This window comes from Hemitrygon akajei, chromosome 3 (assembly GCF_048418815.1).
Source record: "Hemitrygon akajei chromosome 3, sHemAka1.3, whole genome shotgun sequence".
In the NCBI taxonomy this organism is placed as follows: Eukaryota; Metazoa; Chordata; class Chondrichthyes; order Myliobatiformes; family Dasyatidae; genus Hemitrygon; species Hemitrygon akajei.
In genome coordinates, this window is record NC_133126.1 from 19893594 (window position 1) to 20181951 (window position 288358).

At 42.4% G+C, this 288358-nt stretch overlaps 2 protein-coding genes and 1 non-coding gene across 4 annotated transcripts; all 3 read right to left on the reverse strand.

Annotated features, from left to right (window-relative positions):
• Positions 1–630: 630 nt before the first annotated feature.
• LOC140724761 (isthmin-like) lies at positions 631–55410 on the reverse strand. 2 transcript variants are annotated; one of them, XM_073039297.1, is made up of 7 exons: positions 54742–55410; positions 53464–54015; positions 38903–39154; positions 27518–27833; positions 14226–14366; positions 8921–8998; positions 631–6940 (listed from the first exon to the last, which is right to left on the reverse strand). In XM_073039297.1, exons 2-7 carry the CDS (start codon positions 53617–53619, stop codon positions 6423–6425), a joined length of 1461 nt encoding a protein of 486 aa, XP_072895398.1. In that variant the 5' UTR covers positions 53620–54015; positions 54742–55410; the 3' UTR covers positions 631–6422. The 2 variants fall into 2 exon arrangements, with proteins under 2 accessions (XP_072895398.1, XP_072895399.1); XM_073039298.1 differs by having other exon boundaries at positions 54738–55410.
• Positions 55411–62982: 7572 nt separating this feature from the next.
• On the reverse strand, positions 62983–63064 carry trnas-gcu (transfer RNA serine (anticodon GCU)). Its single transcript has one exon. It is a non-coding gene; the product is annotated as a tRNA-Ser (tRNA).
• A 9310-nt stretch (positions 63065–72374) lies between these two features.
• sptlc2a (serine palmitoyltransferase, long chain base subunit 2a) lies at positions 72375–220373 on the reverse strand. The gene is made up of 12 exons (XM_073039299.1): positions 220074–220373; positions 188229–188423; positions 173761–173915; positions 169768–169916; positions 167710–167834; positions 164990–165083; positions 158584–158689; positions 146691–146910; positions 138524–138650; positions 90619–90754; positions 86937–87066; positions 72375–77640 (listed from the first exon to the last, which is right to left on the reverse strand). Exons 1-12 carry the CDS (start codon positions 220206–220208, stop codon positions 77521–77523), a joined length of 1692 nt encoding a protein of 563 aa, XP_072895400.1. The 5' UTR covers positions 220209–220373; the 3' UTR covers positions 72375–77520.
• Between the last annotated feature and the right edge of the window lie 67985 nt (positions 220374–288358).

Consider the following 288358-nt stretch of genomic DNA (forward strand, 5'->3'; position numbering starts at 1 on the left):
TATCATCCATATGCTTATCAATGAGTCTCTTAATTGTCCCAAATGTATCTGCCTCCACCACCCCCATCTGCCCCCTAGCAATGCATTCCACACACCTACCACTCTGTGTAAAAACTTACCCCCGACATCCTTCCTATACTTTCCTCCAATCACCTTAAAATTATGCCCTCATGTATTGGCCATTTCTGGGTAAAAGTCTCTGGCTATATTCTTACTCTATGTTCCTTCTCATCTTGTATATCTCTATCAAGTTACCCCTCAGCCTCCTTTGTGCTAAAGAGGAAAGCCCTTACTCACTCAATCTATCCTCATGAGATATGTTCTCTAATCCAGGCAGTATCCTGGTAAATCTCCTCTGCACCCTCTCTAAAGCTTCCACCTCCTTCCTATAATAAGGTGACCAGAACTGAACACAATATTCCAAGCGTGGTCTAACCAGAGTTTTATAGAGCTCTTGAACTCAGTCCCAATTAATGAAGGTCAACACACCATGCACCTTCTTAACAATCCTATCAACTTGTGCAGCAACTTTGAGGGATCAAATTTTACTTCAGAATTTCACCATCTGCCTAGTTATTATTTCATTATCATAACTAAAACTTAAACTGAGATAAGCAAAAAATATATACATTTGCCAGTTAATGATTTTATTGAAAGACAAAATAGATGATAAATGATGCTTTCTTTTCACATTGAACATAAGTCCCTTAGAAACACATTGTCTCACAGTAGTGCACCTTCAATCATGTAAAACAATTAAGTCTTATTTCTTAAGCATTAAACACAGACAATAAATACTGTACAAGAAACTCACAATTACAGTAAGCTATTAAGTTCTTACATTATGCACAAGATTCCTTTATATAGAGAAATAATCTGCAGCAACTTGTTTGCAGGTAATCTTCTTGAGAACAGTGGGATCTCATTTTGAAATGTGACAAGAAAATATAATGGAAAAATCTCAGTAAAGTGCCTCAGATTTGGAGTAAGGATCTGTATCTTACTCCAAAATGTTAGACGAGCTAAACTTCTTAGTTTAGCTCCTGAACTTTGTTCCCAAGGTGTGGTGGACCTGTGTCAATGTACATAAGGTCCTTCGGATACATAAAGCGTTCTGCTATCGCTCCATCACAAGTCAATGCATTTGTGTGTGATGTGATGCATTTTGGCTGAATGGATTGCCATCCTTTCAACTGTCCTCATTGCAGGGAAGGGGGTCACCAGAGCAGGAAATCACTACTGATTCATCCCTTTTCTCATCTGGTTGACACTGATAGTAGTGAACAGGGTGCCCTAGCCTTTACAATGAAGTCAACCTAAGGAAGTGGTAGAAATGTTAGGTGCAGGATCAGCAAAGATGTTCACTTCATGTCCATTCAAGGATTCTCAGTGAGCAAAGTCCCAGTGACTGTATCAGTCAGACAGCCCAAGAGATCACAAAGACATTGGAGAGAGAGGGATAGAGAGGGAGAGCAAGAGTGGGAGAGACAGATATAGAGAGGAAGAAGAGGGAAGAGGAGAGAGAGGACAGAGAGAGAGAGAGAGAGAGAGAGACAAAGAGAGGGAAAGAGCTAGAGAGACAGAAAGAGGGAAGAAAGGGTGATAGAAGGGGGGGGGGGTGAAACAGACAGACAGATGAACAGACCAACAGACTCTAGAGTGGTCCAGTGAGATCCTTGTTGCCTATGAAGTGAACCCAAATATTGCCCTGCGTATAACTGAACCAACAGGGCACAGAAGGCCTTCACCAATGGAAGGAAGTGCTCTTTACAATTCCACACGATGTTCCACAGCCTATTCAGATCAGGGACCTGAGGTAGGCCTGGGGTTCACCCACTTCGGTTCCACCCTCCCACCTTTCTCCTGCCACCTCTTCAACAATACAACAGCACCGAAGCTCAGGGAACAAATCATTAAAACACACAAAACTTAAACATTCAAAGATAACAGGAAGCCAGGGCTGAGTCTCATGGAGGTATTCAAGTTAAACCTTCACAAGTGGTGTTGCTGAATTCTTTAAACAGTAATTTCTTCCAGTCCTTTGTCAAATCGACCTTGCAATAACTGGAAGTCAAATCCAGTTATAACGCCTCCAATGCAGAGGCAATGTTACATCCTGTTCTGTGTGACAAAATGCCAGCAGCTGAGAGTGATGGACGATGTTTAAGATATACGTACAACACCGGCTCCTGTGACGCTTTGATCACATTCATTTAATACAACACCAGAGTTTATGGCAGTGGATGCGGAAGGAAATGCTGGAGGAAGGGTGTTTGACTTCTGCTAATGATTTGTAAATGATGAATGCTCTCAGGTCCCATCTCCCGTTTCTGGAGCCACAACAGGGCATGGGTTGGTCCTGTTCTACTGGGTATACTATGTTGGCACTAGAGGCATAGCAACATTTGTGGGCTCTCCTCAGCACATCGCTGGACTGCGTTGGTTGTTAACACAAGTGACACATTTCACTATATGCATCGATGTACGTGTGACAAATAGCAGTAATCTTTTAAAAAATTAGCCCAGACCTTTCTGAATGCTCTGAAGGTATGACCCTCTCTCCTCCCCCCATCCTGTTAGACCCCTTACAACAACAGGGTGGTCAGATGTACTGATGCCATCACAGTAGTTTTGGTGGGCATTTGGTGTGAACATTGGAAAATGATGACCTACATCAGTTGGAATTACCTCACCTACCTTCAAATCCACGTGGCCTCCTTGGAACAACTTCCAGTCGCTCAAGCACTGATAGAACTCTAGTAACATTGTAAGTGTTACATGCAAGGAAGATTTTGGAAGATACCCTTACAAATTCTTCCAGCACCTTGGGCAGAGTCACATGGACTCAAGAGATTTGAAATGTTGAATCTTGGTACAAAGGTCTTTCTGAAGGGATTGGCAACATGGTCTTGAGGTGTTTCTCATGCTCTGGACAATTCTACCAAGGATACGGTGCCAGAACACCACAATGAAGAGATTTACATGAAGATGAATATCCAACACCAAGGCATTTAAACACAAGAAACTCTCGACCCAGGATTCTGCCTTCTGCCCCTTTTCTTTCCGGTCCTGATGAAAGGTCCTGGCCATAAATGTCAAATGTCTATTCTCCTCCATAGATACTGCCAACTTGCTGAGTGCCTCCAGTCCCCAGCAGAGTGCGAGTGTGTGTGTGTTTGTTTGTTTGTTTTTGCCCAGGATTTCTAGCATCTGCAGAATCTCGTGTCATGGAATATAATTTAATATCCATTCTTGACAGAGTGATGGTGAGCCATTGCCCACATTATAGTGAAGGCACCTTCACGGTGTTAAGTGAGGAGATCCAGGACTTTGTCCCAGTGATGACCATGGAACCAGGAACCTGTGGCTAGTGATATTCCTTGGGCTTTCTGTCTTTAACCTTCCAGTTGCAAGAGGCCAGGTTTCTGGGAGATGATGCTGTAAATGATAGAGGGTGTGTGTGGTTAATGGGGAACCAACCAAGCTTGTTACTCTGTCCTTGACCTGTTTCTGATCGATTAGATAGGCTGTGTAGTTTTCAAAATTATCAAGGGGATTATATTGGGTAACTAGAATCGTCTGTCGAAACTAAAAAGGTATAAGGTGAGCAACTCACAAAATGATGGAGGAACTCAGGTGGTCAGGCATCATCTATGTTGAATAATCAACCTGAAATACTGACTGTTTATTCCCCTCCACTGATGCTGCCTCAGACTGCTGAGTTCCTCCATTTTGTGTCTGCCGCTCAAGGTTTCCAGTATCTGCACAATCTCTTACGGGAGCCTTAGAAAGGATCTGCTAGGTGATATGTTCCACACAGAGATCCAGTACGCTCTGCCTGAGTTGGTGTTGGAGGAAGGTGCCCTCATAATATTGAAGAAGGAGTGAGACAAGCACCTGACTTACCAAGGCATAGAGACTACATACCTAATGGGGTGAATGGGGCTAGTTCAGCAGTACGGGTGTGGTGGGCTGTGGGACCTGATTCTCTGCTGTACAACTCTCTATGACTCTTTTTAACGGAAGGACTGCCAGACAATCTGCCAGCTCTTGCATGTTGAAGGTTGGTTGTGGGTGCAGGTAGGGATTCAGTGATGGGGAGGTGGGCCAATTATCCAAGAGGCAACTCCTCGAATAGCTCAGCACTCCCTCTGTACAGCCTGGATCACACACAGCCACCTAGAGTGGAGCCTGAGCAATGGCCCTCTGACACAGTAAGGACCATCAAGCGAACTGTAATTTCCAGATTTACATTCCATGTCTCATTTTGTGCTCACCACAGTTCACATTTATACAAACTATAAAAATCAGCTTCATTTGTCATTTGTACACCAAAGCATGCAGTGAAATACGTTGTCTTGTGTCAAATCAAATCATTGAGGAATGTGTGTACTTCTGGCACCAACATAGCATGCCCACAACTCACTAACCCTGGCCCGTGTGTGTTAAAATGTGGGAGGAAACTGGAGCAGCCGGGGTGAACGTACAAACTCCTTACAGGCAGCGGAAGCAATCAAACCGGTGCTGTAAAGCGTTGCACTAGCCACTACGCTAGTGCGTCCCCTTTGAATTTAGATATAAAACAAAACCTCCTTTACTTTGGACCGATGCATTCCGAAATATACTTACATGTTAGGAATGTATGGAATGAATAAAGTCCTTACAGGTGCTGGGAGGGTCGACACAGGGAGGCAGGAGGGTCAGGGTCTGAGGGCTGAGATTTGAGGGCTGTGAATGCGTGGGGCTCTTCTACCAGGAGAATGGTGGCTGTTCGCACTTTAGAACATTCAGATCTGTCACTGATACACTGATGGATGGCCAGAGAGAGCGGCACAGGGGAAGTAGAACTGAGACTGTGGGCGGTGTGGTAGCGTAGCGGTTACTATAACACTACTACCACGACAGTGACCTGGGTTCACTTCCTGCAGTTGTCTGTAAGGAGTTTGTATGTTCTCCCCGGGACCATGCGGGTTTCCTCTGGGTGCTCTGGTTTCCTCCCACATTCCAAAGACATACGAGTTATGGTTAGTGAAGTGAGCTAGGGCTTTCCTCATTAGACATGCTCCCTAATCCAGGCGGCATCCTGGTAAATCTCCTCTGCGCCCTCTCTAAAGCTTCCACATCCTTCCTATAATGGTCCTGATCCCCAGCATTCATTCAGCAGGGATTTTCTTAAGCTTTAAATTCTACCCTGTCCAATGGTCCCACATCCTTCCTACAAGGAGGTGACCAGAACTGAACACAATACTCCAACCAGCGACCTAAGTAAGGATGATTATGTTTGTTCTACAGTCCTCTGCTCTACCAGCTGAGCTACTGAATGAAAGCCAAAGGAACAATTAGATTCATGGATACTCAAGAGGCCAGAAAAAGGAGCAGTTACTCCCTTGATTTGTTCCCTGGAAACTGGGCATAAACAGAAAAACAAGTTGAAATTCTGGAAGTCAGATTTTCCTTTGACTTTTGGCCCTGGCTTGGCTGAGTTAGACTGTTTGCTGAACTGAGGTAAATTAACCAGAGGTAAATGGCAATTGTGTGCGGAGGTTTATGGACATGGGCCTGTTGTTCCTCAGGCTTGGTTGCACAATTATGAGAATTATAGATAGTGAAATCCGCTTTGAAAGGGCGACCATGCTGACTAGTCTGAGTGAGCAAGCAGCCATTACGGCAAAAGGCAGCTGCAGCATCGAAACCAAGATGGATCTGTCACCATGTCAAATGTCCCAAAGCAAGTTACATTCAGTGAAATACTTCCAAAGCTGTAGTGGCAGCTGTAATGTAGGAATTTCAGCTGACATTGACGGATGTTTACAGAGCTATTGTGTAATAATGGGCTCCCTCAAGATACTCCCCCATTGAGGCACATCCCTCGTCCTCAACCATCCACCCTCCAGTGAGATTCACTTTAAATCCTGCGCCGATGCAAGGGGAGAGTCGTGGGTTTTGAGCGATGCCGAAGATCCCGCAGATTATTCCTCCAGAAGTCTGGTGTGAAGTAGGTCCGGGAAAGCCAAGGATGATGGGATCTCAGCGCAGATGAGATGGGCACCGTTCAGGTCTCGGAGCTGCTGGGAAAATGGGCGAGGAAATCCGACTATGGGATCCCGACAATGTTGCTGAGTGTGAAACAACCATGGAACTTCCCGCTATACCACACAAAGGCTGTGAATAAAACACAGGGAAGTCACATCTGTGACAATATCTCAGTTTATCCTCTTGTGGTCAACACCTTGTTGTAGAAATGATCCCTTTCTTTGGATGAACACAGTTATATGCAAATATATATATTTTTTTAATGTTAGCACCATCCCGGTACTGTTTCTAATCAATACTGATGGCTGCCAGGTAAAAACTGACTGATATTACCAGATGTGAGGTGGTTTGTCATCAGTGAAAAACATCCATTTTTGAAATTATTTTTCTCAATACTCTTTTGCTTCCTTGAGCTGAGCCATAAAGTCATCTTCCAAGGGGTTTTCCGAACAGTTCAGGCCGTTATTGGGCGGGCGCACCGCATTATAACGGCTCCAGTCCCCTTTGCACAGAATCCACGGCAGCACGTCCACCTTGTAGTGCAGCTCGGGCGAGAACTCCGTGCTGATCAGGTTGGGGGCCCCCGCGCCCTTCCCCCGGGTTATCAGCCGCATCTGGTCGTCGTAGCAACAGTGCTGAGCGGCCAGGGTGGCGCTGTCGAAGGAGAGCATGGAGCGGATGCAGAACTTGGAGGTGGGCTTGTAGATGTCGAGGCGCTCCTTTGGGCCGCTGGCGTCGCGCCAGCGGTAGAACCTGCCCTTGCCATCTTCGCGGACGCTGACGATGCTGTACACGGCCTCGGTGGGGTAGGTGCAGGGGCAGCTGGGCAGGTCAGTCAGCGCCTTTGTCAGATACTTCTTCAGGAACTCGCTCTTGCAGTTCAACCACTTCTCGCAGCTGTCCACCTCTGTGGGGACGAAAGTCAATTGAATAAAAACACAACATTGGATGAAGCAAAGACCAGTCAGCATCCTTGGAGAGAGAAACAGTGTTAATATTTTAGGCCCGTCAGAAATGGGGAAAATAGAGATAACACATGAAGCACAGGAGGAACTCCGTGCGTCAAGCAGCGTGAACGTCTAAGTAAGATTTATTATCGAACTATGTATATGTCACCATACACCTTGAGATTAGTTTTCTTGCAGGCATTTACAGGAACATAAAGGAATAAAATAGAATTTATGAAAAGTTATGTCTGACCAAGGACTAACATACAGTGAGAGTTATGGAGGGTTGAGTTGTGGGTCAAAGGGTCTAGGCAGTTCAGCATTGTCTAGATGGGACAATGGGGCAATTTCTGTGCTGAAATGCTCTATGACTCGAAAACAACCAAAAGAAGACAAATGGTAAGAATGATAAAAAAATACTGAGAACATCAGCTGTAAAGAGTCATTGAAAGTGACTCTTTCCTTTCATTCGATTGCTGAATATTTTTGGCCACAGACAGGTTGGATTGTGGAGCTTGCTCCCACAATGTGAGGTTGAAATGATCAATAGGAGGCAACCTAGTACATGTGGGAGAAAGCCCACCAGTACATGCTGTGGTGGGAGAGGTTGGGAGAAGTGACACCGGTTTAGAGCTATTGAGTTGCTGGTCCAGTCCTGCGTTAGATTTATGGAACTGATAACACTAGGCATCACTGACAGTGAAAAAGGCTATCTTAAATTGATCAGCTGCAAAAGTGGGCCAAGAAATGGCAAATAGAGTTTAATTCAGATCAGTGTAAGGTGTTGGGAAGTGAAACCAGAGTAGAACAGAGGGGTGGACCTTCTGTTTCCTGAAAATTCGAGTCACGTGTAGATAGAGTGGTGAAGAAGGCTTGAAGCATGCTGACCTTCAGTCAAGGCATTGAGTCTAGGAGTTAAGATGCAATGATGTTGCAGTTGTATAAGTCATTGGGCGAGTTATGCTTGGTTTTGGTTAACCTACTAAAGGAAAGATACCACTAAACTGTAAAGAGTGCAGAAAAGATTTATAAGGACATTGCTAAGATGAGAGACTGGGCAGGCTAAGATTTTATATCTTGGAGCACAGGAGACTGATGGGTGACCTCCTGGAGATGTATAACATAATGAAGGGCATCAATAGGGTAAACTCATACAATCTTTTTTCCAGGATTGGGGATCAAGAGGTAGGGTGTGGTCCATATTTGGAACAAACTGCCAGAGGAAGTGGTTGAGATAGGTAGATTAACAACATTTAAAAGATATTTGGACAGGTACATGGATAGGAAAGGTTTAGAGAGATATATGACAAGCACAAGTAAATGGGATTTGGTCTTCTTGGTTGGCATAGATGAGTTGGGCAAAAGGGCTTATTACCATGTTGAATGACTGTGATAACTCTGCCATGGATGGTCCCAGCTCCAACTGCAAAAGGAGGTAGGTTGTGTATGGGGCTAGCAACCCATCCCATAAAAGCCCAGAGGCTACAGAAACACCAACAGAAGTTCCAAAGACCGCATCCCTGGGAGAGGAAGGAGGAGATGGGCTGCACCTGGGATAACTTGAAATATTGGCCTGGGACAGAGGATTCTGGTGAGCTGCTGTCAGTGGACTATGCCCCATAAAGGATAATGGGCTTAACTCAACTCATGACTCTGACTCTATTTGAAGCCCCGAGATACTGGACAACCTTGGGGTTATTAAAGTTCAAATTACAGTTGCAGATTGACACTTTACCGGAACCCTCTCTTCTTACCAGCAAGAGAACTCGGACTTGCACTTTTTCTGCGCACAATCCCAGGCAGTCAATGAACCAATGAGTTCTGGGTGTCAGGGTGTACAGACATGCCTGGTGCTACCAGAAAGGACTGGCTGACCCATTCTTCCGATTTCCCCCAGCCAGCGTATTCTCACCACGTTGACGTTGAGGCTGTGCACTCACCTGTGTCAAACAACTCTGTTCCATTTTCTTTCTCATCCAGAAGTTTTTCTGTGGCTGCGCTCACATCATCTTCCACCCCTGCAGGAAAAGAGCACTGTGAGTTTCAGGCTTGGCCCAACAAACCAGCCTGTCAGAGGTGTGATTTTCCCACGTGAACACTCAGTACCAGCCTGGAAACCGCCCCAACAGCTACTTGATACCCGTTTATTTGTTGGACCTGCCGCAGTGTTGTTCAATTGAGACAATCAAATTCTGGAATGGCCTTATCGCAACAATCCCTCATCCCAGAACCTCCATGGATCGGGAATAGAGTTTTACATCCCAACTACTGAGCATTTAGTTGGTAAATATATTGGTCGCATATTATTCTCGCACATACCAAGGTGCAGTGAAAAACTGTCTTGCATAGTTTGTTTACATACCTATGTTAATAGATTCATTAATGCATTATAGTATTGTAGGAAACCACTGTTTTTTTCATAATTTTTTAATAAGATTTGTACTTTTTAACTAACATATTTTTCACACTCACTGGCAGAAGGTAGTATAGCAGCTCAACTAAAGCTTATCACCTTTATTATTTTTCATTGGCTAAGTACTAGAGCATTACCCACATGATGTAATAGTTTCAATTATGTAGCCTGTTAACTAATTAATTTCTATCTAAGGAATTTCTTTATCTTATTTATAAAAGAGATGAATTTTTCAGAAGTGACATCCTGGCTTCTTTATTCCTTTGTCTTTTCCCTCTTAGCATTGTCTCTTAGCTCTTTACTTAGTTTGCTTAGCATTTGAATATTTGTATTCTAGAATAAACTGAAATTTTTGAATTGAGACTACTCATCATTCTTGATTCCAGGAAGAAACCCAAGGATCAGAAATTAAACAGAGATCAAACAGTACTAAGATTGTTACATCCAATTTGTCCATTTTTTGTATTTAGAGGTACAACACATGGGCCAAAGGGCCTGTATGGGTTAGTAGGTTAATTGGTCATATAGGTGTAATTGGGTGGCATGGTCTTGTTGGGCCAGGATGGCTTGTGCTGTCGTGTTCTAAGTTCAACGTGGTAACAGGCCCTTCCGGCCCAACGAGTTTACGCTGCCCCAGGAAATCCACACGGTCATGCAGAGGATGTACGATCTCTACAGACAGTGGTGGAGTTGAACCTGGGTCGCTGCATGGTAATAGCATTACGCTAACCACTATGCCATCGTGCCATGGTGATGAAGGCTGGGAGGGAGAGATGAATGAAATGTATGAGAGGTTGTTATAGATACAAGGGGAGAAAATGCAGAGGCTTTCCAATCATCACTGGCTGGAGGAGAGCGACTGGAGGACTTCTGAAGTAGTACTGTATTGTTGTGTAAAAGTAAAAGATAAACCAAACAATTAATCTTCCCTTTGACCGGAGCTTAGTGAGACCCTCTCTCACTGCTCTGTGGTCTCTGCTGCTCTCTGAACTATTGCCTGCCATCTTGAACTCCTTCAGCTCACCCCACCTTCTCGTTCTGGCTTCTTCCCGCTTCCCTTCCTATCCTGAAACATCTTCTCCATAGATGCCGCCTGACCTGCTGAGTTCCTCCAGCATTTTGTGTATGTTGCCCTCTATGGATGCTCCATGACCTGCTGAGTTCCTCCAGCGTTTTGAGTGCATTGCTCTGGATTTCCAGCATCTGCAGAATCTCTTGTGTTTATAATTACTGGGCAGTTCGTTTTAACTTCAGAAGTGGGCAAATTATTAGAAACATCCTTCATGGACAGTCAAAGCCTTGGTTTAGAAAGGCACAGATTAACCAGGGGTAGTCTGCATGAATTTATTAAAGGAAGGCCAGACTGGACTAATGATATAATTTTTGAACAGGTGGAGGGTCAGTAAGGGCCTTGACTTTGATGTCATGTTCATGAAATTTTTTATTGTTCGACAGAGAGACATGGTAGTGTCGCAGTTAGCGCAGTTGCTTTACAGTGTCAGTTATCATCGACTGGGGGTTCGATTCCTTTGCCGTCCTACAAGGAGTTTGTATGTTCTCCCCGTGGCTGTGTGTTCCGGTTTCTCCCACATCCCAAAGGTGTATGGGTTAGGGTTAGTGAGTTGTGAGTCTGCTATGTTGGTACCGGAAGCACTTACAGGCTGCTCCCAGAACAATTCCGACTGTGTTGCTCATTGACACAAAATGACACGTTTAGATGCACACGTGACTAATAATACAGCTAACCTAGTTCTGCGGTACAACTGGCCAAAAACTACGTGGGAGATAGCAGCATGCCTGTAAAAGGTGTTTAATGGCAGGAAGCAAAGGGTAGTGAGTTATCAGTGATTTTGCAACTGGAAGGCCGTGGAACGCTACGAGTTCAGAACCCAGTTCCTTCATTTTGTAACATGGATGAATGTTTAAGACCTAGATGTACAGAGTTTGCAGTTCATACAAAAATTGGCCTTGCAATTGATGGGGGTGGGGTGAGGCAAAGATTTATTTTTGACTTAGACAATGACAGGAATTGAACCCAGGTCACCTGTACTGCGAAGTGTTGTGCTAACCACTACACTACCCTGGTACTCCAAAGATGATCAGGTCATTTGGGTAGAAAGGTGTCCATTGGAAACTAGTGAAGGAGTGATTTTGGGAACCAAAGTGAGACAGTGGAATAAATTGAAATGGGAGGACATTGAGAGGAGAAACAGAGAGACTTTGGTGTGGATGTCCACAGTTCACTACAGGCAGCAGGATGGAAAGAGAAAGTGGTTAAAAAGAGAAAAGACTGATGATAAAGACCATATGACATAGGAGCAGAATTGGCCATTCAACCCATCAAGTCTGCCCCACTATTCCATCAAGGCTGATTTATTATCCATCCTTTTACCTGCCTTCTCCCTGTAACCTTTGACGCCCTAATCAAAAGGCTATCAACCTACGCTTTAAATATACCCAGTGACTTGACCTCCAGAATACAGATCAGCTTTATTTGTTACATGTACAAAACAAAAATGCATAATTTTACGTCAATGAATAATACAGTCTGAGGATTTGCTGGAAGCAGCCATAAATGGCACCAATATAGCATTAGCAATAGTAATTGTACATCTTTGTAATATGGGAGGAAGCAGAAACACCCAGATGAAATTCACACAGTCATGGGAAAAAGTACAATTTCTTTACAGACTGTAGCGGGAATCGAACCCTGATCTGTGATCACTGGCACTGTAATGCCTTTGCGCTAATCGCTACTTTACTGTGCCAGCTCAAAGGGATATAGAATTGCTTTTTTCTTATAGGCTGTCAAAGAATTCTTAAAATACAGCTCGATACCAGACTTCAAGTGTGAATCCTAGTTACGTAGACTTGCAACTTAATTGGGAAAACACAGGATATCCACAGGATCACAAAGCTTTAGCAACATTCAGCCTTTTTAATGCTATATTCACAATTTTCTTCCACATAAGCCAAGTCATTGAATATACTGCAAGAACAGGAAAGTTAGTTAGAGAATCCATGTGGATGTTGCCAACACTGGAACATTGTATCCATAAGGAAATATTTGATAGCTGGGGATGTTTTTCTTTGGAAAATAGGAGGCTAAGGGGACAGTTAGTTCGAAGAGTAAATGGGAAGGGTCTTCAACACCCAAGGGACAGAGAGCTCAAAAACCAGGGGACAGGAATTTTAAATTTTAAAGTACTGTAATTGATAGAAGGGTTAGAGGAGAGATGAAAGAAGATCTTCTTTCCTTCCGCGGGTGAGAACCTGCTTCTTGAAAGGCCGGTGGAAACAAAAGCCCTTCTCATTAGGTGGTAGGCTAACTTGCCACTGTCAATCACTCCGAGTGTATAAGGGAAGGGAATTGATTGTAATTTGGGGAGAATAAAATAGGTTTGGGGTAGATGGGTGCTTTCTGGCTGCCCCACACTGAGCCTGTTGTATGCTTGTGACTGCAGTACAGTACTTGAAATTACATTGACGTGCACTTAAAGAGCCATGAACTCCAATTCAGTGATGGAAACCAGGATTAGGCTGGATGGACCTTTTTCAACTGGAACAGACACAATGGGCTGAGTGGCGGTCTATGGTGTAAATGTGCAAGATTCAAGTTCGGGAAAATACATTTCAAAGCAGTGAATTGGAAAATGTTTCTCTGTTGAATATGAGATGTCTGTTAAGAGTTGCTCAATGCCTTTGAAGACAAGTTGATACATCTGTCATTCATATGTTGACTGGCATCCAAATCTTTACTTGGAGGGTGTTAATCACAGAACCCTAGAGATCTGTGTCCAGTCAGCACACTGCGACCATGCTGAACAAATAAAGAGCAAAACAATATGCTGTAGGAAAATGTATGATCATGCGTTTTGGTAGAAAGAATAAAGGTGTAGACTATTTTCTAAATGTGGAATGAATTCAGAAATCAAAGAGTCTTGGGAGCCCTTGTGCACGATTCCCTAAATGTTAACTTGCAGGTTGAGTCGGTGGTAAGGAAGGCAAATGCAATGTTAGCATTCATTTCGAGAGAGCTAGAATTTAAAAGCAAGCATGTAATATTGTGGTTTTACCAGGCCACGCTTGGAGCATTGTGAGCAGTTTTGGCCCCTTATCTAAGAAACAATGTGCTGACATTGGGAAAGGGATCAGAAGGGTATCGTGAGAATGATCCTGAGAATGGAGGTGTTCATGAATCAGAAGCATTTGGTGGCTCTGGGCCTGTGCTCGCTGGAGTTTAGAATACAGGGAGGGGAGAATCATGTTGAAACCTACCAAATGTACGAAGTACTAGAAAGAGTGGACGTGGAGAGGATGTTGGGAGAGCCTAGGATCAGAGGGCACAGAGATGAGGAGGCATTTCTTTATCCAGAGGCTGGTGAATCTCTGGAATTCATTGCCACAGACGGCTGTAGAGGCTAAGTCACTTGACATATTTAAAGCAAAGTTTGATAGGTTCTTGATTAGTCAGGGCGTTAAAGGTAATGGAGAGAAGGCAGAGGAATGGGGTTGAGAGGGGTAATATATCAGTCATGATGGAATGGCGGAGCAGACTTGATGGGCTGAATGGCCTAATTCTACTCCTATATATTAATTGTCTTATTGAGCCTGATCCCTCTCTCAGTCCCGAACACAACATACCAAGTGTTCATCTTGTATGTGGGGGTGAGAGTTCTGACCTCACTACTCATCTGGTGGATTCCCCATCTCCTATCACTGTCTTGGTGAGAACACCTCCCTAATGCCCGTTACCCAGACAGCGAGACCTTGGGGCTTCCCTCCCTGCATTGTCCAGTCAAATCTACCCTGAACACCCCTCACCCACTCACCCGGGCATCGCATCAGGTCACAGGTCCGTGACTCGGTGGCGGTGCAGGCATAACCGCACGACCTGGTGCGCTTCTGGTTGCCAGAGCCGCATGTCACCGTGCAGGGGGACCAGGCGCTCCAGTCTTCATCGTCCTTGTAGTCTGTAAAGCAGAGGGTAATGCGTCAGAGTTGCCCGAGGCACAGAGGAGCCCAGGCAGTGTGCAGAGTGACATTGCAGGTAAATACAGCTGCAGACAAGGCCGCGGCCACACCTGCTCACACTCAGTAAGGTGCCAGGGCTGGAAACAATTCAGAGTCTTTTAATGTGTTCAGTTTTGGTCGCCCCATTGTAGGAAGGACATGGAAACTTTAAAAAAAAAGGTGGAGAGGAGATTTACCAGGGTGCTGCCTGGATAGGTTGAGTGAGCTAGGGATTCTCTCTTTGGATGAAGGAGGAAGAGAGCTGACGATAGAGCTGTGTAAGACAATGAGAGACAGAGATGGAGTGGACAGCCAGAGAACTTTTCCCAGGGTGGAAATGGCAAATATGAGGGGGCATAATTTTACCACCCTCGTGCTAAAGAAATTCCTCCTCATCTAATTTCTAAAGGGACATCCTTGTATTCTAAGGGTGTGTCCTCTGGTCCTGGATCCTTCCCAAGATAGGAAGCATCCCCTCCACGTCCACTCTATATAGGCTTTTCAATATTCAATAGGTTTCAAGGAGAACCGCCTTCATCCTTCTGAACTCCAGTGACTACAGGCCTAGAACCTCCGCAGATATTAACCCTTTCATTCCCAGAATTATTTGCATGAACCTCCTCTGGACCCTCACCAATGCCAGCTTATCTTTTCTTAGATAAGGGGCCCAAAACTGCTCACAATACTCCAAGTGCTGTTTGAGAAATGCCTTGTAAAGCCCCAATATTACATCCTGGCTTTTATATTCTAGTCCTCAAAATGAATGCTAAAGTTCTATTTGCCTTCCTTACCATCTTTGATTTTTGAATTTTCTCTGTTTAGAAAATAGGTAACACCTTTATTCCTTCTACCAAAGTGCATGATCATACACTTCCCAACACTGTATTCCATCTGCCACTTCTTTGTCCATTCTCCTAATATGTCTAAGTCCTTCTGTCGACTTCTACTTCCTCGACCTACCTGTCCCTCCACTATTTTTGTATCATCTGCAAACTTGGCCGTCAATTCCACCATCTACAGCACTGTGCAAATGTCTTAGGCACATGTATATAGTAGGGAGCCCAAGAGTTCTGCACAGTACTGTATTTGTCAACGTGGATCGGAGAGCGAGTTTGTAAATCAGGTGGGAGCAAGAGATGTTGGGAATGAGGAGAGTGGAGTGCTGTGGGAGAGGTGTGGGACAGGTAGCAGAGAAGGGGTGCCAGGGGCAGGGGCAGGAGCAGGAGCAGACAACCCAGCCCCGAGACACCAGGCAAGATAGTTTGATTCCGAACAATTGGTTTATTGATCATTACAGAATATCTCTCTGGTGCTTACCACTCCTTTCGCTCTCCCTTCCCCTTTTCCCCCCTTGATTCCACTCTTCCTGCCCCCTTCTCACTCCCTGTCCACAAGAGAGACTCATATCAGAATCAGGTTGTTTTTTTTTACGGCAGCAGTACAGTGCGATACATAAAATTAGTATAGTACTGTGCAAAAGTCTTAGGTACCCTAGCTAATATATGTGCCTGATAGTTTTGCACAGTACTGTAAATTATTGACATATAACTCAAAAAGAAGCAGTCCCAATACTGACCACTAAGGAGTACTACTGGTTACCACTTGCCAAGCAAATAAAGCATCCTTCATTTCCACACTTCGCCTCCAGCCAATCTTCTATCCATGCCAGTAACTTTCCTGTCATACCATGGGCTCTTATCTTATTCAGCAGCCTCATGTGTGGCATCTTGTCAAGGGCCTTTTGAAAATCCAAGTAAACAACATCCATTGACTTTCCTTTGTCCATCCTGCCTGTTATTTCTCAAAGAATTCTAACAGTTTTTTCAGGCAAGGACACCATGCTGACTTCGGCCTATTTCATCAGGTGTATCTAAGTACCCCAAAACCTCACCCTGAATAATGGACTCCAACATCTTCCCAACCACTGACGTCAGGCTAGCTGGCCTATAGTTTCCTTTCTTCTACTTCCCTCCCTTCTTAAAGAGTTCTTAAAGAATTTGCAATTTTCCAGTTGTCCAGAACCATCCCAAAATCTAGTGATTCTTGAAATGATCATTACTAATGCCTCACAATCTCTTCAATTACCTCTTTCAGTATATTCAGGAAGTCGGTATACTGGAGTGAGCACATTAAACACACACACACGTCACGCTACAATGTTCAGACAGATTATGCCAATTCTAATCTTCAACCTGAAACTGCCAGCACATTGTAATCCACATTTTCCAGGAACAAACACTCTGATTGACCTGACCTGAACACAACAAAGCACAGTAACATGTTTAGCTTCCTAGCTTTCTGATGCAAGTTTCTGTCACCAAGTAGATCTGGAATTTCTCCACATCTGGCTTACTCACTAGGCGAGTAAACAGGCTTCGTAAAGCAGGCCAGCGAATGGTTTCTGTGCACAGTAAACACTAACACCTGCACGTCACTGACAGTCCTCATATCATTAGCTCGTTGAGATGTTCCACCAAGTTTTTTGAAGTGAGAGTTAATTAACCTCTAGGTCTGCTGCAGAAATGTAAGTGGCACGTGTGTGTGTGTGTGTGTGTGTGTGTGTGTGTGTGTGTGTGTGTGTGTGTGTGTGTGTGTGTGTGTGTGTGTGTGTGTGTGTGTGTGTGTGTGTGTGAGCCTGTGTATGTGCATTTATACCCCTTCCCTTCTCCTCACCTGCCCATCACCTCTCCCTGGTTCCTCTCCTCCTTCCCTTTCTCCCATGGTCCACTGTCTTTTCCTATCAGATTGCTTCTTCTACAATTCTTTACCCCTCTCGCCTATCATCTCCCAGCTTCTCACTTCATCCCTCCCTCCCGCACCCACCTACCTTCCCCCTTACCTTGTCTCACCCATCACCTGCCAGCTTGTACTCCTTCCCCTTCCCCTCCTTATTACGGCTTCTTCCCCCTTCCTTTCCAATCCCAACAGAGGTCTTGGTCTGAAACGTCAACTGTTTATGCCCCACCACAGATGCTGCCTGACCTGCAGAGTTCCTGCAGCATTGTGTATGTTTTGATGTTCATCTATGTGTCTATGTATGTTTGCTCATGTACGTGTGTACGTATGTGCCTGTACATGTATGTGTGTGCATCTGTATGTCTGTGTGTACCCTGTGTTACTAACATATAAGAGTGTTGGTGAAGTGTCTTGCCCCGAAACGTTGACCATTCATTTCCTTAAATACATGCTGCCTGACCTGTTGATTAACTCCTGCATTTTGTATGCATTAATGCAGATTTCCAGCATCTCTATGGGAGTTGAATGTTCTTTGAAAAGCTTCTGTGAATCAGTATGGGCTCTTGACTAGTTAATGCTCCTTAAGCAACACACACTAAATGCTGGAAGTCAGGAAGCTGTTGTGTAGGGGAATAAACCGTCAATGGTTCAGACTGAGACTCGTATTCAAATAATCTTTTCTTCAAGGAATCTTACTGATTTTACGACATTCACTGATAATATTAATGAATACTACCAATAATCAGGACCTGACATCACAGAAAAAGCCCTCCCCACCAATGAGCATATTTACAAAGAGCATTGCCACAAGAGAGACGTATCCATCACCAAGACCCCCACCATCAAAGCCACGCCGTGTTCTTGATGCAGCCATCGATAAGGAGGTTCAGGAGCTTTAAGTTTCATACCACTAGGTTCAGGAACAGTTAATACCCTTCAACCATCAGGCTCCTGAACCAGCGTGGATAACGTCACTCACTTCTGCACTCAACTGGTCACTGAACACAATTTATGGACTCACTTTCAAGGTCTCGACTACTCATTGTCTCAGTTATTTTACTATTTATTTTATTTAGAGATTCAGCCTGGATCAAGCCCTTTTGGTCCAACAGGGAGGAACAACCTCTTCATAGATGATGTCGGAATTGAACTCTGAATTTCGATGCTGAGCTGTAGTGGAGTCACACTAACTGCTACACTATCATGGTGCCCTATTAATAATTATTTTTTTGTATTTGCAATTTGTCTTCTTTTGCACATTGGTTGTTTATCTGTCTTCGTGTGCAGTTTTTCATTAATTCTACTGTATTTCTTTGTTCTACCGTGAATGCCTGCAAGAAAATGAATCTCAGGGCAGTATGCTGAGACATAATACGTATTTCAATAATAAATTTACTTTGAACATTGAACTGACTGAAGCAATTGAGAGATTGATTCATATGAGATTGTTCAGACAATTAAATGGAAATGCAGTTTGCAAAACAAGGTTGAGAAATGAAGGTGAAATGATTATTTCTTTATTCAGCCTTTGCTTACAGCCCCAAACAACTTCAGTCCAATATCAGCAACAGCTGGCAGGATCCAGCGATAATTTTAATTGAATATGCCAAACTCGGAATCTGTGCAAACGCGAATAGGAAATAATTGACACAACAACAATCAGAAATCACTGAGTACAGTGAAAAGACAAAAAATCTATTCCCTGTTATCTCAGAGTACGATCTAGGTCAGCAAAATGTAAAGACGCAGGTTTGACATATGATGGTCAGGAACACCAGTGCCAGAGGACTCCGTTAACCCAGGAGACTCATCAATCACTGGGCTCTGTCGATGAGGAGGTAAACTCAGACCCCTAGGGAACACAAACCTTCCACGGGAGAGATTTGCTTTTGATTACTTGGTGCTAAATGCACACAGAGTTTCAGCTGCTGTTTGTTCTCTTCACCTGGACATCGGCTTTAAGTGTACCAAAGTTGCTGAATGAAGACAACCGGTGGACGGTAGCTACTCAGTGTCTGTGATCAAAGTCAAACCTCCCCCTCAAAAGCTCTGAGTCACTGGGCAAAGTGACTTTACCATTGATAAAAGTTCCAGGCCAGTCTGTGATACTCTAACCAGGAGTCCACAGTTCTGATTGGGTATTGCCAGAGCTTTGATCACATCGTTCTCTCTGCCACCCCTGTGGCTGACCAAAATATTTATCCTCACTCTGTGCAAATTCCCAGGCCAATTGGATAACTTTGGATCAAAAAATAAACAAGTTGCTGGAGGAACTCAGTGAGTCAGGCATCATCTGTAGAAGGAAAGGGATGTCGGGTCATAACCCTGTATCAGATTCCAGCTTACAGCCATAGAGTCATACTGCATGGTAACAGGCCCTTCGGCCCATCTAGTCCATGCTAAAACCATTTAAACTGCCTACTCTCGACCTGCAGTGGGACCATAGCCCTCCCTATCCCTACTATCCATGTACCTATTCAAACTTCTCAAACATTGAAATCAGGCTCACATGGACCACTTGTGCTGGCAGCTCATTCCACGCTCTCATGACTCTCTCAGCGAAGACGTTTCCCCTCATGTTCCCCTTAAACTTTTCACCTTTCACCCTTAATCCATGACCTCTGATTGTAGTCCCACCCAACCTCAGTGGAAAAAGCCTACACCTCATAATTTTGTATACCTCTATCAAATCTCTTCGTAATCTTCTATGTTCTAACAGAGTAAAGTCCTAACCTATTCAATCTTTCCTTATAACTCAGGTCCTCCAGACCTGCCAACATTCTTGTAAATCTTCTCTGAACTCTTTCAACCTTGTATACATCTGTCTTCAGGAAGGGCAAGATGAAGGAACACACACCAATCCTCATAGAGGGATCAGAAGTGCAGAGAGTGAGCAGCTTCAAGTTCCTGGGTGTCAAGATCTCTGAGGATCTAGTAGTTATAAAGAAGGCAAGACAGCGGCTATACTTTATTAGGAGTTTGAAGAGATTTGGCATGTCAACAAATAGATTCAAAAACTTCTATACTTGTACTGTGGAAAGCATTCTGACAGGCTGCATCACTGTCTGGTATGGAGGGGCTACTGCACAGGACCGAAGGAAGCTACAGAAGGTTGTAAATCTAGTCAGCTCCATCTTGGGCACTAGCCTACAAAGTACCCAGGACATCTTTAGGGAGCGGTGTCTCCATTATTAAGGAGCTCCAGCACACAGGGCATGCTCTTTTCTCATTGTTACCATCAAGCAGGAGATACAGAAGCCTGAAGGCACACACTCAGTGATTCAGGAACAGCTTCTTCCCCTCTGCCAACTGATTCCTAAATGGATACTGAAGCTTTGGACACCACCTCACTTTTTTTATATACAGTATTTCTTTTTTTGCATGTTGTTTTTTAATCAATTCAATATACATAATTGATTTACTTGTTTATTTAGTTTTTAAATTTTTTTTCTCTCCTATATTATGTATTGCATTGAACTGCTGCTGCTAAGTTAACAAATTTCACGTCACATGCCGGTGATAATAAGCCTGATTCTGATTCCCGCAGGTAGGTGACCAAAACTGCACACAATACTCCAAATTTGGCCTCATCAATGTCTTATACAACTTCAACATAACATCCCATCTCCTGTACTCAATACATTGATTTATGAAGGCCAATGTGCCAAAAGCTTTCTTAACAACTCTGTCTACCTGTGACACCACTTTCAATGAATGATGGACCTGTATTGCCAGACCTCTTTGTTCTACCAGACTCCTCAGTGTCCTACGTTCACGGTGTAAGACTTAAACTGGTTGGTTCTACCGAAGTGCAAAAACTTCGCAACTGTCTACATTAAACTCCTTCTGCCATTTTTTAGCCAATTTTTCCAGCTGGTCCAGATCCCTCTGTAAGCCATGATAACCTTCTTGCAGTCCACTACCCCCAAATTTTGGTGTCATTCACAAATTTGCTGATCCAGTTTGCAACATTATCATCTAGATCATTGATATATAGAACAAACAAGAAAGGACTCAATACACATCCCTACAGCACTTGACTAGTCAGAGGCCTCCAGTCAGAGAGGCAGCCATCTACTCCCACAAAGCCAATGTCTAATCCAATTTACTACCTCATCTTGAATGCTGATCAACTGAACCTTTATGACCAACCTCCCATGCAGGACTTTGTCAAACGCCTTGCTAATGTCCATGAAGACAACATCCACTGCCTTGCCTTCATCCACTTTCCTGGTAAACTTCCTCGAAAAACTCTACAAGATTGGTTAGATGTGACCTACCACGCACAAAGCCATGCTGACTATCCTTAATCGGTCCATGTCTATCCAAATATTTATATATCTGGTCCCTTAGAATACCTTCCAAACACTTTCCCACAACCAATGTCAGACTCGTCGGTCTATAATTTCCTGGTTAATGTTTAGAGCCTTTTTTAAACAGTAGAACATTAGCTATCCTCCAACCCTCTGTTACCTCTCCTGGCACAAAGGACGATTTAAATATCTCTGCTTGGGCCCAGCAATTTCTGCACTTGCCTCCCGTAGGGTCCGAGGAAACACCATGTCAGGGCCTGGGGATTTATTCACCCTGATTTGCCTCAGGACAGCACACACCTCCTCCTCCTCTGTAATCTGTACAGGGTCCGTGAAGTTGATGCAGCTTTGCCTCACATCTATAGACTCTGTGTCCATCTGAGTGAATACAGATGCAAACATTTATTTAAGATCTCTCCCACCTGTTTTAGCTCCGCACATAGATTACCAATCTGGTCTTCCAGAGAATCAGGTTTGTCCCTTGCAATCCTTTTGCTCTTAACATTTCTGTAGAATCCCTTAGGATTGTCTTTCACATTGTCTGAAGAGCTTCTGCAGTCTCTTACATCTCTGAATAATCTTTGATTGCCAATCAGTCTTTTTATCTGGAGCAGAGAAGAGTTCCCAGACAGTGGAAAACATTCTGTATTGTCCCGGTACCGAAGAAACCACAACCAAAGGAGTTCTCAAACTAGATCTAGGCCTCATATGGAGCCAGTGATCATTAATGGAGAATGTGTGGAGCAGGTTAAGACCTACAAATATCTGGGAGTACAGTTAGACGAGAAGCTAGACTGGACTGCCAACACAGATGCCTTGTGCAGGAAGGCACAGAGTCGACTGTACTTCCTTAGAAGGTTGGCGTCATTCAATGTCTGTAGTGAGATGCTGAAGATGTTCTATAGGTCAGTTGTGGAGAGCGCCCTCTTCTTTGTGGTGGCGTGTTGGGGAGGAAGCATTAAGAAGAGGGACGCCTCACGTCTTAATAAGCTGGTAAGGAAGGCGGGCTCTGTCGTGGGCAAAGTACTGGAGAGTTTAACATCGGTAGCTGAGCGAAGGGCGCTGAGTAGGCTATGGTCAATTATGGAAAACTCTGAACATCCTCTACATAGCACCATCCAGAGACAGAGAAGCAGTTTCAGCGACAGGTTACTATCGATGCAATGCTCCTCAGACAGGATGAAGAGGTCAATACTCCCCAATGCCATTAGGCTTTACAATTCAACCGCCAGGATTAAGAACTTTTTAAAAGCTATTATTAATGCTTTTTGAGATAGTGATTTAGATGCATATCATATTTTTTACTGAGTTAAGTATTGTATGTAATTAGTTTTGCTACAACAAGTGTATGGGACATTGGAAAAAAAGTTGAATTTCCCCATGGGGATGAATAAAGTATCTATCTATCTATCTATTTTTATAACAAACAAGGACCTGATTTATTTTTAATTGGCCTTTAGTTTTCCCATAATTTTCTCTTCTCCACCTGCTCCCTTTGCGCAAAAGATACAAAAGCTTGAGAAGATGGTCCAACAGACTCAAGGACAGCTTCTGTCCTGCTGTTATTAGTTTTTTGAACAGACTCTTATAACAGATGCCACTCCCACCCCTCTCTACATCGGTGGCACAGCATCACGGCTGTGAGCAGTTTCAAACTGCCGGGAGTGCACATTCACACAACCTCTCCTGGTCCCAGAACGCATCACACACAATCAGGAAAGCTCACCAGTGCCTCCGCTTTCCGACGAGGCTGAAGAGAGCTGGACTCTGCACATCCATACTCACGTCTTTCTACAGAGGCTCAGCAGAGAGCATCCGAACAAGCTGTATGACTGCATGGTACAGGGACGGCACTGCAGCGGTCAGGAAAGCACCACAACGGGTAGTCAAAACTACCCGAAGCATCACTGGCATCAGCTACCCGTCGTCAAGGATGTATGTACAGAAAGGTGCCAGAAATGAGCCAGTAACATCATGGAGGATCCTATCCACCCTGCTCACAGATTGTTTGTCCCACTCCCATCAGGGAGGAGGCTGTACAGCATCCACACCAGGACCACCACACTCAAAAACAGGTACTTTCCCCAAGCAGTAAGGCTGATCAACCCCTCCACAGCCCCACCACCACTACTTCATCATTTCCCATCAGTCACATTATGACCAGACACTCCTGTGCCTAGTGTCACGGCATGGACATACAATCAATGCATATCAGCTATTTATATATTTATATTTATTGTGGGTCTTTTGTGCTGCATTGGATCTGGAGTAACAATTATTTTGTTCTCCTTTACACTTGTGTGCTAAAAATGACATTAAACAATCTTGAATCTAAAGCTGAAGTTTTGATCTCACACTCTACCTCATCATGGACCAAGCACATTATTTGTCAACTGCTCTGCACTTTCACTGTAAGTGAACACCATAATGTGCTTTCTGTTGTTCTTTATTTCTCTTGTACTTCTTCAGTGTGCTTATGTATGGAATGATCTTTATTCTATTTTAGCTTTTTATCTAGAGATATGGCATGGTAGGGCCCTTCCAGCCCAACGAGCCCACACTGCCCAATTACACCCATGCGACCAATTCACCTACTAACCCTACCGTATTAACTGTACATCTTTGGTATGTGGGAGGAAACCAGAGCACCTGGAGGAAACCCGCGCAGTCATGGGGAGGACGCACAAACTTCTTACAGGTGGTAACGGAAGTTGAACCTGGTGTGTTGGCACCATAATAGAGTTATGCTAGCCACTATGATACCTGTTTGGATGGCATGGAAAACAAAGCTTTTCACTGTATATTAGTATGTGTGGATAAAATAAACCAATTACCATTGGGCCCTCATGATTAATCCCCAGCTGGAGCACACTCTAGATGAATCCTTGCATCTAGCCACCTTCTACACACAGTCTGTGCTGTGCCATTGTTCAGCTGTGGGATTTAGATATTGACATGATTTTATCAGTGACTGACTTCCTCTGTGTGTTTAGGGTGGAAAAAGAGGAGTTGCATTTATATAGCACCTTTCATAACTTCAGATCATCACAACTACTAATTTCACTACTACAGAACTAAACTCATAGAACCATGGAGCACTACAGCACAGAAAAAGGCCCTTCAACCCATCTAGTCCATATCAATCTGTTACCAGATTGATACCAGAGGCATCTGAACCAGAGGCCTCCATATGCCTCCTATCCATGTACCTACCCAAACATCTCTTAGATGTGGCAATCAGACCTGTATCCACCAGCACCACTGACAGTTCATTCCACACTTTCACTATCCTCTGAGTGAAGAAACTCCCTCTCGTGTTTCCCTTAGATATTTCACCTTTCACCCTTAACCTGTGACTACCACCACCAGGTTTAGGAACAGTAATTACCCCTCAACCATCAGGCTCTTGAACTAAAGGTGATAAACCTCACTCAATGTCACTTGCCCCATCACTGAAATATTCCCACCACCTATGGAGTTACTTTCCAGGACTCTTTATGTCATGTTCTTGATATTTATTGCTTATTTTTTTTTGTATTTCCACAGTTTGTTGTCTTCTGCATTCTGGTTGAACACCTTCGTTGCGCGGTCTTTCGCTGATTCTGTTATGGTTATTATTCTATAGATTTATTGAGTATGCCCACAAGAAAATGAATCTCAGGGTTATATATGGTGACATAGATGTACTTTGATAATAAAATTTACTTTGAACTTTGACCTTTAATTCTAGTCTCACCAAACTGAAAAAAGCTGGTTTGCTTTTACGCTATCTTTATTTTATATACCTCTGTCAAACCTCTCCTCCACTCCAGGGAATATACTCCTAACCTGTTCAGCCTTTCTCTTTAACTCAGCTTCTCGAGTTTTGGCAATTAGAAACACAAGAGACTTCGTTGGTCAGTGCAGATTGGAATTGCGAAGTTTGGATGCTTGCTTGTGACTCTCTGCAGAACATGGCCAGCTGTTGAAACACCTTACAAATGCACCCCCAGAGCTCTCACCAGTGGGTCAGCCTGAATCAGGATCACTTCATCCTGACTAATCCAGAAGTGGTAATGGAACACAGAATGAATCCAAACCTGAGTCAGATGGGTTCGGGAAAAACTGACCCTCCTGAGAATAAGTCACCCTATCTTATTTGAAATGTTCCCTTTGATTTGTAATAACTAGTGTGTGTAAGAATCTTGTGCTGTGCAATTTTTTTGCTCAGTGACAACATATGCGCACTGAATAATTTCTTCAATAAAAATAGCATAAATAAGCCAGTTCTAAAATCTGCAGACAAATCATTGCAAACTTCACGTTGTCAACACCGCCTGCGTCACAAACTGGAAAAGGTGTGATTTTGTGCAATTGTGACATATACTTAACATGCCAGTGAGATAGAGGGTGACAACCTTTGTGTGCTAGTAGCAAAAGACGTGCGTGCACGCACATGTGCACACCTTAGAGGGAACGTTACTAACTTGGGAAGATGGCAGGAGGACTGGGACAGAGGGACCTCAGTTATCTAGGTTTGAGCCCGCTCTCTGGTGCTGTCTCTGCGGAGTTTACATATTCTTCCTGTGACCACATGGTACCCAGATCACCAAGACAACTGGCCACTCTAAATCATCTTATTATGTATGTACTGTAGATATGTAGGGCATGCAAGAGAGAAAAGGTATTGAGGAAATTAGTGGGGAGAAATGATTGTTGGGACTCAGGTCAATCAGATGGGTCCAGAGGTTGGAGGCCCAGTGACTGCGTATCCATGGCCAATGCTCTGGAGGCTGGAGGGACGTCTATGTCTGTGCGTGGGTGGGGGTGGGAAAGGTGTTTGCTTTTGTTGGTGCTCGTTGCATGTTGTTCTGCCAAGCATTGTGGGTTGGCGATGTTGGTGCCAGAATGTGTGGTGACACTTGCGGGCTGCCCCCGGCACTTCCTCAGATTGTGCTGTTTGTTAACACATGTACATGTGATTACTAAATAAATCTAATTATTTTATTATTATAAGGAGGCCATTGAGGAGTCACTGTAGTGTAGTGGTTAACATAACGCTTTACAGTGCCAGCAACCCAGGTTCAATTCCCGCCACTGCCTGGAAGGAATTTGTACTTTCTCCCTGTGACCAGGTTGCTTTTGTCCAGGTGTTCCAGTTTCCTCCCACAGTCCGAAGACGCACTGTCTGGTAGGTTAATTGGTCATTGTAAATTGTCCCATGATTAGACTAGGATTAAACTGGAGGATCGCTGTGCAGCCTGGCTCAAATGGCTGGAAGGGCCTATTCCATTCTTTACCTCAATAAATAAATTAATAAGTAAATAAAAGGGAAAATGGAGAAAAGCAAATATGAGGATTGTATGCAATAGAAGTCTCCCAATCAGATCAAGATTCAATTTATTTGTCACGTGTACGTCGAAACATACAGTGAAATGTGTCATTTGCGTTCACAACCAACACACCTGCGGGTGTGCTGGGGGCAGCCCGCAAGTATTGCCACACATTCCAGCGCCAACGTGGCATGTCTAGAATGCTCATCAGAACAAAACAGAACACAACAAGTACGATACAACAACTGGAAGACAAGCCTTGTTCCTCCCTCCAACCCATTCAAAGGGTGATCTGAGTGAAAGAGGGAGAACTAAAAGTCCTTCCCCCTGCTTCAGGATCTCTGGCTTGGTTTGAAGATCAGAGCAGGCCTTTCAGAAGTGAAGTTAAGCAACACTTCCACACACTGAGAGTTGAAAACAACCTGAAACCTCTTCCACAAACTCTAATTGATCCCGGATCTTGATTTGCTATTAATTAAGACAGTCATTTTTTAGCTAATTCCCCAATTTTTCCCTCTCAAGATATTCTACACATCCAGAATTGTAAATCTGAGACTTAGACCTTTGTTAAATTAATGCCTCAATGAAGATGGGACAAGATATACATGAATTTAGAGCACAGGTTGGCCACAATCCTACTGATGTTCGAGAAGCTAAGTGAACCTTCTGTCACTTTGATTGAACTCGATTATGATTTGTGCAGTGGGGCTCACTAGGTGAAAGAATGAAGCCCAGAGTTAGTCAACTCACCGTAGTTAAACTTCTCCTTGGAGGACCAGCTCTTGTGTATTGGCCAGTTCCTATCCCAAACTCCATCCAACGTGCTGAGAAATGTATCCTCCCCCTCGTACTCCATTGCATAATCCTCCTCCTCGTCACCGTCCATCCCGTTGGCCGAGTCCAAGCTTCCCATCTCAGACGAGTCCGGATATTCCCAAAACAAGGGCCAGAAGATGTCCTTGTGAGACAGCCATTCAGCCGAGGAGATGGACCAGTCATTCCTATTTCCCTTTAGCAGATCCATCTCGATTTCCGCCTGGGGGTCATCTACCACCTCAATGGTTACCTGTCGAACACAGAACATAAATACCATTTGCTCCCAATAACTGTAACCCTTTTTTTGTGTTAAAATCCCAACTTATTTTAGAGTCATAGAATTCAGCAGGCCCACTGGCCCAACCTATCCACACCAACCACGTTGTCTGATGGAGCATTTGACCCATATCCCTCTCAACTTTTCCTATCCAGGAACCTTTTAAAATATCTTTTACACATTTGTTTTACCTCCAGGAAACTACATTGCCTCTCTCAGTGAGACTGGATATCTCTCAATCCTTTAGAGTTCTATTGACTTTATTTTATGATTGACCATCAACTCATCGGGTTTATTGACATTCAGTTATTGAAAGCTGTCGAGTTCAGTTTTGCTGCTTGCCAAGTCAGATTTTAACTTCATTCATCCAGGAACCTTCCTTGGAACTTCTATGTATCTTTCTATTTCTCAGTAATGCTTCTCTCCCCTCTCACACAACTCTCCTGAAGCCATTGCCTCACAAGACCATCAGACAGTGGAGCTAACAAATCTGCTCCATCATTCGATCGTGGCTGATTTAACAAGGAACAAAAGCAGAAGTTGTTCAGGTGATGCTTCAGTCCTGTTCCATCCACCCTGTAAGATCCATTATATCATAAGACATTGGAGCAGAATTAGGCCATTCATGGCCTATCTTATGCCTCTCCACTTTCCCAGATAATCCTTGCTTTGAAAACCATTCAACCTCAGCCCATTCTGTGACTGGGCATCCATAACCTCCTTGGATAGTGAACCTCAAAATATCACAGCTTTCTGTGTAAAGAACGTTCTCCCCACTCCTGTCCACTATGGCTGGCCTCCTATTCTTATATGTGGTCTCAAGTTCTAAACTTTCCAACCAAAGGAAGCAGTCCAATAGTATATACCTCCCCTTCCCCATCAGGATCTCGTGTGACTCAATCACTGCTCATTCTTCCAAACTCTAGTGAGAATGATCAATTTAGAACATAGAGCAGTACAGCCAGTACAGGCCCTTTGGCCCACACTGTAGTGCTGCCCTTTTAACCTACTCCAAGTTCAGTCTAACCCTTTCCTCCCACAGAACCGTTCATTTTTCTATCATCCATTTGCCTATCTTAAGAGTCTCTTAAATGTCCCTAATGTGTCTGCCTTTACCATCTGACCGTGCTTTCCACACACCACCACTCCATGTAAAAATCTAGCTCTGACATCCCCCTTATACTTTCCTCCAATTACCTCAAAACTATGCCCTCTTGTATTAGTCATTTCCATCCTGGGAAAATGTTTCTGGCTGTCCACTCCATCTGTGCCTCTCTCAATTCCCCTCTCATCTTCATCTCCAAAGAAAAAACCCTTAGCACACTCAACCTATTCTCATAAGACATGTTCTGTAATCCAGGCAACATCCTGGTGAATCTCCTCTGCACCCTCTCTGAAGTGTGGTCTCCCAGAGTTTTATAGAGCTGCAACATTAAACTGCAGCTCTTGAACTCAATCCCATGACTAATGAAGGCCAAAACATGATATGCTTTCTTAACCAGCCTATCAACTTGTACGTCAACTTTGAGGGATCTATGGATGTGGACTCTGAGATCCCTCTATTCCTTCACACTGCTAAGAATCCTGCCAGTAACCCTGCACTCTGCCTTCAAGACTGACCTTCCAAAACGTTCTTCAACCTCTTATCCTGGAAGTAGATCCGGCACCTCTCTGCAACTCCAACTCTGTGGCAGGTGTATTTACTAGAAAGTCACCCAGTGCTCCAGGTTCACCTCCAGTCCTCTGCAAATTTTGTAGTAGTTGTTCACTCTGTCAGAGTCCCGAATCCCAGGACTTCAGTTCAGCATTTGTCTGGTTTTAGCTTTCTCAATTAACCCACTCAGATCTATGGGATACTGAGTGGTGCAGTGATAGTGTCACTTGCAGTGACGCTGAAGAGGCCATTCAGGCCGTTGAGTCCATGCTGGCTCTCAGCAGCCCCCTTTATCTCAATTCCACTTTTCTTCTTTCCTTGTATCTTGCAGAGATTAAAAGATCTTTGCAAGCTTAACTTCATTTGTCACCCTCCAAGAGGGCTAGAACCTTGTCATTGGGTTTGGAGGCTTGCGTGCCTCAGTGAACTAGAGACCTATGTTGGCTGGAGTCAGGGCTTTATACTTTGGCTCCTGGTAGGGTCACCCATGCCAAACAGGTCAAAGGGTAGAGGCCACTCACTGGTCCTCCAGGTTCAGGAGATCAGCTCAGGGCTAATAACCCTGACTGGTAAAACAAAATTGTTATGGAAACAGCAATGAGGAATCCTTCTACATCAGAGTGTGACGGTATTCCTGAGTCTCCACCCTGGACTTGCATGACTGACAATAGTGAAAGCTGAGAGGAAACTGGAGCATCTGGAGGAAACACATGCAGTCACAGGGAGAACATACAGATTTCTTACAGGCAGTGTCGGGAATCGAACCCCGATTGGTGAACGCTGGCACTAACCACTACGCTACCATGCCATGTCTCTCTTAGACGTGTTCATGAACTCCCCACTTACATTGTCCTTTGCCACCTCCCTACACAAAGCCAGTCAATAGCTTTCAATAGCCACTTAACCCATCAACACTTCTTTGGGATTGTGGGGTGGGGGAGGGTGGTAATGGAGAACCCTGAGAAACCCACATGGTTACAGGGGGAGCATACAGACTTCACACAGCCCCAGGGAGAACGTGCAGACTCCACTCTGCACACAAGAGTGGGATTAAACCTGGCTGCTGGACTTGTGAGGCAGCAGCATGAATTCGACCAGTAACCCAGTGGTCACGACTTACAGTCTTGTGACCTGATCCCAAATCCCTGAGGAAGTTAAAAACAACATTTCTGAGCAATGATGGCCAGGAAAACCACAGGATTCTTGTAAAGAATACCCTGAGGGAAGTCTGTCGTTGTCACTCATCTGGTATGTGAGTGAAAACCCACAGTCCGGTGGTTATCTCTGAAGAATTGGTATTTGGTGTATTATTGTCACCTAGACCGAGATACAGTGGGGAAGGTTCTTGCTTGCATACATTTCAGATGAGCCATTTCCTTACAGAATTACATCAAGGTAGTAAAATGTGGAAAAAAAGACAGAATGGAGAATCTTGTGTTACAGTTACAGAGAAAATATAGTGCAGATAGACAACAAGGTGCAAAGGTCACACAAGACAGAATGAGATATCAGAGATTCATCATCAGCACATGAGAGATGTGTTCAAGAGTTTGATAACAGCGTGTTATAAGCCTGATGGTACGTGTTCTTAGGCTTCTGCATTGTCTGCCAGACTTGAGGGGGTAAAGAAAGACTGGGGTAAGAGGGGTCTTTGACTATTATACACAGAAGCAGGATTAGGCCATTCAGCCCATCAAGTTTGTTCTGCCATCCTAACATGGCTGACTTATTATCCCTCTCAACCCCGTTCTCCCTGTAACCTTTGATGTCCTGACTACTCAAGAAACGATCAACCTCTGCTTTAATAGGCCCAATGACTTGGCCTCCATAGCCATCAGAGGCAATGAATTCCACAGATTCACTAACAGCTGGCAAATGAAATACTTCCTCATCTCTATTATAAATGGACAGCCGTCTAACCCGAGGCTGTGCCCTCTGGTCCTCAACTCCCCCACTGTAGGAAAGATCCTCTCCACATCCACTCTATCTAGGCCTTTCAATATTCCATAGATTTCAATGAAATCCCCCTCATTCTTCTAAACTGCAGTAACTACAGGCCCAGAACCATCAAATGCTTCTCATATGTTAATCCCTTCACTCCAGCAATCATTCTCGTGAACCTTCTCTGGGCCATTTCCAATGCCAGCACATCTTTCCTTAGATAAGGGGCCCAAATCTGCTCACAATACTCCCGAGTGTGGTCCACCTCATGCCTTATAGAGCCTCAGCATCACATCCTCGCTTTATATTTCAGTCCTCTCGAAATGAATGCTAACATTGCACTTGCTTTCCTTTCCACTGACTCATCTTGCAAGTTAACCTTTAGGGAATCCTGCACAAGGGCCCCCAAGTCCCTTTGCACCTCGGATTTTTGAATTTTCTTCCTGTTTAGAAAATATTTTATGTCTTTATTCCTTCTACCAAAGTGCATGACCATACACTTCCCTACGCTATATTCCATCTGCTGGTTCTACGTCCATTCTCCTCATCTGCCTACGTCCTTCTGCAGACTTCCTGCTTCCTGAACACTACCTGATCCTCCCCCTATCTTCATATCGTCTGCAAACCTGACCACAAAGCCATCAGTTCCGTCATCCAAATCATTGACATATAACATGAAAAGAAGTGGTCCCAACTCCAATCCCTGCGGAACACCGCTAGTCACCGACAACCAACCGGAAAAGTCCCAACTTCATTCTCACTCTTCGCCTCTTGCCTGTCAGCCAATTTTCTATTCATGCTAGTATCTTTACCCTAATACCAGGGGCTCTTATAGAGGGTGCTTTGCTGGGACAGAGGATAGGTATTCCATTGGAAGGGAGGCTGGCTTGTGTGATGAATTGAACTGCAGTTTCTTGCAGTGGTTGCCAGACCAAACTGTAATGCATAAGTTCTCTGGTGCATCAGTAAAACTTGGGAAAGGCCATCTGAGACTAGTAAAGGTGGTACAGGGCAATTAGGAGCAGGCATTCATTCATTTATTTAGAGATACAGCATGGTAGCATGCCTTTCCAGCTTGAACGGGCCAAGATCGCCCAACTACACCAATGTGACCAATTAACCTCTAACTTGTGCATCTTTGGAAACCTGAACACCCAGAGGGAACCCACACAGTCATGGGGGGAATGTACAAATTCCTCACAGGCAGCGGTGGGAATTGACCCCAGTAATAATGTTACACTAACTGCTCAGCTACCCTGCCTCCCCAATGTAGAGGGACACAAGCCAGGAAAGTGTATGTCGAGCTGTCGGGGCAGGCTATGCATCAACTAGGCAAAGGTGGTAACTTTGCCAGTAGTGTAGACATCATCCCTAAATAAGACTAACAAGAAAGGTGGAGGTCTTTGGAACCCTCGTCATTGCTATTTATGTGAGCCTAGACATTCTGTCTCAGCTCGGAACAGACTGGGAATCCAGTGTATTCCCAAAACTGGCAAGGCCTACTGAGTGTAGTGTACATTCAAGATACTGAACAGACAGAATCAGAATCAGGTTTAGTATCACTGGCATATGTCATGAAATTTGTTGTTTTGCAGCAACACTACAGTGCAATATACAATAAAAACACTATAAATTACAGTTTGATACATAAATTAAATAAGAGAGGGGAAAAATAGTGAGGAAGTATACATTGGCTCATTGTCTATTCAGAAATCTGAAAGTGGAGGGAAAAAAAGCTGAGTGTGTGTCTTCAGGCTCCTGCACATCGTTCTTGATGGAAGCAATGAGAAGAGGGCATATTCTAAGTGATGGGGTCCTTAATGGCATTGGTGGACAGCAACGTAATGCCCATTATCAGTTGCGATGATACAAAAATTGGCAGAGCTCTGGATGGAGAGAAAGGGTACCAAAGAATTCAGCAGGGATGTAGGCCATTGGGAAATCTGGGCAGAGAAATGGGAGCTGGAGTTTAATCTGGAGAGCGAGGTGCTGCAGTTTGGGAGGTCGTTCGTAAGAGGGAAGTATACAGTAAATGGTAGAGCCCTCAGGAACACTGAGGTACAGAGGGATCTCGGGGTTTAATCCATTGCTCCCTGAAATTGGCACAGTTAGGGTGGTTTAAAAGGTGTACAGCTGGGGCATTGAGTGGCAAAGTCCAAGTTGTAGCTGTATACGACTTTGGTTAGCGCACATCCAGAGAACCACCATCTCTTTATGCTCCTACCATTAGGCAGGAGGTACCGAAGCCTTAAGCCCCACACCACCAGGTTCAGGAAACCACACTGTAGGAAGAGGATGAGAGAGGGGAAGTTTAAAGGAGATTGACGAGGCAGGATTTTTACATAGAGAGAGGTAGGCACCTGGAAGGTAAGTGATGAAAGCAGATATGATAGTGAGGTTTAAGAGCTATTTAGACAGACACATGAACAGGCAGGGAGTGGAAGGATAGAGATCTCCTGCAGGCCTTTGTGCTGCTTAGACTGATCATCATGGTTGGCACAGGCATCGTAAGCTGAGGGGCCTGTTTCGTTTCGATGTTCGGCGAACAATGTAGATTCCATAACCATGGGCTGCGGTGGATAATGTTTCAGATCCCCAGGCAGCATTCCGAATGTAGAGGGACATGAATCAGCGGGCTGTTGGGGGGGGGGGGGTCACAAGGTTATCAGGCGGAGGGTCAACAGGTCAAAGGTTATCAGTTTGGCTCTGAGAACAGCAGAGTAGCCCATTCTCTTATCAGTCCTGATCATGCCTCTGCTGAACTGCTCAAACCCTTCAGCCTCAAGCTGTGAGAATTGTTTTGAACCGGTCAGTGAACAAGTAGCTATGCCAGCTTCCTCTCTACCACCAAGTCGGTGAAGTGTTTAATGAGCCTTTCTGTCCAAGGTTTGAGCTTGTACCTCAGGCACTGGTAAGGAGACACTTCGCTGCCTGAAGCTTTAAACTGTGTCAGAGGTTTGATGGGGTTACACAGGTCAGGCCAGCGTGTACAACACAGACACTGGAAATGGATACTGGCTGTCCAGCTGTGGGACCCAAACCCGAGAGAAACTGGGAAACCGACACTAAAGAACTTTTAAAATATTTTAAATGATAGAATGGGATGGCATATTTGTTTAAAATTTTAGTTAAAAAACAGAGAATGAACAGCAGTGTGACAGAGACTGAGAGAGACATGGAGAAGATTTTAATGTATATTGTACTCGGACCTTACTAGAACCAGGTTAAAATTAAACCTGCATTAATCTCAATGGCTCTTGAAACTTCAAAGCTGCTATTTTCAAAGCGTGTCAAAAAAACCCTAAAATTTCCCATAACAAATTAACAGTCTGGGATTTAACATTCTGTGGAAAAGTCTTAGGCCATATAACCATATAACAATTACAGCACGGAAACAGGCCATCTCGGCCCTTCTAGTCTGTGCCAAACGCTTACTCTCACCTAGTCCCACTGACCTGTTCCTAACCTATCCAATTTTTTAAAAAAATGACAAAATCAAACCCTGCCTCTACTACCTCTACTGGAAGCTTGTTCCACACAGCTACAACTCTCTGAGTAAAGAAGTTCCCCCTTGTGTTACCCCTAAACTTTTGCCCCCTAACTCTCAACTCATGTCCTCTTGTTTGAATCTCCCCTACTCTCAATGGAAAAAGTCTATCCATGTCAACTCTATCTATCCCCCTCATAATTTTAAATACCTCTATCAAGTCCCCCCCTCAACCTTCTACGCTCCAAAGAATAAAGACCTAACTTGTTCAACTTTTCTCTGTAACTTAGGTGCTGAAACCCAGGTAACATTCTAGTAAATCTCCTCTGTACTCTCTCTATTTTGTTGACATCTTTCCTATAATTCGGAGACCAGAACTGTACACAATACTCCAAATTTGGCCTCACCAATGCCTTGTACAATTTTAACATTACATCCCAACTCCTATACTCAATGCTCTGATTTATAAAGGCCAGCATACCAGGCACCTAAGCTTTTGCACAATACTGTAGTAATTTTATGTATTACACCGTATTGCTGCAAAAAAAACCAAATTTCATGACATACATGAGAGATGATAAACCTGATTCTGATATGGGTCTCTGTTGTTGACTGAGAGTGGGAAGGGGAATAGCGAGAGGGGAATCATGGTTGGGAAAAGGGGAAGGGAGAGGGAAATACCAGAGACATTCTGTAATGACGAATAAACGAATTATTTGGAACCAAATGACCTTGCCTGGTGTCTCAGGGCTAGGTGTGTCTGCAACTGCGCCACTCCCTACTCCGGGCGCTCCTTCTCTGACACCTCATCCCACATCCCTCCTGCAACACTCCACCTTCACCATTCCTAACATCCTTTGCTCCCCCCAGACTTACAAACTTGCTCTCTGCTCCTTGCTGACAAATACGCTACCGTGCAAAAGTCTTATGCATCCTAGCTATGTATATACGCCTAGGACCTTTGCACGGTACTGTAGATGTAACACAGTCTTCAGCATTCCTCTACAGATTTTTTCTCGTAACAAGTTAACAGTCTAGGAATTAGATGTAAAACACAATATGAGCAATATCTTGGGATTCATCTACAGATTTTTGAGGAGTTTTCCATGAATGCAATGTAAAAGATTTTATTAGGCTACTCCGCAGTGTACTTTAACTCATTCTGACAAGGGTTTTCTTCATTGTCAGTAACAAGCACTTATACCTACTTATAAGTGGAGAGAAGCATTCCAAAGTGCTGCATGGCCAGTGAACCAAACAAGATGAAAGGGTGAACACTACACAAACTGCTGGAGGAACTCAGCAGGTCAGGCAGCATCAACGGAGAGAAATAAACAGTCGACATTTCGGGCAAATGCCCTTCATCAAAGTTCTAAAGTTCAAAGTCAAAGTAAATTTATTATTAAAGTACATGTATGTCACCATATACAACCCCGAGATTCATCAGGATCTTAATAAATGTTTCACGGTTTCCATGGCCTCCTCTTGTGCCAAAATGAGGCAACCCTCAGGGTGGAGGAGTAATACTATATATTCCGTCTGGGTAGCCTCCAACCTGATGGCATGAATATCGATTTCTCCTTCTGGTTAACAAATTTCCCCCTCCCCCTTCCTCTATTCCCCACTCTGACCTTTTATCTCTTCTCACCTGTTGATTACTTCCGCTTGGGTCCCCTTCTCCTTCTCTTTCTCCTATGGTCCACTCTCCTCTCCAATCAGATTCCTTCTTCTCCAGCCCTTGACCTTTCCCACCCACCTGGCTTCACCTATCACCTTCCAGCCAGCCTCTTTACCCTCCCACAACCTTTTTATTCTGACATCTCCCCTTCCTTCTCAGTCCTGAAGAAGACTCTCAGCCCAAAATCTACTCACTTCCATAGATGCTGCCTGACCAGCTGAGTTTCTCCAGCGTTCTGTGTGTGTTGCTTTGGATTTCCAGCATCTGCAGAATCTCGTGTGTTTAAGGTGAACTCTATTCTTGGTTGGAGAGTGGAGTGTATCAGTTAGTACTACTGCCTCACCACTCCAGGGGCCTGGGTTCGATCCTGACCTAACGTGTTGCTGGGTGCACTGCTTTCCTCCCGAATCCCAAAGACGTGCTGGCAGGGTAACTGACCACTGTAAATAGCCCTAAGTGACCCTCAGTGTCGGTTAATGGCAAAGGAATCAGCGGGGATGTTGATGAGATGGGAGGGAGACTGGGTATTGGGAAATAAGAAAAGAGTTCCGACAAAGAGTCGCATCAGGGAAGAGGTACACGATCCTGAAAACCCAAACACCGTGTTTTAGGAACAGCTTTTCCCCCTCTGCCATCCGATTTCTAAATGTCCTATGAACACATGAACACTGGCTCTCTTTTTCAAAGTTCAAATTAAATTTAATATCAAAGTATGTGTACGTCACCATGTACTACCCTGAGATTCATTCTCTTGTCGGCATTTTTGCGCTATTTATTTTTTAAGATTTATTTCTAATTTTAACTAATAGTAATGCTTCATGTTTAACACTGTATTGCTGCCACAAAACAACAAATTTCACGACATTTGTCAGGGATAATAAACCTGATTCTGATTCTCCTTCCACAGATTCTGCCTGACCTGCTGAATGTTTCCAGTTCTATTTCTATATTTCATTATGATCTTTCACTTTACAGTTTACCCGCACTGCACTCGCTCTGTAACTGTAACACTTTAATCTGTATTCTGTTATTGTTTTCCCTCGTTCTAGCTCAATACACCGTGCAATGAGTTGGTCTGTATGAACAAGCTTTTCACTATCTCAGTACAGGTGACAATAATAAACCAATTCCAATAAGGTTTCAGGTCAGGGATCGCTCATCAGAATTTCTATTGGTGCTTTTTTAATCTTTCCTACATTCTCTCCAGTACGACCACACCCTTCCTATAGTGTGGCAATATTTTAAGGGTGGTGTAATGACGTCAGCAATTTTGTACTCAAGTGGGTCCCATCAATGATGTGAGTGGCCAGTAATTCTGAGGAAAGGTTTTGTCCTGAAATGTTGACTGTTTATTCCCCTTCGTAGGTGCTGCCTGACCTGATGAATTCACCATTTTTTTTTTCTGTTGCTCGTACTTTTATTTCAGATTACCAGCAGCTGCAAGATTTTGGATTTTCATTGAAAACAAAGTTTTGTTTGGGGACCAGGGGATGCTTTTGTTTTTGTTCTAGAAGGTGAAAAGCGATGGGGAGGCAACAAATTCACAGGGAAAATGGACTGAGTGAGCTGCACCGTTGCTGGAGCTGCTACCTCATTAATCCTGTCTGTGTGGAGTTTACACGTTCTCCCTGTGACCGCATTGGTCTCCTCCCAGGTGCTCCGGTTTCTTCCCATGTCCCAAAGACGTGCGCGTTGGTTGGTTAGATTGCTGCTATAAGCTACCGCTACTCTGTAAGTGAGTGGTACAATCTGGGGGGGGGGGGAGCTGATGGGAATGTGGGGAGAATCAACTGTAGGGAATATTGGTTGGGAATGGAATTCTCCTTCAACCCATGGGACAGTGTTGTCCAGGATGACCTCATAGAAATTTATAAAATAAGGTGGATGGTCACAGCCTTTTCCTCAGGGTTGGGCAGTCCAGACTGGAGGGTATGTATATATAAGAAAAGAGGTGAAAAATTTAAAACAGACCCCAGAGGTAACTTCTTTGCACAGAGGCTGTTGGATGTGTGGAATGAACTACCACAGGAAGTAGTTGAGGCATTGGAATGGGTACAGGGAAGGGAAGGGTTTGGGCTGAACCCTGGCAAGTGGGTCTATCAGGAATGCTGTGGTCAGCATGAACCAGATGGGCCAAATGGCCTGTTTCCATGCTGTATTACTTCATATGACTCTATATGGAAATGTATGATGGAATGAGCTTGAGGAACCTCCTCCTGTGACCAAGTTTTCCTGTCAGAGGACAGATAGATATATATATGATAAATCTCTCTCTCTCTCACCTGAATGTTGGGATTCTGTGCATTGATGTCCGCATTGGTTAGGTCGGGGAAGTTCTTCAGGTCCAGGACAAAAGGATTGGTCTCCTCCAGGCCGGACCCATACTTTGTTTGTGCCGGGATGTCTGGTGGTCCTGGGGGTGACCATCGCCGCTTGTGACGGGCTTGGTTGTTAGTCTTCCAGGACTTCAGCTTGTTATCTTCAGCCGTCTCCTCCGGATCCCGGGCCAGCCTTGAAATCGAGTGGCTCTTCACCTTGCGAGGAACGGAGAAAGTCATCAGGGGGAGAAGTCACAGGCAACACTCGAGAAACAGTACCGAGTGATCTTATGGAAGGACAGCTTCTTCCCCCATCCCCACCCCTCCCGCCCGCTGCCATCAGATTCCTGAATGGTCCGTCAACCCACTAACAGCATCTCATTATCCCATCTTTGCACTACCGGAGCATAGAATATTACAGGTCCTTCACTACAGAGCGTTTAACCTACTTTGAGATCAATCTAACCCTCCCCTCCTACATAGCCCTTCATTTTTCTATCATCCACGTGCCTATCTAAGAGTTTCTTAAGTGTCTCTATTGTATCTGGCTCTACCACCACTCTCTGTGTAAAAAACCCACCTCTGACATCTCTCCATTTACTTCTGTCCAGTCACCTCAATATTGTGCCCCCTGGTATTGGCCATTTTCACCATTGATAAGTCTCTGCTTATCAATGTTCCTTCACCAGTGTGCGCAAAAATCTTGAGCCATGTAATTTTTTGCTGAGTGACAACAAGATGTACTCACTGAGTTTTTAAGTGGAAGTAAACCTGAAGCTGTTCTAAGCCATTCCGCTTCAAATGAACTACAAGTCTTTCGTGCTTCACGCCCTTTGTTACTTTGTAGTGAATCATTAATTTCTTCAATAAAAACAGTATAAGTATGCCAGTTCTAAAATCTTCAGTCAAATTATCACAAACTCCACGTTGTCAACACCGTCTGCATCAGAAAGTGGAAAAGGAAATGTGATGGTGTACGATCGTGAAATATACTTAACGTGCCAGTGAGGTAGAGGGTGACAACCTTTTGTGCGCAGTTCAAATTCCTTTGTGTGCTAGTAGCAAAAGATGTGCGTGTTCACCCAAGCACACAACTTAGAGGACTCTACTGTCTATCCACACAGTCTATGCCTCTTACCTTTACACCTCTGCCAAGTCACCTCTCGTTCTCCGAAGAGAAAACCCCTTGCTCGTTCAACCTGTCCTCAAAAGACATGCTCTCTCTCTAATCCAGGCAGCATCTTGGTAAATCTCACCTGCACCCTCTTTAAAGCTTCCACATACTTCCTATAAATAGGTGACTTTTTTTAAAAATGGAACTTACAACATTTTTTATATCATGCACTGTATTGCTGCTGCAAAACGACACATTTCAAGACACACACTCAGTGGCCACTTTATTAGGTACACCTGCTCCTTAGTGCAAATTTCTAATCAGCCAGTCTAATGTGGCAGAAAGCAAATGCATAAATCAGTCATGATCGAATGGCAGAGCAGACTGGATGGGCCAAATGGCCTCATTCTGTTCCTATGTCTTGAGGTCACATCTTCTACACTTTCAATGAAAGGCCCAGACTGCTCAACCTTTCTTCCCAAGACAGACTTGCCATCCCAGGAACCAGCCTTGAGAATTTTGCTTCACTCTTTCTATACATGTATAGGAATTGGACACGATATTCCCGGTGTGATTTCATCATGCCCCTACATTACTGTACTAAGACATCTTTACTCCTGCACTAAAAACCTTCAATAAAGGACAACCTACAATTTGGCTTTCTAATTTACATATTAGAACACTGAGGATATCTGCTCTTAAATTCCCAAAGTGAAAAAGGAATGCAATAACATTAATAGCTCCAAATGTGCCTCAGCTGATAACATTCTCACTAAATTGGAGAAGATTGTGGGCCCATAGACTTCTGCATAAAAATTGTTCAGTACAACATTAGTGTCATGAGGTGGTTTAATGTAATTCTTCATTGCTGGTGTTGGTTAATTTTGCATGGGAGATTTTTCAGATAGAGGCAAAAGCTCTCCTGGTAACAGTTGAAGAAGCAATTTGCTCCAATGCACTGGCCAATACTTGCCCCTCAAACAGCATCACTTAAAATTCTGGTAATCACATTGCTGTTCCTGGGGCCTTGGCTAGCTTGAAAAATATACACTCAGTGGCCACTTTATTAGGTACAGCTGCACACATGCTCATCAAAGCAAATATCTTATCAACCAATCATATGGCAGCAAATTAATGTACAAAAGCATGTAGACATGGTCAAGAGGTTCAGATGACCAGACCAAACATCAGGATGGGGGAGAAATGTGATCTGAATGACTTGGACTGTGGAATGACAGTTGGTGCTAGACGGGGTGGTTTGAGTATCTCAGAAACTGCTGATCTCCTGGGATTTTCACGCACATCAGTCTCTAGAGTTTACAGAGAATGATGGGAACAACAAGAAACAAGCCGCAGTTCTGTGGGCGAAAACACCTTGTTAATGAGAGCGGGCAGAAGAGCATCTCTGGACTGGCCTGTCCAGATGAAAGGTCTCGACCTGAAATGAGGATCATTCCCATTAACTCTTTAATATTGCCTGGAAGTTTCTCTCCTCACATTCCCATCAGCCCCCCAATATTTTAACACTGGGGTACTTACAGTGGCTGACTTAGAGAGCATCCCACACATCCTTGGGATGTGGGAGAAAACCAGGGCACCGAGAGGGATCTCGCACGGTCACTGGAAGAAGCAACACAGACTGCACCAAAGGCCAGGAATGAACCCAAGTTGCGGATACCATGAGACACTGGCTCTACTAACTGCAAGACTAGTGGGAATAAGCCATTTGGCCCCTCAAGCCTGCCCCAGCCATTTGGCCCCTCAAGCCTGCCCCAGCCATCCTACATGATCATGGCTAACCTATCTGAAACCTCATCTGCTCTTCTGTACCAGTTCCCCACAGCCCTCAAGTCCCTGACCCTGAAGCTTTTATCTATTTATTCTATCAATACCCCAAGCGATATCACATCTACAATCCTCCGCTACAATCCTCCACTACACGTCTGGTATTTTAACTATCCCAGATTCCAGGTTCTCCAACTGTGATAAAGGACACTTTTCCCCTTGCTTTCCTAATCACTTGTGATTTATCTGTTTGCCTCCAGTCCCATGAGCTTTTCTACCACCTTGTCCCTCATGGTCACTAATATTACAAACCCCTCTTCATCTCCTGAACCTGGCCCATCTCAAACCTCTAGGATGTTTGCTTTTCAAAAAGTCTTAAGTAGATTTAGTATCGAAGTACGTATATGTCACCATAGACTATCCTGAGATTCATCTGTTTGTGGGCATTCACAGAAGAACAAAGGATTACAATAGAATCAATGATAAACTACACACACTAACAAGCAACCAATGTGTAAAAGACCAAGTGTAAGTACAAAAAAAATACTGAGAGCATGAGTTGTAGAGTCCTTGAAAGTGAGTCCGTAGGCTGTGTACAGCGATCAATTCAGTGTTGATGTGAGTGAAGTCATTCAGACTGGTTCAGGAGCCTGATGGTTGTAGGGTAATAACCGTTCCTGAACCTGGTGATGTGAGACCCAAGGCTACTGTACCTCTGTCCCGAGCAGTAGTGAGAAGAGGGAATGGCCCATGTTCTTCACCATGAAAATTAATGCAAAGTATTGATTTCACTTATTAGCCCGTTTCTTGTTTCCTGTCTTCAATCCCCAGTCTCACTGTCTAAGGAACTCACAGTTCTCCTGGACGCCCTCTCTCTTTCTCTAAATCTGTGGAAGTCCTTGCTGGTACATTTCTCATCTCTCTCTGGTGACTTGCCATTAGCTGACGGCGCCAACCCTGACTGCGGTTATAATTCAACAGACCTCTCTCAGAACCCCCTGGATGAGGCTGGGAATCCATTCAGAGCCTTTCAGCGTTGCTCCCCTAACTGGACCCAACCCTTCCTTTGAAGAAGTGGTTAAACCAGCCACATACAGTGAAGGGTGAAGGCCTGGGATGAAGTGTTGAGCCAATTACATCAGAGTAGTGGAATACTGATTGCGGTAGGAAGGCAACACATCAAACAATCCCAAGAATGAAAGGGTTATGATAACATGAAGAGTCTTTGATAACTCTGGGCTTGTACTCGCTGGAGTTTAAAAAGAATGAGGGGGGATCTCATCAAACCCACTGAACATTGAGAGGCCTAGACAGAGTGACAGGGTGGAGATACATCGCTACAAAAAGAGGTATATTCCTTCCCTCCAATGGGCTGCAGTCAATCCTGCTTAACCTGCAAACACTCCTCCCATCCCGATTAAGGTCATGGGAGCAGGTGGTGGACGATCGTATGAACAGCTGGTGTAGATCACAAGTCCTGGTAATGCAACGACTGACATCAGACAGAGTATTGACAGTGGCTGGGGTCACCCATCTTGTAAACACACCACCCAAAATAAAGGCAAACCACTTCTGCAGAAAAATTTGCCAAGAACAATCATGGTCGTGGATAGAGCAACAACGTGGCTCAGTAGACAGATAGACGACCGTGATTGTCTGCATCATACTACATGGCACATAATGATGATGATGATGAGATAGAGTGGACATGGACAGGATGTTTCCAACTATAGGAGAGTCTAGGACTAGAAGGCACAGCATCAGAACAGAAGGATGCCCCATCAGAAAGAGATGAGGAGGAATTTCTTTAGCCAGAGGATGGTTAATCTGTGGAATTCATTGCCATAAACGGCTGTGGAGGCCAAATCACTGAGTATATTTAAAGCTGAGGTTGATAGGTTCTTGATTAGTAAGGGTATCAAAAGTTACAGGGCAAGGGGGTTACAGGGAAAGGTATGATATATCAGCCATAATGATGGCAGAGCAGATTCGATGGGACAAATGGCATAATTCTGCTCCTTTGTCTTATGATCAAATGTCAGCGATAGTAAATCTGGTTCTGATTCCGATTCCTTATGTTCTCACGATATCCTAAAGCATTCAAATCGGAGTTAACAAAGCCATACGTAATTTAAACCAAAGCTGACAAGCCTCTGAAACAGGAAAACTGGGCCTTTGCTAATAAAAATTGTATAAACATATCCATCTTCCCAAAAACAAATCTTAGAGTGTTCACTGCGCAGAAATATCCCAGGGCACTTTACAAGCATCAAAGGTTTAATTACGAGGACGGATTGAACAGACTAGTGCCGTATCCCCTAGAGCAGAGATCAAGGGATGATCTAATTGAGGTGTTTAATATGATTAGAGGTTCTGGCGGGTGAGTATAGAATAACGGAGCATTGCATTAACATTCAAGCCAGGCAGGGCACTTGGGGTGAAGCCATGGAGCATTTCGTCACACGGGCAGAGGGGGAAGGGGGTTGGAAATTTCGAACTCTCCAAAACAGGAACGGAACAGGAGTAGGTCATTTGGGTCCTCAAGCCTGCCCCACCATTTAGTAAAATCAAAAAGATTAAAAAGATTTGCGTTACTTGCCACATGTACATTGAAACATGCAGTGAAATGTGCCATTTGTGTCAAATCAAATCAGCGAGAATTGTGCTGGAGGGAGCCTGTAAGTGTCGCCAACATACTTGCCCATAACCTACTAAAACTAACCCTAACCTGTAGGTCTTTGGAATGCGGGCAGAAACTGGAACACCCGGTACAAACTCTTTAGAGACAGCAGGAGGAATAGAACTCTGATCAGTTATCCCTGACGCTGTGAAGCATTGCGACACTGCCTTGCCGTCCCATCACGGCCGATCCATTACCTCGGTAACACATTCCTTCTCTAAACAGGCCACTTTTCATTTCCCTTAAAGTCTGAAAGTCCTTCCTTGACCAAGTTATTTAAACAGCGTCAGCTGATTGACAGACTTCTGTAGAGCAAGGGCATTAATGTTTGGATGCAGGGCTAGAGGACACACGTGACTGATAGGACAGGATTGAAGGGCTCAATTGCCTTCTCCTGGAGCAACAAAACAATATGCCCAAGGAAATCTACAGGTCGAGCAACATCTGTGTGAGGAAAGGAATTGTCAACGTTTCAGGTCAAAACCCTGCCTTGCGGCACAGCCGCAAAGTTCCTCCAGCAGAATATATGTTGCTCTAGGTTCTAGCATCCGCTGTCTCCTGTGCCTCATTGCCTCTTCCTGTAGCCTACTTCAAAGCAGAGTCAAGGTTTAGAATGGCCTACATAGAGTGGATGAGCAGAAGATGTTTCCAATAGTGGGGGTGTCTAAAGTCGGAGGGCACAGCCTCAGAAAAGAAGAACTTGTCCCTTTAGATCAGAGTTGAGGAGGAATTTCTTTAGCCAAAGAGGGGTGAATTTGTGGAATTCATTGCCACAGACAGCTGTGGAGGTCAAGTCATTGGGTATGCTTAAAGTAGAGTCTGATAGGTCCTTTTTATTTTATTTATTGAGATACAACATGGAATCAGCCCTTTGAGCCATACCACTCAGCCACCCACCTACCTAACTCTAGCCAAATCATAAAAACAATTTACAATGGCCTGTTGTGCTTTTGGACCGTGGGAGGAAACTGGAACACCCGAGGAAACCCACATGCACATGGGAAAAACGTACAAACTTTCTTAGAGAGGACCACAACCTTGACACAGTTTGGAGACCTGCGTGCCTTTATGACCTAGAGAGCTATGTTGGCTGGAGTCAGGGCTTTGAGCATTGGCTCTTGGAAGGGTCACCCATGCCAATCAGGTCAAAGGGTAGAGGTCAGAATAAGAGTGATCCACCAGTTCTCCAGGTTCAGGGTTCAGCTCAGGGCTAACAACTCTGACTGGTAAAACAACTGTTCCGGAATCAACAATGAAGCATCCTTCTGCATCTGAGTGGCCAAGGACAGACAGAGATGGAGGACTTCATTGATGCCCTAAACTTCAGAGGCATAACTGGCAGCATTTTTTCCTTACAGAAGATGCCGGAATTGATCTCTGATCTCCAATGCCTAGAGCTGTAACAGTGCGCTAACCGCTAGGTTACCCAATATTACTAATTACTTAATTTGTAAGGGTGTCAAAGGTTATGGGGAGAAGGCAGCAGGATGAGGTTGAGAGGGAAAATAAATCAGCCATGATCAAATGGCAGAAGAGACTCGATGGGTTGAATGGCCTAATTCTGATCCTATAGGTGTGTAGCTATTGGATGGAAGATGGTGGAGCTATCAGCATTCAAGCTGGGTGTGAAAGGTAATGTATCTGTTGGTAGCAGTTGGTTGGGGGTGGGTGTCAGGGAATCGGTGGGAGGTGGGGGCGAGAGAGAATGTTTTTGACCTTTGGGGGTGGTGTAACCACTGGTAGATGGGATGGTGGTGTGAGAGTTGGGGCATGAACTGTTAGGGGGAGGGTTGGGGATGGAGGTGATAGGCGGCTGATTGAAGGACTGGGGGACGGTGTGAGAGCTGGGAAGCGGGCGTGAAGGCTGTGGGGTGTATAAGAATTGGATGTGTGGGGTAGTGTGAGAGCTGAGTGATACGTGTGCTTGGCAGTTGGTTGGAGGATTGGTGTGGGTCTGAGGGCTGGGGGTAGGCAGGCTAAGGGTGACGGAGGGGAAGAGTTGTGGAACCTGTTGGGGAAGGAGAGAGGGCAATGAGATGGAGGGGAGAGACAGTTGGGCAGATGGTCATGGGGAGGGAGTGTGCTGTCATCTGGAATGGTGGGTGGGATGGAGCGGACAAAAACCCTTGGGCATCCAACATTACTTCTGAAAATTAGCGGGAAGATGGAATATTGGGAAGCTTTTAAAAACCTACAGAGAGCAACTAAAAGAGTCATCGGGGGGAAAAGATGAAATATGAAAGCAAGCTAGCAAACAATATCAAGGTGGATATTAAAGGGTTTTTCCAAGTATGTAAAAAATAAAAGAGAGATGAGAGTGAATATTGGACCACTAGAAAATGAGGTCGGAAAAATAATAATGGAGATAAGGAGATGGCAGATGAATTAAATAAGTATTTTACATCTGCCTTCACTGTGGAAGACACTAGCAGTGTGCCAGATGTTGAAGGGTGTGAGGGAAGAGAAGTGAGTGCAGTTACTATTACAAGAGAGAAGGTGCTCAAAAAGCTGAAAGACCTAAGGGAACATAAGTCACCCGGATCAGATGAACTGCACCCTAGGGCTCTGACAGAGAAAGTGGTAGAGATTGTGGAGGCATTAGAAATGATCTTTCAAAAATCATTGGACTCTGGCATGGTGCCAGAGAACTGGAAAACTGTAAACATCACTCCACTCTTTAAGAAAGGAGTAAGGCAGCAAAAAGAAATTATAGACCAGTTAGCCTGACCTCTGTGGTTGGGAAGATATTGGATCATCCTCAGTCGTTAAGGATGACATTATAGAACCATAGAACATTACAGCACAGAAACAGGCCTTTTGGCCCTTCTTGGCTGTGCTGAACTGTTTTTCTGCCTAGTCCCACTGACCTGCACCTGGCCCAATTCCCTCCATACACCTCTCATCCATGTACCTGTCCAAGTTTTTTCCTAAATGTTAAAAGTGAACCCGCATTTACAACTTCATCTGGCAGCTCATTCCACACTCCCACCACTCTCTGTGTGAAGAAGCCCACAATGTTCCCTTTAAATTTTACCCCCTTAACCCATGTCCTCTGGTATTTTTCTCCTCTAGCCTCAGTGGAAAAAGCCTGCTTGCATTCACTCTGTCTATACCCATCATAATTTTATATACCTCTATCAAGTCTCCCCTCATTCTTCTACACTCCAGGGAATAAAGTACTAAGTTATGGAGTAGTTGATGACACAGGACAAGATAGGACAAAGTCAGCATGGTTTCAAAGGGAAAATCTTGCCTGCCAAACCAGTTGGAATTTTTTGAAGAGATTACAAGTAGGATAGATAAAGGGGATGCAGAGGATGTTGTATATTTGGACTTTCAGAAGGCCTTTGACAAAGTGCCACACAGGAGGCTGTTTACCAAGTTAAGAGCCCATGGTATCACAGGAAAGTTACTGGCATGGTTAGAGCATTGGCTGATTGGTAGGAGGCAGTGAGTGGGAATAAAAAGATCCTTGTCTGGTTGGCTGCCAGTGACTAGTGGTGTTCTGCAGGGGTTGGCATTGGGACCACTTCTTTTTATGCTGTATATCAATTACTTAGCTTGGCAACATGACTTTGTTGCCAAGTTTGCAGATAATACAAAGATTGGTGGTGGGGCAGATAGTGTTGGGGAAACGAGGAGCCTGCAGAAGGACTTGGATAAATTAGGAGAATGGTTAAAAAAAATGGCAAATGAAAAGCAATGTTGGAAAATGCATGGTCATGCACTTTGACAGAAGAAATAAATGTGCAGACTATATTCTAAATGGGGAGAAAATCCAAAAACCTGAGATGCAAAAGGACTTGGGAGTCCTTGTGCAAATCCCCCTCATCCTAAAGGTTAACTTGCAGGTAGAGTCAGTGGTGAGGAAGGGAAAAGCAATGTTAGCATTCATTTTAAGAGGTCTAGAATACAAGAGCAGGGATGTGATACTAAGGCTTTACAAGGTATTTGGTGAGGATTCACCTTGAGTATTGTGGACAGTTTTGGACTCCTCATCAAAGAAAGGATGTGCTGACATTGGAGAGGGTTCAAAGGAGGTTCACAAGGATGATTCTGGAAATGAAAGGGTTATCATATGAGGAACATTTGATGGCTCTGGGCCTATACTCACTGGAATTCAGAAGGATGAGGGGGGTATCTCATTGAAACTTTTCGAATGTTGAAAGGCCTAGACAGAGAAGATGTAAAAAGGATGTATCCCATGGTGGGGGAGTCTAGGACAAGAGGGCACAGCCTCAGGATAGAGGGGCATCCATTTAAAACAGAGAGAATGAGAAATTTCTTTAGCCAGAGGGTGGAGAATTTGTGGAATTTATTACCACAGACAGCTGTGGAGGCCAGTACATCGGGTGTACTTAAGGCAGAGATTGATAGGTTCTTGATTGGACACAGCATCAAAGGGTATGGGGAGAAGACCGGGAGGAGGCTGAGGAGGGAAAAAAGAAACAAAAAAGAATCAGTCATGATTGAATGGCTGAGCAGACTCGATGGCCATCTGGCCTAATTCTGCTGCTACGTCTTGTGGTGTTAGGCTGGGATAGTATTCCCTGGATCCTTGAAGAATGAGGAGAGATTTGATAAAGGTTATAAATAATGAGGGGTATAGATAGAATAAATGCAAGCAGGCTTTTTGCACTGAGGTTGGGTGAGGCTAGAACTAGAGGTCATAGGTTAAGAGTGAAAGGTGAAATGTTTAAGGGTTCATGATGAGAAACGTCTTCACTCAGAGGATGGTGCAAGTGTGGAAGGAGATAACAGCAGAACTGATGGATGTGGGTTCAGTTTCAACATTTGGATATGTACATGGATTGGAGGCTATGGAGGAATATTTTCTGGGTGCAGATCGATGGGACTGGGCAGATTAATAGTACGACATGAACTAGATGGACCAAAGGGCCCGTTTCTCTGCTGTAGTGATCAATGTGTCTATGACTCTATGTCGCTGGGTGGCTGAAGATATGATGCAGCAGTGCACCAGCTGTGCTCTCACCTCCAGCAGCCAACAAAGTCATTCAATAAATGCAAGTTAATATTGCTAAGCAGAAATTACACAGAAATCAGCAGTCAGCTCGGTCCAGGAATCCCATGATTCTAGCTGAAGGAGAGTGTCAGATTTCTTTCCATTGCCTTAATCCCTCCTGTACCTAATAAAGTGGCCACCAAGTCTACATTTGTGGTCCTTAGTCCATCCACTTTAAGTTTTGATGTGTTATCCATTCAGAGATGCTCTTCTGCACACCACTGTTGTATCACGTGGTTATCTGAGTTACCGTCACCTTCCTGTCAGCTTGAGCCAGTCCGACCATTCTCCTCTAACCTCTCTCATTAATAAATCATTTTCTCCCACAGAACTGCAACTCACTGGATGTTATTTTTTTTTGCACCATTCTCTGTAAACTCTAGTAAACTGCTGTATGTGAAAATCCTGGGAGATCAGCAGTTTCTGCGATACTCAAACCTCCCTGTCTGCTACCAACAATTATTCAACCGTCAAGGTCATTGCTTCCCCATCCTGATGTTTGTGAACAACAACTGAACCTCTTGACCATGTCTGCTTGCCTTTATGCCTTGAGTTGTTGCCACATGATTGGCTGATTAGATATCGGTGTTATCATTGGGCACCACAATCACGTAGCAATTAACACAATGCTATTGCAGTTCAGGATGTTCTGGAGGTCAGAGTTCAACTCTGGCAGTCTGTGAGACGTCCCCGTGGAATGTGTGGGTTTTTCCTGTGTGCTCCCGTTTCCTCCCACAGTCTAAAGATGTACCAAATAGGTTGATCGGTCTTTGTAAATTGTCCCATTATTAAGTTAGGATTAAATTGGGGATGTCAGGGGTTCCTGGGGTGGTGTTATCGAAGGGCTGCAAGGGCCTACTCGTGCTGCTTCACTAAATAATTGACAGAATAAATTAGTGAGCAGGTGTACACCGCAAGTATCTACTCAAAGGCGGCTTTGTTTTTGGTAATTTATTTCATTGTTTGTCAAATCTTTCTGTGCACAACTGAGCTCTTGTAGTTATAACGCTGATAATTCTGTGACAGTGACATGCTTAAGGGGCAGCATGAGGTCAGAATGGGTGCTATAGGTCTAAATGTCAAGTGGCAGAATGTCTGGACACAAGTAAGTTTAACCTTGAATACTGGCTGGTTGAATGGTGTCGCAACAACAACTCTGCACTCAATGTCAAGGCCAAGGAACTGATAGCGGACTTCAGGAAGGGGAAGTCTGGAGAAGACACACCAGTCCTCATTGAGGGGTCAGCACTGGGAGTAGTGCCAAGTTCCTGCATGCCAACACATTGATGCAAACATGAAGAAGCTACCTTGGCACCTATACTTCATTAGGAGTTTGAAGAGATTTGGTGCATCAAATCTCCAGCAACTTTCTACAGATGGACCGAGGAGAGCATTTTGGCTGGTTGCATCACAGCCTGGTGTAGAGGCTCCAATGAACAGTATCGAAGGAGACTGCAGGAGGTTGTAGACAGCCAGCCCCATGATAGCCACAACCCTCTCTACTATTAAGGACATCTTCAAAAGATGATCCCTCAAAAAGGCGGCACCTATCATTAAGGACCATCATAATCTGGGACACGGCCTCTTCTACATGAAACTTTGCTGTAGAAAAGCACCATCCATTATCAGAGGCCCTCACCACCCAGGCCGTGCTCTTGTCATGTTGCTGCCAGCAGGCAGAAGGTACAAGTGCCTCAGGACTCGCACCACTGTTCAAGAACAGTTACTACCCCTCAACCCTCATGCTCTAGAAGAAAAGAGGGTAACTGTACTCTTTGTGCTTCTGGTGTTCCCACAACCGATGGTCTTATTTTAAGGACTTTTTATCTTGTTTTTTTTATACTCGTTATTTATATTTAAATTCACACAGTTTGTTGTTCATTGATCCTGTTTACAGTCACTGTTCTATAGATTTGCTAAGTATGCCCACAGGAAAAAGAATCTCTGGGTTGTATGTGGTGACTCTGGTAATAAATCTTACCTTTGACCTTTTCTATTATTACCATTGAGGAGGAGGTACAAGAGCCTTAAGATGTGCATTCAATATTTCAGAAACAGCCTTTCCCCCTCCATCTTCAGATTTCTTAATGGTCCGTAAACCCATGAACAATAATTTACTGTTGATCTTTTGCACCATATGTCTATCTATGTATCCATTTATCTAGCCTTCTATTTATTTGTTTTTCTGTTTACTTCTAACTTATAAAACATTTTGTATTGCTGTGTACTGCTGCTGCAAAGCAAATTTTACAGCAATGTCGGTGATAATAAACCTGATTCTGATTCAAACAGAAGCTTCCTCAGGTTTGTTACCTTAAGCCCAACAGCAAGAATTGCCAGGGAAATACTGTGGGTGCTAGGATCTGAAGGTAATATGATAACCTCCATCCTTGCCTCCTCCCCCCCCCCCCCACCCACTGTAAATCACTTGGCTATCAAAACACCAGCAATTATAAGCAGATTCCCCAAGCTCAGAGTACCGAGTGCTGAGCAGAGAGCTGGAATAGCCCCAGAGCGACACTATTGTGGGCCTGGGACGGATATCACACATCCACACTGAGATCTAATATTTAACCTGTTTTCAAAACCAGTGAGGCATGGAGAGAGAGGAGATGGGACACCCTTAGAACTATCAAAGACTCCCTTGTACACCAGCAGGAACACCTTCATGAACCCCATTAAACTCTATCCAAGACTCCATTAAATTACCATCAGAAACCCTGTTGAACACCATCAGAGATCACATTAAATACCATCAGAGACCCTACTGAACACCAGCAGTGATCACATTAAATACCATCAGAGGCCCTATTGAACACCATCAGAGATCACAAACTCCATAGAAACCCTGTTGAACACCATCAGAGATCACATTAAATACCATCAGAGACCCTACTGAACACCAGCAGTGATCACATTAAATACCATCAGAGGCCCCATTGAACACCATCAGAGAACACAAACTCCATAGAAACCCTGTTGAACAACACGAGACCCCATAAAATACCATCGAAGACCTACCAAACACCACAAGAAACTCCATTAAACACCAACAGAGACACATCAAACGCCATCAATGACCCCCTTAAACACCATCGGGGATTCCAGTAAATCCCATCAGAGATCCCATTAAACACTAGTCCGACTCTCTGCACTGCCCGTGAAGGAGGGCCCGCCGAAATGGAAGTGGCTTTCTCCTGTAACTGTGACACAGAGTCCCACAAGCATGCCACGCACAACATCCTCCAAAGTTCAGTTCGCCGCAAAGAGGCGCCGGACACCTCGCCGCCTGAAACGGCACTTGGGTGCCCCAAACCCGACTCTGCGAAGCCCGGACCCTTGACCCTGACGGCGGTGTGAATGTACCCGGGAAAGGCGCAGCAGCCCAGCGTGAGGAAGACACTGGACCCGTGGGAAGACACACACCCACGGGCCCAGTGACTTTATGAGGTTAACCTCCCTGGAAATGGATGCAAACGGCCGCTCGCTGACAGAACAAGTCCGCTCCCCATCCCCGCAGGTCTGTACCCGGCTCTGAAAGCGGACTCCCACAGATGCTGCGGGATCCGCTGAGTTCCTCCAGCAGCTGGGTTGTGATTCCGGATCCCAGCAGCTGTAGCCCCTCGTGTCTTTGCTGGAGGGACTCAGCTGGGTCCCGCAGCATCTGTGGAGGCGTGGTGGGTTAGAGGAACCGCAGACATTTCGGGTCGAGACCCCGCATCAGGAGTTTGTGGCTTCGAGTGTCTCGCGTCCCGGGACAGTGTTTGACCAGGGTAATGAAACGACAGCGTGTGTAACGCGACTAGACGGAACCTCCAGCAAAACACACCGAACGCCCACTCGGCGTAGACTTTCTACCGAGCTTCATTTAAAAGAACTTATTTTCAAGACTGAATGGGTTGCATTGCGTTAAAGGCACATACCTGCTTACCCGTGGCCCCGGCGTCCCGCGTGGCGCTCTCTCCCTTCTGCTGTCGTCGGTCGCCGTATTTACCCGTCGGGACACCCCTGAGAGGCGCGAACAGAGCGGCGAGGGAGACGAGGAAGAGAAGCGGGACCGACTCTCCGACGAGCCGCATCGCCTCGCCCCGGAGTGTGAGGGTCTGCGCGGCGGATTTTGGATGTCGGATTAAATTCGGGGAGGGGCGGAGGGAGGGGGGCGTCGGCGAGTCCCTCGACGGTAGGTTTCCAACGCCGAGTTTGCTTTTGGGAAATCTTCTTTGGCTCAGCCTGGCTTCCTCCTCCAGCGCAGGGTCCGGAGACGGTCCGGTAACTGACAAGACACCGCGTGTCGGTGTGCGGGGACAGAAGGTGATTCGGTCTGCGCCCTGCCACTAATACCCGCTATCCAAACCTCCTGGAGTACTTTCGCTGTCCGGGACAGGCGCTTGACTCTCGCTCCTACTCCCTCCTTCTCCGCTCAGCGCACGGATATTCTCTCCCTGGCCGTCCGTCTTCGCTCTGCCTCCGACCCGCTGATAAATAGAAGTCCAGATCAGACAGACGTCAAAGGTTTTAGTGACGTGTGGGCGGGGGAAGAAAGACTTAAATGCTTTAAGGAGCAAGAGGCGAGAGGAGAAAGGTCAAGGGGGTTAGGGAGAGTGAAGAGGCGATTATCCCTGGGGCAAGGGGAGGGCTGAGACGAGAAATGATGGTAAGATTTAAGATAAATCGGAGGAAGTCAGTCCCACCAGCAGCGTGGGAAGCGGGTGAACATATGGGACGTGGAATCAGAGACAGGGCGAAACAAAAAGAGTAGCACAAAGCAAGTGGTGAGTCGGGAGTGCGAGCGAGAGTTGGTTCAGGTGGGGTCCACAGACAGGAGGAAGCGACGGTAGAGCGGGAAGTGCGGAGCCGGTGGGGTAGAGTTCGGGCAGGAGTCGGGAGATGTGAAGCTGGTGCAGTGGGGAGGAAAAGGGGGCGGTAGTAAGGAGGGTAGGGAGAGTCAGGGACACATGTTCCCGGAATTAAAGAACAAAGGAAACCGCGGAGCGAAACGGAAATGCGATGTACAGATACGAGATGGTACACGGGTGCAAACGGGAGGGGTAAGACCGCAGCGCAGCAGAGGGAGACGGGGTGGGGTGGGGGGGAAGAGATGTCTGGATGGACACGGAAGCACAGGAGTTTAAAAAGAAAGTCGGATGAACAAACGGGGGACGGAGAGGCGAGAGCGACAGAGGTGAAGATGCCCAACTCACGGAGTTGAACTGGACGCTTTCCATCCAGTCAATAGAAAGCACCACGCGGGGCCACTACAAGGACAATGTGTAAGGAACTCCTGGGATCCAGTGTACGATGCCGTCTGGAGTTTAGTCATCGAGCGCTTAGTTCCTGATAGGGTCACCCACGGCGGTAAGGTCAAGGGGGAGGCTGCCGGCAAAGAGCGATCCTACCAATACCTCAACGGCGGAGTCGGAGGAAGGCCCCCAAATTATTTTGCACTCCATTGGACCCTGACCCCTGTAAAGGAGCGTGTGGTAGCTGCCGGTGAAGCAACCTTCCCATTTCAAACAGCCATGTTACCGGCGTTATCTATTAGAGGAATCCACCCTAACATCCTATGCGGATCCTGAACAGCCACCTCAGGTCAGGCGATAATCTTTCTCAACTCGAGTGATCACGCCGTTACACCGTGAAAGACCCCGTGGCGCTCGTTGTTAGGGGACTTCTTGTGGTCGCAGCCAACATCCACTCCTCCCCTAGGTTGGTGGAGGCTTCCTGTACGCAAAATGTCTGCCGCAGTGCCTACGTTTTAAGGCTTCAAAAGTACTTCATTGAGTCAAGTGTCCTGGTGATGGTAACAATGGAAAATGTTCTTCAAGGCTGAAGGCTGGAGGCCGAAGGACAGCATCGAAAGGTTTTGAGGGAAACAATTCATAAGCAGGCGGTGCCGAAAACTCCAGAGATACGCACACTCAAAATGCTGGAAGAACCCAGCATCAGCGGAAATGAAAATGCAATCAACAGCTCGGCCAAGAGCCTTCATCAGGACTGGAAAGGAAGCGGGCAGAAGCCAGGAAAAGAAGGTGGGGAGGGGGAGGAGGGCCAGCTAGAAGGTGGTGGATAGAAAAGGCCATTTACGTGGGGTGGGGGGTGGTGTAATGGAGTAAGTGATAGGTGGGAAAGGCTGGAGAAGGCGGCATGGGAGAGGAGAGTGCACCATGGACCCTGTACAGATTGCAGAGGAGGCGGTGTTTGCCGTTTTGATGCAGCCTGGGTCTGACACGTTGTTCCCTCGTGGGAGACAAGAGCAGAAATTGCAGGGGCTCTAGCAGAAATATTCAGATCATCCTTAGCGACAGGTGAGGCACCGGGGGATTGGGAGAAAACTAATGTTGTTCCGCTGTTTAAGAAAGCTCTGAAATAAAACAGGAAGTTATAGGCTGGTGAGCCTGCCATCAGTAGAGGGTATTCTAAGGGACTAGTATATGAGTGGACTGATCTGGGATAGTCAGCGTGGCTTCCTGCGTGGTAGGTCATCCCTAACCTATCTTATATAGATCTTAGAGGAAGTTACCAGGAAAGTCGATGAAGGCAAGGCAGTGGATGTTGTCTACATGGACTTCAGCAAGGCTTTTGACAAGGCCGTGTGGGAGGTTGGTCAAAGATTCAGTTGTTCTGCATTCAAGCTGAGGTAGTAAACTGGATTAAGCTTTGTGGGAGAGAACAGAGAGTGGTGATATATGGTTTCCTCTGACTGGAGGAGTGCCGCAGGTTTTGATGCTGGGTCCCTTGTTGTTTGTTATCTATATCAAAGTTGGATAGTAACGTGGTAAACCGGACCAGCACAGCAACCTGCGGATGACATCAAGATTGGGGGTGTAGTGGACAGTGAGGAAGACTATCAGAGCTTTCAGTGGGATCTGGACCAATGGGCTGACAAATGGCAGATGGAATTTAATGCAGACAAATGCGAGGTGTTACACTTCGGTAGGACCAGCCAACGTAGGATGTTGGCAGGACTGGAGGACCTGAGTTATAAGGAGAGATTGAATAGGTTAGGATTTTATTCCTTGGAATGTAGAAGACTGAGTGGAGATTTGATAGAGGTACACAAATTTATGAGGAGTATAGATAGGGTAAATGCAAGCAGGCTTTCCCCACTGGAGTTGAGTGGGACCACAACTAGAGGTCATCGGTTAAGGGTGAAAGGTGAAAAGTTTAAGGGGAACATGAAGGGAAACGTCTTCACTCAGAGGGTCCTGAGAGTGTAGAATGAGTTGTCAGCGCAAGTGGTGCATGCGAACTTGATTTCAATGTTTATGAGAAGTTTGGATAGGTTCATGGATGGTAGGGGTATGGAGGCTATGGTCCCAGTGCAGGTTGATGGGAATCGGCAGTTTAAATGGTTTGGCATGGACCAGATGGACCGAAGGGCCTATTTCTGTGCTGTACTTCTCTATGACAAGGGAGAAAGTGAGGGAGGAGGGGTGCTAGTGTGAGGAGACAGGCAGGTGAGGAGAAGAGACTAGGTAAGAGGAGGGCCAGAGTGGGGAATTGAAGACAGGAGGGGGGAATACCAGAAGTTGGAGAAATTAATCTTCGTGCCATGAGGTTGGAAGCGATTCATCCATGTGGAAGACAGTGCAAGGGCTGAGATGGCAGGGGTTTGAGAAACGGAAAGAGTAAAGGGGATGTAACAGGGACAACCAGCAGGGAACAAGAGGTGAAAAGTAGACAGAGGGCATTGGCAAAGGTTGTGTTTCACAACGGGGAAAATTTCAAAGTAAATGTATAATCAAAGTATGTATATGTCACCACATACTACTCTGAGATTCATTTTCTTGCAGACATTCATAGTAGAAATGAGAAATACAATAGAATTAATAAAAAAAATACAAAGACTGACAACCAATGTGCAAGCGAAGCCAAACTGTAATACGAATAATGAGTTATAGCGTCCTTGAAAGCGAGTCTACGGGATTTGGATCCAGTTCATTGTTGAGGTTACTCATGTTCAAGAGTCTGATGGTTGAAAATGTTTATACAGCGAAGAACGGGTGGGGCAACAGAGGAGTTGGACACCAAGTGGTGAACTCTACAAGGACACTGTCTGTAAGGAGTTTGTACGATCTCCCCGTGACCGCGTGGGTTTCCTCCGGGTGCTCTGGTTTCCTCCCACAGTCCAGAGGGTACCGGTTGGTAGGTTAATTGGTCATTGTAAATTGTCCCGTGATGAAGCCGGAGTAAATCGGGAGTTGTTGGGCGGCGCGGCTCCCTGCAGTATCTTAGTAGAAAATAATAGAATCGGGTTTGCGGCAACCGGGGCAAGTAGCAGTTGAGGGCCTGAAAATTGATCCCTAGGGATGGCGGTGAGGTGGGATATGAAAATGTCTGGGAGTAGGAAATGTTGTTTGTGAAAGAAACGCCTTTTTGCGTCGAAGTCAAACAAAGATAAAAGAGGGACGGTTCTATCGGGGATTTCCTAAGGGTCAGCCAGAGTGCTGATATGCATCCGGATTGGAATAAACGTGTGGGCCAGCGTGCGTGAGAGTGTGGCGGATCCTTCCGTTCACCAGGAGTGCGAAGTTAACCACAAACGCCAGGTTAAATTGCTTAGCTTAATCCGCTCGATTCTTCCTAATGCACAACTTCACTTGAGAGGGGCCAAGTGAGTGAGACACAGAGTGAGATGGTGGCGGTAGGAATGGCATCATCTGTTGTGCATTCGATTAGGATTGGTCCACTGGAGCAATGAGATCAATTGGGCGCCACCTTTTTTTCAGTGAAACAAATATGATTCAAACTACAAGGCGCGTTTAATAGCGCTATTACAACGACCCCACACACCTTTTCAATTCGCACAAAGTAGGAAACGAGACACCGATTGGCTCTCACAAACTCTCACACAGCCCCGGACAGGAACGGGCAGCTGTTTCTAGTGTTGGGTTAGGAGCTGAAAATACCTTTTTTTTTCTTTGAGCAGTTCAATTTTCTTTCAGACGCAACAGATTCTGCGGGCGCTGGGAATCTTCCGCAACAGGCACACCATGCTGGACGAACTCAGCAAGTCAGGCAGCATCTATGGAGGGGAATGTTTCGGGCCGAGACGCTTCATTAGGAATGTCCTGAAAACGTTCTGATGAAAGGTTTTCGATCTGAAACCTCAGCTGCTTTCTGTCGCCCCTCGCAGGTGCAAAACATCCAAATTTATAATTTTTATTTATGTCGTTCTTGTGAATGCTGCTTATATGATGCTCTGTGCCTGTGATGCTGTCCAGCGGAGTCCTGCCGCTAGCATTTCAAGATCAAGTTTATCGTCATTCAACAATACACACAGCTGCACGAAACGGCGTACCTCCGGGGCCAAGGTGCGAAACACAGCACACATAGTTACAATCGAATAGGTACAGTCTCTGAATAATATTAGCCCAAGTCCCCGCTGACATGATCTGAAGAAAGACGGGTTGACGTAACGAGCGAAGTGGGTGTTTATTGTACGGCAGTATAATGTTCCTGGCACAATACAACTAGCTTTTCCTTCTGCAGGACCTTTTCCCCAGGGTGGAACCGTCAAACAGAGGACGGGATATTAAGGTTGGAGAGGGGACCCGGGGGACATTTTGTTTCACCCGGATGAGTGGGAGGTGCTGGGGGTGTGTTACCAGGGGCAGTAATGGAACAGGCAGCTTTGAGATGCACGCGTAAATATTAAAGGAGTGGGGAGATATGGATTAAACACACACAGAACGCTGGAGAAGCTCAGGAGGCCAGGCGGCGTCCGTGGAAATGAATCAACAGTCGACGACCCTTCAGCAGGACTGGATTAAAAAAAGATGAGGGGTAGATTTAAAAGGTGAGGGGGGGGGGGGGGAGGGAAAAACACAAAGTGATAGGTGAAACCGGGAGGGAGAGGGAAGTAGAGAGCTGGGAAGTTGATTGGTGAGAGAGGTACCGGGCTGGAAAAGGGGAATCTAATAAGAGACGACAGAAGGCCATGGAAGAAAGGAAGTTGCGGTGAATTCTGTGCTGGACGCGGAGGCTGGTGGGGTGGTAGGTGAGGACAAGAGGAACCTGATGGGGTGAGGGCAGACATGCGCGAAATGAAAGAGACGCGGCTGAGGGCAGAGTTGATGGTGCAGGAAGGGAAGCCCCCTTCTTTTAAGAAGCACAAGCCTGGAACGGAAAGTCTCATCCTGAGAGCAGATGCGGCGGAGACGGAGGAATTGTGAGAAGGGGATGGCATTTTTACAAGTAACAGGGTGGGAAGTGCATAGTCGGTAACTTCCGCCACCTCCAACGGGAGCCCACCACCATATCTTCCCCAGCCCCAACATTTTCTGCTGGGATCGCTCCCTATGTGACTCCCTTGTCCATTCGTCCCTCCCCACCGATCTCCCTCCTGGCACTTATCCTTGCGAGCGGAACAAGAGCTACACCTGTCCCTACACCTCCTACCTCACCACCATTCAGGGCCCCAAACAGTCCTTCCAGGTGAGGCGACGCTTCACCTGTGAGTCTGTTGGGATTATAACTGTAGCATTGCCGAGCACCTGCGCTCCGACCGCCAGAAAAAGCCGGATCTCCCAGTGACCACCCTTTTTAACTCCACTTCACATTCCCATTCCGACATGTCTATCCATAGCCTCCTCTACTGTCGCGATGAGGCCACATTGAGATTGGAGGAGCAACACCTCACATTCCGTCTGGGTAGCCTCCAACCTGATGGCATGAACATCGATTTCTCAAACTTCCGGTAATGGCCCCCGCCCCTTCATCATTCCCCATCCCCTTTTCCCTCCCTCACCTTATCTCCTTGCCTACCCATCACCTCCCTCTGGTGCTCCCTCCCCCTTTTCTTTCTTCCATGGCCTTCTGTCCTCTCCTGTCAGATTCCCCCTTCTCCAGCCCCTGTATCTCTCTCACCAATCAACTTCAACCCTCCTTCCCAGTTTCACCGGTCACCTTGTGTTTCTTCCTCCCCTCGACTCATCTTTTTTTTCCTCCAGTCCCGCTGAAAGGTCTCGGTCCGAAATATCGACTGCTTACTCTTTTCCGTAGATGCTGCCTGAGTTCCTCCGGCATTGTTGTGTGTGCGTGTCGCTTTGATTTCCCGCCTCTGCAGACTTTCTCTTGTCTGTGTGAGGGATATGGATGGAACACGGGAGGAAGACATTTAATATAAATTGACACTAAGATCGGCACATTTACCCTTTCACTCGCACTATTTGTCTTCTTTCGCACGTTGGTGTATAATTTTTCATAAATTCTATTGTATTTCTTTATTTTTCCTGTGCATGCCTGTAAGAAAATGTATCTCGTGGTGACATGTACGTACTTTGATAATACACTTTACTACGGACATTGTCCAGTGCTGCGCTGTTCTGTGATTTATCTTTCGTTTCTGCTACAGAGTCCAGCGACTGCCGTTCTGTTTCTTTCAGAGAACACGCGTGGGGCGGTAGTTTAATGTACCGCCGCGTTTTGTTACAGCTAAACCTCGATGTGCTCAAGGAGCGGACCGCCGGCTGCAATGGCCGCTCTAGAGGGGACCCCGCTCTACTCGCTTTACACTTATGACTGCGTGGCTAAGTCTGCTGACGGCAACACCGCCGTGGGCCGAATCAAAGGTGATGATAAATCAGCATGTAGGAGGGAGATTGAAAATCTGTCCGAATGGTGTCATAACAACAAGCTCTCACTCAAGGTCAGCGAGACCAGGAAATTGATGATAGACTTGAGGAGGAAGCTGGAGATCCACGAGCCAGTCCTCATCGGAGGAGCAGAGGTGGGGAGGGTCAACAACTTTAAATTCCTATGTGTTACTATCTCAGAGGGCCCTTCCTGAGTCCGGCCCGTAATTGCGAAGAAAGCACGGCAGCGCCCCTACTTCCTTAAGAGTTTGCGGAGATTCGGCATGACATCTAAAACTTTAACACGTCTAAAGATGTGCAACGGAGAGTGCACTGACTGGCTGCATCATAGTCTGTCATGGAAAAACCAATGCCCTTGAACGGAAAATCCAACAAAGAGGTAGTGGATATAGCCTGTTCATCACGGGTAAAGCCCTCCGACCCATTGAGAAGATCTACATGGAAAGCAGCATCCACCCATCCATCATCAGGGATCCCCAGCACATGCTCTCCTCTCGCTCGCTGCTGCCATCAAAGAGAAGGTACAAGAGCCTCAGGACTCACACCACCAGGTTCAGGAACGGTTTCTGCCATTCAACCATCAGGCTCTTGAACAGAAGAGGATAACTTCACTTGCCCATCATTAAAGTGTTCTCACAACCAAAGGGTTATCTTTCAAGGGCTCTTCATCTCACGTTCTCTATATTCACTGTTTATTTATTTATACTATTGTTTCTTATTTTTGCATTTGCACGGTTTGTTGTCTTCTGCACTCTGATTGAACGCCCAGGTTGGGTGTCTGTGGTTTTACTGGTTCTGTTATAGTTTCTAGTCTATAGATTTGTTGAGTATGCCCACAGGAAAATGGATCTCAGGGTTATTTATGGTGACATATATGTACTTTGATAATAACATTTACTTTTGAACTGTCTCTCGGGCCCATGCACGTAATTCCTGCCGTGTGGATCTCAGCCTTCTGCTCGTGTTAAAACACAAAGGGACGGGCGGGCCATGGTCAGAGCAAATGTCCTCACTGGGCCCAGATAGAGGACGGGTCAGGAAAACGAGCACGCCTACATTGAGAACGGTTTGATCCCAGGACCAGGTAGGGGATGGGGACAGGAACATCATTCTGGATCTGCTGATGTTCACACGGTGACCAAACTTGGAGTTCACCCGGGAAAACAAACGCGGTAACGACGCGCGCTGTCTGCGCAAAGCAGAGTAAAACGCACAGAATGCTGAAGAAATTCAGCAGGTCAGGCAGAGTCTATGGAGAGGAATAAACAGTCGACGTTTTGGACCGAGCCCCTTCATTAGGACTGAAAAGGAAGGGTGAAGAAGCAAGAATAAGAAGGTTCCAGCTTCTGCAGAATCTCTTGTGTTTATTACGATTTGCTGCGCCAACTAGGCCGTTGGCTTGGGGAAGCGATTGTACCTTTCCGTCTTCAAATCAATTGCGTTTCATTAAAGACAGAAAACTAAATGAAAATCATAATTTGCAGATATTTATCCAAATGAAGAGTCTAGACCTGAAAAGTAGACTGTCAACTTCCCGGGGATGTCGTCCAGCACTGTAGCATCTACAGAACCTTTTGTATTGTCGAGTTCCTCCGGCTATAGTTTTAAACTCCAGATTCCACATCCGTAGGTCTACCGTGTCTATACCCACTTGTACCCGGTGCATAGCCCTCCTCCCATTCTTGTACCAATCCAAATCTCTTTTGAATGTTGAGCCCGTTCTCCCTATGTTCCCTTTGAACATTTCACCTTTCACCCTTAACCCACGACCTCTAGTCTCACCTAATCTCAGTGGAATGTAAACCTACCTCTACCCTTAGAATTTTGTGCAAGCAATAAAGAGATCGACGAAGGTGGGATTCGAACCCACGCGTGCAGAGCACAATGGATTAGCAGTCCATCGCCTTAACCACTCGGCCACCTCGTCACATACCCACCAACTGAAGAGTTTGTCTGGACCATTCTAGAGCTAAATCCGATCGACCTGCGGGGTAAAGTAACGTTACCAAAAAAGAAAACATCGAAGAGGAAGAGAGAGGAGTTGAGTGGATTATAGAACAGGCGAGGTAGTCACTGGCGGACCTTCTCAGATGGAAAGGAGCCGTATTCAGAACCCGAACGAGCTCGCTCCAAGGGTCCTGCTCTTTCGTAGTAGGTATGCGCAGGAAGAAGCAATTGAGGCACTTGAGTGGTACCAGCTGGAAAACTGACAGATGGAATTTAATGCCGACGAGTGTGAGGTGTTACATTTTGGTAGGACAAACTAGGGCACTGAGGAATGTGGTAGAACAGAGGGATTTAAAAATACAGATCCATAATTCGCTGCAAGTAGCGTCACAGGTAGATGGGGTCCTAAAGAGAGCTTTTGGCACATTGGCCGTCACAAATCAATGAATGTGTAGAGGACAGGAGATGAGATTTATGTCGAAGTTGTATAAGACCCAATTTGAATCATTGTGTGCAGTTTTGATCACCCACCTAGAGGAAAAATGCCAATAACATTAAAAAAAAAGAGCAAAGAGCATTTACAAGAATGGTGCCAGGTCTTGAGATAAGAAAGGTTGAATAGGTTGGGACTTTATTCCCTGGAGTGTAGAAGAATGCGGGGAGATTTGATCGATTTCAACATTTAAGAGAAATTTGGAATAGGTACATGGATGGGCGAAGTATGAGGGACTATGGGCTGGGAGCAGGTCGATGGGACTAAACAGATTAATAGCTCGGCATACTTCTGTCTATAAAATGCTCTATGACTATCGGGAGACTCAAAGGAATTTACCCCTAAACCAAGAGAAAAGCTGTAGATGCTGGAAATCCAAGCAACACATGCAAATTGCTGGAGGAATTCAGCAGGCCAGGCAGCATCCGTGGAAAAAGAGGACAGTCGATGTTTCGGGCCGATAATTTTGTGTGTTTTACCCCTAAACCAACCCTCTTTCTTCATTATCAAGCGATTTAGCACGGACCAGATGGGCTGGTTTACGTGCAGTGTTCTTTTATGACTCTCCTGCATTTCACCACCTCGTCTGAGTAAGCATGATAGAGTAGTGGTTAGTGCAAACGCTTTACAAGCGCCAATGAGAGGGAGTTCGATACCCGCCGCTATCTGTAACAATTTCGGTTCTCTCCCACATTTTAAGGACTTGCAAGTTCGGGTATATTTGACAAATACAGCTAATCTTTTAACTTTCATAACGAGGTCAGGGTCACTCGTGAATCTGTAACCCACAATGCAAACGACACACACAAAATTCGGGAGGAATTCAAAGCCAGGTAGCATCTATGAAAAAGAGTGAACAGTCGGCGTCTCGGACCGACACTCATCCACAGAAGCTGCCTGGCCTGCTGAGTTCCTCCGGCACTTTGCGTGTGTTGCTTGAACTTCCAGCACCTGCAGATTTTCTCTTGTTTGTGATAGGACCCACAATCTGAACTTCGTGGAACTGGAAGCCTTCACCCCCCCGAACTATCGCTGTTATCACACAGAGTGCTGGAGGAACTCCGCAGAGCAGGCATGGAGCGGAAGAAATGGCCAGGCGGCGACGCGTGATCGTCAGCTTTGCGCTAACCCGCCGTGTTTTAGAGTCGGACGCCCCCCCCCCCTCCCATAGTTAATTATCACCACCAGCACCCATATCACGAGCAGTAGTGCATATACATACCAGTCCCAACTACAGGAAACCCTAACTCTCCTTTCTTTCCCCATCTCTTCATTCAGCTTTAAGGGAACATCCGCCTCTACCACGGCTCTTGTTAATAAATTCGCTTACTCAAAACGCGAGCGAGCAAGTAAACATTTATTGCAAGATTAGACGACCATGCACCGACAGCACCGTGGGCACAGCCACACCTCACGCAGGGCAGCTCACCAGGGAGGGGCAATTAAATTCTGGCCAAGCCTGTGAAAGACATCTCTTTAATGATCATATAACATTACAGCACAGCACAGGGTCTTCGATTGTTCCAAACTTAAGACCCATCTCACCCTTCCCTTCTACATAGCCCTCCCATTCTCTATCATCCATGTGCCATCTAAGGGTCTACCACTATCCTTGGCAAGGTGTTCCAGGTACTCACCACTCTCTATGTGGGGAAAAAAACTACCAGTCTCATACACCCCACCCTGTACATTCCATCAATCAGCTTAAAATTATGTCCCCTCCTATTAGCTATTTCTGCCCTGGAAAAGGTCTCTGGCTGTCTGCCCCAACTTTGCCTCTTCATACCGTACACCTATTATCCTCCTTTGCTCCATTGACAAAAACTTTCTTCATAAGTCATGCTCTCTCATCCAGGCAGCTTCCTAGTGTATCTCTGTACCTCTCTTAAACTTCCACATCCTTCCTGTAATGAGGCAACCTGAACTGAACACACACAATATTCCAAGCATGGTCTAAACTACAAAGAAAGAAGATCTCACACATCATGGGCTAGAATGGTTACCTGCAGAGAATGGCAGGTTTGACTTTTCTTTTGGATATGTGGAGAATTAGTGGCAGGAAGGAGATTTACCCCAAGGTGTTGTTTTCCTTGTGGATTAAGTTGTGCGATGAGACCATTGTGGGAGTGCAGACGGGCCTGGGCAGTAAGTGAGATGGTGCAGTCAGAAGACTATAAGACAAAGCAACAGAGAAGTCGGCCATTCGGCCCATCGAGTCTGCTCCGCCATTTCATCATGAGCTGATCCAATCTCCCCTTTAGTTCCACTCCCCCGCCTTCTCACCATAACCTTTGATGCCCTGACTACTCAGATACCTATCAATCTCTGCCTTAAATACACCCAATGACTTGGCCTCCACTGCCGCCCGTGGCAACAAATTCCACAGATTCACCACCCTCTGGCTAAAATTTTTTTTCGCATCTCTGTTCTGAATGGGCACCCTGCAATCCTCAAGTCATGTCCTCTTGTACTAGACTCCCTCACCATGGGAAACAACTTTGCCACATCCACTCTGTCCATGCCTTCCAACATTCGAAATATTTCTATGAGGTCCCCCCCCCCCATTCTTCTAAACTCCAAGGCATACAGTCCAAGAGTGGTCAAATGTTCCTCATGTTAACCCTCTCATTCCCAGAATCATTCTAGTGAATCTTCTCTGAACCCTCTCCAATGTCAGCACATCCCTTCTTAAATAAGGAGCCCAAAACTGCACACAGTATTCCAATTGAGGTCTTACCAGTGCTTTATAGAGCCTTAACATCACATCCCTGCTCCTATACTCAATTCCTCTGGAAATGAATGCCAACTTGCCTTCTTCACCACCGACTCAACCTGGAGGTTAACCTTAAGGGTATCCTGCATGAGGACTCCCAAGTCCTGTTGCATCTCAGAACTTTGAATTCTCTCTCCATTTAAATAAGTCTGCCCATTTATTTCTTCTACCAAAGTGCATGACCGTACACTATCCGACATTGTAATTCATTTGCCACTTCTTTGCCCATTTACCCAATCTATCTAAGTCTCTCTGCAGACTGTTTCATCAGCACTACCAGCCCCTCCACCTATCTTTGTATCATCAGCAAACTTAGCCACAAAGCCATCTATTCCATAATCCAAATCGTTGATATACAACGTAAAAAGAAGCGGTCCCAACACGGACCCCTGTGGAACACCACTGGTAACCGGCAGCCAACCAGAATGGGATCCCTTTATTCCCACTCTGTTTCCTGCCAATCAACCAACGCTCTATCCACGTATGTAATTTTCCCGTAATTCCATGGGCTCTTATCTTGTTTAGCAAGATCACCACTTACACCTAACGCCCATGTGCTCCACAGCGCATCCCCAAGCTTCCCAATGCCACATCTCTACTTTATGCGGTCACGGGCTGGAGAGCCCTCGCAGTGAATATGGTTACCCTAAAACGTTCTCAGGTTGGAACTCAATTTTCTGTGGCCCATAGAATAGCACAGTACAGGAACAGGCCCACAATGTCTCTGTCTTTGCCTTCACATAGTCTATAACCTTCCATTTCCCACATGTTCTTTTCTCTATCTAAAAACCCTTTAAATATCAGCATCATATCTGGTGCCACCACCATCAATCCTGGGCCTGGATTTCATACATCTACCACTATTCTCTGATTCTACCCACCAAGCACCCCCAAACCCTTCTATTTTCTACAAGGCACAACTCATAAATGTGATTAGATACATTAGGGGCCTAAATAAGACCAAAAGACTTAGGGGCAGAATCAGGCCATTCGATCATGGCTGATTTACATTCCCTCTCAACTCTCTGCTGCCTTCTCCCTGTAACATTTGCTGCCTTTACTAATCAGGAACCCAATATATCCGAAGACTGCATAGCCATCTGTGAATTCCAGGCTCTCCACTCTCTGGCTAAAGAAATTCCTCCTCATCTCTATTCGAAAAGGATGTCCTTGTATTCTGAATCTGTGGCCTCTGGTCCTAGACTCTCCCATTACTGGAAACATCCTCTCCATGTCCACTAACTTGGCCTTTCAATATTCAGTGAGTTTTAATGGGATCTCCCCCTCCTGGGTCCATCGAGTACAGGCCCAAACATGCCTCATGCATTAACCCTTTTCTTCCCTGGCAAGTCTTCTGAATTCTCTCTTCAATGCCAGCAATCCTCCTTTCTTAGATATGAGCCCAAAACTGCTCACAGTATGTACAGCACCAACAGCATTCAGGAAGGCAGACATCATTTAGAACATTTGTATTGCATCCAAATCTTTAAATGTTCATCTCCCACCATTTTGAGCACTAGCAAATCAATCTATGAAATGCCCACCAGATGGCATCCACAAAGTGACAATATCCAGCACCAAGGAGGGACAGCAAGGGCAAGGGAAAGCTAACCTCCCTCCGAGTTGCACACTGTCACAAAAATTCTTTCACCACTACCGCTTCCAAAGTCCGGAACTGCCTACCCAGAGCACTGTGAGAGCACTTTTAGAAGGTCAGGCTAGCGAGTGGTTGGAGGGGAAGTGCCAATGGATCATCAGAACCCTTTCGAAAGGTAACTGGCACAATAAATTAGGCCTTCCTACAATTGACCAGACCCTGAAAATTAGAGGTTTGAGCTCTTAAGTTTAAAAAAATACTCACTCTAGTCACTTGGTATTGCATTGGTTTATTATTGTCTAACGTACCAAGATACAGTGAAAAGCTTGTCCTGCATACAGATCAAATCATTACACACTGTGTTGAGGTAGAATAAACTAAATAAACAGCAATGCAGAATAAAGTGTAAAAGCTACCAAAAATGTGCAGTGCAGGATCACAAGAATGAAGTGCAAGATCATAACGAGGTAGATTGTGAGTCCAAGAGTCCATCTTATCGTACAAGTTCCATTCAAGAATCTGATGAATGGCATAGAAGCCATCCTTGAGCCTGGTGGAATGTGCTTTCAGGCCTGATGAGGGGGGGGGGGGGAGAAGAGAGAATGTCTAGGGAGGGTGGGGTCTTTGATTATGCTGGCCGCTTTTGTGAGTTAGCGAGAAGTATGGTCCATGGAAAGGAGGCTGGTTCATGTTGGTCCGAGCTTATAGCTTCTTTTATGTTGCGATCTCAAACTCACTAAGAGCTCTATCAAGAACATTTGTAACTGAATGTCACATGAATGAATGTCCAAATGAAAGAGAAAACCCTCCAGCCCTTTGACAATATTTAAATCTGTTCGTGGCAGATGCTTACCTCAACTCTTTGCATCTCCCATTGGTACACTGGAGCACATTAGGCAGGAAGATCAGCCCTCGAAGATCTTCCTGACGATGTTGCCCTCAAAGGCTGCAGATTGAGGCTTCCAGCAATAAGCTCAAAGTTACAGATGGTAGAAATGGACCTGGAAGCAGTGCTGTCAATAAATTGGGTTGAGCGACAACAAATTCATGAACTGTTTTTAATTCCCTTGGGTCGCTACATAAATACTTAGCTACAAAGTTAGCTTCAAGCTTGATTCTAAAGGCATTCAAGTTATGAAGATAGAGTAATCATGTGAATGCCCTGCTTTGGGCAACTGGGATGTGACAGCAACAAATTGTTGCTACTTCCTTGTGTTTGCAGGAGCAGAGGTGGGAGGAAAAAAAATCAGCCCACACACAGTTCTGTGAACCTCTGTGGAATAAATAGAGCCTTCATGAGGTTCGATGGAACTTGACTGCTTGAAAAAATTGTAAACAGAAGACAGAAGTCAACAGCCCGATTAACTATAGTCCAAGGTGGTCACAGAGCAATGTGTGAACTCAGATCTCAACAACGTACAGACTACTTGCCACTTCCAAACAACATAAGTATGCAATCAAAGCAAAAAAAAACCAAATTATTTTCATGATGTGCACGTTGTTGAGAAAGACCAACATTTATTTAGCATTCATTTCAAGAGTACTAGAAAATAAAAGCAAGGATGTAATGCTGAAGCTTTAAGAGGCACTGGTTAGACCACACTCAGAGTAATGAGAGCAATTTTGAGTCCCTTATCTAAGAAACAACATGCTGCTATTGGATGTTGAACTGGGAACGAAAGGGTTAACATACGAAGAGCTTTTGATAGCTCTGGGCTTTATAAAAATGGGGTAGGGGAGCATCTCATTGAAACCTTATCAAATATTGAAGGCCTAGATGGAGTGGACGTGGAGAGGACATTTCCATTAGTGAGGGAGTCCAAGACCAGAGGGCACAGCTTCAGAATACATGGATGGCCCTTCAGAACAGACTGAGGATGATATTAGCCAGAGGGTGGTGAATCTGTGAAATTCATTGCCACAGGCAGCTGTGGAGGCCAAGTCATTGGGTATATTTAAAGCAGAGGATGATAGATTCTTGATTAGTAAGAGTGTTAAAGGTTATGAGGAGAAGGCAGGAGACTGGGGTGGAGAGGGATCAGATCAGCCCAGCCATGATGGAATGGGAGTGCAGACATGATCTGATGGCCTGATTTCACTCCCATGTCTTATGGTTATTATTATCTTTATCATCTATTGCAGTAAAATGCAATTACATTTTCCTTAGGGATAAAGAAATTCAAGAAAAATCTCCCGTGAACTTGAACCCGGACATCATCTCACCATAGGAATGTGAAATCAAGGAGCTATTAATGTCTTGTCATGAGGCATTTGAGCCCAGTATTCATTGATCTTGCATGTGCACAAGCAAATTTCAAAAATCAACAGGAGGATTTTACACCATCCGGGAATGCAATGAAGCATTTCCATTAATGGGATTATGTACCACAATAACTATTTAATCTACATGCATTTTAATGAAATTACTGGCATATTTCACGAGCACTGAAGTTTATATAGTTCTGCAATTGTAATGGATCTGAGCCATAAAGAACTTGCTAGGATCACAGAATCCCTTTGGTGGACTGTTTACATGAAAACCATTTTAATAGCATTCAGAGATAGTTCCACATTTCAATCTCACTATTCCATATATACACACACAGAATAAACACTTGCAATGCAGTAAAACTCAATACCTGCTCTGCTACGGTTTTAAGTGTTTACAGAATTTATAAACACCCCTTTAATATATCTTTCAACCATGCCAATGACAATATAGTCAGATATTTACTTATGAAAGTTTCACTAAGAGTGCTTGTGTAATATTTGATTCACACAGTTCACCCAGGCCTTCGGAGAATCACAGCATGGTTATGGTTATGTTATTAACACCATGAGAAACTCTGCAGATGCTAGAAATCCAAATCAACTCTCACACACAAAATGCTGGAGGAACTCAGCAGGTCAGGCAGCCTCTATGGAAATGAACAGTGAACGTTTCAGGCTGAGACCCTTCCTCTGTCCGAAACGTAGACTACTTGTTCATTTTCATGGATGCTACCTGATCCCCAGCACTGTGTGTGTGTGCCTGCATGGCTTTGGATTTATTATTACCAGGTCTAATGTTTACTCTTTCAGTGCATGCAAATAAGGAGTTTCGTTGCACCCTAGTGAATATGACGATAAATTTTATTTAATTAGGTGGTAGCTATTTGCCCATTGATTTTCACCTGTTGGCAGAGAAATCCCCTGCAGCTCCACTTGGAACATAGAACAGCACATTACAGGCCCTTTGGCCCACAACGTTGTGCCGACCCTTAAACCCTGCCTCCCATATATACCCCCACCTTAAATTCCTCCATATACCCGTCTAGTAGTCTCTTAAACTTCGCTAGTGTATCTGACTCCACCACAGACTCAGGCAGTGCATTCCATGCACCTATCCCCCTTGAACTTCCCACCCCTTACATTAAAGCCATGTCCTCTTGTATTGAGCAGTGGTGCCCTGGGGAAGAGGTGCTGGCTGTCCATTCTATCTATTCCTCTTAATATCTTGTATACCTCTATCATGTCACTTAGAAACCAGGAAGATGAACTGGCAAGAGGTGACTAGAAGGTGCTTGTTTATATCAGCGCACTTAAAAAAAATTAAAAACACTGCGCTTCACCTTTAAGGGGAATCTATCAGAAAGTGCAGAAATGTGATGTCAGGCTGCAGAGAGGAGAATGAGTGTTTCAAAATGATCATTTAACAACTTAAATCCAGACCCAGGGAAGAAAGGGTGAAGCTGAAGGAAATATTTTGGTTGGATGGGGTGCACAAAAACAAAATCAGTGATATCTAATGAGTCATATGGATGGTCTAACCAAGTATTAAAATACTCACGACAAAGCAGGGCATCTTAGTATGTTATACAGTGCATGACCCAACTACTTTAACCATACACTGCCCCAGAAATTTGATGCAAAAACTGCGTTAAATGGCAGCATGTGCCAAGTGTAGAAATTTACCATTTAAAAATGCTATTTATTGATGAAAGATTCCAAGGCAATATCAATATTACAAAGTACCTTGATGAAATAGAACACTGTGATACTGAGGGACCACAATGGAATTGTGAATCTGTGAAATTCGTTGCCACAAACACAGAAGAGGGGCATCCTTTTAGAATGGAGATAAGGTGGCATTCTTTTAGCTAGAAAATGGTGAATCTGTGGAATTTATTGCCACAGATGCCTGTGAAGGCCAAGTCATTGGGTATATTTGAAGTGGAGGTTGATAGGTTCTTGATTAGTGAGGATAAAGGTTACAGGGAGAAGGCAGGTGAATGGGATTGAGGGGGATAATAAATCAGCCATGATGGAATGTTGGAGCAAACTCACTGGGCCAAGTGGCCTGACTCTGCACCCATGTCCATGGTCTTATGGGAAAGTACTTCAGCAGAGTACAATCTATCATGACTAATGACACACCGACCCAAAAATATACTAAAAGTTTTTATTCAGAACATATTACAATTCTCAGTTAATTTTAATGCAGTTATTGATTCTCCAGTGTCAATAATATAATGCATGTTAAAACAATGCATGAATAAAGTACACTTTCATAAACCAATGATGTTTGCAAAATCATGTTCAAGTTAAAAGGTGGATTAGATTTCAATACAAACATTACTGTACTTAGAGTCCTGTCAAAAAAGTACACATATAACATCTTGTACAAAAAGGCAGGTTACAGGAAGCAACAATTAGTGATCAATCCTTGCATCCACAGCACTGCAGTTTGATATTTCTGTTAGAACCAAGATTATTTGAATCAGAAACCAAGAAAATGAACTGTCTGATTGCTGGAATGCGCATCTGTCGCAGCTAAAGGAACCTTCACTTCCATTCTCTATTGCTGCTCACAATTAGTGTTTCATACAGCTCCACAAATTGGGATTTCTAGTCCTTTGACATAATTTAGAGACTTCCAAAAATCAACAAGTCGCTCAATTCAAAATGAATTTATTAACTGAGGAAAACAATCCCACTGATTTGTGAACATTTCACAAGAATTGCAAATGTTTATTGCAATTTAAATTATGAGCTCAATTGTCTTTCAAGTTTCAGAAACACACTCCTTACTCAGGGAACTGCACACTGAAAACTGCAAGTTAAAAATTTAGTCTTGATAACAACAATCATACAAAACCAGTTTTTCAGATATCAGGATGCCACACAGCATTCAGTATTACATTTGGATTACTTTTTTAAAAATGCTTCAATTTTAAAAAGTTCAAGTTTGCATGGTGGCATTTCTTCTGTAGATTGCATGATATGACCCTGTTTCAAGAGGACCCTTACTACATTGCTAAAAGGGAACAAAGATAATCACAAATGCATGGATTAATGAATCAAGGAAAGATTCTGGACATCAAGTCAGTAAATTGGAACTGAAAAGTCACATGAATTAATCCATAAAATTGCCTTGCTGCTTAAATTTCTGTATAATGCATTTCGGGTTCCTTAAGGAATATTCACTTGCTTTACTTTAGCAACATAGGAACGCACTTTAAAGCTGGCCACTTGTGATGAAACTTGCATAAGTTACAGTACTTAAAGCCGTTCCTTAAAGTCAATGTTAAACTGGGCAACATGTTTTTTTAAATGCCAGGGCAGAACACCACATGTTATATGGGACAACAAATCAATCAACACATTCAAGCTTCTCTTTTCCTCCCCCACCAACCCCACAGCTAAATCCTGCAGTTCCCATCCTAAAATCATTTTAACCTCAACATTTTAACAAGAGATACATTTGTTAACTAGCACCTCTGCTTTATAACATTATATCACTCTGCAGTACCTGGACTGGCCCTCTTAATAAAAACAAAAGCAGCACTTGGTCTCAGGAGAAGTCCTTCACTGCCCAAAGTGTACAAACTTGATCATGCAAACAGCCCAGGAAGCCTTACAAACTGCTGCCAAAAAGTTATTAACATAAATGATCTAACTCATTTGTGAAACAACAGCTTGTTACAAGAATAATCTACTTTTGTTGCAAATGTGCAAAGTTACAAATGAATAATATTTTGAAACTGAATTAGAAGTTTAACTTTCATAGCTTCAGTCATACCCAAAGACCAGTGTACATATATATTTTATATAAATGTCTTAATTATTATGTGCTGCACTCCCATGAACACCTCAGCCATTACCATTCCTAGGTGGAGATGGTGGACGTGCAACTTCTCAGTTACTGGTAGCTTCATGAGTTGAACTTGCACCATTTTTCTCCTCCTGTTTCATTACAGCTTGGCTGAGATTGGGAGCACACTCTCTATAAATGCACCTTCAGGAAATAAAAGGCGTCTTTAACAGAAAAGAACCCTTGCACACACAGAAAACGAGAGAACGTACAGAAGACCACCATTTATATTACTTAAATTCCAACAGTTTAAACCCCTTGCAAAATAACTGACATTTTCCACTGAGGACAAGTAATTGCATTTTCTTTAAACATAGCAATATTAAAAGATTTATTTACTATATAAAAGGTCTGCATAGCTTTAATTGCCATGTGCTTGTATAAGGGTCTCTGTACGGTCTTTTACAACTGCCTTAACCATCAGTTGGAATCAGTACAACTACTGACTTGTCTCAAATTGGCAGCACCCTGATCATACAGCTAAAAATAACTAAACTCGCAAGCTTAACGTTTACATAGAACAAGGATGGGGAAAGATTTACAGGCTTAAAATCAAAGCTAAACCGATGATCGTGATAAATTTTGGATGTACAAGTATAATAAAAGCTTACATTTACGAAACACTTCATGAAATCACAAAGAATAATTTGCATGTTAAGGAATCAAATGGCCTACAGGTTTAATAATATTGAAGGTTTCTTCTATTACATGGGCTTATATAATATAGCAATACTGAAACCCTCTTCTCAACCTCCAAGACCACCATCCTTCACATTATTACCGAGGGAGACCAATTCCCAGGATCAGCATACACTGGGGGACAGCGCAACAAATGTAATCACCGAACAAAGCACAAAATGAGTGCTGTCAGGAGATATTCCTTTCAGTTGCTCATGGAACTTACGACACCACCTGAATATGATCCGTTTAAATGTGTTCTCCTGGACTGGCATATTGGTTGTCTGAATATCTACCTGGAAAGCAAACATTACTTCCCATTCGATCTGATCAGTATTTTCAAAAGTTATGATATAGATTTGAAGGCAACTCCTCCAATACTGAATGTGTATTCCACATTTAGTGCAAAAGTAGTTACTTTTTGAAGCTACAATATACAGAGTGCTCAGATGTTTACTGATACACTGATATTGACCCGAGCCTTAAAAACCTGAAGGAAATACTGGCAAGCTTACACTACATAGTAACAGCCTACCCCAAGGTACACTCAAATATCATTTAACAGATAGTTACAGAATTAATAAACAAACGGACTAAGCAGAAATCTTTATACAAATCAGAACAAATAAGATTTCTGAATCTTTAAGTGGAATTTACGTTTTAGCTTGATTTTCCTTCAATAGGTGGTATAGAGCATTCATCTGAGAATCCCATATTCCTCCTCTTAGCTGGTAGGAGGGAAGCAAAATTGAAGTCCACCATGGCCATCCTTCATGGCAATATAAAGGACAGCTCACTAAAAAGGGAGTAGGGAGAACTGACAGAGACAAGTACACGACTTGAGATGTAGTCAGGGAAGGGTGGAATTTAGGACATTTACAGAATAAGTCTCTAGCTTTGAACTGTTCTGGACAGCTTCTTAAGATGGTACTTAGCTTGTAACAGAAGCTTAGTCCTGAAATGGATAAAGTCCATAATTCAAAGGCCCAATATCTAGAACTTCACACTCTTCTAGTAAAGGAGAAAAGGAAATGCATGTGGAACATTAACCTTAAGTTTACAAGAACATAATTATGTAGTTTGTAATGTAAACATTAATCTAGAATCATGTAGAAACAAAAAGGCACATTTAGAATATACATTCACATACAAACTGCCTGAATGGCAATCCATTAAATACAGCTCAAGACAGGAAATGAACTTAAGCAATATGTAACTCTTCCCTTTCTAAATACAAAAAATGTAATAAATCCCACAAGAATTCTTACAATGACATGAACAAAGCAGAATTGAGAATTCCCACCCATGATGGCACATTCACACACCTTCAGCCATGTTACTTGTGAAGAAATAATGCATCCCTCAACTCAGTCAAAATTCTTGAAATTTAAATGTTGTCACCTTAAATGTTGTTCAAGAAATTCAGACAATGGTTAACCTAATGACAAAGGTATGAGAACTGTAACCCGAAGGTGCCTTTCAGTCAAGTAACTGAGCCTTCACTTGATAGCTTCTTGTATTGGAAATAATTAACAGAAAATAGGTACAAAAATTTCGCGTAGGTCTAGAAGAAAGATTAATTGTGGAGCTCCTATTGTGCTTACTGCTGACACCACAATTTAATAAATAAACCTGATTTCTTCATTTCTGAATATTGTTACTGCAGGAACAAATGTTAGAACCTGATGCATACTACCAGCGTGAGGTTTTAAGAAAGGAAGAAAACTGCATGATTATTCGGCTGCATTACCTAGAGTGAAGATATGTAACAAGAAAAAAAATGATTAAATGCTCTCCGCTTTTGGGTTAACTTGTAGATGTTAGTGGATGGATAAATGAAAACTCTAAAACAAGATACATAATAAACTATTTGTTCACCTAATTTCTAAATATCAAAAGCTGAAAACTTGATAGCAACTTCCCTACACATTTTTCTTCATTATTTCCATTCAAAATTATAATGTTCCTCCAGCATTTCCTTCAACATTGGACCAATTTTAAACTACATTAATGAAAACCACAAGCATGGATTTTGTAAAGAGGATAGTATATCACTGAACATACAGACACTTACAACAAAATAGCTTGACATACACTGAGACTTTCAGAGGGAAGTGAATCATTTGGTAATTCTAGCCAGCACCAGCTTCAGCCTCGGGAGTTATTGATCTTTCTTCTCCAATTGAGCACCAAGAAAAACAATTCACAATGATTTAGGTATGGTTTGTTTGAAATAGGTTTAACTTTCCCTGTGCACCCGTCCCTCTCCTGCCAAACAAATTCTTGAAAATTGTAATTATCAAGATGTGCAGGACCACATTTAAAAGGAAAAACAAGACTGGAGTAGTTACAGTACTTGTTGCAGTGATTTTTTTTTGGCAGGGGAGGGAAGGAAGCAAGAATTTAAAATCGGACAATGATAAAAAAGATTCACCAACAAGGTTTGCATGTCTGAGTAGGGTTCTCATTCTTACCATGACACACACTCAAAGTGAATTGCAGTTCACATTAGGAAAGGCAAGTAGACATGCTGATCAGGTGTCCCATTTGTTTCAATTTCTCAAGTGATGCCGAAACCTGTACACATACCTTGTTAATGAAACACAAACAGCTTTAGAGGCATCGGGTGTGCCTGTTCAATTTAGTTTTTTTTTTTGTTTACATATAAATAGACATGAAAATTCAAAGCACAAAACAATAGAGTGGTATTGAACTGAAAATAGACGTGGACATGCAGGTGCTTGTCTAGCCAGGGGTATTGCTCAATCTTCAATTTCTTCATAGGTGGTTTCATCAGATGGACGGTCAATTAAAGGCTCTAACTTGTGTCGAGAATATTTCAACTGTAAGAGGTCACCAACCTCTCCTATCACCTTCAAAGCCTAAAACAAAGCAAACAAAATATTAATGAGAAACTGTACAAAAACTATAAACTAAAGATGCAATGTTCCTATCCCCACCCTCATAAGCAGCCCTCTTGATAACAGTAATTAAATGGATTTATCCTGTGCTCTCTGCATCTTACAAATATTTGAAGTCACTACAGTGTTGATGAAACAGCAAAACTTGGATACAGATTCACAAACACAAATTTTTGAAATTTAACTAAAATTGCAAAGTATAAATATTAGTCAGCATATTGGAGATAACAACCCTGGTTATATATCAAAGTAAAATATGTAGATGAATATAAAGGTAAACTTGTATTGGAAATAACTTGGAAAATGTGCAACTCAGGGGGTTGATGGTTGGGTTGAGTTGTTCTCTGATCTTGGCAATCCATTTGCACGTGTTTCATCACCAGACAAGGAGAGATCATCAGTGCGCTGTTCACTTATGGTGTGTCCTTCAAATGCAGGCCTTTATATACTTATCAATCAGTTGATCGGTCATCATCAATTGACCGGGCATCAGTGAAAGTCATGGCACAAGCAAACAAGAGAATACCCAGAAGCATGGTTTGCCATAAACATTTCTATAAACATATAGACCTCGATCCCATTTATAAGCCAATGCGGGCAAAATTCCAGACAATGCGCAGAGTTCACCATGCAACCAATCAGCAACGAGACACCCTCCCTATGTCATAACTGAGTTTCCATAATGATGACCAATCAACTGATTGATAAGTATATAAAGGCCAAGCATTTGGAGGATGCAGCACAAGTGAATAGTGCACTGATGATATCTCTCGCAGGTGATGAAATACTTGTAAATGGATTGCCAAGAATGGAGAAGAATGCAACCCAAACTGTATTGTTTAATCTTGTGATATGTCCAGAAGCAACACCAATGCCATGTATCTGGCAAGATAGTACAAAGACTCTAACATGCTTGACAGAATCCTGAAGCTCCCAGATCACAAGGCTGCTGCTGCAAGTAGAGGGATCCAGGGCACACAATGGCCAACAACAATATAAGATTTTCTCAAAGCCAGCCAGCCCTTTCAAAGAGCACATGCTGAAAGATGGAATCAAAATAACTCAAAAAGGCATCAATGGAATGCTCATGCAAAGTTTCTTGAATAAAGCTCAGCCAAGTTCCAGGGAGTTGATCCACTAATATTGGCCAAAGTCTCTCAGTGCAGCAGCAATTTAATTGGTAAATACAATTTTGCTGGAAATTTGGATATTTATGAAACAATCAACTGTCTCTGAAGACACCTGGAAAACTCTTCATCCTTTAGAACTTTATAAAAAGCCTCAAGTTTAGCAAAAAGATTCCATTTAAACCCAGTCATTTCGTATTTGCTGAATAATTTTGAAATGAGTGCATTCACTGCAGGCACAGTGGGTGGGATAGACATCCAACTGCACAAGCTAAATCCAAAGTACAAAAATTATGTTCCAATATAAAATAGAAATATTAATTGCGCAGGAATTGTAATGGAAAATTCCAACTGTGGGGCTAGGCAGCTTTAAGCAAATTATTAGCAGGTGAAGATAATATTCAACATTGTTGAGCAAAATGCATTATAAGCAAATTGATCGTGACTCAAAGAGGAATTTAAATTTGTGGGCGGTTGGGAATGTGCACTTTTAACTTAAATGTCTGTGCACGTAACCCAAGATTTTTTTAAAAATTAAGTGAATTGCTTGGGAAGTACAGCTCAAAGTTCTGTTTTTTAAACTGAGAGCAAACAATTAGTAAAATTAATGCAGATATTGGAAGAGAAATCGGTGTGCCAGAACTTGACCTCTTCTTTAATACTGCAGCCAATTTATAATGAGTGTGTCATAGATTCACAGGGAGGTGCAACTAGTTCTGAGATTTGCCAGTGTAACTACTACTGGGCTATAAAATTAGATGCACTTTAATATGTGCAAACAAAGGAATACACTCAACGGCCACTTAATTAGATACAGGAGTGGAACTTGGTGTGGTTTTGTGCTGCTGTAGCCCATCCACTTCAAGGTTCGATGTGACACACGTTCAGAGATGCTCTTCTGCATTCCACTGTTGTAACTTGTGGTTATTTGAGTTACTGTCACCTTCCTGTCAGCTTGAAGCTGTCTGGCCATTCTCTGTGCTCTCTCATTAACAAGGCATTTTCGCCCACTTAACTACCACTCACTGGACTTTTTTTTGTTTTTGTACCATTCTCTGTAAACTCGAGACTGTTGTGCATGAAAATCCCAGGGTATCAGCCGTTTCTGATAAGCCACCTCATCTAGCACTAATTATTCCACGTTCAAGGTCACTTAGATCTTATTTCTTCCCCATTATGTTTGGTCTGAGCAACAACATCCTCTTGATCATGTCTGCATACTTTTATGCACAGAGTTGCTGCTACAAGATTGGTAGCATTAATGAGGTGTACAGGTGTACCGAACAAAGTGTCCTCTGAGTGTAGATAAAGCATATTCAAGACAGTAAAGTAAACTGGTTCATGTAGAAGATTTTGGGAATTCGTGTTACAACTTCAGTGATAAGACAAGCTGTCGGTTACAAACAAGCTACAGAGAAACTCAAGCACGACATGGGCTGGGTACAAACTATACATAATTATAAATGCCTCCCATACTAAATGGAGCTCTGTACTAGCCCATCACTGAACTGTTTCCACAACCCAAGAACTCAGTATTTATTGCTTCCTTTTTCATTATTTTTCTTTTGTATTTACACAGTTTGTTGAGATCAGAGACGGGGGGGGGGGGGGGGAGGGAGGGGGGAAGGTTCGAGAACACAAGCTAAATCGTGGAAAAGAGATTCCATCTCGAGGCGGCGAGGAAGATTGAAGCATTGAGGTAAATGTTGAGGGAGTCAGTGAAGGCTCAGTGTGAGATGGTCAGCAGCCAGATTGGCTTGTTCAGCAGTGTTTGGACCCAGGTCGGTGCTCATTCTTTCCGGAAGGACTGAGTTCATGTGGCTGCTCTCCATGTCTGCAGCTAAAAGGCATTTCCTACATTGAGATTTATGTGATTATTGGACTGTACTTCAGACTGATGTCCTTTTGAGTGTGGGGGTGTGGGTGGTTTCGGGCGTTTGGTGCTTCTGTCGCTGTTCTTTTCTGCAAGTGGAGGGGGGAAATTGGGGATTGTTATGTGCAGAGGGTCGTTGACTGATATTGTGGCTGATCTTTGCTGCGGGCGAGGGGGTGGACTTTGGAGTCTGAGTTTTGTTTCTTTTCTTTTTCATGCAAGTTGCGGGGGTGGGGTTGACATTTTCTTTCATCAACACTCATGGTCTTCTGTATTTAATGGTTATCTGGAGTAGACAAATATCTGAGTGACGATAAAATTAACCTTTTTTTGCACACTGGTTGTCTGCCCTTTTGGTGTGGCTTTTCAATGATTCTATTACGATTATTGGATTTATTGAGTAAGCTCGCAAGAAAACAAACAAATTTACTTTGAATTTTTTGAAATGATAAGTAACCCCAAACTAGTGTGAGTGATAGTAGCACAAGTCTGTTAGCTTTTCAAAGCTAGGTAATCGAAAGCTGAAAGGTTAATCAGTGCCATTATTGGTACAGTTACAAGAAGCTACGTCTCAAGAAGGTGACATCTAACATCAGGCACCCCCACAACCCCGCATCACCTGGATCATTCCCGCTTCTCAATTCTGCTATCAATATTGTTCAATTCACGGAGAATAATATCCATAGGACCAGGTCACCAGGTGTCACCATAATCACTCAGATTAGCTACCCTGTCCAAGAACTTCATCTTGCTCACTGAGGTGTTTCCTCATTGTGCAACAATTTTTATTTAAATCAGACATTATGTGTTGAGTTGCCAAATGCCATGACAAAGCCTTGGATCAATTGTACAAGACATTCCCTAATTCCGCTCCTATTTGGCCCATAAAATTTGCTCCACCATTGGATATGGCTGATTTCTCAACTCTCAACCCCAATTTCCTGCCTTGGCCCCACAACTTTCGATGTCCTTACCTATCAGAAACCTATTGACCCCCACTTTAAATATTCTCATTGACCTGGCCTCCACAGCTATCTGTGGCAATGAGTTCCACAGATTCATCACTTTCTGGCTCAAGAAATTCCTCCTCATCTCTGTGCTAGAGAGATGTCCTTCTAACCTGAGGCTGGTCCAAGACTTTCCCACTGTTGGGAACAGTATCACAATGTCCACTTTATCAAGGCCTTTCAATATGGGTTCCAACAAAATCCCATCCTCTTCATTCTAAATTCTAGCGACGACAGGCTCTGCAATCAAATGGTCTTCATTTGTTAACCATTTCATTCTCGTGAACCTTCTCTGGATCCCCTCTTAAACAAGGGGCCCAAAGCTATTCACAATATCCAAATGTGGTCTGACCAAAGACTAACAAAGCTCAGCTATCTCACTGAGAAACACTCCATTTCTGAAAACTTTGATGCCTTAAAAAAAAAGTCATTGTTGAAATTCTAGGAAAATAAGAATGTTTAGATTGATCCAACACTGAATATTTTGGCTGTACTTGATGGGATTGTACTTAAAAACAATGCTGAGTACATGACCCTTGAGGGAAATGCATGCCAAAACGTGCATATCACTGTGCCAGAGGCACCAATGTACTCATCCCATTTTTGGCTCTCGTTGACTATAAAGTGCCATTGCTCTTGACCACATGTTGTATTACTCATTCAGTGGTCATACCACAGGAACATTTTTGGATCAGAAAAGCAGATCTGCGGCACCAGAATCAAATAGCAACTTGTCCACCTTGCGCTTTTGGGTCAATACACACAGAGACCAGAATTTGAAATTGAAACATTCAACCTTTTGGTTTTCTGCTGATAGGGTTTAGCAAGTTGGTACTTTGCAGAAATGTCAATGGGCTCTCCAGATACCTGTTTCTGTTGTACAGTGCTGCATCAAAGTTAAAGGGTAGAAAAGATACAAATCCAGTACAGCCTCATGCATTACGAAGAGAAAAGGTAGACCCGGATCTTCACTTGGGTGACAGGTTTTCTCACTGATTAAACTCTTTGATTGCATGATAATGTGATTTGTCAGCATTTAGTGAAAATACTCCCAGTGATACTTGCTTAATTGAAATATTACACAAAAAACAAAATGAGAAAGTAGTATGTGGAAGAGTAACAGCCTTACAAGGCAATTGTAGCAAGTTTCTATTTTTCAAGATTCGGCAGAGAGATTTCAGAAAGGGCCCCATGCACACAACAGGATAACGACCTTAGTGGAACAGTGGAGAATAACAAGAGAAAAAAGTAACAGCATGGAGACACTTGCACTTTGCTGAATCAAGTAAGTACAGAAGTAATTAAGGACATTGTTCTTTTTTGGTACCTGTCAAATAAACACCATCATGACATCTTTTGACAATTACATGGAGTTCATTAGAGGAATCTTAAAAGCTTACCACCAATGCTTAAAACAAAATTTAATCAGTGTAATAGGAGACTCCCTCTTGGATTAAGTTGCCACTGCCATGTGGTACTGATTTGGTATATTGTTTAAATAAAATGGAGTATTTTATGAACCAGGATATAATAGGGATTCTAATTTAAAATAAAGCACCATATGATTGCAAAACTACAAAGAGAACATTATCCAGGCATGCACAATGCTATGAATATGGTGAAGGTACTTTTAGTATTAAGGTACATAATGCTAGGGGATTTATTTAACTTTCATTGTCTAAAAGATCTCAGAAAGCATTGGCTTTGAAAAGTTTTTCTTTCGACAAATATTTCAAAGGCACTATGAACCATATTTTAACCATGCTGTCACACAAACACTCACTGCACATAACATCGCATTTTGTTCCTAAAACGTAGTTCCATTTCTACAAATCCAGAAAGGTACCGTCACCAAAGAGCAATTGGAACACAATTCCTCGATCAAGAAAGGTATGAAAACAACATTACAAGTATCAGAACGTAACTCAACTGCTTGCAAGGGGATTTTAAAAAAAAACATTACTGGGAAAGCAACAGTTCTCTCATCACCATTGATTTCCCTAAAAGATTAAAATTTAAATCAGACTGCTTACATCATGGTCTTGCCCATCCCAACTCCAACTTCATAAACCTTTAAAAATTCTATTCCTTCAGTTCTGGATAGCCTTCTTCCAGCGGAGACATTTTAGTCAAATTTAAGTCAGCATCATAGACAACTAACATGAAAACAGGACCTCCAGACCACCTAGTCCATCGGTCTGTCTACCCATTTTACCAATGGCGTTTAGGGAAGCAATGAAACTCCTCCAACTCTAATGGCTTTCAGGGCTTCCTCCATCATGTCATGGTTTCACTACTGTCAATCATGCAAGCCCCAGCGTATTCAGATGTGGAAGGATTCTTCATTGCTGTTTCCATGACAATTTTGTTTTACAAGTCAGGGTTGTTAGCCCTGAGCTGAACCTCAGAACCTGGAGGACCAGTGGCGCATTCTTAGTCAGGCATCTACCCTTTGACTTGTTTGGCATGGGTGACCTTACCAAAAGCCAAAGCATAAAGCCCTGACTCCAGCCAACATAGCTCTCCAGGTCATTAAGGCATGCAAGCCTCCAAACCATGACAACATGGTGGCCCTCTTGGAGGCCATCTAGTCCATGCTGAAGTATTATTCTGTCTTGTCCCATCGACCTGCACTCAGACCATAACCCTCCCATCTATGTACTTAATGAAGCTTGTTTGAAATGTTGAAATTGAACCTGCATCCTCCACTTCTGCGGCAGCTTGTTTCACACTCATCACCCTCTGACCGAAGACATTCCCCCTCAAATGTTTCATCTTTCACCCTTAACCCATGATCTCAAGTTCTAGTTTCACCCAACCTGAGGGGGGCAGGGGGGAGGGAAGAGAGAAAGCTTGATGCACTCACCCTATCTGTACACCTCAGTTTTATACATCTCTACAAGAACCTCTCATCCTCCAGCACTTCAGGGAATAAAGTAGTAACTTGTTCAGCCTTTCCCTTCAACTCAGGTCCACACATTCTCTGTACTCTTTCAAGCTTATTGACATTTCTCCTGTAGGTAGGTGACCAGAACTGCACAAAATACTCTAAATTCAGCCTCACCAACATCCCACACGGTTTCAACATAACATCCCAATTCCTGTACTCAATATCCTGATCATGAAGGCCGTGAGGTACTGAGGTAATGTTGCAGTTTTATTAAACTCTGGTTTGACTACAGAGTATTGTGTTCAGTTTTGGTCACCTCATTGTAGGAAGGAAGAGGAAGCTTTTGAGAGGGTTCAGAGATTTACCAGATCTCTACTAGATTAGAGAGCGTGTCTTATAAGGATAGGTTGTTTGAGCTAGGGCTCTTCTCTTTGGAGCAAAATAGGATGACAGGTAACCTGAAAGAGGTGTACAAGATGATGAGGCATAAATCAAGTGGATAGCCAGCACCCGTTTTTCAGAGCAGCAATGAATACAATTTCAAGGTTACTGGAGCAAAGTATAGTGTGGGGGGTGGGAATACACACACACACACACACACACAGCGCAGTAAGTGTGTAGAACACACTGCTGTGGGTGGTGGTAGAGGCAGATACATTAGGAAGATTTAAGAGATTCTTGCATTGGCACATGGGTGAATAAATGAGGGCTTTGTGAGAGGAGCAAAACATTGATCTTAGAATAGGTAACAGTTCAGCACAACACTGAGGGCTGAAGGGCCTGTACTGTTCTGTGCACTATGTTCTGAATACAACAAATGACCAAGCCTCTGGAGCCCTTGAGAATATAGAATTCAAAGTTTCAACACCATGAGTGAAAAATAATCTCCATTTCTGTCCTAAGTGGCTTACCTGAAATTGAGACTGATGCCAATTTCTAGATTCCTGAACCAAGAGAGTCATCCTCCCTGTAGCCTCCTTGTCAAGGCCACCATTGGGTTGAGAGGGAAAATAAATCAGCCTTGATGCAGACTTAAAAGGCTGAATGGCCTAATTCTGTTCTTATGTCTTGAGGTCAAGTCTTCTGCACCTTCAATAAACGAGGCCCAGCCTGCTCAGCCTCTCTTCCCAAGACAGACTTACCATCCCAGTAACTAACCCTGGGAATTTTGCTGGACTCTATCGATACAAGAGTAGAAAGTGGTTTGAATATCTCAAATTGCTGATCTCCTAGGATGTTCACATACAACAGTCTCTAGAGTTTACAGAGAATGGTGGAAAAACAAAAAACAACCAGTGTTAAGCAATTCTGTGGGTGAAAATACCTTGTTATTGACAGGTCAGATGAGAGAGGCTAGACTGGTTCAAGCTGACAAAGGTGACAGCGACTCAAATAACCACACAATAGTGGTGTGCAGAAGAGCATCTCTGAATGCATATGTTGAACCTGCAAGTAAATGAGCTACAGCAGCAGAAGACCATGAACATACACACTGATCATTTTATTAGTCACAGGAAATACCTAATAAAGTGGCCACTGAATAAACATGCAAGACTCCCTTTTTGCTTAAAGAAGAGTGGAACGTGACTCACTTTAAGACCTAAATCAAAAGTGGTTTTGATTGAATCAGTTTTATTGGAGCCCGAAGGACAAATAAACAAATTACTCAATTTTTAGTTCCAAGATTAAAAATACTCATTTCACAATCATTTATAATATCTAGAAATATTTTTCTACTCCCATGGTTATAAGAGAATGCACTTTACTTCCAGTTGGATGCCAAGAGTACAATTCATGAATAAAGGCAGTCTGCAGTTTTTGTATGTGTAAGATCACATTTTGAATATACAAAAAACTGTATGAAATTCCACTGCTTTAATGCATGAATATCAAAATCAAAATGTTAGTACACTAATACATGCACATCTTCTAACACTTATTAGGTGAGGAAGAATTTCCTTAGCTAGAGGCTGGTGAATTTGTGGAATTCATTGCCATAGACAGTTGTAGAGGCCAAGCCATTGGGCAGATTTAAAGGAGAGGTTGATAGACTCTTGATTAGTAAGGGCGCCAAGGGTGTGGGGGGAAAGCAGAAGAAAGGGGTTGAGAGGTTTAATAAAACAGCCATGATGGAATAGTGGAACAGATTCGATAGGCTGAATTGTCTAATTCTGTTCCTGCGTCTTATGGTTTTAGAGAATTCTGGTGCATTATTTTAATAATGTACTTTAATGAGCTGTTGCAATGAAACTAGTCATTTCAGTGAGGAAACTGGTTTACCCACAATACACTGGATTAAATAAATAAAGCTTTAAAAATTCTTGCAAGGATAAAAGAACAGCCATAAAAATTAAACTTACTGTATCCAGCATCTCTCTGGTATGAGCAGCAGATACACAAAACCTGGCCCTCGATTCAATGATGGGTGTGGCAGGAAATCCAACCACCACAACTCCAATGTTTCGCTTCAGCATTTCTCGACCAAAAGCACTGAGGAAATAAAACACTTCAGGTTTAAAAATGTATATATGAAACAAGAAATGAGTGAACAGATATTAATATACATGAGGAGGAAAGGCACTAAGGGAGCCATAACTAAAATATTCTGAAGTCCAGTAGACATTTGGAGCAAAAAGTTACCTTGTCAGCAAAGTGTATTTGTGAAGGGAAATGTTGGGATACGAGCCAAATTCAGACAAATGAGACTGGCTCAAGTAGGCAATGGTTAGAATAGATAAGTTGGTCTAAATTCCAAAGGGCCTGTTTTTATTGACTTTGAAATGAACAGTCAATATTTTAGGAAAAGACTTTCCATAAGGACTTCATGTTATACATTTCCAAGGTATGGTGGGAGAAGCCTGTGTATTTCAGGGTCATTAGTTGCACTGTCATGGCTAAGAGGGTAACCACTATTTCAGAACTTACTGCAGCAATGGATTAACCAACATCTGTGATCTCAGCTGCCCTCCAACTTCCCTTCAACAGGAGTTCAGTGAAACCCTCTCTCACTGCTCCCCTCTGACGTTCTCCAGCCCTTTATCTCTTTCACCAATGGACTTCCCAGCTCTTTACTTCACCCTCCCCCTCTCTTGGTTTCACCTATCACCTACTACCTTGTACTTCTTCCTCCCCTCCCCCCACCTTCTCACTCTGACTTCTCATCCTTTTTTTCCAGTCCTGATGAAGGGTCTCGGCCCGAAATGTCAACTGTTTACTCCTTTCCATAGATGCTGCCTGGCCTGCTGAGTTCCTCCAGCATTTTGTGTGTAACCAATATCTGTACTGCTTTCATAATAAACTCTTTCCTTTTAAGCCCACTAATTAAAGTCCAAAGAAATGATCCAAGTTTCCAAGATGGAATGAACTACTTTAATTACAGTGTACTGCAATTACAATTTGAAAAATAACCAGACAGGACTGATATCTGACACAAAACCTGCTCATTAGCTGACATTTTTGATTAAAAGCATTTCCTTGTTGAAGCTTCAACTTGCTTGCTTTGTTGAATTAGTAAAAAAATGTTATGCAAAGATTAAGAGAATGTTTATTATCAAAGTATGTATGCAGTATACAACCCTAAGATTTGTCTTCCCACGGACAGCCATGAAAGAAAGAAATCACGGAATCTGTTCAAAGAAAAACATCAAACTCCCAAATGTGCAAAGATCAAATTGCGTAAATGCCACAAAAAAGGCGCGAGAAATATAGAATATAAAACATCAAATCTACAAGTCATCAAAAGAGTTCAGGAATACTCATTTCAGCTTAGTTCAGTTCAATCCAGTGCCACATTGTTTGTTGATTTCAGGACGCAGACCCAGTCTGCCCCATAAAAACCACACAAAACAAAGAAAAGAGCAAAAAGAAGCCCATCACAAGGTGAACTAGAATGCAAACCACAAACTGCACTGGTTAAACCTCGCCCAAGACCCCTGCACCATGCTCTGGCAGAATTGCGAGGGCGAACACAGGCTCCTTCCTCCAGGAGCAGCAGGCGAGACAGAGTGAGAGATGGTCACTCAGACAGACAATGCAGAACACCCACTTGTCTTCTGCTCTCGTCCTCTTTGATTTCAATCTTCCTTGACACTTTAATCGGCAAGACATGGAGTTGATCATGGGCTCTTGCCCTGTTTCTGGGCTTTGAGATCGCACACTTCACTCAAAACCTCACTAAACTCCCTCGGACACAGCAAAGTGCTAGATCACTCCATTGGCCCAAAAACACCATAGAATGGTAGATCACAGGTTCTAACAGTCGCAGAATCACATATGAAAGAAGCAGCAGCAAAAAGTAGTGAAAGGAGCAGTTTTGTGTACTGTCTGAAGGTTGTCACCCTGGACGTTTGTTGGTGACATCTTCTTCATGAGTTATATAATCTCACAATTCTCACTTAATACAGTTAATGCAATCCATTCAGCTGCTTGAATTGAATCACATGGTACCTTAAATCTTTGTTAACTGACATGCCTGTGACATGTTGCAAGAATCCATATTTACCACATCCACTTCTTCCTCATCTATCCTACCAGTCAACCTCAAACTCCAGCAGATTAGGAAACACAATTTTCCTCTCATAAATCCATGTTTTAATTGACTCAATCCTTTTGTTCAAGGAGGTCTCCATTATAGATTTCAGCAATTTTCAAAGTTTAAATTTATTAGCAAAGTATAGATATGTCACAATATACATAATGAGATTCATTTTCATGAGTTGTAGTGTCTTTGAAAACGAATCCATCGGTTGTGGCAACACACACAAAATGCTGATGGAACACAGCAGGCCAGGCAGCATCTATAGGAAAAAGCTCTGTCGACGTTTTGGGCCAAGACCCTTCGTCAGGACTATAGGTTGTGGAATCAGCTCAGAGTTGAGTTGAGTGAAGACGTTAGTTGAGGAGCTTGAAGGTTGTACAGTAATAACTGTTCCTGAACCTGGTGATGTGGGACTTAAGATTCCTGTACCTCCTTCCCAATGGCAGCACTGAGAAGACAGTATGGCCCAGCTGGTGAAGTTTGGGGGGGGGGGGGCAGGGAGGGGGTTCTTGATGATGGATACTGTTTTCTTATAACAGGGCTCTTTGTTGACATACTCAATACTGTCAATGGTGGGGCAGGTTTTGCCTGTCCACCAACTGAGTTTAGATTAAATGTTGATGGTTCCCATTTTCTGACTTTTCTTTAACTTTAGGACCATTTTTACTACCACCACATCCACAAGAACAATTTCAGAAAATATAGTACATTGGATAACATCTACTACCTCAAAAAGCATCTCTTTAAAAACTGATGCAAATCATCTTGGTCCTTGGAATTTATGAGCTTTTAAAATCAGCAACATCATAATTTCTATTTTGGAGTTCTCATTCTTGCTAAATACTCCCATTATATAATTGACTGGCTGATGTAGCACAGGAAAAGAAAACTTGGCCAATTATTTCCTCTATATTTGCAGATGAGACCTCAACTCTCTCCACTAGGGAGCGGCTAGCTCAGGGCAGAGTTTGGAGTTCAATTCCAGAGAAAGGAGTTTGTATGTCCTCCCCGTGGAATGTGTGGGTTCCCTCAGGGTGTTCCAGTTTCCTCTCAGCCCAAAAATGTACCAGTTAATAGGTTAACTGGTTATTGTAAATTATCTGGTGGTTATGTTAGTATTAAATAGGTATTCATCAGTGCGGCTGAAAGGACCAGTTCCGCGCTGTATCAATGAATAAATTAATGTGGTTGCTGGTGGTAACCACTTTGGCCCACCTGACAGGACATGAACAAGAAAGGGACAAGGTCCAAAAGAAATGAAAGCTCCTATCCACTTTCAGCCCAGTAAAGAAACTGCAATAACTTGTGTGTGATCAGCATTCAAATAAGGGGAAATAACAGTGCTTATTTTTAATTTGTTTACTTGCATTCTTTGTTATTCAAGTTGCAGCCCAGTGGAGGCATTTTGCGAAACTGCCAGTTAATTTTCTTACTACAGATAGCTGAAGGAAACTAAAAAAAATCTGAATTTAAACTACAAAGAATGAAGTACGTTTCTCATTTACCCAATTTTGGCTGGCATATAGAGCATCAAAGGCACCACTGGTGAATCATCATTTCCATAGATAATGAATCCCATTTCCCTCAGTCTTCGTCTGAAGTACCGAGTGTTCTCTGCCAGCTGCTGAACCCTGGTTTGACCTAAACGAGATGAACAACAAACACAAGACATTTAAGTGATTTAAAGCTACAGGTGCAATAAAGCCAAGGGTGTAGTAACTGAATTACTGTGAAATTTAAAGAGCAAGATCTTGGTTAAAGGCACAGTTTCAGCTGAGAATCTTTAGCTATAAATTAAATGCTACAAGTCTTGTTCTTTTTGCATTAAAGTACATCTGTGTGGTATAGAAACTGCACTGCAGCAGATGGGGGGGGGGGGGGTCTACAACGGGGTAGTTAAAACTGTTTGCTATCAAGATATACAGAGTGCTGGAAAAACGGATGAAGGATTCCACAACCCTGCTCATGAACTGTTTATATCACACCCATTAGAGAAAAGACTAAGCAGATTCTATGCCAGAATGACCAAATTCAAACTGTTAGAAAGGGAAACAGTTTCTTCACCCAAGCTCTAAGATGACTGACCCACCCTGCCACCACCCAGGTCTCATCATGCATGAAGCTCCATTAGCGATACACTGTTTATTTTTTTTAAAACTTGTGTTAATATACATTATTTGTTAATTTACTAGTAGCAATATTACTTTGTGTTGTGTGAGAGTTATATGTAATGCATTGTGCACCTTGGTCTTCAGGAGCATTGTTTCTTTTGGTGGTATATGTGTGTACGCTTGAATGACAATAAACATGAACTTGAAGAACAGTTACTACCCCAAAGTGTCAGGCTGACCAACGCCTCCACATATTTACCCACGCCACGACACACTTCCCCACCACTACTTTATCATTTCTTGTCAGTCACCTTACGTATTGATACTCCTGTACCTAGCATCACATTATGTACATATAATCAGTCTATGGACACAAGCTAATCTTACATATTTTTATTTATTTTTGTATTGCGTTCTTTACGCTTATTGTTTCTTTTTATGCAGCATCCGGTCCAGAGTAATAATAATTTTGTTCCACTTTACACTCGTGCACTGAGGAATGTCAAACAACCTTGAATCTTGAATTCAGGCTGAATTAGCACTGTTCCCCCCTCCCCATCCACCCTGTCAAAGGGAGAAACCTATTCACATGAAGAGCTTTGCTTTAACAATCATATTGTCATCAGCTTCAGAACATCCAACCAGAGAAAAAACCACAGATAACTGAGATTCATCCTAATGACCATCTCTGGCTTGCTTTACCTTCAATGCTTGCCAAAAAAAGATTGGCTTCATTGAGAAATAAGGGATTTTTATTTGATATTTTCTGGGCTTAAACTACTTACAATTATTGCTTGCATGCATTCATATTGTTTTCATATGCTTGACCTCATTATTTATAAAAATTCACTTGCCCAGTCCTGCGGGTAATCTGTTAACCCTCAGACTGGTAGAGTGCAGAGAACAAAGAGGCTGAGCTGGATTTGAAAAGTAAAGTAAAATATCAGCGATTAATGCAATCAATAAATTAAAGCAGCAAATATAATTTATTCATTTATCGGTTGCTAAATGAAGCATACAGAATTAATGCAATGACATGAAAAAATAGATGGAAGAACTCTTTGTTACAACCAGCACAATAGCAGAATCTTGTACAGTATAAAGAAAACAGATATAATATATTGATACAAGAGATTCTGCAGATGCTGGAAATGCAGAGCAACAGAAAATGCTGGAGGAACTCAGTAGGTCAGGTAGCATCTATGGAGGGGAATAAACAGTTTACTTTTCAGTCCGAGACCTTTCATCAGGACTTGTATCAGCAAATTGGGTGTTATTGATGTTATTTAGGTTCAGATAGGTGTCATGATGTACACTGCAATACATTAGACCATAAGACGCAGGAGCAGATTTAGGCTATTCGGCCCATCGAGTCTGCTCCATCATTCCATCACAGCTGATTTATTACCCCTCTCACCCCCATTATCTTGCCTTCTATCCATAACCTTTGACAAAATAACTACTCAGGAACCTATAAACCCCTGCTTTAAATATACTCAATGACTTGGTTTCCACAGCCATCTGGGGCAATAAACTCCACAGATTCACTTCACTTTGGCTACTCAACCCTTGATGCTGCTCAACCCACAGTTCCTCTGGCCACTTGTTTATGAGGTACAGCGCAGAATAGATCACTGGTGCCGTAAAGTGTTGTGCTAACCACTATGCTACCATGCCATCACAAATTAGCTCCAAGTTCCACCATGGGTGGGACAGGCAATGTACGACAGGATTAGCTGGTGGTCCAGTAGTTAAGTGACAAGTTCCTTCTGCTGTTTACCCTTTCTTCACTTGACCCATGTTGTCAATATAGGAGTGTGACAACAATGGGACATCAAACTGAGGAACTGGTCATTTGAAGCCAAGGTTCAGTGAAAGTTCTTTCCTCAGAGTGGCAAATGTATGGAATTCTCTTCCCCACCTCCCCACCCATTTCACAGATCCTGGCCCGAAATGTCAACTGTTTAGAAATGAATAATGCTGCCTGAACTGCTGATTTCCTCCAGCATTGTGCATGTGCTGCTCCAAATTATTAGATTATTTAAGATGGAGATCGATAAATATGTGAAAGGTTACAGATTGAGGGCTCTGGGAAATTAGCAGAGGAGTTGAGACTAGCACAGATCAGCTCTGATTGTACTGAACGTGAAGGTGGCTTGAGGGACCTAGAGGCCCAACACCTGCTCCAGTTTTCATGTTTGGTCTCAGATTCAGTGTCATCCAAGATACCACTCCTCTGCAATAGATACAAAATGCTGTAGATATTCATGTCAGGCAGCACCTATAAAAATGAATAAACAGTCGACAGTTTGGGTTGATCAGGACTGCTCCTCCTCCTACTCTACTTAGAACATTCACAGCCTTTGGATTCCCAGTATTTGCTGAGGGAATTAGAGAGGGTTTAATCTGATAATTTTTGCATAAAAACCTAGAATAGCATTCCTTTCAGTGAAGGGCAGGAACTATACTGCAACCAACTGAGGGCAACCTGGCCTGGGAGGGAATGGCAACCTTACTATCCTTGTCCTTACAGATGAGTGAAAGGATTTTTCAGCAATAGAAGGATTTTGAGTGTCTCAAAGTGGCTGCTTTATGTAACCCAAATTTCAGAAGCACACAGGACTGGAAACAAATACCTAGTAAAACACAATTCCTGTGCCAGTTTTAAAGTCTACAATTTCAAATGACCTTTTCCTCAGCTGACTAATGGCTTTGCTGACCCACTCGAGGCAATGGTGAATGCTATTGACATCCAAGCCCCCTGAGATCTAGAGAGTGCTCCACATTTGAGGAAATTGCCCTTATCTGTGGTGTATAACAGTAGTAGGCTAGTCTTTGATTAGCCGACTCACCCAAGTTGGAGGGCTGAGCTCAGCTCTAAATGGATCTAAATGTAAGCACCATCTCTCTAGCATCTCAACTATTGAGGTTGGTTCTGGAGTGGCAGTGATGTAGGTTGAATATTTTCCCATTAACCCTGTAGTAATCTCCACCCCAGCAGAAAGATGCAGCATTATGATAAAAACTGGAAAATGGATCTCATACCAAATAGAGATGAAATTCTAGAATAAATACATCTTGAATCAGAATGATCCACTAGCTCATTCTGCCTGAGGCACAAAACTAAACGACTTGCACACCACGATATTCATGCTCCCTGACCCGAAAGATCAGCAATCGTTTAGGAGATACAAAAAACGCAGATTTAGGGAACAATGGTACAAACAAAACCTGGAAATTTCCTTTGACCCCTTTGAGTGATCAAAGCTTATCCTGGAGACCAAGTGGAATCCAAGATTATGTGGTACCTACATCTTTTAAAAAAGTGATTTTCATAAAAGCTAGGTGAAGCCATTTGCTTGTCCTGGCCTTTCATAAATGGAGATTGTGACCCCTTGATGCAACCTATTAAGTTGAAACAAACTGTCTAAACAATTTATTTCCTTCATCTTATAAACTTCAATCACACAAGCCTACGCTTTTGAAATGTAGAATCCCAGCTCTGAGCTTATCTTGATGACTAAGATGCTTTAAACTGGGTATTAATCATGCAACTCTCCTCTGCACCCCTGACAAATCCTCAACATATCACCCATGTAATGATGACCGCCTCTGCAGTTGCGATGCTATCAATTTAATTTCAGATTAAGGAACAAAGTGAAGCCAGTACTGTCAGGCAAAATCAGGACTCAAGATTAATGTTTATTTATCACGTGTACATTGAAACATAGTGAAATGTGTCTGTTTGTGTTAACAACCAGACAAGTGGAGAGAGAACACAGTCTGTACAAAGAGGCAAGGGAGAGGAAAGACAGGGACGGGTAAGGATAGGTGGATGAAGGCTGATGGGCTGAAGGACCCAGTGGGAGAAAGATAGTGTTGGGAAAGAGAGGCAGGTGAGTAACAATTTGAAATAGACAACAGACTAGATAGAACTAGGTCTGGGATGGGTTGTGAGGGGTAAGATGACTGGCAGTTTATGCTTTAGGTAAGGGAACACAAATTCATATGAAAACAGCACCACAGATTCTGCCTAGGCCATATATGTCAAACTCAAGGCCCACGGGCCAAATCCGGCTCGCGGTGGAATTATCTTTGGCCCGTGAGATAATATCTAATTACTATTAAAGCTGGCCCCAGTAATCGAAGCACCTATGGCGTATGATATGGCTAATGCTGAGTTTATTCAGGTACCAGGTTTTCGGGTTTTTAGTGTTTATTCGGCAGTCTTCTTCATAAGAAACAGAATTTGTAAAGTGAAACACTTTGTAGTTATAGCAGAGACTGAGACACATGAGAGCAGGCTGAAAAAACGGAGGCAACGAAAGCTGCGTTCGCACGCGTCTGACTGATCCGGCCCGCATGAAGCTGCATTTTGTTCAATCCGGCCCGTGACCTAAAATGAGTTTGACACCCCTGGCCTAGGCAGTCTACAGCCCATATGGAATGCACACTCAATGTTCCCTTTTTTTTTTAAGGAAACGCTGTGTTTTCTACTCCACTTCCACTCTTCCCATTTTTTGCTCCCTTTCCCATACCCATCACCCATTTACATCACCTTCTCCGACCGCATCTATCCACCTATTACCGTAACTCACACTTCAACTAGATCTCACTCCCCCACGATTCGAACTTCTGTCATGTTTCTCCCTTATTAGATTCCAGCGATGGGAGCCTTTCTGTCTCAACTTATCATGCCCTAGCCTCAGTCTACTTTCACCTTCTCAGCCAGCTCCATTGGCCTTTTTGTATCCTTGACCGTTTCCACCCATCATCCACCTGCCTATTGCCAAGTTCCCATCTCCTTCCGTCCACGATCCCTCACAAACCTGCACCCCCACCCCCGGTCCACTCATCACCTACAGACTTCCTTCCCCTCTTTATACTGGCCATCTTTCCTCCACTTTCAGTCCTAATACAGATCTCAACTGAAACAATTCTTCCTCATCATCTGCTGAGGGAGCTGCTCGACCTACTGAGATCCTCCAGCAGTTTACTTCTTTTGCTCTAGTTTCCATATCTGCAGTGTTACGCATTTTAAAATAATTTTGTACTTGCATTCTACATTGTGACTGACAAGAGCTGACGAATGATGCTTTCAGCAAGTTGGTGCATTTTATATAACTTTGAATAAATGAAAAAAAAATCAAGTTTAAAGCTTTCTTTACCAATAGATTTTCATCTTCCATTTAGTCACTGCATTTTAATCAGTTGATTCTCTATACTCTTTACACTCACTGATGCACTTCTGGAGAGACAGAAATGATTTTCCCCACACACCATGGAATGCAAAATTCTAAGCTAAATTCACAGTGCAGCTGGACTCTGGTGGGATTAACACGAGATGTTATACCGCAGTGGAGAGAAAGATCACACAATATTTCAAAGGCCAGTGGAGCGTACCCTTGTGCCCATGTCAGCATTTACAGATTAGCACCAAAAACTGGTCATCACTGTTGCTGTGCAGAAATGAGTGGTTGCATTCCCTGTGTTACACTGTGATTACACTTCAAAAGCATTTCATTAGCTGTAAAGGATTTCAAAATGTCATAAATGTACACCTTCAGAATCCTCTGAAAAGGGAAAAACCAAAGATCCCACTGAAATTTTAGTTCTTAGAAAAATATGACAGAAATGAAAATTTAAAAAAAGCTCTGGAATCATGGTTGGTCAGCAAGCATCTGTGGGAAGAGAATCTTAGATGACAAGTCCGATTGAACACCATTTCACAATTCTAGCATCTGCAGGTCCTTAGACTTGCATGTGACATGTGAAATAAGAGCTTCACATCATTGACAAAATTTATTTGAAGGCTACAAGTATGAATTGCAAACAAATCAGCCAGTAAATTCACGAGAAAACCATGAGTCATGAGTAACAGCTACAGATATGAACTGCAGTGGAGTAACTCAAGCTCAAGCCAACCTGTTACAGAATCATAAAATCTGAACATCTATAGCCCAGTAACCACGTCACTGAGGTTTGACATCATCCACACAAAAGCCTCTTGGTGATGAGAAAATATGGCTGTGAATATCATGCTCTACAGAGATTTTTGCAGTTTAACTAGTGTAAAGTAGTTTAATTACAATGCATTGTCAATTGGGGGTCCAGTGGCATCAAAGAAAACTCCTCTGCCCACACACATTTGTACTTTGTGCTAAAGATGAAAAGTTTCAGCCACATTACAGTTATGGCACGAGAAGGGAATTGGGCTCTGAAGTAGAAATATCCCACTTCAGGTTCACAGGCAAACTCAGACTCCGATTAAAGTACAAACTTCAAAATATTCATAAAAGAGTGATTCAACATCTGTTCCTGGATGGGTGGAAGTACAGGCTGGAACATTTATTTTTAGTCACTTAGTAAAGAGCTTGGGTAGAACTAAATTTGCACGTTTATGGATCTGCTAATGTTGCCTTGAACATTAGGTAAATCCGCTTTGCACCTTATCAGTCCACAAGCACACCCAAAAGATTAATTCTTTCATTACCGTGCCATTCTCACCTCTACTCTCAGCTTCCTTCACTATTCCAAATCAATGAACAGGAAGTAACACCACTTTACTGAAACCATTCGTCTTCTTGGCTCAATTATTTTGTTAATAACTGCAGATAATTCCACATTTACATTTCTTCTAGGTTTATTGCTTAGCATCATGAATCCTTATATTACATTTCCTGCCTTTTTGCTATCCCAGACATGCTTGTTCTCTCTTCTACACAAAGCTCTGCATTTTAACTCCGGCCCATCTTGTTAATTGGGCCATTGGTTAACTGAAGTAGCCACTCATTGGGGATGACACAAAGAACAAAAATTAATTGAGAAAATAGCCAAGATTCCCTTTGCTTATTTGGGACATATGTCACTTAATTGGGGCAGGAGACTGTTGCTAAACAGTTTCTAACTAGTATCAGTTATGTGCACTTGTGTGGCCATTAGACACTACACTGTGCTTCCAGCAAAAAGTTTTCAAATCATGTCAGTTACGCATGTTTGGGTTCAAAAAGCAGTGATTTTTGTAACTGATAGTTGGTAAGAAATAAGCAGCAAGATCATTCAGAACATTTTTGCTCACTGCAGTATCAAACATTCAGGCTTGGAGATGACAGATATGGTCAGAAGTGGAAGTGAAATGATTTCACTCCTTTAACAAGTTAGGAACCACAAAGAATGTGAAAGTAATGACAATGATCTTGAATGTTACAATAAAAATGAAGATTTGGAGGATGCAATCGTTGAAAACATTGTATGAAAGCAGTCTATTATCTGCACTAGGTGTCTTGAGCTGATTGTTAATATATAGTCAACCAAAAGAATGCAGCAGTGTACACTGGATGAATTCCTCTGTTGATAACTTTTAGGAACTAACAGTTTTATAGTACTGGTTCTATATTTCACTTAAATATACAATTTGTTACTCAGTTAAAAGGTAGTTTGTCTTTTTCTTAAACCTTTTTATCTATTTCCATGAAACTCCGCTAATTAGGGTTGCTGCTTTTTTGGGCTGATGTAACCCAATTAATTGGAACCCACTGTATTCCCAGTTAAGTTGAAAGATCTTTAATCCAAATATTTTAAGCTTTTCCTCCACCGATATTGCCCAGCTTACTGGGTATTTGCAGCATACTCTTCTAGATGCATTCTTAGCTTGTAGGTTGGCCTATTTTTGGTTTGAGACTCTCTGCTTCACAGGCAGGTAAACCTTAAACCAGATTGCCAAAACATTTGTCTCAACTGCAAATTAACAGTGTGTTGGATTGATGGAAATATCTATACAGAATACTATATGGCACCAAGGATTAAAATGTCACATCTAGCACCTAACAAGCCACACCAAGATTAGCCAATATTGGAGGGAGAGAGAACAGCTCGACTGGCTGGATTAAGTGATAGAGTCAGAGTATTACAGTCACAGAAGCAGGCCCTTTGGCAAAACTAGTCCATACCAAACTATTATTCTGCCTTGTCCCATTGACATGCACCTGGACCATAGCCCTCTATCTCCCTCCTATCCAAGTATTTATCCAAACTTCTCTTAAATGTCACAATCAAATGAGCATCTACCACTTCTGCCGGCAGATCATTCCACACTTTTAGCACCCTAGGAGGTGATTTCCCCCAATTTCCTCTTAAATGTTTCACCTTTCACCCCTAATCTATGATCTCTAGTTCTAGTCTCTCCCAACCACAGTGGAAAAAGCTTGCTTACATTTACCCATTTCTTCCTCAATTTTGCATACTTCTATTGAATCTCATTTTCCTTCACTCCAGGGAATAATAAATATGCATAAATCTACATAGCAAATAGCTTAGAATCATGAAATAACAGCAACAAGGACAATTATGGAATGATTAAAAACTTCAGTGCAATCAGCACTAAGCAATTTGAATGAAACCTGAAGATTGAATCAAATTTGCAGATGGCAGAACGTTGAAATAAAAACTAAGTGCTGGAGCATTCAGCAGATGGTATCTGTAGAAAGAAAGTTAACATTGCAGGTTGAAGATCCTTTGAAGTGAATGTAACCTGATCAATCTGACAATAGTTATGCAGACTTCGTAAAACAGTCAATGGCTTTTGCTACATAGGACATAACAGGCTCAATTTAAAACGAAACAAACAGCAATACTAGCCTGCAAACAAAAAACAAGGAAGCATGTGCAAGACTTGGAAAGCTAAAAATCAGACAGGGCCCTTGCAGGAAAGTGTGCAAGCACACTATTATGAAGGCTGAAAGGGACCACATGTTTTTGGGAAGCAGGATCAAGGACAATCTCAGAAGCACAAAACATCTAAAGAGAGGGTAGTTAAAGATGAGAGAATTTTGTGTGTTTGTAGTCAAATGGCTGAGGTATTAAAATGAGTATTTTGCATTGGTATTTACCGAGAAGGATTTGGAGGATTGTGAAGGCAGAGTAAGGCACGTTATTGTGCAGTAGCATTTTGAGATTTAACAAGTAGTGCTTGGTCTTCCAAAAAGCATCAAGTTGGAGAAGTTGTCAGCGCCTGATAGCATATATCCCAGAATATTGAAAGTGAAACTTAAAGCTTTAACAAATATCTTTGTATTTTCACTAGCAATACATGAGGTCCCAGAGGACTGAAGGGTAGCAAATGTCATGTCTTTGTTCAAGAAAGGAAAAAGGATTATCCAAGTAATTATCGGCCAGTGAGCCTCATGTAGGTGGAAATGATACCAAAGCGCAATGACAGCAATGAGGAGAGTTTGGAATGTTTAAAACTGATTAAAATGATATTAAAGGATATTGGAGAAGCTACTGAAGGACATTTGGCAAAGGATGGCTTGCTTAGGACAGTCAGCATGGCTTTGTGGAGGGCAAATCTTGTCTCACAAACCTGACCAAGTTATTTTGAGGAAGTGACGAAAGAGCTTGATGGGGGTAAGGCAGTGGACATTGTCAATAGGGATTTTAGTATTTGACAAGGTCTCTCAAGATGGGTTGATTCAGAAGATAAAGATGCTTGGGATCCAGAGCAAATTGCAAGTTTGGATTCACAAGGGGCTTTCTCACAGAGGACAGTCAGGGTGGAAGGCTGTTATTCTTGCTGGAGGCCTGACCAATAGTGTTTCACAAAGATTGGTACGGAGACCTCGTGTGACATACAGGTATATCTATTATTTGGATGCAGATGGGTGGATTAACAAGTTTGCAGAATACACTAAGATTGGGAGTTTGTGGACAGTCTAAAGAACAATCAAAGAATATTGCAGCATATAGCACAGCTACAGACATGAAGGGTGAAATGGCAGTTGGAGTTTAATTCAGGCAAGTGTGAAGTGTTGCACATTGGGAAGTCAAATGAAAGGAGATGTACAGAGGGATTTTGAGATCTGTATCCATAGCTCACTGAAACTGGCTATGCAAGTGGATAGGGTGATAAGACAATATGTGGAACGCTTGCCTTCATTAGTAGGAATGTTGAGTACAAGAGTAAGGAAATCATACTGCAGGTATATAAAACCTTAGACTTCACTTAGGAGTATTGCGTGCAACTCTGACCACCACTTCATTAGAGTTTTACCACGACGCTGACTGGATTAGAGGGTATGAGCTACAAGGCTGGACAAACTGATCTTTCTCCCTAGTTTTGCAGTTTTGAAGATTAGACCTGATAGAGGATTTACCCATGTCAAACTCCAGAGTACATGCTTTTAAGGGGGGGGGGGGGGAGGTAGCACAAGGGGGCCAAGACCATAAGACATTGGAGCAGAATTAGGCCAATTGGCTGATCAAGTCTACTCCACCATTCAATTATGGCTGATCCTTTTTTCCCCTCTTCAACCAAGCCTTTTTTAATAAAAAAAAGTGGTAGGTGTCTGGAATAGATTAGCAGGGGTATTACAGGAGTCAGGCAGTTTGGTGGAGGCTTTTAGACAGAGGAACTTGAAAGAATTGAGGGAGTTTGAATGATACACAAGAGATCATTTAGCATATATTGGCACAACACTGTGGGTGAATGACATGATCAGTGCTGCACTGTTCTAACAACTGTGAATGTCAGAGGGGGACTTGCTAATCTGCTGGTGAGGAGGAATGAATTAATACATTTTCTATTTTTATGAACTAATGCAGTTATACACTTTTTGTCACTTTTCACTGGAAAAGTAAATGAAATACATTGATTCTGGTTCAGAAGTTGATTGCTGCCATACATGTGATACGACTGCAGCCCAAAAACCTACTCTTGGAATGGCAGGTAAAAGCCTTTATCTTGCTACTACCCTTTTCCACTATTCTGGAATGAAAGGCTTGTGTTGAAATCAAAGAGCCCAAGAGCAATGCCTCACATCTTAACTGTTTAGTTTCAGAGTCAGTTCACAGGCTTCATGTGAAGTTGGACTTAAATTCAACAATACTGGAGAAGCCCTGGAACAAAGCAAAGTATTTTATCTCACGTAAGGTGGGCAGTGCTCAGTATAAAGCATTGGAGGGAATATTTCCTTGCTCTTCGATTGGTTTCTTTGCCTTCACACACAACTCATTAGATACTGTCAACTCTTAGTGAAATATAAAACAGACCTGTTACTTGATTCCACGTTCTCAAAACAGTGATGACAAATTGTGTTCTCGTCGTCGTGGCAATCCCTCGAGGTCGAGGATGATGGTCTACATCATACTGAACAGCATGAACTACATCTCAGGAAACAGCAATTCACTTTTGTATACGTGTATAAAATCGGGATGAAGGCATGATGCTATAAATGATATCCCTCCAGTTAAATAATTCTTTCAACACCGAAGTTGTAGAATAATTAAGCTCTATACTGCAGGGCCACACTTGGTTACTGAGCCAAGTTTCTTTGCCTAAAATGTGCAAATGAGTTCAGACTTAGGCTATTCCTTCAGGGAATAGTTTTCTTTTGTGGGTACCAAGCTGTTAACACAACCTTGATGTTATAGGCATTTGGTGGAGGAAGGGAATAGAGGAAGATTGAATCCCAGAATGTTCAGAGATACACATCAGATAATTTATTGAAAAGTACAAGAGAAAGAAAGTTGATTCTAGCTTTATGTGGGGCTTTATTTTATGGAGACTATCTTAGCTTAATTTTCTGGAATCACTACGCATTTCCCTAGCCTGTTACGGAAACCCCTCCCCCACCCTATCATCCAGGCCATGCTCTCTTCTTGCTTCTGCAATTAGGGAGGAGGTACATGAACCTAAGGTCCTATACTACCAAGTTCAATAACAGTTATTACAATTCAACCAACAGGTTCCTGAACCACTGAGTCCGCAACCTATGGACTCAGTTTCAAGGCCTCTACAATTCATGTTCTCAATATTATTTACATATTTATTATTAGTCTGCTTTTGTATTTGAACCGCTGTATTTTGCATATTGGTTGTTTGTCTTTGTGCACAGTCTCCCATTGACTATCGTATTTCTTTGTTCTATGAATGCCCACAAGAAAATGAATCTCAAAGTAGTATATAGTGACGTATACAGTTTGTTAATAAATTTACTTTCAACTTGTGAAAATGTTGGGATTTCCCAACAAAATTCAAATTCCAGTTGACTTTTAAAACATCAATTTTCTTAATTGATCTTTGGGGTGGGTTATGTTGATGGGTAGATGGTGAAAGGAAACAGGAGGCAAAAAAGTACTCAATTCTTTGCCAAAAACTTGTGGTCTATATAAAACTATTGAGAGAACATGAATGCATATACAGTAAAGAAGTCTTTGTTAAACACAGGGGTATACAAGTTGAAGCAATTTAGAGCCTGGGACCATTAATCTTGTTTGTAATTCAGAGTTTCAGCCAAGTGATTCGATATCTTTTATGTTACTATGCAATTGTATTGCCCAAGATCTTACACCCTTATGGTTCTGGCGCCAGAGCTTGTATAGGGTAGTATCATTTTCAACTTCTCACGCACTGTTTGCAGGTAAAGTTACAGCTCCTGAGAACAGTTGACAGGTTTTGAGAGGTCAGTTCTTGTTTACTTTTTCTCCCTAGAAATGAGCACATGCACCCTAACTATAGTGTTCTGCCACATGCTACTCAAAGGCATCTGTAAATAAGGGGGCAATACATAAAAAATCTAGGTTGTGTCATAAGCAGCAATACAGGGGAATGCCACCTGCAAACACAGATCAACATTCATGAAATTAAAGGATGTAATCAATCTTAAAGTAATATTACCATTTCCATTCCAATATGTTGGTCTGTGGCCTCCTCTTGTATCAAGATGGGGCCACCCTTGGAGCAGAGGAGCAACACCTTGACTGGGTAGCCTCCAACCTGATAGCATGAATATCGATTTCTTCTTCTGGTAAAAAGCTATCCCCCACCTCGCCTCTTCCTCCATTCCCCACTCTGGCCTTTTACACCTCTTCTTACCTATCATTCCCCCTGGGTCCCCTCCTCCTTCCCTTTTGTCCACTCTCCGCTATCTTCTCCAGCCCTTTACTTTTTTCACCCACCTGGCTTCACCCATCACCTTCTAGCTAACTTTCCTTCCTCTCCTGATGTTTTTATTCTAGCATCTTTCCCCTTCCTTTCCAGTCCTGAAGAAGGGTCACGGTCCGAAATGTTGACTGTTTATTCATTCTGTAGATGCTGCCTGACCTGCTGAGTTCCTCCAGTATTTTGTGTGCTAGTAATATTATGGAGATGATTTTTTTGTTTTCCTGTTGCATTAACAGTTAAAAGTTAGTATTTTAAATGTAATTTCAACATGGTTAGAATAGCACTATTAAAGGAACAGCGACCTCGGTTCAATTCCTGCTGCTGTCTGTAAAGAGCTTGCACATTCTCTCCGTGACTGCATGGGTTTCCTCTGGGTGCTCTGGTTTTCTCCTACATTCCAAAGATGAACAGGGTTAAGTAGGTTAATTGGACACATGGATGTAATTGAGCAGTATGGGCTCACTGGGCTGGAAGGTCTTTTTTCTGTGCTGTGTCACTAGAAACTGATGCAAGTCACATTGGGATAGAGTTACAAATTCTACCGTTTGGAGAAACAAATCAAGAATCAACTTTATGCACTATATACCTTTACATGCATGAGGAATTTGCTGTGGTGTGTTGGTCAGGGTGACTGACTATAAAAAACATACAATTACAAAGAATAAATAATTATATATAAATAAACTTTGAGGTATAGATATGAAACAATGTGCATAAATACAGAAATACCAGCTTGTATTTACAGTGTTAAAAAAGTGGGTTGAAGTGTTATCAGAGCAGTGATCAGGGTAAAAGTTGGGGGGGTGGGGCTAGCTAGAATGGTTGATCAGACTAGTTGCCTGGGGGAAACATTTAAGATGATGTGAATTTTTTTTGTTTTAATAGCCCGATAGCACTTTCCAAAAGGGAGCATTTTACAGGGTGGTAGTGTCCATAATGAATTTTCCTGCCCCCTTCTTTGGCCTGGACACATACAAGCCCTGAAATCTTGGTAGACAGCAGCAAATGTTAAAATGGGGAAAACAAGCATTCCCAAATGATCAAACTTCAACCCACCAAGTTAAATAATTGAACAAAATTTATTTTACACACTGCAGAAATATCTGCACTACTTTGCAGTTCAGAATCAGGTTTAATATGACTGGCATATGTTGTGAAATGTTTTTTGGCTCTGTTGAAAACATTCTCACCCAAGTGCTTTGGGATACCCACCTGAGGAAATAATTTTTCTAGGAGGACAAATTTCTCTGGGATTCTGGGGGCATATATTCAAGGCTCAGATTACAGCACAGCTCTGATAAAATGCCTTATGGTTAGAAGTTCAGTAGGTTGGGACATTATTCAAAACTTTTGCCAAATGAAACACAAAAATCCTGTTACATCAAATCACAGGGAACTCCTGTGGCTAATATTCCTCCCTCCACAAATCTCAGAACCATCTATAAATTAATCCACTTGCTTTCTGTGAAACCTTGTTGTGCACTAACTTATTTCTTTAAATCATGCCTGTATCTCAAAATGATCAATTGGTTCTGAAAATCTTTGCTATCCCAAGGTTACAAGGTGGCCATAATTAACTAGAATTATTTTTACCTGTAGAAATTTTTACCCTGATCTTCAGAATCAGATTCTCAAAACAGTAACATTAAGATTAGAAGATTAAACATTTCTGCTCTATGCAGATTAACTTCTAGCACCATCTTTAGGCCCTGACTGCCTGTATAAATTGCTACAGTTTGCTTTGCATTTCAAACTTATTCCAATATTGCTACAGCACTGTAAAATTCCATCCATCCACATTTTACTCCACATTTTCTGAATCCCAAAATCTAGATTCCCAAATCTGAGGGGTTCAGCTGACCTAACATTGACAGATTTTGGGATAAGTATCATATTTTATTATCCTATGTGGAGGAAGTGCTTCATCTCATGCCTAAGCCTTTAGTTTATTATGGATCCTTGTTTGGAATCACTCAGCAGATGAAATAATTTCTCCATATACACCCAATTCAACCACCTTGAATTGGACACCCAGAACATTTAAACTCAAGGGAAGAGAGTGAATTTGACTGGGCGAAGACTGGCTTCTGCATATTAGAAATTACCTAATTGGCACTTCAAATGAATACATTTATACATCTTCAGCACTCATACACTGGGCTTAGCTGTCAGAATGTCAGGAGGTTGAAGGAGTGATAGATAGGAAATACAGAGAGGTAGTTACACCCAAAATGCAGGACACAGGAAACTGGGTGACAAGCAGGAAGGGGAAGGGATTAGGGAGCCAGTGCAGAGTATCCCTGTGGTCATCTGCCTCATTAACAGGTATATCACTTGGGATACTGTCTGGGGGTTGGGGGGTGGGGAAGAGGATGACCCAACATAGGAAAGTCACAGCTGTCAGGTCTTTGGCACTGAGTCTGCTTCTGTGACTCTGACGGGAAGGGGCTAGAAGGGGCACACTGTGGTGACAGGGGATTCGTTAGTTAAGGGAACGAACAGGAAGTTCTGTGGGTAAGAAAGAGATTACCGAATGGTATGCTGCATCCCAGGTGCCAGGATATCTCTAATCGATTCCTCAGCATTCTTAAGTGGGAGGGTGAACAGCCAGAAGTTGTGGTCCATGCAGATACCAATAACATGGGTAGGATGAGTGATGAGGTTCTGCATAGGGAGTTTAATTCAAGGAGTTAGGTGTTAAGTTAAAGGTCAGGGCCTCCAGGGTTGTGATCTCAAGATTGCTACCCATGCTACTTGCTAGTGAGGCTAAAACTAGGAAGATTATACAGTTTCATATGAGGCTAAGGAGTTGGTGTAGGAGGGAGGGCATAAGATTTCTGGATCATTGGTCTCTTCCAGGGAAAGTGGGACCTGTACAGAAAGGATGGTTTGCACCTGAACTGGCGGGTGACTAATATCCTAGTGGGAAGGTTTGTTAATGCTACACGGTGGGGGTTAAACTAGAGCTGCAGGGGGGTGGGAACCAGAGTGCCAGAACAGAGAAAGAGAGGTTGTGGATACAGATGTTGGCAAGATCTCAGACAAAGTTAGGAATCAAAAGGTTGAGCATGGTACATCACAATTGAAATGGGTGAATCCAGGACTGAAGGTGTTGTATCTGAATGTGCACAGTATACGGAATAAGGTAGATGAACTTGCAGCACAGTTGCAGATTGGCAGGTATGATGTTGTAGGCATCACTGAGTCATGGCTGAAAGATTGTAGCTGGGAGTTTAATGTCCAAGGATACACACTGTATCAAAAAGATAGGCAGGAACGCATAGGGGGTGGCACTGCCCTGTTGGTAAAAAAAATGAAATCAAATCATTAGAAAGAGATGACTTGGGGTCAGAAGATGTTCAATCATTGTAGACAGATCAAAGGAACTGCAAGGGTAAAAAGACCTTGATGTGAGCTGTATATAGATACCCAAACAGCAGTAAGAATGTTGCCTACAAATTACAGAGAGTTAGAAAATACAATAGTCAAGGGGGACTTCAATACGCAGGTAGATTGGGAAAATCAGGTTGGTGCTGGATTCCAGGAGGGGGAGTTCCTAGAGTGCCCACGAGATGGCTTTTTAGAGAAGCTCGTGGTTGAGCCTACTGGAGAATTGGCTATTTTGCAGTGGGTGTTGTGGAATGACCCAGAATTGATTAGAGAGCTTAAGGTAAAAGAGCCCATGGGGGAGTGTGATCATATGATCAAATTCACTCTGAAACTCGAGAAGCTGTATCAGTAATACAGTGGAAAAAAGGAAGTTAGAAGTATTCAAGGACATTCAAGGAATAGAAGTATTCAAGGACATTTTCAACCTCTCACTGCTATGGGTGGAAGTTCCCACTTACTTCAAAAAGGCAAAAATTATTTCAGAGTCTAAGAATAATAATGTGGGCTGCCTTAATGACTATCACCCAGTAGCACTCACATTATCAGTAATGAAATGCTTTGAGATGGTCATCAATAGACTGAACTCCCGTCTCACCAAGGACCTGGACCCATTGCAATTTGCCTATCGCCACAATAGGTCAATGAAAGATGCAATCTCAATGGCTCTCCACATGGCTTTAGATCACATGGATAACACAAACACCTATGTCAGGATGCTGTTCATTGACTTTAGCTCAGCATTTAATAACATCATTCCCACAAACCTGATTGAGAAGTTGCAGAACCTGGGCCTCTGTACCTCCCTCTGCAATTGGATCCTCGACTTCCTAACCAGAAGACCACAATCCGTGCGGATTATTGATAATATACCCTCCTCGCTGACTATCAACACTGGCACACCTCAAGGGTGTATGCTTAGCCCACTGCTCTACTCTATATACACATGACTGTGTAGCTGGGCATAGCTGACAATACAACCATTGTTGGTAGAATATCAGGTGGTGACGAGAGGGCACACAGGAGTGAGATCTACCAACTAATGGAGTGATGCTGGCACAACCTGGCACTCAACGTCAGTAAGACGAAAGAGCTGACTGTGGACTTCAGGAAGGGCAAGACGAAGGAACACGTATCAATCCTCAAAAGGTTCAGAAGTGGAGAGAGTGAGCAGCTTCAAGTTCCTGGGTGTCAAGATCTCTGAGGATCTAACCTGGTCCCAACATATTGATATAGTCATAACAAAGGCAAGACAGCGGCTATACTTTATTAGGAGTTTGAAGCGATTTAGCATGTCAACAAATACACTCAGAACTTCTATAGTTATACCATGGAGAGCATTCTGACAGGCTGCATCACTGTCTGGTATGGAGGGGCTACTGCACAGGACTGAAAGAAGCTGCAAAAGGTTGTAAATCTAGTCAGCTCCATCTTAGGTACTAGCCTACAAAGTACCCAGGAGATCTTTAGGGAGTGGTGTCTCAGAAAGGTAGCGTCCATTATTAAGGAACTCCAGCACCCAGGGTATGCCCTTTTCTCACTGTTACCATCAGGTAGGAGGTACAGAAGCTCGAAGGCACACACTCAGCAATTCAGGAACAGCTTCTTCCCCTCTGCCATCCGATTCCTAAATGGTCATTGAATCTTTGGACACTACCTCACTTTTAAAAAAAAAAAAATACAGCATTTCTGTTTTGGCATGTTTTTAAAAATAAAAATCTATTCAATATATGCAATTGATTTACTTGTTTATTTATTACTATTTTAATTTTGTTTATTATTTTTCTCTGCTAGATTATGTATTGCATTGAACTGCAGCTAAGTGAACAAATTTGTGCGTCACACGCCGGTGATAATAAACCTGATTCTGAGAGGGGAGTTGGCCAGACCTGACTGGAAAACACTGGCAGGGATCTTAGCAGAGCAACAATGGGTGGAATTTCTGAAAGCATTTCAGAAGGTAGAGGATATATACATCCCAAAGAGGAAGTTGTATTCTAAAGGAAAGATGACACAACCATGGCTAACAAGAGAAGTCAAAACCAAAATAAAAACAAAAGAGACGGCATATGATAGAGCAAAAATTAGTGGGAAGTTGGATGACTTGGAAGCTTTTAAAAACCAGAAGGTAACTAAAAAAAGTCAGTAAGGAAAAGATGAAATACGAAAATAAGCTAGCCAATAATACTAAAGAGGATACTAAAAGTTTCTTTGGATATACAAAGTGAAAAAGAGAGTGGATATTAGATCACAGAAAAATGATGCTGGAGAGGTAGTAATGGGACACAAAGTTGTGGACAAACTGAATAAGTATTTTGCATCAGTCTTTGCCTTGGAAGACACTAGCAGTATGGTGGAAGTTCCAGGTGTCAGGGAGCATGAAGAGTATGAAGTTACCATTACTCGATAGAAAGTTCTTGGGAAACAGAATGGTCTGAAGTTAGGCAAGTCATCTGGACCAGATGGTGTAAACCCCAAAGTTCTGAAAGAGGTGGATGAAAAGATCATGGAGGCATTAGTAATGATCTTTCAAGAATCAATAGATTCTGGAATGGTTTTGGACTGGAAAATTACAAATGTCGCTCCACTCTTCAAGAAGGGAGGAAGGCAGAAAAAAGGAAACTATAGGCCAGTTAGTCTGACCTCAGTGGTTGGGAAGATATTGGAGTTGATTATAAAGGATGAGGTCTCAAGGTACTTGGAAGCACATGATAAAAAATAGGATGTAGTCAGCATGGTTTCCTTAAGGGAAAATCTTGCCTGACAAGTTCGCTGGAATTCTTTGAAGTAGTAACAAGCAAGATAGACAAAGGAGAAATGTTTGATGTTGTGTACTTGGATTTTCAGAAGGCCTTTGACAAGGTGCCACATGAGGTTGCTTAACAAGCTATGAACTCATGGTATTACAGGAAGGATTTTAAGATGAATAAAGCAGTGGCTGATTGACAGGAGGCAAAGGGTGAGAATAAAGGGAGCCTTTTCTAACTGGCTGCCAGTGACCAGCGGTGTTCCACAGGGGTCTGTGTTGGGACTGCTTCTTTTTACATTTTCTGTCAATGATTTGGATGATGGAATTGATGGCTGTGTTGCAAAGTTTTCAGACGATATGGAGATAGGTGGAGGGTCAGGTAGTTTTGAAGTAGAGAGGCCACAGAAGGACTTAGACAGATCAGAATGGGCAAAGAAATGGCAGATGGAATAGAGTGTCAGGAAGTATATGGCCAAGCACAGTGACTGAAGAAATGAAATTTGCAGGTTCAGCCTGTGGTGAGGAAGGCAAATGCAATGTTAGCATTCCTTTCAAGAGGATTAGAATATAATAGCAAGGATGTAATGTTGAAACTTGATAAAACACTGGTGCGGCATCACTTTAGCTTTAGTTTTAAATACCCTGGTACAATAATAAAACCCCATACGAGGTAATTAATGTTTGGGCCTTGTCATCCTCAAAATGTCACTGTGACAAACATTCTGAAAATTATTGCTGTAGGCTCTTGTTCAGTCAAATCTACAGCTATCTGTGAGTATGATCCAAGGATGACATTAGGTCCTTTTGACCCAATTCTCAAATAAGGTAGAAAGGAAGACTTATGTCAGCCACTTATATTACTTTATTTTACTTGGAGGTGGTGGGATGATATATCAATCACTGGTTTATCACATAGAATCTCTGAAATAACTTAAGCTTACTATTAAAATATTGACATACATTGAATACTTATTGTTTTAAAAACATGAGGAAATCTCCAGATGCTGGAAATCCAAAGCAATACCCACAAAATGCTGGAGGAACTCAGGTCAGGCAGCATCGATGGATAAGAGTAAACAGTCGATGTTTTGGGCTAAGACCCTTAATCAGGATCTCACAGTTGTTCCTCACGAGTTAGGAACACAGGAGTAACTTGCCTAACTCCCCAGAGTCAATATCTACAAGTTTTACGTCAGGAGTGTGCTGGAATACTCTCCACCTGTCTGATGAATGCAGCTTCAGCAGTATACAGGACATAGCAGCCCACTTGATGTGCACCCTTTTCACATTCATTCACTTACTTCATCACCAATAAGGGGCAGCAGTCTGTACTATCTACCCAATGCACTGCCATAACCCAAGACTCCTTAGAAAGCATCTTCTAAAACCATGACCTCTACCAACGAGAAGAACAAGGGCAGCCAAAACATGGAAACTCCATCATCTGGAAGTTGCCCCCCTTCAAGCAACACACCTTTCCAATTTGGAAATTAACTACTGTTCCTTCATCACTGGTTAAAGTCCTGGTACACTAATGTTATTGCAGTAACACCAACTGTGCAAGGACCGTAATGGTTAAGTTGGCAACTCACCACCACCTGTAAGAGTAACTAGAGATGGACAATACTAGCTCAGCCAATGAATCCCACATTTACTTGACTGAATAAAAAGTCATTTAGTTTTCTTTTATGTCCCATTAATAATTAAATGTTACCCTTAAATTTCAAAGGAAGAAGCTCCAAGCCAGGGGTTCCCATCCTGGACTCTACAGGTCCCCTATTTGATGGTATTGGACTATGGTATAAAAAAAACTTGGGAACCCCTGCTCTAAATGAAGCCCTTGTGCTGGAGAAACAATGCTGGAGAAACTCGGCAGGTCAGGCAACATCTATGGAAATGACAAAACAGTCACTGCTTCAGGCCAAGACCCTTCATCAGGAAGTTCTTGGTCATTTTTGGTCCACTGCATCATTTAGCTTTGGTCAAAGTAACTCACTGGGAGGCACAACGTCGAACACGAGTGCTCAGATCTATCTTAAGGCCAGATACGCTCAAGTTTTTTTAAAGTTCAAATATCTAACCTGGCCTTCTACATAGCTCCTTTATCCTTCATCCATGTACCCATCTAAGAGTCTTTTAAATGCCTATAATGTATCTGCCTCTACCACAACACCTGGCAGTGTGTTCCATGCATTCATCACTCTAAAATAAACTACTTCTGACATCCCTCAAAACTTCCCTCCAATTACCTTGTATTACCTTGCCCCCTTGTATTAGCCATTTCCCACCCTGGGAAAAAGGCATGGGCTGTCTACACGATCTATGCCTCTTAACATCTTGTACACCTCTATCAAGTCACTTCTCATCCCCCTTCACTCCAAAGAGAGAAGCCCCAACTCAAAGTTCAGAGTAAAGTTTATTATGAATACATACAGTACATGTCACCACATACAGCCCTTGATTCTTTTTCCTGTGGGCATACTCAGCAATTCTTTAGTACAGTAACTGTAAACAAGTTCAATGAAAGAGCAAGAATATAGAAGACAGCAAACCGTGTAAATGCAAATTAAATAACTAGCAATAAATAACAAGAGCATGAATTACAAGATAGAGTCCTTAAAGTGAGATAATTGGTTGTGGGAACACCAGAAACATAATGTGTAATTATCCTCTTTTGTTCAAGAGCCTGATGGTTGAGGGGCAGCAACTGTTCTTGAACCTGGTGGTTGAGTCCTGAGGCACTTGTGCCTTCTACCTGATTGCAGCAGTGAGAAAAGAACATGGCCTCGGTGGTGAGGAACTTTGATGAATATTTCACGTAGATGTGCTTGATGGTTGGGAGGGCTTTACCCATGACGTACTGGGCTGAAATCACTACCTTTTGTAGGATTTTCTGCTCAAAGGCATTAGCGTTGGCAGTAATGCAGCCAGTGAATACACTTTCCATTGCACATCTGTAGAATTTTGTCAAGGTTTTTGATGAAATGCTGAATCTCCACGACTCCTGAGCAAGTAGAGGCACTGTCATGCTTTCTTTGCAATCACATTTATATGATGGGTTCAGGACAGGTCCACTGAGATAGACAACATCCAGGAATTTAAAATTACTGACACTCTCCACCTTTGATCCTCTAAAGAGTTTTGGCTTACGAACCTCTGGTTTCCTCTACTGAACTGCACAATCAACCTTTCCTCACAAGACATTCTCTCCAATCCAGGCAGCATCCTGATAAATCTGCTCTGCACTCTCACCAAAGCTTCCACATCTTTCTTATAATGAGGTGACCAGAACTAAGCAAAATATTCCAAGTAAGGTCAAAACATGGTTTTATCAAGCTGCAACATTATATTGTGGCTCTTGAACTCAGTTCCCTGACTAATGAGGACCACCATGCTAAACACCTTCTTAACCACCCTATCAACTTGTGTGGCAACATTGAAGAATCTATGGATGCAGACCCCAAAATCCCTCTGCTCCTCCACAGTTAAGAAACCTGCCATTCACCTTGGGAACACCCTTGTGGAAAATTTGAATTCTTCCATCCAAAGGGGCAAACAGATCTACAATAATACCTATTAAACTGGTTACTCTGTGGACATACATTTGTATTCTTTGGACAGAAAAGTACTCACTGGAACTTGTAATACACCATTTTCATCAAGTTACAATAGAACATGCTTCTCTAAATGAGATATTGCTATCAAGAATATTTGAGAAAACCTGTCAACCTGGAATAAGAATTGTTGCATTGGTTTGAAAATCTAGACAATACTCCACCTTCACCAACAGCCTCACCCATTAATATGGGTTTCTTTCACTGTGGTCCCTCGACAAGCAGAACAGCAGGCTTTTATCAACACCTGTCAATTCAATTTTGATCCACTTAATACAGTTTGGGAAATGAAGCAATACACTAATGGGGAGGCCAGTTACACAAGGTTTCTGAGCAGAAACATCTACTGTCATGACAATTAACACAAAAACTTTTGCAGCACTAGAACAGGGCAACTAAAGGCCAGTTGTGTAATATGGGAATGCAGTAGGTGAATTCCAATGACACTTTTGTCAAATATCAGGAAATCCAGTTCTAAACCGATTGTTGAAAGCAAGAGAGAAAAGGTCAATTTCATAAATATAAATGGATACAACTTGAAGCATTTTCTGAGTGGGTAAAGATTGGTGACTCAATAGGATTCTTCAAAAGGAAATTAAGTGGAGAAAAAATTCCTGTGGGAGTGAGAAAAGAGAGCAGTGTTGATTTGAACCATTCTAATATACCATGTACAATGATATAGTTTTATGTAACATTATATAGCTTTATGTTAGAGATTCAGAAGTGGCTGCAAGTGTACAGGCTATTCAACACAGCTCCACCTATTACAAAGCTTTTGAAAAGGCACACTAAAATACACTCAGTACCTAATTAAGTGGCCACTGAGTGTATGTTCATGGTTTTCTGTTGTAGCCTATTCACTTCAAGGTTTAACATGTCGTGCATTCAGAGATGCTCTTCTGCAAACTTCTCTAGATGTGTAGTGGAGAGTATATTGACTGGATGCATCACAACCAGGTATGGAAACACTGATGCCATTGAACAGAAAATCCTACAAAAGGTACTGGATATGGCCCAGGCCATCACAGGTAAAGCCCTCCCCACCATTGAGCACATCTTCATGGACCGCTGTCGCAGGAAAGCAGCATCCATCATCAGGGGTCCCTGCCAACCAGGTTAATGGATCTCAGGAGAATGAATCTCAGGGTTGTATATGGAGATACATGTAGTTTGATAATAAATTTACTTCGAACTGTTGTAACATGATTTTTGAGTTGCAGGTGCCCCCCGCTTTACAAACGTTCACTTTACAGCACTTTGCTTTTACAAAAGACCTACATTAGTAACCTGTTTCCGCATTACAAAGAGGATTTTTGCTTTTACGAAAAATTTTCCCATATAAATTAATGGTTCTTTACGCCATTTTGGCTTAAGAAAGGTTTCATAGGAATGCTTTGTAAATGGGGGGGGGGGGGGGGGGGAGAGGAGACAGCTGTACTGTCATCTTCCTGTCAGCTTGAACCAGTCTGGGCATTCTCCTCTAACTTCTTTCAAAGGACTTTTGCCCACAACTGCTATGCACTAGACATTTTTTCACACTATTCTTTGTAAACTCTAGAGACTGTTGTGCGTGAAAATCCCAGGAGGTCAGCAGATATTCAAAGCACCCCATATGGCACCAACAATAATTCCATGGTCAAAGTCACTTAGATCACATTTCTTCCCCCTCTCCCATTTCTGAACTGAACCTCTTGACCATGTCAGCATGCTTTGTATTGCTGCCCCATGATTGGCAGATTAGTTATTTGCATTAGTGAGCAGGTGTACCTAATAAAGTAACCATTGAGTACACACCTGTATTATATTGCTAGTATATAATTCAAGCTTTTGCAGAATGGTTATGTCACTTGCCCATTTGAGATAAATGTTATGGTTTTACTTTGGAAGATTTAACTGCTAGCACTGCTTCTTTTATTACTTCCCATAATGGTAGTCAGAGTTCGGCAGGTCAAATCTTATTACTAATGGTTGTATAACAGAAGACATCAAACCGATTAACTGTCCCACATGTTTTTCGTAAAAGAAAAATGTTGGATGAAAACTAACAGAACAGCTTCTTAATTTCCTGGACAAACTGCAAATTCCTATTTAAAAATGAGTGATCCCTAAACCTGGACGAAAAACCCTCAGTAATTTTAATCAACCAGCTAAGAGTGGTTACCCAATTAATCTCTGCGGTTTGAGTGTGGCTCTATTTCCTGTCGAGACTAAGATCTTTTACAGATTGACTGATACTCTGTGTAGGCGTTCCTGACCCTCAGAAGCTTGAAAATGGAAGGCATCCATTGTAATTATCTGCCAGCAGATGAAAAGGAAGCTGAGAGAACTGTTTCAAAAGGATTCTGCTTCTACATCTGGAAGCTTTTTTTTAAAAAAAAAAGCCCCAGCCCCCCCTTGAATTTCTTGGAACGTATCTGGAGTTGCTTAAGGCAAACATACAAGGGTTCTGGGTGAAAGAATGCATGCCATAAGATCTGCAGTAACACTGAATGTCAGGGTGATTTACTTCAGTTGTACCACACCTCTCTCCAAATGCCCTATCCCACCCAAAGTGCAACGAGAGAATCTTTGAATGCTTCAGTTCGGCTTCTTTTCAAACATGAAACAAATCATCCTTGCTTGGATAAGCAGATATAATATTTGCTTCATTTGACTGCAAATATATTGATAAAAAGATTAGCAAAATATGGATCTTACTTTATGAACTTTCATTATATACTCTTGAACACAAATATTCACAATTCCAAATCCTAACTCCAGCAGACCAAATATCAGCAATTTCTGGAGCCCTCTTTTAACTCAATTCCGAAACAAGTACTGTTGCACATTTAAGCTGAAACACACATTATATACAACATTGCAAAATCCACTAAAACATAACTTGTGTGCAGAAGGCCGCTGTCTGTACAGAACATGGCAATGAATCCCAGTCAAATGGAAATTCATCTGCTAAAAAGTTAAAAAAATTCACCTTGAACATAAAACAAGATGGGCCAGTGAATATTTGCTTCCATTCATGCTCAAAGGAATTTAACATTCTTTTGTATAATATTTTGCAATGATTAGAAATGGTCAGTTTCGGTGATTACAGGTTTTTGACTTAAGACCATAAACCAAAGATCATAAGGCATTGAAGCAGAATTAGGCCATCCAGCCCATTGAGTCTGCTCTACTATTTCATCATGGCTGATTTATTATCCCTCTCAACACCATTTTTCTGCCTTCTCAATGTAACCTTCGGCATCCTTACCAATCAAGATGATATGAACCTCCACTTTAAATATAACCAATGATTTGGCATCCACAGCCATCTGTGGCAATGAATTCCACAGGTTCACTACCCTCTAGCTAAAGAAATTCTTCATTTCTATTCTGAGACTGTCCTCTGGTGGTCCTAAATTCTCTCACTAACAGAAGCATTCTCTCCACGTCCACTTTATCGAGGCCTTTCAATATTCAATACGTTTCAAACAGATCCCCCATCATTCTGCTAAACTCCAGCGAGTACATGGCCCAGAGCCATCAAACGCTCCTTTACGTTAACCCTTTAATTACTGGGATCATTCAGTATAATAAAGCATAATAACTATGGCTGAAAACAATCAAGTTTGTACAGATAGTTAGCATTCATGCTGGTAGTAAAAAAAATCTTGTTATAAGTTCTCTGAAGCACCCTCTTAGTTTTCCAGGAAGATTAAAACTTTATCTTGCACTTAAAACTTTTACTCTAAATGGCTCAATTCTTCCTCCATCCCTCATTTCTCTACACAAAAATTCTTCACTCATTACCTTTTAATTCAAAAATTCAACAAGCCTTCTGTCAAGAGTTAATGTGCAACTTCCTTTTGTGGGCTTAAGTGTATTTTGGAAGTCAGATGCAATTTACATGATGGTTATATGGAAGGAGTGTGCATCTTGTTAGAAAATTCCCCATTGTTTGACAATTGCTGAATGAGTAAAGCCAGTTCTCATAAAATCCAACCATTTCAGTCAAGTGGGAACTCTTCAATTCTTGCTTTGCCATATTAGAGGCTCTTAAAGCCTCTTCTACCATTGTGTTGGAGATCACTACTACTAGTGCAAATCAAGTACACTTTCCCCTGTGGGCTCTTCAACAAGCTGAGTCATTAAATAGTGTGAATTTAACTGTACAGATTCCTCATCACTGGCAATGACAACTTACCCGTGCTCACCACTCATGCAAAACACAAGTGTAGTTAATAAATTGTTATCTTCCCCATCACCCCTAGATATATTTATTATGCTATCCTGAAAGTCAATCGCAAAATATTGTGGAAGCAAAGTCCATTTAATGCCAGGGCAACAACTGGTCAATCACAAATACTGCTTCAGTAAGTATATAATGTTCCTGCCCATGTCAATATTGTTTTCTAGGACATCTTCAAGGTGCGGCATCTCAGAAAGACAGCGTCCATCATTAAGGACCCCGATCACCCAGGACATGTCCTCCTCTTATTGCTACAGTAACCTGAAGGCACACACTCAGCAATTCAGGAACAGCTTTTTGCCCCTCTGCAATCTGATTCAGAAATGGATATTGAACCCTTGAAAACTACCTCACTGCTTTATTTGTTTTTGCTCTATTTTTAACTTAAATATTTAATATGCATATACTTACTGTAATTGATTTACTTATTTTCCCCATATTATCACATATTGCATTGTACTGCTGCTGCTAAGTTAACAAATTTCACAACATATGCTGGTGATACTAAATCTGATTAACATTCATACAGTTGATATTTAAACCATTTTTAGTTCAGGTTGAAATACTGATATTGATTCCACCCCATTATATTTTTAAGTTACCCTGATCCTCAATGACAAATCCTCAATAACGTATACTGCCTCAGTAAATCGTGCCATTAGACAGGACAATAGTTAAAAAAATATTTTTGATATTCATAGATACTTCAAAAATTACATTTTAATACCTCCAGTTTAGGTTAAAATCCTAGTATTTCCCTCCCACCCCCAGCCTTTCCATTCAAATGGATGGAGTTGCTATACTTTGCCAGGTCTACAGTCCCGATACAGGACCTTGACCTAAAATATTGACAATTCCTCTCTCCGCAGATGCTGCTTGACTCAGTTCCTCCAGCAGTTTGTCTTTGCATCATATTCCACCATCTGAAAACCCATGTCTCTACTTTTCACTATATGAATTCATCAGCTGAAATACCAGACAATAGTAGAAAATGCTGCTCCAGAACTAGACTTAGAGGCAAGACCACAGGAAATTAGGAATTTCCTGATTTGACCAGGATCCTTGGAAAGAGATGAGAAGGATCTATTTCCACCCAGCTTAGCTCCAGATCAAAGATTTAGACCAAGCAAAGTCCACCCAATCATTGTTTATCAGGCACAAGAAATTTCAAAGCAATACTGTACTCAAGGATGAGGCTTGAGGCAGATCAGCTGTTAACAATATCAAACGGCAGGGCAAGCTTGAGGGGCCAACTTTCAAATTCACTGTTTCTTTTGTTTGATACACTCTTGAAAATATATTAGAATGTTAGAAGCAAGAACAACAAAATAGTATGATTAAATGTTTGTACTGAGTTATGTGATTACAGTTAACGCTGGGCAACTTGGTGTGTGAATGATGAACCAGGCCCACTGAGACAAAATACATCCACACTCCAAAGCCCATGCCAAAAGGAGAGCCCTCTGCACATAGGAGGCCCAATCAGTTCACCACACTATCAAACAGCCTGATGTTCACTTGTCACGCTCTTGAAATCAAACTGATACGATACAACAATGAAGGGATTAAACTGAAAGGACAGATTTCAGTTCATGGAGAAAAATGTCAGCAAACCACAAAGCAGCACAACTAGTGAAACCTGGGCAAGATGCCAGAAAGTGCAACTTTTGCATAATCAACTACCTCTTCTTCTCATGGATTTTCCTCTTCCTTTCTGTGACTTTTGTATTCAATCTGGTGTCCAACAATAGTGTTTATATGGTAGCCTGCAGTATATTTAAGGAACTTTTCCTTCTTGTAAAATGCTGCTAGTATGTTTCTATGTGCCTATGATGCTGCTGCATGATTTTCATTGCACCCCCGCATATGTACATTTGTGCTTATGGCAATAAACTTGATTTTGAACAGAATTTCTAGATTCCCAAAGCTAGTACAAACTTGTATAAAAGCTAGTAAGACTTTTAGAGTCAGAGTCTTAAAGCAGAGGAAGTGGCCCTGTGGCCATGTCTGTGACAATCATTTTGCCCATCTACACTTAATCCCATTTCCCCACATTGTGACTTTCTATACCATGCCTATTAGATAGATAGATAGATAGATAGATAGATAGATACTTTATTCATCCCCATGGGGAAATTCAACATTTTTTCCAATGTCCCATACACTTGTTGTAGCAAAAACTCATTACATACCGTCTCAATGTTCTGCTTTTTAAATGCAGTAACTATCTGATTACATCATCTACTCTGGCAACACATTCCAGTTATCAACATTTCCATGTAAAAGTTTCCCCTCAGATCTCATTTACAATTCCTTTCTCTTCTCTTAAACCCAATCCTGCTCGTTTTTGATACCAGTCATGGAAAATTGGGGTACATGTGCAATGGTATTCCGTGACGCTATTACAGCTTGGGGTGTTGGGAGCTCTGAATTCAAACCCAGCATGCTCTGTAAGGAGCCTCTGTACATCCTGCCAAGTGAAATGTGTGGGTTTTTTCCTATAGTCCAAAGAAATACTGGGTAGGTTAATTGGTCATTATAAATTGTCCCATGATTAGATTAGGGTTATATTGGGTTTGTCGGGTGTTGCTGGGTGGTGTGGCACCCAAGACTGGAAAGGCCTATTGTGCTGTATTTCTACATAAACAATTAACTGTGTACCTTATGTCTCTCAGTTTTGCACATTACCATCAGCTGCCTCAGTTCAACAGACAAGGCCAGTCTATCCAATTCCAAGTCCACCAATTCAGGCAACATTCTGGCAAATCTTCTCTGCACTCTCTCCAGCACTATCACAGCCTTCCTACATGTAGTGTGGTGAGTCAAAATGAGTACAGCATCCCAAATGTGGCTAAGCAGTTTGTGTAGAGTTGAAATAAGTCTAAATCATTCTATGTCCCAACATATGAAGGCCAGCATGCCAACATGCCTTCTTCATGACCCAATCCATGTGATTTGTCACTTTCAAGAAACTTTGGCCTTGGATGTTGCTTCATCAACTTTGCTTGATTTCCCATTTACTATAATGTCCTGACTTCTCAAAAGACTTAAACTCCACCTGCTAACACTCTGGTCAACTTTCCAACTCTGGCATCAGACAATCTTCCTCACTATCTTACCACTACCTCCCATTACTTTTGTGTGAATCTAAAACGTTTAATTCTTTGAATAATTAACAAGCAGGATAGACAAAGCAATATCAGTAGATGGTGTGTACTTGGCTTTTCAGAAGGCTGTTGACAACATGTCAAACGAGGCTGCTTAAGTTACAAGCCCATGTTACTACAGGAAAGACCGTAGCATGGATAAAGCGGTGGCTAATTGGCAGGAGACAAAGAGTGGGAATAAAGGGAGCCTTTTTGGCTTGGCTGCCAGTGATAAGTGGTGTTTCACAGGGGACTGCTTCTTTTTACATTATATGTCAATGACTTGGATGACAGAATTAATGCCTTTGTTGCAAAGTTTGCAGACAATCTAAAGATGGGGGAGGGGCAGGTAGTTTTGAGGAAGTAGAGAGGCTACAGAAGGACGTAGATTAGGGGAATGGGCAAAGAAGTGGCAGATGAAACACAGTGTCAGGAAGTGTATTGCCGTGTACTTCGGTAGAATAACTGAAAAGGTTGACTATTTTCTAAATGGAAAGAAAATTCAAAAACCTGAGGTGCAAAGAGACTTGTGAATCCTAGTAAAAGATTTCCTGAAGATTAATTTGCAGGTTAAGTTGACTTTGAGGAAGGCAAATGCAATGTTAACATTCATTTCAAGAGAACTAGAATATAAAAATAAGGATGTAATGTTGAGGCTTTATAAACCACCGGCGAGGCCTCACTTGGGAGTATTGAGAGCAGTATTGTGCCCTTTATCCAAGAAAGGATATGTTGACATTGGAGAGGGTTCACAAAAAATGATTCTAGGATTGAATGGCTTGTCATATGAGGAGCGTTTAGTGGTTTTGGGCCCATATTAACTGGAATTCAGAAGAATAAGGGGTGACCTCATTGAAACCTATCGAATGCTGAAAGGCCTCGATAAAGTGGATATGGAGAGGGTATTTCCTATGGTGGAGGAGTCTAAGACGAGAGGATACAGCCTCAGAATAGAGGGCGGTCCTTTTAGAATGGAGATTGGGAGGAACTTCTTTAGCCAGAGACTGGTGAATCTGTGGAATTCGTTGCCACAGTCAGCTGTGGAAGCCAAATCTTTAGGCATATTTAAAGCAGAGGTTGATAGATTCTTGATTAGTCAGGGCATGAAAGGATATGGGGAGATGGCAGGAGATCGGGGCTGGGAGGGAATAGCACCTCAGCTGTGATGAAATGCAGAGCAGACTCGATGGGCCAAATGACCTAATTCTGCTCCTCTATTTTATGGTCTTAATTTCCATCTGGTTAAAGCTCCTTATACTAAGGCAATCTCACTGAATTTTGGGCAAGTTAACATTCCCTACTTCTATAATCCTAATGCTTTTACATCTTTATGCAATTTGTTTACATACCTGTTCCTCCAATTCTTGTTATATTGATCTGTCTTATTCTTATATTCTACCCATTGGGCCTCATTGGACAATCTCTACAGGTTATCCTCCCTGAGTACTGTTGTGACCCTTTCCCTAATCACTAGTGCATTTTGTTCCTCATTTGCATCCTGCCAGTCAGGCCTAAACCATCTATATACTGGAACATTAAGCTGACAATCCTGTCCTTCACTCAGTTATGTTTCCATAGTTGAATAATATCATAACTGCATGTGGTGATCCATTTTCTAAGCTCAACAAATTACCGTGAAGCTTCTATTAAAAGTGAATACATTTGAGCTTTCAAATATACCCATGCTTCACAACCTGTGTACTGCACTTGTTCGATTTATCCTCTACAATGTGGGTCTATCACCTTAACTGTCATACTAGTAGTTTGTCACTCCCTACTCCCGACACGCCAAATTAGTTAAAAACCTCCCAAGTAAACCTGCCTGCAAATATACTGGCCCCCTTCAAGTTTGGATGTATCTTGTGCCTGGATGACATCTGACCCCAGCACTGGAATCTTCTGGAGTCTTGTTCTTGGCTGCGGAAAACCTGCCTATTCCTCTCACTAATGAGCCCCTTACCACTTCCATTTAGCATCTGTTACGAATGTGCCACAACTCTGAGGGGCCGAAGGGTACAAAGTAGCCCCCTCCTTTTTGAGAATCGCAAGATCGCTATTAATTCGGGTCTGGGACCCAGGAAATGAGAGAGAGACGTCCAGAATACACAGGTTTGGAATGTGTCCTGGCCTCAGCCAGGCGGAACCATTGATAACGGCTATTGTCTCTTGGAGACGGAATTGTGTATTGAGAACTGTACTATTCATTGAAGCCCTCAGGGGGTGACCAGAGTGGGATGGTTGAGGGATTGCATCATCCCAACCTGATTGACATCTGAGACCCCGTGAGTAAGGATAAAAGAAGGTCTGGGGAACAACCCCTTTAGACACACCAGGAGAAACGTATGAGACCGGTGGAGGCTTTTGTGTGTGTCCATCCTTGCCCGGATGACGTCCTCCACGGAACGGCCTCGCTAAAGGACGAATACGGATCAAGAGCGGATAAAGGAAAGCTGGCAAGTTTCTATTCTCAAAATCTCTCTCTCTCTCCAACAATTGAAAACCCAGCGGTCCCCAAAGGCTGAAGCCTGTATGAACTGAGTGACTTTTATATTTCCATCGGACAATACATTATCCCCCAGACAACGATAGAGCTATTTCTTATTGATTATTATTATACCTGCACTTTTACATTTAGTATTGACGACGTATATTATCTGTATGTTTGCATTGATATTTGTGTATATTTACTAATAAATACTGTTAAAAATAGTACCATCAGACTTCAACGGACCTCTCTATCTTTGCTGGTAAGTGACCCAGTTACGGGGTTCGTAACACATCATAGTACAGAAATAGGCCTTCAGCCCAATTGGTCCATGACAGTCAAGATTCCCATTCAAGCTTGGCCTATATCCCTCTAAACCATGGAACCCTCAGTTAATGGTAGAGGGTCCATGGCAAAAAAAGGTTGGAAACTCTTGCACTAAATCTTCTCTATTTCTAGGTGTTTTAACTCAAGGCCAGCGGATGCAAATTGATGGTTCTCATTTCTCGATGGACTCAATCTTCTATTATTTTTACAGTACTTTTCCATATTCCAGATCTGTGTTCTCAGCAGGCCATTAGGTAATTCAGGCCTAACAACCACTGCTCCAGCAGTATGACTTCCATTCATTTCCTGCCTATGCCATGTCCCTCATAATGCAGCAGCATGCAGGTACTTAAGGAAAACGTGCACAACGTTGAACAAAGTAACATTTGTCTTCTGCCAGTTAGTAAACAGTAAGTGATCTGGTTTAGATAGAAGGTTACACATCAGGGATGGATTAGTGTTTATCTGACAAGCCAAAATAGAACATTGTGCTCCTTAAAAGAATGCTACAAGACATCTGCGGGAAGCAAAGCTAGTCTGTAAACAGTAAAATAAAGAAAGGGTCCACCTACTCACCTGAATTAATGAAGGCATCTCTTCCACAACTAGATAACTTCAGATCACAGTTATTTTAAAAACATCAGAATAGAATAAAAGTAATGTGAAATTTTGGGACTAATTTTCCCTGACAAGCTAACTCAGAAATAAAATTTTCTTAAAAATGTATTGCAGAATAGGGTTTCCTCACACCTTTGAAAACTTCCCAGCAAATTTCTGTTATTTCCTTCGAGATCAATAACAACACTAGTATTCTTCTTCTACTTTAGTCATTGCTTAATTCAATTATAAATAGACCAAAAACAGAAACATACTAAGCATACGAGATTCTGCAGATGCTGGAAATCCAGAGCAACATATACATAATGCTGGAGGGGCTCACTAGGTCAGGCAGCTTCGATGGAAAGGAATGGAATCTACATTTCAGGCCAAGACCTTGAAAATATTGAAAGAACCGGAAGTATTCAGTTCAGGTAGAAACAGTTAAGTCAACCTTATCTAAGAAGGAATGTGTTGGCATTGGAGAGGGTCCAGAGGAGGTCCATGAGAGTGAGTTTGGGAAAGAAACAGTTAAAGAATGAGGAGCATTTGATGGCTCTGGACCTGTACCTGCTGGAGTTCAGAAGAATGAGGGGAGGGAGATCTCACTGATGACCGAGACGGAATGGATGTGGAGAAGATGTTTCCTATAATAGGGAAGTCTTAGACCAGAGGGCACAGCCTCAGAACAGAGGGATGCTACTTTAGAACAGCTGAGAAAGAACGTCTTTTGCCAGAGGGTGGTGAATGTTGAATCCATTGGCATTGACAGTTGTGGAGGCCAAGTCATTGAGTACATTTCAAGCAGAAGCTGATAGGTTCTTTAGTATGTCAAAGATTACCGGGAGAAGGCAAGAGAATGGGTTTGAGGGGTATAATAAATCAGCCACAATGCTGGATCAGAATTAATGGGTGAAATGGGCCAATTCTGCTCCTATGTCTTATGATCTTAGAACCAATTTCTGATATTTCAGGTCACCAACCAATTAGGCCTATATTTAAGCTGGGATCCTTGAACAGATCAACAAATTATTGGATCCATCTTGTTTGCAATTGCTTCCAGATACTCCCTGGCCTGATTTACTTGCTCATATTTAAAGCTGTGGCTCTTATTACTAATGAACCAGATTGGTTCTTCAACTGGCATTAATCCACTCTGAACAGTGAGCTTTGAGGGACATATACAGGATGAAAGAATGCAGCTCTTCTAGGAGTGGGGAAATCAAGAACTAGAGTGCACAGGTTTAAGGTGGAAGTGGAAAGATTTAAAAGGAAGCTAAGGGCAACTTTTTCCTTCCACTGAAGGTGGCGGGTATATAGAATGAACTGCCAAAGTGGCTGAGGTACACAGAAAGGTTTAGAGTATAGGTGAAATGTGGACAAATGGGATTAGCTTAGATGGGCATCTTGGTCTGCATGGATGAATTGGGCTGAAGGACCCATTTCCATGGTACATTACTCTGACTATTTGACAACATCTGATTCTTCAACTTCACCATTTATATTGGCTATTTATATTGTTGCTTTGGACAAGCACCCACTCTTCAGAAAATGGTTCTTTACCACTAGTTGGGTTCATCAGACTTGAGTTAACCACTTCAATTGTCTCCTCATGATTGAAGGTTTCTTGAAAGAGAGTATTTTAATTCATTTTTCAGGACCCGAGTGCTGCTGACAAGGCCAGCATTTATTGTCAGTCCTCAAGGTGGTGGAGCCAGTGAGGTACCCTTATAAACAAATGCAATAATTCTGAAGATATTCTGATAGCACATAGCTGCACAAGTCATATGGGAATTTAGAAACAGCAAAGAACTATTGGCATTTACAAATCATAATGGTGTGAGACTGAGAACCTGCAGGTAGTGGTGCGCTCATGCCCTTGCCAGTACAACATTGGCAGGAGCTCCAGTAGTCCAAGTGACCAAGCGTGGTGATATACCCAGCTGCCATTGTGTGCTGTGAAGGGGGTGACTGTTTATAATGGTTTATAGTGTGCCAAACAAGCCACATTTACCTTAATGGTGCCAGGCTTTCAGTGCTCTAACAGCTGTCGAATAGAGTTATCGGAGGTGGGATGTAGACTACTGTCAAGATAGCTGAAGTGAACTCCCATCGCAGGTAGTATGGGCGACACTTCATTCAATATTCCAAACTGGCTTAGCAGGAGCTCTGCCAGAACTATCGCATCAAGGCAGCATGAGGAGATGATCAAGCTGCAGACCCCTAATGCCCCAGATTTTGCCTGAGGATATCATATGCTCCATCCAGTAAATTGAGAAGCTCTTGGGTTGAGTGACACAATCAGATGAAGCAACTTCAAGTCACGTTTCAGTGCGACATAGCACATAGCAATCCCTCCGTTCTCTTTGGTACGTCAGTCTTGTCCTTAACTCTGAAGGATCTCGGCCCAAAACCTTGACTGTTTACCCTTTTTCATAGATGCTGCCTGGCCTGCTGAGTTCCTCCACCATTTGGTGTGTGTTGCTTTGAATCTCCAGCATCTGCAGGCTTTCTTGTGTTTACCCTTAGTTCAACTTTGTTCTTGATAGCCTGAAAATTAGCAAATGTTTGAGTAGAGGTGGGGGGGGAACTGCACCCTCATTGTTATAACCTCATCTGCAGCCCAGCCCTCTTACCATGCATCTGAGATAAGTAGCTGCATCTAGTTAGTCTAATTGAAAGTTTTCTGGTCCATCGAAAAAGTTTGAGATGATAACTTCACTACGTCATAAGCCTCAAAGCTTGTGTCTTGTGATTCAAGCTGATAAAAATTATCTGTATTTTTTTAATGGCTCATTAAGAAATTGAGAATCATTCACTTCTATCAAAAGAAACATTCCAAAATATGCATGGGCAGTGGGGAAGAAAGGGAGGGAAGAGGAAATGCCTGATACTGATGCTCAGGTCACCTTGAATGTGGGGCAGGTCTAACCAACTTTGCCTCCAAATTACACATTTGAAAATCTTGTGAATTTTCAGGCAGAAAAAACCTTTGCAGGAACATGGCATTGTATTTTGACCACAAGTTTCATGTGTGTAATGTTTATCACAATAAAGCGGACTTGCAGGAACTGGAATGAAGACATCTAACGAGCTCCTCTGTGCAGGAATATTGCGATCATTATCTTTGTTAAGAGAAATACCTGGATTTACAATATAAAATAAACACAATAAGGGCTATGGATTGATCTTTGTTTATCTTAGTTTATCCTCTGACCAAAAGCAGCCCAGGTGCAACTGTTTTCTTTCATTCAAGGCTACGTGCACCAAGTCATTTTCAGAGAATGGTAAAAATGTCATAAGTTTAAATTTAGTCCAAATTTATTATTTTTTTTTAAAAAAGGAAGCTCCATTATCCAAAAAGCAACTACAATGTACTGGAATAAAAATAGAAAATGCTGGGAAAACTCAGCAGCTATAAAAAGTGAAACAAATAATGTTTCAGGTCAAAAACCTCTACTGTTTCTTTCCACTGATGCTGCCTGACCTACTGATTTTCCTGCATTTTGTTTTATTTCAAATTACCAGCATTAGCACTTTATTTAATTTACAATATACAGGACCCAATTTGACTGTTTTATACACTCCCATAACTAGTTTATTATAAGCACTTCTCCATTGTGCCAACTCCATTAAGAAAAAAACAATTAAGTCATCTCATATAGTAAAACAAACTATTCAAAATACATTGATGCTACCTTTCTTGCTGACGGCGAAGAAAAAGTCAAAATTTAATTGATGACTGAAAGATCAACTTGAACTTCTTTCCCCATTCATGCCATCTAACCTGCCAAATATTCCCAGTACCTGCAGTTTTTTCTATCACCATGACGTACAGAGATATAGCTATTAATGTTGAATATTCAAATTGAGATTTAGCATGCATTCCTTCAGCAATACATTGCTCACTTTCCACAATTTTATTCACAATTCAAACACACCAGTTCTTCACACTGAGGAGATTTCACTCGATAATCTAATGATTTCATCCAAGGCCAAGTATTTTACTGTCAGCTGGGATGCCCAAAAGATGGACAATCACAACAGGAATAAGCATTTACTGTGAGTCTTTCAAATGTTCCAGGAAATGTAAATTGATAGAGCTACAGATGACATAAAGGAATATTCTCAAAAAGTTTGCTTGAAGAAGCTTCCCTAAAGGAGAAAGAATAGATCAGGGGAGCATTCTTAAGCTGAGGACATTTTTTTTAATCTAAAAGCACAATCACAAATGGTTTAATCAATAAATTTGGGAATTATTACCAAATTCTACAGCATGGCAAGCAAAAAAATTATGAGGGGCACAGATAGTGAGAAAGCTTTCGCTTAGCTGAGATGTTCATGGCCAGAGGTTTAAAGGATGGATGATTTAGAGGGGATTTGAGGAAGAATCTCAGCCACTCTGGGTGAAAAAATCTGAACAAACTCCTTAAAGGTAAGATACCCTAACACTGAAGTATTTTGATGAACACTAAGTATCAAGGCCTAGAAAATTACAAGCTGAGAGTGCTAGAAAATGGAATTCCTACAGATCCTTACTTGATGGCTCGCATCAACACAGTAGGCCAAATAGTTAATTTCTGCTATATAACTGACTCCAGTAGGTCCTATGGCTTGTTTCACCAAAACTACCACAGAATCCAATTCAGACTCAATCTGGAAACAAATCCTGTTCATGTTCATGCTAAACTGAAGTTAGAAATTTGTTATCTTTCCAAAGAGTAAATTTTAGATTTCTTTTTCTGGGGGTTCCCTTTGATTAAATATGGCAATCAATTCAATTCATCCAGTTTACTAACCCAATCCAGTCAAATATCACCCTCCTCAGAGTATGTTCTGGAGCCAATGAGACATTCTCTACAGAGCAAGGAGACACAACCCTGACACCACTTTCACTGCTACAGAATCCCGTCTATTTGTTGAGTCTTCTATCACTATCGCTCTGCCTGACTTTAGAATGTTTCCAAAGGTTGAGTGTCCAGGACCAAATCGCACAGCCTCAAAATACAAAATTATCCCTTTAGAGCAGGTGAGGCAGAATTTATTTAGCTAGAGGGTGGTGAATATGTGGAATTCATTGCCACAGAGAGCTGAGGAGGCCAAGCCATTGAGCAAGTTTAAAGCTGAGGTTGATAGGTTCTTGATTAGTAAAGGTGCCAAAAGGTCATAGGGAGAAGGCAGGAGAATAGTGTTGAGGGGGATAATAAATCAGCCATGACTGAATGGCGAAGCAAATTTGATGGGCCAAATGCCTAATTCTGTTCCTATTTCTATTGGTCTTACGGTCTTTACCCTCCCTGCGGAGTCATATTTACACAAACTTCAAGCTGTTTTTCCAGCCGCAAACAAGAATTCATGGGAACTTGAAAAAGGAAGCCTGCTTCAGGCAAGAATAAACTCAATGACACTGACTAGAGATATACTGCAAACTCGCTTGTAGAAGATTGTTTCAACTGCTCATTTCCATTTATGGTTCAGTTAGCTGTGTAATCAAAATCCCAACTGAAGTATAGTACTTTTTTTTGAAGTCTCAAGTTGCAGCATATTTCAGATCAAAGTAGTTCAAGAGCAAGTCAACCTGTTTATGTTCAAACCTGCAGTTGGAAGCAGTAACTCATTGGAATTCCATGCTTCTTTTGGAGAGCAATTGATCAAAGAGGGAAAGCAAACAGAAGTGATGATGCCCCTCCATCGAACCACCACTGGTTCCCTATGGATCTCTGGTGGTTTTACACACAATGTAGCTAGGAGACTTTTAAACGATGTGTATACATAGCTCAAGACTCCTTCCCACAACAGCCCCCCCAACCCAAACTTGCATGCTCACCAAAGAATACATTTCTCCTCTGGCAGAAGCAGCTTTAGTATACAAAATTTGATAGGTATGCCTCAGGAGATCGTGTACTGAAATAAAGCCTTTCAAACCTTATGCATGATCCTGCTTTCTGGCATGATAATGGTAATTCAGGGACTGGATTTCGGCACTGAGAATTCAAATGGAGTTTGAAATGTCCCTGCTACTTAAAATTCAGGACAAGGACTTGTACTTGTTTTAATGTTTATGTTTTTAAACCTGCACTTAAATAGACATTTTTACAGTCTGGGAGAAAACCAGAGCACCTGGAGGAAACCAGAGTAAGTCACGGGGAGAACGTACAAACTCCTTACAGGAAGCAAAGGGAATTGAACCCCGATCAGCAAAAGCTGGTGCTGTAAACCACTATGCTACCAAGCTGTCTTTAATATTTAAAGTATAGATACCAGGATGTTAGTGCTGGAAGTTAACTTAAAACCTTGTTATCCTGCAGATTCATTAGGAAACCACAGAATGACTATATGAATACTGAACCATGCTATGGATTGCAGTGGAGAAGCTGTCCCCATGTGAAAGCATTCCTCAGCAGGTTCTGTATCATTTCAATGTGTGGCAGCTTAAGCAGGTATTTAATATTAATGTTAAAGCTCACACATTCACATTTAGTAAGCTCAGCTAAAATTTTGAAGGACATTTGCCAAATTCTACCTTTTCCACTCTATCCCCACTCACAGTACTGGGCTTTTTAAAACTGTGTTCAGGCTTTGAATTTTCAATACCAGCTGATGGGGGGGGGGGGGGGGGGGTTCACCTGAGCCGGGGGGGGGGGGAGAATCACCCATAAATTTCCATATGAAAAGTTTATGTAATTTTCCATTAAAATGTTTGAATTAGTGTGAGAAACACTTTGATGGATAAAGAACCAAAGAATGGAGACTCAGTCTCTTGTTTAAATGGCAAGGTCACAGAATTCTGACTGATGGAAGTTAGAAGCAGTTTTCACAAACACTATCAATCATTACATCTGACTTTCAACTTGGTGCCTTGGGAAAAATTAGTCCTCAAGGGGACTCTCTGATTTCCCTTTTCAAAATTATGTTTTTCTTATATGCATCCTTGCCAAATAGTTTTTGCATAATAAATGTACTTCCAACTCAAACATGAGCAATTGTTAAGGCATCAAATCCTGCAAAAAGTCTGAAAGAGAATGGACGTTGCAGAGGCAATTTTCCAGCAAAATGATGAAGGGGTAAATTTCCTTCCCTTCATGAGCAGGACAGAATTAACATTCCCCTCGAAGTTTTTTTGGCCATTTTACAACCCTCTACATTGAATTTAAAGATGTATACTCATGGTTTCTGCTAATTCAAACCAATTCCTTGGAGTCTAAAATGCATCTTTCTCTTATGCCCCAAAATTTGTTTTGGAGGCAGTGATTATGCAGTAGTTATACAACCCTCCCCATCCTGAAGGTTAAAAAAAGACAAACGATGTCTGCTACTTTTGCAGCTTGCCACATGCAAGCAGCTTTGCTGCCATAAGTTCTCTGTATGGATGAGAAGAAAGGGTCCAGGAAAAGCAACTGGTAAATTGCCACTAATGACCATGGAAATGCCCAAAGTTCACAAACAGCCACAATCTTTGAAAAGCTACTCCAGGTAGAGGGGCCCTGTGAATCAGGAGATGGTATTAAGAGTATTGTGTTCAGGTCTGGTCACCTCCTTATAGGAAGGATGTGGAAGCTATGGAGAGGGTGCAGAGGAGATTTACCAGGATGTTGCCTGGATTGGAGAACAAGTCATATGAAGCAAGGTTAGCAGAGCTGGGACTTTCCTCTTTGGAGCGTAGAAGAATGAGAGGGGACTTGATAGAGGTCTACAAGATTATGAGAGGCATAGATAGGGTGGAAAGTCAGTACCTGTTTCCCAGGGCACCAATAGCAAACACCATAGGGCAGATGTACAAAATTAAGGGAGGGAAGTTTAGGGGAGGCATCAGGGGTAAGTTTTTTTTAAAACAGAGAGTGTTGTGAATGCCTGGAATGACTTGCCAGGGATGGTGGTGGAGGCTAGAACATTAGGGGTATTTAAGAGCCTCTTGGACAGGCAAATGGATGAAAGAAAAATGGAGGGTTATGGGGTAGTGTGGGTTTAGTACTTTGTTTTTTTAGGGATTATATGGGTCAGCACAACATAGAGGGCTGAAGGGCCTGTACTGTGCTGTAGTGTTCTATGGTATCCTCCCAAAAGAAAAATACCCAACTCCTTTGGCCATCTACTCCCATTCCATTTTACAACCATTTCAAGATCGTGAAATAAACTTGTGCAAAGTTTACCAATGCAGTTTTTTTTCCAGAAGCAGACTATTTCTTTTAATCTGCTCCAGGCAATTCATTAAGTGAAAATTAGGTAAAAAGGCAAAGTACATGCTCATTAACAGATTATCTAAAGCTTATGTGGACTTGGTCTATTCACAGTAACAATAATTAGAAAAGTGGCTTTTCAAAGTGCAGCAACCAGGTATGACAAATTTGATTTTCCAACTCCTTCCATAAGGTTTCACTGGGCATCCATCAAAAATGAATGATCCCTTACCCAGAAGTTACAGACCCTAGGTCTAGTCTCCAGTTTAAGGAACCAGCCACATCAATTATCACCCCATTTCAGAATGTTGTATATTTCAATGACATCAAATCTCATCCAACCTACCCAGGTATAGGATGTTCCTAATCCTTTATGGTTCAACATGAATACCCTCAAAATCCTGTAGGTGAATTCAGTGCAAAACCATCAGTCCATTTTTCTTTGGCAAGACACCACTTTAGGTGCGGCCTTCTTAACAACCTTATTGAAGCAGTGAAATTTCTTAACCTTGTGCTGCAAACGCCCTGTAAAAGAGCAACTTTGTTTGCTGCTGCTGTTGCAAGTCCACTATGTATTTTGTACAATAGCTCTTCCAGACCTGTCTGAAAGCCAGCATTAGCTCCACTATTTAGATATAGTTTTGCTAATTTTCCTACCAAATAATCCAATTTTCCTCACATTATGCTCACTGCCACCTGTTCACCCTCACACTCTGAATGCCAAACCTTTGCCAGCAAATTACATGAAAGGGCTGAGCACAGTCATTACCATAATCTGTCAATTGCTGAGGGCATAGTACTGATCCTCAATGTACTCTGTGGGTAACATCACAACTCCCACTGTGACGTCTAGGTGATCTCAATTTAAGTTAATAAATGTAAAGCCAAGGTCAATACCCAACATCAGCACCAAGTGCAAATCTCAGGATTTAATTCAATAACTAGATTCCTAATGTAATAACTCATGAGTTCTGAACTGCCATACTAAGCATCAACAACTCGAAATGTTGAACAATAGGCTGACAAAAGTTAAGCCTGAATTTACACCACACAAGATGGATGCCAAACTTCAAAAGTTAGCAGTAAAGTTCCCAAATTCGTGGAGCATAATCATCGTGAGTAAATTAGAGAACTCAAGATTGGAGGTATCCTGCTTCTAGATGAATTGGGGGGGTGGGGGAGAGGGAGAGAAAGAGAACTATAGTTCCATTTTAGCTGTACTGATCACCCAAGTACCTACAAAACACAAATGGATACAAATCATCTTCAACATTGAGATGAAGATGCTACAGATAACCTAGAAACAGTTAAAACCAGAATTAAATTGTTAAAATACTGATTAGATTTCATATGCAAGATTATTCACCCACTATTCCTATTTCCCAGTTTATAAAAATCAGCACAAAGCATGAACTTTGTTGTACTTCTCACCACTTAATCGTAGCCAAGTTACCCAATTACATCATTAAAAAAAAGACATCCATTGTTACCTTACACCAAGATTAAAATACTCATCTATTCCTTGCATCATTTCTGATTCGCAGCTTGCACAAATCATTAAATGATAATATTTCTTTCCAAATTAAATGTCTATTTGATCTTTTAATCTAAAAAGGTGTCTTGATTCTTTACAGTGCAACATGTAGCCAACAAAGGCAGAGGGTGTGGACGTTAGGGAGAAAAAAGTACATCTTTTGATTATCTTTACTTCTTCAGAGTGGGAAATAACCATCTATGAGGCATTTCTTGGTATCAGAGCCACACTTTTGTTGAAAATTCAGTGCAGCTGAAGTTACAGAAAGCCATGCTACCTTTAGGATCAGGAAGCCGCATCTAATACAAATGAGAGAACCAACTCCTATTTAGGATGAAAGGCAAGTCCTACAAAAACTTCTGGGAGAATGCAGAAATCATGGCATGAACATCGATTCTATCTGGGCAGCCTTCAAACCAATGGCATGAGCAACCACTTCTCTAGCTTTCAGTAACTTCCACCCCCACCCCTCTTTTCCATTTTCCATTCTGGATACCCTCCAACTCCTTCCCTTCTCATCTGCCCATCACCACGCTCCGGTGTCCCTCCTCAGCTTCTCTCCTCACCTATCCCCCATCCCCCTATCACTTCCCAGCTTCTCACTTAATTCCCCCTCCCCTCACTCAGCTCTCTCCTCACCAGTCACCTCCATCACCTCCCTTACTTCTTATTCTGGCTTCTTTCCCCTTCCTTTTGACAAATTGACAATAAACTGGACTGGTCAAAGAACACTGAGGCTGTCTACAAGAAGGGTCAGAGCTGTCTCCATTTCCTGAGGAGACTGAGGTCCTTTAACATCTGCCGGATGGTGCTGAGGATGTTCTACCAGTCTGTGGTGGCCAGTGCTATCATGTTTGCTGTTGTGTGCTGGGAAAGCAGGCTGAGGGTAGAAGACACCAACAGAATCAACAAACTCATTCGTAAGGCCAGTGATGTTGTGGGGGTGGAACTGGACTCTCTGACGGTGGTGTCTGAAAAGAAGATGCTGTCCAAGTTGCATGCCATCTTGGACAATGACTCCCATCCACTCCATAATGTACTGGTTAGGCACAGGAGTACATTCAGCCAGAGACTCATTCCACCAAGATGTAACACAGAGTCATAGGAAGTCATTCCTGCCTGTGACCATCAAACTTTACAACTCGTCCCTCGGAGTGTCAGACACCCTGAGCCAATAGGCTGGTCCTGGACTTACTTCCACTTGGCATGATTATTAACTTATTATTATTTAATTATTTATGGGTTTTATATTGCTATATTTCTTCACTATTCTTGGTTGGTGCGGCTGTAACAAAACTCAATTTCCCTCCGGATCAATAAAGTATGTCTGTCTGTCTTTCCAACCCTGAAGGGACTTGCCTGAAATGTCAACTGTTTATTCCTCTCCATACTTGTTACTTGAACTGCTGAGCTCCTCCAGCATTTTGTGTTGCTATGGGTGAAAAGCTTGTTATTGTATTGTACTACGCTGCCCTATTATGCAGCCCATAACATCTAATATCTCAAGTCACCTGCTCCGATTATCCAGATACCCACTCCCTGAACCATCTTCCATAGCCTTTGTGGTGAACATGAATAAGAGTTCACCCATATTCCAAGCTCCACACACAAGTGACCCTTTTGCTCCCCAACGGAACTTACTAGATACTTGCCCTGAAAGACTCACAAAATACTTCATACAAAATCACTCCTCCAAAAGGTATTTCAGCAGGAATCATTGCAACTGACACTCTAAACTACCTTATCCTGCTGACTTAGTTTCAAACATTAGGACCTTAGAATATTGAAACTAATAAATTAGAAACTTAAACTCTGAAGCCAGCAGATTTCAGTTACTAACATAACATTCCCAATGGAACAAAAATGCATGTGGTGCCAAAATTCTGGGTAGCGGCAAACAGTACAAAATATATTCACTTTTCATTCACTAATGATTTCAAACGCCGAGTTGTTAAATATAACACATATAGTGTTCAAGTTTGTTTAATGTTATTTCCATTACACAAGTGTAAAACTCCTGTTACTCCGGATTCATTGCAGCATGAAGAAACACTATTAAGAACAATAACAAAAAAACGCACAATAAATGTGAATACATAAGATAGCTTATATACATAGATTGATTTCATGTCTGTGAAGTGATGCTAGGCACAGGAGTATTTGTACACAAGGTGACTGACTGGAAATGATAAAATAGTGGTGGCTTGGTGTGCAGAGGGGTTAGTTAGTGGGTGGAGGTGCTGATCAACCTTACTGTTTGGGCTAAGTAACTGTTTTGGAGTTGGTGTTGACATTGGTGCTATGTAGACTCCTTTCTGATGGGAGTGGGACAGTTGATGAGCAGGTAGGGTGAAATCCTTCATGTTGCTACTGGACCTTTCCTGGCACTTCTCTGTATATACCAAAGACACCATTCTTTTTAAATGCTTTTTCTAAAAAAAAATAATCACAAGACCCTGCTGAACATTAAAAACTTGGAAGTACTGCAGGTCTACCCCATCAGCCAATTGCTCGTTAGCAGAGAAACTGAAGGAACGGGACTTGCTGTGGATTGTGCTGCTGGCTGCGTCAGAGGTGCACAAAGCCAGTGTGCAGTCTAACAGCGAGTCACTTTTCTTGTGATTGCAAGACCCTGTTGGACATTATTAATGTGGAATGCAGCAAATTCGATTCACTGATTTATTGGTGGATGTCAGGGGAGCCATGCGGCCTCAGTCATTGTAAGGATTAGGCTTTAAGCCGTGGCGTCACCCACTTACAGTCACCTAGGAGAGAGGTGGAGTCAGAGTGCTCTACCGAAGGTGGTGTGGTACGCTGTCCAAGCTGGAGTCTGTGCTGCCCCGCAGTGTTCGCTCGGCAGAATACAGCTGTATTGTTTGACTGCAGATTGCTGCAACGTTCATGGACTCAGGGTCTTGGACTATACTTTTCTTGTCAGACTATTTTACTGCTATCTTATTTGTGCTCTACGTGCCTTGTGCTATGAGACTGTTGGTACTGTGTTTTGAACCTTGGCCCCAGTGTAACACTGTTTCGTATGGCTGTATCCATGTATGGTGAATGCCAATTAAACCTGAACTATATGCCCTTGATGGTGGATTGGCTGGTGTCAGCATTCTCAGAAAGTAAACAATACTCCTGCTTGAGGGAGGGAGGGAGGGAGGGAGGGAGCGTGTGCGCAAATATATATATACACACACACACACACACACACACACACACACATTAAAGGGGGACATAGATAGGTTAATTCGTAAGAAATGTTCCTAGTTCAAGACTAGAGGACATAAGTTTAAGGTAAAACAGCACATTATAGCACAGTATGGGTCCTTCTGTTAAATGATGTTGTGCTGACCTTTTAACTTGTACAAAATCAATCAACCCTTCCCTCTTACACAACCCTTCATTTCTCTATCTAAGAGTTTCTTTAATACCCCTAATGTATCTACCTCTGTCACCACCCTTGGCAGAGCATTCCTCACACCCACCACAGGAGAACCATGGAATATCCTCTTAAGCACAAGAGGTGGCAAAGAAAAGGACTTACAGAATTTAAACATCTAGCAAACTCGAGTCACTATTAAATAGGTGACTTTGAACTAAGTACAGTTAGCACTTGGTTAGCTTAGACCTTGTAGACTGAAGATTTGTACTAACGACTACAAAATAAATGCCACTTAAGCAATAGCAATGAATTACTATTGATTGAGATATTGCAGCACAAAGGACTGAATTGGGACAACACTGACACGGACCTAGGCTACCACATCCTTGATGCAGAAAGGACATCAAAACTTGTACCACATTGATGTCATCTGTATAACTTTGCAAGAACAAGCATGCATTCACCAATAGAAAACAAGCTCCACAAATAAAATTTAGGTCTATCATAGTTAAGATTAAGAATATTAACAGTAACACACATAGTATATAGGCATGTTGTACTAACTTTTCATGGTTACTATTTCCGCAGTGTATGTTTTTCTTTTCATTAACTTAGCAGAAATTCATGGTACACTATAGAATGATCTTTTCCACCAAGGTATGGCCTCCAAGAGTCCAATGTATCCAAAAAGTCTGAAAGTTCCACCTTCCATTATGCCATAGAAACTTACCAAGAGTTGTACCATCTTCTCCCATAATGCACTTCATGGAGGCGATGATCTGTTCTACAACAGGTGCAGACATTGAAGTAGCGTAAACCGTACTGTGAGAATATGAGCGAAGATAGTCCACAAGTTCCTAAAATGCAGATACATCCCAAATGTTACAAAGGTCATTAAAGAAACAGCCACCAAAATGAACAATGAACTGTTTCTCATTCCAGCGATGCTGAACATTTCCAACATTTTCTGTTTTTAATTATGGAAACTAGCACTAAATTCCCTGAAATTTATAAAATTAAGTGGTAGTTAGGAGAGTCTAGAATCAGCCGAAAAGAAAATCAAAAGCAGGGCTTTCAGAATTATACTAAGGGAACACTTCAACACAGTATTGCAGCAGCCTGCAACTGTTAGATGTTGATTTTTAAACAATGGATTTTTACATCAATTTATAAGGACTATAGAAACAAAGGAAACATGAAATTGGGTCATAAATTAACTACAACCTTTCTGAATGGGTGAATAGTTTTGAGGGGTTAAAAAGATTATTCTTATGTGCCCATCTTTCCCAAGGGTAGAATTTAACTCTGAAATTCAAACCCAACCAATATATCTAAATTTTTTTTAGCTCTAACCCTATTTTGAAACTTGCTTTAATTCTAGTGTTCAAAGTGCCCCTTCCCACCTACACCAACTCTAAGCTATTTAACAATCTTTTTATAACACTTGCAATCATAAAAAGCCAAGGTGTTTCTTACTTTTCCACACCTTTCCATAGCATCCAGAATACCAGCAGCTACTGGACTTTACAAATCTAATTTCCTTTTCATTTACCCAACACATTTGGAATTGGATAATACAGTAACTTTAATTCTCTGCAGTAAGTTGAATCCAAAGCCATAGTAACAAACCATTTTGTGGAATATGTAGATAGATTGATATACACTATCAATGCACCAAATTATTTTTGTAGTATCATTTCAGATCTGCAAGTTAAAGAACATGCAACCCTTTGTTAAAATGAGCTGGTGAGGCAGAGTTAAATTTGCATTCTATGGAATCCTTGAAAATTACTTCCTTATGACAGATGGCCATTCAGCCCAGCAAGTCTATGTTAGCCCTCACAACAATCCCATTAATTCCACACTTTCATCACTTATTCCTTAGCATTTTGCCCTCACCTTCTGTCAACACCCGCACTGGCGCTACTTTACAATTAACTTCTAGCACATCCTTGCGATACAAAGGGAAACCAGAGGTCGGTCCAATCAAAACCAATATGGTTGCACAGAATGTGCGAACTCCACATGGTTAAGATGAGAGGTCAAGAGACCAAGTTGTTAAGACTCATGAAGCAGAAGCTCTGCGCTGATCACTGTGCCCTCAAGACAGGCACACACGAAGTAAACTGAAATAGATTTCGGCTCTGGCTGCTTACAGTCTGTTTTGTAGATCATTGCTCCCACCTAGTGGATTCAGGACATTGCATTTTTTGGCACATTCCAAGTCTCAGTTAAAAAGGTACTTGGCTAGGTGAGAAATGGAACTTTTAAGTGTTGAATTGGGATGAAAATTACAAAGACAATAATTATGCCAATGTCAAATTATACTGCTTGAGAAAAAATTCATTGTAAGCCCTCTACATACCCAGTGTTTTCAAGTATTAATTAAAAATACAACATGATGCAATTTCACCCTTATATTTCAAGTTTTGCACATCAGTATCAACACTCACAGCAGCCTTACCCCAATAACTTTAAAACCCATTTAACTGTGTGGCATGACCTGTGTGATGAAGTAGACAGGATTTCTCAGGTCAGTTTGCATTAACATTAATGGCACTCTTATCACTTGTGGTACACATTAGACTGATTTAAATGTCCTCACGAGAAAAAAAGCAGTAGATTTACTCAGGTTAATTAATTTTCAATTAAAAATTATGAATTTAAATTAGGTGCTTTGTTTCTGAGTCCAAGGTTTATAGAAATCAACTTTTAATAGCATTTTCAGTGATTGCCAGGAGGTGGCGATAGTAAGCAGCTACAATGCCTTCTTACAACTACAGTTCCATTAAACACTTCACCTGTGAGTCATGTTGGGGTCATCTACTGTATGTAATGCACCTGGTACAGTCTTCTCTACACCAATGAGACAACATAGATTGCAGGACTACTTTGTTCAGCACCTCTGCTCTGCCCGCAACATGCAGGATTTACCAGTGGCCAAATACTTACATTCCAATCCCCATTCCTACATGTTGGTCCATTGGCCTCCTCCACTGCAAATATGTGAGGGATGGAAAAGCAACACCTCATATTCCAGCTGGATAGTTTCCAAACTGATGGCATGAACACTAATTTCTCCAACTTAGAACACAGAAATCTACAGCACATCGCAGGTGCTTCGGCCCACAATGTTGTGCCAACAATGTAACCTATTCTAGACACTGCCTACAATTTCCCTACCGCATTGTCTTCCATTTTTCTAAGCTCCATGTACCTATCAAACAGTCTCTTAATAAACCCTGAAGTATTCCGCCTCCACCACTGTTGCGTGGAATGCACTGCCAGCACCCGCCATTCTGTGTGGAAAAACCTACTTCCAAGCACCTTAAACTATGCCCCCTCATGTTAGCCATTTCAGTCCTGGAGGAAAAGCCTCTGGCTATCCACACAATCAATGCCCCTCATCATCTTATACACCTATATCAGGTCACCTCTCATCCTCCATCACTCCAAAAGGCCAAGTTTACTCAACCTATTCTCAGGCACATTTTCCAACCCAGGCAACATCCTTGTAAATCTCCTCTGCACTCTCTCCATAGTATCCACATCCTTCTTGTAGTAAGTTGACCAGAACCGAACACAATACCCCAAGTGGGTTCTGACCAAGATTTTATATAGCTGTAACATTACCTCATGGCTCTGGAACTCAATCCCATAGTTGATGATGGCTACACACCAGACACCTTTTTAACAAAACTGTCAACCTGTGCAGCAGCTTTGAGTGTCCTATGGACACAGACTCCAAGATCTCTCTGATCCTCCACACTGCCATGAGTCTTACCATTAATATTATAGCCTGTCTTCAAATTTGACCTACCAAAATGAACCACCTCACATTTATCTGGATTGAACTCCATCTGTCACTTCTCAGCCCAGTTTTGCATCCTGTCGACATCCCACTGTAACCTCCAAATTACCTACAACACCTTCAACCTTTGTCATCAGCAAACTTATTAACCCCCCACCCCCAACTTCTTCATCCAGGTAGACTATATACAAAAAAAAAAATCACGAACAGGAGAGTCCCAGGCCAGATCCTTGGGGAACACCACTGGTCACCGTCCTCCATGCAGAATACAAACCATCTAAACCACCCTTTGCCTTCTGTGGAAAATCCATTTCTGGATCCACAAAGCAAGGGCTTCTTGGCTCCTATGCTTCCTTAATTCTGAATTTGTATTGCATGGAGTACCTTATCAAGTGCCTTACTGAAATCCATTTACACTACATCCACTGCTCTATCTTCAATGTGTTTTGTTAGATCCTCAAAGAATTCAATCAGGCTCATGGGGCATGACCTGCCATTGACAAAGCCATGCTGACTATCCCTAATCAGATTATGTCTCTCCAACTACTCATAAATCCTGCTTCTCAGGATCTTCAACAACTTGCCCACCACTGAAGTAAGACGCACTGGTCTATAATTTCCTGGGTTATCTCTACTCCCTTTCTTGAACATGGGAACAACATTTGCAACCCACCAATACTTCTCATGTCCCTATTGATGATGCAAAGATTATCGCCAGAGGTTCAGCAATCTCCTTCCTTGCTTCCCACAGAAGCCAAGGATACATCCCATCCAGTCCCGGCGACTTATCCAACCTTAATGCTTTTTCAAAGCTCCAGCACATCCTCTTTCTTAATGTCTATATTCTTAAGTGTTTCAATCCACTGCAAGACATCCCCACAATTACCAAGGTCCTTTTGCCTGGTGAATACTGAAGTCAAGTACTCCAGTACCTTTGCTACTTCCTCCAACTCCATGCACGTTTCCACTGTTGCAGCTGTTTGGTCCCATTCTCATGTGCCTCATCCTTTTGCTCTTCATATACTTATAAAATGCCTTTTGGGGGGGGGGGGGGTTCTTTTATCCTGCTTGCCAAAGCCTTCTCATAGCCCCTTCTAGCTCTCCTAATTTCATTCTTAAGCTCCTTCTGGGCAACCTTGCAATTTTCTAGAACTCTATTAGTACCTAGTTTCTTGAACCTTTCATAGCTTTTCTTAACTAGATTTTCCACATGCCTTGTACACCATGGTTCTTTTACCCTACCACCCTTTCCCTACCTCAATGGAATATACCTACACAGAACACCATGCAAGTGTTCCCTGAACATTTGCCACATTTCTGCCATGCATTTCTCCGAGAACATCTGCTCCCGTTCCTGCCTAATAGCACATTTCCCCCTACCTCAATTAAATGTTTTCCCAAACTGTTTGCTCCTATCCCTCTCAAGCGCTATGGTAAAGGAGATAAGAGTTGTGATCACTACCTTCAAAATGCTCTCCTGCGAGACCCAACACCTAACCAGGTTCTTTTCCCAATACCAGATCAAGTACAGCCTCTCCTCTAGTTGGCTTATCTATATATCGCATCAGGAAACCTTCCTGAACACTAACAAATTCCACCCCATATAAAATCTCCCATCACAGCAACCCTATTATTATTGTGTCGTTCCAGAATCTACCTCCCTATTTGCTCCTTGATGTCCCTCTTACTTTTTTTTGGGGGGGGGGGAATCTATACAAACACCCAGTAGTTATTACCTCTTTCCTGTTTATGATTTCCACCCCACACTGACTCAGTAGATAATCCCTCCATGACTGCCTCCTTCTCTGTAGCCATGACACAATCCCTGATTAGCAATGCCACGCCCCCGCCTCTTTTACCTCCCTCCCTGTTCCCAACCCCTGAAGATCGAGTTTAAACCCTTCCCAATAGCATTAGCAAACCTCCCCGCCAGGATATTAGTCCTGCTCAGATTCAAGTGCAACCCGTCCTTTTTGTATCGGTCACACCTGCCCCAGAAGAGTTCCCAATGATACATAAATCTGAATCTCTGCCCCCTACTGCAATCCTTCAGCCATACTTTTATCTACCACCTCATTCTATTCATAGACTCATTGTCGTGTGGCACAGGCAGCAATCCCGAGACTACTATCCTTGAGGTCCCGCTTCTCAGCTTCCTTCCTAACTCCCTGTATTCTGTTTTCAGCACCTCCTTCCTTTTTCTACCTATGTCATTGGTACCAATATGTACCACCACCTCTGGCTGCTCACCCTCCCATTTCAGGATATTGTGCTAACTTCCACTATTTTCAGGAGATGGATACAAGAAAATTTTCAAGTCACTAAACATCCCTTGGAGTACAGTGAATTATCAAGAGAAGGAAAAATATGGCTCAGCTATAAATCTGCCTAGAGCTGACTGTCCTCAAAAACTGAGTGACCATGCAAGAAGGGGACTAGTGAGGGAGGCCACCAAGAGACCCATGACAACTCTGGAGTTAAAAGCTTCAGTGGCTGTGAAGAGAGAATGTGCATTCAACTGTTCACCTGGCGCTTTACCAGTCGCAGCTTTATGGGAGAATGGCAAAGAGAAAGTTACTGTTGAAAAAAAAACCTCATGAAATCTCAGCTAGAATTTGCAGAAAGGCATGTGGAAGACGGAAGTAAGCTGGAAGAGGGTTCTACAGTCTGATGAAACCAAAATTGAGCTCTATGGCCATTGGACTAAACGCCATGCTTGGTGCAAGCCAAACGCCTCACATCAAAAACACACCATCCCTACCATCAAGCACGGTGGCGGCTGCATCATGCGATGGGGATGCTTCACTGCGGCAGGCCCTGGAAGGCTTGTGAAATTAGAGGGTAAGATGAATGCAGCAAAATACAGGGAAATCCTAGAGGAAAACCTGATGCAGTCTGCAAAACAATTGTGACTTGGGAGATGTTTTGTTTTCCAGCAAGACAATGACCCCAAGCAAAAAGCTAAAGCTACACAGGAATGGCTCAAAAACAACAAAGTTAATGTTCTGGAGTGGCCAAGTCAGAGTCAAGACCTCAGTCCAATTGACAATTTGTGGCTGGACTTGAAAAGGGCTGTTCACTCACAATCTTCGTGCAATCTGACAGAGCTTGAGCAGTTTTGTAAAGAATGGGGAAAACTTGGTGTCCAGATGTGCAAAACTGAGAGACCTATCCACACAGACTCAAGGCTGTAATTGCTGTCAAAAGTACATCTACTAAACACTGACTTGGAGGTGAGTGAGTATGCAATGAATTAGTTTTTGTTTAACAATAGTAATAAATTTAGACCAATTTGTAGTAATTTCTTTTGACACAAAAGAGGCTTTTCTGTTGATCAGAGTCAAAAAAGCCAAATTAAGTCCACTGATTCAATATTGTAAAACAATAAAACATGAAAACTTTCAAGGGTGGTGAATACTTTTTATAGGTCCTGTATACTGTTCCAAACTAACCCAATGCAACAAAGAACCCAATATAATATTTAGACCTGTTACATTTGACATTCACTTCAGCAATTATAGATAAGCAGCCTTTCCTGTTCGTATCAGAACTGAGCAGCTCTGATGGGAAATTATTGACCTGTAACATCAACCATTTCTCTCTGCAAAAGCCACTTGGCTTAAGTGTTTTCTGCATTACTTTTACTTCAGACCTCCAGCATCTGCAGTTTGCCTTTCATCTGGATTAAGAACAGCAAAATATATTGCTTCTAATGCAATACATACAACTTTATGTGAAGTCTTGGAGACAGCCCAGTCCATCACAGGCAAAGCACTCCCCATCTTTGAGCACATTTATAAGCAGCACTGCCACAAGTAAGCAGTATCCATCGTCAAGGACACCCACTACACAGGCTTTTCTTGCTACAACCACAGGCAGAAGGTACAGGAAGTCACACCACAAGGTTCAGGAACAGTAGTTAGAAACAGAGACACAGAAAACCTACAGCACAATACAGGCCCTTCGGCCTTCAAAGTTGTGCCAAACATGTCCCTACCTCAGAAATTACTAGGCTTACCCATAGCCCTCTATTTTTCTAAGATCCATGTACCGATCCAAAATTCTCTTAAAAGACCCCATCGCATCTGCCTCCACCACCATTGCCAGCAGCCCCTTCCATGCGCTCACCCGAGAAAAAAAAATTACCCCTGACATCTCCTCTGTAGCTACTCCCCAGCACTTTAAACCTGTGTCCTCTTGTGGCAACCATTTCAGCCCTGGGAAAAGCTTCTGACTATCCACATGATCAATACCTCTCATCATCTTATACACCTCTATCAGGTCACCTCTCATCCTCCGTCGCTCCAACGAGAAAAAGCCACATTCACTCAACCTGTTTTCATAAGGCATGCTCCCCAATCCAGGTAACATCCTTGTAAATCTCCTCTTCTATGTAAATCTCCTCCTTTCTATGGCTGTCACATCCTTCCTGTAGTGAGGCAACCAGAACTGAGCACAGTACTCCAAATGGGGTCTGACCAGGGTCCTGTATAGCTGCAACATTACCTCTCAGCTCCTAAATTCAATTTCACGATTGATGAAGGCCAATACACCATATGCCTTCTTAACCACAGAGTCAACCTGTGCAGCTGCTTTCAGTGCCCTATGGATTCGGACCCCAAGATCCCTCTGATCCTCCACACTGCCAAGAGCCTTACCATTAATACTATATTCTGCCATCATATTTGACCTAACTTTACTCACCTCAACTCTAAAATGATTCCAAAACCCAACAGACTCACTTTCAGGGACTCTACAAATTCATGCCCTTTTTAAAAAATTACACAATTAGTCTTTTGCATATTGTCAGCCTTTAGGTACATAGTTTTTCATAAATTATTTTACTTTCTTGTAAATGCCTGCAAGAAAAGGAGTCTCAAAGTAGTATATGGAGACTAAATCCACTGATAATCAATTTAATTTCACTTTGAATAAATTTTATTTTGACTTTAATGCATAGGAGGAAGTTCAGCTCATTATTATAAACAACCAGCCTTTAGGAGGCAAACGAGATGCAAAACACTTGATCTATTATGGCACTTCATAAAAGGATTTGACATGGGAAGGGTGAGAAAAATTATTGTACCTTTTTGCCACCTATGTATCCACCAGCTGCGCCGAAGCTCTTGGTGAAAGTTCCCATCATGACATCCACATCCTTGGGGTTCAGATCAAAATATTCAACCACACCTCGACCTGTGGGTCCTAGAGCCCCGATGCTGTGAGCTTCATCCAGGTAAAGATAGGCTTTGTACTTTTTCTTTAAAGCTACTATCTCAGGCAAGCGGACAATGGAACCTTCCATACTGTGAACAAGGAAGGCAGATTTGCACTTAACATTGTTAAAATGTCCCGGTCATCACTAACCTAACACTTCTCATCTGGTATACAGTTCTGTTAATTCAAAGACCAAATTTTATTAACTTGAAAAACAAATTGTTTATTCTGTTCTCATTATGGTTTTTGTCAATTATCAACACAGTCACAAACTTTCAAGACAATTTCCAAAGTACAGTACACTAGCCTCTGATATTGTCACTGAAAGTATCGCCAATTTCATTTTATTGCAATGTAATGATTCTTTTTTATACTGTACCATGCCAGACCTGCAGATACAGCAGTGCTCATTAGGTTCTGTCCATGGCACGGAGTCAAGTTGCCTCGATTTTTGCAATCTTTCCTCACCCTAAAGCTTAAACAAAATCAGTCACTGCACATCACTCAATTCCCTGCATTTCATGGCACAAACTTGGGCTATTAGCAACAGTGGGATGGTATCACACTTCTATCCATAAAATCTGTCACCACTAGGTAGGAATTTCAATAAATACAGGGAATTGGTGCTGTTAAACCATATAACAATTATAGCATGGAAACAGGCCATCTTGGCCCTTCTAGTCCGTGCCTAGTCCCACTGACCCGCACGGCCCATAACCCTCCATTCCTTTCCTGTTTGGGTCAACTATTTACAGGAAAGATACAAAATTGAACGTGTAGAGAAAATTTAAATGGATGTTGCTGGGACTTGAGGACCCGAATTACAGGGCAAGGTTGAACAGGGAATGAAAGGGTTACTCGCAAGGGTTACCATATTGAGGAACATCTGGCAGCTCTTCGGCTGTATTCCCCAGAGTTCAGGAGAATGAGGGAGGATCTCAAAAACATTCTGAATGTAAAAAGGGCTGAACAGATTAGATATGGCAAAGTTATTTTCCATGGTAGGGGAGCCTAGGGCTAGAGGGCACGACTTCAGGATTGAAGGATGCGGCCAGAGGGTGGCAAATCTCATACTGGTCCTGAACTACAAAGGGACCAATATCCTTGCAGAGAGGTTTGTTAGTAATATTGTGGAGGGCTTAAACTAGATTTGCAGGGGGATGGGAATCAAAGTGCCAGAACAGATAGCAGAGCAGGGGTGAAAATAAATTATGTTAAAAGTTCATGCAAAGTCACAATAGAAGGGTTGTGTGTGGTAGTAATAATCTTCTGAGGTGTGTGTATTTCAATGCGAGGAGTATTGTGTGGAAGGCTGATGAGCTGAGGGCGTGGATTGACACATGGAATTATGATATTATAGCTGTTTGTGAAACTTGGCTACAGGAGGGACAGGACTGACAGCTTAATGTTCCAGGGTTCTGATGTTTCAGATGTGATAGAGGCAGAGGAATGAAGGGTGGGGTGGGGGGGGGGGGGTGACATTGCTAGTCAGAGAAAATGTTACAGCAGTGCTCAGGCAGGACAGATTAGAGGGCTTGTCTACTGAGGTCATATGGGTGGAGCTGAGAAACAGGAAAGGTATGACCACATTAATGGGATTGTATTATAGACCACCCAATAGTCAGTGAGAATTGGAGGAGCAAGTCTGCAGAGAGATAGCAGACAACTGCTGGAAACAAAGTTGTGATAGTAGGGGATTTTTATTTTCCACATATTGATTGGGATTCCCATACTGTTAAAGGTCTAGATGGGTTAGAGTTTGTAAAATGTGTTCAAGAAAGTTTTCTAAATCAATATATAGAGGTACCAACTAGAGAGGATGCAATATTAGATCTCCTATTAGGAAACGAGTTAGGACAGGTGATGGAAGTGTATGTAGGGGAACACTTTGGTTCCAGTGATCATAACACCATTAGTTTCAACTTGATCATGGATAAAGATAGATCTGGTCCTTGGGTTGAGGTTCTAAACTGGAAAAAAGCCAAATTTGAAGAAATGAGAAAGGATCTAAAAAGTGTGGATTGGGGCAGGTTGTTCTCTGGCAAGGATGTGATTGGCAAGTGGGAGGCCTTCAAAGGAGCAATTTTGAGAGTGCAAAGTTTGTATGTTCCTGTCAGGATTAAAGGCAAAGTGAATAAGAACAAGGGACCTTGGAACTCTGATAAAGAAGGAGAGGGATGTATGACATGTATAGGAAACGGAGCAAATAACATGCGTGAGGAGTATAAAAAGTGCAAAAAATAAAGAAATCAGGAGGGCCAAAAGACATGAGGTTGCTTTGGCAGTCAAGGTGAAGGATAATTCAAAGAGCTTCTACAGGTATATTAAGAGCAAAAGGATAGTAAGGGATAAAACTGGTCCTCTTGAAGATCAGAGTGGTCGGCTATGTATGGATCCAAAAGAAACGAGAGAGATCTTAATTGGGTTTTTTGCATCTGTATTTACTAAGGAAACTGGCATGGAGTCAATGTAAATAAGGCAAACAAGCAGTGAGGTCATGGAACCGATGCAGATTGAAGAGAAAGAAGTGCTTGCTATCTTGAGGCAAATCAGAGTAGATAAATCCCCAGGACCTGACAGGGTATTCCCTCGGACCTTGAAGGAGACTAGTGTTAAAATTGCAGGGGCCCTGGCAGGTATATTTAAAATGTTGGTATCTACGGGTGAGGTGCTGGAGGATTGGAGGATAGCCAATGTTGTTCCGTTGTTTAAAAAAGACTCAAAGTAATCCAGGAAATTATAGTTTGACGTCGGTAGCAGGTAAATTATTGGAAGGAGTACTAAGAGATAGGATCTACAAGTATTTGGGTAGACAGGGACTTATTAGGGAGAGTCAACATGGCTTTGTGCATGATAGGTCATGTTTAACAAATCTATTAGAGTTTTTTGAAGAGGTTACCAGGAAAGTGGATGAAGGAAAGGCAGTGAATGGACTTCAGTAAGGCCATTGACAAGGTCCTGTATGGGAGGTTAGGAAGATTCAGTCGCTAGGTATACATGGTGAGGTCGTAAATTGGATTAGACATTGGCTCAATGGGAGAAGTCAGAGAGTGGTAGTGGAGGATTGCTACTCTGAGTGGAGGCCTGTGACTACTGGAGTACCACAGGGATCAGTGCTGAGTCCATTGTTATTTGTCATCTATATCAATGATCTGGATGATAACGTGGTAAATTGGATCAGCAAATTTGCTGACGATACAAAGATTGGAGGTGTAGTGGACAGTGAGGAAGGTTTTCAAAGCTTGCAGAGGGATTTGGACCAGCTGGAAAAAATGGGCTGAAAAATGGCAGATGGAGTTTAATACAGACAAGTGTGAGGTATGGCACTTTGGAAGGCCAAAACAAGGTAGAGCATTCAAGGTAAATGGTAGGGCACTGAGGAGTGCAGTAGAACAGAGGGATCTTGGAATACAGATACAAAATTCCCTAAAAGTGGCGTCACAGGTAGACAGGGTCATAAAGAGAGCTTTTGGTACATTAGCCTTTATAAATCAAAGTATTGAGTACAAGAGTAAGAATATGGTGAGGTTGTATAAGGCATTGGTGAGGCCAAATATGGAGTATTGTGTGCTGTTTTGGTGACCAAATTACAAGGAGGATATTAATAAGGTTGAAAGAGTGCAGAGAAGGTTTACAAGGATGTTGCCGGGACTTGAGAAACTGAGTTACAGACAAAGGTTGAATAGGTTATGACCTTATTCCCTGGAGCGTAGAAGAAACAGGGGTGATTTGATAGAGGTGTATAAAATTATGATGGGTATAGATAGAGTGAATGCAAGCAGGCTTTTTCCACTGAGGCTAGGTGAGAAAAAAACCAGAGGACATGGGTGAAGGGTGAAGGGGGAAAAGTTTAAAGGAACATGGGGGAGGGGCTTCTTCACACAGAGAGTGGTGGGAGTGTGGAATGGGCTGCCAGATGAAGTGGTAAATGCAGGCTCACTTTTAACATTTAAGAAAAACTTGGACAGGTACATGGATGTGAGGTATATGGAGGGATATGGTCCAGGTGCAGGTCAGTGGGACTAGGCAAAAAAATGGTTCGGCACAGCCAAGAAGGGCCAAAAGGCCTATTTCTGTGTTGTAATGTTCTATTCTATGTTATATCTGTGGAATTTGTTGCCACAAGTGGCTGTGGATGCCAAGTCATTGGGTGCATTTAAGGCAAAGATAGATAGGTTCTTGATTTGCCAGGGCATCAAAGGGTATGGGGAGAAGGCAGGGGAGTGGGGATGACTGGAAGAATTTGATCAGCCCATGATATAATGATGGAGCAGACTCAATGGGCTGAATGGCCTACTTCTGCTTCTATATCTTATGGTCTTATGGAATAGGTTAGGGATTTATTCCACAGAGCGTGAAAGAATGAAGAAAGATCTTTTAAGGGTATACAAATTTATGAGCACTATAGATAGGGCGAACGCAAATATTGAATGAAGCTGCTATAGTGCAAATGGGGAAGAATTCGAATGTGTTTAGGAATGTTTAAGGAATATGTAAATAATCTTACCAGAGACAGTAACACGAGTACCTCTGAGAAATGAAGCTGGACAACTGGCTCAAGTGTCAGTGGGGGAACACTTTGGACCCGTGAATATAGTTTTAAAATAATCATGGAAAAATGTAAGACCAGTCCACCATGCTGAAGTCCTCAATTTTGATGGGAAATACCAAACACTGATTGGGAGAGGCAATAGAAAAACAGAGGTCTTGAAACTGGTAGACTGTTAAAGTGAAACAGGGAGAGGCCGAGGTCAGCATGCTCCTGTTACAGTGAAGGTAAGGTTGTCAGGAACTCTAGTTGACAAACAATTTTAAATGTTATGGTCAGAAAAAGGAGGCAGCATCAATCAGAAATAGACTGCTAAGATCAAGAATCCTTCAGTAGAAGGGATGTAGGAGTTGGGTGGGAGGAGAAGTACTCCATCAGGGATTTTAGGATATATTATCAGTTTTTCTTTCTGGTAGATGACTACACATTTTCACCATATTCTGCTACAACCAAAATTCGGCAATTCTGCAATGCCAAGTTTCATAAAAATTATTAAAAGTACATAATTAGCTTTATTAGTTTGACAAGTAAACAAATTTGTACATCTGTATAAATTTCTTTGAAGTGGCAGGAGAAGCTGAGAGGTGTATTAAAAGTGTTCTGAAATAGAGGCATAGAAATAAATACAGGTGGTTATTTAATACAATGGATTCCGATTAATTGTGCCATTGGTTAATCGGGACAGCCATTTATTTGGGACAACACAAAAACAAAAAAACGAATCAAGAAAATAGCCATGATTCCTTCATTTTTTTGGGACACTCTGCCGCTTAATTGGGACAGAAGTCTGTAGATGAACCGTTTCTAATTAGCGTCAATTGCATGCACTTGTGTGGCTTTTTGACACTGGATTGTGCTTAGAGTGAATAGTTTTTAAACAGTGTCAGTCGCACGTGTTTGTGTTTAGAGAGCGAAGATTTTTGTCACTGATAATTGGCAAGAAATAAGCAGCTCACTGTGGTTTCAAGCATTCAGACTTTGAGATGCCAGAAATAGCTGGGAGCAAAAATGAAACACTTGCACTCGTTGAACAAGTTAGGAGCTAAGATTTTGAAGGTATTGTTACGTCCGTGGCCCCCTCCTTTTTGAGAATCGCAAGATCACTATTAAGTCAGTTCAGGAGACCCAGGAAATGAAAGACATGCAGAATCCACAAAGAGTTTGGAATGTGTCCTGGCCTCCGAAAGGCGGAACCATGGATAACGGCTATTGTCTCTTGGAGACGGGATTGTGTATTGAATACTGTACGATGCATCGAAGCCCCCAGGCAATGAACCGAGGGGGGGGGGGGGGGGTTGGTGGAGGGATTGCATCATCCCAACCTGATTGACATCTGAGACCCTGTGAGTCAAGATAAAAGAGGGTCTGTGGGCACAGCCCCTCAGACACACCAGAAGAAATGCTAGAACTCCTGTAACAGCGTAACAGTGAAAGCCGGTGGAACCAGCCCACGTGCGTCCTTTTCCATTTGCCTCGGAATTGGTGGGTCTTGCCACGGAAGCATGGCTTTAGCTAACCTCGAAGGGGAAATCAGTCCCCCAATGACTCTCGAAGGATTGACATCATAAAAGGAATGGGCAAGTTAAACCTCCGTCTTTCTCTCCAACCAAAAAGGCTGCAGCCTACAGCTTGACTGAACTAAAGTGACTTTTATATTTCCATCGGACAATACATTATCCCCTAGACAACGATAGAGCTATTTCTTATTGATTATTATTATACCCGCGCTTTTAGATTTAGTATTGACGACGTATATTATCTGTATGTTTGCAATGATATTATTTTTGTGTATTTTATCAATAAATACTGTTAGAAATCGTACCATCAGACTTCAACGGACCTCTCTATCTTTGCTGGTAAGTGACCCAGTTACGGGGTACGTAACAGTATCAACAATCACGCTGAATGTTACAATGAAAGTTAAGATTTGGAAGATGCGATCGTTGAAAGCATTGTACGAAATCAGTCCACCATTGGCACTAGGCATCTGCTGATTTTGTTCATTTCTAGTCAATCAAAGGAACACAGTAGCATACACTGGATGTATTAGGAGCTAATAGTTTTACAGTCCTGGCAATGTTTTAAATGAAGTACAGAACAAATTAAATACATAATTTGCTACTCAGTTCAACAGCAGCTTGTCTTTTTTTTTTTAAAAAAAAACCTTTTTGACCATTTTCATGAAACTTCAGCCAATTGAGCTAGCTGCTAATAGAGCCAAAATGTCCTGGTTCTGATGTGTCCCAATTAATTGGGACACATCAAATTAACAATTTACTTTGTCTTGAGCATTCAGTCTATTAAGTCAGAGTACTACAGCACAGAAACAGACCCTTTGGCCCATCTAGTCTGTACTGAACTACTATTTTGCCTAATTTTATCGACCAGCACCTGGACAATGGCTGTCCATACCCCTTCCAACCACGTACTTACCCAAACCTCTCAAATGCTGCAATCAAAGTCAATGCAGACTTTCAAAATAATTGCATTCCTCAACTTACACTCTTTAGCAATCAACTTGCTGGTTGCCATACGACACACCTACACAATGGAGGCAATTTAAAATAGCCAATTAACCTACCAACCAGCATATTTTTGGGGCTATAATAGGAAACTGGAACACACAGGAGAAAACAGATGGTCACAGGGAGAAGGTTCAAACACCACACAGACACTACCAGAGGTCAGCACTGAGCATGAATGCTGGTGCTGTTCTGCCAACTTGTACTGAACCATAAAAGCACTGGTTAAGTAACAGCATTTTATTCAATTTTAGGCTTGGATACGGATAGCCAAGTAAAAATGCAGAAACATTTAAAGTGGTTTCAGGTATCAGTCATTCAAGATACCAGACTAAACTGGAAAAAGCAGGTGATTGCCTTTAGTTCAAAATATGTTTGAGAGGAGATATAGTGGAAGTATGCATCTAATACATGGTAGGAGTATACGCACGTCACAAGGACCAAAAGATTCAACTAACGTGAAAGCAGGCAAGATTGAGGAACGCACTAAACGTTGGAGGAACTCACGGCAGACCCTTCATCTTGGCCCAAAGCTTCAACTGTACTTTTTCCCAACCCATAGATACTGATTGGCCTACTGAGTTCCTCCAGTATTTTGTGTGTTGCTTGGATTTCCAGCATCAGATTTTCTCTTGTTTGTGAAGACGATTGAGAATTTTTCTGAAACTCAGTATACTATTATGACTAGGATTTTGCTGCCTGAGAAGATAGCAAAAATTATGGTTTTCAGTAGGGAAATGGATCAGCTCTAAGAGGAAAGTAATATTCAAGACGATGGAATAGGAAAAAACAATAGGCCTCAAATTAGCTTGGACTTGATAGGCATTTACTGTGCCATTATGATTTGATAATATTCTTGTGTAAATGATTCACAATTGTAGTTCAACTCTATTTTGTTCCTGGAGCACACAATTTAAAAACCCACAAACAGCTTGAACATTGACAGTGGCATATTCTGATCCTAAATGAAATATGAGACTGTCTTATAAAGGTTACTTTGATGAGGTAACCTAAATACATTGAATAAAGTGCTGCTCAGAGGTATACAACATATACCTCAATGTGTAACATGCTGACTTGACTCCACAATCCAATTATTAGAAACTCCCCAGTCAGTCCATAGCACTCATATATAGTACTATTTCCATAACGTAGACGGGGTGCTTAGTAAGTTTGTAGATGACAAATGGTCAAGTTATGGGTAGTAGGGAAGTTTACTGAGGTAAGTCATCAAGGATCTACAGTACTGTGTAGAAGTCTTAGATAGTTAGAATATGAATGTATACATATAGTGACTTGACCATATTATATATATCTATGGTGTCTCAGACGTTTGCACAATACCGTATATCAACATGGAGCAGAACAAGTTTGTAAATCTGGCGTAAGCAAAGGATGCTGGGAACTGCAAGGGTGGAGAGCACCGTGGGAGGAGTGTGGGACAGGTGGCAGAGAAGGAATGCCAGGGGTAGGGGTGGTGCTGGTGTAGACACACCCAGCACAGGTAATTTGATTCCAAACAATTGGTTTACTGATCATTACAGATAGTCTCTCTGGTGCTTCCTGCTCCCTCCCCTCTCCCTTCTCATTTTCCCGACCATGATTCCCCTCTCCCTGCCCCTTCCCCACTCAGAACACAATAGAGACCCATATCAGAATCAGGTTTATTACACTTCTTTTGTGGCAGCAGTACAGTGTAATGCATATTACTACATTACTGTGCAAAAATCTTGGGTACCTTACTTTAGTCAGAGGGTGGTAAATCTGGAATTTGTTGCTATTAACAGCTGTGGAGGTCAGTCATTGGGTGTATTTAAAGCAGAGATAAATAGGTTTTTGATTAGCCAGGGCATCAAAGGGTATGGGGAGAAGGCAGGGGAGTGGGGATGACAGTAAGAATTGGATCAGCCCATGATTGAATGGCAGAGCAGACTCGATGGGCCGAATGGCCTACTTCTGCTCCTATATCTTATGGTCTTACAGTATCCTATGACTTTTGCACAGTACTGCAGAACAGTTAGAAATTTGGGCAAAGGGAATATGAAGTGTTAATAGTTTGGGAGGTCAAAGCAAGAGGAAGAGCAGTAGTAAATGGCAGGACTCTTAGAAGCATTAATGTACAGAGGGATCTCCGCATTCTTGCCTGAATTGGAGTGTTTGCTTTAAGCAGAGGTTGGACAAACTTGGATCATTTTCTCTGGAGTCATGGTGACTTGATTAAAGTACACTAACTTTTGATACATTTTTAAAAGGTACATAGCCGAGTCTTGCCCCCCCACCCTGGGCATGGAGATGTGTGAGGAAAAGTTGTGTTTTCTTTTATACGAACAGTGTAGGTGCTTGGAACACATGTTAGCAATGATGGTAGAAGCAGCAATGATTAAGAGTCATCCAAGTTGACACGAGCAGGCAAGGAATAGAGGGATAGAAACACATGGAGGCAGATGAAATTGTTAGATTAGCATCAGGTTCAATGCAGACACTGGTGGGTTGAAGGGGCTGAACAGTTCTAGGTTCTAAATGGCTGCAGATAAAATGGCTACACTGCTTGACTAAACTATTTGCTACAAGTTTCAGGATGATTGAGATGCAATTAGGAGCTACGTTATCAGTTCAGATTTGGAAATGTGATCGGTTTAGTTTTGTCTTTATGAAATGTGTATGTCAACATGCTGATGAGCTGCTGCGGTATCAGTTGTCTGCCAAATTCCAGTTTCACCAGCATATGTCAGTTCAACAGCAGCATTACAAATTAACAGCCAGACTGCCAAATGCATTGAATGCACACAGAACATTTCTGCACTGATAAAACTTCAGGTTCCTGTTACAAAACAACTTACTTCCCAAATGTCATTTTAGAAAGGTTTTAGGAAGGTGTTGAGTTAAGCAAAATACAGCTGAAATGTTTTTTTTGTTTAAAAACGTTTACCAAATTAAATAATTAGCCTTTATCTGCTGTGTACAACTCTCAGTTGTTTCAGTCACAAGGAAAGAATTGCTTGTTCATATTACCAGAATGAAACTGGTGAATAGGAAACCACAGAGAACAGATGAAGTTATTTTTAGATAGGAGAGCAATTATTGCTGACAAATTTCAGAGAAGTCCACTTTTAAGACCAAGCAATACAGAGAAACTGGAATGCAGTTTAATAAAGACAGCATTGGTAGTTAATTAGTGTAAATTAAAGAGATTAGTCTGGAATGATGCATAAACACAAGAGATTCTGCAGATGCCGAAAATCCAGAGTAACATACAAAATTCCAGAGGAACTCAGCAGGTCAGACAACGTTTATGGAGTGGAATAAAGAGCCAATGTTTCAGGTTGAGACCCCTTTGTCAGGACATTCACAATATGACGTATGGTGTGGCAGAAATATGTAGCAATTGAAATACAATCCTATAGAGACTGAAAACTATACTCCAAAAATGGAAATTCCACATATTCGACAGATATAAATCAGCAACAAATACTTGTACAGGAGCCTTTAACACTGAAGAACTTAATATAATTCACAGAAATGTGAAAAGAAGGACTGATCAAAACAACAAATTAACAAAACCGGTCTTAAAGGTCTTGAGGAGTGAACTGTAGTTGACTGAAGGCATAACTACCAACGACCAGAGTAAAGGAATAGAAGCTGCTGTAGGTTTGAACTCAACGGAATGGGAAGTCTGTCAGTTGGAAATGGAAGACATTACCCATTTAGACTGAAGAAAATTGCAGAGAAATTTTTGGCAGCAACCTTTCAGCACGTTTGGTAAATGCGAGTCCCAAAATGATTTGTTGATGAAAACACCACAAAATTTCAATTACACTTGGGCATCTTCAGAAAGATCTATTAGCAAGTTTCAGTTTCATTAAACTCCCAGCTTTCATCCAGATATTTGGCAGAAGGTCACAGCAGGAAGGTGGCTGGTGTGAGAATTTGGGGAGAGAATAGAGGGGTGGGTGCAGAGTGATAAGCACGAGAGTGTAATAAGTGGGGGAACAGGATTGCTCAGAGGGCTAGAATAATGCTGTGGGCCGAACTATGATTGAAGGAAATATGAAAAATATGTTCTGTGATGTAGTGATCATGACACTCCAAATTCTAACCCTTATCAAATCTCTTCTTCACTTTGAATTCTTTGTCAGACAATTCCCATTTTCTCCAACCATCAACCACACCCCCCTCCCCGAACCACTAGTTCTGGTCTCGTTCACATTACTGATTTCAAATACTTCATTGTTGGTTCCCTTATCTTAAGTTACCTAGGACCGTCCATAGACACTATCTTAGTGTGATGACAGCAGTATCACAAAATATTAGCAAAAATGGGTGTTCTGAGGTCAGTGCGCTTTTGTGTTGTAATTGATTTAAGCTTGAAGTTTATGTACCTCCTTTCTACAAAAATCGTTCTGTGATTGAGCTTTTAAACATACTGATATTTGGTAACACTTGGAACTACTTGTTTAGAATGCTTTATACTGCTAACAGAACAACATAAATGCATGTTAAACTGCAGATTGGACAAGGCAATCTTAGATCAAGCATTTTAATAGGTTAGTTTTTCAATTTAAAAAGATCTGATACCATAGAGTGCAACATGAATTGCATACTGCATTGAACTCAAAGTGTCAATACAGCATTCCACAGGACAGCTTGACTAAAAACTTATTCAGACTGGATCCTGCACTTTGTCATTGTACCTGTAAATCCCCTCCACTACAATGAGAATCTTTTTCCATGGTCGGCGTGTTCGAGGCTGCCCATGTACAATTGCGTCTTTAAGCAATTTATCCAAGCTCTGCATATCTGAAAATAATACAAGCATTGTAATGATGACTACCCAGTTGGCAGTAAACAAACATCTATTAAACAAGTTTGCATTTTCAGTCAATACCAGCTGGTGGATGTCCAAAAGAAAAATGTCGTTGTTACCTCACAATGTTCAGAATAAATTTCATGAGAATTGAATACACATTCAAACTCAGTGGGTAAATCCAGTCGGCCCACTCAGAAGGAATCTACATAATTCCTAGTGGCAGCTTTCTTTAATGATGTTTCACACTCACTGTCATATCCAGAAGTTGATTAAGTGCAAATCTCTATTTCCCCTCAACTATTGTAGTAGGATCAAATGAACATCTCTAAACTGTGACTTCAAGTTACTAGATAAGGACATCTAGGGTCATGTAACTTAGTGGCATAAGGCACATACACTTAGTGGCCACTTTATTAGGTACACCTGCTCATTAATACAAATATCTAATCAACCAATCACATGGCAGCAAATCAATGCACAAAAGCATGCAGATATGGTCAAGAAGTTCAGTTGTTGTTCAGACCAAACATTAGAATGAGGAAGAAATGTGATCCAAGTGACTTTGACCATGGAATGATTGTTGGTGCCAGATAAGGTGGTTTGAGTATGTCAGAAACTGCCGATCTCCTGGAATTTTCTCACAGAACACTCTACAATTTGGAGAGTGATGCAATAAAAAAACATCCAGGGAGCAGTTGTTCTGTGAATGAAAGTATTTATTAATGAGAGGGGTCAGAGGACAATGGCCAGACTGGTTCAAGCTGCCAGGAAGGCAAGAGTAACACAAATAACCATGCTTATAACAGTGGCGTGCAGAAGGGCATCCTAAATGCACAACACATCAAATTTTGGGGTGATAGGCTACAGCAGAAGACCACGAACATGCACTCAGTGGCTACTTTGTTAGGTACAGGAAGTACCTAATCAAAATTCAAAGTAAATTTTATCAAAGTACATACATATCACCATATACAACAGAGATTCATTTTCTTGTAGGCATACTTAACAAATCAATGGAATAGTAACTATAACAGAATCAATGAACAACCGCCAAACTAGGGCGATCAAGCAGAGTGCAGAAGACAACAAACTGTGCAAATACAAAAAACCATCAATGCAAATAATAAATATGAATATGTGATGAAGATATTTATTGCTTAGTGGCCACTGAGTGTATTTCCCATGTACTGAAAGCTTAACACTGAGGAACTGAATGCCCACATTCCAACAGTACACAGTGTTGATTATAATTTTGTTCGTTACCATTTACACTAATCCTACAATAATAACTTTATTATTCTCACCCTTTTTAAGGCAGGGAATTCTAAAATGAAGATCCCCGGCAACCAACATTACTTCATAGTTAAATGTAATACTTATACAACCTTCCCAAGTTGACATCCCACTGCCCAGTATTTGGTAATTAACAATTGTCATACAATTTCTCCATCCAAAATTTATTTATTTGAGATACAGTGCAGAATAGGCCCTTGGAGCCAAGCCATCCAGCATCCCCTGATTTAGCCTTAGCCCAATCATGGGACAATTTACAATGACCAATTAAACAACCAGCTGGGCTTGTCTTTTCGATGGTGGGGGGAAAACTTGAGCACCTGGAGAAAACCCACATGGTCAAGCGGAAAACGTACAAGCTCCTTACAGACAGCAGCAAGAATGTAGTTCATCTGAATACATCAATATCCTCCCCTATATAGCCACAAATATTCATTAAGAACATGAACATTCCTCTACCTCTACACGCTGGATTAACTTTTATCAAGTTTTCACTGTTTTAATGTCACCCTATAATTTCTACATGAAACTTTCTGCAGTATTAAGCTCAAGAGAATTGATGTGTCATGCTAATTAGTCAATAATGCAAAGTCTTCACATCAAACGGATCAGGATAAATCTAAAAGGAAGATGGGTTTTTTTTACTTCTATAAACTTTGCTGCCTTGTATGCAAATCAATTGGTTTCAAAGTTCAAATTTCCACATTCTCATGAACTCTGATGAATTATTATTGGCTCAAAAAGTTACAGGTTTTGTTCTCATGGGTGCTGTCTACACTGCTTTACATTTCCACCATTTCAGATTAATTCCATATAGAGTAGGTTGCTTTAACAAGTTGTACATTTGATTGGAACTGGAAGAATGATTTTGGAGGGGACTCTCTCAACCAGGAATTGGAAGGGAAGATGAAATCACAAAAAGGGAATAAGGCAAAGATCTAATCATTTTATCACTATGTCCCTGTATTCAATAGTCACCATCTTCTGCACTGAACTCTCCCGATGCTGCATAATAAATTTTCCAATTTGCACTTTTCCATTTGAGGACACGTCACACAGTCTGATGTAAAAACTGATTAGTTCCTAGCTTTCTCAGAGGAAAACAGATGAACAGCCACACATTCGAGCAAGCCTATGTACACCTTTTGCTTGCTTTAAGATTAACAGTAGAAGGGGGCTTGATTGTTTCTAGTTCTATTTCTTCACCACTGGAGGGATGCAATGTGGAGACCCAAGCAATAATGGGCATCAATAAAGAGAGAAAATCAGGAAACAATAGTATTTGGCAGTGTCTGAAAACACTGAAGCTACATCCCAGCAATGGGATTATGTGGCCTGCACATAGAATCTGGCTGCACCAAAGCTGTTTACCAAGTTACATGATCAATTAAACCTGCTAAAGAATTCATGCATTGAGGTGTCATGGGAGCAGAGTGGTTAGCACAATGCTTTACAGTATTAGCGGCGCAAGTTCAATTCCCACCACTGCCTACAAGGAGAATGTGCATTCTCCCTGTGACCATGTGGGTTTCATCCAGGTGCTCCAGATTCCTCCTGCAGTCCAAAGACATACCAGTTGGTAGATTGTAAATTGTAAATTTGGTCATTGTAAATTGTCCTGTGATTTGGCTATGGTTAAAACAGGGGATTTGCTGGGCAGTATGGCTCAAAGGGCCAGAAGGACCTACTCCACGCTGTATCTCAATCAATAACTTAGTACAGGCCATCATAAACATTTTCACAAACTCAAACTCTATACAACATTTAGTTGAAAAATTCCAATTAAAATGTGCATGTAATTAAAAAGGGACTGTAGATATTCAGGCCAATCGTTGTTACTTTGGGGATCCATTTCATCTCAACCAATTTGAACTTAGAGCTACACATCACAATTCAAACACAAGAGGTGCTACAGATACTGGAAATTGAGAGCAACACACAAAAGGCTGGAGGAATTCAGTAGGTCAGGCAGCGTCTATGGAGGGGAATAAACAGATGATATTTCTGGCCAAGACACTTCATCAGGTCATTACTTAAGATTCAAAATTGTTTAATGTCATTTCCACGACACGAGTGTAAAAGGAGAACAAAATAATTGAATCAACTTGACTCAGTGCTGTTTAAGCCAAAGAGGTAAGTAGAAAAAAATAACTTTTATCTATATGTTATCTTTCACATCACACCATATCTTCAAAACATGTTGCTGTCAGTGTAGGACCTTTGCAATGTGAAGCGTCCAATTTGCCCAAAGCAAGATCTTGATCTGTGTTATAGATGACAGATAATTATCAACCTAAACACCATGAGCACTTGAAAGAGAGCAAACATACATAGGTGGTGACAAAAGGAAAACAATTTATTCCAACTTTTACATTCCTTAGCTGGATGAAAGAGTCCAAGAATACATTTTGATTAGAGCACAAGGTGAAGCACTGCAAGGATGAAGGGTTGCTATTGTAATTCGAATGAAATCAATGCCAAATTGGTAACAGTTTTGCTCTGAACTTTCATGCAAGGAAAACAATGATTTATTTCAAGAACTGCACCTACTGCAAATTAACCACTTTTATCCAAGATCAGTTCTAGAGCTGAAGAGCACTTGTCCTCCTTAACTGATTTTAAATGTTGTATTTAAACTGTCAAGCAATATTGCAGACTGATGCTATATAGGCTCAATTTAACACTTGTATCTGTTACACAAGGGCAAATCGACACTTGCTAGCAATTTTAGCAATCAGGGAGCAAATCAAAACTGATCAATTCTAGTCAGCACTAACACATTAAAATGTGTAATTGGAGAGGCAATAAGTCTTGGCTCAAAACATTGACCCTCCATAGATGCTGCCTAATGTGCCGAGTCCCTCCAGTATTTTGTTAAACTGCAGATTGAGCAGGTTTCCTATATCCATTGAGCATGCCATCAATTAGTGGAGCAGTTATTTCATTTTTCTTTACAATCACCTTTTGCTAGCAAAGGTCAGTGAATAGCTCCTGGACAAGACAGGATTATATCCACAGAAGGAATAATATGGATCAACTATTCCAAGCAAAGTTGAAATTTGAAAGATGTATCAGTATTACAGTGGAGCAAAGTCAACTGCAGGGGCTTGAGAGAGGAGACGGCCAAAGTTTATTGGAAGGGGATACGAGCAGTGATGACTGCAGAGCAACAAAATCTGGAGTTTCTGGGAGCAATACAGAAGGCACAGAATAGATCATGCCAAAGATTAAGTAGCATTCTAAAGGGATGATGAGGCAACCATGGCAGACAAGGGAAGTCAAAAACAGCATAAGTGCAAAAAAAAGGCATATAATATAGGAAAAATTAGTGTGAAGCAAGAAGGTGGGGATGGTTTTAAAAACCAACAGAAGGCAACTAAAGAAAATGTGAGAAAAGATGAAGAATAGAAGCAACTTCATCAGTAATAAAAAACAAAAGAGGATTCTCCATACGATTTCTGCTTTGACTTGACTTAGACCTCTTACACTATTCTAATGAAGCCCATAAAAAGCTCAAAGAACACGTCATCAATTTGGCCTATTACAGCTCAGGCCATAACATGGAATTCTGGACAGATGACCTTTCCAACCTGCATCAGAACTGGAAAGTCATCTTGCAGTGTTAACTGTTTCTCTTCCCACAGACAATCAGAATCAGAATCCTTTATTATCGCCAAGTATGAGGACACACACAGGGAATTTGATGCCGGTTTCCCTGAGCTCTCTCTGTACAGAATTAAAAGCAAACAAAAACAATAGTGCAAATAATCATCAACTATACACAATGAGGTCCACTTCAGACAATGACTGACCCAGATGAACATATCCAGCATTCCTTTTTGCCATCTCACTTCCAACATTTGCAACTTATATTTTGCAAAAGCCATCTTGGAATCCATTATTTACCAGAGTAACACACAAAGTGCTTTCTGACCTGCTGAATTCCTCCAGTATCTATAGCGAGGAATAAACAGTCGACATTTCAGGCCGAGACCCTTTATCAGAACTGGAAAGGAAGTGGGTAGAAACCAGAAGACCAAGGAATGTGGACTTCAGGAAGGGGAAGTTGAGAGAACACATACCAGTCCTCAGAGGAGTCAGCAGTGGAAAGGGTGAGCAAATTCCAGGGCGTCAACATTTGAAGATCTAGCCTGGGTCTGATACAATTACAAAGAATGCATGATAGTGGCTATATTTCATTGGTATGTCAACAAAGACTCTCGCAAATTTCTACAGATGTATTGTGCAGAACATTCTAACTGGTAGCATCACCATCTGGTATGGAGGGCCCTAATGCACAGCAGTGGGAAAAAACTGCAGAAAGTTGTAAACTCAGCCAGCTCCATCAGACACCTACTTCCCCAGCATAGAGGCCACCTTTGAAAGGTAATGCCTCAAAAAGATGGAATCCATCATTAAGGAACCCATCACCCAGGTCATGCCCTCTTCTCATTGCTAATTGAAGTGGTGGTACAGAAGCCTGAAGACACACACATTTCAGGAACATCCTTCCCCTCTACCATTAGATTTCTGAATGAACAATGAACTCATGAACATTACTTCACTATCTTTTGCTCTCTTTTTGCACTAATACATATACCTTATTGTATTTTATTATGTACTGCAATGCACTGCTGCCGCAAAACAACAAATTACAGTGATAATAAACACGATTCCAATTCTGATTAAGAAACCAAGGGTAGGGGAAGTTGTACAAGCTGGTCGGTGACAGGGATGAAGTGAGAAGCTGGGAGGTGATAAGTGAAAAAGATAAAGAGCTGAAGGAGGAATTTGAAGAGGATGAGAGAGGCCCATGGGAGAGTGCTGTTTGACCGGTTGAATTCCTCCGGCATTGTGTTACTCTGGATTTCCAGCATTTGTAGAATCACTTGTGTTCATTTATTATTTTGCTGCTTTTTCCAAAGTTCTTCCCATCTCTGACAGGAGTTGTAATTTTTTTTTTTGCACAGATCAAGTCTTATTTGTAGTCTACTTACTGTTGTGTTTGAAAACCCTGATGGTGGCACCTGAAAGCCTGGCTCCAAGCACTAACGATGCATGATTTAGTTCATCACTCAAGATCAAACAACCCTGAAGATGGAAAAATAAAGCCATTAAAGTTTAATTAGTTTTAAAAGCTCCAAAGAATAATTGTCTTCCGTTTCAGAAAATTATTTGATCCTTTCTCTCTCTATAGCATTTGTAACAAAATACAGACCTATGTTTTTTTTTAAAAAAACTTCTAAGTACCATATTTGTTCAAAGCCATTCAAACAGAAAGACCATTAAGACTACAAGACAGAGCAATTTAGGCCATTCAGCCTATCGAGTCTGGTTTGCCATTCCATCATGGCTGATATTATCCATTTAACCCCAATCTCCTGCCTTCTCTCCATAATCTTTGACATAGTGAATTAGACCTGCTCACAGCAGGAATACAGTGAATGAACTGTAATCGAACATGCTGGCAATACTAACACTGCTCCATTTGACCCTCAAAATGGATTCCAATAAACTCTTCCATACATTGTCCTGTCGGAGCCATTTAAAGAAATATTTCCATAATGCTCACAAAGATGTATTCTATTGAGAAATAAAGGTGTCAGGAGGATGGGTTCATCTATAGGAATTGTTTGCCCAACTTTGTGTTGTTTGCCTTGAGTGGTTTTTCATTGATTCTATTGTGAGTCTTTATATTTATTGTGAATGCCTGCAAGAAAGTAATCTCAGTGTATGGTGACATATATACTTCGATAATAAATTTACTTTGAACATTGAAGTTAAGAATGGAAAAGTGAAAGAAAAAGCATAAAAAGTTGTAAAGATTAATGGTAGAGTAGACTTTTTACAAGGTAGTAAAAATAAGAGCAACACATACAGCAAGACTGCAAGAGCCTCTACAGGTAGATATAAACGTGTAATTAAATTAAACAGTCGTCCTTTAGCAAATAAACGAAGAATTTACAGTGGGAAATCAGAAAATATGAAGACTGAACACATCTCGCATCAGTCATCAGTGCAAAGGTTACTAAAAGCATCTCGATATTTTAAAATAACAAGTGAAAATAAAATGAGATACAATTACAGGAGGAAAATGCTAGCAGACCGATGGGACTAAAGGATGACACTGACCTTTTTTCTGTATCCTGCCTCACCTCCTGAACATGATCAGTATTTCCTGTTTCCGTTTGTGCAGAGAGGGACAAACTAGGAGCCACTAAAGAGAAATGGAAATTTATGGTCGAGGCTGCTATTTTTACACCATGTCTATGGCAACAGAGAGGAACCTCTATCTCAATCTCTCCACACAGTTCTTAGTCTGCAGCCTTTCAATGAAAATCCCAGGCACATTTTAAAAGTGGCGAGTTTCTGCTCCACCAACCTTAGTCAATAGTTCTAAACCTTACAGGAATGGTGGACAAAAAGTCACTTACAAATATACAAACTCATCTTTCCATTAATTAACTATATGCCCCACTACTGGCCTCCCTGCTAAGCCCTTCCTATTCATCTTATCCAGGCCACTCAATGAATCTCCTACTTTGTTTCAAAGCAAACAATGCTTCCCTGGCCATTCTCTCAATAATTCCCCTCCATATCCCTATTAATCTCATCACCCAAACACCAGGCGCATCCTGTTTGATGACCAGAAGTGTATGCAGCTGTGCCATAACTAGCGTTCAGAATCAGGTTTATTATCACCAGCATGTGACGTGAAATCTGTTTTGTACAGATTTAGTGCAACTTCCTCAAACTATGCCTCAGCCAATTAAAGTAAACATCCTACAAGCTTAACCATTGTATCCATTGGTCTTGCTCCCTTCAGAGAAGTTAATATGGACTTCAAGATCTTGTTGTTTGCTTGCAGTTCCTTGAATCTTATTATTTTGTTAATTGCTATACAGAGATCACAGTCAAAATTTGTCATATGCACAAGTACGTACACTCAGTGGCTACTTTATTAGGTAGTTTCTGTACACCTGCTTGTTAATGTAAATATCTAATCAACTAACCATGTGGCAGCAACTCGATGTATAAAAGCATGCAGACATGGTCAAGTTGTTCAGGGCAATAGGGAAAAAATGTGGTCTAGGTGACTTTGACTGTGGAGTGATTTTGGTGACAAGTGGGGTGGTTTAAGCATCTCAGAAACATCTCTCTTGTGATTTTCATGCACAACAGTCTCTAGACTTTAGAGAATGGTGTGAAAAACAAAATGCATACAGTGAGTGGCAGCTCTGTGGACAAAAATGCTTTGTTAATGAGAGGTCAGGACTGGTTCAAGTTGGCAAGGTGACAGTATCTCAAATAACCACACATTACAGTGTACATAAGAGCATCGATGAACACAAAGCACGTCAAACCCTGAAGCAGATGGGTGACAGCAGAAGACCACATGGGTTTCCATTTCTTGACCCAAGAGAACACCGAGTGTATATGCACAGGTGCAAGAAAAACCCACTTGTAGCAGCATCACAGCAACATATCATAATCATCAATCCAACGCCAAGGCCTCATCAAATCAAGCCTACACTTTACCTTTACCTCTAGAGGTTACTAAAGTTAGACAGTTTACAGTCCAATTATCTACATTACCTACAATGACATTGGTAGATATCAGGTCTTCATTTCTTGTGTTATAATACAATACTAACTGCAACCTTCAGAGAAGGAAGTTGGGTGAAGTTTAGAGTGAGAGATGCTTTAGTTAACAAACCTTGCCGACAAGAGCAGGAATATTCATGGAGTTTGTAGCAAAGCCCATCCCAAATGCCATAGCTGCGTCAACGCCCAGGAACCGAGCCACCAATTTTTCCAGTTCTTCATGTTTGTCAAGGTTACCTGTGAACAGATTTGGCTATTTTGAGAATTTTAAATATCCTGGCGTGTATTATCGACAAGGTGTTCTTGGGATAAATTTATAGGTACGATTAGTCTGAACATAGGTAGTACCCTTTTTCTCACCACTACCATCAGTCAAGAGGTGCAGAGGCCTTAGGTCCCACATCACTAGGTTCAAGAATAGATATTACCCCTACAACTATCAGTTCCTGAAATGGTATGGATAACTTCATTCACCACTATTCTGAACTGATTCTACAATCTACAGTCTCACTTTCAAGGACTCTTGCAACTCAGGTTCTCAGTATTATCTTTTTCTAATTTGCACAATTTGCCTTCTTGTGGACATTGGTTATTTGTCAGTATTTGTGTACAATTTTTCATAAAATTCTGTTGTATTTCTTTTTTCCAAGTAAATATCTGCAAGAAAGTGAACCTATGTGGCAACATTTACAGTACATACTTCAAACTTAGCTGGTTTCTTTTAGCCCTGCAGGAGATCGACTTGTTGTCAAACAAGACTTCAATTTAAACATTACAGATAACAAGGATCAATAGACCACCGTGTATTGGAATATATTATTCACCAAATTCAAAAAAGTAAAAGCAGGAAGCACTGCTGCTTGGAATGCATTATCAGACACAAATAGCCCACATGATATACTGTATCTTCAAGCTCCAATTATCAACTATCAACGAGCATGGTACTAAAAGTAATTTAACTGCCCTAAACTGCAAGAAACAAGATTACACTGGTACTGTGCACACCCTGAGAAATCATCCATATTTTTGTCACTCTGGAATATTCTTGACTAACTAGAAGTTCTACAATTTCACTGAACAGCCACACCCATTTAGGACCATTTAAACCACAAACATTTGCTCAGTAAGGGAAAAACTGTTGGCTAAATCAGTCTGTTTATCTGGCACACAGCATTTCCGATTACTGAGGGCCATATCACTAGCATCCTTAAGGAGATATAATTACTGCTTCCATCATTTAATTCCTGAAGAGGATTCTTCAGGCCATCATTTTCCTATTTATCATCTGGACCTCTTGTACTTAATTTCATCTTGCTGCCCTGAAAAAGAAGCTGCCAGAGATCGCCGTTGAAGGTACATTAACAACATTTAAAATATAATTGGTCAGGTGCACTGATAGGAAAGGTTAAGAGCACAGTGATCCAAACATGGAAAAGTGGGACTAAATTAGATGGGAACCATGCTTAACAAGAACCATTTGGGCCAAATGGCCCGTTTCCATGCTGTATCACTCGATAACAGGGTTTCCCAACCTGGAACGACTGATCACTTGCTTAATGGGATTGGTCCTGGGAACAAAAAGTTGGGAACCCCTGCTCTACAACTATTAGAGTGATCAAACAGAAATCGGCTTTCTAGTTCAACAAGACCACACTGGCTAAACATTAATTTACAGTAAGCCTACATTCATCTATTATTACATCCTTAGATTGATCTTAGACTAGGTTAGGTCAGCATGCCCACACCTCAAGGTGAAGTGTATTAACTTCCCCTTCCCTTCCACTCCCTGACCACTAATTTGCTCAGTCTAACTTGCAAAGTTTAAAGATCAAGTTGAAATTAAAGTCAGGTTTCACCGTTCCACAGACTGGTCAATAAAAAGTCTAACAATCATTACCATAATACCACAGCTTTTAGCCAAAACTAGACCCTTCCATCACTATCCCAAGGTCAAGTCCTACTTTAACACAATGCTTGACAAAAGTCACCAGGTTTCATTAGATGGTGTGAAGAATCTTACTTTTACATACAGCATTTATCAAACTGCATCCAAAATGCCTTTTTAATAAAATTATTGTATAATTAACCTTGCCAATAGATATGCTTAACAAATTTGTTACACATTTTAAAACCAGTTTAAAAGCAGTAGATTTGTGGAATATTAACTCACCAATCTCTTGCCGTGAGCTACAAATACCAACTCCGTACTGGATCGTTGCTTTGGTTGCTGCATCAGCACAGTAGCCGTGGCATTCAGCAAAGCCCAAGTAATTGTATGAGCCCATGTTGAGGACACCTTTGATGATTTTGTTAGTAAACCTATTTAATAAATGTGCATTTGTTACACAAGGGATACGAAGTAAAGCAAATTAGAAAAATTTAGCACACATTTTTAAAATGTCAAACAATTTCAGCAAAAAAAAAAATCAAAGTTGGCACTTGCTGAGACATTGTACCAGGCAAGTAACTTTACATGTTCTTTTCAATTATTTTTCAGTAATTGAATTAACAGCTTCATACATTAATAACTTCCATAATATTTAGCACTTTTTGTTTCTGGGTCCAAATATACACAAGTAACATTTATATGATACCTTTAATGCTGGAAAACAATCCAAGTTGCTTTTGCAAGAGAAAAATCACTAGTTTGAAGCAGTAAGAGGAAACAGTCATACATTTTAGAAAAGAAATTCCGCAGCTTAGGGCCAAGTCGAATAATAACACAGATCAATAGCAGTGCAATGAAAATTCAGTGTTTGAGTAGAATAGCTTTTAAAATGCGAACTCTTAACTCAAGAGGCACAAACTTAATTTCCATCACAGCAAATGAAGAATTTAAATTAATGGATTAACTAAGTCAGATAAGAAGCTACTCCCAGTAATAAAGGGCTGAAATGAGATGTCAAATGTTTCCTGATTACTTTATGAGTGATTCCAGAGATATGATAGACTCAATTATGTATGAAATGTCATAGCAAGCCAGTTACAACAAAACAATGGAAAATCATGGAGAGGTGACATAAGAAAGCAGCCTCCATCATCAAAGACCCCCACCATCCAGGCCATGCTCCCTTCTCACTGTTGTCATCGAAAAGGTATAGGTGCCTGAAGTCCCACACCACCAGGTTCAGGAACAGTTAGTACCCTACAACCTTCAAGCTCCTGAACTAGTGTGGATAACTACTTTCACAACCCTGAACTGATTCCACAACCTATGGATTCACTTTCAAGGACTCTGTAACACATGCTCTCAGTGTTACTTATTGTATTTGCACAGTTTGTCTTTTGCATATTGATTGTCAGTCTAAGTGTAGCTTTTCAGTGATTCTATTGTATTTCTATGTTCTATGTATGCTTACAAGAAAATGAATCTCAAGGTAGCATATGGTGATATTTGTGCTTTGATCATACATTTATTTTGAACCTTGAGGTCAAAACCACTTTGGTAACCAATCTGACATTGCCACAGCACCAGATTCAGACTGGCAAAAGCACACCCAGCACAGTACAATTGCTCAGTCATATATCTATATAAATGTCTAGCTGAAATTATAATCAGGGATCACTGACACAGACTGGTCAATAAAAAGTAACTAACATTCTTATACCTCAACTTTCAGCCAAAACTGTAGCCTCTTCCATAACTATCCGAAGTTCTCAAGTCCCATTGAACAGAATATAGTGTTATAGTTCCAGAGAAAGTGCAGTTGCCCCATATCTGGACTGTGCCTGAAAAAGTGGCATTCATCAAGAACTCCCATCACCCTGGACATGCCCTATTCTCATTGCTACCATTTTATGAACAGCTTCTTTCTTTTGCCAGATATCTGAATGGCTCATGAACATACCATTTTTCTCTCTTCTTATACTATTTTAAAATTTCCTATTGCAGTTTAGTATTTTTGTCTTGCTGCTACAAAACAAATTTCATATATAACCATATAACAATTATAGCAATGAAACAACCCATCTCGGCCCTTCTAGTCTGTGCCGAACGTTTACTCTCACATAGTCCCACCTACCTGCACTCAGCCCATAATTCTCCATTCCTTTCCTGTCCATATACCTATCCAATTTTACTTTAAATGACAAAAATCGAACCTGCCTCTACCACTTCTACTGGAAGCTCATTCCACACAGCTACCACTCTGAATAAAGTAGTTTCCCCTTGTGTTACCCCTAAACTTTTGCCCCTTAACTCTCAACTCATGTCCTCCTGTTTGAATCTCCCCTACTCTCAATGGAAAAAGCCTATCAAGACAAATCAGTGATAATAAACCTGAGATACAGTATGGTAACTGGCCCTTCCAGCCAAACTACACCCGTATGACTATGTAACCTACTAACCCACAAGTCTTTAGAATGCAGGAGGAAACTGCAGCACCCAGAGGAAACCCATGGTCATGGAGGGAATGTACAAGCTTACAGACAGTGGTGGGAATTGAACCATTTGTCACTGGTGCTGTAACTCTAACCACTATGTTACCCTTGGGCAAGAGATAAAAGGTGACTGATGGAAAGCTTTCTTACCCAAAGAATTAAGATTTGGATACTCTCCATGGATCGTGGAACCAAATCAGATGTTTCAAAAAAAAAAACACAATTGAGAAATATTTATAGGGTTTATGGGTAGAAAATGAGACTGACGGGATTATTCCACTATTGCTTAACAGATACTCAATAGGGTGAATGACCTTTTGTGCTGTTATAAATCCATTGTGAAATTTATCTTTGTTGTGTGGCTGGGCGGGAAACAGGAAACACTAATTACACCATTTTTGATTATTTAAAGGAGACATCTACCCAGAGAATTGAAGAATTTTAAAATTGTATACCTTGATAGTAAAATGAATCTTTGAACATCTATAGTAGAATTCTTCACCTACTTTTCCCTCAGCATTTTTATCTTTAGTAGACTGAAGTGTTCTGGGGCTGAGAGAGTAGAATCTTTACACCACTCATGCACGTCATACCATAATGTTTAAACTAATCTGTACTATTAATACCATTCATTTGTCTTGCTTCCAGAAACCTTTGATAAATCAATGCTTTGAACATTTTCATTATCCAAGCACATCAAGGCACCAGTACCAAATTTTCCAATGACTTTTGTGAAGAATGCCTTCTAAGTTATATGGATCAACCTTAATTTCAAGGTCACGTTTCTTTCTTCTGGTCTTCCCACAAAGCGAGGCAGTTTATCTGTATCCACCAGCCTGACTGGATCATCCCAGGATTAACCTTTCATTGTCAATACCTCTGCATATCCAACTTCAGAAGATGCAATACCTTTCTGTTGCCATTCACATAACAAGATGATTTGTGGGGAAAACTGACCGAATTGAACAACCAATTGCATACACAAATCCTGCTCAGCAAAGCCCTTTTTTTACTTAATCTTCCAATTGGAAGACTTATACCTGTTTGTGCTTCTAAAGGGCAGATGATACATTTCCACATTAAAGACAAATAGAGATGGTCATTCCTAAGAGAATCTCTATAGCTTTGTTGTATAAATGCAGAAGTTAAGAAGTGGAATGCATTCTGGTGTTACTGTTAGACCTCAGCAGCATTATGCTGCACTCTCATTTGTCAGTCTGCTTCTCAAAAAATTCTCATTTACAATATAGAGTGAAATGAATTCTCCTCCTCCCTTTACTCACAACTAACCTTTTACTTCTCACCTGCCTATTCCGCCCCTTCCCTGGTCCACCCGCCTTCACTTTTAACTATGCTTCACAATCAGATTTGTTCATCTCATCCCTTGATCTTTCCCAACCAACTGGTTTCCCTTATAACATTTCAGCTAACCTCCTTTCCCTTCCTCCCACTTTTTTTCCCCTCTGGCATATTCCTTCTCAGTCCTGGAGAGTCTCAGCTTGAAACAGCAACTGTTTATTCATTTCCATAGATGCTGGCTGACCTGCTGAGTTCCTCCAGCATTTTGGTGTTACAATGAAATGAATTGTTTGTGTTGTCAAATAACACCCAAGGGTGTGCAGGGGGGCAGCCTGCAAGTGTTGCCATACATTGTGGGCATGGTGGGCATGCTGATGGCACTGCAATGTTCAGCAAAGCAAACCAGAACACAGAAAACACTAAGCAACATTACAGGAAAACAACCTCTAAAGAAAATTAGTAAAATGTAGGGTGAGTTACTCACTTGAATGTCCAGTTATAGTCATAGGATACTCTCTCCATTATATCAAACTTTGCTCCAGGGACACTGCAGATGGGCCGGTTCCAACTGTCTCGAATTCTCATGTACAGATTTCTGGTGTAGAAATTTTCAAAATCTTGATACAAAGGTACAAAGTCCTATAAAGGATGAATTTCAGATTACTTCAAAGTCAACTCTTTCACCATTTTATACAACAGAAAAAAAATACTTTCTTACAATTTAAAATACTTAATGCAGTTACAGAAGGTTCTGAAGTCCAAATCATTGGAGGATTAAAGCAGAGGTCAATAGGTTCTTGATTAATAAAGGTATCAGTGGTGAAAGAACTGTGGTAAGAGGGAAATAAGTCAGCCATGATGGAATAGCATAACAGATGATGGGCTGAATGCCCAATTCTGCTCCTTTGTCTATGGTCTTATACTTTAAACTCAACTAATCTCCAGTTGGTTAAATAATAGTGTTTACTTGACAGAATAAGTAAATGTAAAATTTCTCAACAAACACTTCATGCCTCAGAAAGGGAATTTCAACTAGTTACAAAACACTTCATTCTGAGAAGACTCAAGGTTGAAATATTCTGCTGTCTATGCATTTGTTATGCATCTCCCACAACAAATGGAAAAGAATTTACACTGTATATTACCTAAAATCATACAAAAGAACTGATTTTATTTAATATTAAATAATCACATCTAAAAAATGAATTTTAGGAAGAAATGCTTGCACCATAATACATTGGGAATCATACAATAGCAATTGATTCAATGGATTTCTATTCTGGTGGAACCCATTTTGCTTCTCAATAAAATTTTTCCTGTCTATTACATCAAATGGCATGAGGTTTCAGGTGAATTACATGCCCGACTACTACGAAATTATGATGCCAGCATCCAACACGTAGATTCTAAAGCATACATTCTATTTTCAATACTGCACTGTTTGTCAAGATAGCTTCAAGTCACTGACAAGAAATGGTGTGAAAAATAGTCTCTCCAATAAAGAAACTCAAGATTGCTTTCTACATTTAGAAAGTTGAATGCAGCAAATGTGAGAAGCAGGCCATTTGACCCCTCGAGTCTGTCAGTTATTCAAAATTCTGGCTGATGTCTAGTCTCAATACCATAGTGCTGCACTCCCACAGATGCCACTGAAGCCACGTGTAATCATTTATCAACCTTAAATATTCCACCAGGCCTTCACTGCCTTTTGTGGTAGAAAACTTGACAGGTTCATCATTCTTGAAGTGAAGAAATTCCTCTTCATTTTAGCCCTAAACAGTTTATCTTACATCCTGAGGCTGATCTCTCGTTTTAGAACACCTCCACCCCCCATACAGGGCAAACATCTCCACATCTAGTCTGTTAAACATGAGAATTTTGTACATTTCTAAGATATCCTTTCATTCTTCTGAATTCTGAACATAGTCCAGTTTCTCCTTACCACAGCAGTACAACCCTTGTTGAACCCTTACTGGATTTCTTCTCCAGCAAATATACCCTTTCTTACGTAACTAAACAATACTGCAAGTGTGGTCTTACTAAAGCCCACTATAACCAAACAAGAGTGCTTTGTTCCAACCTCTTGCCAAAGCTGAACTACAATTTGTCTTCCTTACTGCTGAAGGTCCAATAAGTAAATATAATTGTTCTTGAACCAAAAGGTAATCAACAATTCATTTTTAGTCCTGCATAACACTGCACTTAGATTTCTCGAGTCAATGATCAGAAACTGGACTAAGTCACTTTAGATACACAATACGCATATGAAATAGTAAAAACACTCCCCTATTTACAACATCCAACCTCTGTCACATTTAAAACCCTCCCCACCACTGGGCACATCTTCAAGGAGCCCTGACTCTGGAAAGCAGGATCTATCATCAAGGAACCCATCAAGGCCATGCTCTATTATTGCCATCAGGGAGGTGGCACAGGAGCCTTAGATCCCACACGAGTCAGGAACAGTTATTACCCTTCATCCCTCAGACTCCTGAAAGAGTGGATAATTTCATACACCATGACTGAATTGATTCCACAACCTATAGACTCAGTTTCAAAGACCCTACAGCTAATATTTGCTAAATTATTACAACTATGGTGTTTATTTTTGCATTTGCACAATTTGTCATTTTTTGCACATTGGTCGTTTGTCCATCTTTGTTGTGTGCATTTATCATTGATTCTATTGTGTTTCTTTGTCTTTACTATGAATGCTCACAAGAAAATGAATCTCAGGGTAATATGGTGATGCATGTACTTTCATAATACATTTACTTTGATCAGAAGTAACCCCAGTTGGGGATCTTATATTAAAGTTAAAATAAATCATCTTAAATGATTAAACTGTCATAAAAGTCTTCTCCTTCAAATAAAATTACTTTCCTTGCCATCCCATCCCAGTCTAGCAGAATCTGAAATGCCACCAATTAATTTGGCTTCAAACTACTGAAGAAATTAAACTAGATATTAATGATTGGTGTCCAATTGAATTCTCAGACCAAGTTAGTCACCTGATGCTATTACTCTGTGGATGTTCCACAAACAGGAGCCAAGTATTCTAAGATTTGATTGTACAGATGACTGGGCACAGGAGTTATCTTTACAGTACAGATCAGTGTAGATTTTATCTTGAGAATGGGTTGTGAAACTCACAAAATAAGATACCAAATTAATCTAAATGACAGCAAGCTACCTAAAAGTGCGAAAGATTTGGATCAGGGAGTATTGCTGCCAAATTTGATCAGTCACTTGCTCTCATTAGACCTATAATATTTTGTTCTTCATATATCAAGTAGTGGCTCCAATTTTAGGATGGCAATGGGAGGACACATTTAGGGAAAAAGCTACATTTACATCGTAGCTCAACAGAAAATTGGGAACAGTTGGGTGGACAATGTGGCCAGCATGAATGACGGGCTGAAGATCCTGTATCGCTACCCTAATAGTACAAGAATTCAAGATCAGTTACTCCACTGTTCTTGCTCAAAATAGCAGCTCCTAATTCCAGAAACAATTGGGAATAATCATGTCTTGAAGGCCAATATGCCTGGAGCATTAGCTCCCATATCCCTGATTTTGTCCAGTACAAGAACAAACATAAACCAAAGAAATACTTAAAATTTCAGATCAAAGACCAAGATCATCAGCTAAGAGATTAAAAGTTTGACTCTTCACAAATGCAGCCAGACCTGCCCAAAATATCCAGCATTTTAGTTTTTCTTTCAGATTTTCAGCATCTGCAACCGTATTCTTTTGAATTCAGGTAGCTATAAACAGTTACGATATTAAACAGTCTCCAAGACTTACTGAAAGGAATTCTCAAAAGTTGGATGATGACTTTATTATAAAAGATTAATGCTACTGAATTGAATTGACTTTACTTCTTACATCCTTCACATACTTGAAGAGTAAAAAATCGTAATATTATGTTACCTTGGAAAAATTGGAAATGTTGAAAGGTAAATTTAGAACTGATGCAATCAAGTCAGAAGGTCAAATCTCCTCTGCCTGGTTCTCTACTCTATAATGTTACCCAAATTCCTTAGAAGCCTCTATGTCAAAAGCCTCGGTGGTAGGAGGGAAGACAGTATTTTTTTTAAAGCCTACATTAAGCTCCAGTTGATCAATTTGATTTATTGTTTATTTAACTGTTAAAGTACATGCAAGACTTAAATCTTGACAAACAAGGTTTTACTCATGAATTGGAAATTGAACTGGATAAGGTAAATGTTCATATCCATTGTGAACAATTCACAATTCATATCCATTGTGAAGTACAGATCAGAATAAAAGATAAATATAAACTCTTTTCAAGAATGAAGGAAGTAAAGCAGAGTCATTAAAAGTTGTTTGGTTACTTTTTGGAATGAAGAGGCCAGCTGGTTTTGGCCAGGTTTCTGTTTTTACATCAACAGCAATCAAATAAATAGTATGTTCTTCCTGCGGGGAAACTTCAGAACAATGCAGTTTTGGACATTTGATTCTCGGAAAAATTTAAACAAACATGGTAGGTGAGGAAAACCCACTGATAACTGCAAACTACATCCCTCCACCCAAACACCAATGAATCACAATCTCATGATTTACTGTAAACCTCAACTCATTTAGGAAAGAGATAAATCTTTGCCATGTCCTGCAAAATACATTATGCTTCAAATGACGACAGTTCAGTGCCTATAAATGCAATCTAAAAACTACAATTGTATTTGTTTTTCTCCTTTATATTCTAACGTTATAATCTTGCAATTAATTCAGCATTTGCTAATACTGGATATAAATAGAGAATAGTTTACCCTTTATCCAACTGCACTCCAAAATCACTATCTACATTTTAAGCCCTCAATACTGCAGCCTGAAAGGATAATCACACTCAGCAGAGCCCTAACTACCATCACATCCTTTTAATTATAGCAAGTTCTGATCTGACAAAACTGTGCAATTGGATTAAAGGACATTCTTCACCTAACTGCATCAATAAGTTGTATGGCTGAATCTGAGGGGATGCCACACAGTCCCTTGATGCCAGACAGAATCAAGGTTGAAGGGGGCAACATATAATGACTGGGGCACTTTGGCCTGTGCACTGTTCACCACTAAGTTTACAGTAAGGCACAGAAAAGCATAGACTCTTCTCAGGATTTGCCATATCTTTCCACATCTGAAGAGCTGCCTTTATGAAATCCATCACTGCCTTCAATACGCCTGCACGGCTTTCAGTTGATTGAAGAATATAGTGCTTCAAGATTAAAAACTCAGACCTGGCACAAAACTGGATTGACTACTTTGACGGCAGTAATCTCTGCTCTAGTCCTAGTGGCAACTGGGCCAAGATTTTCCATAAACCAATAGAAAATTGAATAGTAAATAGAACAAGCCCTTTGGCCCACAATTCAGTGCTGACCCTTTAACCTACCCTGATCCACGTAACCTTGCCCTTCCATACAACCCTCTTTCTTTCATCCATGTACCTATCCAAGAGTCTCTTAAACACCCGTAATGTATCTGGCTCTACTGCTGATCCCAGCAGTGTATTCAATGCCCCGCCCGTGCAGGAAAAAAACTATTTTTGACATCCTCCAATATTTTCCTCCAATACCTTATACCCCTTCACTTTAGCCATTTTCACCCTGGGAAATAGTTTTTGGCTGTTCACTATGTATGCCTCTTATTGTGTATAACTGTAAATGGTCATGAAGATGTAATTTTCCTCTCACCATCTCTTTCCTTGATACACAAGTAGTGTTGAAGACTTATCAACCTTCTTTATTTCCCCGTGATACTTGAAAGCACAGTTCCAGTTTTGGAAATCTTGTGTACAAATGACATTGTCTGCCCACTGGAACATTGAGCCTCAATGCAAGTGATGTTGGTCAGAAAAGAATGCTAACATGGGCTCACTTATCCTTCCAATTCCATCTCCCCCCCCCCCCCCCCCACCCGAGGTTGACATAGCAGCAGAATTAGCCATTTGGTTCATTGAGTCTGCTCTGCCATTTCATTACAGTTGATCTATTTTCCCTCAGCCCCAATCTCCTGCCCTCATCCTGTATCTATTAGTCCCCTGACTAATCCAGAATTTATCAACTTCTGCCTTAAATATACTTAAAGACTCTGCCTCCACAGCTGCCTGTGGCAAAAGAAATTCACAGATTCACCACTCTCTGACTAAAAATATTCTTCATCTCCGTTCTAAAGGAGACCCCTCTATTCTGAGGTTGTGTCCTCCAGCCTTAGACTCCTCCACCATAGGAAGCAAGCTTTGCACACCAATTCTAGTAGAGAACTCGTCAGGACTTTGCATGATGGTGCACATCATTGGCTTTACAAGATCAGATACTGGTGAAACACCAGTCATGGAAAAATGAGACTGCCAATATGCCTGGGCCAATTTTATAGTAGAAATGATTTCACCTGGATTGCTAATAGCTGACAGATCTCAATTTTACAGCACAGAAAACAAATGAATGCAACCCAGATTCTAGGCCATTTTCTGGAAATGAAACTTTGAGGGGCAGCACCACTTTCTTAGGTGATTGGTACCAAAACTCTCCAAGATAAAAAGGAACACAAGGAGTGTAGCTGGCAACTTTGTACCACTAAGGCCGCATTTTTATGATACAATTTAGCATTGGCAATACTGATAGACCGGTGCTACAAGACCTGGACTAGCGATACAGGCTCCTAATAGGGTTCAGTGCAGAGATTTTTGGACTTCAGGTGTGGATCTAGCTTTTGTATCGACAGCAATAATTATTGTGCAAATTAAAGTCTCTAATTTGCACAAGATTTTGCAGATCCTTAAAATCCAGAGCAACAAACACAAAATGCTGAGGAATGCAGATCAGGCATCTTTGACATGGAATAAACAGTCAACATTTCTGGACAAGATCCTTCATCAGGACTGGAAAGAAACCAGTGCACCAAGGTTGGGAGTGGGGAAAGAGTACATGTCAGCAGATGATAAGTGAAGCTCAGAAAGGTGTGTGAATGGAGGAGGGTGAAGTGAGAAGCTGGTGGTGGTAGGTAGAAGAGGTAAAGGAGTGAAGAAGCAATCTGATGAGAGGAGAATGGACAATGGGAAAAAGGGAAGGAGGGGCACATATTGAGGCAATGGGCAGGTGACGAGATGAGAAGGGGGAGGAGGGGAGCCAACTGGGAATGGATAAACAGAGCAGGGGAGGTGGGGGGAAGGGGAGATGTACAAATTGTTGGAAAATTTTCTCTCTAGTGCAATTGTTTTAAAAACATTGATGCTATGGATTCAGAATTTTGATTGGGGTTTGGCAAGTTAAATGTAAATAAAGAGCAAGAGGGAAAGTGACAAGCAAAATGGCAAACAAAGTCAGATAGATTCATTCATTTTCAATTTTTTTAAAATTGATTTTCCAACAAAGAAAAAAAATACAAATCAGAAGTTCTACATACATATGATACAAAGGGCGTATAAACAGCAAAAAAGTGTATACTGTCTAAGTCCGTTGAATATATTGTTACACTATTATATATAATATATAAACAAGAAACCACAACTCCTCTTGACAAATCATAAAAAAAGATTGGAAATTTTATTATACAAGAAAAAAAACCCGGCTAAACTAACCTAAAACAAAAAAAAAGATGGAACAGTCCATTTGAGGATAGAATTAAAAAGAAAAAAAAACATCCTTCCAGTCACCTCCGTACCTTCACGGATAAGGAAAATGAGGAGCAGCAGTTCAATGCAATACATAAGGAGTTTTCTATAAATGGAACATTAAATTTAATGACAAGCTTGAGCTTTGGGTTACTGGCGCATTGCAACAGAAGCAAAATTAATTAAACAAGGTTTTAAAAACATCAGAAGTACTGAGATTGCAGGAAATGTTTGTTCAGAGATCTGTAAGAGATTGCTCAGAAACTCACATCCTCTCTTCCTGCAATTTAGCAGGTTGGAGAGGAAATCCTTTCAAATGACCAAGTTTTACAACTTGTAAACATTGTATGGGGTAAATTGAAATGTACAGAATAGATATACATATCAACCACCTAAGGTTTATATAAAATTCCAATAGCTCTTGAACTTTGCTTGCTGCTCATTTGTCTGTGTTGGACCTAACAGATGCCCACAGAAAGAGGATCTTAGCTGTACAATAATGTCCTCTACAGATAACTGAATTGTCAGGCATTTGTTTAGGACACAAAACACCAAGAAATCTGTAATTGTTATGGAGGGAATGCTGAGGTCAGAAGGATGGTATGGGTTGGGATACAAGAGGAGATTGGAAATACTCAGTAGGATAAAAATGTAATGAGAAAGATGGGTTACCTACATTAACTCAGAAAATATACCAAAACCTGAACCTAAACTTTCTTAGCAGAACTGACAATTGGCTGACTGTATCTTGGGCCTGATCAGTGAAGCCCTACCCGATGGCAGGTCTTTGTGCTAAGTTACATAAAATGCTGGAGGAATTCAGCAAGTCAGGCAGCATCTACAGAGGGGTATAAACAGTTGACATTTCAGGTCAAGACCCATCAGGTCCAGAAAAGAAAGGGACAGAAGACTGAATAAAGTGTGGGGGGGGGGGGGGGGGGAGAGAGGAGGGTAAGGAGTACATGCTGACAGGTGAGTACAGTATTACTGCAACACCAGTAGTGAGGACCAAGGTATGGACAAGGGAAGCACAGGACTGCTTTGAATCGGTGGACTGGACTGTATTCAGAGATTCATCTTTGAACCTCGATGAGTACGTTGCAGTTGTTACTGACTTCATTAAAACTGTGTGCATTAACCAGGAGGATGTCATCTGCTGGAGGCTAGATCTCTGGCATTCAAGTCCGGCAACTCAGGCCTTTACCAAAAAACCAGGTATGATTTGCAGAGGGCTATTTCAAGGGCTAAGAGACAATTTCAAATGAGGTTGGAGGTGATATCAGTTGTACGGCAACTCTGACAGCGTTTACAAGTTACAAGACTTCCTACAAAATGAAACCCACTACCAGATGAACTCAATGCCTTCTATGCCCACTTTGAAAGGAAGAACACAACTACAGCTGTGAAGATCCCTGCTGCACCTGATGACCCTGTGATCTCTGTCTCAGAGGCCGATGTTAGGCTGTCTTTAAAGAGAGTGAAACCTTGCAAGGCGGAAGGTCCCAACAAGCCTGGTAAGGCTCTGAAAACCTGTGCCAACCAACTGGCGGGAGTTATCAAGGACATGTTCAACCTCTCACTGCTAAGGGTGGAAGTTTCCACTTGCTTCAGAAAGGCAACAATTATACCAGTGCCCAAGGAGAATAATGTGAGCTGCCTTAATGACTATTGCCTGGTAGCACTCTCATCGACAGTAATGAAATGCTTTGAGAGGTTGGTGATGACTAGACTGAACTCCTGCCTCAGCAAGGATCTGAACCCATTGGGATTTGCTTATCACCACAATAGGTCAACAGCAAATGCAATCGCAATGGCTCTTTACACGGCTTTAGACCACCTGGACAACACAAAACACCTATGTCAGGATGCTGTTCATCGACTATAGCAGAGCATTTATACAATCATTTCCACAATCCTGATGAAGTTGCAGAACCTGGACCTCTATACTTCCCTCTGCAATTGCATCCTCTGCTTCCTAACCAGAAGGCCAATCTGTGTGGATTGGTGATAACATCTCCTCCTAGCTGATGATCAACACTGGCACACCTCAGGAGTGTGTGCTTTGCCCACTGTTCTAGTCTCTATATACACATGACTATGTGGCTAGGCATAGCTCAAATGCCATCTATAGATTTGCTAACGATACAACCATTGTTGGTAGAATATCAGGTGGTGACGAGAGGGCGTACAGCAACTAGTGGAATGGTGCCACAGCAACAACCTGGCACTCAACGTTAGTAAGACGAAAGAGTGATTTTGGACTTCAGGAAGAGCAAGTTGAAGGAACTCATACCAATCTGCACAGAGGGATCAGAAGAGGACAGAGTGAGCAGTTTAAAGTTCCTGTGTGTCAAAATCTGAGGATCTAACCTGGTCCCAACATATCCATGTAGTTATAAAGAAGGTAAGTCAACGGCTATACCTCATTAGGAGTTTGAAGAGATATGGCACATAAACAAATACACTCAAAAACTTCTATATTTGTACTGTGGAGAGCATTCTGACAGGCTGCATCACTGTCTGACACTGCACAGGACCGAAAGAAGCTGCAGAGGGTTGTACATCTAGTCAGCTCCATCTTAGGTACTAGCCTACAAAGTACTCACGACATCTTTAGGGAGTGGTGTCTCAGAAAGGTAGTGTCCATTGTTAGGGAACTCCAGCACCCAGGGCATGCCCTTTTCTCACTATTACCATCAGTAGAAGGTACGGAAGCCTGAAGGCACACACTCAGCAATTCAGGAACAATTTCTTCCCCTCTGCCATCCGATTCCAAAATGGGCATTGAACCCTTGGACACTACCCCACTTTTTTAATGTACAGTATTTGCTTTTTTGCACATTAAAAAAAATCTATTCAATATATGTATACTGTGATTGATTTACTTATTTTTTTTCTTCTATATTATGTATTGCATTGAAGTGCTGCTGCCAAGTTAACAAATTTCACATCACATGCTGGTGGACAGGGAAATGCAATAAGCAGCTGGAAGATCGGATAAAGTAATCCAGTCATGCAGGCTGGTATGAAAAATCATCGTGTACAAAATTGCTATGAAAGCCTTTGATAGAGCAAAGTCATATCCTCATCTTTTCCATCTGTCAATGCTTCATGCTTCCAGAAACATTTGAAAACTCAAAGCATTCAAAATCTTAAGTTTAAAAATTCCAACTGCAGTTAAGATGGCACTAAACGGCGACTCCTTTGCTTGCATTTTTGGTAACAGCTCTATTTCCATCTTTAATGTCCCTATTTTTCCCTTTCAGGTTCTTTTGAAGAACCTGACCTGCAGTTACATGCTAACTACGGTTCTTTGCTGCTCTCGGCGTTTCACAACTGGCCACTGCTCGGCTTGCCTTTGGAGGCCTAGGATCTCAGGGCTCTGGAGACAGGCGGATTGAAGGTCCATGTCACGGCAGGAGACCCATGTGTTGTCAGGGGAGTCACAATATCTATGGCTGTGTGCCCAGAGACTCGAGATCTCTGGGCACAGAGCTTGAAAAAAGTGACAGTACGGACTTTTAACATTGTAAACCATCAAGTTGTTTGCTATGTCTCCCTGCCCGCTATAAAGCGGAGACACCTCTTTCTCCTTTATTAGGGAGAGAGAAAACCTGTGGTATGTCGAATGCTGGGTGAACAATGTAGTCTTTGGGGTAAATGAAGTCTGTGTCTTTGCTGTTGCTTTGCTCACACGAGTGCTCAGTGGGCAGGTGCGGATGCTTTTTTTTGCCGGTGGGGGGAGGGTGGTCATTGCTTGCTGCCGCTTATGCTTGGGGGGGTGGGGAGAAGAAGAGCTGGGGGACTTTGGGGTTTTAACATTTAACTGTTGTTCATCTTTGGGGCACTCTGTTTTCATTGATGGTTGTGAATTAAAAGCATTTCAGTATGTATATTGTATATATTTCTGACATTAAATGTAACTTTGACCCCTTCGAAAGATGGAAAAATTATGACAATTGAAATGCAACTTTCATTATTTTTCCTACTTTTCCTTCAAGTCATGGAATATCCAAAAAGTTAATGGACTGACCAATACCCCTCTGTAAATGCTGGGAAACCTCCACTGATTCATACTCCAATCAGAACCTACTGTTACAGGACTGTCAAGTTTGACATTTCTGCATTTACAGATGCATGCAAACTATCCTACTCACTGTCATAATTTATACAGCTTTTCACATACCTGCTACCATTTCTTAGTAAGATTCAGCATTCCCCCTTTTCAAAAATGCAGCCTTTTGCATAAATGTTAGTGCACAAAGTAAAACTTTCAGTATGAAACTCCAATAATTGTGTTTTTACAGTTTAAGATCAAAAGATTTGCATTCATATTGTTGTTCCATATGATATGCAGATTTTGCCTGACCTGTTAGTTAAAACCAACATTTTCTATTTCAGAATCCCTATACCTGACCGTGAAGTAATGGATTCCTAGATCTGGCAATAGAAGTCCAAAGGATCCAACAAGGAACATAGCGAAAAAAGGACAAAATGTCTGCTTTATGTTTTGGGTGAGCTTATTTTATTAGATACAAGACCATAAGATATAGGAGCAGAATAAGGCCCCATGGTCCATTGAGTCTGCTCTGCCATTCAGTCATGGCTAAACCTTTTTCCCCTCCTCAAACCCATTGCTCAGACTCCTCTTTGTAACCTTCAATGCCATGTCCAATCAAGAATCTATCAATCTCCATTTTAAACACACCCAATGACCTGGCCTCCATAGTTGCCTGTGCTAACAAATTCTACAAATTCACCACCCTCTGAATACAGAATTTTTTCCACATCTGTTTTAAATGGATATCCCTCTATTCTGAGGCTATGCCCCATTGTCCTAGACTCCCCCACCACGGGACAGATCCTTTCCACATCTACTCTGTCTAGGCCTTTCAACATTCAAAAGGTTTCAACGAGATCCCACTTCATCCTTCTAAATTCCAGTGAGTACAGACCCAGAGCCATCAAACATTCCTCATATGATAACCTGTTCATTCCCAGAATCATCCTTGTGAACCTCCTCTGGACCCTCTCCAATCCCAGCACATCTTTTCTAAAACAAGGAGCCCAAAACCCTTCACAATACTCAAGGTGAGGCCTCACCAATGCCTATAAAGAAAGCCTCAGCATCACATCCTTGTTCTTGTATTCAAGATCTCTTGAAATGAATGCTAACACTGCATTTGCCTTCCTCACCACTGACTCAAACTTGCAAGTTAACCTTTAGGGTGTTCTGCACAAGGACTCCCATGTCCTTTTGCATTTCAGATTTTTGTATTTTCTCCCCACTTAGAAAACAGGCTGCACATTTATTTCTACTACCAAAGTGCATGACCATGCATTTGCAAACCTTGTATTTCCTTTGCCACTTTCCTGCCCATTCTCCTAATCTGTCAAAGTCCTTCTGCAGACTACCTGTTTCCTTAACACTACCTGCCCCTCCACCAACCGTTGTATCATCTGAAAACTTCCAAGCCATCTATTCACAAGAACAAAGAAACACAATAGGAGCAGGAGTAGGCCATCTGGCTCCTGGAGTTTGCTCCACCATTCAGTAAGATTATGGCTGTTCTAGCCATGGGCTCATATCCACCTACCTGCCTTTTCTCCATAACCCTCAATTCCCCTACTATGCAAAAACCTATCCAACCTTGCCTTAAATATATTTGCTGAGGTAGCCTCCACTGCTTCATCAGACAGAGAATTCCAGATTCACCACTCTAGGAAAAGCAGTTCCTCCTTATCTCCATCCTAAATTTACTGTCGAATCTTGAGGTGAGTACAGTCCCAAGTGACTCAATCTCTCCTCATAGTATAACCTATTCCAACACCTAAATCATTGAAACAGAATTAAAAGAAGTGGTCCCAACAAACCCCTACTGAACACCACTAGTCACTGGCAGCCAAGCTGACAAGGATGCTTTTATTCCCAATGCTGCCTCCGACCTATCAGCCAATGCTCCAAGCGTGTTGTAACTGTTCTGTAATACCATGGCCTCTTAACTTGGTAATGTGCATGTTAGAATATCCCATGACTATCATAACATTGCCCTTTTGACATGCCTTTTCTATTTCCTGTTGTAATCTGTGGTCCACATCCCAGCTACTGCTGGGAGGCCTGTATAACTCCCATCAGGGTCCTTTTACCCTCGCAGTTTCTTAACTCAACTCACAAGGATTCAATATCTTCTGATCCTATGTCACTTTTTTAAAAAAATTGATTTGATGCTTTTTTTTTTTTAACTAGCAGAGCCATGCTACTCCCTCTCCCTACCTTCCTATTACTTCAATATAAAGTGTAACCTTGGATATTCATCTCCCAACTACAACCATCCTTCAGCCACGGCCACATCATACCTGACAATCTGTAACAGTGCAACAAGATCATCCACCTTATTTCTTACACTCTGTGCACTGAGATTATAACAGTGCTGTATTTGCTACCCTCCTTGATTTTACATCCCGAATGCACTGTTAGTCCCAGGCCATATCAATGGATTATAGTGACTGACCCTGCTGCCTGCAATTTTGTCCTATCATCTGACTGCTCTTTCTGACAGTCTGACTGCATGCTATCTTTGCTCTTTTACCATCCATCCTACCCTGAGTCCCTTCATTCCGGTTCCCACTCCCTGGCCAAATATAAATCTTGGAAAGGTCTGTAGATTCAAGACAGACTTCAGAGTTAACTCTGTACAGCATTTAATACTGCATTGCCAGAGCTGCCTCCTTGCTAGCCCCTAACTTATGGATATAAAAGTTAGTTGTGATAATTTTTTATATGCTAACTTTCATTTTGGTGCATGACCATTCCTTCATCTCTGAATCATAAGGACATACAGATTAACCACTTTATCAAAAGCGCAGTGACTGTAAACCTTACCATTTCTCAAAGATATAGAGTAACTAGGAACCTTGAGAAACTGTTCTTTTTTTAAAAAAAACTAATGTTGGTAATCTTTCATGAGCCAGTAGAAATGTTAGCAGTTTATTGATCGTCTAGAAGTGCATAGCCTTACTCCATGATAAAAGCCGCATCTTTGCTTCTTTCAAAATGTAGTTATAAAACTGAAATTAAGCAGGATATTTCCCCATAAACCATTGTCACCAATAAGAAATATGAATCTTAAGTATACAAAGTTACTGATATTTCAGTTTGACAGAAATATGAACAAAATTCTTGAATCACCTGATGAAACTGAACCCCACTTCAGCATTGGTATTGCCTGGGACTAACAGTTCTGCAATACAAAGTTATTTTCTGCACAATTTTAAAAATACAGTGAAACAATGGGGATAATTGAAAATCCTGTACTCACCTTTTGCTCTTCACGTTCAGTTGCATGATGACATTTCTCAATCTTCCACGCCCGTAGAAAATCCCTGAGGTAGCCAAACAATGTAAGAATTCCATAGCCCATGTAGGTCAACACAGCAACAAGCATGGGAGTTTCCTCAAAGGATTGATTAAATGGCTTTTTGTACATTCCACCATTCTGTGCAATATGATGAATCTGGAACAGAAAAGTCATATGTACACCATGAATATATTACTGTTTAACAGTATTCAATTTTCATTGCAATCAAGGCTCAACCTCCAGAATCATTGGGGATTCCACATGCAGCTGTTAAAACCAGCTGTAATTACTTGAACCTACAGAGGTTACAAGTCTCTATAAAACCACTGAGGGGATCAACAGGTCTTCATCCCATCTATTTGTGACATTTATCAGGAGCGTGGCATATGAAGGGCTCTGAAGCATTGTTGAGGATCCCTACCACCCATCCCACAATCTCCATGACCCACTACCATCAGGGAGGTGGTACAGGAGCATCAGGCCTAGGACTGCCAGACTGGGTAACAGCTTCTTCTCTCAGGTTGAGAGACTAATGAATACCCCGCCACCACTGAGGTCTTGTCACTAGGACAACACGAGACAACACAAGTTGTCCTGACGAAGGGTCTCGGCCCGAAACGTCGACAGCGCTTCTCCCTATAGATGCTGCCTGACCTGCTGCTTTCCACCAGCATTTTGTGTGTGTTGTTTGAATTTCCAGCATCTGAAGATTTCCTCATGTTTACAAGTTGTTTAATGTACTATTTACCTGTGCTATGCACTACGTGCATTTTGAAATACATTTTGATAACTTATTTATGGCAATATTTTGGTTTAGCTGCTGTGTGATATATCCATGGTGGGTGCACTGTGGTGCAATGGAACATTGTCTTGTTTGGTTGTGTACATGTACAGTTAAATGACAAACTTCAACACTACTGCAGTTGAATTTAACTTTTCCATTATGACGATGAAATAACGAGTATTAATCAGTACAGGCAGTACTACCTGAAATTCATTTGCTAGATGAGCCAGAACATGGACAATATTTCACAGAAAACTTGCTTACATCCATTACTACATTTCAAAAATTAATCTTAGAAAGCAGTGCTTTGATTTATGGTATGAACGCATTAGACTATCTTCAGTATTTGAGCAATGCTGCTCAATTCTGACTGCTGCCAAATGATTTTAAAATTTTAGATCAGTTTTAATGACATCAATAAGGTTCAATAAGTCTTACTGCATGCAGGTGCTTAGAATTACTCTTGATACTCAAAGGATTTACTCAAGACATTTGGTTATGGAAAAGTTTTCAATGAAAATATTTAGGCATAAATATAACCCCAGGATTTTCTTAGTAGTGCTCCTGAAATGAAATGCCTTTAGTAAAATATTTCAGTGCCGCCTTTCAAAAGGATTTTAAAATAGAAAACTTGTTGCATAAAATGGAAATTCACAGTTAGAAAGAAATAAGCATTTAAGATTTTCACAGTTTAATCATCTTTTAAAGGGCTAATTATGATGGCATTAGGCAGGAACTTGGGAGTGTAAATTGGGAAAAGATGTTCACAGGGAAATGTGCAGCAGAAATACAGAGCACTTTTATGGGATTCTGGATAGGTCTGTCACAGTTAAGCAGGGAAGGAACCATAAGAAGTCAGGAAGGAGTAAGCAAAGTTAAAGTTCAGGAAGCAACAATCAAACAGGGCTTTTGAGTGTTATAAGCTAGTCAGGAAGTACCTTAGAAGAGACTTGGAGCTAGAAGGGAACACAAGGCAGCTTTGGTGAATAGGAGTAAGGAAAGGCCCAATTCTACACACAGAGTGAAGGTATGTCTGCTCAGAGACAAGAGCGACATATGTGCCTGGAAACTGAGGAAGAAGGGGAATCCTTAATGAATGTTTTTCTTTAGTATTCACCCAGGGCAAATGTGAGGTCAGTGTTGAACAGGGTAATGTGCTGGAACGTGTTGAGATTAAGAAAGAAGCAGTATTGGAGATACTGAAAAACATTATCCTGGGAATGGATGAGAAGTGAGTGAAGAGATTGCTGGGGCACTGACAGTGATCTTTGCATCCTTCCTAGCCACAGGAGTCATACCAAAGGATTCGATTTTGACAAATGTTGCTCTGTTCAAAGAAAATAGGGATAGTGCTGAGAATTACAGACCAGGAATTTTATGTTAGAGTTAAGCAAATTAATGGAGAGAATTTACAAATATTTGAAGCATAGTCTTTATAGAAATTCACAGAAGGTTGAATGCTATCTCCTACAAAGCAAAACCAAGCAACATGTGTGACAAGGTTTCACTCCCAGATGAGTTCAATGACTTATGTTTGATCGGCCAACAGAACAGAAGCATCTTTATGAACTCCCACAGCCCCCCAGGATCCTGCAATTTCAGTCTCCAAGGCTAACCAAAGACTATTCTTCAGGAAGGTGAACCCACAGAAAGCATCTGGCCCAGATGGAAGGGTAAAGTGCTGAGTGAAGCACAACACCAACACACAAAGTGGGCAAATCTGCATCAGAAATCTGAATGCATTTTACACAAGACTTTTAGATGCAGGTTCCACCACCATCCCCAAAGTAGAAAATTGCCCAGTATTTCTACAAAAGTGGAATAAATGTAATTCTGCCAGTTACAACCCAATCTACTCTGATTCAAATCAATGGATCATTTTGCTTAAGTGCTATCAAGCACACAATCACAACTGACTGTGTTCCCTATTAGTCACATTAGAATGCTGTAATGGAAAATACATGTTGCCAGTGCATAGAGAAAAGGAAGCATTTTGCTCATCTAGTAGAGCTATGGATTTCATTTCCCAATAAGCAACATTTCATGCAGTTATTACAAGACAAGCAATTACAATTTGAAGACTTTAAACCCTCAATTGTCACAGTTGCCAGCAGACTACAAGGAAAATTTTACTGCTGATCAATTTAAATTAAGTATTCTGCATATCCACTTAAGTGATCAGCTCAAATATCCGCACACTGATTTGTGGGATAAATCATTTTGGCCACGAGAGTGCTGATGTGACTACTGACCATGAGCTAACAGCATACTTTGCTCATGAGAATGCAGAAAAATGTCACTGACCACAGTTATTTTCTCTGCTCGCCGTCTTGGGAGATGACGCGTAGAAAGATTTGGGGCAAAGGAAAGTGGTCAGAAGTTAAACCACAGTTCAGCAAGGTGCCAGACTGCACATGCTGCACCTGTCTACACAATATTACATGCTCTAACAGAACTGCGAATCCTTTCCCTATCAGAATATCTGCCTTGAATACAAAGTGGTATTTTATCAGGCTACAAGTATTTCTTCCCAGTTATGTTCAACAAAGATGCCATTGATACAAAGCAGTAACAGACTAAGCAAGGTTATCAGTGTAATAAACCTAGAACCATGTTGTGGGATGAGCTAAATGGAGAGCAAGTCCTTTCCTTCCAGTCAAATATTTTCACAGATTGATCTTAGCAAAACTAGACCCTCTACGCTAGATCAGGCTCCTGCTCTGGTTCAGTGATATACACTGACCAAATGAACAGATTTATAGCAGGACACAAGTGTTTTGTTTTTCACCTGCAATTAAAATTGCAAATTGCAATCAACATACAAAATGGAGCACACTGACACACCCATCATCCCCATGAAACTAGGAGAGTTACTTTTTAAACAAGCACCATACATACTGAAAGAGGCATGTATTTAGAGATTCTTAACAGCTACCTGGCACATATTCACTGGGCTGGATATGTCTGTTTCATGTTAACCCCCAAAAAATGCTCAATGAACCTTGGATATATCTTGTTACTGCTTTGTTTCAATTGCCACCATTAAGTATTGTTGAATGAAACTGGAAAATATACCAATAGCCTGATAAAAACACTTGTTTTCAGGGCAGATGCCTGTTCAGAAAATAAATTTTATTACTGCAAGACCCAACAAATACTGTGCAAGCAGATGTAGCACCTGTATACTGAAACTTGACAAACTAGTTTGGTTTTTGATCATGTAGAAAAAATATAGATGGTATTTTATTAAAGGAAATTTTTGATAAGTGGGATTTAAAAATATCCAATTATGCACCAACAGCCATACCCTAGTGACACCTAGGCTGTGAAATGATTATTGATAAACCAATGAGTACAAGTCTGAAACAAATCAGGTAGGAACAAAAAGACAATGAGACTGGAGCAGAATCGGGCCATTTGGCCCATCGAGTCTGTTCCACCCTACCAGCATCCCTCTCAACCTCATTCTCCTGCCTTCTCCTTGTAACCTTTGGCAGCCTAACTAATCAAGCTATCAACCTCCCACTTTAAACATACTTTAAAATGACTTGGCTATCACAACTGTTTGACAATGAATTCCACAGATTCACCATCCTTTGGCTAAAGAAATTCCACATCTGTTCAAAATAGATTTCTTTCTATTCTGAGGATGTGCTCTCTGGTCCTAGACTTCGTTAAAAGGAAACATCCTCTCCACATTTACTCTATCTAGGCCTTTCAATATTCGATAAGCTGCAAAAAGAGCCCCCTCATTTTTCTAAACTCCAGGGTTCATTCTCATAAACCTCCTCTGGACCCTCTCTAATATTAGCTCATCTTTTCTTAGATAAGGGGCTAAAGCTGTTCATAATACTCCAAATGCTGTGACAGTCCCAGTATTATATCCTTCCAAAGATACTGCACTGAGACAATTTCTATTTTTGATAACATTGGAGTAGTATTACTCTGCTTTAAACGAAATGACAAACTTGGAAGGATCCCGATTGCTAATGGATTCAACATTTCCTCTCCCCCATTTGGCAATACAATATCTGGCACTGACGAAGCATCCTGCACCGTGGTAATTACTGAGATTCATAAGTGCAACATTGTGAAAAGGAAGCATTGTACCATTATGTCACAAGATGCAGAAGCTGCATCATCTGATACAGAAGATGGGATAATTATTTTAAATTGTAAAGGGCCCACATATTGATTCTGTAAATTAGTAGAGTATTTTTTATTCAAACTCCAACCGCCAAAATGGTGTATGGGGTGACCAGGAAGAGGTAGCATCTCTGATGAAGGGACTTATTGTGTCCATTCCAGAGCAGCTCACTCACTTTTGGTCCCCACAGGGCACTCAGCTCTCACTTGCGGCTCCAAGTAGCTGTTTTCATGCAACAGCCACCACACCTTGATACACTTTTGACAGGCAGGCTAAACCAGCTGAGGGTAGCCGGCAGCTTCACACCCTGGTTAGGCAGGATATGCCTGCCCTAGTATGCAAAGTCAGCTCCGGCAGACTGAACGGATGAGATCTACAGTGAGATCCATCAGCCAGGAAGGTGATACTGTCACGCTCCATGGAGAGCGAAGAGCATGACGTGGCACAGAAATTGTCATTCACTGCAACCAAGATCCCATTTTGTGACACTGGTATGACCGGACCAGGACTTGAGGTCGAGAGTGGAACTGTCCCAGGGCAATGGTTTTTCCACTTTAAAAGCTCTCCCACACAGTCTCCTGTCATCATTGGACAGGATAGACAACTACACACACCCCCAAAATAGATGAGGTTTTGAGCTTTTGTTTTAGGTATCCGCTTTCCTCGTACTAATGATGATTGCAGGTTTAAATGAAATGCATGCTTCAGCACAGGAAAGAATGTAATGGCCAGGTTCAGATTGCAAGCAATTCCTCAGACGTTCCTGCAGCAAGGCAACTATGAATTCATGATATTTAGCCTTTACAACTAGCTTATATATACTGATCAATATTTGTGCATGATCATAGACAATACAAATATAACATGAACAACTCCACTCAAGACTATCCTGCAAGTTATATCAAAACCGGCCACATGAACACTAAATATACACACTGAAACAATTCTTTGCCCTATTTCTGGACCTCAATATGTTAGTTGGCAACACTTCCATCTGATTTACCTGTGTGTTCAAGGTAACTAAGAGATACTGTTGGGAAGTTAAATCTTCCTCCATTGCAATGCTGAGGGCCAATGTCACCCTATACCTCTTCTTGCTGGGTATTAAAAAGATAGGAATTCGAAGATATTGCTGTTTTTAGAAAGTACACCTTAAAACTACAGAATTACAATGATACAATCATTTTTGGAGACTAAAAATCAATGTCAATCCCAGAAAAGAGGACTTTTTATTAATTCAAACCATGATCTATTTATTCTACATTTTCCCCAAAAACTTTCCAAGAAACAAACTTACTGCCAGAATCACACCAATTTCATTAACGCTGACGATTAAACTTCACCATCTCAGAAATCCACACTGATTTAAATGCACATCAGACAGCTCAAAAGAAAAAAGGGTAAAGACAATGTATTAACAGTGTAGAGAAAGCTGTGTGGATTCCTTGTCCTCTGAGAATACAACAAACTTGTTTATACTTCATGTAAATTCTTACCACCTGTGCTCTCAATGCTATCTGTATTCCTACACCAATTAAGGTACAGGATGCATGTTGATCACATAATTGAAAGCATAAACAGCAACATTTCTGTAGTGCTAAGGGTTCATAAATCTGCAAAATGTTAAGTTTTGCCTACAAATTTGCATATCTAAACTCCCATCATGTACCAATAATGCTCCCCTGTCACTGTCACCCAAAAATGCAAGTTTCTGGCTGTTATTTTCATAGTTGTGATAACATCTTTGTACACAGCCAGTGAATGAAAGGCTTAAGTTCAAAGTAAATGATCGAAGTACATACATGTTGCCATATACTACCAAGATTAATTTTCTTGCAGGAATTCACTTCTCTGCCACCTGTCCCACACCCCTCCAACAGTACTCACCCTCACCATACCCATTGTTTTCTCCTGACAGATTTACCAATTCGCTCTCCACTTCACGTTGACAAATACAGCACTCTAGTCAAAGTCTGAGGCACCCAAGCTATACATGCCAAGAATTTTGTACAGTATTGTCACCATATACTATACCAAGATTCATTTCCTTACAGGCATTCTCAGTAGATAGAGAAACAATAGAATTAATGAAATACTACACACAAAGCTTGACAATGTGCAAAAAAAATGACAGAATATGCAAAGACAAAAAAAAAACAAATAGCAAGAACATAAAGCTGCAGAGTCATTGGAAGTGACTCCATATGTTGTGGAATCAGTTCAGTGTTGAGGTGAGTGAAGTTATCCATGCTGGTTCAGTAGGTTGTTGTAGAAGGGCAGTAACTGTTCCTGAATCTAGTGATGTGGTAACTTCATCCTAGTAACAGCAGCGAGAAGAGAGTATGGTCTTGATGCTGGGGATCCTTAATGATGGATTTTGCTTTCTTCTGACAGCACTCCATGTAGGTGTGTTCAACAGTGGAGAGGGTTTTTCTGTGATCGGCTGGGCTGGTCCACAGGAAAAGCCCTCCCCACAACTGAGCACATCTACATGGACATTAATGTAGTTCTTAATCCTATTCAAAAGATAGTGGAACAATACTGTACTGACAAAACAATCAATTTCATGACAGGTCGGTGATATTACACCTGATTTTGTGAACATGTAGGAACTGCAAGTGACACCCATTTCTGGAGCAAAAAACACAGACTGTACCAATCATAAACAAGAGAATCATAACAACACATTTGGAAAGTGAAATCATCAGACAAAGTCAGCATGGATTTGTGAAAGGAAAATCATGTCTGACGAATCTTACAGAATTTTTTGAAGATGTAACTAGTAGAGTGGATGGGGAGAGCCAGTGGATGTGGTATATTTAGATTTTCAAAAGGCTTTTGACAAGGTCCCACACAGGAGATTAGTGTGCACACGGTATTGGGGGTATGGTATTGATGTGGATAGAGAATTGGTTGGCAGACAGGAAGCAAAGAGTGGGAGTAAACAGGACCTTTTCAGAATGGCAGGCAGTGACTAGTGGGGTACCGCAAGGCTCAGTGCTGGAAGCCCAGTTGTTTACAATATATATTACTGATTTAGACGAGGGAATTAAATGCAGCATCTCCAAGTTTGCAGATGACACGAAGCTGGGCGGCGGTGTTAGCTGTGAGCAGGATGCTAAGAGGATGCAGAGTGACTTGGATAGGTTAGGTGAGTGGGCAAATTCATGGCAGATGCAATTTAATGTGGATAAATGTGAGGTTATCCACTTTGGTTGCAAGAACAGGGAAACAGATTATTATCTGAACGGTGGCCGATTACGAAAAGGGGAGATGCAATGAGACCTGGGTGTCATTGTACACCAGTCATTGAAGGTGGGCATGCAGGTACAGCAGGCGGTGAAAAAGGCAAATGGTATGTTGGCATTCATAGCAAAAGGATTTGAGTACAGGAGCAGGGAGGTTCTACTGCAGTTGTACAAGGCCTTGGTGAGACCGCACCTAGAGTATTGTGTGCAGTTTGGTCCCCTAATCTGAGGAAAGACATTCTTGCCATAGAGGGAGTACAAAGAAGGTTCACCAGATTGATTCCTGGGATGGCAGGACTTTCATATGAAGAAAGACTGGATCGACTAGGCTTATACTCACTGGAATTTAGAAGATTGAGGGGGGATCTTATTGAAACGTATAAAATTCTAAAGGGATTGGACAGGCTAGATGCAGGAAGATTGTTTCTGATGTTGGGGAAGTCCAGAACGAGGGGTCACAGTTTAAGGATAAAGGTCCTTTTAGGACCGAGATGAGGAAAAACTTCTTCACACAGAGTGGTGAATCTGTGGAATTCTCTGCCACAGGAAACAGTTGAGGCCGGTTTGTTGGCTGTATTTAAGAGGAAGTTAGATATGGCCCACATGGCTAAAGGGATCAGGGGGTATGGAGAGAAAGCAGGTACAGGGTTCTGAGTTGGATGATCAGCCATGATCATACTGAATGGCGGTGCGGGCTCGAAGGGCTGAATGGCCTACTCCTGCACCTATTTTCGATGTTTCTAAGAGAAGATCTGCAGATGCTGGAAAGCCAAGCAACAACACAAAATGCTGGAGGAACTCAGCAGGCCAGAAAGCATCTATGGAGAAAAGAGTATAGTTGATGTTTGGGCCAAGACCCTTCATCAGGACTGGAGAAAAAAAAAGATGGAGTTAGAATTAGAAGGTGGGGGAGGGGAGGAAGAAACACAAGGTGATAGGTGAAACCGTGAGGGGAGGAGGAAAGGTGAACTAAGAGCTGGGAAGTCGATTGGTGAAAAACATACAAGGGGCTGGAGAAGAGGGAAATCTAATAGGACACAAGGCCATGGAAGAAAGAGGGGAGGAGCATCAGAGGGAAGTGATGGACAGGTGAGAAGGAAAAGGGAATGGGGAAATGGTGAAGGGGAGGAGAGAAGCCATTACCAGAAGTCTGAGAAATTGATGTTCATGCCATCAGGCTGGAGGTAACCCAGGCAGAATATGAGGTGTTGTTCCTCTAATCTGAGTGTGACCTTATCGTGACAGTAGAGGCGGCCATGGACTGACATGTTGGATTGGGAATGGGAAATGGTATTAAAATGGGTGGCACTGGGAGATCCCACTTTTTCTGGCGGACAGAGTGTAGGTGCTTGGTGAAGCGATCTCCCAATCTGTGTTGGGTCTCACCAATATATAGGAGGCCACACCAGGTGCACTGGATACAGCAGATGACCCCAACAGACTCACAGGTGAAGTGTAGGGGCAGGAGTAACACTTGTTCTGCTTGCAAGGATAAGTGCCAGGAGGGATATCACTGGGGAAGGATAAAAGAACAAGGGAGTCACGTAGGGAGCGATCCCTGCAGAAAGTGGGGGTGGGGAGGAGAAGAGAGGGAAAAATGTGGGTGGGGTCCCAATGGAATTGGTGGCAGTTACATTGAATTACGAGCTGGATGCAGAGGTTGGTGAGGTAGTAGGTGAGGACAAGAGGAACACTATCCCTGTTGGGGAGGTAGGAGGATGGAGTGAGGGCAGAAGTGTGCGAAATGGAAGAGAGGTGGTTGACGGTGGTGTTGATGGCAGAGTAAACTGCGTGTGTTTCATGCAGAGGCCCTTCATCAAGACTGATGAAGGTTCTCCGCCCAAAATGTCGACTGTTTACTTTTTTCCAAAGCTGCTGCCCGGTTTACAGAGTTACTCCAGCATTTTGTATGTTGTTTGGATTTCCAGCATCGGCAGACCTTTTCATGCAAAGTACTATAAAACTTAATTGTGGCCATCTTTCAATACTTGGAATAGATCACGACCAATTCTTATAAATTGAAGGGTGGCATTTTAATGGAGTGAAGGGAATACAGACTGATTAGCCCAATTTCTAGAGAATAAGCTAATGCCCATTATAAAGGACATAACATAGCACTTAGAAAATGTCATGGGAATTGAACAAAGGAGGTATGATTTAGGAAGTGGAAATCAAGCAATCAGGACTAAGAAACTTAAAGGTTTTTTTTATTTAGTTAAAAAAAATGTAGAGAACCAATGAATACGATGTATTCACATTTCAGAAGACCTTTTAAGTTGCACCTGAGGGATTAGGGTGCAAATTAACAGGTTTGGGGTAACGTGTTGGCATCGATTGAAAGTTGGTTGACAGAATTGTGGGAATAATGGATCTTGTTCCAGAGTAGCTGGGTAGCTAAGTGGGAAGGAAGGGTTAGGTTGATCTAACAGGAGCTTAAAAGGTCGGCACAGCATCACAGGCTGGAGGGCCTCTACTGTGCATTACACCACATTTTAAGAAACTTGGCATGTCCTTGTTGATCCCAACTTATTTGTATATGTGCACCATAAAAACATCCTACCCAGATGCATCACAGCTTAGTAAGACAATTACTCTGCTCAAGACCACAACATAGAGTTGTGTACACAGCCTAGTGCATAACACATCTGCTTCCACTCTCCTGACACTACATTCTCTCTGGAACTAACACTAGATTCTATATTCTGTTATGATCCCTTTGTACCACCTCAATGCATTAATGTGATCTCTGTGTTTGGGATGCAATAAAGCTTTCTACTATATCTCAGTACATGATAATAAACCAATTACCAAAATGCAGTCTGTTATGAGGATGCCAAGAGGCTAAAAGTGAATTTAAATAAATTGAGCGGTCAGCAAATACAACATCACATGGACAAATGTGCTACCACTTTAATAGGAAAAGCCACAGCGGAATATTAAATAATAGATTGGAAAAGTTGAAGGACTGAGGGATCTGAGTACCATTGCTTGCCAATTAATAAAAGCAAATTCTCTAGCTGGCACAGGTAATTAAGACATCAAATAGTCATTAGCTTCCATTGCAAAACATTTCAAGTTCAGATACCTTGATACAACTGAGCGAGTGTTAGTGATACCACATTTGGACTATTACAAATTTGTTTTTCATAACTCCATGGACAGTCCCAAACCCAGCTACAAAGGAAGACTGGCCATGGGGCTAGTAATGCCATCCCACAAAAACCCAGAACTACAGAAGCTCCAAGAATCTCATACCTGGGAGAGGAAGAATACATCAAGATTGGCTATACCTGGATACAGCTTATTTATTTATAAAGACAGAACAGAATATGCCCCTCTCGCCCTTCGAACCGTGCCACCCAGCAATCCCGTAATTTAATTCTAGCATAACCATGGGACAATTTACGATGACCAACCTGCAGGTCTTTGGATTGTGAGAGGAGACTGGAGCACCCGGAGGAAACCCACACAAATCACGGGGAGAACGTGCAAAGCTGCAGCAGGATATGAACTGTGGTCACCTGTACTGTGAAATGTGTGTTAACCACTACACTACCATGCCATACTTCCCATGAATTTCACAAGAGAGAAGGTTGAAATTTGTTTTCCTGGAGGTAATTTGCTTGCAGGATATTCACAATAAGCCAATGTTTAGAGATGGACCAGATTAATCGAAACGGAGAAAACTTGCACCAATGAAAAACTAAGCTATTCTTGTAAAAGATCAATCACCTCCCACTAGAAAATATAGTCTTTTAAAAGGAAGCATGCTGTACATTTAGAAAGACCTGCTGGACTAAACAGTCTAATTTCTAATAAAGTAGCAGGACTTTAGCCAAATGAGTTAGACTGGCAAGAAATTATCATTTATTTCAAAACAGTGCAGAGAAGTATAATGTAATGCTACATTTGTCATGTGGCACCTTGTGCCAGGAAAGGCGACATGAAGCTGATTCACTGTGGTTTATGACTTAAAAATGCAAATTAGAAACATAGCACGATACTGAACAGCTCTCAAGTTGCTCATTTATCTCCCTATGCTGAAGTGCCCATGTGCTGAATACAGAGCAAATGTGGTTTTATTCTGCAACTTAACCAATATTCAATTTGGAGGACAGATCTACAATGACAAATAAATATCTGTGTGGAGAATTTTTACCAATGGAAAAGGATGAGGTTGTAATAAAATGACAGACTAAATGCAATTTCAAAAGTTCAAAGTAAATTTATTATCAGAGTACATACAGAACTGTGCAAAATCTTGGGATAGGGTTCCCAAGACTAGCACTGTACTGTTTTTGTCAATGTGGAACGGTGAGAGAGTTTGTAAATCTCGCAGGAACAAAGGATGTTGGGAATGGCAAGGGCGGAGGTGTCCAGGTGGTGTGTGGGACAGGTGGCAGAGAAGTGCTGAGGTAAGGAGTGACACAGGTACAGACACACCCAGCTGAGACACCAGGTAAGGTAATTTGATTCCAAGCAATTAGTTTATTGATCACTACAGAATAACTCTCTGGTGCTTCCCACGCCCTCCCCCATTTTCCAACCATGATCCCCCTTCTCCCTGTCCTCTTCCCACTCCCATATCAGAATCAAATTTATCACTCACATGTAGATGTCACCATGTGTAAAACCCTGGGATTTTTTTTTAAACAGGCATTCACAGTAAATACAAAGAAAAAAGAAAACAAGCAATAAGTAGACAACATGAGATAAAGAGTCCTTGAAATTGAGTCCATAGATTGTGGGAAACAGCTCCATGTTGGGATGAGAGAAATATCCCCTCTAGTTCAAGGGCCTGAAGGGTAATAACTGCTCCTGAACCTAGCAGTGTGGGTCCTGAGGTCATATGTACATGTCCCTGATTGCTGATAACTGCAGCAAGAAGAGAGTGTGGCCTGATGGTGGGGCTCTTTGATGGTGGTTTAGTCTTGCATCAGTACACACATATTGTATGTGCTCAACAGTAGGGAAGGCTTTACCCACGGTGGACTGGGATGTATCCACTGCTTTTTGTAGGCTTTTCAGTTCAAGGACATTGATATTTCAATTCCAGACTGGATTGCAACTAGTCAATATAACTCACCACTCTCTGTACTGGTTTGTCAAACTTCTAGACAACATATTGAATTTTTGCAAACCTCTAAGTAGATAGGCTTCTGTGCTTTATTTGTATTGACATTTACATGCAGGACCCAAAACATATCCTCTGCAATGATACAGGGGAATGTAAATTTGCTGACCCTCTTCACCTCTGATCTATCGATGAAGACTGGCTCATGGACCTCTGGGTTTCTCCTTGTGAAATCACTATCAGCTCCTTGGTCTGGCTGACATTGAATGAGGTAGTTGTTGTGGCACCACTCAGTCAGGTTTTCAATTACCCTCCTATCTGCTGATTCATCACCACCTTTGATTTGGCCAAGGCAGTGGTATTGTCAACTTAAATATGGCATTGGAGCTGTAATTAGCCTCAATAAAAGTATAAAGCGAGAACAGCAAGGGGCTAAGCACACAGCCTTATGATACACCTGTGCTGATGAAGATTGCGGAGATGTTGTCAATTCAAACTGAATGAGGTCTGCAAGAGTAGTATCAAGTTCCAATTTGATAATACAAGAATATCAAAATGACTAGCGTGACTGAATCATGATAAAATTAAAGCTACAGTAAGAATTGGATAAGCTGCAAGCAAACAGAAATAGATGGCTTATACTGGCGTCTGCATGCCTCAAAAATCTCAGTGCCACTCTAAGGCCCCTCCTCCATTTTTAAGTATTCTCAAATTCTCAAATCATGAGATGATCATTTGACTTTTTCCTAATAGACTTCTGGGAGTAGTTTTGCAGTCTGTCCACTTAAGAATATCTTGGCACTTGAGGCAATGCATTTAGAGGTGCAACCAAAGCAATGAAATTCACAACAGTATGATGCCAAGAAATCTAGAACAGCAGATTCTTTAGAGCATATATGTCAAACTCAAGGCCCGCGGTGGAATTATCTTTGGCCCGCGAGATAATATCTAATTACTATTAAAGCTGGCCCCAGTAATCGAAGCGCCTATGGCGTATGATATGGCTAATGCTGAGTTTATTCAGGTACCAGGTTTTCAGGGTTTTTAGTGTTTATTCGGCAGTCTTGCTCGGCAGTCTTCTTCATAAGAAACGGAATTTGTAAAGTGAAACACTTTGTAGTTACAGCAGAGACTGAGACACATGAGAGCAGGCTGAAAAAACGGAGGCAACGAAAGCTGCGTTGGCACGCGTCCGACTGATCCAGCCCGCATGAAGCTGCATTTTGCTCAATCCGGCCCGTGACCTAAAATGAGTTTGACACCCCTGCTTTAGAGTGTAGTCCACAAATCTTGGTAGGCAGCAGGAGTAAGATGTTGTACAGAAAGCTTAATTTGTCAAGGCACTGAATACAAGAACAGGGAAGTTGTTGTAGAACTGTATAACAGAGTCCTAGCCAAAGTATTTTGTAAAACGCTGACTAGGCTACAGCAAAGGATAGGTGTAGAAAAGATTTGCTAGGACAGAATGAAATTGGCATGCTACATTGAGCCTAAAAGGGTGAACTAGGATGATCCATTTCCCTAGCAGAAATCAATAACCAAGACCTCAGTGTCTAAAAGCACTGCCACGGGGTGGTCATCATTATAACATAGTAACTAATTTCCAACAGTAGCAGGAGATAACAGGCCAGATAAAAATTTCAAGTGTCATTGATAGAGAAACAAAGGGAGAACTCAACATATGCGAGATCCATTACTAAAAGGGAAACAAGGGTCAAAACTCAACCAAATGATACCCCCCCCCAAAATTATAGAACCTTTTTGTCTTTCATTAAAGAAATGTAGGAGTAACACTAGCCGCTATCCGAGGTCTTTCTTGATCTCAAAGCTTTGACTCCCTTTGGGAAGACCTGGGGATATCCTTCTCAGATTCAGCAATCCATAAAAATTCTGAAATCTTCCATGCTAGGCATATCAATTTAAAAAGAATGTACAACAGAACCACTCTGTAATGACTGCTGTCAAACAAAGCTGTGTCATTATTCCACTTTTTTTCTCCCTAATCTTACTCAACATTCTCAACTGCACATTACCTCCCCCAGTGACCCACCTTCCATTTCTCCCAACGTCCACTTTGCTATTTGATTCCTTCTGCAGCCTTTACCTTTCCACCCACCTGGTTTCACCTATCACCCTTAGCTATCCTCCTTCCCCTGCCCCCACCTTTTTATTTTGGCATCTTCCCCCTTTCTGGTCCTGAAGGGTCTTGGTCCAAAATGTCAACTGTTGAATCACTTCCATCAATGCTGCCTGACTTGCTGAGCTCCCCAGCATTTTGTGTTGCCCTTTACATCCAACGTCTATCTTCAACAGTCAGGATCCTCTACCAATGAAATCCTACTGCTCCACACTACTGACAGTAAAGGGTTCAGTGGTTACCCAGGGACCAACTCTTTAGGAAAAGAGACATGGATAAGGAAATACACTAGTAAGGACTTGTTAATTAAGGAAAAGGACATTTGAAAATCAAGACCTCAGAAAATATTTGTAGAGTGTTGCAGTGGAAAAGCCAGAAAGGTTGATGTTAAAATTGGCAAAGTTGGAGTAAGGAATGTTGGGATAAGAAACACTGCCAGATCCTTAAATGTGTCATTGCAGGAAAATCTGGAAGAAATGCCCATTCGCCAAAATTTATCCCAAACTGCTGCAAAATGTTTTTAGGGTTGTAAACAATAACGAATGATATACCAAAAAGTGACAGAAAACAGGAGTATGATTCATGAAAGTTTGACTTTAATGTTTTGCATATGTATGAATTTTTTATGAAAAATGTGCACAGTTGACTTTTTTCTTCATTTTACTTATGAATAAAGGAAAGAGGAACTTGGTTAAGACTGCATATCCTTTCGTTATGTGGGCAAAAGTGACACATGGAATTTGAAGACGAGAATAATTTGCTTTTCTTTAGTCATTTAGGAATGAACCTGATATGCAAAATATTTAAAGCTTCATATGAAAGCACAAACAGAAATTACCAGGGAGCCAAGCATATTAAACAAAGGCAGTAATCTTGTAGAACACAATCCATACAGCAGTGAAGTTGCAAACCCAGAATCTGTAGACTTTCATAGAGATTCAGTGTTTACAGTGACCTCACTTGCATCCCCAGTGAAATCATCCAAACCTCTTAAGTGCACTAACATGGAGTCAACATCTGAGAATGCAAGCTGTCTCAATTTAAATTTCCGTGGAACATGGAAGCTACGAATACTTAAGTCATTTGTCAGAAGTTCACTTCTGTACTAGACTTATGCTTAAAATGTTCTCCATTTAAAATATCACGAGCAGATTGCAAGAGAGGCTGATGTCTGTTACTGTATAGAATATAGCTATATTTAGTTTTAGTTACAGGACTTCAAAAATAAATTAAAAATTGAGCAAATTCATTCAGGTTATGTTTAATCATTTCATTGTGTTATTGATTAATTATCCCTCTTTTGTTCAATTTAAACAATTTTGTTCATCGTATAGCAAGCATCAAGCTTCTCATGATTTAAAATACCTAAAATTTCTATACAATTTACTGGACTACTTCAATCAGGAGACTATGCTTACATTATGTAAGCAGTAATCACCCCCATAACTTCCTTAATTTCTTGAAATATTTCACTCTCCTCTTGTTAGCTTTAAATTCAGATTCAGTTTATTGTCATTTATAAACCAGAAATACAGTGCAGTTTAAAAAATGAGACAACGCTCTCCGGAATGATATCATGAAAAAGCACAAAACAGACCACACAAGAAAAACCACATATCGTTTGGTCCAGAGTCCAGACAGGCTGCTGCGTATCGATATCGCACTACCGTCTTAGCACGTTCCTCGGAAAGGATCTACAAACCATCTACAAACGCCATCTTGATCTGCAAATTGTATCACCATCATGAAATATTCTAACAGCTGCAGTTCCTAACAGATACTATTGATGCATCATACCACTATGAACACAACTACCAGTTACCTTTAGAAATGGCTGAACCATCAAAACCCAGAATCAGGATTTTTTATTTTATTTAATTACATACAACATGGAATAAGCATGTCGAACCTCACCACCCTGCAATCCCCCAATTTAATCCCAGCCTAATCATGGGACAATTTACAATGAACAATTAACCTACCAACCAGTATGCCTTTCGAATTTAATCCCAGCCTAATCATGGGACAATTTACAATGAACAATTAACCTACCAACCAGTATGTCTTTCGACTGTAGGAGGGAACCAGTGCACCCGGAGGACACCCACGCAGTCAAGAGGAGAACACGCAAACTCGTTACAGGCAATGGCAGGAATTGAACCCAGATCTCTGGTACTGTAAAACGCTGTGCTAACCACTACACTACCAAGCCACCTCAATTTCACTGGCAAATGTTGCGAAATGTGTTGTCTTTGCAGCAGCAGTACAACAATGTAATACACGATAACCTTTAAACTGGTTAGAAACAGAAAGCTTATTAGCAAGTTTAAAGGACCCATATTCATGTAGCTCCACAATGTTTCTTAGAAGCATCCCAATGCCCTTTATATACATAATGCTCTTGCACAGCGAAGCCTTGCTTGCCAATTTGATTGTGGTGTTAGTGGTGAACATGCTTGCAATTCATTTATGCTTTGTGGCACTAGCAATGAATTAACTAAGGGAACAGAGAGAGAAAGACAATTACTGCGGGTAGGTGAGATACCACTGATCTCATAATCAACTGTGTACAGCTATAGTGTGCAATATTATGAGCAACTAAGCTACTTGCACAGCCCCCACTAAAATCAGGGCAATAAATGCAGGATACTTAATTGCTCAGTAAGAACAGAGATTCAGCTTCTGACAAATTTATAAAACAGTCTACTTATACTATACTTTCATCTAAAAGATACGAGCTTCATTTTAAAATTACGAGTTGAATTCAGTACCACAAACTGCCATATTATCCAAAACATTTTTCAGGTTTACTCTTGGCTTATTACCACTAAATAGTCACTCCTTAATCTTCAAATTCAGGGTTTTATTAAATATGAAACTCAGGTCTCAATGAAACAAAATTCTGGGCTACTTGTGTGCTCCATAAATGCCTGTATTAAAAATAAATAGACAGATACAAAAAGAGCTTCATTGGGAAAAGTTCTTTCACATCATTGTAATATCCTAAACCACACAGTAGTCAAAGAACTTCACATCCTAATTAAACAATTTATGCTTACTTCACGAATCACATTCAGTTCAGTCACAATTTTTGACAGACATACTTTATTGATCCCAAGGGAAATTGGGTTTCGTTACAGCCGCACCAACCAAGAATAGTGAAGAAATATAGCAATATAAAACCCATAAATAATAATAATAAATTAATCATGCCAAGTGGAAATAAGTCCAGGACCAGCCTATTGGCTCAGGGTGTCTGACACTCCGAGGGAGGAGTTGTAAAGTTTGATGGCCACAGGAAGGAATGACTTCCTATGACGCTCATTGTTACATCTCGGTGGAACGAGTCTCTGGCTGAATGTACTCCTGTGCCTAACCAGTACATTATGAAGTGGATGGGAGTCATTGTCCAAGATGGCATGCAACTTGGACAGCATCCTCTTTTCAGACACCACTGTCCACAACATTACTAGCCTTACGAATGAGTTTGTTGATTCCGTTGGTGTCTGCTACCCTAGCACACAACAGCAAACATGATAGCACTGGCTATTAATAATTATTTAATTATTAATAATTAAATTATTCATTTTCAGATACCTCTGACTTAACCTGTTCTGTTTCTAACACCCATGCCACATGCTCAATTCTGGTTTACTTAAATTATCCCAATGTTGCCAGCAATGGCTTCAACTGCCCAGAGATTCAGCCACAATTCATTTCCTAAAACTCTTATGGCAGAACCTTTGAAACTTTGAAACCTTGATTCGAAGTGGGGGAGTCTAGGACCAGAGGGCACAGCCTCAGAATACAAAGACATCCCTTTAAAACAGAGAGGAAGAATTTACTTAGCCAGAGTGTGATGAATCTGTGTAATTCACTGCCACAGAAAGCACTGGAGGCCAAGTCATTGGGTATATTCAAAGTGGAGGTTAATAGGTTCTTGATTAGTAAGGGAAACAAAAGTTATGGGGTTGACAGAGAAAAAAATCAGTGATGGATTGATGGAGTAGACTCGATGTGCTGAATGATCCAATTCTGCTCCTATGTCTTAGGATCTTAAATAGTCTGTTGTAAACTGTTACAGTCACCAGTTTTGAACATGAAAAGTTAAGAAAACACTCCTATTGATCGTATCCTGACTGCTTGCACCATGGGTTGGTATGGCAATTTGTAGACAGGAATGCAAACTCCAGAGAGCAGTGGACACTGCCCAATGCATTACAGGTCCATCCCTCCCACCATTTTAACTATAGGAGGCTCTGGCTCAAGGCAACATACAAATATCCCCATTTGAACCGTGCCATATGGTCTCAGCCACCATCAGGCAGGAAGTGTAGAAGCTTATCCATCCCATTTGACCAAGAACATTTACTTCCCTTCAACCACTTGATTCTTGAACCAACCTGCAAAATCCCAGACACTAGAGTTTAGCAACACCATGACCCCTTTGCAATAAAATGGACTTTTGTTCTAATTGTGTTCTTGTGAATATCTTATAGTGAATGCTGCTTATAAAACATTGTGTGCCTGTGATGCTGCTACAGGTTTTTCATTGCACTTATGCATACAACAAGCTCAACTTTGAAATAAGTCAAATGTTTTGTGAATTGCACTCATCTTTTAGGCACTTGGATTTTTGTTTGAGGGAAAACACAAACTAAAATTTACAATCAAAGTAACCTTGCCAAACAGGATATCGGTCAATGAGTTTTTGGAGCTTCAGCATTACCATCTATGCCAAATGTGTAGTGCAAGTATTGTTTTTATTTCAAACTTCCAGCACAGGATTTTCCCTTTGCAGCTCATTGTCATGCGATCAATAGCACTCAAGATTTTGAAGATAACATCTTAATTCAGACTTCTATTATCCCATTTATCTAAAAAATGAATGCTTGACAGTATGAAAAAAAATCACAATTGTAGCAAATGCTTTTCAAAGCAAAATGGCCAATAAAGTTGAAAATCTTTAACAGTAAGATTTGCATATCTAATAACAGTTTTCACAGCTCTGGACCCCTGGGCTGGAAGTGGATTTTTTTTTTGGACTGCAGACACTTATCTTGTGAACACAGAAACCAATTTCTCTAAACAGCCAAACTAGCGTGATCTTGATCAGACATTTTGGTATCAAGATTTTGATAAGACAAATGCAAAACAAACCTGTCAGGTGGAATGCTGTTTGAGATGGAAGTCTTATTGTGCCAAGTGACTCAGTATTAAAAATAGCTCCTCGATAATCAAAATAATTACTTTTAATTATCAGCCTTTCCTGACAATTAAAGCATTAGTAATTACAAGAGCATTGCATGATCTTTCAAAGTTTCAAATCCACTGACAGTTAGTATGCCAAGATACCAACAGATTTTCAGTCATTTCACTTTCCTGGACAAATTTTTAACAAAAAGCATTAAAATTTAATGACACATACTATTCAGCGTCTCCATCACTCCTGTAATCAAATACACATTTTAAGCAGTGCCACGTTTTCATCAATGCCAACATCTGAGCAAGGCATTATGTGAAAATTGCCTGCTCGTTCAGATAGACAATGTTGCCCAAGGGTAATTTGGCCTCATTTCCCATCATGCTTTGCTGTGGTATGTGGTGACAAAACACACCCCAAAGTTCCTGTACCTGAATGAGTTTCAAGTCTGATATGATGTTGAGCTCTTTGGCCACATCTGCACCCATTTTCTCAGCAAGGAAGTCTGTCACCCCTGCTCTACTGATGACCCCTTCTCATTTCAAGCAAATCCTTTCCACTTGGATTCTCCTTTCTGGCCTTTTATCCACTTGATCTTTATTTCCAATTGTTGTGATACTGACTGTCTTCAGACTTCTCCACTCTCAACCCTCCAAACTTTCAGCACTCTACTCACTTAAGACCAATCTTGACTTAGTCAGAACAGCTGCTTGTTAAGTCTTGTGCATTAACCTCTACTTTGGAGGCCAGGTGCTAGCTACATGAGATCTTGTACTTCTCAGAACACCAGAGTATCTTCCAGGCCATTACAAATCAGGAGATCTCGCCTCGAGTCTCCAACTTCAGTGCCCCAAACCACACTGTCTACTTTAATTTCTTACCCAACATCCACAAGACTGGTGGGCCTCTTTCTGCCCCACTGAACTTATTCCTTCATACCGAGACACCTTACATGCCTTTAACTTTGTTAACTCCAATTCATAATTCCAACCAGCTTATTTTTACCATGGACATCCATTCTCTACATATACCACTTCCATCAAAAAGGCACTACCTTCTTGAACAAAGTCCTGACCAATTCCACTCCACTAACACAACTGCCTAACAATAATCAGAATCAGGTTTATTATCACTGTCGTACATAATGAGGAATGTACACAAAATGCTAGAGGAACTCAGCGGGGTAAGCAACCTCTAAGGGAAATAGTTAATGTTTTGAGGCAAAACGCTTCATCAGGTTTGGAAAGGACACGGTCCAAAGCCAGAATAAGGTGGGGGGGGGAGAGAAGAGGAGAAGATGAAATAAGAATCTGGGAGGAGATAGGTGGAAGAGGTAAAGGGCTCAAGGAATCTGATAGGAGAGGACAATAGACTGTGGGAGAAAGGAAAGAGGGAGGTTAGGGGCAGGTGGAGAGAATCGAGCTAGAAGGGGACGAGAAAGATCGAAGGGGAAGGGTGAAAAATTACGGAATGTTAAGGAAAGTAGATGTTAATGCCATCAGGTTTGAGGCTACCCAAACAGAACATGAAATGTTGCTCCTCCAACCCAAGTGTGGCCTCACTGTAGCAGTAGATGATGCCATGAAGGGATCTGTCAGAATGGGAAGATGAATTGAAATGGGTGGTGTTACGAACCCCGTAACTGGGTCACTTACCATCAAAGATAGAGAGGTCCGTTGAAGTCTGATGGTACTATTTTTAACAGTATTTATTAGTAAAAATACACAAAAGTAATATCAATGCAAACATACAAATATACATCGTCAATACTAAATTTAAAAGTGCAGGTATAATAATAATCAATAAGAAATAAGCTCTATCGTTGTCTAGGGGATAATGTATTGTCCGATGGAAATATAAAAGTCACTCAGTTCATTCAGGCTGCAGCCTTTGGTTGGAGTCAAGAGAGAGATTTTAGAAACTTGCCAGCTTTTCCTTTTTATGATTTCGATCCTTGGTGTTTCGTTGGTGTGGCCTCTTCTTTAGCTAAGCCGTCTTCCGTGGCGATCCCGCCAATTCCCAGGCAAGGGAAAAGGACGCACGCGAGCCCCACCGGCTGTCGCTATTAAACGCTGTCACGGGATTTCTAGCGTTTCTCCTGGTGCATCTGAAGGGGTTGTTCTCCAGACCCTCTTTTATCCTTACTCACGGAGCCTCAGATGTCAATCAGGTTGGGATGATGCAATCCCTCAACCAGCTCACTCTGGTCATCTCCTAAGGGCTTCAATGAATAGTACAGTACTCAATACACAATTCCGTCTCCAAGAGACAATAGCTGTTATCAATGGTTCCGCCTTGCTGAGGCCAGGACACATTCCAAGCCTTGTGTATTCTGGACGTCTCTCTCTCATTTCCTGGGTCCCAGACCCGAATTAATAGCGATCTTGCGATTCTCAAAAAGGAGGGGGCTACTTTGTACCCTTCGGCCCCTCAGAGTTGTGGCACATTCGTAACAGTGGTAACCAGGAAATCCCATCTTTTGTGGTAGATGGAGTTAAGTGCTAAATGAAGCAGTCTCCCAAATTAAGTTGGATCTCACCAATATAGAGGCAACACTGAGGACAATGAATAGGATAGATGCTTATATGATGTGAAGTTTGTTTTGCAGCAGCAGTTCAGAGAAAAACATGACAAAACTAACAGTGCAACAAAAAGGAATAAAGAGGAAAGAGGTTCTTGACTCTTCAGAAATCTGATGGGTGGGGAAGTAGCATGCTCTCATTCTCAATTTCACTTTTGATACCTTCCACCTTCTACAGATGAAAGAGGTAACCACAGGCACTCACTATGCCAATTCTGGTACAGTACCCCAGGAACTTCCCACCAGCTCTTTCTCTACCAAACTGACAATGACATTGACTCTGTAGGACTCAATTTCACCTAGATCAACTCAGACTTTTGTGGGACCTCTGCCACCATTCCAGGAGAAAGACATGCCATGACATCTTGCCTAAACCCAAGGCCCAGATCTACCTCAGCTATATATCCTCCCACCATCATTCTTGCTAACCTCCTCTGGACCTTAAATAAAACTTAGACACTAGTTAAAGGCAGCAGGTTAGGAGATAATTATAAAATCTATCTCGGATTTAAAAAAAAGACATTGGATTAGTTATTGTAAAATGTTTTGATTTTAACCCATTTAAGAGAAAGCTTTGGTTAATATTTTTTGTCAATGAAAATGCATCGACATGCCTTGAAGTGGAGCTTGAACCTTTGTTAATAAAAGATTTACACTTAAATACCGCCTCAGCTTTCAGAGAAACAATACTGGAGGAACTCAGCAGGTCAGGCAGCATCTATGAAAAAGTGTACAGTTGATGTCTCGGCCTGAAATATCAACTTAATTCCTTTCCATAGATGCTGCCTGGCCTGCTGAGTTCTTCCAGTATTGTGTGTTACTTGGATTTCCAGCATCTGCAGATTTTCCTCTTATTTCAGCTTTCAGAAATGTGATCTTAAAGTACAGGCTGCCCACAACCATTTCAGGTTTTCCTTGGAGTTAGAGGCAAAAGAAAGTCAAGTAAAAACAAATGGGATAAAGGAAGGAGATGACGTAATATCCAGGAGTGACACTGATTTGAAGCAAACCACAACTTTAAGGGATGTTCCTTTTCCTTCGGTAAAGCAACAGTGATATGTTAATACTGTAAACTATTAATGCATCCATTATCAGAATCAGGCTCATCATCACTGACATATGCTTACTGTCAGCAGTTCAGTGCAAGACAAAAGTTAAAAGAGTTTAAAAAGGAATTGCAGGGTAGTATTCGTGGACAGTTCAAAAATCTGATGTCCAAGGAGAATCTGTACCTAAATTGTCGAGGTCAGTCCTCAAGCTCCTGTACCTCATCCACAAAGGTAGTTAATGAGAAGAGGCCCCATATTCTGCACTATATCCCAATAAATAAATCCCTCACAGACAGTAATTGACAAGGTTGCCATGGCTCTAGCTTTCAAGGGATAAGGTAATTAACAACATAGCACTTGACCATTAAAAATTCCACAATAGTACTCACTTTCAATCACCAACTTATTACAGAATTCTCTTAACACTATTAAAAATTAAAGCATTTGCTTCTGAAGCAGTAATAATAACCACTGCATCATCCGGGACCAACTGAATCCTTTCTCAGACTCTGAGTCGATAACAGGAAACGTGAATTCACCCCGGAGCCTTGATGGGAAATTGCTTCCTTATTACTTGATTCTTGTAAGATTCAAAATAAAGCACATCTTCATTTATTCATTTCCAAGATAAATATCCTTCTTCTTAAAGCCAGTGTATATAGTTTTTTTTCACCTTTTACCTACAGTACTTTCAAAAACTTATTTACTGAGGTACAACATGGCCCTTCTGGACCTTCAAGCCGTGCCTTCCAGCAGCCCCCTAGCTTAAACACGGGGCAATTTACAATGACCAATTAACCCAACGACCAGTATGTCTTCGGAGGAAACCCACATTGTAGCAGGGAGAACATACCAACTCCTTACTGGCAGCGGCAAGAACTGAACTTGGGATGCTGGTACTGTAAAGTGTGGTGCTAACCACTATGCTATGTGCCACCCATGTCATAAAACTTCTGTATTATGCAAAGAATGTACTAACTAAACTAACATTTGTCACATTGTATACTACATATACTAAATCTCCTCCATCTTTACCTGACTTGCATTTCCACACTAACATCTAAAAGCAAGAAAGTTAACTCCACAGTTATTACAGGAGCCAACTTATTTTGAAAACACAAAAATCACCATCCCAGAAATGCTTGTACTGAAACACATTTCTATACATTGATTTAAACGAATTAAGGAAATATAGGGTCAGTGCAATAACATGCTGAGGATAAAGATCATCCATATTCTTGGTGAATGGCTTGAGGACAGAGACTTTGGGCATGTTGCCAAAGACTTGCAAGTTTCTATAGATGTGCTGTGGGGAACATTGAGTGGTTGCATCATGGTTTGGTATGGAGGCTCCAGTGCACAGGATTGGACAAAACTACAGAGGGCTGTAAAGTGAGTCAGCTCCATCAGGGACACAAGCCTCCCCACCACAAAGGACATCTTCAAAAGGCAGTGCCTCAAGGAAGTGGCATCCATCATTGGGGACATTCACCATCCACGACATGTCTTTTCTCATTACTTCCATTAGGGAGGAGGTATAAGAGCTTGAAGACCAATACTCAACATTTTAGGAACAGCTTCTTTCCCGCCACCACTGGGTTTCTAAATGGTTTGAGGCAATGTTCATATTTTGCTCTTTTTGCCCTGTAGTTTTTATACATTTCTTATTGTAATTTACATACAGTTAGAGGTTCTGTATGGTTTCTTCCTACATTCTCCAAGTGAACTGAATCATTATTAGTCACTTCTGGGTGGAACTTTACAATTACAAGCTCAACGCAAGAGAATTCAGAACAAGTTTAGCAACAGATTGTGCCAAAGTCTGAATAGGAATATGCAGCCAAAAAATAAACCATACTTCACACCTAAAGCAGGATGGTTTGCGTATTGCTGCTCATTCCTCCAATTGTCCACTTTTGTACTCTACACAGCTTTAAAAATCCAAATCTGTGTTAACTACAATGTAGACCAATACAGCACAGGAACAGAGCCTTTAGGCAACATCTGTGCAACCATGAAGCCAATCAAAACTAATCTCATCCACTTGCACGTGGTCTCAGCATGATCCTCCAACCTTCATGTGTTGTCCAAATAGTTGCTATGATATCTGCTTCCCCGTCAATGTGTTCCAGCACCTACCACACTAGAGAAAAAAACTCAAATCTCCTTTAAACTCCCCCCCCCCACACATCAAAGAAATACTCTCTAGTACAGGTTAAGCAACCTTTTTAAAAAAAAGCTAAGGATTGGAACTGTTTTGGATTTGGAATACTAGCATAAGGTAGTTTGGGGATGCGAGTCAAGTCTAAACAAGAAATCCATTTACATTACATACACCTTGGAGGTATTTTATTTAATACAATATTTCAGTTATTGCTTCATGCAGAAAATGATATGTACATTGAAATATCAGAAAGGTAAGCTATTACCACCTCAGCCACCCAGGTGGACAGTCAGTGGCTGTTTGGCATTGTTGCCATCATTCCCACACTGAATTTATGTGCTACTGGTAAGCAGTCTTTGTCTTGCACTTGTTCATCACACATCTATTTAACAGTAAAAAAAACTAGTATTTTTCACTGTATTAATGGTGTGCAGGGTATCAAAAGCAGCAGAGGGAATACCCGAATCAGCTATTGAACAAAAAACAATGGCAGGCTTTCAGCCTTCACCTATGATGCGATGTTTTGATTAAAAGGTTGCAATACACTATATTTGTTTTTTTTGGTATAAAACAAAAGCTTGAATCTAATTACAGGTAAATGTAATGAAATTGGAGAAGTCAACATTTTATTTTTAAATGCAGTAACAACATTGGTCATAGTACACTCAAACATGAGATTTTAGGAGGAGATGAAATTTAGATTTCATGTAAAAATAGTGTCTGGTAATTACTAAAAAAACATGGCCTTCGCATGATAAATGCAGCACCAAGCACTACAACAGGTCTGAGAAACTTGAGGGGAAGGATACATCTTCGTTGACACCATTGTGAGGAGGAACATCAGATTTTCAACAGTGAGGACCTTGGCAAACTTGGTAGATTTCTCTGTTACTTCGTAATCAGCAGACACTATCACCACAAATCTTTAAAAGATAGCGCTGTGCGTTTTCTTAAATTTCAGGAATCAGTCTGATAAATATTCACAATTACTTTCAATTTTCAGTTTGTCATGATAGATATTTGCTTGTTTCATGGTCAGCATACTGTTATGTGGCTTACGTTCACTCCAAAGCTGACAAATCCACTCTTTCAAAGTACATTTGAGACTTTCATTTTTCACTTTATGCAGTGTTTTGCTATTTTGCATTAACTTCTTCATTACTGTCAGCATAGAACTTTAAAAGTTTGCCCCTCTATTCCTTCAAGTCATATATGTCAAACTCAAGGCCCGCGGTGGAATTATCTTTGGCCCGCGAGATAATATCTAAGTACTATTAAAACTGGCCCCAGTAATCGAAGTGCCTATGGCGTATGATATGGCTAATGCTGAGTTTATTCAGGTACCAGGTTTTCAGGGTTTTTAGTGTTTATTCGACAGTCTTCTTCATAAGAAACAGAATTTGTAAAGTGAAACACTTTGTAGTTATAGCAGAGACTGAGACACATGAGAGCAGGCTGAAAAAACGGAGGCAACGAAAGCTGCGTTCACACGCGTCCGACTGATCCGGCCCGCATGAAGCTGCATTTTGCTCAATCCGGCCCGTGACCTAAAATGAGTTTGACACCCCTGCTTCAAGTCGTAGATGGTGGTCACTCCCATACTAAACTCGTCTAAATAAGGGAAAATCTGCAGATGCTGGAAATCCAGGCAACACAGTCAAAATGCTGGAGTAACTCAACAGGCCAGGCAGCATTTATGGAAAAGAGTAAAGAGTCAAAGACCTGATGAAGGGTCTCTGAATAGTCGACTGTTTACTGTTTCCATAGATGTTGCCTGGCCTGTGAGCTCCTCCAGCATTTAGTGTGTGTTGCTCCATACTGCTTTGTGACTGCAGGCCTTTTGGACATTTTCAACAATACCTACGCAACACAGAACAGAGTAATGCACAATGACTGCTGAATACAAACTGGCATCAGAAGGCCCCACTCAAGTTATGTGAGGTCATTTCTCAGAACTGTCTGGTGTGTAGAGACCTGTGCATCGCCCAGAAACCTTCCCAATGCCTTGTGGAATTTTCCAAACATGTCAACACTCAAAAAAGTTTGGAATTTCAGGTTTTCAGATTAGGGGCACTCAACCTGTACATATTTCTGCCATGGGGGATGGGTGGGCCAAGTTACCTTCCCTATTGAGGCTCCTCATATGGTAATGGTGTCTGATTACTGCAGTGAAGTTACCTGTAAACAGTGCACCTCCCCACCCCCACACACACCTCACACTTTGTTTTCTTTCCCCGCTTATTAGTTTCCAAAGAGACTCAAATGGTTCTCTGGTGGAAATTTTGTTATGATCAGTTCAGTTTAAGCAAAGCAAACAATTCAAAAGTTCTCTACTCCAATCTGTGCTCCAGAAGCACGTATTAAATCAGAAATGCTTATATTTCTATCAAGCCAAGTTCAGTCTTTAACACTCTAGAGAAAACCATTTTTACCCAACATCTTATTTCTGATACCTTCAAATCCAGGTAAAATCTTGGTGAACATCTTTTGCACCTTCTCCATAGTCTACACATCCTTCCTATAATGCAGTGACCAGAAATGCACAAAATTGTCAAACTGTGGCTAACTAAAGATTTATACTACTACAACCTGATTTTATAGTCAATGCCATGACCAACGAAAGGAAGTACTATTAATTTACTGCTGTGTACACTTGCGTTGCCACTTTCAGGGCACTATAGACTTCCAACCCCAGAATACACTGTACACCAATGATCAAGAAACCTGCAATTTATTGCATATTTTCTACTTGCATTCGACTCTCAAGAGCAACACCTCATTTGTCTGGATTAAATTCCATCTATCATTTCAATGCCAAGCTGGTCCACACCCTTCCACAACTCCAGTGTTTGTGTTGTCTGCAAACTTATTATGCCTAACCTCCAGTATCGTGTGTTGCTCAAGATTTCCAGCACCTGCAGAATCTCGTGTCTGATTACACTTAATAAGCCCATGTATGTTATTGAGAATCCCGAGTCCACACACCAGGAGCACAGAAGCCCAGGTTAAAAGGCTCAAGGTTTGCACCGCTTCACAAACCAACCAGGCCCATCTACAGCACTAGTTCAGTTACCTCGGGGCCCAGGAATCAAGAGTGGAAGTAAATAAACCTCTTTAGGCAGTCTCTTGGGGTTGATAAGGGGCAAAAAAATTGCAAACTATCAGACTAGTGGCTGGATTAAAAGCAAAACAGGGACAAAACAGAACAAAAGCAGGAACAAGTGGATTAATTAAAAACTGATGGTAAATACAATTGTTTTTTCAACAATAAAGAACATAACATGCCAGACATCAACAGACTGGAGGACTACAAAATTTCTACGGATGTTTTATCGACTTTCAAAGTATTTTCCTCAAGACCAAGTTACAAGAGATAACTGGGAAGGAAATTTAGGAGACAAAGGTCAACTGGGAAGCTTCTCAAACTGGCAGGAATGCAGAACCAGTAATATTCTGCAACATCATACTGAAGCCTTACTAATGCCAAGTGTCAAGATAAAAAGCTACATATCTAAGTTTGCTAATGACGCCAAGATGTAAACAATTGATTTGCCCCTCCCTTTTCTGAAGCAGGCCAACCCTCAACACACGAAATACTGGAGGAACTCAGCAGGCCAGGAGACATTTATGCAGAAGAGTCAATTTTTTGAGCCGAGACCCTTATCAGGACTGGGAAAAAAGATATCAGAATAGGTTGGTGGGGGGGGTGGGGAAGTGGTGAAGTAAGGAACTGGGAAGTTGATCGGTGAAAAAGATAAGGGCAGGAGGAGGGGGAATCTAATAGGTGAGGGTAGAAGACCATGGAAGAAAGGAGAAGAGGAGCACCAGAGGGAGGTGATGGGCAAGTAAGGAGATAAAGTGAGAGGGAAAAAGGAATGGGGAATAGTGAAGGGGGCAATTACTGAAAGTTTGAGAAATCAATGTTGCTTAGATTTCCAGTACCTGCAGATTTTCCTCGAGTTTTCAGGCCAACCCTCAGTTCAACGCTGGTGCTACTGTGTAGGTAGTTCTCACATTCAGATGTCGACAATAAAATAAGAACATCATCCTTACTTGCACATATAAATTGGGAAGTGATGCCATTCCCATGTTTGTTTGCTTTTTTCATTCTGGAGATGCAGTTCAATAAGTGCTAACAAGTTATCACATGCATTTTATCCACAGGCCTGGAGCACCTGCGTTGCAATGGCTGCCAATCAAACAGCTTGGCTGCTGCAGGGCCGCGAATATTGCTGTCGCTGCACTGATCTAAACGAATGGAGACGACTTGCATTTATTGGAGATCATTCTCCACCTGAACTGCTAGAGACACGTGTGCCTTTTATGGGCATCTAGGGATGGGCAGCAATGCCCACCTATCATTGGGGGATTTAAACCAAGATCGTCCTCTTTAGAACTCTTCAGAAATATTATGAGCTTAAATTAATGGACACGAGATTCTGTAGAAGCTGGAAACCTTGTGCAACACACACACACACACAGTGCAGAAGGAACTGAGGAAGTCAGACAGCATCTATGGAGAGGAATAAACAGTCGATGTATCGAGATCCACAAACTCAGGATCAACATATACAAAATAATTGGTGTTCTCTGTACTCTATGAACTAACAGAAAACAATGGAGTGAAAAAAGATACTCCGAATGCTCCACTGGACAAGCTTGTGCCCCTTATGTACAGAGCTGTGATGTGAAGAACTTGTTGCCAGCCAACACATTCAACTTGTCCATGGACTCTGTGGAAGTCTCACAGAAGATCAGAGTGAAATACCAACCACAACAATGAATCTGACAGATATTTTGGGAGAAACAGCATGTGTAGAGAATTTTATAGAAATGCTTCATTATAGGATAAGATTACCAGTTTTTAAAAAAAATCTGAATTAGGTCAAAGTAGCACAAAATGATACTTCACTACTACACCGAATTACAAGAATTGCTCACCAGATGTGTATAAGGTTTTTCCAGAAAATATTTCAAAAGATTCCACACCGCAATAAAGGTGTAGGCCAAGTGGGCAGACACAACGAGTTACCATTTCTTTCCAGTGAGTCTTGACAAAACTTTAATTACATAGGCGGCTTATAAAGTTACTCTAGATTAGTTCAACAGTCAGCTCACGTGTTCGATACAACCCTTAATTTTAGAGAAAGTTAACGCTATCCTTGGTGCAGTAAATTTAAATGGAACAGTTGTCAAAGAACTTCGACATATCGTGATTATAAAGCTAAATATTATCGCAGGAAATGCCCAACGTTCCCAAATGTCTTCACTTTGCTTTTCTATGTGAAACTTCCACAATGTCCAGGGACACATTGGCCGGCAACAAGTTCCACACATCACACCTGACATGCTTAATCATCCATAGCGCGTCCCTCGACACCTGCCCAGCCAGGCGGGGCAACCAGCGCCCCAGCCTTACCTGCCCGTTCTGAGCAAAGCCCGGCTTCACGAAACCGTTCTTCCAGGCGGTAGTTTTGCTCTCCGAGTGCGCTTTCTCCATGAACCCGTTGACGGTGTTGTAAATGTCCCCGTTGGGCGCCAGCTTGCTCTCCATACTGCTCGTCTCGTCAGCTCAGGTAGCTCTCTCTCCCCACCGGCCCCACCCTGGTCCAGAACCGCTTGCTGATCAGCCGGAACCCCTTCACCCGCCGCCTGAAACCAGTGTACGAGAGGGCGACCCAAAGCAGCTGGCGAGCCGAGGAGCGAACGAGAGGGGAGTGTAGACAAACACCGGAAGGACGTCATGTCGCACCCCGCCGCCAATGGCGAACCGCCGCCGCGTCCCACGTGACTCTCCTTGGTGACGTCACGAAGGTGCGGCCCGGCATTCCAACGACTCCGCCCACCCGATGACGTCTTTGGCCGTGACCGGGAGTAACCTCAACAATTCCAGAGGGATGCTTATTTCGCCCACCTTTCGCTATTCTTTGCTAAGAGATAAAAAATATTAAAGTTTCAGAGTGAGAGTCGTTGAACCACGTTTTCTTATTTTAGTTATACTCTCCATTGCATACAGCACATATTGTGGGAATTAAAACCTTTCAAATCCTTTACAACTTTTCTCTCTCATTCCTTGCCTGTAGCTTTTGAATGTGACACGGTTTCTGTTAACTTTCTCACTGAAGTTATTGTCTGAACCTCTGCCTTTTCTGACAATTCAATATTTCATAATATTGAATGCCATAGTACCATAGCGGTTATCGCTCAGAGCATCTAAGTTCGGAGTTCAATTCCAACACAATCTGTACGCACTCCCTGTGGACATGGGGGTTTCTCCGGGTGCTCCGGATTTCTCCCACAGTCCAAAGACATACTGGTTAATAGGTTAATTGATCATTGCAAATTGTCCCGTGATTAGGGTAGGATTAAATTGGCGATTGCTAGGTTTCGCGGGTTGAAGGGCCAGAATGGCCTGTTCTGGACCGTTTCTTAATAAATTAATTATTAGGAAACCAAGTTTTCAAGTGGATCCGCAAAACATTAGAGCTAATGAGAGCATTTTAAATGTTAAAGTGTGATGTTGCTGTAAAATATCTAAGAAATGGTGTTTAATCTCCTTTACTTAAATATCTCCTGAATTTTGTTGTTCACTGACTCTCATTCTTTGACAAACTTTTCATAAACGATAGCATATTTTCATGCGCTTAAGGAACAATCTGCTGTATTTCTAAATAAATAAATCAAATCAAATAAATAAAATTGGCTGTGTAACAGAAATAAGTGCTGCTGCAGATTGTAACATCGAAACAGCAAGCTGTTGTACTCCCTGTCATCTGTTGCAGGAGCGATATCTCTCTCTCCCTCACTAGTGAGACAGAGAGCCTGTTTGAGATGGACTGTTATTTTTGATGGACTCTACACCATGGTCTCCAGGTGGCTTTGCTAATGCTTGCATGGCGGGTGGTGGGGACTGATGCTTTTGCTGGAGCAAGTGTGGGGGGGGGGGGGGTTTGATGCTTTTGTTGCGAGTTCTAATGTTTTTCTGAGTTTCATTCTTTGGGGGTTTTCTTCTGTTTTGTGGATGTCTGTGAGGAATATGTATTTCAGGTTGTAAACTATACATTTTTTTATTGAGATTCAACATGGAGTAGGTCCTTCTGGCCCCTTGAGCCACTCTGCCTAGCAAACCCCCAATTTAATCTGAGCCTTATCACGGGACAATTTACAATGACCAACTAACCTGCCAACGGTGTACGCCTTTTGGAATGTGGGAGGAAACAGGAGCACCCGGAGGAATCCCACACAGTCATGAGTAGAGCATACAGTCTCCTTACAGGAATTGAACCCGGGTCGCTGGTACTGTAAAGCGTTGTGTTACCCACCATGCTACCATGCTGCCCTATCTCTAGTATTAAATTGAACCACTGAAATGTAAACAAAATATGCCTGAAAAACTTCACAGCTCAGGTAGATATTCATTGGTTGTCTGTGAGAAGAACAGAATCACAATCACGAGGAAATCTGCAGATGCTGGAAATTCAAACAACACACACAAAATGCTGGTGGAACACAGCAGGCCAGACAGCATCTATAGGGAGAAGCGCTGTCGATGTTTCGGGCCGAGACCCTTCGTCAGGACTAACTGAAAGGAGAGATACTAAGAGATTTGAAAGTAGGAGGGGGGAGGGGGAAATGCGAAATGATAGGAGAAGACAGGAGGGGGTGGGGTGAAGCTGAGAGCCAGACAGGTGATTGGCAAAAGGGATACAGAGCTAGAGAAGGGAAAGTATCATGGGACGGGAGGCCTGGAGAGAAAGAAAGGGGGAGGGGGGAGCACCAGAGGGAGATGGAGAACAGGCAGAGTGATGGGCAGAGAGAGAGCAAAAAAAACAACTAAATATGTCAGGGATGGGGTAAGAAGGGGAGGGGCATTAATGGAAGTTAGAGAAGTCAATGTTCATGCCATCAGGTTGGAGGCTACCCAGCCATAAGGTGTTGTTCCTCCAACCTGAGTGTGGCTTCATCTTGACAGTAGAGGAGGCCATGGATAGACATATCAGAATGGGAATGGGACGTGGAATTAAAATGTGTGGCCACTGGGAGATGCTGTTTTCTCTGGTGGACTGAGCGTAGGTGTTCAGCGAAACGGTCTCCCAGTCTGCGTCGGGTCTCACCAATATATAAAAGGCCACACCGGGAACACCGGACGCAGTATACCACACCAGCCGACTCACAGGTGAAGTATCTGTAAGGGCAGGTGTAGCACTTGTTCCGCTTACAAGGATAAGTGCCAGGCGGGAGATTGGTGGGAAGGGATGGGGGGGGACGAGTGGACAAGGGAGTCACGTAGGGAGCGATCCCTGCGGAAAGCAGAAAGGGGGGGAGGGAAAGATGTGCTTGGTAGTGGGATTCCGATGGAGGTGGCGGAAGTTACGGCGAATTACGTTGACTTCATTAACTTTGTCTCCAACTTTTACCTTGCCCTCAAATTTACTTGGTCTATTTCTGACATCTCCCTCCCCTTTCTTGATCTTTCTGTCTCCATCTCTGGAGATGGCCTATCTACTGATATCTACTATAAGCCTACAGACTCTCACAGCTGCCTGGACTATTCCTCTTCCCACCCTGTCTCTTGCAAAAAGGCTATCCCCTTCTCACAATTCCTCCGTCTCCGCCGCATCTGCTCTCAGGAAGAGGCTTTTCATTCCAGGACGAAAGAGATGTCTTTCTTTTTTAAACAAAGGGGCTTCCCTTCTTCCACCATCAATTCTGCTCTCAAACGCATCTCTCCCATTTCCCGCACATCTGCCCTCACCCCATCAGCCCACCATCCCACTCGGGATAGGGTTCCCCTTGTCCTCACCTACCACCCCACCAGCCTCCAGGTCCAACGTATAATTCTCCGTAACTTCCGCCACCTCCAACGGGATCCCACTACCAAGCACATCTTTCCCTCCCCCCCTTTCTGCTTTCCGCAGGGATCGCTCCCTACGCGACTCCCTTGTCCACTCGTCCCCCCCATCCCTTCCCACCAATCTCCCGCCTGGCACTTATCCTTGTAAGCGGAACAAGTGCTACACCTGCCCTTATATTTCCTCCCTCACCACCATTCAGGGCCCCAGACAGTTCTTCCAGACGGCTGAGGGCTGGATTTGTGGTATTCAAGACCGGTGATCCAGAACTATGCAAGAAGTCCAAATATGACCTATGGAAGGTTATTTTAAGAGTGAAGAAACAATGCCTAGTGAGGTTAGAGACAGAACTGGATGCACGTCAGCTCTGGCAGAGTTTTCAGGACATTACTTCTTCTGAGGTGAAACCTATAATCATGAATGGCTGTGATGCCTCACTCCCAGTTGAGTTCAACACCTTTTATGCATGCTTTGAAAGGGATTAAGTGCACCTGAAATAGCCTCTGATAACCAAGTGCAGCTCCCGGCCTTCACGTGTGGCTTAGCTACAAAGCCCGGCGGAACAATTTCTCCCAACAGGAGAAGGGGCAAAGGCGGGTTAGTGGCTAAGTTTCATTAGGAGTCTGAAAAGTTTGAGTATGTTACCAAAGACACTCACAAATTTCTAACTGGTTGCATCGACACCTGGTATGGAGGAGCCACTGCCCCAGGACCGGGAAAAGCTGCAGAAACTTGCAGACTCAGCCAGCTCCATCATGGGTACTAGCCTCCGCAGCATCGAGGACATCTTCAAGATGCCTCAAAAAGGCGGCATTCATCAAGAACCCCCATCACCCAGGACATCCCCTCTTCTCATTGCCACCATCAAGAACAAGGTCTGAAGATACACACTCAGCATTCTTCCCTTCTTCCATCAGATTCAGGAATGAACAATGAACCCATGTATGCTACCTCACTATGTTTTGCTCACTTTTTGCACTACTTATCTGATTTATTTGTGTGTATATATATTTCTCTCTCTCTCTCTCTCTCTCTATATATATATATATATATTTCTTATTGTAATTTATAGTTTTGTATTGTGTATTGCAATGTACTGCTGCTGCAAAACAACAAACATCATGGCATAGCAACACACACAAAATGCCGGGGTAACCCAGCAGGCCAGGCAGCATCTATGGAAAAGAATCTAGTTGACACCTCATCCTGAAATGTTGACTGTTTATTCATTTCCACAGAAGCTGCCTGGCTTGCTCAGTTCCTCCAGCATTCTGTGTGTGTTGCTTGGATTTCCAGTATCTGTAGATTTCCTCTTGTTTGTGAATGTCATGGCATATGCCAGTTATGTTAAACGTGATTCTGATTCTGAGTGCTGAGCTGTTATCAACAAACAACTGCCTGATGTAGTTATTGCTGTTGTTCAGATGAGATTACCTAAGTTTTGGATTTTATTCACTTTTGTTTCTGGTGTGGAACTCCCACAGTTGTATAAGATGCAAAAATTATCTGCTGTGTGACTTTAACCCCCCCCCCCCCAAGATGTTTTTCAATTTAATCTTCAATTCTGCAATATCTCTTCAACAACACTCATCACTATTTGTTTAAATGTCAAATGTTGCCATCAGTAACTGTACCTGTCCTGTAACCGGCTCACAATGAGATCTTATTTCAGAAAGAGGCATTCTAGTACTACCTTCTCATGTGTGATGTCTGCTCTTCCTCCGTAATAGTCTTCATCTCCCCACCACTCTGATTTTTCCTGTTTTCATTCTTCATTCCCTCTTTCACTATGACTCTCTTTTTCTGGTCTTTGACTTCTGCTTTTGTCCTTCTCCGTCTGTCAGTTTCTGCCCCTTCTCTCATTCCATGCTGTTGTTTGTTCTCTCTCTCTCTCTGTCTCTTCTCTTATCTCTCTGTGCTTGCTGCCCTTATTTATTGAATGAGATACAGCACAGAATAGGCCCTTCTGGCCCTTCGAGCCATGCCCCCCAGCAATCCCCTGATTTAATCTTAGCTACCCATGGGACTGTGGGAGGAAACTGGTGGAATGTACAGTCTCCTTATAGGCAATGGCAGGAATTGAACTTGGCTTGCTCGTACTGTAAAGCATTGTGCTAACCATTGTGCTAACCATTATGCTACCATTATGCTGTCCCTTGCTCTCCATCTCCCAACCACTTGTCTATTGTCATTTCTTCATTGCCATTTCTATCTCCCCTTCCCTTTAGGTTGATAGATTCTCAATTGGCAAGTGTGTTGTGGGGAGAAGGCAGGAGAATGGGGTTGAGAGAGAAAATAAATCAGCCATGATTGAATGGTGGGGCAGACTAGATGGCCCGAATGGCCTAATTCTGCTCCTATGTCTTATGGTTTTATTAAGTAGTAATTTTGTTCACAAAGGATCTGATAACAATCCATGATTATTTGTTTTGAAAACAGATTCAATCATGACTTTCAGAAAGGTATAAGCAACTAAAGGAGGGCTGAATTCAAGCACGTTTCTTTGCTCTGTTTAAAACAGGTTAGAAAAACTTGAAATTACAAACTAGAGAGACTTCCTTGCATAGATGAGTTCCTTCCTGCAGTAACACCAGTTTACAGAGTATTATGTTTTCCATGTTTACTTTTCTGTATTCTGAACAATGGCTGCTAATTCTCTGTGCATTATTTGCATGGATATATGATACCAGTAACCCATCTCCTGCATGTTCGGATTTGGCTGCACTAATTGTACAGGAGGGTGAAATGGATACTCCTTAAACTCCGCTTTAATCTGCATGAAAAGCCAATTCAACTTCTCCACAGGAATTTCAGCAAAACAGCTCTAAAGAATCACCAACACTGGAAATTCAAAATAAAGTTCTGATGAGAGGTCCTGGACCTGAAAAATTAACTATTTCTCTTTGCACAGTTTCTGCCTCATCTGCTGAATTGTTGTTCCTTTCTCAATCACGGGGTGGCATTTTTGCCATTTTCAATGCTTGGCTGTTTTTTTATGAGGCAGAGTTGCTAGCTCAATGCTCAAGCCAACACGGCTGGAAAGCGTGCAAGGAGCTGGCCAGATTTGAACTCAGGACCATTTGCCTCAAGGTCTGATACCGATGCTGCTACACCACCGGCTGCATATCCACTGAATATTTTTTTCTCTCTCGGAAGAATATCATTTGATTTCATCGGAGAGGCAGAAGACTGCAACACTGGAATCTGGAACAAAACGAAAACGAGCCGCTGGAGGAACACAGTTGTTTAGGCAGCATCGGGTATTAGTATTGGCTTATTATTGTCACATGCACTAAGATACAGTGAAAATTTTGTATTACAGATCAAAAATCATTGTGCGCTAGTGTAGAACTAGGTAAAGCAATAACAGTGCAAAGTAAAGTGTAAAATCTACTTAAAGCATAGTGCAGGTGTAACAACAGAGTGCAAGATGGGGTAGATGGTGAGTGTAGTGAACTACATATATCTGTCTGGACACGCCCCCTGATGACTGCTCCTGTGGCTCCTCCCACAGACCCCTGTATAAAGGTGATGGAGGTCTGAGCCCGGCCTCTCTGTCTCCAGGATGTAGTATAGTGGTCACTCACTGCTTGTTCCTTCTTCCAGTCAATAAAAGCCAATATCTCACCTTTACGTCTCAGAGTGAGTTATTGATGGTGCATCAGTGAGGTCAAGAGTCTATCTTATCATGCAAGAGGTCCAATCAAGCGTCTGTTAACAGCAGGATAGAAAGAGTACTTCAGCCTGATGGTATGTGCTTTTAGGCTTTCATAGTGTCTGCCCAGTGGTAGAGGGAAGAAGAGAGAATGCTTTGGGTGGGTGGGGTCTTTTGTTATGCTGACTGCTTTACTGAGAGTCCATGGAGGGGAGGCTGGTTTCTGTGATGTGCCGAACTGTGTCCACGACTCTCCGCAGTTTCTTGCTGGCACTTGCAGGACAGTTGCCGTATCAAGTAACTGCATCCAGAGAGAGTGCTTTCTGTGCTCATTGATAAAGATTGGTAAAGGTTGATAGAGACATGCCAGATATCTTTAGCCTCCTGAGGTGCTGGTGTAGCCGAGGTACTGACGAGCTCTCTTGGCCATGATACTGATGTGGTAGGACCAGGACAGGCTGTTGGTGGTTCACTTCTAGGAACTTGAAGCTTTCAACCCTCTCAAGCTCAACACCGTTGATGTAGACAGGAGCATGTGCATTGCCCCCCTTCTGATGGGCGTGCTATGTTGGCACTGGAATGTGTAACGACACTTGCGGGCTGTCCCCAGCACATCCCCAGGTGTGTTCCTTGTTAACACAAATGATGCATGTGGGTCTTGATGCCAAAGTGATAAATAAATTTGAATCTTGAAGAGTGGAACATGCATGTTTTGGTTGCTATCTATTCGATGAACTGAAGGCCAGTTCTTGTGCTGTATTTCTCTGTGACTCTATTAGTAAACTCTTCCCAGATTCCACTGTGGTGTTGTAGAGCAATACAACAAGAAAAAATCAGTTTGTCCCATCGAATCCATGCTGGCCATGAAGCACTGCTTCACACTAATACTATTTGTAATGCCCTGGTTCAGATTTTTACTGCTATGCTGTAGATATTTCATTTTAGCAGTTCTGTAAAAGCAGTGTGTTCTGCTTCCAGGACGTTTTGATTTCGGCAAAAAGATAAGGGACTATGATGTTCAACTTAGGAATGCTGTCAGCCAACCAGGATGGCGGAATTGGGAGAAAATTTGATAGAGCAGAGCGGAGAAAAATTTATGACAGACAGTGTGGCTCGCAGGTCTTTTTGGGTGGGAGCTGCGGAGGGGACGGGTGGGAAGATGCCTGAGGATGCCGTGGGAGGGAATGTCCCTATTGTATGAAGTGCTTCGTGCAGATGAATGGCTCCAAGGAGGAAGGTCCAATACTCCTGAGCGAGAGCCCGTTGGATTGAGATGGACTTTGAGTGAAGTTCAGAATGCAGTACGTGCTTTCACACAGAGTGTGGGACCGGTGCACAAGTAAAAAGGACAACTTCAAGATGAGTTCCAACATTTGGTCTGGGTTAACTGTGACGGGCTCTTTTATTTTTTTAATTTTCTTTTTCCTCCTAACTGTTGAATAAAGCTGAAATCTCTAAATACAGTTCAGTTCAGTTTGTTTATTGTCATTTAGAAACCACAAATGCGATGCAGTTAAAAAATGAGACAACGTTCCTCCAGATTGATATCACAAAAGCACATGACAAAACAGACTACACCAGAAAATCCAAATAACGTTTGGTAATCCCCAAATCCAGAGTCCAGAGAGGCTGCTGCGTTGCCTTGACGTCGCACGTGATGAAGACCATGGAGCGGCTGATAATACAGAATCTGAGGCCACAAACCAGGCACGCCCGGGATCCGCTTCAGTTTGCGTATAAGGAGAAGGTGGGAGTGGAGGATGCTATCACGTATTTGCTGCACAAATCACTCTCTCACCTAGATGGGGTCAGTTGTGCTGTGAGGATTACATTCCTTGACTTCTCTAGTGCCTTTAACACCATCCAGCCCAAGATCTTAAAGCACAAACTAACGGAGATGGGAGTAGACTCTCACATGGTGGATTGGATAGTGGACTACTTGACAGATAGACCTCAGTATGTGCGGTTGGGAGACTGTAGGTCTGACACAGTGGTCAGCAGCACAGGAGCGCCACAGGGAACCGTACTCTCTCCGGTCCTGTTCACCCTGTACACATCAGACTTCCAATATAACTCAGAGTCCTGCCATGTGCAGAAGTTCGCTGATGACACGGCCATAGTGGGGTGTGTCAGGAATGGACAGGAGGAGGAGTATAGGAAACTGATACAGGACTTTGTGATATGGTGCAACTCAAACTACCTGCGTCTCAATGTCACCAAGACCAAGGAGATGGTGGTGGACTTTAGGAGATCTAGGCCTCATATGGAGCCAGTGATCATTAATGGAGAATGTGTGGAGCAGGTTAAGACCTACAAGTATCTGGGAGTACAGTTGGACGAGAAGCTAGACTGGACTGCCAACACAGATGCCTTGTGCAGGAAGGCACAGAGTCGACTGTACTTCCTTAGAAGGTTGGCGTCATTCAATGTCTGCAGTGAGATGCTGATGATGTTCTATAGGTCAGTTGTTGAGAGCGCCCTCTTCTTTGTGGTGGCGTGTTGGGGAGGAAGCATTAAGAAGAAGGACGCCTCACGTCTTAATAAGCTGATAAGGAAGGCGGGCTCTGTCGTGGGCAAAGTACTGGAGAGTTTAACATCGGTAGCTGAGCGAAGGGCGCTGAGTAGGCTACGGTCAATTATGGAAAACCCTGAACATCCTCTACATAGCACCATCCAGAGACAGAGAAGCAGTTTCAGCGACAGGTTACTGTCGATGCAATGCTCCTCAGACAGGATGAAGAGGTCAATACTCCCCAATGCCATTAGGCTTTACAATTCAACTGCCAGGACTTAAGAACTTTTTTTTTTAAAGCTATTATTAATGCTTTTGAATTAGTGATTTAGATGCATATCATATTATTACTGAGTTAAGTATTGTATGTAATGAGTTTTTGCTACAACAAGTGTATGGGACATTGGAAAAAATGTTGAATTTCCCCATGGGGATGAATAAAGTATCTATCTATCTATCTATCTATCTATTAATATCGCGCTACCATCTTAGTGTGTTCCCCGGAAAGGAGCTCCAAATCCACCAGACAAAACAAGACTACCCAGACACACCAAGTCAGGAGGCCAACTCTACCACCCAACAAACCAAAAACTAAAGCTACAAGACCTACACAAAACCGCATAGTTACAACATATAGTTACAACAGTGCAAACAATACCATAATTGATAAAAAAACAGACCATGGGCACAGTAAAAATAGTCCAAAGATGTTAAAAGACTATAAGTTCGAAAGAAACCACCAGTTTCCACAAGTCCTCAGGGTCCTGATAGACTCGTCATCCCACACAGGCGGCAGAAGGGAATGCTCCCGCTATGGGCTTCTACGGCGCTGGACCCAGCCTCGCAGACGCAGCACAGTGAAAGCACCCTGACCGCCGCGGACTCCGAGTCCGTCGAACCTCCGAGCCTCCGATCATCCCCTCCGGCACAGCTTCTCCGAGTACCATCAACGGCCACTGGCAATGCGATCCCGAGGACTGGGGGCCAGTTCTTCCCAACAGAGAACTGTTCCCTCACAGCAGCAGCATCAACGAAGATGGCCTTCCTGAAGATTTCCAGATGTTCTTCCGTGCTCCCACATCTGTTTTTCATCAGATTAAGATTGCGCATGGCACCCTGCTTGACAAATAACAGATATCAGCTCCGGAGTGGACACTGCAAACTGCGTCGCGCCGCCATCTTGGATCTTGGACACTACCTTTACATTTTATGTGGTGTACAATCTGTTATTTCACGCCAACCAGCAATTGTGTATGGGCAGTATTTACACAACATGAGCTCAAATCGAGTTTCCTTTAATCAGAACATCATGGCGATCCCCAAATCATACGTATTGTGTATTGTTTATGAAAGGTGGCCTTCTCACTGCTGAGTCCCGTGGCTGTTAGCAGAGCTGGCAGACGGGCCAAGTTCTCATACAGGTCCACTGAGGGGGTTGCGTACTTTATTAAGTATCTCGGCCCCAAACGTTGACTGTTTATTCTTTTCCATAGACACTATCTTTTTTTTTAACTTTTTAAAATTGTTTTCAAATAGTTACAGAATAAATGTGTATGAAAAAAAATGTGTTACCCAGCCCCCCTCCCCTTAACCCCTCCCCTCTAACATCCCTATTAAAAAAATAAGAAAGAAAGAAAAAAAAAGGAATGCCTGGATATTGGAAGATCCCCACATGCTCCATGGAGTTTGTAATAACTTTAGTATATATATTTATTTCTTTCCCCAAGTAACCAATTATTTCATCTTCGGAGCACCTATATATTTAATCCTGTCTTTTGTAAATAAGGGTGCCAAATTTTCAAAAATGTTTCATATTTATACATTCTACTTGGTCTTGTTCTAAAATTCAACCTTTTTGGACAAATTTAAGAGTTTTATTGGAACAAATTATTGGAATACACCTTCCACACAACCCAATATTACTTTTACTAGGTGATATTGAAGGGATAAAACCGATATCCAAATTGAATAAATATCAGAAAGAATTTATAAAAATTGCATTGGCAGTAGCCAAAAAAGCTATTGGAGTGACTTGGAAATCGGATACATATCTAAGTATAGATCGTTGGAAGAACAAAATTTATGGCTGTATTCCACATAGACACTATCTGACCTGCTGAGTTCCTCTAGCATTTTGTGTGTACTGCTCTGGATTTCCAGCATCTGCTAAACCTCTGTGTTCCTATTTAATTATCTTCATGTTCCCATCAACTTCCCCTCAGATTCTAACAATCACCTAAAAATAGGGGCATTTTACAGTGGCAGATTAACCTCCTAACCTGTGTAACTTTGGGAGGAACTCCATGCAGTTTAATAATGCTGACATATGTTGTGAACTTTGATTTTGTTTTGCGGAAGTAGTTCGTTGCAATACACAATAATAAAAAAATGTAAGCTGCAATAAGAAATACATGAAAATAATTAAATAGTGAAAAAAAGAGCAAAATAGTGAGGCAGTGTTCCTGTCCATGACAATACCTGACTGAACCTGGCTCTCTGGCAACGCGAGGCAGCAGCTCTACTGGCATGGCAAGAGAGTAACAGGTGCACAGAAGAAAAGGTACAAAGGCTTACACAAATCTACCTGGAAGAGCTGCAACACTAGATCTAATTTTTGGAGTGTCTGGCCCATGAAGAAGGTGATTTTGAGGACGGAAGGGACTGTACTGTGCTGTAGTGTCCTATGTTCTGTGTAACATCCAACCCATGTTATGGAAGCACACAGTAGCCCTGTATAGATAGTATAATGAATGCACTACCCACCCATCCAGCCTTATATAGAACATAGAACAGTACGATGCTGCACCAGCCTGAATAATCCTAACCCCTCCCTCCTACATGGCTCATAATCCTCCATTGTACTTGTGCCTAACTAGGAGACTCTGAAATGTCTATTTTGCTTATTTTGTCAGCCTCTATTACCATCCCGGCAGTGTTCTGGGCACCTACCTCTCTGTGTGTAAAATACCTACTTCTGACATTTCCCCTAAACTTTCAATAGACAATAGACAATAGGTGCAGAAGTAGACCATTCGGCCCTTTGAGCCTGCACTGCCATTTTGAGATCATGGCTGATCATCTACTATCAATACCCGGTTCCTGCCTTGTCCCCATATCCCTTGATTCCCCTATCCATAAGATACCTATCTAGCTCCTTCTTGAAAGCATCCAGAGAATTGGCCTCCACTACCTTCCGAGGCAGTGCATTTCAGACCCCCACAACTCTCTGGGAGAAGAAGTTTTTCCTTAACTCTGTCCTAAATGACCTACTCCTTATTCTCTAACCATGCCCTCTGGTACTGGACTCTCCCAGCATCTGGAATATATTTCCTGCCTCTATCTTGTCCAATCCCTTAATAATCTTATATGTTGCAATCAGATCCCCTCTCAATGTCCTCCACAGCTTAAAAGGATGTCCCCTGGTATTGGCCATTGCATCCCGGGAAAAAGGTGCTGGCTGTTCACTCTGTCTTTACCTCTCATAATCTCATCTCATAAGCCTTTATCAAGTTGTCTCTCAACAAGTTGCGCCAAAGAGAAAAGCCTTAGTTCACTCAACCTATCCTCATAAGACATGCTCTCTAATCCAGGAAGTATCCTGGTAAATCTCCTCTGCACACTCTTTAAGGCTTCCATGTCCTTCTTATAATGAGGGACAATACTCCAAATGTAGTTAGAGAGTCAAAGAACAGTATAGTTCAGAAACCAGCCCTTTGGCCCATCCAGACCATGCCTAACCATTTAAACTGGCTACTCCCATTGACCAACACTGGGACCATATCCCTCCATACCCCTGCCATCCAATAGACCCGTGATCTATCCAGAAGCTTATAGAGTTGCAACATTATCTCACAGCGCTTGAACTCAATCCCCTGACAAATGAAGGTCAGCACACCATATGCCTTCTTAACCACTCTGTCAACTTCTGCAACAACTTTGAGGGGGCCATGGACTTGGACTGCAAGATCCCCCTGTTCCTGCACACTGTTAAGAATCCTGTTTATTAACCTTATACTGTGCTGTGAAGTACAACCTTCCAAAGTGAATCACTTCACACTTTTCCAGATTGAACTGCATCTGCCACTTCTCTGCCCAGCTCTGTAACCTATCAACATCATGTTGTAACCTATGACAAGCTGCTACACCATCCACAACACCACCGACCTTCGTGTCATCTGCAAACTTGTGAACTGTGGTTTCCACATTGGGTTCATAATCTGTCTGAGGACCTGTAAAATTGAAGTGGAAAAAAGGCATTTTTGATCTCAAGGGACTGCCTAATAATGTGGAAAAAGTGACATCATCCATATTATTACATAAAAATGGAAAGGCAAAGTAATTTCCAAATGTTGAGGGATTGAAAGATGTTTGTGTTCGGATGGACCCAGGTGTCCTTGTACACATGTTTAATGCAGAAGTTGATGTGCAGGTACAGCAAACAATTAAGGAGTAAACAACAATGTAATCAGCAGTTTGAGAACAAAAATAAAGATATAATTATATAGAATTCCAGGGAGACCACATTTAAAATATTGTGTACAGATCTACTTTCCCATCTAATGAAGGATATACTGGCAGCAGAGGCAATAACATGAAAATTTACCGGGTGATTCACAGTATGAGGGGATTGTCCTATGGCATACATTAAGCAGCCTTTACATAATAGAGTCCTCCAAGAGGACCACAACTTTGTCATTAGATTTAGAGGTTTACATGCCTCAGAGACCCAGAGAGCTATATTGGCTGGAGTCAGGGCTTTATGCTTTGGTAGGGTCACCCATGCCAAACAGGTCAAAGGGTAGAGGCCAGACTAAGAGTGGTCCACTGGTCCTCCAGGTTCAGGGGCTCAGCTCAGGGCAAACAACCTTGACTCATAAAGCAAAATTGTTACAGAAACAGCAATGAAGAACCTTCTATACCTGTGTGCAACAGTATGGACAGACAGAGATGGAGGACCTTCATTGCTATCCTAAAAGCCAGTGGTGTAAAGGGCAAGAAGTAAGTACTGTATGTGGTAGGGTCTAGAAGAATGGGAAAGGACCTTCCTGAAAGGTATAAAATTCATTTTGGTTGTTGGCAGCATAGATTGGATGAATTTTCACTTGGATTGTGTGTCAAGAATCAGGGGTTAAGATTCTAAATCAATGATCTGGATCAGGTTTATTATCACTGACATATGTCATGAAATTTGTTCTTTTGTGGCAGCAGTACAGTGCAAGATATTAAAAATTACTATAAGTTACAATAAGAAATATTTTAAAAATAAGTAATGCACAAAGAGCAAAATCGTGAGGCAGTTTTCATGGGTTCATGGACCGTTCAGAAATCTGATGGTGGAGGGGAAGAAGCTGTTCCTAAAGTATATAGTGTGTGTCTCATGCTCCTGTATCTCGTCCCTGATAGTAGTAGTGAGGAGGAGTGATGTCCTGGATGGTGAGGGCCTTAATGATGAATGCTGCTTTCTTGAGGCATCACCTTTTGAAGATGGACTTAATGGTGGGGAGGGTTGTACCCACGATTGAGTTGGCTGAGTTTACAGCCCTCTGCAGCTTTTGCAGATTCTGCTCATCGGAGCCTCCGTGCCAATGCTATTCAGGACAGAGGTGAGAAGAACTTTCTTCACCCAGTGTATCTACCCTTGCAGGCTTAGGATAGGATGTTGGAACTGAGGTATAAGATCAGCTGTGACCTTACTGATGCAAACGTGAAGAAGGCACACCAGTGGCTATACTTCATTAGGAGTTTGAGGAAATTTGGTAGGTCACCAAAGACTCCAGCAAATTTCTACAGATGTACCGAGGAGAGCATTCTAACGGGTTGTGTCACCTCCTGCTATGGTGGTTCCATTCCTCCTACAGGAACGCATGAAGCTGTAGAGGGTTGTAGACTCAGCCATCTCCATCAAGGGCACAAGCATCCCTCCTTCTGAGGGCATCTTCAACAGGAGGTGTCTCTAGAAGGGAGCATCCATCATCAAGTCCCCTCATCACTCGAGACATGACCTCTCCTCATTACTACCATCAGGGAGGAGGTACAGGAGCCTGATGACCCACATTCACTGTTTAAGGAAAACTTCTTCCCCTCTGCTATCGGAATTTCAGAGCACTATCTTGATAGTCCTCTTTTGTACTTGTTAATAGTTTTATATGTCTTGCAATGCACGGCTGCCACAAAGGAACAAATTTCATAACATGTGTAAGCCATATCTCTTCAAAATGGACTCTTTACATCCATCTGAAAGAGTAGCAGGGCCTTTATCTGCCATCTTCTTTCAAAAGCAGCACCCCTGCCAGAACTTCATTCTCCCCATGAGATTCAGCTGAACTCACTTTGCAGGCTTGAACCCACATCCTTCTGATTCAGAGCCAGCTAACCACAGTGAGATACACTTAGAGGTGCTAAATAAATATAACAAAATCTGCCCCCTTAGCCAGGGCTGGGTATATGGACAATAGATATTTATTTTCCCTTCAAGAAGTTTAACAAAACCCTGACCAATTAGGAGTGGCAGGGCAGTGAGGAGGTTACAGTGTCTGAGACTCGGGTTTAATTCTGTCTGCAAGGAGTTTGTACATTCTCCCTGTGACCACATGGGCTTTCTCTGAGTGCTCAGGTTTCCTCCCACATTTCAAAGACATACGGATGGGTTAGTAGGTTAAATGGTTACGTGGATGAATTTGGACACAGAGGCTCATTGGCTAGAAGGGCCTGTTACTGTGCAGCATCAAAGTTCAAAGTTCAAAATTTACAGTAAATTTATCGTCAAAGTACATATATGTCACCATATACAACCCTGAGATTCATTTTCTTGCATGCGTACTCAATATATCGAATACCATAAGAGAATCAGTGAAGGGCCGCTCCAACAGGGCAGACACCAGTGTGCAAGGGACAACAAACTGAGCAAATACAAAAAGAAATAATAAAAATAATAATGATACTAAATAAGCAATAAATATTGAGTAAATGAGAAGGTGGAAGTGAGTCCATAGGTTGTGGGAACATTTCATGATGGGGGAAGTGAGGTTGAGTGAAGTTATCCCCTTTTGTTTCAAGAGCCTGATGGTTGAAGGGTGATAACTGTTCCTGAACATAATGGTGTGAGTCCTGAGACTCCTGTACCTTCTTCCTGATGAAAGCAGTGAGAAGAGAGCATGACATTGGTGGTAGAGGTCTCTGATAATAGATGCTGCTTTCCTGTGATAATACTCTGTGTAAATGTGGACAATGGCAGGGATGGTTTTACCCATGATGCACTGGGCCGTATCCACTACTTTATGTACGATTTTCTGTTCAAGGGAATTGGTGTTTCCATACCAGGCTGTGATGCAGACAGTCAATATAATCTCCACCACACATCTATAGCAGTGTGTCAAAGTTTTAAATGTCAAACCAAATATTTGCAAACTGCTAAGGAAGCAGAGTCTTTGCCGTGCTTTCTTTGTAATTGTTCATGTTCTGTTCCAGGACAGGTCTTTGAAATGATACTAAGGGATTTAAAGATGCTGATTCTCTCCACCTCTGATCCCCCGATGAGGACTGGCTCTTGGACCTCCTGTTTCCTCCTGAAGTCAATAATCTTCTCCTTGGTCTTGCTGACATTCAGTGAGAGGTTTTTGTTGTAACACCACTCAGCTAGATTTCCAATCTCCCTCCTATATGTTGATCCATCACCACCTTTGATTCGGCTAATGACAGCATTGACATCAGCTAACTTAAATATAGCATTGGAGCTGTGCTTAGCCACACAGTCATAAGTGTAAAGTGAGTAGAGCAGAGAGCTAAGCATGCAGCCTTGTGGTGCACCTGTGCTGATGGAAATCGTGTGAAGATATTGTTGTCAATCCGAACTGACTGGGTCTGCAAGTGAGGAAATTGAAGACCCTTGGCGGTATTGAGGCCAAGGTCTTGTAGCTTATTGATTAGTTTGAGGGGATGATAGTATTGAATGCTAAGCTGTAGCCGATAAATATGCATCTTCAGTATCCAGGTGCTCCGGAGTCTAATAAATTTATCTCTAAATAAATAAAACTAAAAATTAGTCTGGGTTTTAAATGATCATACAATCTGATGGTCATTTTAACTGGTGATATCTATTCTTTTATAAACACAACAGATTCTGCACATGCTGGAAATCCTGATGAAGGGCCTTGCCCCAAAATGTCAACCCTTGTTCCTTTCACAAACATGAGAAAATCTGCAGATGCTGGAAATCCAAGCAGCACACACAAAATGCTGGAGGAACTCAACAGGCTAGGCAGCATCGATTGAAAAGTGTAAACAGTCAACATTTTGGGGCAAGTCACTTCATCAGGACTGAAATAAAAATTAGAAGTCAGAATAAGTGAGTGGAGGGGGGGAGAAATTCAAAGTGGTAGGTGATAGGTGAAATTGGGAGGGGGAGGGGTGAAGTAAAGAGCTGGAAGTTGATTGGTGAGAGATATAAAGGGCTTGAGAAGGGGAATCTGATAGGAGAGGGCAGAAGATCATGGAAGAAAAGGAAAGAGGAGGAGCACGAGAGGGAGGTGAGAGGTGCTAAAGGAGATAAGGTGAGAGAGGGAAACGGGAATGGGGAATGGTGAGGGGGGGACTGATGTACCATCAATAACTCACGCTGAGACGTAGGAAGCGAGGTATTGGCTTTTATTGACTGGAAGAATGAACAACACTACATCCTGGGGAGTGAGGCAGAGCAACAGGCCACAGACGCCTTTATACAGGGGTCTGTGGGAGGAGCCACAGGAGCAGTCAGCAGGGGTCTGTGGGAGGAGCCACAGGAGCAGTCCAGACAGGTATATCTAGTTCATCACAGGGCCAATATTTGGAAGTTTGAGAAATTGAATTTCATGCCATCAGGTTAGAGGCTACCCAGACGGAATATAAGATGTTGCTCCTCCAACCCGAGCATGGCCTCATAGCAGCAGTAGAGGAGGCCATGGACTGATGTTGGAATGGAAATGGGAAGTAGAATTGAAATAGGTGGCCACCGGGAGACCCCACATCCTTGTTCCTCTCCATGGATGCTGCTTGACCTGCTGAGTTTCACCAGCACTTTTTGTGTGTTATTCGACATCGTTTTCTTTCCCCCACAGTTTTAAAGCTTGGTACAAGCTCTTAATCCATGATGGATAAGAATGGTGCCCTCCAGGGGTAAAACCACTAAGCCAGCCCGGGTTGGCCATGAACCTTTGTGTTTTGAATCCTTTAAACAGAACCCAGAGCTGTTGCCAAGTCAGCTCAGCCTGTGATTAATGGTGACCCATCTCCATCTGCTGGTCACCCGGTGCAGGGACAGTGTTTTTACCCTTCCTTTAGCCCCACCCTTGTGGTGTCAGCCTTGTAACTTGGCATTTGATCCTTCTCCAATGTTACTATATCCATTTTATAAAATATAATTTGCATCATTGTGAATTGTTTGCAGCACTTCTAGTATGGTCAGGTTTAAGATTTCTTTCACTATTTTCAGTTTTATTTTCTCTAGTAATGAACATTATTGCTGATATTTGATATTTTAATGTTTTTTTTTCAATCTACACCATGACTTTGAGTGATTTTGTATTTATACAGTACGCCCGTATCTCTCTTTGCTTCCATCTTATCGAGACCATTATTTGCATGGCAGTTCATATTGAATGTAGAATGGTACCGCACAGGAACAGGCCCTTCAGCCCACAGTGTCTGGACTGGCCATAACTCAAGTGAGTCCCACCTGACTGCACATGATCCCTATCTTCCTCATTCCCTGCATGTTCATGTGCCTGTCTAAATGCCCTTTGAATATGATTACTGTGTCTGTTTACTTCCTCGCCTCCTGGCAGCATATACCAGGCACTTACCATTCTCTGTGTAAAGAAGCTGCCTCACACCTCCTTTAAACTCCCCCACCCCTAATTTTCAAATGATTCAAATTAATATCAGAGAGTGTATATAGTATACAGCCTGAAACTCTTACTCTTCACAGAAACATCCACAAAACAAGAACCCCAAAGAATGAATGACAATAACGTCAGAACCACAAAGCCCCCTTCCCCCACCCACACACAAGCAGCAGCTTCGACTCTCCCCACTCCCCTCCTTGCACCAGCATTAGCAATGACACCACTGCCGCCCCCCCCCCCCCCAATCATCCAAACAATAGCAAAAGCCCCCGAAGAGACCTGGAAGTGCGTAGAGTCCATCAAAAGCTACTGTCCACAACCCCACAACCCACTTTGGTATCTCAGACGGGCTCTCTCTCATGAGGGTGACTTGCTTTCTACTCCAGTCTCTTGGTTTCTCAGGTGACTGAATGCGGGATCCGCAGGTCCTCCGGCCGACGGCAGGGGCAGATGATTGGTGGTTTGAGAGGTAGAAAGCTCCTCCTGCTCTTCATCTTGGCCTTCCGTGTGTGTCCTGAAACAGGGATTTCAGATTCTCCAGCCCATCCTGAGAGCTCCTTCTGCACCGAGGGCAGTCATCTGGCCAAGGATTCACAGGGGATGTTGCATAGGGCAAGAAGGAGTACATGCGGAAATCAAAGTTCAAAGTAAGTTGAAATGTATTATCAAAGTACGCGTATGTCACCGCATACTATCCTGAGAGTCATTTTCTTTCCAATGTTTTTATTAGTTTCTACATTGAAGAATACAGAGTACAGAGAGTCATTTTCAAGGTAATATATGGTGACATATGCAAACTTGGAGAATAAAATTGATAAACATTTCCTTTGTGTTCTTGGCAACCTCTTCCCATAGATTCAAATTCATTTATTTATCACATGTACATTGAAACATTTTCATTAATAACCCAAGGAAGTTCTGGTGGCAGCCTGGGGATTGCCACATATTCCAGTGCCAACATAGCGTGTTCACCATGTTCAGCTGAACAATGCAACCAACATAACAGCAGCAGTAAAACAAGCCTCTTTACTCCCACCCACTCACACACAGACAAATTCAGCTCACTGCATCCGGGCTCCCAACCTCCAGTTCCTGGCCAAGAGTCAGATACATCAGGCCTCCGACTTCCAAACTCACTGACTTAGATTTTCAACCTTCACATCGACCACTGGACTCACCGATCATGGGTCTTTGAACTCCAGGCCTCAAACACTGGACTTGCACAGGCCTCCAACCCTGTGACTCACCGCCCTAGGCGGGGGTGGGGGTTGGTTCCTGGCCTAAACTCCAGCCTCTGATTTCTGGACACGTCGACCCAGGCCTTCAATTGTCGGGCCTTGACTTTGGGACTCACCAACCTCGGTCTTTCCCCTTCAGGCTTCAAGCTTCGATATCGAGCCCAGGACTTGCTGATCATGGGGCTTTGAACTCAGTGTACTCAGGCTCATATTGTGTAGCAAACCCATCATGCCTAGAATCAGTCTAGTGAATTATTGAGCACTTTATCTTCCTTTGCTTGTTAGTTGACTGAAATTCACTTTCACTGTGCAGCATTGATTAATTGGTGCATTAAATACCAAGACTATTATAGCACTGTCACTTTTGGTTAAGATTATGCTCTTAGTAACTGCTCCCAGAGAACACAATCTTACATCTCCCCTGCACCACTGGGGTGCAGTCTGATACAGGGAGATCACTGAAGTGATGAAGGAGCCGCCACAGGAAACAAACAGCGATGATTTAAGCATAAACACAAGAGAGTCTGCAGACGCTGGAAATCTTGAGCGACTCACACAAAATGCTGGAGGAGCTCAGCAGGCCAGGCAGCGTCTATAGAGGGTAATAAACAGTCGACGATTCAGGCCGGGACCTTTCATCAGGACCGAAGGGGAAGGGGGCAGCAGCCAGAATAAGAAGGTTGGGGGAAGGGAAGGAGAACAAGCTGGCAGGTGATAGGTGAGACCAGGTGAGGGGGAAAGGGCTGAGTGGGGGGAGGGCGGGATGAAGTGAGAAGCTGGAAGGTGATAGGTGGGAGAGGTGAAGGGCTGAAGAAGGAAGAATCTGATAGGAGAGGAGAGTAGACCTTGGAAGGAAAGGAAGTAGGAGGGGAACCAGAGGGAAGATGAGGAGACGAGAATGGAAAAAAGAGAGAGGAGAGAGGGAAGAAGAAATTACCAGAAGTTAGAGAAATGGATGTTTATGTCAATAGGCAGGAGGCTACCCAGGTGGAATATGAGACGTTGCTGCTCCAACCTGAGTGTGGTATCATGGTGGCAGAAAAAGAGGCCATGTTCAGACATGTTGGGATGGGAATGGGGTAACAGTCTCTAGCAGACCAACATTAGCTGAAGAGCTTAGTTCCGAAAGAGGTACAAGAACAGGGATTTCCAGGAGCAGATGGATGTAAATTGTTGTGGCGGGATAGGTTACAAAAGTTGTTAAAAATACAAATGCTGTGACTTTATGGGATAGACTGCAAAAGCAAGAATGCCAGGACGAACCTTCACAAGGCAGGAATATGGTCACAAAAATTATATTTCCTTTCAGGAAAGAAGAGAAGACCTGTTACATCAAGGGGGGGGGGGCTATTTTTGCCATCAAGTCAATGTTTAGTGAGTCTAACTTCTTCTCCCAGAGAGTTGTGGGGGTGTGGAATGCACTGCCTCAGAAGGCAGTGGAGGCCAATTCTCTGGATGCTTTCAAGAAGGAGCTAGATAGGTATCTTATGGATAGGGGAATCAAGGGATATGGGGACAAGGCAGGAACCGGGTATTGATAGTAGATGATCAGCCATGATCTCAGAATGGCGGTGCAGGCTCAAAGGGCCAAATGGTCTACTTCTGCACCTATTGTCTATTGTCTAACCCCTCTGTCCCCTCTCTGTGGCCATAATTCTTTCTTTCTGGTACCTATCCAGCTCTTGTTGAACCCTGTGATTGAATTTGCCCCCACTGCTACCCCCAACCACTAAGCCACGCACAGTGTGAACATCTTTTCCTCGTGATCCTTTTGGTTCTTTTGTTAAATGTCTTCAGTCTCTGTCTCCTGGTTCATGGTTGTTTTGCCAATGGGCAGTGTTTCTTTTAACCTGCCCTGTTGTGGTTTTCAAAGTCTCTATCAGATGCTCTTTAATCTTCTCTGATCCAAAGAGAAGAACACCAATCTCTGATCTCCCTCATAACCAAAGGTTAACAGACTAGATATAGGGAAGATGGCTCTCTGGCTAAAGAGACTAGGACTAGTTTCACAATAAGGGCTGGGATATTTGGCACAGAGAAAGACCTGCACCTGGAGGGTGTGAATCTTGGAAGTTCTCAACTCTGGTAGCCAGCTGATGAATTTATTCCAAACAGAGAAGCATAGAGGCCAGTCTGACATGTGAAGGGGAGGTAGATGAGTTTTGAAAGTTTGAAAGATCAACTCTTGCCAATTTTTAACCATGCACCATAGAAACCATTCCATCTGGGTGCATAACGGCTTGGCATGGCAACTGCTCTGCACGTGACAGCGAAGAGTTGTGAACACAGCTCAGCACAAGCCAGGAATAACCCTCCCCTCTAAGGACTGTCTACACTTCTCACTTCCTCAGTAGTGCGCCCAGAATAATCAAATACCCCCACCCACTATGAACATATTATTTTCTCCCCTCTCCCATTGGATACAAGATACAGAATTACCTACTACCAGGGTCAAAGACAGCTTGCACCCCACATTTCTAAGACTATTAAACATTCACAATCTATTATGATCTTGCACCTCGTTATTTACCTGCACTGCACTTTCCCTGTAGCTGTTAGACTTCATTCTACATTGTAGTCTTACTTGCTTTACCTCAATGCACGGTGTAATGTTTTGATCTGAACAGTCTGCAAGACGAGCTGTACGTTGGTGCATGTGACAACAATAAGCCAATACCAATATCAAATGCAGCCTGTGGTGAACTGGCGCAGGGGAGGAGGTGAGGCCCGGAGCAGATCAGCCATGATCTTGTTGTCTTGAGGAGCTGGTGGTCTACTTCCACCCCTACTTTCTTGCGTTCTTCTGTTCTCTAGATTTCTGAAAAAGGAATCAAGGCTTAAGGGGATATTGCTAAGATAGGGCACTGAGGTAGAGTATCAGCCACAATAGTAATGAGGGGACTGAGCCGGAAAACCTGATGACCTATTCCTTCTACTCATCTTTATCTTCCAATGTTCCCTCATCCATGGAATTACTTCCACTAATGTCCTGTGCACTCTCCCAAAGCCTTCATATCTTTCCTAAATACACCGACTGTGGTGAGACCCGGGTTACATTTTGATTTCCTTCCTTCATGCCTCCATTAATGAAGCCCAGGACTCCACATGGTTTTACAATTTGCTGGTCCAGATTCTATGAACTGTGCACATTTATTTCCTGTATCTCTCAGTTCTTTTAGCCCTTTTAGAACTTTTCTCATTGGCTTACATTGGCTTCCTCAGTTTTTCAATCAAGAAGCAATATTTTGCATTTCACAGCACTAACCTTCACCTGTCACCTATTCACCCATCCAGCAACCTGTCTGTAAGTCCTTGAAGTCAATTACCATCATTCTCAGAGTTAACTAATTTCCAAGTTACATGTCATCTGAAAATATGGAAAATGTCCAAATTCACAGAATACAAAGAAATGCCAGGATACTTACTTCTGTGATATTTTAAGGCCTGGCCTTTGCACTTATTACCACTTGTGAACGTCATGATAAAGAAGCAGGTTAGGGACAGATCTCTACGGCAGATGGAAAACTACAAAACGAATCAATGCCATATGCTCTTGAAAAAACCCCAGATAATTAACTGTTAATGTTTTCTTTCAATAGCTCAATTTTAACATTTGCCTTTCCATTTATACAACATTAGATTTATTTTTATGTCAGTTCCCTCTGAGATTCGCACAACAGGACCACACAGAGAATGACATTCATCTCCTTCCAGGTTCTGAGCTAAAAACTGACACCTTCTCATCACCTAAAGCTATTTTCAACTTCTTTTTCATTCTTTATTCTCCTTTTTCTTCATTCTCCACCCTTTGATTTTGTTTTCTTTGCTGCTTTTATGATCTTCTGGCCTTTGAAGGCAACTGAATCCTGGGACTCGATGCCAATTATGGTTAAATGTCATTACAACTTTTTGATGTGGGTCTGCTGCAACATATCACAGTTTTGTGTTATCCCATTTTCCAGGGAAATCATATCTAGAATATACATGGGAGAAGGGAAACAATGCAGTCGGGAGATACTACTGGGATGAAAGATATTGACAGGAAAATATAAAACAGTAACATTCTGTAATTTCCTTTAACTCTATTATTTTATCTCGTGCTGACCAAGAATGTGCAACTTAAAGCCACAGAGAGCATTTTTCTGAGTCTTTCAAAGCTAAGCCCACCCTAAAATATTGACTTTAATCTGTCAGAGTTGCTGTGTTCTGTACAGAACTCAAAACTGAGGTTACGTCTGCCTACTTAGCTGAATGTGGAAGATCTTACCACCTCTATTTGTGGTATATTTCAGGTCAATGACTTTTTTGAATTGATAAATTAGTAAAGTGGTTTATTATTGTCACATGTTCTGAGGTACTGAGTTCTGAGTGAAAAACTTGTCTTGCACACTGTCCATACAGATCATTTAGTGACATTGGCATTGAAGTAGACCAAGGTCGAACAATAACAACATGCAGAGTAGAGTGTTACAGCAACTGAGACACCCAGAGCGTGCTCTGTTCTCACTGCTGCCATCAGGAAGAAGGTACAAGAGGCTTAGGGCTCAGGCCACCAGTTTCAGGAATAGCTACTACCCCTCACCCATCAGGCACCTGAACCAAAGTTGAATAACTTCACTTTACTTCACTTGCTTCATCCCACAACCCATGGACTCATTTTCAAGGACTCTTCATCTCATGTTCTCAATATTATTGCTTAGTTATTTTTTATAATTATTATTTATTCTTTTTGTATTTGCACAGTTTGTTGTCTTCTACACGCTGGTCGAATGCCCCAGTTTGGCACTCTTCCATTGATTCTATAATGGCCATTATTCTAGAGAGTTATTGAGTATGCCCACAAGAAAATGAATCTCAGGGTTGTATATGGTGACATATATGTACTTTGATAGTAACATTTACTTTGAACTTTGAAAGTGCAGTACAGGCAGGCTGTAAGGTACAAGGCCATTCTAGTCCATGCCGAACGCTTACTCTCACCTAGCCACACCGACCTGCACTTAGCCCATAACCCTCCATTCCTTTCCTGTCCATATACCTATCCAATTTTACTTCAAATGACAATATCGAATGTGCCTCTACCACTTCTACTGGAAGCTCATTCCACACAGCTATCACTCTCTGAGTAAAGAAACTCCCCCTTGTGTTACCTCTAAACTTTTGCCCCCTAACTCTCAACTCATGTCCTCTTGTTTGAATCTCCCCTACTCTCAATGGAAAAAGCCTATCCACGTCAACTCTATCTATCCCCCTCATAATTTTAAATACCTTTATCAAGTCCCCCCTCAACCTTCTATGCTCCAAAGAATAAAGACCTAACTTGTTCAACCTTTCTCTGTAACTTAGGTGCTGAAACCCAGGTAACATTCTAGTAAATCTTCTAATTACAATAATCATTCTAATAACAAGGTAGACTGTGGGGTCATGATTCCATTTTGTCATGCTAGGGGACTGTTCAATAGTCTTATAAGTACAGGATAGATTGTGAAGTTTTTCATCAGAAATGTGAGAAGTTGGATGTAACACAGTGTTGGGAAAGTGTTGGAAGCAGATATGATAGCAATGCTTAAGAGGCATTTAGACAGGTACATGAAGAAAAGGGAACTCAGGATCTTTGGAGACGAATAGACAGCTGACATTGATTAAGGTCCTGATGAAGGGACTCAGCCCAAACTGTCTACTATTCCTTCCCAAAGATACTGCCTAACCTGTTGAGTTTCTCCATCATTTTGTGTGTGTGTGTTACTCTGGATTTCCAGCATCTGCAGAATCTCTTGTGTTTAAGCAGGCAGATGGGATTAGTTTGGATTGGTATCACGGTCAGCTTGGATATTGTGGGCTGAAGGGTCTGTTCCGATACTGTATTGTTCCATGTTCTATACTGATCGTGATCAGATCTCAGTTATTGGAAGCTTGCTGTTTTCAGACCGATGGCAATTTTTCTTGTTTTGCCACAGTAGCTACACTTCAGTAGTAATTATATAAAACTAGATGGGATATTAGCCAGAGACACAACTGGTCCATGCTCCATTTGAACCTTCTCCATGATCTCCATATCTAAATCCATCACCGTATCCCTAAGGGTTGGAAAAAGTTGTAAAATCTGCCTGCCCCGGTATGGGCACTAGCCTCCCCAGCAACCAGGACAGCATCAAAAGGCAATGCCTCACAAAAGCTGAGTCCATCATTAAGGACCCTCATCACCCAGGACATGCCCTCTTCTCGTTACTACCATCAGGGAGTACAGGAACCTGAAGCCAGACACTCAGCAGTTCAGTAACAGCCTCTTCTCCCATGCCATCAGATTTCTGCCAGAAAACTAAAATTTTCACAACATAGAGTATGCCAATGATATTAAACCTGACTCTGATTCTAAGGTACGTTTTGCTCTCATAGGCTTGTCCACCCTTCCATGAATTGCTATTTGCTGCATGCACTCCATAATGGAGGTTACAATAGAACGGCAAGCTTTTTGCCATCCCTCAGGCATCCATTGAATAATTGACGCAGAATCTGTATGCCGGGGAAAACGCTCCCTGTTCATTGTATCACCATGGACTGTTGGAGGTACGTGAATGGCTTGCAGCACGTTATCGTTTCAGGCCAAAGCTCCAGTGCTGCTCAATTACACCGTGTGACCAATTAACCCACTGTATTAACCGTATGTCTTTGGAATGTGGGAGGAAACCCATGTCGTCATGGGGGAATGCTCAAACTCTTTACAGACAGCGGTGGGGCTGAACCGGGATTGCTTGCACTGTAGTATCGGTATGCTAACAGCTACGCTACTGTGCCACCCTGAACCGATCTCCTGATGTTAGCAGCATATCCAGCGACAACAATAAACAAACGAGATTAACGTGTTCCCAGTCTCACAGTGGCCATAGTTTGGAGTGTTGAGCTCCTGTTTATGCCAGTGTGGTTTGGTGTCTGTTTATGCCTACATATTGAACATTGAAAGGCCTAGATAGAGTGGATGTGGAGAGGATGTTTTCTATAGTGGGAAAGTCTAGGGCCAGAGGGCACAGCCTCAGAATGGAGGGTCATCCCTTTAGAATAGAGACGAGGAGGAATTTCTTTAGTGTGGGGGTGGTGAATCTGTGGAATTTATTGCCACAGATTGATCTGGAGGCCAGGGTGTATTTAAAGCCAACATCTTCTTACAGCCGCCATCCAGACCAAGGTGTGAACAAAGTCTCCTTGGATTGTGAGAATCCCACAACCCAGTGTGGTCAGCAAGGAAAGGAAAGGGGAAAGCTGAAGAAGTTTTGAAATTATTAAAAATAAACTTTACCAGTCGGTAAATATTCTGCTCTGCTGGAGTCAGTGGGTGCAATTGGCTTGTTGGGATCCTTCTTGTGCCTTGGAGCGCTGGCATTGACGTGTGGCTCCTTGCAGTGTTTGCTTCTCACATCTACAATTCAATAATGCAGAGTGTCAGCATAATAAACAGTGGTCAAACAAATAAGGTATCTACACTCACACACACCTGTGCACACAAACACATATAAACGTACAAACCACAGTCACACACACACAAACACATTCACTCTCCCTCTCTCACACACACATATACATACAGGGTCTAACATCCACATACACTCACAAACATAGACTAATTGCACACACACACACACGTATTCATTCATACAGACAGAATTTGGAACTGGATGGTCATGTGGGTTGTGAGTGAGGATTTGGGGTGCTGGCAACAGGTTACATGACTAGGCACGGGCACGGCCAATGGAATATAATGTGGAAAATGTGAGGCCATCTTCTTTGGCAGACAAGATGGAAAACTGGAGTAATTTTTCAAGGGTGTGAGACTGAAGGGTGCTGGTGTGTAGAGGAACACGGTTTCCTTACACAGATCAGTGGAACTTAATGAACAGGTACAACACTCCATTAGGAAGATAAGTGGCATGTTGGGTTTTATTGCAAGAGGATTTAATACAAGGGTGAACATAAATTACTGCAGGTATACAGGGGTGCGAGTGACAACACACCTGGAATATTATTTGTAGGTTTGGTCTTATTGAAGGTAAGAATAACTTGTTTCACTAGACTTATTCCTGGAGAGAGATCAAGCAGGCAGGACTGGTATTGTCTTGAATTTAGAAAGAATGTGAAGTAACTGCAGATTATTACAAGATTTGACAGGATGAATCCAGGAATGATCTTTCTCTTGATCCCAGTGTCCAGAATCAAAGGCAAAGAGCCTTAAAATATGGGGTCAGCCCTTCAAAACCACGATGAGAAATGTGAGGTATGTTGCTTCTTGAAAGCTATTGGTATCATTAAGTATGCCTGCTACCCTGGCCATTGCCTTTTCTTTCTCTTCTACCTCTGAGGAGAAGATACAGGAACTTGAACACATGGATGAATTTGGGCTTGAGTCTGGTTGTGTGGGCTTTTAAACTCCTGTATGTTCTCTCAGAAGGTATATAAAATAATGAGGAATCTAGATAGTGAATGCATGCAGGCTTTTCCACTGAGGGTTGAACTGAGGTCAGAGGTTTAGAGTGAAAGACAAAATACTTAAGGGGAATATGAGGAGAAACTTCTCCACAGAGGGTGTTGTGAGTGTGGAATGAGTAGCCAGTGGAAGCAGATGATGCGGGTTCAAATGTAACACTTAAGAGAGTTTGGATAAGGACATGGATGGGTGGAGTAGGGAGGACTGAGGTCCAGGTGCAGGTCAATGGGACTAGGCAGAAGACCAAGTTGGCATGGACTAGATGGGTCAAAGGGCCTGTTTCATCGCTCACTCTTCCTGATGTTCATTCCTCTCTCCAGGGCGTGGAGCCTTTCCCTTTTCCACTGTTGGGTCAATTTACATGCCAGCCCAGACAGACTGAAGAGACTGGGTGTCGGTCGGGGTGAGAGCAGATTTTGCTCGGTCTCAGTCATGGTCATTTCCATGGCACTGAGTCTATGAAGACAGCCCCGGCTGCTGTGCTGCGTGCCCACTAATACGATGAACTGATAAACAAAGCTTTGAGCCTTCTCCAGTCTGCTCTGGGGTTGGATCTGAGGGCTCAAATTTAGTTCGGATTGTTGTTGTTCACTTCACTTGCTTCCATGATTTGTATTTTTTTTTCTTTCTCTTGCGTGTCGAGAGTTGATCTTTTTTTTTGAAATTGGGTTCTTTTCGGGTTTCTTGCTTTGTGGCTACCTGTGAGCAAGCAAATCTCAAGGTTGCTTAATTTACATATTCTTTGATAATAAATGTACCTGATTTGATTTTCCATGCTGTAGTACTCTATGACTCTAAGGTAGAAGAGAGCAGAGGGAATGGCCAGGGTGGTAGTATCCTCAAAAATACCTGGTCTTATTTGTTATATTGTAATTCACAAGAACAATTTATGACTACGTTCAAAGTTCAAAAATTTAAAGTAACTTTATTATCAAAGTACATATTTGTCACCATATACAATCCTGATATTCATTTTCTTGAGGGCATTCACAGTAGAACAAAGAAATACAATAGAATCAATGAAAAACTACACTCAAAGACTGACAAACAACCAACGTGGTAAAGAAGACAAAAGGTGCAGATAAAAAATAAGTAAATAAATAATACTGAGAATATGAATTGTGGAGTCCTTGAAAGTGAGTCCATGGGTTGTGTTGACGATCAGTTCGGTGAGTGAAGTTATCCTCACTGGTTCAGGAGCCTGAGTGCTGAAGGGTAGTAACTGTTCCCGAACCTGTTGGTGTGAGACAGAAGACTGCAGTCCTTTCTTCCTAATGGAAAATGATCATCAGAGCACCCAATATCTTTAAAGTCACCACCTTCAAAACTCTGGGACCTACAGTACTGTGCAAAAGTCTTAGGCAGATCGATATAGCTAGGATGCCTAAGACTTTTGCCCAGTACTTTAGTAATTTGATGTATTGCACTGTACTGCTGCCACAAAACAAGCAATGATAAACCTGATTCTGATATTGGGAAGGGGGCAGGGAGAGGAAGATCATGGTTGGGAAGTGGGAAGGGAGAGGAGAGGGAGTGTGAAGCGCCAGAGAAACAGTCTGTAGTGATCAATAAACCAATTCAACACTCACACCATACTGGAGGAGCTCAGCTGATCAGGCAGCATCTATGGGAATAAACAGTCGATGTTTCGGGCCGAGACCCTTCTTCTCCAATAAACCAATTGTTTGGAATCAAACGATGTTGCCTGGTGTCTCAGGGCTGGGTGTGTCTGCACCCTCTCCACCGTCTGCCCCGGCACTCCTTCTCAGCCACCTGTCCCACACCCCTCCTGCGGCACTCCACCATCGCCATTCCCAACATCCTTTGCTCTTGTCAGCTCAACAAACTGGTTCTCCACTCTACATTGATAAATAGAGTCCTGTGCAAAAGGTCTTTGGCACCTTAGTTATATATATATGTGCCGAAGATGTTTGTACAGTACTGTACGTTATCAGGCCCCTGGGCCTCAGTCTCACCAACTTCTCCACAGTTTGTGTGCGTGTTTTTTTTAACAAGTGCTTATTTCCCTCGATAGTTCTGATCGAAAATAACATACTGATGCTGACAACTAGGACTCCAGGTCTCCTCCCCAGTAGAGCTGGAGCTTTACAACACACAGACAAGTGACACATTGATGTGTAAAAAAACATACTTTTTGTAGTGTTAATAACTATAATCTGTTATATCCAGAGCAAGAAATGAGATCTGAATGTCCTGTCAAATCAGTCTGCCAGTGACACTCTTCCCCTCCTCTTCTGTTGTATACTGTTATTTGCTGCGTCAGCTCCACAGTTAGTTTCTACACGACTCCACTTCAGCCGTGAGAACAGGAATATTTTAACCCTGTACCTGGCCCTGGACTCGGTTTGTGGGAGAGTCCTCTCACGTCAGTAACAGAAGTCAACAGAAATGTCAACATCAATAACAGCGAAGGCATTTGTTGAACTGCGGCTGGAGTATCGTGAGCAGTTTTGGGCCCCTTATCTAAGAAACGATGTGTTGTCATTGGCGAGGGTGCAGAGGAAGCTCATGAGGATGATCCTGGGAATGAAAGGGTTAACATATGAGAAGTGTTTAATGGCCCTGGACCTGTACTCACTGGAGTTTAGAAGAATGAGGAAGGAGGATCTCATTGAAACCTATTGAATGTTGGAAGGCTTAGATAGACTGAATATGGAGAGGATGTTTCCAAAGTTTGGCGAGTCTTGCACCACAGTACACAGCCTCAGAATACAAGGACGTTCCTTTAGAACAGAGATAGAGGAGAAGTTCTTTAGCCAGAGGGCGGTGGATCTGTGGAATTCATTGCCACAGATAGCTCTGGAGGCCAAGTCAACAGGTATATTTAAAGCAAAGGTTGATAGGCTGTTCATAAGTCAGGGTATCAAAGGTCATGGGAAAAAGGCTTTTTAATATAAATCAGCCTTTTTAAACCCATCTTTGAGGGGCCGAATAACCTAATTCTCTGCTCCTTTGACTTACGGTCCAGAAAGTTTCCTCAGATATGTATCCATCTTGTGCTTTACACCCCATCCATTATTCCCCTCTTTTTCAGTTCAGCAAAGAGTTTTTAAAAATTAGCTTTATCTGTCACATCTAAATCGAAACATACAGTTGAAATGCGTTGTTTGTGTCAATGACCAACACAGTCCGCAGATGCGCTGGGGGCTGCCTACAAGTGTTGCCATGATTCCAGTGCCAACGCATCTTGCGCCTTTGGAAGGTGGGAGGAGGTCCGAGCAGCCCGAGGAAACCACGCGGTCATGGGGAGACAGAGGCAGGAACTGAACCTGAGTCACTGGTGCTCTAAAGCGTTACAGCAAGGAGTATTCCCTCTTGGATGCTACTTGGGGGGAGGGGTGGTGTGGATGACCTACCAGGGCACAGCAGCAGCAGCCAGCCCAGTGGCAATGAGTCCAGCAGGGAAGGGTAAAGTCAGGCAGAGTGGTAGTGACAGGAGATTTGATAGTTAGGGGTACGGACAGGAGATCATGCAGCTGTGAAAGGAATGAAAGGATGGTATGTTTCGCCTCCCAGGTGGCCAGGGTCCAGGATGTCTCAAGAGGGAAGGTGAGCAGCCAGAGGTTGTGGTGCACATTGGCACCAATGAAATAGGTAGAAAGTGGGAAGAGGTCCTGCACAGTGAGTACAGGGTGTTAGGGAAGAGGCTGAACAGCAGGATCTCTAAGGTACTAATCTCTGGATTACTGCCAAGGTTCCAAGGTTGTCAAGCCGAGGAGTGGGAGTGGGGACAAGCTCCCACTACCTAAAAGTGCTCCTCACGGCATGCACCTCAAATAGCCTCTGACAACCAAGTCCGACTCCTGGCCTTCTCGTGTGGCTTAGCTACTAAGCCCGGTGGAACTGTTTCTACTGACAGGAGAAGGGGCAAAGGTGGGTCCTGGTGCCTTAAAACCAGTGCTTCGGGTAGAGGGACCTCGTCAGCCTGGGAAGGCAGTCCAGCTAAGAGAGGGAAAGCTCTGATTTCAAACCTCCGCTGCCTTGCGGCCATACCCACTCATGGGAAAGGCTTCGGGAGTAAACCCTGAGGACAAATCTGGAGCTGGAGTCCCTAAGGCAGTCCGACGTTGCCTTCAATCTCGTTCTGGCAACTCCTGCGACGACACTGGTGCCAAGCTGTATCAGCCCTTGCCCTTCCCTTGGACAACGTCAGTGTCGTGGAGAGGGGAGACTTACTGCATGGATAACTGTCGGTCTTCGATACAACCTTGCCCAGGCCTGCGCCCTGGAGAGGACAAGACTTTCCAGGCACAGATCCATGGTCTTGCGAGACTAACGGATACAATCAAATCACTCCCAAGACCATGTGCTACTCAGGAAGGGAATAGGATGATGGAACAAATGAATGAGTGGCTGAGGAACTGGTGCAGGGGGCAGGGCTTCAGATTTCTGGATCTTTGGGATCACTTCTGTGGGGGGGGGGGGGGGCGGTATGACCTGTACAAAAAGGATGGGTTACATTTGAACTTGAGGGGGATTGATACCCCTGTGGGCAGGTTTGCTAGAGCTGTGGGGGAAGGTTGAAACTAATTTGGCAGGGATATGGGAACTGGAGAGATAGGGCTGAAGGTGGGGCAGTTGCTAGGCAAGTACTTGCAGCATGTAGTGAGACTATGAAGAAGGACAGGCAAATGATAGGGCAAAATTGCAGTAAGTGGGATGAGGCAAAGTGTAACGGGGGCAAAATTGAAAAGGATGTTGAATACAGAATTGGATGTGTTAAATTGGAATGCATGCAGTGAATGGTACAAGGTAGATGATCTTGTAGCGCAGTTAGAGATCGGCAGGTGTGATGTTGTGGGCATCACTGAGACATGGCCGAAGGAAGATTATAGTTGGGAGCTTAACATCCAAGGATACATGTATTGATAAGACAGGCAGGTAGGCGGAGGGGTGGGGTAGCTCCCTCTGCTTGGTAGCTTGGTAAAAACTGAAATCAAATTCTTAAAAAGAGGTGACATAGGATCGGGAGATGTAGAATCCTTGTGGGAAGAGAAAAGAAACTGCAAGGATAAAAAGACCCTGATGGGAGTTATACAAAGGACTCTGAACAGTAGCCAGGATGTAGGATATAATTTATGACAGGAGACAGAACAGGCATGTAAAAAAGACAATGTTACAATAGTAATGGGGGATTTCCATATGCAGGTAGATTGGGAAAATCAGGTTGGTGCTGGATCCTTAGAGAGGGAATTTGTAGAATGCCAATGAGATGACTGTAGAGTGCACTGGTTGAACCCACTAAGAGAAAGGTAATTCTGAATTGGGTGTTGTGTAACAAACCAGATGTGATTAAGGAGCTTAAGGGAAAGGAATCCTTAAGATGCAATGGCAGAATTCACCCTGTAGTTTGAGAAGGAGAAGATAAAGTCAGATGTATCAATAATACAGTGAAGTAAAGGAAATTATAGGAGGCATGAGAGAGGAGCTGGCCAAAGTTGACTGGAAGGGGACATTAGCAGGGATGATGGCAGAACAGCAATGGCTAGAGTTGCTGTAACGCTTCAGATGTGCAGGATAGATACATCACAAAGATGAAGAAGTATTCTAAAGGGAGGATGAGGTAACCATGGGTGACAAGGTAAGTCAAAGTCAGCAGAAAAGTAAAAGAGAGGGCAAATAACATAGCAAAAATTCATGGGAAGTTAGCGATTGGGAAGCTTTTAAAAACCAACAGAAGACAACTAAAAACTCCATAAGTAGAAAAAGAAGAAACGTGACAGTAAGCTAGCTGATTATACCAAAGAAGATACCAAATTTTTTTTTTCAGATATATAATGAGTTAAAGAGAGACGATAGACAATATTGGACTGCTGGAAACTGGCAGTAATAGGGTATAAAGAATGGTGGACAAATATAATAAGTATTTTGAGTCAGACTTCACTGTGGAAGACACTAGCAGTATGCTAGAAATTCAAGAGCTTCAGGGGGCAGAAATGAGTGTCATTGCTATTACTAAGGAGAAGGTACTTGGGAAGCTGAAAGGTCTGAAGTAGATAAGTCACCTGAACCAGATGGACTATACCCTAGAGTTCAGAAAGAGGTAGCCGAGGAGATTGTGGAGGCATTAGTAATAATCTTTCAAGAATCACTAGATTCTGGAATGGTTCCAGAGCACTGAAAAATTGCAAATGTCACTTCACTCTTTAAGAAAGGAGGAAGGCAGAAGAAAGGTATTTTTTGGGCAGTTAGCCTGACCTCAGTGGTTGGGAAGTTTGTTGGAGTCCACTATTAAGGATGAAGTTTCAGGGTACTTAGTGGCACATGATAAAATAGACCAAAGTCAGCATGGTTTCTTTAAGGGGAAATCTTGCTTAACAAAGCTTTTGGAATTTTTTGAGAAATAACAGGCAGGATGGACAAAGGAGAGTCAGTGGATGTTGTTTACTTGGATTTTCAGAAGGCCTTTGACAAAGTGTTGCACATGAGGCTGCTTAACAAGATAAGAGCCGATGATATTACATAAAAGGATAGCATGAATAGAAGATTGACTGGAAGGAGACAAAGAGTGGAAATAAAAGGAGCCATTACTGATTGGCTTCCGGTGATCTGTGGTGTTCTTCAAGGGTTGGTGTTGGGACTGCTTCTTTTCACATTATATGTCAATGATTTGGATGACGGAGTTGATGGCTTTGTGGACAATTTTGTCAACGATATGAAGGTAAGTGGAAGGGCAGGTAGTGTTGAGGAAGCAGGGAGTTTTCAGAAGGACTTAGACAGATTAGGAGAATGGGCAATGAAGTGGCAGATGGAACATAGTGCCAGGAAATATATGGTCATGCACTTTGGTAGAAGGAATAAAGGCTTAGACTATTTTATAAATGAGCAGGATTTTTGAAAGGCTACATTACAGGTTGAGTCAGTGATAAGGAAATCAAATGCAATGCTAGCATTCATTACCTGCGAACTAAAATATAAGATGAAGGATGTAATGCTGAGGCTTTTTAAGGCATTGTTCAGAGCGCACTTGGAGTACTGTGGACAGCTTTGGGTCAGTTATCAAAGATGTGCTGGCATTGGAGAGGGTCCAGAGGAGGTTCATGAGAATGAGTCCATAAATGAAAGGGTTAATGTAAGAGGAGCATTTGATGGCTCCGGGCCTATATTCTCTGGAGTTTAGAAGAATGAGGGGGCTCTCATTGAAACTATCGAATATTAAAATGCCTAGATAGAGTGAATGTGGAGAGTCTAAAAAAGTGCTTCCTCATCTCAGTTTTAAAGAGAAAATCAAAATGGTTAAATGAATATGAATAATTTAAAGGATAAAATATTTTAAAAACTAAAATTCCTGAGTTTATTTGAAACCATATTCAAGCATCATTAATTATATATAGTGTGATTTCAAAGTTCAATGTTCAAAGTAATTTATTATCAAAGTACATATACTGTAAGTTACATTATACAAACATGAGATTCATTTTCTTGCGGCCATACACAGTAAATCTACGAAACATTATAGAATCAATGAAAGACTGCACCGAACAGAACAGACAAATAATCAATGTGCACAAGGCAACTCACTCTGCAGACACAAAAGAAGAAGAAAGAAAGAATAATAAAAAAATTAAACAAACGAGCAATAAATATCAAGAACATGAAATGAAGAGTCCCTAAAAGTGAGTCCATAGATTATGGGAACAGTTCAATGATGGGGTAAGTGAAGTTGAGGGAATTTATCCCCTCAGGTTCAAGAGCTGGATGGTTGAGGGGTAATAACTATTCCTGAACTTGGTGCTGTGTAAATGCTACCAACCAACCAACCAAATAAAAAAAAACAAATGAAGCCAACAGCAGTGTCCGGCTCACTGTTACTTTCTTCAAACTGCAAATTGGTGGTGCTAGGCTGTTAAGGATGATTTCAAAATTTTCTACACGAAAGCTGTACTTTATCTTGGTGTCTGGTTTTTCAGTATTTTCTTTCTTGTGGCCAATGGGCGGGTGAATGATCTGTTAATTTTTTGTGTGTAACAGCGGGAGCTGGGGGTTTTGATTCTACAGTTACTGTTCTTTTCTGTGGGTGAGGGGGTCGGGGTTTGCTATTATTTCTGTTTCTTTCTGTGGGGGAGGGGGTGAGGACTTTGCAAGTTTTGTTTCTTTTCGTCCTTGTGCTGGTGGGGGGTGGGGGGAGTTGACGTCTCTTCGTTCATCAACTCCCATGGTCTTTCTGTATTCCATGGCTATCTGGAGAAGACAAATATCAGAGTTGTATTCTACGTGCATACTTTAACAATAAAATGAACATTTGAACCTTTGGTTTCCGGTTGTTGGCTTTCACTTTAATCTGAAGGAAAGTAACATCCAATCAGGTGTTACTTGTCTTGTTCACAACTTTCAATATCTTCCAGTCAAAATTAGGTTTATCATTGACATATGTTGTGAAATGTGCCGTTTGTGGCAGCAATATAGCGCAATACATAAAAAAAATGATGTGGCAAAAGGAGTTTGTGTTCTCCCTGTGACCATATGGGTTTCCTACTGAGGCTCTGGTTTCCTTCCACGTTCCAAAGAAGGATGGGTTCGGGTTAGTAAGTTGAGGATGTGGGGACACTTGTGGGTTGCCCCCAGCCCATCCTCAGACCGCCGGTTATTGATGCAAAGAATGTATTTTACTGTATACTTTGATATTCCAATGTACATTTGACAAATAAAGCTAATCTTTCTATTGTGTATCTGGTCTACAGGTGACAACAATGACTCTGAGATGGCTCAGCAAAACAGCCAGGTCAAGGACATGAGAAATCAGGAGCTGGCTTTGACAGTGATAACCACAGCCTTTGAACAGATTAGAAACAGAAACTACACTTGGGGGAGCTAGTTGGCTGTCTGTTTGAGTTGAAACTGCCGAGAGAGTGCAATGACACTTCTGAAGAAAACGCAGTAGGAAAGGACATTATGAGGGTGTGTGCTTTGCCGGGAGAGTCTCCAGTGATTGCCACCCCTAAGTGATCCACGTGAAAGTGGTGATGAGCCACTTCTGATGTCTCTGTTCCTTGTGGTGAACCCCTGCACCACCCCCCAGTCCACCTTACAGTTCTGTCAGGTAGAAGGAACCAGGACCAGGATTCAGACCCTGGCAATGAGAGAATGCCAATCTATAAGACCATAAGACAAAGGAGCAGAATTAGGCCATTTGGCCCATTGAGTCTGCACTGGCTTTCTGTCATGGCTGATTTATTATCTCCCTCAACCCCGCTCTCCTGTCTTCTCCCTGTAACCTCTGACTCCCTTACTGATCAGGAACCTATCAACCACTGTTTTAAATGACCTGGCCTCCACAACTGTCTGTGGAAATGAACTGCACAGAGTCGCCATCCTCTGGTTAAAGAAATTCGTCCTCATCTCTGTTCTAAAGGGACGTCCTTCTTTTCTGAGACTGTGCCCTCTGGTCCTGGACTCCCCTGCTATAGGAGACATCCAATGAGATCCCTCTTCATTCTTCAAAACTCCGGTGAGTACAAGCCCAGGGCCATCAAATGCTCCTCATTAACCCTCTCATTCTCGGGATCGTTCATGTGAACCTTCTTTGGACTCTCTCCGATGCCAGCACATCCTTCCTCAGATAGGGAGCCCAACACGGTTCACCATATTCCCGATGCAGAGTGAGCAATGCCTTATAAAGCCTCAGCAGTACATCCTATTTGAAACTGTGAAGCTGCGTAAGGAGTATGACTGAGAAAGGCACTGACAGATAGCCGGTTTCTTACACACCTGCTACTCCGACCGCTCTAGGAGAAGCTCCTGGCGTGGACAACCTGTTCGGGAGCTGTCAGTAGTTACTGAAGTGTATTTTTAAAACGTCCAAAGCAAACTTTATTTACAACAAGCCTATATACAAGAGAACAAACAGTGGCAAGTTGGGATTGGTTTATTATCGTCACACGAGCCGCCAGCAGAGTGGTGGGTGCAGGTTCAATTGCTTCATTTAAGAGAAGTACCTAGTTGGGAGGGGTATGAAGGGCAGTGGTCCGGGTGCTGGTTAACGGGACCAGGCAAGATAACAGTACAGCACAAACTGGATGGGCTGAAGGGCCTGGTTCTGTGCTGTAGTGCTTTATGACTCCATGTACCGAGATACAGTGAAAACTTAGTCATGCATACTGTTCATTCAGATCAAATCATTCCATGGTGCATTGAGGCAGAACAAGGGAAAACAATGACAATACAGAATAAAGTGTAAAAGCTGCGGAGAAAGTGTAGTGCAGATAAATGATCATAACGGAGCAGATTGTGAGATCAAGAGTCCATCAGAATCAGAATCAAGTTTAATATCAGGCTCAAAGTACATTAATTATTAAAGAATGCATAAATTGTACAACCTTGAGATTTGTTTGCTGACTGGCAGTCTCAAAGCAAGGAAACTGAAGGTAGGCCCAAAGCCTCGGAATACAGTTCATCATATTAGCGGGGCAAGTCGCCACAAAGTTCTCAGACATGAAGACACAGTAGCCGGGCGGGGCAGTCTCACAGCAACAATGTCGTGGAGAGAGGACACCCCCCCCCCCACCCCCAGACTATTTGGGCTGGCGTTTAAATTGTCCAAACCTTGCACTAGGAACCGGGCCACACCGTGATAAATCACTCCAGGCCAAGATTTCACTGCCAGGGAAGTCATTCTTGACTTCTCCGTATTGGCGTGGTGCTTGAACAATCCAACCTCGCTCGACTCCTCAACACCTATCCTTTCCAGTCTATCTGAGCCAGTGTCTAGATTGTCTAAACAGCATATTGTACTTCACATTAGGAGCCGGGCCTCCCTGCAGCGAATTCCTCCGGGCTCAGATTGCGCCACTCAGCCATTCACTTCAGACCTGGATTTTGCTGCTGAAGAAGCTATTCTCAACCTCTCCAGATTGGCTCGGCACTTGGAGCGATCTACTCTCGCGCCTGGGTTAGTTGGATGGGAATTGGAACTCCTTCATCTTGTCTTCTCACCTCCGAATTGTCCTCTCCAACTGCAGCACATGTCATGAAATTTGTTGTCTTTGCAGCACATACATAATAATACAGAATATCGTGAATTACGGTAAGTATATGTATATCTATCTATAGCTATCGATCTATATTTATTTATTTATTCATTTATTTATTAAATAGTTAAGTAGTGCAAAATTTAAAAAAAGTAGTGAGGTAGTGTTCATGTGTTCAATGTCCTTTCAGGAATCGGATGGCAGATGGGAAGAAGCTCTTCCTGAATCATTGAGTGTGTGCCTTCAGGCTCCTGTACCTCCTTCCTGACGGTAACAATGAGAACAGGGCATGACCTGGGTGATGGGGGTCCTTAATGATGGATGCTGCCTTTTTAAGACATCGCTCCTTGAAAATGTCTTGGATATGATGGAGGATAGTGCCCACGATGGAGCTGACTAAGTTTACAACTCTCGGCAGTCTATTTCGATCCTGTGCAATAGTCCCACCCTTCCCTATGCCAGATGGTGATGCAGTCAGTTAGAATGCTGTCCACAGTATGTCTGTAGAAATTTGCAAGTGTCTTTGGTGACAAACCAAATCTCCTCAAACTCCTAATGAAATATAGCTGCTGTTGTGTCTTCTTTATAGCAGCATCGATATGTTGGGACAGGTTAGATTCTCAGCGATGTTGACATCCAGGAACTTGAAATTGCTCACTCTCTCCACTTCTGATCCCTCTATGAGGATTGGGCTGTGTTCCCTCATTGTACCCTTTCTGAAGTTCATAATTAATTCTTTGGTCCGACTGACATTCAGTGTAAGGTTGTTCTGTGACACCCCTCAACTGGCTGATTTATCGCGCTCCTGTACGCGTTCTCATCACCATCTGAAATTTTACCAACAAATTTGTAGATGGCATTTGAGCTGTGCCTATACACACAGTGACGTGTGTAGAGAGAGTAGAGCAGTGGGCTAAGCACACACCCCTGAGGTGCGCCAGTGTTGATTGTCAGCGAGAAGGAGATATTATTTCCCATTCTCACAGATTGTGGTCTTCTGGTTAGGCAGTTGAGGATCCAGTTGCAGAGGGAGGTACAGAGACCCAGGTTCAGCATTTTTGATCAGTGCTGTAGGAATGGTGGTGTTAAATGCTGAGCTGTAGTCAATAAAGAGCATCCTGACATAGGTATTTGTATTATCCAGGTGAAGAGCTACTGAGATTATATCTGCTGTAGACTTATTGTGGCAATAGGCAAATTGCAGTGGGTCCAGGTCCTTGCTGAGTCAGGAGTTAATTCTAGCCGTGACCAACCTCTCAAAGCACTTCATCGTAGATGTGAGTGCTACTGGATGATAGTCATTAAGGGTGAGGTGCCTTAACGACTATCACCCAGTAGCACTCTTCTTGGGCACTGGTATAATTGTTGCCCTTTTAAAGCAGGTGGGAACTCCTGTCTGTAGCAGTGAGAGATTGAAAATGTCTTTGAACACATCTGCTAGCTGGTTGGCACAGGCTCTCAGAGCCTTACCAAGTACTCCATTGGGGCCTGTTGCCTTGTGAGGGTTCACCATCTTGACAAACAGCCTGATGTTGGCCTCTGAGACAGAGATCACGGGGTCTCCAGGTGCTGCAGGGATCCCCATGGCTGTGGTTTTATTCTCCCTTTCAAGGCAGGCATAAGCTCATCCTAGAGTGAAGCATCACAGTCATTCACACTAGGGAAACATTTAATAGTCTTATTACAGAGGGGCAGAAACTGCCCTTGATCCTGGTGATACTTGCTTTCAGGCTTTTGTATATTCTGCTTGATGGAAGAGGGGAGAAGAGAGAATGTTTGGAGAGGGCAAAGCCTTTGATTATATTGTCTGATTTACTGAGGCAGTCAGAAGTGTAGACAGAGTCCGTGTAGGGGCTGCTGTTTCTGCGATGTGGTGAGCTGTGTCTACAACTTGTGTCATTTATTCAATCCATTCAGTTAGCACATCTTTCTTTGACAGCACCATTGCCAGTCCCTGAGGTGATACAATCTCCTGTTGCTTAAAGGGTTTCCCCCACCATGCTCAGCACCTCAAAGTCCAGAAGACCGTAGACACAGGAGCAGAATTGGGCCATTTGGCCCATCGAGTCCAATAGCAGAAGGACACCAGCATGTGATCCTCCTCCTGAAAGCCTTTTCATTGGCGGCACTGAGCTTCAGTACATCCCTCAGCACCTCCTCCTGCAGCATGGAATGCAAATGGCACACGCTCCAATGAGCTGGTTGGAGTGAATTTTCAGCAGAACAACCGGAGGGTGTTGGCAGCCCTTCCACTGCTTTGCTGTGGGCCACTGCTAGCTGCCACTCATTGACTGGGTGATTTTTGAATGCTCTGATTGTGTGTAATCCTATTTACTTATTGGTATATTCTGAGTCTTGAAATTTAAGTGCCACACTTCCAAAAGAATGCCTGCAACACAAGAGATTCTGCCAATGCTGCAGCTTAAAAACAACACATAAAATGCTGGAGGAACACAGCAGGTCTGGCAGCGTCTATGGAGCAGAATGAACAGTTGATATTTCAGGCCAAGACTTTGTCTGGGAGAAGGGAACTTCAGCTTCATCAGGCCCAGGCCCTGACCCTTTAGAAATGGGATCCTATGACTAATCCACCTGGTCCAGAGCCTTTCTCGCAGAGAGACGGAATCAAACATTAGAGGGAATGGGCTTAAGATGAGAGGGAGAAAAACTGGAAGGGATCAGAAGGGGAAAGTTTTCACACAGAGGGTGGTGGGTGTGTGCAATGAGAGGTGGTGGAGACAAGTACAATAACAACACTCACAAGTTACTTGGACAAGTACATGGCTAGGGAAGGAAGGTTATGAGCCAAACAAAGGCAAATGGGACTAGCTTAAATAGGCATCATTATTATTGAGTTGAACCAAAGGGCTGTATAAATTTATGACCCTGCCAGCTCTGTACGTCAGAAATATTCAAGTGGAATCGGTGATTCTGGTTTAGTCCAAAATTGCCTCTTTGCACTCACAATGGCCTTCCAGAAGTTGCCCCTGGCCTGGTGAGAGGGATAAACCCCCAAAGGGTTATTGCGTTTGTTCCCCTTCCAGCTGCTGAGTCCTCTGAGGGGAGGAATGTGGATGTGAAGAGCAGCAGGAAACAGCTCCTGGCTTCCAGGCCAGCGATTCTGTTACAAAACGTGGGTTAGTTAGGACCGAAGATGGCTAAAGTCACTCAGCACTTTCATGCAAGGGTGTTTATTAAGAGTGTCAAAAATCAAACGTAGAAAAATTTGTGAAAATAGCAAAAAGAAAACTGTCAATATTTATAAAAAGATATCGGCAAATGCAATAAATAGATCCAAACTATATCCAGAGTGGTAGCTCTGTCTCTCTCTCTCTCTCTGTCCCTGAGAGTGATCCACACACTTTATTTAGGCACCAGAACATACCGGCTTTAATTACTCACAAAATTAACTTAAGACTATACTCGAATCAGAATATGATGCACCCCACAGTGTGGTCGCATTCATATTATAAAATAATCAGTAGTATCTGGCTTAAACAACATATAGACATCCCCATTACTAAAGAAATGGAATATTCTGCTGTGTGTGGTGGGAAAGGCACCATTAAGCCAGCACATTATTGGAATATACCAGGGGTAAGACACTGACGTGTGCACACTCAACGTAATGACGAGGTAATGTTTGTGTGCGAGTGTAAAAATGTGCTTGAGTACAGAGTGCACAAGATTCCCCTCAAGCAGCAAATGACCCAGCCAGCTTAGTAACACTGCTTGTGGGAGCATGCTGTGCGCAATTTAGCCGCTACAGTTTCTGCAATGGGTACTGCAGTAAATTGGCTGCATTTTATTGGGATATACTGAAAGAGATGTGACAGGTGCCACAGGAATGCAGGTGTGTCTCTTTGTTTCCAGTGTTTTAGGAGCTACAGGAGCCTGAAGACACACATCCACTCAGTGTTTTGGGAACAGCTTCATTCCCTCTGCCATCAGATCTCTGAATGGACAATGAACCAATGCACGAACACTACCTCACTAACTTTGCTCGCTTTTTGTAATACTTGTAATACTTATTTAATTTAGTTTTGATACAGTGAGTGGTGAGTGCGTGGAACACCCTGCCAGGGGTGGTGATAGATATTTAAGAAACTCTTAGACAGGCCAATGGCTGATAGAAAAATGGAAGGCTAAATGAGAGGGAAGGGTTAGATTACTCTTAAAAGTAGGTTAAAAGGTTGGCACAACATTGTGGGCCGAAAGGCCTGTAATGTGCTGTAGTGTTCTATATTCTATATCCCTAACACCCACATAGTTTAAGCGTCTGCTTGATTTCATGACAGTATATATAACTATCCTCCCTTCACTGGCATTTTCCTGAGAGATTACCCTGAGTACAGCTCCAACACCACACACAAGTTTGCTGATGACACCACTGTTGTAGGCGGTTTCAAAGGTGGTGATGAGTCAGCAAACAGAAGCGAGATTGAAAATTTGGCGGAGCGGTGCCATGACAACAACCTCTCACTCAATGTCAAGAAGACCAAGGGGCTGATTGTGGACTTCAGGAGATGGAAATCAGTGGTCCATGAGCTAGTACTCATCGGAGGATCAGAGGTGAAGAGGGTCAGTAACTTTAAATTCCTGGGTATGGCATCAGGTTTGGTAGGTGTCTTCTAGGTTGCCAGTGTCACATTGCTGTTAGTGACATGATCATCACTGAGAGGTAAGTCCGGTGGCTGTAATGTGTCCATTTTGTTGGATGTAGTGTGGATCTGAGGTGTGTTCTTCAGTTGCACATCCAGGATCTGGCCCACAACATGTCTCGATGTCTGATCTCCAACTCCCACTGTGTACATCAGTTCTTGTAGCTATCCTGCTGGGTGTCTACTTGTCTTGCACTAGGACTTCCTGTCCAATCTTGAAACTCCTTGCTGTGTCACTTTGCAACAGGCTGAACTGTTTATTCTGCACTTCCCTCTGTAGATCTGGTTTCAGGAGGTCTACATGAGATCTCATCCTCCTGCTCATGAACAACATTGCAGGAGTTTGATTTGTCATCACATGAACAGAGTTCCGATACACTAAAAAGGAAGCTGTCCGCCTTGTGCTGTAGAGAAATGTCCTCCCTGTCCATTGGTTTAATGGATTTCTTGAATGTTTGGATAAACATTCAGCTAACCCATTCATTGCTGGGTGATGAGGAGTGGACTTGAAATTTCTGATGCCATTTTTCTTCATGAACAGACGGAATTCTTCTGATGTGTATTGTGGTCCGTTATTACTCACAGTTTGTTCTGGTAAGGCATTTCTGGTGAAGCTAGGCCTCAGGGCAGAGACAGTCTTTGCTGAGGAGGTTGACTTCATTGGTATAAACCTCCGGCCATTTCGAATGAGCATCCACAGCAATCAGAAGCATGGAGTCCATGAATGGCCCAGCAAAGTCAATATGTACTCTTTGCCGTGGCGACAGTGACCACTCCCATGAGTGTAACAGTGCCTATGTGGGTGTATTTTGAACTTTTTGGCATCCCCAACACCTTTGGACATATTTTCAATCTGTTTATCTGTTACCAGCTACCACACTTAGCTCCAGATGATAGTCTTTGTCTTGACTGTACCAGGTGTCCTTGGTGCAGATTGTCTAACATTCTGGTGTGCAGTTTAGAGAGAACCACAACACAAGATCCACACTCAGTGTTCTTTGACATACTGACAGTTGGTCTAGTCTCACTGAGAACTCTAGAAACATAGGGTTACCATGAGCTGGCCATCCTTGCATAGTGATTTCATAAACTTTTGACAGTTTCGGGTCATTCCTCGTTTCCCTTTGTATTTCAGAATTTGTTACCAGCGACAGGTCCACCAACATGGTGTAGAACACTTCTGCTGGGTCACAGTGTGAAGACTTTTCTTCTTCAGTTGCCAATAGTGGAAGCTATGACAAACCATCAGCTTTGTTGTGTTGTTTGGTACCTTTGAACTCTGTCATAAGAGTGGGCTCCGAGAAACAATGCCCAATGTTATAACTGGGTAGCAAATATCACTGGAATTTCCTTCCTGAGTTTGAAAATAGACACAAGGGGCTGGTGATCTCTTTATTTTGTTATTTCCAACTTGTTATTTATTGCTATTTATTTATATTTGTATTTGCACAGTTTGTTGTTCATTGATCCTGTTAAACAATTACTGTTCCATAGATTTACTGAGTATGCCCGCAGGAAAAAGAATCTCAGGATTGTATGTGGTGACATGTATGTACTCTGATAATAAATTTTACTCCTATTTTACTTTGTAATTCGAACCCTGCTTCTATTGGGAGAAGTTGCTGTAGCTTCTCTTTCCTCTGCTCTTTGATCACTTTTTTTCTGAATAAGACAATCTTGTTTGAATTATAACGAGTTGGTGGTTTGAGTCACATCACCTGCTCCAACATCTAACTCTTTAACTTGCACAGTGTTGTCAAAGGCTAATGAAAATCAAAAAGAACTGCAGATGATGGACATCAGAGATTAAAAAGAAACAGAGAATGTTGGAAACACTCAGCAGGTCAGGCAGCATCTGTGGAGAGAGAAACTGAGACAGTTTCAGATAAAATAAGCAGCCTTTGATCTGAAAAGTTAACTCTGTTTTTCTTTCCACAGATGCTACTTGACCTCAGAATCAGATTTGATATCACTGGCACATGGGGTGAAATTTGTTATTTTGCGGCAGTAGTACATTGCAAATTTTAAAAACTATAAATTACGATAAGAAGCATATATAAATATTTATTTAAATAAACAGTGTAAAAAGAGAGGAAAAAATAGTGAGGTAATGTCCATTCAGAAATCTGAAGGCAGAAAGAAAGGAGTTACTTCTGAAATGATGAGTGGGTGCCTTTAGGCTCCTGTACCTCCTCCTTGATGGTAGCAATGAGAATGTCCTGGGAGATGGGGGTCCATAATGATGGAAGCTGCCTTTTTGGGGCATCACCTTTTGAAGGTATCCTTGATACTGGGGAGGCTAGTGCCCATGATGGAGCTGGCTGAGCTTACAACTTTCTTCAACTTTTCCTAAACTGTGCAGTGGTCCCTCCATATCAGACAGTGATGCAACCAGTTAAAATGCTCTCCACAGTACACCGATAGAAATTTGTGAGTGTCTTTGGTCACATACCAAGCCTCCTGAAACTCCTAATGAAACATAGAAGCTGTTATGCCTTCTTTGTAATTGCATCAGTATGTGGGGCTCAGGATAAATCGTCAGATATTTTGACACCCAGGAACTTGAAATTTCCACTTCTGATCCTTTGCTGAGGATTGGTGCGTGTTCTCTCGACATCCGCTTCCTGAAGTCTACAATCAATTCCTTGGTCTTACTGACGTCAACTGCAAGGTTGTTGCTATGGCACCACTCATTCAGTTGATCTATCTTGCTCCTGTATGCCTCTTCCCTGCCATCTGAAACAATAGTTAAGGTGTCAGCAAATTTATCAATAGCATTTGAACTATGCCTAGCCATAGTCGTTGGTGTAGGGAGAATGGAACAGTGGGCTAAGCAAGCATCCTTGAGGTGTGCCAGTGTTGATTGTCAGTGAGGAGGAGATGCTATTTCTGGTCCACACTGCCTGTGGTCTCCAGGTGGGGAAGTCAAGGATCCAGCTGCCTAGGGAGGCCCAGATGCCCAAGATTTAGAGCTTGTTGATTAGAACTGGCGGTATGATTGTGTTGAATGCTGAGTTGTAGTCAATAAAAAGTAGCCTGATGTAGATACTATTATTGTTCAGGTGGTCCAAGACTGAGTGGAGAGCCAGTGAGATTGTATCTGCTGTAGACCTATTGTGGCGATTGGCAAATTGCAGTGGTCTAGGTCCTTGCTTAGGCAGGACTTAATTCTAGCCATGATAAATATCTCAAAGCACTTTGTCGCAATCAGTGTGAGTGCCACTGAATGATAGTTGTTGAGGCAGCTCACCCTGCTCTACTTGGCCACTGGTATGATTGTTACCTTTTTGAAGTAGGTGGGAACCTCCGACTGTAGCAGTGAGAGATTGAAGATGTCCCTGAACACTTCCGCCAGTTGTTTGGCACAGATTTTCAGTCCCTTACTAGGTACACCTGATGCCTTACGAAGGTTTGCCCTCTTGAAAGATGTTCTGATGTTTTGGCCTTGAGACAGAGATAACAGGATCACCAGATGCTGCAGGGATTCACACTGGGTAGTTTTATTGTTCCTTTCAAAATGTCCATAAGATGTGTTGAACTCACCTGGGAGTGAAGCATCACAGCCATCCATATAACCATATAACAATCACAGCACGGAAACAGGCCATTCCGGCCCTCCTAGTCCGTGCCGAACTCTTAATCTCACCTAGTCCCACCTACCCGCACTCAGCCCATAACCCTCCACTCCTTTCCTATCCATATACCTATCCAATTTTACCTTAAATGACACAACTGAACTGGCCTCTACTACTTCTACAGGAAGCTCATTCCACACAGCTATCACTCTCTGAGTAAAGAAATACCCCCTCGTGTTTCCCTTAAACTTTTGCCCCCTAACTCTCAAATCATGTCCTCTCGTTTGAATCTCCCCTACTCTCAATGGAAACAGCCTATTCACGTCAACTCTATCTATCCCTCTCAACATTTTAAATACCTCGATCAAATCCCCCCTCAACCTTCTACGCTCCAATGAATAGAGACCTAACTTGTTCAACCTTTCTCTGTAACTTAAGTGCTGAAACCCTGGTAACATCCTAGTAAATCGTCTCTGCACTCTCTCTAATTTATTGATATCTTTCCTATAATTCGGTGACCAGAACTGTACACAATATTCCAAATTTGGCCTTACCAATGCCTTGTACAATTTTAACATTACATCCCAACTTCTGTACTCAATGCTCTGATTTATAAAGGCCAGCGTTCCAAAAGCCTTCTTCACCACCCTATCTACATGAGACTCCACCTTCAGGGAACTATGCACTGTTATTCCTAGATCTCTCTGTTCCACTGCATTCCTCAATGCCCTACCATTTACCCTGTATGTTCTATTTGGATTATTCCTGCCAAAATGTAGAACCTCACACTTCTCAGCATTAAACTCCATCTGCCAACGTTCAGCCCATTCTTCTAACCGGCATAAATCTCCCTGCAAGCTTTGAAAACCCACCTCATTATCCACAACACCTCCTACCTTAGTATCATCAGCATACTTACTAATCCAATTTACCACCCCATCATCCAGATCATTTATGTATATTACAAACAACATTGGGCCCAAAACAGATCCCTGAGGCACCCCGCTAGTCACCGGCCTCCATCCCGATAAACAATTATCCACCACTACTCTCTGGCATCTCCCATCTAGCCACTGTTGAATCCATTTTATTACTCCAGCATTAATACCTAACGACTGAACCTTCTTAACTAACCTTCCATGTGGAACTTTGTCAAAGGCCTTGCTGAAGTCCATATAGACTACATCCACTGCCTTACCCTCGTCAACATTCCTCGTAACTACTTCAAAAAATTCAATAAGGTTTGTCAAACATGACCTTCCACGCACAAATCCATGCTGGCTACTCCTAATCAGATCCTGTCTATCCAGATAATTATAAATACTATCTCTAAGAATACTTTCCATTAATTTACCCACCACTGATGTCAAACTGACAGGTCTATAATTGCCAGGCTTACTTCTAGAACCCTTTTTAAACAATGGAACCACATGAGCAATACGCCAATCCTCCGGCACAATCCCTGTTTCTAATGACATCTGAAAGATCTCCGTCAGAGCTCCTGCTATCTCTACACAAACTTCCCTCAAGGTCCTGGGGAATATCCGGTCAGGACCCGGAGATTTATCCACTTTTAAATTTCTTAAAAGCGCCAGTACTTCCACCTCTTTAATTGTCATAGGTTCCATAACTTCCTTACTTGTTTCCCACACCTTACACCATTCGATATCCTTCTCCTTAGTGAATACCGAAGAGAAGAAATCGTTCAAAATCTCTCCCATCTCCCTCGGCTCCACACATAGCTGACCACCCTGATTCTCTAAGGGACCAATTTTATCCCTCACTATCCTCTTGCTTTTAATATAACTGTAGAAGCCTTTCGGATTTACTTCCACCTTATTTGCCAAACCAAACTCGTAACTTCTTTTAGCTTTTCTAATCTCTTTCTTAAGTTTCCTTTTACATTCTTTATATTCCTCGAGCAATTCCTTTACTCCATGCTGCCTATATCTATTGTAGACATCCCTCTTTTTTCGAACCAAGTTTCTAATATCCCTTGAAAACCATGGCGCTTTCAAACCTTTAACCTTTCCTTTCAACCGAACAGGAACATAAAGATTCTGTACCCTCATAATTTCACCCTTAAATGACCTCCATTTCTCTATTACATCCTTCCCATAAAACAACTTGACCTATTCCACTCTCTCTAAATCCCTGTGCATCTCCTCAAAGTTAGCCTTTCTCCAATCAAAAATCTCAACTCTAGGTCCAGTCCTGTCCTTCTCCATAATTATATTGAAGCTAATGCTATTGTGATCACTGGACCCGAAGTGCTCCCCAACACATACATCTGTCAGCTGACCTATCGCATTCCCTAACAGGAGATCCAACACTGCCCCATCTCTAGTCGGTACTTCTATGTATTGTTGCAAAAAGCTATCCTGCACACATTTCACAAACTCTAAACCATCCAGCCCTTTTACAGAATGAGCTTCCCAATCTATGTGTGGAAAATTAAAATCTCCCACAATCACCACCTTGTGTTTACTACAAATATCTGCTATCTCTTTACACATTTGCTCTTCCAACTCACGCTCCCCATTAGGTGGCCTATAATACACTCCTATCAGTGTTACTACACCTTTCCCATTCCTCAATTCCACCCAAATAGCCTCCCTAGAGGAGCTCTGTAATCTATCCTTCCAAAGCACCGCCATAAGATTTTCTCGGACAAGCAATGCAACACCTCCTCCTCTGGCCCCTCCTACTCTATCACACCTGAAGCAACTAAATCCAGGAATATTTAGTTGCCAATCACACCCTTCCTGCAACCATGTTTCACTAATAGCTACAACATCATAATTCCAGGTATCAATCCACACTTTAAGCTCATCCACCTTTCTTACAATGCTCCTAGCATTAAAATAGATACATTTAAGATACTCTCCACCTCCTCCTCTCTTTTCATCCCTAGCAATGCATTCAAATTTATTATCCTTTTCTTTCTTCTCCCCTACAACTTCGGGCTGAGCGCATCCCTCCTCCATCACCTGCCTGTCCTCCCTCACACACGGTCTACTTACTTGCTCTACTGGTGAACTAACCTCCTCTCCCATAGTTTCCTCAAATTGATTTCCGCCCCCCCATCTTACTAGTTTAAAGTCTGCCCCGTAGCCCTAGCAAACCTCCCCGCTAGGATATTGGTCCCCCCAGGATTCAAGTGTAACCCGTCCTTCTTGAACAGGTCACGCCTGCCCCAGAAGAGGTCCCAATGATCCAGAAACTTGAATCCCTGCCCCCTGCTCCAATCCCTCAACCACGCATTCATCCTCCACCTAATTCCATTCCTACTCTCACTGTCGCGTGGCACAGGCAGTAATCCCGAGATTACTACCTTTGCGGTCCTTCTTCTTAACTGCCTTCCTAACTCCCTATACTCTCGTTTCAGGACCTCTTCCCCTTTCCTACCTATGTCATTGGTACCTACATGTACCACGACCTCTGGCTCCTCACCCTCCCACTTCAGGATATCTTGGACGCGATCAGAAACGTCCCGGACCCTGGCACCAGGGAGGCAAACTACCATCCGGGACTCCCGATCACCTCCACAGAACCGCCTGTCTGAACCCCTGACTATCGAGTCCCCTATTACTATGGTCCTCTTTCTTCTATCCCTACCCTTCTGAGCTACAGGGCCGTCCTCTGTGCCGGAGGCCCGGCCACTGTCACTTCCTCCAGGTAGGCTGTCCCCCCCAACAGTACTCAAACATGAGTACTTATTGTCAAGGGGTACAGCCACTGGGGTACTCTCTAGTACCTGCCCCTTCCCCTTCCTGACCGTGACCCACCTATCTGCCTCCCGTGGCCCTGGAGTGACCACCTGCCTGTAACTCCTCTCTATCACCTCCTCACTCTCCCTGACCAGGCGAAGGTCATCGAGCTGCAGCTCCAGTTCCCTAATTCGGTCCCTCAGGAGCTGCAGTTCGGCGCACCTGGCGCAGATGTGGACGTCCGGGAGGCTCGGAGACTCCAGAATCTCCCACATCCGACACCGAGAACAACAAGCTGCCCTCACACTCATACTTCCCGAATAACTGAAAATAACAAGAACTAAAAGATAAGCCTACTGTGCCCTCTTCCGCCTAAGCCCTCTGAGCCCAAGCCCTACACTCTGCTCCCGACTCACTCCGCTGCCCGCAAACGAAGCTGCCCGCTGCTTAAGGCTGCGTTCTTTTTATATCTTCCCTCCTTCCCAGGCCTCCTTCACGTGCCTGCGCAGTCCCGCCTCTCAGAACTCCGATCTGAGAAGCAATTTGAAAATGGCCGCCGCCGCACTTCTTCTCAAAGCCTCGCTGTCCTCATCCATGATGTTTAATTTCACCTTGTTGGAAATAATGGCCTGCAACCCCTGCCAGAGCTGGATGCGCATCCAACACTGTCTCTAACTTCAATCAGAATTGTTTTTTTGATCTTAAAATAGCCTTCCATAGGTTGTGCCCTGGACTTCTTGTATAGTTCTTGATCACCAATCTTGAATGTTACAGATCTAGCCCACAGAAGAGTATGAATCTCCTGGATCATCCATGGTCTTTGGTTTGGGTATGTCTGGTATGTTCTTGAAGGCACACACTCATCTACACAGGTCTTGATGAAGTTGGCGACAACTGTGACATATTCATTCAGATTTGAAGATGAATCACTGAATATTGTCCATTCCACCAACCCAAAACAGCCCTGTAAGAGCTCCTCCACCTCCCTTGACCATACCTTGTTGGTCCTAATCACTGGTTCTATGGTCTTCAGTCTTTGCCTATATGCTGGGAGTAGAAGTTCAGCCAGGTGATTGGACTTTCCAAAGTGTGGGTGTGGGATGATATAGTAAGCATTCTTGATGGTGCTATAACAATGGTCAAATGTGTTGGCTCCTGTTTCCACAGATGATATGTTGTTGGTAGTTGTTGAGAGACTTCTTCAAGCTGAAATCCCGCAGAATGGTAGGGAAGGCATCAGGGTACGTTGTTTTGTGACGTCTTGAGTGTTTCCAGCATTTCCTGGAATTTTCTTTCCCTGAAAGTAATATAATCATAGAGTCATACAGCATGGAAACAAGCCTTCTGGACCAACTCATCCATGCAGTGTTGCCCAAGTGAGCTTGTCCCACCTATCAACATGGAACACTTGGACCCTCGAGTGATATCCTGGGACTGAGATAATTGATGATCCATGATTACTGTTACGCCTGTGCCCCAACTCTGAGGGGCCGAAGGGTACAAAGTAGCCCCCTCCTTTTTGAGAATCGCAAGATCGCTATTAATTCAGGTCAGGAGACCCAGGAAATGAGAGAGAGAGACGCAGAATCCACAGGGGGTTTGGAATGTCCTGGCCCCTCAACGATACAAAGCCACGGGAAACGGCCATTGTCTCTTGGAGACAGAATTGTGTATTGAGCACTGTGCTATTCATCGACGCCCTCAAGGAATGAGCAACATGGGCTGGTTGGGGGGGGGGGGTGGCATCATCCCAACCTGATTGACATCTGAGACCCCGTGAGGAAGGATAAAAGAAGGTCTGGGGAACAACCCCTTTAGACACACCAGGAGAAACGCTAGAAATCCCGTGACAGCGTTTAATAGCGACAGCCGGTGTAAGGTCCACGTGTGTCCTTTCCCGTTGCCCGGGATTGAGGCCTTACCACGGAAGACGGCTTAGCTAAAGAAGAGATCACTACCGATGACATTTCGAAGGATCGACATCATAAAAAGGAAAACGGGCAAGTTCTAAAAACATCGTCTCTCTCTCCAACCAAAAGCTGCAGCTTGAATGAACTTGAATGACTTTTATATTTCCATCGGACAATACATTATCCCCTAGACAACGATAGAACTATTTCTTACTGATTATTATTATACCCGCGCTTTTAGATTTATTATTGACGACGTATATTATCTGTATGTTTGCATTGATATTATTTTTGTGTATTTTTATCAATAAATACTGTTAAAAATAGTACCATCAGACTTCAACGGACCTCTCTATCTTTGCTGGTAAGTGACCCAGTTACAGGGTACGTAACACTACATACATCTTTCATTGTATGATTCCAGCCATTGGAATGTTCTTGATTGGAAGAAACTGCAGAGATTTCTGGACACGGCTTGACACATCACAGAAGCAAGCCACCCCTCAATGGACTCTAATTATTCTTATTGCTGCCTCAGTAATGCAACCAACATAATCAAAGACCTCGCCCACCCCAGACATTCTTCCTTCTGCTCCGTTCTGTTGGGCAAAAGATACCAAAGCCTGAAAGGACGTACCATTAGGCTCAATAACAGGTTCTGCCCTGCTGTTTAAGACAATTAAATAGATCCCTAGTATGATAAGTTGTACTTTTGACCTCACAATCGACCTCACTATGATCTTGCACCTTATTGTTTACTTGCAGTTTCTCTGTAGCTGATACACTTTATTCAGCATTGTTGTTTTATCTTGTTCTACCTCAATGCACTGTGTAATGATCTAATCTGTATGAACTGTAGGCATGACATTTTCTTCACTGTATCTCACTGTGTATGATGATAATAAACCAATTCCAATTCTAGCCCGAGGAACAATTTTCACTCAATGAGAGGAGAGGTTTGGGACTCACTATCTGAAAGGGTGGAGAAGCAGAAACACTCAGCATGTTTTAAAAGTACTTGAATGAGCTCCTGATTTGTTGTCACCTCCAGAACTATAGGTCAAGTGAGGGAAAGCAGGCTTTTTCCTAAGCAACACAGACAAAATGCTGGAAGAACTCAGCAGGTCAGGTGGTATCTATGGAAAGGAATAGACATTTGATGTTTTGGGCTGAGGCCCTTCATCACGACTGGAAAGGAAGGGGGAAGAAGCCAGAATAAGAAGGTGTTTTTAAAAAATGACTTGCCGGGTTGTGAAAGGATTACAGAAATCCAAGTCCCTCACTGGTGAGACCATGTAAAACTCCCACTTTATTCATCAGTGCTTTGAAACATGGCCTACTGGAAAATTAAACTAATGAAATATTTGTGTAAATCTATTGTAATCAGGTCCAGAGAATATCCTTCTTTCTCAAAAAGAAGTAATTAATCTGAAGTCAATTCAAGGGCAGGTTTGTAAAACAGTCTGGCAAAATCTACCAAATTACCTCTCACATAGACAGCATATGCTTCAGTGATCTTAATAGCAACTGTGACCTATATTCACTCGGGAGTGAAACACACCGCATCTCTGAATGGCTGATTAGATGGACTGCAGTGAGATTGAATGGCTACAGAGAAGAAGCCAATTTAAAACAAACCAGTGTCTTCTGCGAGAAGCGTTTGGCAAATCATTTTTCTTTGAGAAGGGAGAAAATATTTTTGTACCGCGGTGACATTCCGTAAAAATGACTCTATTAAGTTGTTAAATGATATGTAATTGGTGAATAGAAGAAATATAGCTTGTGAAATGTATTTACAACAAGGATGCATTTTCTGTTGAAAAGGATTTTAAAGGAACCCCTCAGTGTCTCAGCTGAACCACATAGATTAAGAGGGCCCTGGTTCAATCCAGTTGTGGGCTTTTACTGCTCTGCTCTGGAGTTCTTGCCAAGCAGGTGAATGTTGGGTATCTTCATCCTGTCCCAAATTAAATGGCAGGCCCTGATCCATTTTAGCCTTCAATTCAGAATCAAAACTGCTTCATGTTCCTGAGAGTCAACATCTCAGAGGACTAATCATGCGTCCAGATTATAGACACAACCAGAATTCAACGAAGGGTCTCGGCACGAAACGTCGACTCTACTTCTTCTTATCGATGCTGCCTGGCCTGCTGCGTTCCACCAGCATTTTGTGTGTGTTGCTTGAATTTCCAGCATCTGCAGATTTCCTCGTGTTTGCACTTGAAACTTGAATGTCATCGAAGGCTGTTCTACAGATGTTGAGTGGAAAGATTTCTGACTGGCTGCACCAATGCACAGGAACGCATGAGGTTATGCAGTAAGAAACCTCAGTGCCAATCGGGAGGAAACTTTGGTGCCATTAACAAGCTTCCACAATCAACTTAAGTGATCTTCCTTGGTCGAAAGACCTTGAGCACTCTCCTCTAAATGCAGCTTCTGAGACAGACAGGGGCACAGGTTAATATTGTCACAACCATGGACTCTGCTGCAGGGTCTACACGCCCCCACGGGGCTGCGTAACAGAATTGGCAATTACACTCGTGAGTCTGCACGTTCCAGCTAATTACTGTTTCATTCTGACGATATAACTTCCTTCTTTTCATCGTAGTCTTGACCAAAAGCACAGCAATGTTTACGTTCCCTGCGTACCCTAATCCCTGTCTAGGAAAGAGGACTACCATTTCGACTGATGCTGTGAAGGAGCTGTGTTTGTTCAGTATTTAGTTATTGCTTCATGCCCTGGTGTTGGTGTTTAACTTTCAGTTTGAGAGATTTAGTTAATTACACTGTTGGCCTAGTGTTTATTGTTTTTCTTTTCCTTTAAGTTCTGCAGCAGTTCTCATTAAAGTCAGTGAACTGTTGACCTGCTTCAGTGTCTCTCCCTCTCCCCGCACGTGGGCCATATCCAAATGTCTCATCTGATAGGTGAGGTTCTGCACTGCAGTCTGCAGCACGCTGGGATCTCACAGAATTGTGAAAGCAGAGAGTTGTGGACACAGCTCAGCACATCATGGGTACAGGCCTCCCCTCTATGGACTCTCAGTGCAGCTAGCAGAATCAAAGATTCTACCCACCCTGGACATTCTGTCCTGTCCCCCCTCACATCAGGCAGAAGTCTGAAAGCATGTACCACCGGGCATAAGGACAGCTTCTATCCACTGTCACCACAATCTCGAGAGACCTCTTGTACTCTTGTGATTGTGGAAGAGGATGTTTCCTGTGGTGGGGGTGGGGGGAGTCAAAGACCAGAGGACACAACCTCAGAATGGAGGGACATCCTTTTAGAATGGAGGTGAGGAAGGATTTCTTTAGCAAGAGAGTAGTGAATCTGTGGAATTTGTTGCCACTGGCGGCTGTGGAGGCCAACTCATTGGGTATGTTTAAGGCAGAGGTCGATAAGTTCTTGATTGGTCAGGGCATGAAGGGATACAGGGAGAAGGCAGGAGATTGGGGATGAGAAGTAAATGGGGTCAGCTCTGATGTAATGGCAGAACAGACTCGATGGACCAAATGGCCTAATTCTGATCCTATATCTTATGGTCTTGTAAGATGGACTTTTGACCTTACAATCTACTGTTATGATCTTGCACTTTATCATTTACCCTTTCTCTGTAGCTGTTATATTTTATTCTTCATTGATATTGTTTTAGTTTGTTCCACCTTAATGCACTGTGTAATGATTCAGATTTGTTTGCCACATGTACATGAAAACATAGAGTGAATTGGGGTCACTTGTGTTAACAACTAATACAAGCTAAGCTGTGCTGGAGGGGGACAGCCCACAAGAGTTGCCATATGTTCCCCAAATGCCCTAAATGTTCAGCAGAACAGCACAAGCAACAAGAGCAACAACAACAGCTACTACAAAACAGAAACAACAGCAAATCATAAACACTGGAGATTCTGCAGATGCTGGAAATCCAGGGCAACACACACACCATGCTGGAGGAACTCAGCAGGACAGGTAGCACCTATGGAGAGGAATGAACAGCCGAAGTTTCGGGCTGAGGCACTTCATCAGGACTGGAAAGGAAGGGGGAAGAAGCCAGAATGAGAAGGTGTGGGGGGGGGGGGGGGGGGAGAGGTGAAGGAGTACAAGGTGATGGGTGAAACCAGGTGGATGGGGGAAGAGGGGATGAAGTGAGAAGTTGGAAAGTGGTAGGTGGAAAAGGGTTGAAGAAGAAGAACTCTGATAATGGAGCTAGGCAGGAAGTGAAGAAGGGGCACTGGGGGGAGGTGATAGGAGATGAGGAGAGGAGGTAAGAGGGGAACCAGGGGAATGGAGGAAGAGGGAAGGGGAAGGGGAGAAACTGCTGGTAGTTCTCTTTCAGCTCCTCCCACTTTCCCCAAACCCATGGTGTAGTATAGATACCCACATGGGTCCCAGCTGTGCCTGCCTCTTTGTTGGCCTCATGGTACACTGGAAACGCTCCCCAGCTCTTTCTGCGCTACATTAATGACTGCAATGGTGCTGCTCATGCACCCCTGCTGAGCCAATCAATTTCATTAACTTAGCCTCCGTTTTCCACCTTGCCCTTAATTTCACTTGGGCATTTTTGACACCTCTCTCCCTTTTCTTGATCTCTGTCTCTATCTCTGGAGACAATCTGTGCACTGATATCTTACTGACTCTCATAGTTATCTTGACTATGCTTCCCACTCTGTCACCTGTAAAAATACCATTCCTTTTCTGAATTTCTTCATCTCCGCCACATCTGTCCCCAGGATGAAGCTTTCTTTTCCAAAACATCCAAGGTGTTCTCCTTCTTCAAAGAACAGGATCTCCCTCCGTCATTGATGCTGCCCTCAGCTGCATCTCCTCCATTTCTCAGATGCCTCCTCATGGCAGTAGAGGAGGGCATGGATTTTGACTTCTGACCTCGGCCTCTGAGTATCAACCCCAGAACTTGCCAATAACACACTTTGACCTCCAGGCCATGACCTCCAGACTTGCATGGGCCTCAGCCATTATTAAGGACTATCACCATCTGGGACATACCCTCTTCTCATTACTACCGTCAGCGAGAAGGTATAGGACCTTCAGCATTTTAGAAACAGCTTCTTCTGCTCCACCATCAGATTTCTGAATCATCCATGGATCCATGGAACACTGCCTCGCTATTCCACTCCTCATTTATTTTATTTCTTATTCTAAATTCTAACAAAACTGAGGTCGTGTTCCTGGGTTCAATATCCATTCAGAAACCAGATGGCAGAGGGGAAGAAGCTGTTCCTGAATCACTGAGTGTGTGGCTTCCGGCTTCTGTACCTCTTTGCTGGTGGCACCAATGAGAAGAGGGCATGTCCTGAGTGGTGGCGGTCCTTTTTGATGGACCCTGCCTTTCTGAGACATCGCTCCTTGAAGATGTCTTGGATATTACGGAGGCTAGTACCCAAGATGGAGCTGACTAATTGTACAACTTTTGATCCTGTGCGGTAGAGCTGCCCGCCATCCGCCCCCATATCAGATGGTGATGCAGCCAGTCAGAATGCTGTCTACGGTACAGCTGTAGAAGTTTTCGAGTGTTTTTAGGTGACAAACCAAATCTTCTCAAAATCCTAATAAAAATAGTCACTATCTTGTCTTCTTTATAGCTCCATTGATATGTTGGGACCAGGTTAGATCCTCAGAGGTCTCGACACCCAGGAACTTGAAATTGCACTCTCCCTCCACTTCTGATCCCTCTATGAGGAAGGGTGTGTTTTCTCTCATTTTACCCCTTCTGAAGTCCACAATCAGCTCTTTAGTCTGACTGACATTGTGTTAGATTGTTGCTGTGACTCCACTCAGCTACCAATCATATCTCACTCCTGTACACCCACTCGTCTCCATCTGAGACTGTCAACAATGATTATATCATCAGCAAATTTGTAGATGGCATTTGAACTATGCCTAGCCACACAGTCATGGGTATAGAGAAAACAAAGCAGTGGGCTAAGCAGATATCCCTGAGGTGCGCCAGTGTTGATTGTCAGCGAGGAGGAGATATTATCTGCACAGATTATAACAGCAACACATACAAAATGCTGGAGGAACTCAGCAGGCCAGGCAGCATCTATGGAAAAAAGCACAGTTGACATTTCGGACTGAAACCCTTCAGCAGGACTGGAGAAAAAAAGCTGAGGAGTTAAAAGGTGAGGGGAGGAGAGAGAGAAGCACCAGGCGATAGGTGAAATGGAGGGGGAGGGATGAAGCAAAGAGCTGGAAAGTTGTTTGGTGAAAGAGACAGAAGGCCATGGAAGAAAGGGAAAGAGGGAGGGGGAGGAGCACCAGAAGGAGGTGATGGGTTGGGGAGAAGGGGAGTGTGGGGGAGAGGGGAGTGTCGGGGAGAGGGGCAGTGTGAGGGAGAGAGGGGAAAGGGAATGGGAAATGGTGAAGGGGGGGCGGTTATTACTGAAAGTCTGAGAAATCGATGTCCAAGCCATTGGGTTGGAGGCTACCAAAATGGAATATAAGGTGTTGTGCCGAAGGGTTTCTCCCTGAAATGTCAACTGTGCTTTTATCCATAGATGCTGCCTGGACTGCTGAGTTCCTCCAGTATTTTGTGTGTGTTGCTTGGATTTCCAGCATCTGCAGATTTTCTCTTGTCCGCACAGACTGTGATCTTCCTGTTAGGAAGTCAAGAATCCAATTGTAGAGGACAGATACAGAGATCCAGGTTCTGTAACTTATCGATCAGGACTGTAGGAATGATGGTGTTGAACGCTGAGCTATAGGCAATGAACAGCATCCTGACATAGGTGTTTGTATTGTCTGGGTGATCTAAGGGCGTGTGAAGAGCCATTGAGATTGCGTCTGCTGTAGACCTATTATGGTGATAGGCAAATTGCAGTGGGTCCAAGTCCTTGCTGAGGTAGAAGTTGATTCTGGCCATGACCAACCTCTCAAAGGACTTCATCACCGTAGATGTGAGCGCTACTGGACGATAGTCATTAAGGCAGCTCACACTACTCTACTTGGGCTCTGGTTTAATTGTTGCCCTTTTGAAGCAGGTGGGAACTTCCGATCTGAGAAGTTGAAAATGTCTTTGAATACACCCACCAGTTGGCTGGCAGAGGTTTTCAGAGCTTTATTCTCCCTTTTAAAGTAGGCATAAAAGGTATTGAGTTCATCTGGTAGTGAAGCATTGCTGCCATTCATGCTATTGGGCTTCACTTTGTGGGAAGTAATGTCCAGCAAACCCTGCCAGAGTTGTTGTGCATCTGATGTCACCTCCAACCTCGCTCAGAATTGTTTCTTCACTCTTGAGATAGCCCTCCACAAGTCATACCTGATGTTCTTGTACAGGCCTGGGTCGCCAGGTGTAAATGCTACAGATCTAGCCCTCAGCAGTGTCCAAACCTTCTTGGTCCTCACTACTGGTGCTGCAGTCAGTCTCTGCCTATACTCAGGGAGTAGAAGTACAGCCAGGTGATCAGACTTCCCGAAGTGAGGGCGTGGAACAGCACGTTAAGCAATCTTAATATTTTGATGTATTGCATGCTACCATTGCTGCGAAAGAACAAATTTCATGACTTATGTCAGTGATAATAAACCAGATTCTAATTCAACTTGTGTAATGTAAATTACCAGCTAATATTTCCTTCTTCCCGGTGGTGGTCTAAGGGGATGAATGTTAGCCAGTACAGTAGAATTGTTCCTCTCGATGATGTAGAGATCTTCATTGTGTGAAATCATGGGTGGTACGGTAGCTTAGAGGACAGTGCAATGCTCTACAGATGTAAGATCGGGGTTAATTTCCCTGCTCTGCATGGGTTTCCTCCAGATGCTCCAGTTTCCTCCCACATTCCGAAGTCAGTGAAGGTTACTGAGATGTGGGCAAGCTACGTTGGTGACAGAAGAGCGGCAACACTTTCGGGCTGCCCAGCACAACCCTTGCAGATTTGATTTGATATATTTCACTGTATGTGTGACAAATAAAGGTTAGCTCTTTTACCTTTAACAGCCACTTCGACGAGGTCCTCAGTATTCCTCTGGAGTCCCAGCCTAGTTCATTACGTTCAAGGTACTTGGTGAGGTTAGATCCTTTGACCTTTCAAATTGTGGATTAATGTGTTAGAGATTAGCGTGAGTCAGACTGACACACAAATGACTGAGTCATCTAAAAGATCAGAATATAAACAGCTGTTTGATCTGTCTGTGGTTGGATGAATAATTGAAAACACAGAGCAAGAAGAAAGCATGCTGCTGGAGGAACTCAATGGGTCAGGGAGCATTTGTGAAGGGAATGGATTTGTCGTCATCTCAGGTCACGACCCCGCATCAGCAATAAATACAAAACCTGAAACACAAGTGATTCTTCAGACACTGGAAATCTTGAGCAACTCACTCAAAATGCTGGAGGAACTCAGCAGGTCAGGCAGCATCTGATGAATGAGCTCCCCCAGAGTTTTCCAACACAGAGGAAGCACGTTACCTTCCACTAGACTCAGATTGACATTCTGCAAGACCATAAGACAGAAGAACCAAGTTAGGCCATTCAGCCCATTGAGTCTGCTCTGCTATTCCATCATGGCTGATTTATTATCCCTCTCAACTCCATTCTCCTCACTTCTCCCTCTAACCTTTGACATCCTTACTAATCAAAAATCTATCAACATCCACTTTAAACACACCTAATGACTTGGCCTGCACAGCCATCTGTGGCAACGAGTTCCACAGATTCAGCATCTTTTGGCTGTGGAAATTCCTCCTCAGATCTGTTCTAAAGGGACATCTTTCTATTCTGAGGCTATGCCCTCTGGACCTAGATTCCTTCACTAAAGGAAACATTCACTCCATGTCCAATTTAGCCCAACAGACCAAAGAATGTGCATTTCTGTAGCACCTATCACTTCCTCAAACCATCCCGAAGGATTTCACATCTCACACCATTTGCATCTTAAGTGTGGTTGCTGGTGTGGGAGAGAAATGGGGCCCAGCAAATACGTGCACAGCCAGATCCCATGAACAGAAGTGCGAAGGTGATCTGATGTGAATGTTCTGAGGCGAGTTTTATTATAAAATGACACACAGGTTAGTGGTGTTGCAGTTGGTGTAGAAATTCATCAGAGGTTACAACAGATACCAACAGGATGCAGAGCTGTGCTAAGAAATGGCAGATTAAGTTCAATCCAGAAAAGAGTGAAGTGATACATCTTGGAAGGTCAAATTTGAAGGCAGAGTACAAGTGTAACAGCAGCATTCTTAGCTGTGTGGAGGATCAGAGGGAGCTTGGGGTCCATGTCCATAGATCCTCAGGGCTGCTGCATAAATTGGTAGGGTGGTTAAGAAGGCATATGGTGTGTTGGTTTCCATTAGTTGGGGGAATAAATTCAAGAGCCACAAGGTTACGTTGCAGCTCCATAAGACTCAGGTTAGACCACACTTGGAGAATTGTGTTCGGTTTTGATCACCTCATTACAGGGGGGAAAAAAAGTGGAAGCTTTAGACAGAGCACAGAGGAGATGTACCAGGATGCTGCCTGGATTAGAGGGCATGTCTTATGAGGAAAGGTTGAACAAGCTTTTCTTTCTGGAATGAAGATGGATGAGAAACAAGCTGATAGTACTGTATGAGACGATAAGAGGCACAGATAGAGTGGGCAGCCACTGCCCTTCTCTTGGAGCAGCAATGGCAACAAGGGGGCGTATTTTTAAGGAGATTGGAGAAAAGTATAAGAGGGATGTCAAGAGTAGGTGTTTTACACAAAGAGTAGTTGGAGCACAGAGCACGCTGCGAGGGTGGTGGTAGGGGCATATACATTAGGGGCACATTAAAGAGACTCTTAGATAAGCTCATGGCTGAAAGAAAATGGAGGGCTATGTGGGAGGTAAGGTTTAGAATAATCTCGGAGTAGGTTAAAAGATTGGCTCAATATTATAGGCTGATAGTGCTGTATTGTTCTACGTTCTGTAGAGTAATGTAATGGGTGACAGATGACACAAATGGTCCACAACAAAAACTGTTCTACCTAATTCACAATCATCATCATTGAGTTGTTGTGTTCACTTTAAGAGATGGTGTCTGATGTAATGACATCAGTGTAAGCTGACTGCTTTTGGTTTTTGTTGGCAATGGAAGTAAAGGTCTGTGGCTTTTGTTCAGCCCTTAAAATGACTCACTCATGTTTTATTCACAAAATCCTACGTTAATGACCCTGATGACCTCAGATGATTCCAGAGTTACTCAATGACATGTTGATCAACACGTTGGTTTTGAAGCTGCCAGAGGCTTGGGAACAGCATGCTGCCACGTAGTTTGCACAGGTGGAAGCCCAGTTCACACTGTGAGAAATTAGGGCAAACCATACTAAGTTTTTCTGTGTCAAAGCATTGCTAAGTAGTTTCACTGCAGCCAGAGTGGTGAGTCCACTGAAGCATGTGATAAAAAAGTCACTTTAGTGGACGTCCGGTCAAGATGGTACCAGTTTACAATGCTTCTTCCGTCAACATCTTCTGGATAGATGATCAAACTATATATTTAATTTCTTCCGTGTCATTTACATTTGTTTTTTGTCTTGGATGTGATTCTGGAACTATTGGAGCCTTGTGATTTGCTGTTTGGAGATCGTTTGGGTGTTCCAGCACTCTTGCGGTCTCCGGGAGGATTCCGGGAGGCAGAGGTGGTAAGTGTGGGCAGGGTAAGGGATGGGGCACGAGACAATGTTCGAATCCACTCTGTCAATTAAAGCTTCCTTTGTTTGCCAATTAAAATGACCAGGGACATTGAAACGTTGAGGTGAATGTGGAAGCCTGGAGATCGTTTGGGTGCTTCAGCCCACTGCAGTCTCCATGAGAATTCTGGGAGACAGAGGCAGACAGACAAACTTTATTGATCCCGAGGGAAATTGGGTTTTGTTACAGCCGCACCAACCAAGAATAGTATAGAAATATAGCAATATAAAACCATAAATAATTAAATAATAATAAGTTAATCATGCCAAGTGAAAATAAGTCCAGGACCAGCCTATTGGCTCAGGGTGTCTGACACTCCGAGGGAGGGGTTGTAAAGTTTGATGGCCACAGGTAGGAATGACTTCCTATGACGCTCAGTGTTACATCTCGGCAGAATGAGTCTCTGGCTGAATGTACTCCTGTGCCTAACCAGTACATTATGGAGTGGATGGGAGTCATTGTCCAAGATGGCATGCAACTTGGACAGCATCCTCTTTTCAGCCACCACTGTCAGAGAGTCCAGTTCCACCCCCACAACATCACTAGCCTTACAAATGAGTTTGATGATTCTGTTGGAGTCTGCTACCCTCAGCCTGCTGCCCCAGCACACAACAGCAAATGTGATAGCACTGGCCACCATAGCCTCGTAGAACATCCTCAGCATCGTCCAGCAGATGTTAAAGGACCTCAGTCTCCTCAGGAAATAGAGACGGCTCTGACCCTTCTTGTAGACAGCCTCAGTGTTCTTTGACCAGTCCAGTTTATTGTCCATTCGTATCCCCAGGTATTTGTAATCCTCCACAATGTCCACACTGACCCCTTGGATGGAAACAGCATGCACAAACCTCATGGCGAGCAGACTTCAGGACGGGTTCCAAGCCAATATTTGACTCTATTTTGCCAGTTAAACCTTCCATTGTTTGCCAATTAAAGCGGCGAGGGTGATTGAAGCATCAAGGCGGATGTGAAGGGTTAGTGCAGCTGCCTGTCTTTTGATCGTTCCGCTATGGAGAGAGAAGGCCCTGCCAGAGAGTGTTGCCCATGTTTTCTGCATTTTGTTTGGACTTGGACTATAGACTCTTTTCAGTCTTACAGTTCTTTATATTCTATGTTTTTCACCAGATCTTTTGAGTTTTTTTATGCAGAGAGAGGGGTTTGGGGGTTGATGTGCCTGTCCCATTTGGTTCATTTTTTCTTGTGCAGGAGGAGGGATTTGGGAGTTCAGGTGCTGGTTCTGTTTTCATTCTATTTTTTTGTGTGGGAGGAAGGATTTGGGAGTTCATGTGCTGGTTCTGTTTTTTTTTGTTTTTTTTTGTGTGGGAGGAGGGATTTGGGGATTGATGTGCCCGTTCAGTTTTGTTCATCTTTTTGTGGGATAGGGTGATTTGGAGGGTTGATTATTGTGCTGCCTTTCTTTTCTTTCTTAGTTTCATGGCTACCCAGAGAAGGAGAATATCAAGTTATATACTTTGATAATAAATGAACCTCTGAACCTTTGAAACTTTGAAAACTCATCTATAACAGACTTGGACAACACACACAAATGCTGGTGGAACACAGCAGGCCAGGCAGCATCTATAGGAAGAAGCACTGTCGACGTTTCAGGCCGAGACCCTTCATCAGGACTAACTGAAAGGAGAGATACTAAGAGATTTGAAAGTAGTGGGGGGAGGGGGAAATGTGAAATGATAGGAGAAGACCGGAGGGGGTGGGATGAAGCTAAGAGCTGGAAAGGTGATTGGCGAAAGTGATACAGAGCTGGAGAAGGGAAAGGATCATGGGACGGGAGGCCTCAGGAGAAAGAAAGGGGAAGGGGGGGAGCACCAGAGGGAGATGGAGAACAGGCAGAGTGATGGGCAGAGAGAGAGAAAAAAAAACAAACAACTAAATATGTCAGGGATGGGGTAAGAAGGGTTGGAGGCTACCCAGCCAGTATACAAGGTGTTGTTCCTCCAACCTGAGTGTGGCTTCATCTTGACAGTAGAGGAGGCCATGGATAGACATATCAGAATGGGAATGGGACGTGGAATTAAAATGCGTGGCCACTGGGAGATCCTGCTTTCTCTGGCAGACCGAGCGTAGGTGTTCAGCGAAATGGTCTCCCAGTCTGCGTCGGGTCTCACCAATATATAAAAGGCCACACCGGGAGCACCGGATGCAGTATAATACACCAGCCGACTCACAGGTGAAGTGTTGCCTCACCTGGTAGAACTGTCTGGGGCCCTGAATGGTGGTGAGGGAGGAAGTGTAAGGGCAGGTGTAGCACTTGTTCCGCTTACAAGGATAAGTGCCAGGAGGGAGATCGGTGGGAAGGGATGGGGGGACGAGTGGACAAGGGAGTCGTGTAGGGAGCAATCCCTGCGGAAAGCAGAAAGGGGGGGGGAGGAAAAGATGTGCTTGGTAGTGGGATCCCGTTGGAGGTGGCGGAAGTTACGAAGAATTATACGTTGGACCTGGAGGCTGGTGGGGTGGTAGGTGAGGACAAGGGGAACCCCATCCCAAGTGGGATGGCGGGCTGATGGGGTGAGGGCAGATGTGCGGGAAATGGGAGAGATGTGTTTGAGAGCAGAGTTGATGGTGAAAAAGGGGAAGCCCCTTTGTTTAAAAAAGGAAGACATCTCCTTCGTCCTGGAATGAAAAGCCTCATCCTGAGAGCAGATGTGGCGGAGACGGAGGAATTGTGAGAAGGGGATAGCATTTTTGCAAGAGACAGGGTGGGAAGAGGAATAGTCCAGGTAGCTGTGAGAGTCTGTAGGCTTATAGTAGATATCAGTAGATAAGCCGTCTCCAGAGATGGAGACAGAAAGATCAAGAAAGGGGAGGAAGGTGTCGGAAATGGACCAGGTAAATTTGAGGGCAGGGTGAAAGTTGGAGGCAAAGTTAATGAAGTCGACGAGCTCAGCATGCGTGCAAGAGGCAGCGCCAACGCAGTTGTCGATGTAGCGAAGGAAAAGAGGGGGATGGATACCCGTATAGACTTGGAACATGGACTGTTCCACAAAGCCAACAAAAAGGCAGGCATAACTGGGACCCATACGGGTGCCCATGGCTACACCCTTGGTTTGGAGGAAGTGGGAGGAGTCAAAGGAGAAATTATTGAGAGTAAGAACTAATTTGGCTAGATGGAGGAGAGTGGTGGTAGAGGGGGATTGGTTAGGTCTGATATCCAAAAAGAAGCGAAGAGCTTTGAGACCATCCTGGTGGGGGGTGGAGGTATGTAGGGACTGGACGTCCATGGTGAAAATAAGGCGGTGGGGGCCAGGGAACTTAAAATCATTGAAAAAATTCAAAGTGTGAGAAGTGTCCCGAACATAGGTGGGAAGAGATAGAACAAGGGGGGGATAAGACAGTGTCAAGGTATGCAGAAATGAGTTCGGTGGGGCAGGAGCAAGCTGAGACAATAGGTCTACCTGGACAGGCAGGTTTGTGGATCTTGGGTATGTTACGAACCCCGTAACTGGGTCATTTACCAGCAAAGATAGAGAGGTCCGTTGAAGTCTGATGGTACTATTTCTAACAGTATTTTTTGGTAAAAATACACAAAAATAATATCAATACAAACATACTGATAATATACATTGTCAATACTAAAT

Excerpts from the sequence above, each read along its gene's own strand:
- sptlc2a (XM_073039299.1), bottom strand. The coding sequence starts at position 220,208 with ATGGAGAGCAAGCTGGCGCCCAACGGGGACATTTACAACACCGTCAAC. Across the intron at positions 188,424-220,073 it reads GCTTTGCTCAGAACGGGCAG|ATTCATCATATTGCACAGAA; the intron begins GTAAGGCTGGGG and ends TTTCTGTTCCAG. Across the intron at positions 167,835-169,767 it reads TAGCTCACGGCAAGAGATTG|GTAACCTTGACAAACATGAA; the intron begins GTGAGTTAATAT and ends ATCTGTTCACAG.
- LOC140724761 (XM_073039297.1), bottom strand. The coding sequence starts at position 53,619 with ATGCGGCTCGTCGGAGAGTCGGTCCCGCTTCTCTTCCTCGTCTCCCTC. Across the intron at positions 27,834-38,902 it reads CACAGAATCCCAACATTCAG|GTAACCATTGAGGTGGTAGA; the intron begins GTGAGAGAGAGA and ends TGTGTTCGACAG. Across the intron at positions 8,999-14,225 it reads TGACCTGATGCGATGCCCGG|GGGTGGAAGATGATGTGAGC; the intron begins GTGAGTGGGTGA and ends CTTTTCCTGCAG.